Source organism: Heterocephalus glaber, unplaced genomic scaffold (assembly GCF_053883595.1).
Source record: "Heterocephalus glaber isolate CG9 unplaced genomic scaffold, H.glaber_assembly_v1.0 deba00001461, whole genome shotgun sequence".
In the NCBI taxonomy this organism is placed as follows: domain Eukaryota; kingdom Metazoa; phylum Chordata; class Mammalia; order Rodentia; family Bathyergidae; genus Heterocephalus; species Heterocephalus glaber.
Window position 1 is genome coordinate 2794624 of NW_028258308.1, and position 266546 is coordinate 3061169.

The 266546-nt window shown below is 35.8% G+C and overlaps 3 protein-coding genes and 3 pseudogenes across 3 annotated transcripts; 5 read left to right on the forward strand and 1 right to left on the reverse strand.

The window, feature by feature from the left end:
- Positions 1–15750: 15750 nt before the first annotated feature.
- Anxa10 (annexin A10) lies at positions 15751–89104 on the forward strand. The gene is made up of 12 exons (XM_004874611.3): positions 15751–15941; positions 36488–36569; positions 48465–48559; positions 64269–64382; positions 65370–65460; positions 67527–67606; positions 79038–79091; positions 79185–79278; positions 80501–80596; positions 82571–82629; positions 84648–84770; positions 86532–89104. The coding sequence occupies exons 1-12, from the start codon at positions 15924–15926 to the stop codon at positions 86598–86600; spliced, it is 975 nt and encodes a 324-aa protein (XP_004874668.1). The 5' UTR covers positions 15751–15923; the 3' UTR covers positions 86601–89104.
- Positions 89105–102539: 13435 nt separating this feature from the next.
- On the forward strand, positions 102540–211837 carry LOC101719867 (putative ATP-dependent RNA helicase DDX60). Its single transcript, XM_087216998.1, is given in 38 exon segments — positions 102540–102561; positions 102725–102788; positions 110531–110720; positions 111846–112187; positions 113843–113959; positions 116190–116351; positions 117021–117179; positions 123969–124110; positions 125215–125370; positions 129590–129695; positions 130148–130263; positions 131242–131402; positions 144859–145111; positions 147177–147343; positions 147831–147983; positions 149662–149811; positions 151722–151841; positions 153231–153326; positions 159017–159132; positions 160038–160180; positions 160281–160390; positions 171908–172012; positions 172510–172638; positions 174061–174185; positions 183187–183345; positions 185987–186134; positions 187503–187655; positions 189868–189972; positions 191789–191989; positions 195057–195135; positions 195138–195160; positions 195426–195567; positions 197078–197199; positions 199575–199722; positions 201535–201677; positions 206619–206770; positions 207465–207527; positions 210896–211837. Coding segments are annotated over 38 exon segments (5124 nt in total). The 5' UTR covers positions 102540–102557; the 3' UTR covers positions 210996–211837.
- LOC101719166 (AP-3 complex subunit sigma-1 pseudogene) lies at positions 118400–119025 on the reverse strand (annotated as a pseudogene).
- Positions 159495–159636, forward strand: LOC147826710 (U2 spliceosomal RNA; annotated as a pseudogene).
- A 16184-nt stretch (positions 211838–228021) lies between the features above and the next one.
- LOC101720582 (serine/arginine repetitive matrix protein 1 pseudogene) lies at positions 228022–231499 on the forward strand (annotated as a pseudogene).
- Positions 231500–250528: 19029 nt separating this feature from the next.
- Positions 250529–262310, forward strand: LOC101720215 (transducin-like enhancer protein 1). Its single transcript, XM_087216925.1, has 2 exons — positions 250529–250591; positions 261424–262310. Exons 1-2 carry the CDS (start codon positions 250529–250531, stop codon positions 262180–262182), a joined length of 822 nt encoding a protein of 273 aa, XP_087073051.1. The 3' UTR covers positions 262183–262310.
- The last annotated feature ends 4236 nt before the right edge of the window (positions 262311–266546 follow it).

The window sequence follows — 266546 nt, forward strand, 5'->3', positions numbered from 1 at the left end:
TTATATTCAAGATGATAAAAACAATGTTATCTTCAGTTTGTGAAGTTGATATCTTGGAACTGGACTGCTTGGAAATTCATTGAATTTGGTACTCAGCACATCTTGATGTGAAAATTTTGTCCTGGCATTCATCTTTTGTTTGATTCTCAATGCCCAAGTGGAACTTGCCAATTGTCTAATAACTTGCTATCTGAACAATTTGGTACTTACTCCTTTTGGAACCCATTGTGCTTCCTGGAACCAATTAACAACCATTATCGAGATGTTGCTTAAATTCTTAACATATTGGTATGATTAAAAATGACAGTGAATGTGTAAAATGGTTTTTAAAAATTGTTCCAAAATTGTAACAATTGTTACAATTACAATAATAAGGCATTAGTCCCCCTCAAAATATATCCTCTCACTTGGGATATACTGATAACATCTTTCCACTTTCCAAAGCAGATCTGGAAGTTCCCTTTCATGAACGTTGTTAATTGCACTGTTGCGGCTGACTGGATCGCCTCAGTCCTTTCAAAGTGTTTACCTTTTGTCGTAGTTACTTTTCTCATTGCTGGGACAAAATACCCACAAGTTAAGGGAGGAAAGGTTTATTTAGTTCACAGTTTATAGAGGTTTCAGTCCATACTGGCTGGCTCCAAGGCAGGGTGGCTTGACAGAAGGCCACCGCAGAGGAGAACTAGTTCATGCCGAGCAGAAGACAGCAAAAACAAACAAGGGAGAAGACAAGACTCTTTCTGTCCCTTATATTGTATCCAGGGTACCAGGATTAGGATGGTGCCAAACCAATCAGTGGACTGATTTAGAAATTACACACCCTTAATCCCACCATCACATACTCTAGATTCAGCCACCTCTGCAAAAGCCCCACCTCTGACCACATGAAGCATTAGTGAGACATCTAGATACAGGCCATAACACCTTTCAAGACCATTTTACCATCAGAAAGAGCCAGAAGTTCACGGGGAGCCAGATCTGGTGAATAAAGTGGATGAGGAAGCACTGTAATGTTTTCACCAATCTGCCTTCCCATTAGATGCCACTCAGCAGGAACATTCACTGTAATTTGATCAGACATGAAGAAGAACTTACAGAACTGCTTCAGAAAGTGTCAAGAACAGTGAGAATTAATGGCAATATGTCTTTTACTAGAATTTAAAAATCACTGTTTATTTTGAATAATACATATATATGGAAATTATTATGTTACATTTTAAGTTGTCATTGTGTTACTTAACCACTTAAAACATAGAGAATCTCATACAATAACAAAATTCTACAATTGTACAATTGTACTCTTTCAAAATTAATGTTTTTTCAAAATTAATGTCTTTTAAAATTAATGTTTTTAAAACATTTTCGGTATATTTCCTATTAAACTCTGAAATTGATTTAAATTTATGAACCAAAAAACATATCTGTATTACACTTTTGTGTATGCAAAATCCTGGAAAATGGTTATACAGGTGCAAACAGAAACTATCTTTTTGTCACAGAGATTGCATGTATAATAAAAGGGAGCCATTAAGATTCTACACTCACTTCATTTCTCAAAAGAAATCAGCCAGTTGAAATATTTCATGACTTAAATGAATGTGAGGACTTGATTGGCCCAGGAGCCTCAGTTATTTGTCTGTCTCCTCTCTCTTTATTCATGTTTAGTTAAACCATGTACAGCTCTTCTGAGTATATGTGATACATAAACATAAGGGGAAATATAAAGCAATGAATTTAGGTTTTGTTTTCAATCATTTATATTAAACATTAATTACCTATACTAGGATAGACACCATACTAGTTTTCCATGTGAAGAAGACTAAGTTGTAGTTCTTCTTCGCTATAATCTGACCACATCTTTTTTTTTAATTTTAAGTGAGTCTAATGGCAATTACAAACACAACAGAAATGTTTGCAAGGACCTGAGGCTTTTGATATAGGTCTTCGGGAAAGAATTTTTGGATTCAAACTCCTGCTGTGCCTCCTGTGAAGTTAAATAAACTTACCCAAGCCTTCTGTGCCTTAGATGCCCATAGAAACTACAGTTTACAGCTGAAATAAACCACTTTTATTACTTATCTTCAGGGTCAGCTGGAAGTCTGGAATTGACTTTTGGCTAAGGAAGAGAAAGGGATGATACAACCAGTAATTTATAATATGCCCTTTAAAATTCAAAGCTTTGGAGCAAAGAGCAGACCAGTGACAAGCTGAGCCATGGAGCTGAGCTGTGGATCTGAGCTGTGCCCCACCATTGGCGCTGCCGCACACCCGCCCCGGGCCTCCAAGCGAAAAGCAAGGATGCAGCACCTGCAGCACCAGTCCACCCCCAACCCGTACTCCCCAACCCCAGCCTCCTGGCTTCCCGGTACCTGAATCCACACTGCAGAGGCACAGGGGATCATAAAGGGCATTGTCCTGAGCTCCAGAAGATAAAGCAGAAGTGAACAACAGAAAAAAGGCCTCTCTCAGGCTCCTTGATGAAAAGTGAAGCCCACCGGAAAAGTGAAGAGAATCTCTGCAGTAAAGGCACACCAGACCACCATAGTGGGTAAATTGGAGGGATCATCACCTCCCATCGGAACCTGGACTATCTTCAGGGGAAGGGCAGCTGGAACCTGTGGTAGAACCTAGTAGAACCTTGCAGAGTTCAACTCTGCAGGAGGACAGGGAGCACAACTTGGGACTTGGAGCCAGAAATCTGCCTGAATCTCACAAGTCTGTGACTGGCTTGCTGAGACTCATTGACTTAGATCTGCAGACCACTGCTCATGTTGTCTATTGTGACAGTAGAGACATACCCTGAAGGAGGCCCCTCATTTTTATTTTTTTATTTCAATTTTTTTTTCTCTTATTTTTAATTTTTTTTCTACTCTTTTCAAATTTTCCTTTTTTTCTTCTTTTTCTTTTCTTTCTCTCACTCTCTCACTCTCTCACCCTCCCACATTGTTCTTCATCTCCTTTTGTTCCTGTTCCTGCCCTAATTCAGATTACTTCTTTCTTTTTCTTTTCTTCTCTTTTTCCTTCTCTCGACTGTCATTAGTTTCAAATGAAAGTGAATACAGTTTCTAGCTTCCCTATTACCATTATGTTGTTCTGTTCTTGTCTTTGTTCCTTCATTCTGTCTTTTCCTCTTGTCATCAACAGTTTCCTAGAGTTTGTGTGATCTTCCTGAGTCCTCTGGCCTCACTTCTAACCTTTCCCTATCCTTCTACCTATCTATCCCTCCCTCCCCAACTCCATCTATGTCCCCATCCCAAAGGGATGCTATATTGAATTTGCTATATTGAAGTTGCTATATTGAAGAGTTTATTCACCATAAATATATGTTGGCTGGTCCTTGATTTTGATTTAATTCACAGAGTTAAAGGTGATAGATTTATAAATACCATAAATTGTCATTTTCTGAGCTGTGCTTGATGCTATAGTTGTTGCTGATACTATCACTTGGGCTAAAGTGTTGTGATTGATCTAATCAGTTGTCCTTCCTGTTATAATGAAAATGAGATAGTCTCAGAGTCATTAGAGACTCAAAACTTAAAGACCAGCTATATCTGGAAGACACCTCTGAGAAGTAATCATTCCCTAAGGGTTCTAAATACAAGCAACAAAGATACAATAAGCAATATCAAAGTATCAACCCAGTAATTAAACCAAGAACAGTACCAACAACAAAAATAGAAATGAGAAGACATTTAAGCAAAGCACAAACCCAGACCTCCAGCTCACCACAGGCAAATTCTGGGGGAGATGAAGTGGAAAAGTCTGATAATTAACCACCTGGACACCCTGAACTGATAGCACAGAAAGTAACAAAACAGATGAATGAGGCTCTAGAAAAATTCAAAACAGAAATAATTTCCCAGATAATTACAGAGATGATGAGCAGAATGAAAGACATGATTAGAGACTCTAGAACAGAAACAGATAAAAAAAAATAGGTAAGTTCAGGACTATGATGGAAGTCATGAATGCCCAACATAGAAAAGAGATGGAAGCCATGAAACAGATTCGAAGAGATATCCAGAAGATTAAAAACTCTAATGAAAATATACACAGCAGACTGAGCCAATATGAAGACAGAATACCAGATATAGAAGATAGGATGGCAGTCAGTGACCATAAAAAGAGTAATCTCTTAAAACTGGTAAGGGACCATGAGAAATCAATCCAACAGCTCCTAGATGATGCAAAGAATAATAGAAGACTGATAGGAGTCCACGAAAAAGTAGGAGAAAGTACAAATGACATAAAAAAAACTATTCACAGAATTAATGACAGAAAACTTTCCAAACAAAGCAAAAGAATTTGACATACAGATAAGTGAGGCATATAAGACTCCAACTAGACATGATAAAAAAAAAAATCTTACCTGTAAAATTCAAAGCTTCACCAGTGATATCAAACAGGTAAAGGTATTAATGGCTTACACCTGGCACTTCCAATCAGGCATTTATGATTGGAGAAATAAAAATTCTCACTAGAAATTTCTAAGGAGGTCTTCCAAAACCAAGATTTCACACAAATACTGTTAGTGCATTTTAAGAGGTGAAAATTGTCTTGTGCAAGTGAGAAAGACTTTGAATTGCTAACCCTAGAAACATCTCCAGCATCTCCATGCATTCCTACACTATTCTACCACTTTGTTTTTGCTTTTATTAAAAGCTTCCTTCCTCATGTATGTCCTGGGAAATCATGTGAATCTTTTCAATTATGAAACCTGTTAAAAGCTGTGAGTTGGCATCACTATCATTTAAATGATAGCAAAGTCTGCATAGTGAGTATTAAAAATGAGGAAGAGAAGGGAGCTGGGAAGCATAATTACCAGGATGACTTTCTGCTCATCTCTGGTGTGAAGTAGTACAAATCAGTTAGTCAACACTATTTGGGGGAGAAAATGCAGTAGGTGATGGAGAGGTGAATTCCTAGTTTGGGGAGGAAACTAAATAGATTACAATAAAATAAAAAAGAAGGGAAGTCAACCAAGAATACAGTGCCTTGATTTACTCTTTTCTAGAAAAAAAAATGATAGTAATAGAGAAACAGTTGATGACTTCCTCAGCCATGAACTTGGAGCAGAGCATGTGATTCAGAATGTAGTGCCAAGTGGGAGTTCTGAAGATATCTATTTTAAGAAAAATGTGGTCCTTGCTTGTATGTACCAAATATTTGCATATGCCAATGTCACCTGTGGGAGAAAATCAAGAGACTACATAAATGCAAGGATATTCAATTAAGCCACTTTGTAGATTATCACAAATTCACTTAAACTTCTACTGAAATCAATATCGTGCATGGGAAATCAAACAACTATTTCCCTCTGGTCAGATTTGGCCAAATGAACAAGCATTTAGTGGTTACTCAGTACCTTCATTGACTGCAATTTTCCAGGAATGTGGACAGAGGGAGAAGTTTCAAATCTGTTAAGCCATATAAAGGCAAAGATAAATACCATAAACCTTGGAAAGGAAAATTGTCAAAATTCATCTTTCTATTTTAGATGGAATACTGTAGAGACTGATGAAATATATAATGAACTTTTATCAGTTACTATAATCGTGAAGATTCTCCTAAGACTATCTTCTAGGCCACAATATAATTGATGCTGTGATAAGTGCTCCAATTACTCAGATTCTTTTTATGACTATATTTTTATAGGGACAAGATGAGATAAAGGAAACTATGGGTGGGAAGACTCTGCCCTGCGACTACAAATAGGGGGTCATGATGGTAAATTGACTAGGGTTAGTCATAGGAGAATAAAAAGAATAAAAGGAGTGGAAAATCTAAAATAATTTTAAATGAGCAAAAGTGTTCAGAAGGGTGATTAAAAATAGCATTGAAAAAGAGGAAATAGAAGGTATATATTAAACTTATGATGAATCAATAAAGATTAAATGGTCTGGCTGCCCATCATTTCTCGAAACAATAAATAACTGTAACAGATCCTTTCAAGTTACCCTAGACTTACATAACTTTTAGAAATCTGATTATTATAAACAAAGCAACTTACAATCCTTCAGTATCAATGTCAGTTATTGTCATATAATGCAAAAAAGTAGAGTATGGCTCTGGATGAAAGAGGAAACACAATCACTTGGCTCAACCTCCATGAAGAGCTCCAAGTCTGTTTATCTTGTTGTAAGGAAAATGGACCGCGGAACAAGAAGAAACTTTAGGACAGAGGGACTTTGCCCAGCTACTATAAATAGGGGAGTCATGATGGACCAATGACTAGGGTTATTCAAAAGAGAATAAAAAAAGAATGAATAGAGTGAAGTAGTACAAGCCAGTTGGCCCAATATAATTTAATATCAACCTGATACTGAATAGTTAATAGTCAATATAACTAGGTTATGTAAATGTGATGAACAACTGCACAGGACATCATGCAAAAGTACGGCTAGAATATAGGTGCTTATTTAGAATTTTTACATATTGTCGTTTCACTCTGCAGACAGGTTTTATTGAAATTAGTGAAAGGATCAAATGAAGGAATTTTTTTACCTTTATCTAACTTATTCTGGAGAAGTTGTCCTACCTATCTGTTCTCCAGCCTCTTTTAATGGAGTATAGCAAATCGGAAACTTTAGAATTATGTAAGCTCACTCAAGTGGCTAATTTAAAACAATTAAAGTATAAACAAAAATGGGCTAAGGTTAGCTACCTGAGAGGCATAAAGAAATTCTGGTTTCAATTAAAGTTCTTTTAGATGCAAGTATATCAATACACACCAATACCTTGTTTAATGGCCCATGAGAAAAAGCTGATGGATTTTGGAGACACAGGGTATGTTATAGAAATATTAATAAATAATAACCCCATGCCACAAATAGGACACAGTATTGTATTAACTATTCAAGCTGTGAAGCAAGCTTAAGGAGACTATTATTCTGTGAACAATATACTTAATGCTTTCTTTCCATTTTGGCTTATGAAGAAATCCAAACCAATTTATATTCACGAGACGGATGAAAACACACACATTTACTTTGTTTTCCTGCTTATTGTAACACCTGATGAGACGAAACAGATTTGATTCAGTTGGAAAGTACTGTTATTCGTTATATTAATGACATAATGTTTTAGATCAATCTGAACACTAAGCTAAAATTAAATTATAAATGCTTATTAATTACATTATCCCAGAGGATGCCTGATTAACCCAACTAGAGCACAAGGGCCAGAAAAAATGATGAGATTTGTACATATTCCTTGGACAGAGACTCCTCAGACAGCCAAAAATAAGTTATTTATCTGTTGACACCAAAATAAAAGTAAAAAGCACAAGAATTGATTAGGTTGTCTCGTCTCAGGAGAAACCACATACAATTTAAAAAATTACCTCTGGGAAGGGGGTACCTCTGAATTTGCATGGAGCTTAGAGCAAGGCCATATTTTCTCCCTTTTAGCACTTCATAGAAGATACTATGACTCCACTTTTGAGGAAGCCCTTTGTAACTCTTCTACCCTGCTCTTCACCTTAAGATTCTCATGCTAGATTGATTCTGAAAGTATCCCATAAAACCAGCCAAGCTGACTTGGCAAAAGCTCATGACTGACACCCAGCTGTAACTATTGGTATTTTGCCTACAAAAAAACCCTATTGCAATTTCAAGGTAAGTATAATTTGAAAACAATACTTGGCTAATTATTTTTATTAGAGTTTTAGTTAAAACTGTTTCCGTTATATAAGAGGATAAGTTTATTTTGAGATATGAGATATTCATTACTCTGAAATTCCATACATGTGTGAGGTAATAATACTACTTGTCTTTCACTTATTTCATTTGATTTAATAATGATCTCCATTTTCATCCATGTTATAAGAAGTAGCAGAACTTCATGATTTTTTAAGGCACAGTAATATACCATTGTATTCATGTGTCACATTTTTAATTTATTCAACCCTCACTGAACACTTTGCTTGATTTCGTATCTTGCTTCTTATGTCTAGTTCTGGAATAAATGTGGATATTTGATGTATTGAATTCATTTTCTTTGGGTAAGAAATGCCAAATATCCAGTAGTGATAGCATAAAGGGACAAATTGGTAGTTATATTTTTAATTTTTTGAGGAATTTCAATTATGATTTCCAAACTGGCTATACTGATTACATTTCCATGAACACTATGTAAGAGCTCCCTTTTCATCATGTCCTCATCAGTATTTATCACTTATCTTTTTAATGCTCACAGTTCTGGAGTGACTGGATATCTCATTGTAATTTGATGTGCTTTTTTTAGTGTTTAGTGATGTCGAACATTTTTTGTATACTGATCGTTGTATGTCTCCTTTTGAAAAATGTCTATTTAGATCTATTGCCCATTTTTAATCAAATTGTTTGTTTTATTGCTGAATTGCTTGGGTTCCTTGATCATGGTAAATGATCTTATGCATGTGATGTCAAATTCAATTTCTTAGTATTTTGTTAAGGAATTTGCATTTATGTTTATCAGATGCATTGGCTTGTAGCTTTCTTTTTCTGTTTTGTTCTTATCTGATTCTGGTATCCGGGTAATGCTAGCCTAGTAGACTCAGATTGGAAAAACAAAAAATTCTTCTAATTCCCCTTCAAATGTTGGAATAACTGAAGAAGAATTGGTATTTGTTCTTCTCTAAATGTTTGATATCTGATCTTGTTTAAATGTTTTAAAAGTGAAGCCATAAAGTCCTATGATTTTCTTTGATGGGAGGCTTTTTATTACAGATTCAATCTCATTATGCACTATTGGGCTCTTCGCATTTCCAATTTCTTCATGGTACAGTCTTGTTAAAGTATACATCCACAGGAGTTTTCCATTTCTTTTAGGTCACCCAAATTTGTTAGTGGGTTGTTGTTTATAATTTTTAATGATCCTTCCTATTAATATAGTGTCAGTTGTCATCTCTCTTTTTTTAGTTTCTAATTTTATTTATTTGATCTCTCTCTCCCTCCTCCTGCTCTGTTTCAGTTATATTAGTTAAGGGTTTGTGAATTTTGTTTCTCCTTTCACATTACCAGCTATTCCTTAATTTTGATGATTTTTGAAAGTTATTATTTGATTTATTTTTGCTCCTATATTTACTATTTTTCCTTCTGTTAATTTCAGGTTGGATTTGTTCTTGTATTTATGGTTTAATAAGGTTCAACAATAGATTACTTGAGCTATTTTTGCTTTTTTATATAAGAAATTGATTGCTATAAACTTCCTCTTAGTAATCTTGGTTGTATCCAATAGATTTTATTATGTCCTATTTTCATTTTAATTTGTTTCATGAACTTTAAAATTTTCCTTTAATTTCTTCTTTGATCTATTAATTACTCAGGAGTAATTTGATTAGTTTGCATGTATTTGTATCATTTTCAAACGCTTTAGTATTAGTGACTTCTAGTTTTACTGTATTTTAGTTGGAAATGATTCTATTATTTCAAATCTTTTAAAATTTGTTTAGAGTTGTTTTGTAACACATAATCGAATATGGGGAATATTTCATGTGCTACAAGAAAAATACATATTGTGCAGCTATTCAGTGGAACATTTTATAGATGTCTACTAGGTCCATTTAGCCTAGGATGAAATTTAATTCAGTTAGGGGTTTTTTTGTTAATTTTTAATTCAGTTTATTTTTCTATCACTAAATGTGAGAATTAAAGTTCCATACAATCATTGTATTTGAGACTCCGTCTTCCTTTAGACGTAATATTATCTGCTTTATATAATATGTGCTTTGATATTGGGAGCATATATTGAATCGATACCTTTATGATTATATGCCATTCCTTTTGTCTTTTTGTTACTTTTTATTTAAAGTCTATTTTTATCTCATATAAGTTTGGCTTCTTCTGTTTTCTTCTTAATTCCATTTGCATAGAATTACAGTATCTTTAGAAGTGAAATGAGGTTTTTGTAACCAGCACATAATAGAGTTTTATTTTTAATCTATTCATTCACTTTATGTCTTTTAAGTGGAGAATTTAAGGCATTTGCGTTTAAGATGATTATCAATTCATAAGGTCTTGGTACAATTATTTTGCAGTTTGTTGCCCAGTTATATGTGCATTCTTTATTTTTTCTCCCTTTCAAAATTTTCCGTTGTAGTTAGGTGAGTTAACCTAATTTCATATTTTCAGATTTGCTTATTTTTGTTTTGCTTATTACACATTTTGTTTATGGTTACCATGCAACTTACAAAAATTTTTGATTACAGCAACCTATTTTTAAATGCTAGCACTTTAATACTGATCATAGGAATAGAAAATAAACAAAAAGAGGAAAAAATAACCATAAAATTGCACTTACATTCCATTTTCCCCTGAATTCTCTCTCTCTCTCTCTCTCTCTCTCTCTCTCTCTCCCTCCCTCCCTCCTGGGGATCAAACCCCAGGTCTAATGTTAGGCATGTGCTCTATCATTGAGCACTAGTTAAACCCATAATTATAATTTCTGGTGTTACTTCTTTATCTTTCTATAGTGCCTGTCTGAAAATGTATAAATGTAGTTATTATTTTTACTTGTTTTACCTTTCAGTCTTCAAACTAAAGATATGAATGATCTATACACCATATTTACAATATTACAGTATTTTGAATGTGTGTACTTACTCTTGTCAGTGAATTTTATATCCTCTGGTATTTTCTTCTTTCTTCTTGTTACCATTTCTTTTTTTTTTTTTTCAGTTTGAAGCACTCCTTTTAGCATTTCTTATAGAACAGATCATGTGGAGGTGTAGCCTATTCATTTCTGTTTCTCTGGGAATATTTTTGACTCCATTTCTACAAGGTAACTGTACTTGGTACTGTAGTCATGGTTGACAGACTGTTTTCTCCTTTAGCACTGTGAAAACTTCACCTCACACCTGATCAATAAGGTATCTGGTGTCAGGTGAATTGGAACACTCATTTTTACAAATTATTTTATGGTTTGAGAACCTTCTTTTAGTCTTTAAACTATGACAGCTTAATTATACTTGTCTTGGTGTAGAGTTGTTTGACTTTAAAATGACCAGGGATCTTTGTCTTTCCTGCACCAGGACATTTGTGTCCTTATCTAGACATGGAAGAACTTTTCTGTGATTGTCTCTTTGAATAACTTTCTACCCCTTAGGCATTCTCAAATTCCTGTAGAACCAGTAATCCTAATATTTACTCTTTTAATAATGTCTCAAACTTCCTACAAAAATTCTTCTTTCCTCTTTATTTTTGCTTTTTCTCCTCCAACTATATTTACTCACATCTTCTGTCTTTTGCTTGTTAATACTTTCCTCTATTTGATCTAGTCTGCTATTTTTGACTTCTATTGTATTTTTAATTTTACTTTGCACACTTTTCAGGTGAAGAATTTCTGTTTTATTTTTTAAATTGCTTTGTTAAGTGTCTTTGTTAAGTATTTTTGATGAGGCACTGAATTGTTTCTCTGTGTTTTCTTGAAATTCACTAAGTTTCCTTAAAAGAGCTATTTTAAATACTCTGAGAGTTCACACTATAGAAGAAATGTATTTTGTCTCAATTAAATGGACTTTGAGAAAAAGGTCATTTAGGTTTACCTGAATTTGCTTTCTCCTACTGCACTGCATGCTTCATTTGTTGAAAATTTTATGCAGAAATGTTCTGTGAATTCATGAGTCTTTTCAATTATCTGAAATTAATTTTTACTTTGTGCAAAAATCAATTGAATTATGGAATGTTGATGACAGATGCTTTATAGAGTTGTTTAGAGGAATATTATGGGTTAGATGTAAAATAGTCCCCAAAGATCTCATTTGGAGATGGGCCTGTTTGAGAGAGGCAGGTTACTGAGGGCCTGATTTGGAAGGCTGTATTCTTATCCCCAACTCCTACCTTCTTTATTTGCTTCCTGGCCACCATGTAATGAACAACTATCTTCCACTTGACTTTTCTACCACATGGTCTACGTTGGGGATCACCTACCATGGACTAAACCCACTGAAACTACGAGAAAAAAGAAAACTTTCTTTATTAAATTACAAGTGTAGGGTATTTACTTAAACTATCAGATCAGAGCTGGCACCAAGATACTTTAAAGCACTACAGTTCTTAAAAGTATTTTTTATCCTTGTAACAATGGCATCATCACAATAGTTTATGTATAATTTTTTAAGAAAATGAACACAAACAATTGGCTATACAAATTCTGTTTTTTATTACCTTACAGTCACACCTCTTAATGGAATATTTTATTTAAATAAAATGTATTTATTTTAATTAATAAGATTAGGATATGTTCATATTGAAAACAATATTTTTGAATTATTATGTGAATTTTCTTTACTGATTTAAGGAAATGTTCAATAAAATTTAAAGCTCTGCTTATGGCCACATTTGCTCCATAAGACCACTTTTTCCTATTACCAAATTAATAATATTAAAGATGAATAAATATATAATATTGTACTTTATTTAAAAACAAGAAAAATGTATTTATAAACCCAAAATTAAATAAGACCTAGAAACATTTGATATTGTTCTTTAATAGACTTTGCTTTTACTATTACATCATCTAAGTATTAATATTCAGAAGAAACTAATTTAGCAGCACATATACTTTCTTTTCTTTAATAATAATGATTCTCTGATTTCCAATCTCCTTGAATTACATAAAAATTATTCTTCTAGGAGTATGAATTCTTTAAAATTAATATATGACTAGTATTCTAAAATTTAATTTTCAAAATGATGAAAATAATTATATACTGAGTTTTTTCTTGGACTTTTAATTAAATTTCTTCTATAAAAGGATTTGGAAATATGATTTTAACAATAATTGAAATGGGTTATTTATATTCATGACTTTTGTTTCCTCAATATGAAAAGGGTCAGTGCAAATTTTCAATTATGATGAATCTTAAATGGACTTTAGAATACAACTGTATGTCCAATGTGCAGAAAAAAAGATAATTTTAAAAATCATATTTAGCTCATTTACATAAAACATGGATGGATATCCATTGTGTATTATATGCAGGTTCATCTTACAAATTGCTTTTTATTTTAACAAATCCATAAAGAATAATAGGGATATCTGAGTAGGACAGTAGATATAATAAAGTATGATAGATACAGTAAAAATCTAGTGTTGTAGTACAAGATCCCAATGATGAATGTAACTGTATTATATAGCTAAAATGTACAAATAAACTTAATTAAAAAATCTAGTATTGTAAATGATAACATAACTTGGGAAATAAAATCTTTGCTATTTTGGTTCAGACAGAGCCTTGAACTACACCAAGAGTGAGGTTAGAGAAATTATTAGCTAGTTTAACCAATAATAACATTTTCTGAACTTCTTGGAAAGAAACTCAAAATAACACAAATTCTGGTACACTGGTCCTATAACTAACAGATGATCTGTTATGCATTTCAGAAGTTGAATTACAACAGAGGATGGCTTCAAATTTTTAAAAGATCAAATTGAATCATACAAAGACATTTGCTGAATATTTTTTCACATTTTAGAATATTGAATGTACTGTGATTATTATGCCAAATAAGACTAAGGAATTTTTTGTCCTTATCGAGCTTATCCTACTGATAGAGACATATTTTAAAAAGACAAAAAATGCAATTTGCATTAGTGGAAACATAAAGAAAAGAAACCAGGATAAAGCAGAGATAGTACTGTAAGTGGAATTTATAGTGCAGGTGACCAATAAAATCAAAGTAAAACTAAGAGACAATAGTGCTTCAGAAAAAGTGTGTCAGCAAGAAAGGAGACAACTACATCAAATTATAACAAAGAACTAGCCATTCTATTTGCAAAGGTGGTCATATTTGTGACAGCAGAGCTTTAGTGTTATGGAAGAAAACCTTGGTTGAAATAGGATGAAGCAAGAATCGTCAGGTAGAGAGGGGCATCAGGATACCTATTTGCAGGAGCTTCCCCTAAGTAAAGAAAAAGATAAATTGAGTTGTAGCTGGTGGTGAATGTGGAGTCAAGGAAATTTGTCAGTCTGTTAGCTTGATTACTTGCTTTTAAAAAAAAAAATTCTTTTATTGGTGCATTTTAGGTATACAGTACATTTACATTTATCATTGGGTGCTTGTACCTGTACATGATGTATCTTGGTTATTTTTTTCCCCATTCCCTGTGCTCCCTTTACTGCCTCCACCCTTCCCTATTTACATAGACTTCATTTCCATTTTTTTTCTTTTCTCATGATTTTTCCTTTTCCTTCTTTCCTTTCCCCTTCCTCTCCCACCACCCCTACACCTTTGGACCTTTTCCTATTTCAAATTATCAATGATTACTTGCTTTTTGAAAATGGGAACTGCTATAACATGATTTGGGGCAAATGGAAATAATCTGACAATAAAATCATCATAATAAATGGCAATGGGATAATTTCAGGAATGAAGTCCTTGGATGGGAGAGAACACCTGACTCAAATGTCTTGATATAGATAGGAAGGAAACCTAAATTAGAAGCAGTGGTACTGGAATGAGAGAATGGAAGGGTAGGAAGAAAATAAAGGTGCAAATCCACAGAATGAAAGGATGGAGAAAATGCCTGTTTGGATTAATTCGTATATTCTCAATGAAACAACATGAGAGGTATCGGCTGAAAATCAAAAGAAGAGTGGAAGCATGTGGAAGTTAGCAGTTTGATGAAAATGGGGGTAAAAAATAGACCTTCAAGAGAGTAGAAACTCACAAAGATTGTCAAAACCAATTGTCATGCATTTAATATTTGCTGTCACAAATTAAAATTATACCCAATCAAAATAATATTTCTTTTGTATGTGCTTTCCATATTCATTATCTGTTGATCATACATATTATTTTCTAACTTGTGTTTCAACCTTATAGTTACTAGATTTAGATGGACATAACAAAACATGAATTTCATAGTAACCAAATCACATAATAAAATTATTAACACAATCATTAAGTCTTACACTTTTAATGGCTCAGGAGATGCTTACTTCACTGTTGTCAATATCCACAAAATACTTAGATTCTCATTCTAAGAAGAACATTGACTTATATGTGGTTGTAGGCCAGAATGGCCTTCATTGCATTTGGGGACATAATTTTTAGGATTTTGGAAAACCAGCTCCATTCATTAAAATTAACTACTCTCCCTTTTAAATATTGATGTGCTGCTCCAATTCTGTTTAAAACTTATTTTCAAACATGTTCTGAAAGTGTCTGTATTTCTGTCTACATATCACTCCTTTCTAAAAAGTCCAAGATTTCCAAAGTCCAAGAGACTTCAAAATAATCAAGAAAATTAAGTGGTAATATTATTATTAAATTTTTTAGAGTTTTTAATAAAATCAAATATAATAGACTTAAAAAAATAAAATGTGAAAAAATAATGGCAAATACAGTATATTCCCCCAAAGACTTTTATTACTGGATAATCACTTCTGTCCTAAATATGTTTAGCTTTCACAGAAAACCAGATCTACAATACCATAGTTGAAATATTTAGAGAACAGTATCAGTGCACACAAAATCTAGCAACCTAATATATGAAACTAGGGCTGAAACACCACAAAAGTCTGTATGTTAACAATAATTAAACAGAAAATAAATCATTAACTTTGTGGTTACCAACTTACCTTTCCATGAGTCATCAGCTTTTTCAAAAGGTTACATTTCTTTCACTGTTTGGCTAATGTACATTTCTCAAATCAACGTACAACCAGGGACTAGGCTAATGGTTCTATTTGTTTTGTGCAATAATTCTGCCTATTTACCTATGATTGATAACTAAGTATGAATACTGTACCTTGAGTCATGCTGTATCCAGAATTGGCCCTACCTTTTCTAGCCTGAGAGACTGAAGTGAATAGGCAGACATATTTCATTTTGATTGAACAGTGAACCTCAATTCTCTCTTGCTTCCCAGAGAAAAACTGTATTGTTCACTCACAGAAAATCTTGTGATCTGCACTGAAGTTACTCATTTTTATCAAAATGTTTTGTGGGGACTATGTAAGTACAATGGTTATTTCTATAAATTGTTCCAGTCTTTGCAGATTTAAGTATTATTTATAAAATTTTGTGTGTGTTACTTGACATTTTCAACAGGAATTACTGATGATTTGATTTATTTTCATTAAATTTTCAATTAGTAGATATTGAATGTAACTATTAAAAGGGGTTAATATTATTAATTTTTAAATCTATGTGAATATATTTTCCCATAAAGACAATTTTGTTCCCTCTATTTTCAAGTAATTAGACTCAGAATTTTGACTAAATGTATAATAAGATTTATCTCCATATTTATTTCTCTCTATAAGAAATAAAGATAATTTTACTAGTAATTTTTATTTTAAATCCATGATCTCTTCAGATTATCTAGACTATTTTAAATAATTATCTTAAGCAATGTATAATTCAATTAATCATTTCATTTTTTACTTGTCTGAATCATTAAAATCCAATTGCTCTCATAGTTCACTAAATTTTGAAGTGCCAACATAATTATCTAAGTATATATTGTCCATAAGATATCCACTTCATATGGTCTTGGAAGTGATATGTACATGGATGCCAACAATGATCTTTTTGACCCAGTATTATAAAAATAGGTTTTCCAGAAAGTTTTTATGCGAAAAACCCATTATTACTTGATCAAACTTTGAGCCACCAAAGTTATATTTACCTATTTACAAAGTATTAATTCCTACAAAGTTTTATTTATATGTTTCTTTCAAAATAAATATTGAATCAGGACTTCAAAGATGGCTATTATTGGTTTAACAATTTTAATTTCATCTGCAATTTCAAGAATTTTGCCCGTGAAAGTTATCATTATTGTTTTATTAATTGTGGACTGTTACATTTTACTACAGAGAAATAAAAGGTATCAAGAAATTTAGTCCAATAATTAAACTACTTAATTTGTAAAAACCTATAGTTTTCTCCTTTTCTATTTCTTTGAGTAAATTTATTTGGAAATAATATTACATTCTGCATACTATATATTTTTAAAATAATGTTTATGTCAATTTACCAAAAAAATTATACAATATTAAATTTATATTTCAGAGATTAAGTTACAATGACAACAAAATTTTTTGAGGAATATAGTTACTATGCTTCTAGAGCAGATAAAGAAAAATAGAGGTTAATGAGTTGGATTTAATTACACCTAAAAATTCATTTTAAGCATTTTTCAATAGCTGCATTAAATAAAAATTTTATGTTTTAGGTATATTCTCAGAAAGAATAAAGAGTAAAGTGGTTTTAAACAACCAGTATTATTATATTTTAAAACAATTTTCTATACTAAGATACATGGCCCATGTGTTAGAACTCAGTGTTATTCAGAGACCAATGTTTAAGGCCAAGTTTATCTCTTTACCCTCTACTTTGTCTCTGGTGTCCACAAGTAAGACAAGTTCTTCACAGGTAAAAAAATGTCTCATTACATACTATAGATGATTATTGACTGGGTTCTTGGTTAAAAATAGACACTTATGTCCTCATATACAAAGATTGAATGTACCTATTTGATAGAAAGGCATTATCATTTTGAGAGCCATTGAAGTAGTTTATTCCTGCTAATTACACAATATTAATAATTAAGTATATATCAAGCAATAAGCAAGAACCAAATAAGAGTATTTACATTTCTTTTGGAAATAATAATATATAATATTATTAAATTACCTTCTAGGGCTAGGGATTTAGCTCAGTGGTTCCACCGCCTGCCTCGCAAGCACAAGGACCTGAGTTTGATCCCCAGTACCAAAAAAAAAAAAAAACCTTCTAGATTGCTCTGATTGTTGTAGAGAAATTTTTTGCATATTTAGTCCTGGTTTTTAATCAATGGGTCTTCTTGTTTGTATATAGTAGCATTTTATTTAATACAGATTCATTTATATAATTAATGCTTTCTTTTGGCTTTGAAGTGGATTTTGATCCTAGTCCTTTTTCTATCCTTTTGACAATTTTCTATACCTCTGCCATATTTATTTATTTTCAGAAAAATATTAGTCATAGCAGTATTAAAAACACTATATACATTGATATCACAATCCATATATTCCACATCTAAAATACATTATGCATTGTACATAAAGAAATATAATTTCTAAATATCTACTCAAGAAAGCTCCTGTATTGCAATCTGAATTTTGCAGATACTATCTAATCTAATGCTCACCACAAAATATTTTATAAGGATATCATTTAACATACAAAGGTTTTGAAATTCTCCTTTACTCTCTTATACTTCTACTCACTGCTTTTATCCACATAAATTTTAGTTCTTACAACATTCATCAAAGTATTATCATATTCGTTTTCTAGATAAAATACCGAAGCTCAGAAATTAAGTACTTTCTCAGATAAAAAGCCAGAAAGTGGTGGAAATATGATCTTGTTTAACTCCAAAATTTGAGAGAGAGAGAGAGATTAAGAGAGAGAACTAAATATAGTTACCCTATGTGGTGATTTCCAACTTCTGGTTATCAAGGAAAGGGTAGATTGTGAACCTAATTAAGATATGTATAATTGGAAGCAGTAGGGTTACAAAGATGCACGTAACCTCTTATTCAGGGAGTCTTCCCCTAGAACGACTGAAGAGCTCCAGGGTCAGACAACAGCAAGTTAGACAGCATACTACGGAGGAGACATTCAGCAAGTTAATGGAATGAGAATGCAAGAAATTCATTGTTTTTTCAGCAATGAACTACACATAGAAAGAAAAAATACTCTCTAGGTCAGTAACAACACCTGATTTTGGGTGGTTACAGCCTGAGAAGATTTAACATCTGATTTAAGGATAGTTACAGCCTGAGACAATAGGACATGGGAGCAGAGATTGTCCATAGGCAAGATTATTTCCAAAGTAATTTTTTCCAATAGAAAGATATTCCTGAGAGAAAAATTTTCATGCATCCAAGAAACCTAACTTCGATTGTTTATCTGTGATATGACTTACTGAACAAATATTATTCAAAGGTTATTCATACTTTATAGATTGCTTTCTCACTCTCACAAGACTACATTGCCTGAACTTTACACACTTTGATTCAACAAAATTTAGGAGTCATGCTGGTTATGGCTTCAACCTTTATTGAAGCTTCTGTGGAACTAATAAGTATTAAACTAAAAAAATTAAATGGAGTAGCTTTTTCCTTGAAGTGGTGTATAAGCATGCTGCTAATTTTGGTGAGGGGGTGGAGATCAGTTACAGCAACCACTGATTGTAATGCAGGGGTTGGGCAAACCTGAGTCCAACACAATGGCTAAACTTACAAAATCAGTCTTACTAGGTAGGATCCTTGATTTAGAGGGCAATTTTCATACCTTTCTGCATCTCAATATTCCCATTAAGAGACTTGATAATAGCACCTATCTTACAATGGTTGCTTGAAAATTAATTGACAGATAAAAAGAATACTTGGAGCCTATAAAGTATCTACATGAGGTGAATTATTGTTCAGCTTCTTTATAAAGTACCAAGGTCAAATCTTGAATGCAACTCTAACTCAAAACCCACGGCCTTTAATAGCCCGAGACACTGCTTTTAGAGGGAGGGCTTGAAGTTTTGTCTATTACTAATGAGTTTGTCTCCCTCCCTCCCTCTCTCTCTGTCTCTCTCTCTCTCTCTCTCTCTCTCTCTATATATATATATATATATATATATATGAATGTCGAATTAGAATTATGCTGATTTTTATGAATACATTTGAGTAGAATCAAAAATTTCATGAATGGAAATATATTTTTCCTAAACTCCACATAATGTTTATTTATAAATGAATTCGACCATGCTAAAAATTTCATAAACTCACTTTCCTCACCAATTACTGCCAGCCTCTCTTCTCTTTTTTATTATAAAAGTCTCCAAAAGTATTTGGAGTCATTATATCTGATTCTTATCATCCACTGCTCTCTGAATCCATTCTAATTGAGTTTCTCTCATAAAATACCTAACCTCTCCTCTTAAAGTAATTTATGACCTCCATATGTCTGAATACTATGCCCAATTCTCCTTCATCTTACTAGAAATTTGAGGGTTATTTTGCTGGGAGTATTCTGGGGCTAAATTCTTAAAATTCCCCTTTTCCCTACCTTAAACACTGCTTTTGTCATTGCATCCAATATTCTAGTTTTTATACAATCCATGCACAGGGTATTTTCGAATTTGCATCTCACCCTGGCACCTATCCCCAAATCCCAGATTCAAACAGCCAAGAATCTACTCAGTGAATAGAAATTCTATCTTCTTTTTATCGAAAAAAATAAATTAATCGCTGGATATAAGAAATAAAAAAACTGAAAGTCAAGGATCATTCTTTCTCTTGTACTTTGCACAATCGCCCTTTATCAATTTTATAAAGTAGCCCCCGACCTGGTCCTTCTACTTCCACTCTTACAACTACTTTCAGGTACTGGGAATACAGTAGAAAAAATGCCTGTCAGAGGCTCTGCCCTCTTGAAACATGCATTCCATTGTCTTATAGGAACCATCAGCATTCTGAAATTAGACAAAGTAATGTTATAGAAAATATAATCATTAGAGGGAAGTTTTGGAAAAGCCTTTAGCTGTGCAAGTCCTTAGAGTATTTGCCACAATAACAAGTAATATAAGAATTAAATTTATAGAGTTACTTGTATTTCCACAAGTGCCTTCCATATGTAGATTAGACATCTTATAGAAGATAGGACACATCTCTGGGTACATTGTTTTTTAGACACTGCTAGAGTTTTCTAGGTGATTATTAAGCTCTCTGAAAAAAATATTTCTGAATCGTACCTCTGCTATTAATACATTGTGCAGATTTAAATATTAGTATAAGTCTAGTATTGCTTTTAAATTTCAAGTACTGAAAGTCTTAAAATCTCCAATGAATACAGAGATAGTTAACTGTATTTTTTTTTGCCCTAATTAGTCAACCCATTTAACAGCAGTGCAGGAAGGAAGTCATTAGATTATCATAAATCAAAAGCTTAAAAAAGTTACTTCTTTCACTAAATCACAACCTTCAAAATTATGCTTAAGCAGTATGAGTCATGGTTATTTTAATGGTCATGCACTTCTGTAATTAGGTGGATTGGGGAAAAGGGGAAAGAAAGGAGTCATTTACAGAGTATTACTCACTGAGTTTTCATTTTGTAATACATTTTATCGATAAAAACCAACACCCAGCCTCTATCTACTATGGAATTCTATCAGAAGAAATTCTTGCTGATAAAAATTGGCAAAGCCTGATGGACCAAACAAGGAAGGAATTACAGGACTTTTTTAGTACGATGGGGAGGTTGAAAGTATTTTTGAAGTTCATGCTGTCAATCTCAGCCTCATCCTCTTCTGAATCATCTCAAATGATTCACGGATTTGGATTATAGCTTGTGAACCTGGATTTCTTATTCAAGGGAGGAGTGAAAATTGCCGATAAAGACCTCTTTTTTTGCCAGCCCATGTATCACAACCCATAATTATGAATGTGTTCTTTCTCAGTTTATATCTTTCAGACATTCTTGTAATTCTGTTAGAAAAAAAAAATTAACAGACTATGACAAGATCATGTACAAAATTTAAAAGTACTTTATACACAAAATAATGCATTGTAGTACTCCTATTAGGGATAAAGTGGGAATCAATTTCACTCATAAGCTACTTAAGACTGGCTTCTCATCTCTATTTTATGACAGTTTGTAATAAAGTAACAGGGTACTTTAATGTATTGTGTTATCCTATCTCTTAATTGAAACATTTGTGCTATTGTATTTTAAATAAATCAGAACTGAAAGCATTGTAGTTGTATTTTGCAAGTTAAGAAAAAGGAAATCCTTTTAAGCCAATAAACACATCCTCCTAAATACTATGAATTCATAATAGTTTAAAATATGTAAATCACATTGTATTTTATAGCTAGGTCATTCTTTTGTTATTGCCATCACTATAATGATCATCATCTTGAATTATGGTTCAAGCCTTTGGAGGTACTGAATGTATGTTGGAAATTTGTAGGCATTCATTTAGCAGCCAATCTTAAAATGACATTTTTAAAGGATAACTAAGAAAACAGAAAAAGGTACTAAAAGTTAGAGATGTCAGTACCTGGGGACACACGTACCTTCTGTGTACCTTTCATTGCTAAGGTGGGCATTGCTGGATGTTTAATCAAGCACACAGTTTGTATATAGAAAAGTAAATATGCACAGTGAATACAGTAGTTCCTTCACAGTGAAAAGGGGTCAGATTCATGAACCCTCAGTGATAGGGAAATTAGTGATTCTGAAATGGGGACGTTTGTGCAGTGGAGGTCACAATGAATTTATCACAACTTAATAGTCAGTAGAAACTCTTTGGGATCCAATGTCCCTACAGTTCTAAGATTCTTTTGCCCCCAGTATGAATACCAGCATGACTGCCTGTGAGCATGCCAGATTTTCCCTCAAGATGTTCAAAGTCTTCTGACTTCATGAATTAGTGTACTTGGTCTTTTTCTTATGCATGATACTGATATGAAGTAATTAGAATGGTTCAGAGATGGGAGTGGTTTCTAAAACAATATTGTGTAAGCTATTAAATAATACTCCTCAAAATCACAGGGTACTAACAATTTGTCCATCGACAATGTAAGAAAACAAACATGTTTTTCCTTCTCAACTATAAGGCTCTATTTCCTCCTCCAAAGATCCTAGAGTGCTGCTTTAAAATCTAGGTTTCTTTCTTTTCTCATTGTACACTGACAAATTATTCAAAGGAAAAGGCATTTACAGTAACTGAAAATTTGGTCAAGAAACTAATTGTTAGAATAGGAATAGCAAACTCCGTAGTGTGTTCAAATAACATGTTGTAATTAAAGGCATATGGTTAACTTACTTCATTTAGTCATATATTTAACTGAGTTATTTTTCTCTCTGATGTAGACAGACATGTAGATAGGATAATTTTTTAATCTTTATCTTGTTTGTGATATAGTTTATTCTTTCCTCATCTCATTTTTATACAAGAAACTTTTTCCCTCAGAGTAAGATGTAAATTATTTACTACAGAATTACACTTCTCCATGAGACTTTCAGTCACTTCAGTACGGCAAGGAATGAGGCAAGCAGGATGTTTCCACGTTATAATTATTCAATTATTATTATCCTTCTGCTCACATCCTTGTTCCCTCTGGAAGTCCCCCACACAGATTTCCTCAACTTAATCTCTGGAGCACTTTGCTTCTCTCTTTGGTGTGGTTTACACTTCCAAGAGGAGTTAAAAGCAATTGTGAATGGTCTATTTCCTGCTACACCCCATTATTATTCCCAAGTACAGTTCTATATCTGAATCCTGCAGTGGAAATCCTTGAGACAACCTTTCATCACATTACTGTTTGAAGCTAAATTCAAACCATTGTAGTAATTTCTGATTTAATAATGGGCCATGTTTGGCTTTGTGATACTAGATTTGTATGCAACACTATTTTTAACATTTTATTTGGTGAATCTTTTGGAATAAATATAAAAACATCTTAGAATTCCCAACTACCTTTTCCTCAGCTTTCCCCATGTTTACATTTTTCCCATCATGTCAAAGAAGTCATCAAAACTAGGCCATTACCATAGGCATAGTGCTGTGAACTAAATAATAATTTGATTTAGATTATGCCCAGTTTTCTGCAAATATTCTTTGTTTCCCTGTAGCAGGAACAAATCTAGAATTCAACGTTCTATTTAGTATCTATGTCTCTTAACCATCTCTGATCTGTGACACTTCCTTAAGCTTTGGATTATGTTTTATGACCTTGAGACTTTTGACGAGTATTCATCAATTCTGTGTCGAATGTCTTTCAATTTGAAACTGGCTGATAGTTTTCTTGATGATGCTAAGGACACAGTGTTGGGAGGAACATGAATGCAATGTGTCCTCTCAAGTCTGTCATATTGGAGATAACAGGATACTGACCTGTCATTCCTGGTGACAATCACTTAGTGACAGTGCACTTAGTTATGACAGTGGCAGGCTGATCTCTCTACTGTGAAGATACTAAGTGTTTTTGTAGAGAACAAATGTTTATTTAGGACTAAATACTTTCAGAATATCCAGTCATCAATATCTGAAATACATTTACTTGTTTGTCCAAACCTAACACATACAGCTTAAAATTTGCAAAGCCATTGCCATATAGAAAACGATTTTAACATGGTTCAGTTCAACTTTAGCTTCACAGTCATCATGTAAAACACAGTATTTCAAAATTCCTTGGAATTTTCCAAAGGGAAATTCAAAACCAAGGTTGCCAGCAGGTTCCTTTTCTGGTTTCTGCTTTAAGATTGTACCTTGAACAGTTCATTCCCACTTGCTGTGTCCTCACACAACAGAAGATGAAAGGGCAAGAGGGACAAACTTCCTTCTGCAAGCCCTTTTACAAGGACACCTAGTCCCACTCAGGAGGACTCCACCTAAGCACCTCCAAACTGCACCACCTTCTAATGCTAACATCAAGTTGATTTCCACACGAATTTCAGAAGTGCAACTGGTATTTTTCATTTTACCTTTCTACAAAGCAGTTTTACTCAGCAATTTAAAAGCTTTGAGTCCTAGATTTTTCCCTCTGGATTCTGAAAAGGACCAAATGCCTGCTTACATATAATTTTATGGAAGAGAATTCTGATGCCTATTCATTTCCTTCTTAAATGACTACATCTGAATGGTATATATGAGTGCTGATCTTTTCTTTAATATTCTCCAATATGCAGTGGTCTATTTTCATTTAAAGATGTAATATTTTTTCATTACCTGAACTTCTAAAATATATTTCTTTATTATTGCTTTTCTTTCATTGCTCATCTATTCCAGATCATATACATCTTTTCATGAGGCTATAGGGGACTTATTTGTCACATAAGAAGTTAGAAATGGTGAACACAGAAAAATTTCATAGTGAATATATTAGTTTCCTATTGCTACTGTAACAAATTATGACAAATTTAAGGTTTAAAACAACACAATTTTATGCTTTTATAATTTTGGAGGTCAGAAATTTAAAGTTAATTTTACCAGGCTAAAGATAAATTGTCAACAGGGTAGTTTTCTTCTCGAGATTCTAAGGAAGGAATGGTTTCCTCCCCTTTTCTGGAGACCTTCTACAGCCACCTGCATCCCCTGGTTGCACTACCTTCTTTCATTTTCCATGCCAGCAACATAGAATCTTGCTTTCATCACAATTTTGCCTTCTTCTTCAGTAGTCAAATTTCCCTCTGACCTTCTCTTATAAAGACATCAGGAGTCACATTTACAGCCAACTCAGAAATAATCTCTCTATCTCAAGATACTTAATTTAATTGTATCCATAAAGCCCATTTTTCCATGAAAGCTAACAGTTGCAGGTTCTAGGATTAGAAATTAGACATATTGAGCCATGAAAATAGGTAGCATTTGATGTTCTCTATTTTACTCTAATTATGTTAAGGTTAGTAGCTTAATAATACAAAGTTATTTCAATTATATCTTCCTGGAAATTGTTTCCTAGAACAGTGAAATTATGTTAGTAAAGACATTCATAGATCTTAATTGTAAAAGGCTCTGTGGATAAAATTAGATCTCTCACTTTCTTAAATTCCTTGACATCTAACTAGTAAATTGTATAGGCTCCACAGTAACTAATTTAGCAATTGGCTCATATTATAAACATATCTGCATCAATTTGAAAAAGTAATATGACTAAACCTACCTTATGATCACCAACTCTGCCTATACTGGTAAACTAGGCATGTGTTCAAAATTTTTATTTTCATTAGATAATATATACATACTTCCTTTGCAATTAACCCAGATAGAAGCTGAAATCATATTGTCCTTTAAAATTGAAATTAAGTTCACAAAAAGCCCTTCCCAGTGACTCTGCCTCCCTAAAGTTACTTTGCTGAGGCTGAAGGAATGCAAATAATGAAGATCAATAGCTCTCTTATTCCTCTGGAACTCAGTTGCCATTAATTAATTCATGGAACAGCCAGCCAGCCCATCACCTTTTCCATATTAGATAACTATCTTGGCACAAGCCTGATTTCTGCACTGTCTCAAAATACTGCCAGCAAGAAAAGATCCCAATAAATCTGTATTTAGGGTTATTTGGGCTTCTGTAATTAACTTGAAATTAAATATTAGACACTGTGTTCTTAAATGCATTTTGATAATCAAGCCATGATCTCTCTCTCTCCCTCTTTCTCTCTCTCTTCCTCTCTCTTCCCTTCTCCCTCTATTATTCATATTCTCTCTCTTTTCCTTCTTTTTTCCCTTTACCACACGTGCACGCACACACTGCTTTCTTTTCTTCTTTCTCTTTGAACTAACATAAACATAACAGCATGTGCTTTTCAAATTTTGTCTTTAACTGTAGGGTCTTTTGCAAAAGAAAATATCTTTTCTCTTGTAAAGATAAAACATGCCTCAGTAGTACTTTTTTTTTTTACATCAATTACAGCTATAATGGAAAGGGCATTAACCATGAAGTGAAATTTAGATTTGAGTGTTAGCTTCATGACATATTGCCCGTGTGGTTATAAACAACTTACTCAGCCTCATAAGCTCCTCATGTGTGAAATAAGTTTAATTGTATCAGTCTCACAAGATTGCTGAGATGATTACCAAGAAAATGCAGGTAAACATACTTAGAGCATAACCTGCTCATATGAATAATGAATTATGAAATCTACTGGTTAAGCTAAAGATGTCACTAAGACATAGATTGTTATACTTTATAAGACTTCTTAGATTCTTTGAGCCCATGTTATACCTAAGGCACTACATTGGATGGTTTAAAAGCAAAGGAAAAAAGGTACTTGCCCTATGGAATTGTACAACTTAGAGATAAAAATAAATACAAAACAAAAGAAGGCCACGTGTTATACAGAAGCAAAATTAAAAATAATATTTGATACAATCTGAAAGAATTTCACATAATAGAGTTTTGTATTAGTCAGCTTTTCATCACTGTGAAAAAATACCTGAGATAAATAACTTAAAGAAGCAAAGGTTTAGTGTGGTGTGTGAGAGGTTTGAGTCCATGGTTGGCTGGCTCCAAGGCAGAAAGATGGTGAAAGAGCCTGGCAGAGAACAGCTGTTAGCTTCTGGGCAGGCAGGAAGCGGGGAGGGAGAGGGAGAGGGAGAGAGAAAGAGAGAGAGCACTTCAGACACACAACTGGAAGTATGCTTTCCTAATCTTTCAAGTGTCTCTCCATCCAATCAAGTTGACAATCAAGATTAACCATCCCAAGTTTGAACTGCTGAATTTGAAAATTTTGGTAGAATATAATTCATGTAGGCAGAACAAGTGGAAAAAGAAATAATTTTGTTTTTCAAACCTATGTCTAAGAATTCACTATTGCATAGTCTCTTAACAAACATGAATAAAACCCAAAAACTGATATAGAAGTAAAATCAATGTATTCCAGTTGATTTTCCTAGAAACTATCCCTCTTTGTACTAATTATATTTGCAATATCCTTCTGAGCCAAGTATACTATACATAAACCAGTAATACATCAGCAACACTTATTTTGGCAAAAACTAGAGATATAATGTTTATTGAAGTCTTCTTTATCACCAGAATAACAAAAAATGTAAAATTAGTGTGTCCACATTCCCCAGATAACTAGAATTTTCAGTGACTACTGAATCAGACATATCTGAAAGTTTTATTAACTTAAAATTAACAAAAGACACTATTGAAAAGCATATTTCAATTTAAGTTATTATACAGGAAATTTCACTGGCATGTAACTATCAAATGTTCTAATAATTAAGAATAGCATTTCCATTGTGGTGTAAAGTTGATATTAGAAACCTGTGCCATTCTTCATATAGAATGACTACTGGCCAGGGCTCAGTAAGGCAAATATTTTTCCAAAGACAGGGACATGTTTAGGTCAAAACCATCCATGTTTTTCAATCCATGATTTTTGTGAAGTTTGGTTTTTTGAATCCATATGATAGTGAAATACTGTGATTTACCAGCAATTTTCTTCAATTTGAGAAATTGCCTCCAGATTACTTAATTTCATACTTTAATACAGTTATAAAATGGTGTTAAGCAGCTCTATTATTCTGCATGTCATTAATCCAAGATTTGGGTAATTGTAAATATAAAATCCACATTTAACTTATGAGTATTCATAAAACACTAAAATCAATTCTGAAATAGTGGTCCAAAAATGATGTTTGAACAATTCAAATAATAGTGTCCTCCAAAAAAAAGCTTCTTTTAAAAATGCATCTAATCATTAAATACATAAATATATGTTGTATTCTTCTAATTTTTAGTGGAAATAACATTGTTTCATGATTCTCATTACACTCAATATTACCAGCTACATGCCAAGCTTCCTGTGAGGAAGGACAGCATCTCCCATGTGCATCTCTGTCATTATACAGGACTAGGGACTATTATACAGCAAAGAAGGAAAGGGGGAAGGAATTTTTAACCTCATTAGCATAAGATAATTAACAACATAACTTTCGAAAAGATTAAGTGAACATATAAGATTTTCCCTCTTTATGCTGAAATGATCATGTAGAATATCATCCGATAATCAGTCTCACAGGGAGCTATCCCAGCCATGTGTTTTCTTTATGGAGAGGAAACTGTTGTAACTCTGCGGGTTCTTGTTCACTTTGATTTATGTTGAGCTCTCTGCTTCTGAAAAATCCTTCTAGACTGATCTGAGGGAAATGTGATTATGATGTGATTGCTCTCCCAGAACAGTGGGAATCCCATGATCTTAGCAATATTCTGTCTTTTCTAATAAGTCACACTAATGAATGGAAAGTTGTTGCTTAAATCATTGAGAACTTGGCTCATAATTTACTCAGAGAAGGGTGTTTACAGCATTCTAGAATATATTCCATGTTAGAGAAGTTTTCACTTTCCAAGACATTTCATGATGAGAAAGAAGAGTTTTAGAAATTTACTTAAAAGTAAATACATATATTTTTAACTGAGAAAGAAAAGATTCTGAATACATTGTCAAAATGTATAAAGACACCTTTATCTATGATGTATGAGATATAAAGAATATCAAGGAGTAAAAGATATTATTCATGGTTTCTATATTTCTTATATTTTATATCAAGAATTATAAATTTCTGGCTAAGAGTCATATTTATGCAGAGAATCAAATATAATAGAAATTCTACTAGTTAGAAACATTTCATGTTTAAATATTAGTAGTCTTATTTTTGTCTATTGTTTTCTTTGATTTTTTTCTGTGATAAGTCTCTCTTACATATCTTTTGTTCTCTTATTAGTTCCAAGCACTTAGTACTTAGATTGATGGAAAGAAAATAAGGCAGTAACTCATATGATGTAGTAAAAAAAAGAGCTAAGATTCTCAGCCCTTAAAATTATCTCTGGATAGTAAGAACCTCAGAGAGAACCTCTTAGCGCAACTCTAGCAGAAGGAGTCAAAAAAGAAACCAAAATCTACATCACACATCCACGTAATTGGAAATTAACTGTAACAGGAAACTAAGAAAAATCTATTTGCAGGTGCACTCACCTCACAAACTGCTTTTAATTTGGCACATTCTTCTGGTATATAGCTGTAGTGAAGCAAATGCCATAGAATCATAACATTACGGATTCTCAAAATGTTTATAGTTCTCCCAAAGCAGCCACCCCTTTTCATGCAGTGTGGTTTACTCCACCACCAAGCATCTGGACTGACTGGAGTACACTGAGCTTTGCAATTCGAGTGAATCTACACCAACAAGCTTAGCCCAGGTTAAATGATATTAATACACCTCTCTCTGTAATACATGAGCTAAATTTGAAATGTTTTTTACAATTCAAACAATCATTCAGTTATGAACCCAGGCAAAATGCTAGGCATTAAACATAGATAAATTACCATGCAAAGCAAGATTCTTAATTTAAGGGCATGATTTGATCATGTCCCCAGATAAATCATTTATCTGATAAGTTTATTCACACCAAAGTTTATTTACACCAAAATAGATGGTACAAAACATCGAGGGAAGTATTTAAGTGTTTGGCTTTGTACTCAAACCAATATGAATTCAAGTCTTTTCTTTGCCAAAAAGCAGCTGTGCACCTAGTAAGTTCCTTACTGCACTGCACTATGTTTTTTCCGTTCACGAAGTAGGGACAATAGAACTTTAATTTCATAGGGTGGTTCTGAAGATGAAATATGACACTGAAAAATAGAATTCTGCCCTGTAATTTCCATTTTGCAAACACCAGCTATTTTAGCAATTATAGCAATTCATGAAAGAAAATTTTTAACAATGATGACCAGAAAGTGTTTAATGAAGATAGGATTTGAGTGGCATATCAAAATCAGAGAAGAGAAATCACGGGAGATTTCAGGATATGAAGCTTGAGTTTTAGAAATATTCCTAGATGAGAAAATTTGGAAAATCATTTTTATGTAAACCTGACTTCCAAGAAACATGAAATTTCTAAGTAGTGTATTTTTACTTATTTAAATTTAAACATGAGATCTTCATCTCATATGCACTTCTTGGAAAAAAAATTATCTGTAAGAGCTAATTAAGAAAATATTAACACTTCAGGAATAGGAAAGTCTAGGTAAAATAATTGGTTATAAGCATTAATTCTATTAATGTATTTCTACTCGTTTATCAGAATGTTGTTAGACAATTTTGTACACTATGTTATAAAATGTAAATTTTATGGATTATAATGGTAAAATAATATTAATGATATTAATAACTAACAATGTTGAAAGTGAGAAGAGGGAAATTAGGAAGAAATGTGAGATTTTAATGTCCTCAACTTTTGTATTATATTTCTATTTGAATCCATCTAAAACTAGAACACTATTAATAAAATATAATAATTCCAATTTAAATGCTTTTAAATCTTAACCAAGGGTAATATTTTTTAAATTATTATTTCCAATGTTTAAGGTAAAATTTTCAATATCACCTCATTAATATTTTTATTATTGTATTTAAGTAGAATTTATTCCATAGTACTTTCTGTAAAAATTATTTATTGTTTTATATTGTGATCTAGAGGATACATGGTAATATACCCATGTAAAAATTCATTTTGTTGTGTATTGAAAATTTTGCATTTTGTTGCATGTATTTGTTTTTTCAACATAAAAGTTTAAATAATAAAATAATTTTATCTCTTAAATGTATCTTTCTAATTGTCCATCTGATGTTTATAATTGTTATTTCAGGACAATGGGCTTTAGAATTTTTCCTTTATTATTTGTAATTTTCTTTACTACTTATCTTCTTTCTCTATAATAAATATTGCTTTTAAACACATGGAAAGGGGAAAAAACAAAACTCATGGGCCAAGGGTTCAGCTCAGTGGTTCTGCTGCCTGCCTTGAAAGCACAAGTTCGATCCCCGCTACCAAAACAATAAAACAAAACAAAATAAAAAACAACAAAACCCACACAAAGCTCTTCCCTTGATTTCATTCCTATTTTTCACTTAAAAATTATCTTTTTTCTCCAAATTCCATGTTAATTTGTGCTGCTTTTTAGAAATATCTTAGTATCAATAGGACACACATGTGTAAATACCAAATATTTTCTCTAGTGTGAGAAACTGAAAGTGTAAATAAGGACTAAAAGGTATAATAGATAATGTGAAATAGGAAGAAAAGGGGCAAAAGGGAAGGGGAAGTGGGAGGGGTAGGGGGAAGGAAAGAAGGGAATGGAATTAATATGAGAAAATGGAAAAATGGAAACAAAGTCTCTGTAAATAGGGAGGGATGGAGGGGTTGAAGGAAGGGCAGGGGAAGGGTGAAAAAATAAGAACCAAGAGAGATTATGTAAAGGTCCAAATTTCCAACGATGAATGTCATTATATTGTATACCTAAAATGTACCAATAAAAGGATATATAAATTATAAAAAAAACTTTAGAGATAAAAAAGAAATATCTTAGTGTCTTTTTTCTAGAATCATCTGTGTATATATATTTCATTTACCTGAGTAAAACTAGTATTTACGGTATGTAGCACATCTGATTACAAAGTTTAGCTGTTTACTTTCTTCAAAGCATAACTGAATAAATTGACAGGAGGTATGCTAAGGTATCAGGTATAAAACTTAAATACACAAATCACTTTAAATTACTTAGCAAATACCTTATAAGCATAAAGTTTTAACCATAAACTCAAAATAATTTATCTAATTATTCAAATATTGAAAGTTTAAATTCCACAAAATATTAATAAGCGTGGGGTGCAGTTTAATCAAACTACACAGGCTTTGTCTAGCTAATGGTTTCGTTCTCTTTTAACAATATCAAAGATAATCTCACATTTTGATTAAAATGCATTATCAATTTACTAAAAACTTAGAATTAAAATTGAGAATATTTGCTGTGCTATTCAACTACCTACCAAGTTTGAGTGTTTTAGAATATTAAAGGTCATCTTCCCATATTCTAAAGTACATAGTAAAATATTTCTCCTTTTTTGCCACAAGGTCTAATTCCCCCTTAGACATGCTCCTTTCACTCACATGCATTCTCTTTTCATTGATCAGCTTTTCTCCTCTGTTTTCATCTTCCACAAGTAAGACCCATTCTCTAAACTCCACATCTATTTCAGTCTCTTCAGATGAGTTACATCTTGATATTGTTTCTAAACTCTCTCATTTTTCTGCAAATAGAATAAGAGGATGGAGGTATTCCTGTCAGACATTAAGTGATTAGGAAATAATTACCCTTTACTGGGCTGTCAAGTAAGTTACTCAGCTGGATTTTAAACAAAATCATAGCATTATGTAGGATAACCAGTGTATCATATTTAGCCAAATTTCAGGTCAATTTTATGAAGGACTCTGTAACCAAAGTTCTGGAAGTCTACTGAAAACTTAGAAAAGGTAAAGTCAGCAATTATTTTAAATCAAATATGGCACCACTAAAAATAATATCACATAAAACCTATGACATTGAGAACATATACTCTAGAAGGATGAGGATGATACTTGTCTTTTTGGAATCTACATGTAATATTGCTTCAAATACTGTGAATATGTCATATGAAATGCAAGGTAGTGCAGTAAGAAAATAAATCAATCAGCCCACTCCCCCAGGAATGTGCCCACCAAGGCCCTGGATTCCTCTTGACCCTCCTCTGCTCCTTGCCTGTTTCCTGTGAGGCTGTACATAGTCCTGTTATTTCTTGTGGCCTATGAAACTGATTTATAATAAGCTCTTAAGAGAATAATATAAATGCAAAAAAAAAAAGAAATCAATCATGAAATCACTAGTAAATGAGAATATACTAATAAATAAATGAGATAGTATACAGACAATTATGGTGTAGATTGGTATACCCTTACAGGTAAAGGGCATAAAATATAACTAAAAAGATAAAAAAATGAAACCATTGAACAATTATTTGGCAGAGCAACATAGTATAAAACAATACTAGATGTAAGAGTCCAAGTTCTACTTTTCAGAACAAGAAACACATAGGAAAACATGAGACATAAATTACAAATAAAAACACAGTGAGTGGAAGGAAGTTGGTGGAAAAGGGCTCAGGACTGACTGACTTGACTGGAGGAACTATTGCTGGGCACTGAGGGATGCAGAGAAGAAAGCTGAGTACAAATTTTACAAAAAAATCTTGAAAGTTAATGTTACCGTAAGGTAAATGGCACATCTAGATAACATAGGAGCTATTTAAAATTTTTTAAACTTTTTTATATTCCAAACCAATTAATAAACCAACTGATCCTTTCAAATAATTAGGTCAGGGAACAAAGTTAAGACCAGTCATTAGCTGTTTCAATAGATTTAGATGGTCAGTTCAGTCAAAACGATCATTAAAAACAAAGTCAGTATTCCAATGAGAAAATAAGTGAAAGGAATTTCATGTTCCTTACATGGAATAATATTGTTGACTTCAAACTAACTGTAGCATATTTTGCATAAAATGAATATAATGATTTCATATGCTATTTAAATGGATATGAATAACAAATGCTTTCTAGAAAAATATGTTTTGTAAATTACTAAGCATTCAAAACTTAAAAAATTTTTAATATTGCATGTATTTCTAAAATATTTTAGTGTATTAAGACCAATTGACAAAAAGACCCATAATTTTAAATGTCAATGCAGATAACTATAAAGAAAAAAATTGTTATAATTACAATAAAAATACTTTAAAGTAGTAACCTCTACAAGGATTTTCTTTTAAACTAGGAAGAAAAACGTGTGGACTACAGATTGTCTGATAATTTTCAGAGGTTTCTCCTTACCCTATAAAAACATAAAGTTCAATTTATAGCTCATACTTCATTAGAAATTCTGGAAGATCCTAGTAAGGCCACTAATGAAATGTTTTCTGGTGTGCATATCTGTTCAGTCTGCACTTGAATTTTTCAAATAATTTACACATACTTATCAATGTATCCTATTGTTTTCAAAAACATTTTTATATCTAAAAGCAGTCCTATAATCTGCTATCGGCTGAGAACACTCAGCAAGATTAAGGCCATCAAAGCAGGACGTAGTAATGTTCAAAGAAGTCTTCCAACTCCCACTAGCAGAAATAAAGGATGTACAGCTCAGTCCTCAAAAAGCCCTTAATGTGTTGGAGGTAGGAGTAGGAGAGGTGAAGCACAGAGGATCTTAGGGCAGTGAAACAACTCTGTGATATTATAATAGTAGATACAAACCATTATAGAAAATGTTTGTCAAATGTACAAGATGAGCTCTAATGTAAACTCTGGGCTCTAGGAGACTACAATGTGACGATGTAAGTTCCTGTACCAATCAGTTGAAGATGCTGATAATGAGAGAGGTTATACATGTGTGAGACCATGAGGCATTTGGAAAATCCTTGTGTATTCTCCTCAATAGAAATATCAACCAAAAATTGTTCTTTGAAAAAGTCTATTAAAATAAGCTTTTAACTTTCCCAATGGAAACTTGATAACTACCTAGATAAAAAAGGATTTAGCAAAAGGCAGAATCAAATAGAATTTCACACTGAAAAGCAAGCAGCTATTACTTCAAAAATTTAAATTTTAAACTCCTCCAAGCTTATAAGATTATAAAGAAAATGTGTGAAGTTGGAAGAACTCAACTTAGGAATGTACATTAGAATCTGCTATCTGAACTTAATAAGTGAAAGAAGAATCAGTCTATTCTCCTACTAGGGCCTCACCTAACATGACAGATTAATAAAGAAGGGAGATAAAACTCATTTTATCTCCTAAGTAAATGCCTTCTAGAATTGGGAAGTGGCTGAAAACATGTAGGCCATCACCAATAAACTTATTCCAGGAACAAATTGAAAGTTCATTTGTAAATGCATGCATTGTAAATGCAGGCTAGGTTTTTATTTTAATAACATATATTTGTCCATGTAGGCACATCCATATAGACATTCCACTATCATAGTCATACTTCTAAATAAGAAAATAAGGTCATATCGCATTCATTATATGTTTCTTGACCTACTTTAAGTGTACAACTTCACGTTTAATAATATCAGTAAATTATAACCCAAATGGAATTTTATTCTTAGTAGTAACTAAAGTGAAAGATGGTCTAATCCTTTAAAATCCTTACATAAACATTTAGGTATTGGTCTATAAATATTCATTAATAGAAGTGTGGTCCAGGGTTGTTCTTATTAATTAGTTAATTCCCTATCATTAGACAATAAGCACTAAAAGCTTTATCTTAGCAAAGCTTGAATTGTCACAGAAGAGCTCGGTGAGGGTCTGAATTCTTCTCAAAGCCAGCAGGCTCACTTGATATGAGAAGGCATTTTTTTTTCTTCAGTGTTTTGGGTGCACTGACAACAAATGGAGATACCCGCCCTTCTTCCTAATAAATTCTGATTGGCAGCTCTCTTGTGCTGAGTGTGATCATATAGTGCCTAGTTCTGGCTGGCTCTGTCTGAAATAATGGACCATGCAGATCCAAAGGCTGCCTTGCCTTAAATGTTCTGCCATTTTATTATTGGCAAGAGAGAGAATTTAAATGGAATGTCAGTCAGATTTTATGTTTTTCTCTGCAGCTGTGAGCTTCAGCTAAATAATCTCTATCACCCAGATTTTTATGAATCCCATAATCCAAATTTAAATATTTCAATTTTCTCTCATATGAGTTTAGGGCCCCTTCTGTACAAAAAGCTGTGGTGGCAAGCACCACTTCTAACTCGTACGAGTGAACTGAATGCTTTTTTGGATGTTGTTCTCTTTTTAATTTTTATAAAATAGTCTCTAACTCATAAGAAAATGCTGTTTGTTAAAAAGACATGTATTTTCATTTAATTCTTATATTTTTATATTGGTTCTAATATCTCAGCTTCTTTAGAATAATAATAGAGACCAATTTAGCATAGGAAAATGGATAAAATAAACTCAAAGTTGCTCTCCACATTTAGCATACAATAGGGACATTTGTTTAATAGATTTGTGTATTTCTCATATTGTAATTTAAACATTTAGAATATATTTTTGTATGCATTTATCTGAAATAAGTTTGTTAAAATCCTTGATGTGAATTTTGACAATCTCTTTTTCATTGACTTTTTCCATCAGGTGCAAGGAACTATCTTCCCAGCTCCCAATTTCAACCCTGTAATGGATGCCCAAATGCTAGCGGGGGCACTCCAAGGATTTGGTAAGGCTGGGAATTTCTATCTTTTGTTGTCGTATTGCTTTTTTTTTTCCTAGGTGATTGTAAAATATCTGATATCTTACAAAAGGCAGATACAAGTTAAACAACAACAAAAAAAAACTGGGCAAAGAAATAGAGTAGGAATTTAAAAATAGAAAAAGTAATGGTGATCAGATTTGCCTTGTGAAATTGCAAATCTGATCTTGACATTTTTGCCTTAAAGTTTTAAAGGTCTCATGACTTAGTAAATGAAATCTGAAACAAAAAGCAACTTACTGTACTTACTCTAGGATGAATCATCCTTGCTGACCATTGTGTTTATCTGTTTTCCATTTTGTTTCTGTGGCTGTGTCCACTTCCAGCAAAATCAGACTTATGATTCTTCCAAGTGGCTCTGCTATTTTACATCTCTGTAAATTGGCCTAATAACCTTCCTGCTTAGAATGCTCCTTTCTTCCTTTGCCTACTTGTAACCCAAATCTCTCCAAGAGCCTGTTGAAATGAGGCTTCCTCTTCAAATCCTTCTCTGAGCACTCCAAGCAGCACTAGCTATTCATACCCTGGTCCAGCTTCCAGCCTCCTGTACTTCTCATCCCAGCTGCTGTGCCTGTATCTGTCTAACCTGCTGCCTGGACTGAGAGCCCTTGGAGCTTGGAGTTTGGCAGATAGGTGCTTAACAAATGCATGCTTATTAAATGAGATTAGAGTTTAGAAAAGGGATATCGAAAGAAGACAGGAGGAAAATTATTAGGTTTTTTTAAAAAGATTAATCTTTAAGATGTGATTTGGAACCCTTAAATATCCACCTATTTTCCTTAGGTGCCAACCATTTTAAGGAGACTTCTAGTGAGCATGAAGATAAACACAGAAAACATAAAAGAGATGCTCTTAAAACATGCAAAGCCTTTCATAAGAAAGCAAGCTCTTGACTTTAAAGACAAGGACGCCTTTAAGGAAACTGTACGTGTGGGTGTATATACACATCTGCATGAATGTCTGTATTTTATTCACTGGCAGTGTCCCTTAGGAAAACAATAAAGAACTTTAAACCTGCTCTCTGAAGTTGACATGAAGAGTTTGCAGTGCTTTCGTGGCTTTTAAAATATCAGTCATCACAATAAAAATATAGAGGCAAGATATCAAAAAGTTGTGGATTAACTTTTTCTTCAGGAGTGTAATTTCTGCTTTAAAACTACCAGTCAGAGCAATCTGTTCACTATTTTTGGTCTTTTCTCCTATTTCAATTTTCCTGTCATTGCAGTTTTAGGGTCAAAATATGGACTCATTTTGACCATTGTAATTTCTTGCTTGTCAGTGTTCTAGGCTGAAGGACTTCAGAAGGTTTTGATGGCAGAGTGTCCACTGTAGCATGTCCAAGCAAGAACAGGTTTGGTGTCCTTTAATACTCTATCCATCTTGATAACTTCAGCAAAGTGCAACTGAGAAAGACAATTACTGATGTTTTCCTTAGCTCTTGTATTGATTTGGAAAAATCTGAGAGCAAAAAAAAAAAAAAAAAAAACTAACACAAATAAAAATGAGCAGTTTAAATGAACATAGTCTTAAACTATATGAAAATTTATGGTACCAATATCAATCTAAAAGAGAACAGTTCTCAGGTAACATTCCTTAACAGTGCTGCCACTTCTCAATTCCCTGCCACTAGATGCTACTTGTGCATTCTTAGAACAACTATTCAGTACTTATTTTGTATCTACCAGTACATACAATTGCCAGGTAATCTCTGTGAGATCTGTGACAACTGGAATCATTGTTAACCTCCGTTTATAATATTTATGAAAAGATTGCACAGGTACAAATTAAGCTTTTCTTAAATGGTGCTGTGTACAGTGAATATCCATACCTTATTCTGCACCTTTCTCACTATTAAGTAAAATTCTACCTGTAGGATTTTGGAGATGCCCTGTATCAACTTGAGGAAATTCCCTTCTATTCCTAGTTTGCTGAGAAATCTTAATGGATATGGTAGTTTATCAAATGCTTCTTCTGTATCTGGACACACTCCTATAGTTTTGCTTCTTTTGACTATGAATGTGATAGACTACATTAATTGATTTAGAATGTTGGACCAGACTTGAGTACCTCTGTATTTCTTATGTACATTGTTATATTCATTTCCTAATTATTTGAAAATTTTTATGTATTTATTTATCAGAGATGTAGGTCAGTGGTTTTTGTTTGTTTTGTTTGGCTTTTTGTAATTTCTGTCTCTGCTTTTGGTATTAGGGTAGTACTGGTCTTATAGAATGAGAGACTTCTCATTCATTGCTTCTCATAGAAGCAGACTTCCTCTGCTTCTGTTTTCTGGAAGAGGTGATAGAACATTAGCATTTCTTCTTTAAAAGTTTGTTATAATTCACTAGTGAATAATTTATTTGTTCTTAGTGTTTTGATGGGCTATTAATTATTGTTTCAATTTCTCTATAGATATAGGATTGTTCAGATTGTCTACTTTTTCTTGAGTTTGAATACTTTGTATGCTTGAAGGAATTGATCCATTTCATCCAGCCTATAAAATTTGTGAGCATAGAATTGTCCATCTTTTTTTATTATGCTATTAGTATCCATAAGATCAATAGTGATGAGATAAATAGTGATCAGTGGTACCCACAAGATCAATAGTGATAGACTGGTTTTCATCTCTACTATTGATGTTTTGTATCTCTCTTTTCCTTAGCCTGGCTAAAGGACTGTAGAATTTACTGAGTTTTTGAAAGATCCAATTTTGGTGTCATTGATCTTTTCTATTGATTTTCTATTTTCAATAGAAAATATTTTTCTATTTTATACTCTAATTTTTATTGCTTTTCTTTTACTTTTTTTTTTTTTTTTTTTTTTTTTTGGTACCGGGGATTGAACTTAGGACCCTGTGCTTTCAAGACAGACGGTGGATCTTTTACTAATTTTTAGTACCATTTGTACATCTTTTCAATTTCCTAGACCTCATATCTTTCTTCTCTCATTTATGCATTCAGTATCATAAATTTACCTATAAATATGTTTGCTGCATCACACAAATTTCAATAAGTTGTATTTTCATTTGGTTTGATTTTTTAAAATTTGATATGAGTTATTCAAAAGCATGTTAGTTAACTTACACGTATTTTAGGGTTTCTAGTTAACTTACTGATTCTTAGTTGCTCATTTCTAGATTATTTCTTGTCTGGCTTGAAAGCATATTTTATATGGTTTGTTTATATTCTTTGAGTTTCTTACCATAGGTTTTATGGCCTAGAATCTGATCTATCTTAGTGAATGTTTTATGTGAACTTAAAAAGAATATATTTTGCTGTTGCTGCATTAGGTATTGTATTAATATAGGGGTCAACTCAATCCAGTTTATTTTTCTGGACACAAAGTAAACACAAAATGTAATATTTCTTCAGTTAGCCATTGTCAACAAATAAAAATTATATAACTTGAAATATTGATAGAAATGTAATTATGAATATGTTTAGAAAATAGAGTTTCTTTTCATATTAAAAAACTATGTTTTTGCTAAGGACTCTAGAAAAGAAAAACTCTCAAGTAAATCGGCAGATATAGCATGTTAGTGACAGAAAGATCACATTTTCAAAATTTATTCTTAACTTTATAGTCATATTAAAACATGATAAAATGTTTAGGAACCATAGAAAATCATTCTAAAATACCTCTGGAAAGATAAATAGACAAGAGCTGCAAAGAAAATAAAAAAATTAAGAGTAGTTGAGAAGAGTAGGTTGTGGATAATATGAACAGAATAAAAGCAAAAATATCCCAAAGATTATAATAATTTAATAAATATGATAACTATAATAAAAACACTGGAAGTAATTAAAAGATTTAATTTTTAATATATTCATTTTGGAATGTAGTTAACAGACTTCTCTACAATGGCTCAATCTTTTTCTTTTTTTTTTTTGGTAAGGCTCAATTTCTTTTGAGTCTGCAACTAGGCTAGCCCAACATGCCACATCCTTCCATTCCTTTTCAGAACCAGCTACTTTTCTCTCAGAAGCCAGTAATTCCAGTCTTTGGAGCTGATTCTATGCCTTCGTTCCTCCCTATACAGCTTTCAGACCATTTCTCTTGCTTCAGTAATACACTTTGAACTTCTCAAAGACATAGCCACCCAAGTAAGTCCCAGTTACCTGCCCTTTTCACTCATATTTCAGGACCATATTCATAGCTTCCCTGTGATCCTAAGACCACCCAGGACAGATTTAATTTCCAAAATGATGATTTGCTTAGCATTCTAAATTTCCAGTTTATTTTTCTGTCTGCCTTAAACATCTCGTCTTGTCAAAGGAAAATGACCAGATGAGATTAGACTTTATTCAAACTATCGCAAAAGGGATCAAGAGAGGAGAGAGACTGAACTCAACTCCTCTGGAGCAGAATGTGGAGAAGTTATTAAACACAAGCTATTAAGCTGGTGGAAGAGCAGTAGAGGATGTCAGGATGGTAGTGGATCTTGGTGAAGGTGATTAGACAACCTGTAGTTGCTCATCAGTACTTAACAAAGCTTGGCTCCTTCTCTCACTCAGTCCCTAGAAGACAGAGACTCTAGCTTTCTTGATGATAACATTTCAAAGGAATGGCCTCCAGATCTTTGAGAAACATTTCTGGTTTGTAAATCTGGCACAAGGGTGAGAGAAATTGTGCATGTCTAAGATGTAAAGAATGTACAAAAGCAAGTTTTGAAAAAATTATTGCCTTTAGAAAGAACAAGTCAGAGGATGTAATTAGGCAAAAAACCTGTCTGTATTTTAGTCAAGCTGAGTGAAAAGTTAAGGTCTTTTTAGTCACTCTACTGTGACCATAATTACAGTGAAATGCATCTAAACTTGCTGTGCATTAAGATACCCGGTTAGATCAGTGTGATGATATGATACGAGATATGACAATGACATGACATGATGAAGTGGAGGATGGACAACCAAAAAGCAGAACTTATATGTGTCAGGTAAAAGGGCCGAAGACCAAGACCAGACCAGGCCACAACAAGCCTTTATTAGGGGAATAGATCTGCCGGGCTGTCTCTGAACAAAGGAGAGACAAAAGCAATATGGCTGGGGCAGGGAGAGTCTTTTATAGAGACTGGGGTGGGGCTTGTAGGGGCTGAGGCGGGGTTGAGTGAGGTAGTGACTAAGGAATGGAGGAGCCGGTGATGTCACTAGGTGGTAGGAGGTGAGCAAGTATTAGGTTACTGTCTAGGTTGGAACAGGGGCATGCTGGGAAGAAGGGTTTGTTCTTTGGTGGGAGCAACCATCTTGGCATGATGTCACACAGGGGAGGGGGCAAGGCACCATAGGAAGAGGGCAGCTACTGTACTTAATAGCTGCTGAGGTGGTGGGAGACCTATCATTCCAGGCTTTTGTTTTATGACAGTTGGGCGAAGGTCTCTTTTTCTGGAGCTGCTTCCTGCTGACAAGGGGCGAAGATCGGGGCTAGACCTGGATCTGATGAGGCCCGTGGCAAGTGGGGACCTCTTCCTTTTGCCATACTGGCTGGTTCCCTGCCATGATGAACTCTGTGGCTGTCTGGCTGGTGAATGCCCTCAATCGTTTCTGCAAGAAATTTTGAAAACAGCGAACCAGGCACTGTCCAAAACAGAGAATTAAACAGATAATACTGAGGGGTCCCAAGAGTAGTAATAGCCAGGTGAGCCATGAGCTCCAGGAACCAAACGTACCCCACTATTGATTAGTACCTTGGGGGGCATATCTATCTGGCCCATTGAGTTTTAATTTTTTTCATTTGACATGTAATTTTTTATTTATTATTTACATAGGTTTTACAGAGACAGCTGGATGTTTAGGGGCTCATTTGTTATAGAAGTAAGAGACTGTTATGGAAGAGATCATAGCTCCTGATCTAAGGGCCCATGTGTCATGTCCTTGCTCTTAGAGAATGAGTGGAAAAGTGATAAACACAATTTATATAATCTTTATAATCCTTTTTTGGGGGGGGAATATAAAAGGTGTATGTAACTGAGCAAATGTCTTTTGGAGGCCAACATACCGATGAGTGTAGTGTTACTATGAACCTGACTTCTTTAAATTCAAGGCCAGGAAAGTTTTATTCCTGTATCTCTCAGTTTTTGGAGGCCTCCTAGATATATTTAAAAATAAAGAGAACTGATAACCTCAACAAGGACACTGGACGACTTAAGGTGATCAAGTGTAGCATAAAAGGCTTGATCTTTTTAGACACGGGTAGGTATCCAGAAAGTATGAGCACAATGAGAAGAGGCATCATAAACAGAGAACAAGGATGTACATTATTTTAAAAGGAATAAATCTTGTAGCTGCTTGGTATAGAACTTATCCTGACTGTGGCTGACAAGCACGTGATTTTTTCTCAATACTCTTACTTTATGGTTTTTTTTTTGATCATTACACGAAAGTTAATTAGTTATCACAGAATCAGAAAAACACTTATCTAAAAGGAGAGATCTGGAGACCAGTGGTTTCTAGGATTGGTTACCTGTAAATAACTTCTTTTAATTTTTTTTGAAAAGAATCTGTACACACTTGTAGCTAATTAATGATTTTTGCTTCTATTTAGTACCCAAAGTTTTGTCTTTTTGAAATGGCTGTGTCATGAGTGAACCAAAAGATTTTAATGGGTGGGCTATGTCTTAATTTTTCTGAAGTCTAGCTTTATTATTATGTCATTGTTTTGTGCCTCTTTTGGTTATTTTTTCTGCTGGGTGTTTAAGACCAAGTTAAAGTGAGACCTGTGTCAATCAATATGAACCTCTTGTTATCTATTAAGGTCAGTTAAGTCTCCCCAGGCCATTACTTTGGAACCATGCATAGTGCCTCTCTGCTTCTCTGTCAGTGTCAGCCATCTGGATGGGTTATGGCCTTGTTTGACCAAGTTGCTTTCAGTGAAAGCAGTGGAGAGTTTTTTCTTGGTGACCCTCCTTTGGCACACAGTACATTGTCCTCTGGTGTCCAGCAATCTCCCAGGTTAGGAGGTTGAGTGACTTACCAAAGATGTAGGACCCTGTAGAGAAGGTTCCCTCATGTCCTGGAACTTTGTTGACCTTGAGGGGCCAGGGCCAAAATATTGGCTGTCCTCATAGCCCAGTTACCTTTTAGTTTTGGTCTCCAAACTTTAGTTGTTGAACACCCAGAAGAGAAGGTCAATAGCGTTAGCATTGTAACAAGAATAATGAACTTAACTATTATAGTTTTACCTGAATAACAAACATTTTGGAATTTAAAATATAGAGAACTGTTACTGTCATCAGTCATGGTTGTTTTTTAGTAGTTGAGTTCCTGTAGAATATTAACAGAAAAAGAACCACAAATAATATTTTAACATGACAATTATGATGACTTTACCTTTGTAACACATTTAAATGTCCATCTTGATATAAAATAGCCATCATTAAATGTACTCATTTTTTTTAAAACACCAAAAGTTTTTACCTAAATTATCTTTTAAAAAAATAAATAAATAATCTTTTGATAGGATACCATCTAAAGAAAATACCCCATATATGTATCTGTTATCATAAATAGCTAGAGTGTATGAAAAGGCAAATACCTGAATCAAAAAGAGGTTATTATCATAAACAAATATTAGAAAACCTGTACAGTAAGAAAGTATAAATACATTTAGTACACTAGAAAAAATAAAACCTTGTTATTGTTGTTTTTTACAGGATATTTAGTCCTTTGAAAATGGCCAGTGTAAGCACACCATAATAACATATTTAGAATTTATCCCTTTGATGACAATTGATATAAACAGTATAATAATATATTTAAATAATATTTATTCCTGTAAGTCTTTTATAAGGCTATGAAAACTATTGGGTCAGTCTCTTGTAAGATGAAAACTGTTGAGGTCCCCCTAGTGAACAAAGACTGGAAAATATTTCCATGCGGCCGCTCCTTTGTTCACCAAGGGGAGCATGCCTTGAACTTAATAACCTTTATCTATAAATAAAACAGCTGTAGGATTGGACAAAAACAAAGATATAAGACAATTTCTAAAACTAGAGTGCACTCAAATATATTTAGCCCAATGGAATTATAATCTCTTTATAATTTTAGGTTTATAATTATAAATAAGACTATTTAAAACTTTTTGTAAGTCAATTAACAGAGATCTCTTGTAGAATTAAAATCAGAAGGAATGAAACCTCTATTCCTGTAAACCTTTTATAATAAACTTGAAACCAACAAGTAAACATATATTTTCTTTATAAATCACTTTCGCACACCTTCTTGATGTACTTAGGCCTTTTGGTCTTGTCCTGCTAATAAGACAAACATATAAAATCCTTTTATATCAAAAATATATCTTTTACTTATAGCTTTTTAAATATTTTGTCTCCGACTCACTATAAACATTTTATACTTTTGTCCATCATTATCTCATCCCTAGTGGTCTTTGTTAAGTAAATAAAGTTCTAATTCCTGTTTAATGGTTAGACACAGGTGGTTTCTGTCACTGATTACAGCCCTAAACACATGACAATTAAGGCACATATATCACAAGTTTGTTCAAGGATTTTCACTTCATTTTTTTGGTTAGGATGTTATCTATAGTGGAGCTACAAATCAAAGAAGCTATATAACCTTCACTTTGAACAGCAGAAGCAATGGGCTAATGCAAGTTTTTAAAGGGATACACTACTTAGTTTGCTTCCACAACTACTTTAATAGCTAATCTATTAAGCTTTAAAACTTTTTCTTATCAACAGAGTTATAAAGTGGGGGAGGTATGAGCGGTGAGTGATCGGCTCAGGCTAGGAGTACTTGAGAAGAACAGGTTTGACAGAGGGAGGGTTAAGAGCATAGGTAGAAAAGGCTTGTATGTAGGGGATTTCTGACCATTTGCCATTGCACTGACAGAAGTTGTGTAAATCACACAGTATGTTAAAATTGAAAGTGCCATTTTTGAGGCGTGGAAACCCATTATCTAATTTATACTGAGGCCAAACCTGATTACAATAGAAAACAAATCTTTTTGGCCTAAAGTCTGGTCCCAACAATCCGAGGGGTTTGAGTTGTGCCAGAAGGCAGCCCAGAGGCGTTGAGGGGCGGGGTTTGGATTGTTGGGCCCCCTGATTAGAGCGGGTGAGGAGGAGGCAGCCCCTGGGGAGAAAGACAAAGGGGAGAAGCATCCTTGTCTCCTTTGACAATCTCCGAGTGAGTCTCCCAGAGGGAGAGAACGAGAGGAGGCGGGCCGATGGGACGTCTCCCAGGGGCACGGTCCTGGGCCCAGAGGCCGTGGGGGTTTCTCTGACCAAGCGCTTGGATTTCTGAGAAGTCCCCGGAGGGAGAGAGAATGAGACAGAGAACCCGACGAGAGGGAGGCTGAACTCCCTACTCACCCAGACATTGGTGACCGGTGTGGATGTGTAGCGTCAGCAATGGCAAAGGTAGAAAGCCCCGGAGGGTCCTGGCAACGGCAGATAGGTCCGTTGGAGATGGCCAAAAGGTCAATCAACCCCGTCCTGCGGGGGATCGTCCCTTAATGGACCATCTACCATCCGAGTCACGGCACCAGAAATGTCAGGTAAAAGGGCCGAAGACCAAGACCAGACCAGGCCACAACAAGCCTTTATTAGGGGAATAGATCTGCCGGGCTGTCTCTGAACAAAGGAGAGACAAAAGCAATATGGCTGGGGCAGGGAGAGTCTTTTATAGAGACTGGGGTGGGGCTTGTAGGGGCTGAGGCGGGGTTGAGTGAGGTAGTGACTAAGGAATGGAGGAGCCGGTGATGTCACTAGGTGGTAGGAGGTGAGCAAGTATTAGGTTACTGTCTAGGTTGGAACAGGGGCATGCTGGGAAGAAGGGTTTGTTCTTTGGTGGGAGCAACCATCTTGGCATGATGTCACACAGGGGAGGGGGCAAGGCACCATAGGAAGAGGGCAGCTACTGTACTTAATAGCTGCTGAGGTGGTGGGAGACCTATCAATATGATAGGTGAAAGAAACTATACTCCATACAAAGCATGATAGGTTCACACCAGCCCTTGAAAGTTTGCAGATACCTTGCACTTTCATGATCTCTTTCTCTATTATGCCTCCTTTCTCTGGAAATTCTAACAACAGCCTTGCTTTCAAATTACATATTCATTTAAGCCACAGCTCTGTAACTGTGCAGCATGAAAGACATGGTGTCCATTTATCATTCATCAACTTGAAAATCAGAGAAGCCTTTTTTGGTATAGTATGATAAGTAGCTGAATAAAGGATCTAATTCCTTACTTCTAATTCCCTAATTCCAGGGAAGTAAGGAATTAGAATTATTACTAAAGATTTATTATTAAATCTTTAGGAATGTCACCAGTTAGTATGGGTTCTTGCTTAAGTGATAATAGAAGTTAAAACCAAGACAGCACTGTTCATTTATAGGAAAAGGGTTTAACTGGAGAGTATGAGAAAATGGAGAGGTGACTTTAACTTGAGAAAAAAACTCAATGGGACACAACTTTAACACAGAAGATCAGGCCAGGTGTCCTAACAACAAAAGACAGAGGTCAGCTTATGTGGGATTGCTTACGTTGGCTAGGATCTGGTTGATTATCTCCTCAGTTCTGTTTTTGCAGCTCTGGAGAAGTCCTTATGGCTTGAGGAGTCAATGCAGTCTTTATGAGATGATCGTTTATGTTTGAGGGACAGTTTTGGTTTGGCAGAGGCTCTGCTGACACCCAAAGTGATTGCAGATTCAGTGAAATGACGGGAAACTTTTAGGTGCCCATTGCAAGGAATGAAAGTTGGAGATGAATGTCCCTGAAAATCTTTTATCTTGATGTCCTCAGTCTCAATGGGGCATGAAATGGGTTATATACATTTAGGTCAAGTAAAACTTGTAGTATCGGTTTTTAGACAGATATTCCTTAAATGTCAAATATCCCTATATGGAGAGCTAAGTAGGCATCTGACTCAAAGGTTGAAAGTGACAATAGAGACAGACCCACAATGAAGGCAGATATCCCCAATGTATTCAGTCACCTTTCCTATTCTGGGACCAAATGCTCGACACTCACAACTTAAAGGAGGAAATGGTCATATGATTTCAGAGATTTCAGTTCATGACCAGCTGGCTTCAAGGCAGAAATATCATACAGAAATATGATATTTGGCAGAGCAAAGCTGCTCAGTACATGGTGGTCCAAAAGCAGAGCAGGGAAAGTGCCAGAGAGGAAGGGACCAGGAATAGTTTCTAAGGTCCAACTTCCACCATCCATTCAGACACACCCAAAGTGTGAACCAGCAATTCCCTAGATAGTTCCCAAGCCAATCAAGTTGACAATTAAGCTTAAACATCACAACAAGCTTTATCCTGTTTTAGTTAGCAACTGGGTATCTGAATGCTCAAATGAAGAGTTCCTGCTTTTTATTCCCTGTCTACTTTCCAAGAAAGCATAAATCATGATTTTAATGAGTAACGGGTTAAGAGCCCCTCAGTTAGTTTGCTCTTTCTGTGATGATCTCCAACAGTTTTATTTTCTCATCTAGTTTATTCTTGGACATGCTGTGGCAAAAGCTTCCTGGTTGTAATGATGGCCCTGGTTTGTGAGGTCATGAGCTTGTCCAGGTGAGGAGGTAGGGAAGAATGCATACTATACTTTTAATCAGCACCAGGTCCTGAGTTAAAGCCCAGGAATGTAGCTGCCCTTTGTCCTCATGGTCCTCTCTGACTGTCTCAGGAAGGGAGCCAATTTACAGTAATAGTACTGAAATGAGAGACAGGAAGAATCCAGGCTTCATCAAGCATTGCTATGTGATTTCCAATTTTAGTTAAAATTGCTCTCCGCTCCTATCAAGGATAGTGCTTGCACATTGGTTTTGATCCTTAAATAACAGATTCTCCCTAACTCTGAGTAGTAACTTTACTGATCTTCCAACATTATTCTTTCCAGACTGTGACAAAGACATGCTGATTGACATTCTAACACAGCGCAGCAATGCACAGAGAATGATGATTGCAGAGGCCTACCAGAGCATGTATGGCCGGGTAAGGACTATGTATCTTGTCCTCTTTCAAGGACAAGCTCCTGAGCACTAACAATACTCTCAGGGAACTGGAACCATTATATTTGTCAATCTTTCAGATCGCAAAGATTTCAGGACTCATATACTAGAAATAGTCCATAGCTTCTTACATATTTTAAGCAATATAAATATATCATAAATGTGTGTGTGCGTGTGTGTGTGCGTGTGTGTGTGTGTGTTAAGGTACCTTCATAATTACAGTGACCATCAGTCCTTCCCAAAATCATACAGCATCTCAAAAAGAAAATATTTGATAACCAAACACTGCTAGTTGGTCCAATTAGGCTAAAAGTGAAATGTTATGCTCGAAACACCTGTGTGCCAAACTTTAGGGAAGGCATAGAAGGGACTAATGATCACCAGGTCAAAAAATAACATTTTTTCCTGGAATTCTCTGCAGGTCCTCATCTAACTCTCCACCAAAGTGAATTCTCCACTAGCTTTTCTTCTCAACAGCAGGCAGGTAAAGAGACCATTAAAAAAGAATGACAGTTTAAAAATAGCTTAAGGCAATAAAACTATCCATAGTGTTTTAAAGTAATCACATTCTAATTCCAAAGCAAGTACCATTAAATATTCCTTGCTTTTGTTATGCATTTAAACCACAAATTCAGAACAAAAACTCTTCAGGCCAAAAGGACCAGAAATAGCAATTATTTTGTCAAATGAGCATTATCAATGAAACACTATCATAAAACTTTCTTTATAGAGTTTGTCCATATAAATTTACTCCATCTCAAAGCCTGTCTTTGAACTATAACATATGAAATAAGATAGTCTTCTGTATTAGAATGAATTTATAATACAGAAAGCCACTACTAATGGTGACTTTAATTGAATTATGCTCAAAAAGGAGACCAGTTAAACCATTTTTTCCACATAAAACTGTTACCTTAGCTTATGTTCCTGTGACTTCAACATTAACTTCCTTTAAAAAAAGAATGAAAAGTTGTAGAAGATGTATCATTGGTACTCTCATATGCTTTTAATATCCACAGGATTAAAGGGGATTTTTTTCTGTAAAGTTGTTAACTCAAAGGTTTACATACATCTTTGCTATTATATAGCTCATTAATTTAGGCTAAAGCATTACTTTATCAAGCTCTATAAAACTAGGCTAAAGCAGATTTAAAATAATTAAGAAATGAAGTGCTTGCACTCAAGGGATTTAAAATCCATTAAAGAACTTGTACTGGAATGAAGCACTTTTTACTCTACACATAAGGTCTCAGAGTTTGTTAAGCCCTCACTTTTACTGAATAATCCACATGTGTTGGAGAAATTTAGCTGATCAGTACATTGCACACACTGGAAGGCAGGAAGCCATGCTTTCCTCAGTCCTCTGAAATCTCTTGCTATTCAATCAATCATCAAATGTTAATAATTATTTCCTCTCACATTTCTCTCTTTTTCCTCACTTATCCAGGCTTGATTAGGATCTCCATCCTTTCATGCCCACACCAATGCTGCAATTCCTCACTGGCCCCTGCAACCCCTAGTCCCACCCACTCCAGTTCACCATCCAAACTGAAATCAGAACAAGCCAAATACAATTTGAACATGTTACTTTGCCACGTTAGTACCTGCAAGTTTACCCCATTCCTCTCTCATGGATATACATATGTCCATGGAACAAACCCAAACACCTTCCCAGGGCAGATAAGCCTTGCTGCCCTCATCCCTGCTCTGCATCTTTATCTGTGTCTTCCTTCCTACTCACCTTCAGTGTCACCTTCCTACTCACCCCCCAGTGGAAGTATTTGTAGTTCTCCAAAGTAACCTGCCCCCTTCTTTTGGTCATGGCATCCCATCCATGCTTAATGCTTGATTTGCCATTCCTCAGGCTGTACATCTTCCCAGACAATGGACACCACACCAGCTCCAATGTCCTCATCTCCAGTGGGCTGGATGTGTGCCCTCAACTCACACTTTCTGCAATTTCCTTAAAGTACCCAATGACACATCCTTGAGCTTGTTTGAATGTTTTTCCCATTACCAGATTCCCAAAATGAGAATGTTAGGCATGAGAGTCTTAAGGATTCTGCAGATCAAGCATTCAATTTCTACAAGATTTAAGAGCAAGCCAATAGCCATTTTTCAAAACTGATGTACTGGTAAGTTGTATCAGGAAAACAAGTTTTAATCACCAAGAGGCTCTTCCCCTTCCCAGAGTTTCCAATGAGCAAACTATCTGCCAGAGAGACTTGTGGTTAAAACTAATAACTAGGATTATGGGGCCCAGAGCAGGACCACTTCCTTACTTGTGTCTCTTTCCCAATGAAGACCATTCCTTCTAGTAGTTACAAGCACCTGTAGAAGCAACAAATAAACCCAAGTAAATTCAACTTTGAAAGTTACAATAATAGTATAGTATAATGAGTCCAAAGGCCTCCAAACACAAAATCAATCCTCTGACTTTGCTTCTCTACTTCAAATCTTGCTCAAATCCATCATGTGAACTTGGGTGTACTTCTACCAATCAGTCCAGTAGAACAGTGACATAGACATCTATATACAACAAATGCATAAAAACTTGAATCCATCTGTTCTCCTCGGTAACCCACCATAGTCAGACAAGTACACATGTCCTTTCGGGCACAATATGGAATAGGAATAGAAAGACCTTGGATCTTGACTGTGCATAGCTGTTGCTAGTTGCTATTTTCCTAAAAGCAGAATTTGGGATGAAAGGAAGGGAAAGATGGAGGCATGAGGGACAGAGCAGGTCTGCATCAGTACCAAGACATATTTATTTCCTGTGAAAGTTTGCATATCTTAATCCAATGAACTTCCATTATTTTTGGTCTATGCAAAGTTGTTTCTCAGGTGGCAAATTCATCATACTACACCAGATGTTTCAACTTTGTGGAATCTTGAATCTGCAATTTTAGCTGGTCACAGACAAGGGCGGTTTTTCCCTTTATCTGACTTGGCTTTGACTCATACACGGCAATTTTTTAAAGAGTTACAATTAGAATGGACTTTATGGTATTAATAGACTTGGAAGTCTGAATGAAAAGGCCAAAGTTTTGTCTCATGAGACTTAGAGCAGGAAAAAATGTAAACAATGGCAGAGAAACATGCAGTTCACAATACTCTGGGCATTTTTTGGTAATTTTTTTTTTGTAATAAATTCTTTTATTGGTACATTGTAGGTATACAACACAATTACATTTCTCATTGGGAATTGTACCTTTATATAATGTATCTTGGTTCTTATTTTTTCCCCATTCCTAGCCCTCCCTTCACACCCTCCACCTTTCCCCATTTACAAAGACTTTATTTCCATTTTTTCCATTTCTCATCATTTTTTCCTTTCCCTTCTTTCCTTTCCCCTGCCCGTCCCACTACCCCTACTACTTTGGACCTTTTCTTCCTAGTTTACATTACCAATTATTCATTCTAATCATTGGTACATTTTAGGTATACAATATAATGACATTCATCATTGGAAATTTGCACCTTTCCATAGTCTCTCTTGGTTCTTATTTTTCACCCTTGCCCAGCCCTCCCTTCAACCCCTCCAGTCCTCCCTATTTACAAAGATTTTGGTCCTATTTTTCCATTTTCTCATATTAATCCCATTTCCTTCTATCCTTTCCCCTAGCCCTCCCACTTCTTCCCCTTTACCCCTTTTCTTCCAATTTCACATTACCTATTATACATTTAGTCCTTATATACACTTTCAGTTTCTCACACCAGAGAAACTATTGAGTATTTATACATGTATGTCCTATTTATTTCGCTTAAGAGTATCACCTCAATGTGTATCCACTTAGCTATAAATGTCTCTAATTTCTCATTTTTGGTGGCAGAGTAGTACTCCATTTTATTAAAAAACCACATTTTCTTTATCCAGTCTCCAGTTGATGGGCATTTGGGCTGTTTCCAAGTTTTAGCTATTACAAACTGTGCTGCTATGAACATGGGTGCACATATATCACTGTGGTATGATTCTTTTAATTCTTTGGGGAAGATCCCCAGCAATGGAATAGCAGGGTCAAATGGGACTTCCAGTCCTAGTTCTTTGAGGTATCTCCATACTGATTTCCACAGTGCTTGAACCAATCTACACTCCCACCAGCAGTGGAGCAGGGTTCCTCTTTCCCCACAGCCCCACCAGCATTTCTTATTGGTTGATTTCATGATAGCAGCCATTCTTTCTGGAGTGAAGTGGAATCTCAGCATTGTTTTCATTTGCATCTCTCGAATGACCAGTGATGTTGAACATTTTTTCATGTATTTATTTGCTATTTCTACTTCTTTGTCTGAGAAATGTCTGTTCATTTCAGAAGCCCATTTTTGGATTGGGTCTTTAAATTTGGGAGAACTGATCTTTTTAAGTTCTTTATAGATTCGAGATAGTAGACCTTTGTCTGAGGAAGAGCAGGTGAAGATTTTTTCCCACATCGTGGATTGTCTCTTCACACTGCTGGTGGTTTCTCTTGCTGTGCAGAAGCCTTTTAATAAGAAGAGATCCCACTTGTTGATTGTTTGTGCTAGTTCACAGGCAACTGAGGTTTTGTTCATAAAAACTTTTCCTACACTGATGTCTTCAAGGGTTCTACCTAACTCTGTTCTAACTGGTTCAGAGTTTCTATTTTAATATTTAGATCTTTAATCCATTTTGATTTTAGTTTAGTGCATGGTGAGAGATATAGGTCTAGTTTTAATCTTTGGCAAGTTGAAGCCCAATTTTTCCATCACCATTTATTAAAGAGGCTATCTTTCCTCCAGTGATGGTGTTTGGCTCCTTTGTCAAGGATGAGATGGCTGAGTGTGTCTGGTGTTGTTTCTGTATCTTCTAATCTGTTCCACTGGTCCTCAAGTCTGTTTCTTTGCCAGTACCATGCTGTTTTTATCACAGTAGCTTTGTAGTAGAGTTGCAGGTTGGGGATTGTGATACCCCTGCCATGTCTGTGTTACCTAGAATTGCTTTTGCTATTCTGGGTCTCTTCTTGTTCCAAATGAATTTTTGGATTGTTTTCTCAAGATCCAGGAAGTATGCTGCTGGGATCTCAATTGGAATTGCATTAAATCTATATAGCAGTTTTGGAAGTATGGCCATTTTCACTCTATTAATCCTTCCTACCCAGGAGCAGGGGATGTCTGTCCATTTTCTGATATCATCTTCAATCTCTCTTTTCAGAGTGCCATAGTTTTCAGAGAAGAGGTCTTTGATTTCTTTCTTTAGGATGATTCCTAGGTATTTCAGTTTTTTGGATGCTATTGTGAAAGGAATTATTTGTCCTATTTGTCTCTCAGTGAGTCTGTCATTCGTGTAGAGGAAAGCTATTGATTTTTGTGTGTTGACCTTGTAACCAGCTACTTGACTGAATTTGGTTATTAAGCCTAGAAGACTTTTGGTGGAGTTCTTGGGGTCTTCTATATAGAGTATCATGTCATCTGCAAATAATGGCAATTTGACTTCTTCATTTCCTATCTTTATTCCTTTTATTTCTTTCTCTTGTCTAATTGCCTTGGCTAATGTTTCTAGAACTATATTGAACAAGAGTGGTGATAGTGGACATCCTTGTCTTGTTCCTGATTTTAGTGTGAAGGATTTCAGGTTTTGACCATTTAGTATAATATTGGCTATTGGTTTTTCATAGATGGCTTCTATCAGTTTGAGGTAGAGACCATCTATTCCAATTTTTTGTAGGGTTTTTATCATAAATGCATGTTGGATTTTGGTCAAATGCTTTTTCTGTGTCTATGGAGATAATCATATGGTTTCTGTCCTTGGCTCTATTGATATAGTGTATTACATTGATTTATTTTCGTATATTGAACCATCCCTGCATCCCTGGGATGAATCCCACTTGATCAGGGTGTATGATCTTCTTGATGATCTTCTGCATTCTGTTTGCCAGTATCTTATTAAGGATTTTGCGTCTATGTTCATTAGTGAGATTGGCCTGTAGTTCTCTTTTTCAGTTGGGTCTTTCTCTGCTTTGGGGATCAAGGTGATGCTTGCTTCCAGGAATGAATCTAGGAGTATTGCTTCCCTTGCAATTTCATTGAAGAGTTTAAACAGTAATGGCAGCAGTTCCTCTCTAAATGTCTTGTAGAATTCAGCAGTGAAGCCATCAGGGCCTGGGCTTTTCTTAGTTGATAAGTTTTTCATTACATTTTCAATTTCATTGGTTGATATTGGGTTGTTCAGAATTTTTAGGTCTTCTTCGTTCAACTTTGCTAATTCATATGTATCTAGGAATCTGTCCATTTCTTCTGTGTTGTCCATTTTATTGGCGTATAGGTTCTGGAAGTAGGTATTGATGATCCTCTGGATTTCTGCTGGGTCTGTTGTCATTTCACCCTTTTCATTCCTAATTGCATGGATTTGGGCCTTTTCTTTCCTTGTTCTGACAAGGTTGGCTAAGGGTTTGTCAATTTTGTTGATTCTTTCAAAGAACCAACTCTTGGCTTCATTGATTTTTTTGTATCGTTCTCTTAGTCTCCATTGCATTGATTTCTCCTCTGATCTTTATAATTTCCTCCCTTGTATGAGCTTTGGGGTTGTCCTGCTCTTCTTTTTCTAGAAGCTTGAGGTTCAGCATCAGGTTGTTTAATTGGGCTCATTCTGTTTTCCTAATATGAGTATTCACTGCTACGAATTTCCCACATAAGACTGCTTTCATTATGTCCCATAGATTCCAATATGTTGTATTGTCATTGTCATTTAATTGAAGGAACTGTCTGATTTCTTCTTTAATTTCCTCTGTGACCCATTAGTTATTCAGAAGTGTGTTGTTCACTTTCCACATGTTTATGAAATTTTTTGAGTTTCTTTTGCTATGGATCTCCAATTTCATCACACTATGGTCTGATAATGTACAGGGGATAACTTCACTTCCTTTGCACTTTCTTAAACATGTTCTATGTGTGAGTATGTGGTCTATTTTGGAGAATGACCCATGTGCAGCTGAGAAGAATATGTATTCTGATTTCGTGGGGTGGAAGACTCTGTAAAAATCTGTTAAGTTCGTTTGTTCAAGAGTTCGATTGAGTTCTAGCATTTCATTACTTATTTTTAGTCTAGTTGATCTATCTATTTGTGACAGTGGGGTGTTGAGGTCCCCCACTACAATTGTATTAGTGTATATATGACTTTTCATGTCCGTTAGTATTTGTTTTATATAGTTGGGTGCACTAGTGTTTGGTGCATAGATATTTATGATTGTCATCTGTTCCTCTTGGATTCTTCCCTTTACAGGGATGTAGTGTCCTTCTTCGTCTCTCTTAATCAGTGTTGGTTTGAAATCTACTTGATCTGCAAAGAGGATAGCTACTCCTGCTTTTTATCGGGTTCCTGTCGCAAGCAATATTGTTTTCCACCCTTTCACTTTCAGTCTATGAGTTTCCTTTTGAATTAAGTGTGTTTCTTGTATGCAGCATATTGTTGGATTTTGCTTCTTGACCCATTCTGCCCATCTATTTCTTTTGATTGGTGAATTGGGACCATTAACATTGATGGTTATAACTGAAATGTATTGACTTGTCATTGCCATGACTTTTTCTTTTTGTTGGATTCTCCCCCTTTACATTTAATTTCTTGTCATGCCAGATGGGTTCATTCTGCTTTGCTTCCTGGGGTTATGATCCTCAATGTCTGATCCTAGGCTATTGTGTAAAATTCTTTGGAGTGCTGGTTTGGTATTCATGAAGTTCCTAAGGTGCTCTTTGTCATGAAAGTATCTTATTTCTCCATCCATTTTGAAAGATAGTTTTGCAGGGTACATCAATCTGGGTTGGAGGCTGTTTTCTTTTAGGGCTTGGAATATGTCACTCCAAGCTCTTCTTGCCTTGATGGTTTGTGTTGAGAAGTCTGCTGTATTTCTGATGGGCTTTCCTTTGTATGTGATTTGTTTCTTTTCTCTGACTGCTTGGAGAACTTTGTTCTTCTGTTGTGTTTCTGGAATCTTAACAGTTATATGCCTATGTGTAGATTGTTTTTGATCAAGGCTATTTGGAGTCCTATATGCCTCACTTATCTGTATGTCGAGCTCTTTTCCCCTGCTTGGGAAGTTTTCTGCCATTATTTCTGTGAAGAGATTTTTTTTTATGTCATCTGTACTCTCTCCTGTTTCTTCATTGAGCCCAATCAGTCTTATGTTATTCTTCTTTGCATCGTCTAGCAGCTGCTGGATTGATTTCTCATGTTCCCTTATAATTTTGAAGCAATTTTTCTTTTCCTGCTCACTAATTGCAATCTTATCTTCTATATCTGAAATTCTGTCCTCACATTGGCTCATTCTGCTGTGTAGACTTTCCATGGAGTTTTTCATGTCCTGGAAATCTCTTTGCATCTGTTTTATGGATTCCATTTGTTTCCTATGTTGGGATTCCATCATGTTCCTGAGCTCCTCTCTAGATTTATTAATCATGTCTTGCACTAGGAGCACAATTTCTCCTGTTATGTGAGAAATTATTTCTGATTTCATTTTTTCCAGATCCCCTTTTGTTGCCAGTTCAGTGGGTCAGGTGGTTGAGTATCAGAGTGTTCCATCTCATTTCCCTTTGGGGTTGCTGTAGGTGATCTGGAAGTCTGGTTTTGAGACTTATTTATGTGTTTTCTCATTTCGACTGGGGTGGGGGGCTGTTAGCGCCTGCACGGTTTACCTCCTCTGAGCTGGGTGAGGTGGGACAGGGGCCGGGGGCAGTGGTAGGGATGGTGACCCAAAAGCCCTTTCCTGTGGGCTGGGAGCAGCTGGAGGATGCTGGCTGGGAAACCTCTTCCTCTGGATGAGGAGCAGCAGTACAGAAGGTGGACCAAAAGCCCTTTCCTCTGGGCTGGGAGCAGTGGGAGGGATGGTGGCCTGGAAGCCCCTTCCTCTGGACCAGGAGCAGTGGGACGACGGCTCAGAAGCCCCTACCTCTGGGCCGGGAACAGTGGGACTCATTACCTTGATCTGGTTGTCTGGTGTCCTCTGCATCTTTGTAGTGTGGAATCAGGTGACTGCCTGTCTGCAGCGGGGTGATACGGTGTCTTCTGCGAGACTCAGGACCTCAGTAGGGCGTGCACAGACCTGCCTGTCTGCAGTGGGCTGATTCGCTGGTAATTTTTTAAGATATTTTTTCAACTTACTAATTCCATTTTCAACTTTTTATCAAGGTAAATATTGCATTTTAATTAAAAAGAATTTAATTTATAGTTTTAGTTTTTTCTTTGAAATTCTATGATTTTTTATACTGTAATTTCTGATTGCCATTATCTCCTATTTATGTATATTAATTCTGCTCTTTGCAGAGCCCATATTACCGTTCTGGAAATTTTTTTCTAAGAGTGTATCATAATATTTTTATTGTGAAACCTTTAAAATGTGGCCTTTTTAACAATAATCTTTTTTTTTTTTAAGTCAGAGAATTTTGAAAGATTGGTTTTGCATTTACTTCTTCCTGTTTTCCCAGGAGAATTACCAGCTCAGGATGAGCTTTTAGGATGATTTCTCTTCTTGAAGGTATCAATTAACATGAGCAGAATAAATCTGAACTTCAAGCCTAAGGTTACACAGATATATTGTTTCAGGTTATCAGGGAAAATAGTCTACTCATACTCCAGGCAATGAGAAGTGAGCTTTCTGCCCTTCTAACAGTGCTGAATGATATTTTGTCCTATTTCTTATTTTTACTGATAATAATAATATAAGAGTAAAATCTTTTGAGTGTCCTAACCTCTTATGTGAAATTTCAGGCTTAACTCACTGTGTTACGCTTTTCCAAATATTTTTTAGTCCTCATGTAATGCCCTAAATTGGGCATTAAACCCCCAGGCAAATAGTTCTCAACTCCATGCCCCCTCCATTCCCAGTCACCTACAAGATCATCCCCAAAGTCAGTTCATTTGCTTATCTTCCGGTTTCCATTTTCCCCTAGCTCTTTATACCCAAAGGTTCCTTTCCTTCTGACATGATGTACTTCTAAAACAATGTTTCTTATCTTTTATCCTTATCTTGAGAGAGGAAAGGTTTTTTTTGTCTGTTTGGGGGTTTTTTTGGTACTGGGGATCAAACTGGTGTCCTTGCGCTTGCACGGAACCACTGAGCTAAATCCCCATGCCAGGAGAGGAAAGATTTTAGCCTTTGAGTTACCTTTCCATAACTATAATAAAATACCTGAGATATTCAACTTACAAAGAGAGAAGGTTTATTTTGGCTCACATTGTTGGAAGTTCCAGTCCATGACTGATTTGCCCTGTTGATTTTTGACCTAGGGTAAGGAAATACATCCTGACCTGGTAAAGTAAAACTGCTCATTTTATGCCTCACAAACAAAAAGAAAAGGCCAGGTCTCACTCTCTCCTGTGAACAAACACCCCCAGTGACTTAAGGGTCTCCCACTAGCCCTAACCCCTCACAGGTTCCACCACAGCCCAGTAGCACCAACCCAGAGATCAAACATTTAACACATGGGCATCAGGAGATGTTGAAGATCCAAGCCACAGCAGCTCTGCCGTCCTGTTTCTCTAGAAGACCACAGCATTATCATTTTTTTCAAATAGATAGACAACTCAAATTTCCACTGAAATTTGCATCATTAATTAAAATGTGAAAACACCTGTGGAAGGAAGCTGTTTGAAGAAATATTCACTTACCACCCCAAAGTAACAAAGCAACTTACACAAATGTTTTTATAATATAACATAAAATTGTGCAAATATGTACAGGGTAACTGCTGGGGGAGATAGAATTAGGGAAATTTCTAAGTCCCACTAAGAACTTACCTGGCTTTGCACCATTGAGTATTTAAACAGCAAGTATCATTATTTACGATAATAGAAAAAAGTATGTAAGTTAAAAGCATAGGCAACAGCTCCCCTGAGGAGATTCAGGCAAGAAAAATGTTAGTCATACTTCTACTTCTTGCCCCTGTTCTTCCATCATAACATAAAGGCAAGAGAAATGAGAAAAAAAGAAACTGCCATTTTATTTTCAAATTAAAAGAAGAGGTCAAAATAGCTGCAATTTGGCTAATCTGCAGTTTCATCAGCAACTGAACAGAACAATTTGAAAAGCAAAGACTCATTAGCTTAATGTAAGGCCAAGCTGTGATTCCAGCAGAGCCCGCTGTAGGGCAAGTCTGCAGAAAGCAGGAAAGCAAAAGCAGGCAGCCTGAGAAAAGCACACTCTGAAGGCTGCATCTGAAAAATTATTTATATAACTCCAAGTGAGAATTTAAAACTCCTAATTAGAGACTCTATTTAGGTGCTCCCCTTTGAACTTGCTAAAGTTAGTTATTTAAACATATTATTCAGTATTTATCTTTCCAACTGAAAGAATAGTCTCCTTCTCAGGGTCCTGATAATATACTATTCCCATCATGATAGCTACCACCACATTTTGCATTGTGACATAATTTTGATTCCTGTATTTCTGTACCTGCTGCTCAAGGGTACTGGCTAAGGATACATTTTCTTGTTTATCTTTGAATTACCAGGAAGGACCACAAACAAATAATTGTTGAATTATAAGTGATCCTGCTCATTCATTACTTGTGTACCTATTTTGTAGGTCTATTTTGCAGGCACAATTCTGTGGGCATGGATAAAATAGCCACGGGTACAGCAGGCCAAAAGCCCTACCATGATGGAGCTTGCAGTTTTCCTGGTAAAATATGTCATGTTGTAAAGCAATGAGTACTAGGGAATGCAGAGAGAGCCAGGTGAGAAATACAATAAGTGTCGAGGGGCTGGGTATAATTTTAAACAAGGGAACTAGGGCAAGTTCCACCGAGAAAGCAGGCAGGGTAGTCCATGTGGATACCTCTGCGACAAAGATTTTAGGCACAGTGAATGGCAAAAACAAAGCCCTCGGATAGGAGAAGAAATGGTATTCCAAGTTTAAGAAGAAGCTCACTGTAGCAGAAGTGAAGAAATCAGGAGCAAGGAGAATAGTAGGAGAAGAAAGCAGAGAAATAACCAGGGAAATAACACGTGTGTTGTGCACCATTATAATGATTTACATTTACATGGAACAAAAATCCTTGTGTTTGCTTTCTTCTGAGATGAACAACACACACAAATTATAGTTCATTTTGGAATGTGGGGAAGGAAGAAAGGACATTTTGAGCAGAGGAGTCACTAACCTGATTTGTGTTTTCACAGCATTACACTGTCAGATGTGTTGAGAAAATACAAGGTACAAACACAGAAGGGAGATGCATTTGGAAGCTATGATGTTAATAGAGGAGAGTGATGATTGTGCCTAGACAAGGATTGTAACAGTGAAAGTGGTAACACCAAATCAATTTCTGCATATGCAGTCCTGTACTGCCTAAAGACAGGGATATATTCCAAGAAATGGATCATTGGCTGATTTTGCTGATGTATAAAAATCATAATGCATATTCTCACAGACTAAGGCAGCTGTGATGTCAGTAGGCAATGGGAGTTCTTAACTCAATTATATCTTATGAAACCATTGCAACATACACTGTCTATCACTGAATTTACTGAGAACTTGATATACTGAAAATTGGAAGAAATGCAATATAAAAGACAAAACTCTGAGGTGAAGAGATAGAGACAGACAAGGAGAAGGAGAGAGATAGGGAAACAATCTAATATCAGCTTTGGTAACAATTAACCATGTTTACTTTGCAAAAACTTACTTAATATTTTTGGGAAGGAAAAAAAAAATTTTGAGCACCTGTCCTGAATCAGAAAACAATATGATAATTTCACCTCAGTGAAATTATTTAATATTTTTACCAGCTTTATGAAGTAAGTAATGTTATTTGCTTTATAGAGTGACACAAACTCAGAGGTTAAGCAACACAATTGTAACCTCATAGTTATGTTTTACAGTCAGGATTAAAAGCTACTTTCAACCACATTAGATGATATCTGATAATGTTTCTTCCAATAAATTGTTATTTGTTTGATTTTTTTTGCAAGATTGCCATAGCAACACACACACACACACACACACACACGCACAGACCTATAAAATAAAGATAGACATCACCATCTAGTGGCATTGCTAATCTCAGTTTATAGTGGAATGTACACATAGACATTCATTCATGGCATAACACAAAAAGAAATTAAAGATATTGTTATAAATGTGTGGAATGAATGTAGTGATCAAAGAAACGTGCCTAAAGATTAATTAATGGATTTTTGCAACACTCAACTAATCTGCTTGAATATCATGTTTATTTTTTGTATCTAATCAGTACATTAAGGGTTTTTTCTTACCACACTCATTTAAAATGTATTCATTAATTTGTTTATTCTTTTATTTCTTCTTGTATTCATATGCATAGTATAATATACTCTATACACATTTTTGTATGCCCAGAACTGTGCTAGAACTAGATACTTGATTTAAAAAAATGTGTGAAAAAAGTTACATGTCCTGAAAGGCATTGAGGGAAAATATATACATATAAAATTTTATCATGTAATCAGATTTTTAAAATATAATACAGCATAAAAAATTTAAAGATACAGCACTGGTTCCAAATACATAATTAACTTAGGGTTAGAGGAAGGCCCATGAAATAGGTAATAATTCTAATGTTTTAAATTTCCATCACCTACCAAGTACCATTATCTTTTCATAATAAAAAATATGGAATTGGTTCATTTGCATTCATAATTTCAATGTAGTGTTATCAAATTCAAGTGTCCAAAAATGCCTCATTCACTGCCTATATGCTACATTCATCACTTTGCTGATGTATCATCAGTGGCTTTCTATGGCCTACATACTATTCAAAATAGTATTCTGACTAGAGGGTCAGAATACTCGATTTCAAATTTGTTCTCCATTACTGCCTTGTGAAATTATATAGACCTAGCTAATCTATGTAGATTTCTCATCTACACAGTGGATGATCATAGTTCCTTGTTCTTAGGGTTGTCATAATGAATTATTACAATTTTTCATATACTCAGAATATCTTCTGTCAGATAGGAAGCACTCAGTAAATTTTAATATTTTCATCATAATACAATCTTTGACTTGATTGTCTCAAATGTCCATTATTAGGAACTTTGCTCTATGCAGTTGAAGAGAGGCTAAAATAACTGACATTTGAAGTCTCTCTCAGAAGCATTTAGATCTCAAATCCATTCAGTAATTCTGTATGTAAAGCTAACTTGTGTATCTCATGTCCACATTCTAATCTACACACACCAGTGCTTCCTCTGTCCTTAAACATTATCTACAAACAGTGATCTAAATACACAGTGAATGTTCAGAGTTTTTAGAATATGTTACAGTGAAGAACAGGTTGCCATTAATCCCCCTCCAACTGTTCTCTCTCTCTCTCTCCCTCTCTCTCTCTCTTTTACACACACACTTCAAACACACTTATCCTTATTCTTTCCACATTCTGAAGCAGTTCTGAAAGTCCTCTTTCATGATTGTCTTTATGAGGTCCAATCAAAAACCCCTGAATTCTGCTGCCCTGTGCCAGCCAAAAAAAAGGTAGCTTTTAAAAACATTAAGGCCAGTCCTCACCCAACTGTTCACTGGATCTGGCACCTCACAAATTCTGGCTTTTCCCCAAAGTCAAAATGACCATGAATGATAAATGTTTTGAATTAATTCAGGACATCGAGGCAGCCACAACAGCATAAATAAAGATACTTGAGAAAGAGGACTTCCAGAACCGCTTCAGAAAGTGTCAGGAAAGATGGGATAAATGCATTTGAAGAGATGGGGAATATTTTAAGAGCGGTTAATAGCAGTGTGTTTTTTAAAGGTAATAAACTTTTTATTTTACCTTTCATTGTATGTCTTGTTCACACCTCATATTTTTATATCTTCCAAGCATGCTAAATAAAATTAAAATTATGACTATTTTATTGTTATTGCAATAAAAGTTTATTTTCTTTTTTGGTAACTTTTATTTGAATTCTTTTATTGCACAACCTCTAAAGTAAAATTTTACTACATATTTTTAAATAGAACTGGATACATTTTACACATAGCAAAAGATGGTAAAATTTAAACCTCTTCTAAATGTCTTGGTAACTCTACAGTAAATCAACTTAGAATATGTTTTTCTTAAATTCCTTTGTACACTACAAAAATAAAAAGCAAAAAATTAAAAATATCAATTTTATATTTTGTAACTGTATTTCAAACACAAAAACCTAGTATGTATATTTTTCTTTAAGTGTTCCACTTCCAGTATTTTGAATAGTGTGGCTAATACTTAATGAAAGATATGAGATTACTTTATCAAATTACATAAGGTGTTTGGTCATAACATAACCAAGGACACCTTGCTAAAAGAGATTGCTACAGCAACAGAATTTTAAAAATGCATTTTTTTTAAGGATTGATGTTTCATTAAGTCTGTACATGAAAATCAAGACCTTCTAACTAAAATGTTTTCAGGTTTCATCTTTTCAGTATTTTCATAAGGAGATTAAAAGAGGACTTGAGGTTGGAGGCCAGGCAAAGAAAACCCTTCTATGTTGATATAACTACGATGTCCATATGCTTTATCATATGGGGTGATTAACTCAGTCATTTCCAAACCCTCACACCCACTGCCTCATGCAATCCACGGTATGTGTGTGAATTAAAACCAGACTAGTTACTATGTAAAAAGACATGGAAAAGAACTTTTAATAAGCTACTTCCTGAAATTACCCCATTGCTCTTGTAAATTTGGTAACTGATATCATGAAAATGTTTACATTTCCTCCATAGGACCTGATTGGGGATCTGAAGGAGAAACTTTCATCTCACTTCAAAGAAGTTATGGTTGGTCTCATGTACCCACCACCGTCTTACGATGCACACGAACTCTGGCATGCCATGAAGGTAGTGATTTGACACAAGCTAGCCCCGTAACAGGCACAGGCTAATATTTCAGTGGAGGGGAACTGCCCTATGATGCTTCCACATACTTATATAATTTGGGAGAAAGGAGAGAAAATCTACACATGACTGTAACTGACAGTTAAAATGCCATCTGGAGAGCAGTTTTGTTAACAATTGGGAGTCCCCAGATTTCTGTGGTGGGGTCAGCTTGTTCTTGTGCTTATATCTAAAAAATTCAGATATACTGAGCCCATTCCAGACTGAGCTACCTGAAGGAAACAGTAAATTAGCTCACAGAGCCATTTGGATTTGTCTATCCTCTATATGAATTCATACATGGAGTCTATATATTAAAAATTATGTGAATCTCTTGAAATTGTATATAAAGATTTGGCTCAGAGTCAAAATAGAATACTAACATAGAGACAAAATACAAATGTCATTGTATCTGTTTTTCTGATTTTTTTTTTTGGTAGGGGGGATTGAACTTGGGTCCTTACGCTTGCGAGACACGGGACAGAACCACTGAGCTAAATCCTCAGTCCTATTTTTCTGATTTTAAATTAGTTGTTTACAAAAACAATTGCTTATATGCATCAGACTTTAAAAACTTTGGAACAATTAGAACAATTCATTCTTTATAGAAAAGTCATTTCCATGCAATAAATTGTTACAGATTTGTTACAGATTTAGTTGTCTAAGCACATAGGAAGAAGGCCTTTCATGCTAAATGAGGAGCAGACTTTCCTCCAGACAGTGGTATCTGGGATAGTTAGTAAATGGTAGAGCCAGAACTAAAATTGGATTTATCATTAACCCAAATTAACTTCCTTTCTCCTTTGTCATTTCAAAGAACATCATTATCCTAAATTAACTTCCTTTCTCTTTTGTCATCTCAAAGAACACCAAAAATACTATATTCCTTTATTGTACATAAGGTTAACTATTATTCCAAGTAAAAATGTCCTTACATTTCTGTCTTTCTAGGGAGCAGCCATTGATGAGAATTGCCTCATTGATATATTGGCTTCGAGAACAAATGCAGAAATCTTCCAGATGCGAGAAGCTTACTGTTTGCGTAAGGATATGTATTGCATATTGTACACATGTGAACTTCAGATTTTTCAAACAATACATAAAAACATTCCATTGTATGTATTCTAAATAATTTTCTAAGACACTCTTAAATTGGAAATATGACTCATTGGAGTAGAAACTGTGGTTGCCAGAGGCTAAAAAGAGTAGATGGGAAGGAAGATGAGGAAAGGTTGGACAACTGGTCTGCTGTCATATCAGGAGGAATAAATTGTAATATAGTATTTCATATAAAGCTCATCATTGTTAACAATAATGCATTGTCTATTCAAAATAGTTATGTGAAAGGATTTTGAAAATACTATAAAGAAATGATGTCAGTTTGGGGTGGTAAGTATGCTAATTACTCAGATTTGGTCATTACACAATACTCATAGATTGAAAAAATCACAATATTAGTCAGCTTTCCCACCTCTGAGACACAATAACAGACACCCACACTTTAAGGAGATGTTCAATTTGGTTCGATTTCAGGGAATTCAGGCCATGGTCACCCAGCTTCAAGGCAGAAACAACACATAGAAGGGCATGGAAAAAAGCTGCTTAGTTCATGGCAGTCATATAGCACAGCAGGGGAATAGTGCCAGAGAGGGAGGCGTGAGGGACAGATACGATACCCAAACCTATGCCTCCATGACCCACAGAGACACACGCACAGTGTGGTTTAATAATACACTAGCTGGCTCCCAAGCCAACTGTCTTCATCATTTTTCTCATCACAGGGATAAAATACCTGACACCTACAATTTAAAGGAGAGGTTTATTTTGGCTCACATTTGAGAAATTTCAGTCCTCGCGTGGTTGCCCAGTGATGGCATGGCCAAGGGACATGGCAGAGGAGAGCTGCAAGCAGCATGGCAGACAGGAAACAGGCAAGGGAAGAGTTCAGGAGGGAGATAAATCTGTCCAAGGCACACTCCCACTGACTGACCTCTTCTGAATAGAGCCCACCTTCTAAAAGCAAGTGAACTAAGCTCGTATAATCCAGTCACCTCCCCAAAGCTCATGTAATCCACTCACCTACCTACCCATGAGAGCCTGAGGCTCTTGGGGGACATCTAGATATAAACCATAACATCAATCAAGAGGACACAATGAGCTTGCCTACCACAATCCTACTGTAACCTATAAATATGTACAATTATTATGTATCAATCAAAATAATAAAAATAATAAAGACAAAGGATTTTTAAAAACAAATAGGACTTTCAAGACCAACTAACTCATTTAGCTAAAATTGAAGATTAGCATACAAAAAATGAAATAATTCCCTAGATAATCAAGCAAAATTTTCATGACTATAAATCTAAGCATCTATAAGGTGAATGTTTTCATTGTGACTGGAAATTATCCATCACCTTGTTTCAAGGGACATTTTATGTCTACCCAGGAGAGAACTGAACCACAGACAAAATGAAGCAAAGTGCAATCATTTCCCAGTGAATTCTACAAATAGAAGTGCTTCACTTTGCATGAAGTACATAGTCCCTATAATCTACTTCCAAATCAGATTTTTACACCTTTCAAAAGTAAAAAGGGTAACTATTTTCATTTTCAAATAGCTTTTATGCCTTAAGATCCATTCCATTATATATTATGCAACACTGAATGTCAAAAAATGATTCCAGACAGTCATCTGCATTGCATCTGAACAAGAACAATATTTTCTCAAGGGGAATGAAGTAAGAAACTTCACTTAAAATATTAAAATGAGATGAAGCACTTGAGAAAAGTACTAGGCTAGGCAGCAGGATGTGGCAATGAAATGAATAATTCTGAATCACGAGAGTCAGAGAATATGAAGTAACTCTCACTGTTCTTTTTCAGTTTAGGAATAAAAATCATTCTTTGGGGCAGTAGACCTGTGTCGATGTTACCATTAGTGAAGAGATTTCTTTGGCAGACAGTCATGAGCAAAGACATGTTAACAGATTGATTGTATTTCTTGTTACATTCGTGGCTGGGGTGGCAACACTAACTTATTCAAAGCCCATCAATACATGGTTCTATAATAAATCATGCTTTTAACATGGATCTTTTGTTGCTCAGAATATAGCACTAACCTTCAGGAGGACATTTATTCAGACACTTCAGGACACTTCAGAGATACTCTCATGAACTTGGTCCAGGTATGGCATTCCAAAATTTATATCATTTTATACTGTTAAAGTGCATATTTGTCATTCTGATAGGGCAGAAATCATGAATTTATTACAGTTCAACAATAAATGCTATAATATTCATAAATTCAGTAATAACATTTACTAAATATTAACAATGCTTAAGGCACACACTAGAAACTTGACTTGAAGATAGAAAGAAATATGAATATATAACTGTCTGAATAAGATTAATTACATTTTTAAAAAACTAAATGGGTTGAGTGCTTACAAAATTTCCTGAGCTGCTACTACATGCCTCATACTGTGTGATAAAAGTATTTTTCTCATTAAAAAACAATAAAATGCTATCATATAAATACCTTATAAGCCCTTTAGAAATGAAAAGGAGATACAAAAAATAGGAAGATCTAGCTCTCTGATTGTCTAAGGAGATAATAAATAGAAATCCAGAATTTAATTGAACCCTACAGACTTCTAGAGCCAACATAGGATATCCATGATGCCTATAAAAGTTCTTTGATGCTATATGTTACCAAAGAAGAATATCACTTCAAATGAAAATTAGATTTTGTCCTTTACTTTGTTTTTCTGTATTGACTAAATGGTATGTAATCATATGCATTCAATTAACATTGTATCATAATAGTTAATTTATACTAATTGTAAAAATGAATGGCTTTCAATGACCTTTTCATATGCGTATATATCATGCTTTGATCATATCCACCCTCCCTACCACCCTGTCTTGTCCTTCCCCCCTCTCCTCCCTTCAATTAGCATTTCTTGAAAACATCTCACATATTAGCATTGTAATGAGAATAATACGTTAAAGGTATAATTATCTTTTGTTTTATGCATATTCTCAAATATGCCTGTCATCCTATTTAGCAAAGGGATTCAGGAAAGCAAAAAGCCCTTAACAATGAAAGGAGAATCTAGAGGCCCTCAGGCAAGGAAAATGTCTTAAAAGCCAGTACTTTGGTTTTGTTCTGTTGTGTGTGTGTGTGTGTGTGTATTTGAAATGAAACGAGTGTTTCTAAAACTCCACAAACCTTTCCTCTCCACATCAAAAAGCATGTCAGACTAATCAGCAAAGAACTCCACTAAAAGCAGTAGGTAGATAGATAGCTTTTACACATGAGAATATGGAATCAAGAAGAGATTCCGCTGCCCTTAAAGACAGAAGAATAAATGAAAGCTCTTTCAATGGCAACGAAGGTGGAAGCCTGCTGCCACGGACAGAAAAAGATACCAAGGAAGGAGACCTGGGTAGAATTATGCCTAAGGTCCTCAGGAACATAGGGACCCACACTGAGGTGAGCACTTAGAATCATCAGATAAAAATACAAGCCAGACAATTGTATATTATTTCTTTCTTTCCTCTGAAATATTCCAACTCCCACTGTTTTCATGATTTTTGGATTGTTTTTAATTCAAACATTTCTGTGTGAACTGGTGACAACCTCTGAGAGTTCCACCTTTGTTCCTTATATTTTTGTCTTTATCTGCAGCGATGCTGTGAGGTTTAACCTTCCCGATGCTCCTACCTCTTCCACAGTTCAGTTTTGGCAAATGTCCATGCCTATCGGGGGGTTTTTAGCTTAAAAAGTCCACTTTTCCTTCACTGGGGTTAGGAGTTTGTTGAAAATAAGCATCCCTTAAACCCTGGAAGATTTATTACCTACTTTCTTTCAGTTATATTTTTCTCAAAATGATTTATTCCTTTGCATCCATGCACTATTCTGTGCTTTTTTTCTTTTCAAACTTAAAGACAATTGTTGCAGGCCTGTTCAGGACAATAAAACTAGCTGGGTATTGCTGCAAGGACAAGTTATAGAAAACCCTTGTCTTGTCTTCCAAAGCCTCTGCAAGTTGCACCTCACATTGCTTGTATTCTGCAAGTGGTTTCCCCTTCAAACTCTTAAAAGCACCAAATTCCTAAATTTTCTCCTTCCTCTCTTTTATTTCTGCTTAAAACTTAGCCTATTATTTATTGACCACCTCTCTTTCTTGTAATACATGGCTAGAAAATAAAGTAAATGCCATTTTTAAAAAGCTCAAATGAAGACCAGAAATGTGCTATTGATTAGAGAGCAGCTTTCCCACAAAAAGTGAAGTGGACCAAAAAGAAGAATTGCTCACCTCCAAGTCTTTCATAGCAATTTCTATTATATCTGACCAAACAAGATTGAATATGTTTGCTCATCCATTTCTCCCAGCAGACTGACTTCTCTAAACAAGAGAACTATTTCCCACTTAACAGTGCAACCTTGTAACTAAACTCTGCATATAACTCATGGCAAGCAGTTCCTATTTTTGCAAATAAATTAGACAAAAATTTTGGAAATTTTTTTTCAAGTTGGAGTGAACAAAATTCAAGGCTGGATAGAGTAAATGAGAAGGTCCTCCTACATGAGTCTGTAGCAGGATTCTGGAAAATGAGCATCAATTGCATGCATGAAAAGGAGGGGAAGGGGCTTGAGGAGGGTGGAAATGGGTGCATACATGTGCTGACTAGCTGAAGAAACTTCTGTTTAGTAGAGAGTGTCTGACTGGACAGCTGGATAAAAGGCTAAAGAGGTTTTTATAAGCACTAGAGAGCCATTCGAAAATTTGGGGGCAGGATGTGACGTGAGTGGAAAGACTTTAAAGTTGTACAGGTCATGATTATTTACCATGACAAATAGAAGAAAACAACAGGGAGAACTACACTTGTGACTTAAGTTAAAAGAATCTGATTTACTAAAACTAAAAACTTATTTTCCTTTTTAGTTATCTCTTTAATTTCTATAATTCCATTCTTCTCTCTGGGATTATACTGATCAAGTCAGTCAGATGTGCCCTGAATACAAGCTGAAGCGATACTAGAAACTATAAGAAAATTCAGCAGGCAGCAACAGACGTATTTAGACAAGAAAAGGTATTTAGGAGAATCCTCTGTTGTCTTTCTCAGATTCTCTTACTAGCCATCTTCTAGCAATGAGAGTTGTTAGATTGAATTCAGATTAGAAAATGAAGGGAAACATTCAGGTTGGAAAAGAATATTTCCCAGGAATATTCAGGGTAATAAATTCATAAGCACATGCTGACCTACATCAATCTTGAAATTACAAGTTTTTAAAATTTTAACCAGAGAAATTTTATTTCTGTTGTTATTTTTCTATAAGGACAGCTAAAAGTGAACTCAGCCTTTTTTTCTGAAGTTTATGATTTCACACACAAAAAATGTTAAGAATTATTTCTAAGCAGATGTGGCGGTGTATCCCTGTAATCCCAGCTCTCTGAGAAGATAACTCTGGAGGATGGCAAGTTTGAGTCCAGCTTGGCCAATTTAGCAACTTAGCAAGACCCTGTTTCAAAATAAAATATTAAAAAGGGGCTGGGGATGTAGTTCAGTGTGAAGACCCTGAGTTCAATCTTGACTAATGAAAAAAAAAAGTATTTCTTTCTTGTCTAGAACTATATGTATACAGAAATAGTCAAAATAAGAAAAATTCCTACTGTTGTTTTATGTTTGGGGCGAGCTTTGTGTCTTTGTTTTTGTTTTTTGAAACAAGGTCTCACTCTGTAGTTCAGGCTGGCCCTGAACTCACTATTTAGCCAGGCTGGCCTTGAATTCCTGGAGATCCTCCTGCCTCAGCCTCCCAAGTGTTGAGATTACAGGCTTGGGTCTCTAGAGAAAACAGCAACTAATGATTAATTGTTCCCTTAAAACAATAGCCATTTGCAAATGTGAGATACTGTTTCATTTCCATTCTGTTCTTATGTTACTCTGCTATCTGTCTCATTTAGGGTAGATTAAGAAGTCCAAAAAAAGGAGACAGTTCCTTTAATGTGATATTTATTGTAATTAATACTTCATATTATATTTAACATTTATTTTGTGTGATCAGATTAACGAATGAATAAATATACATGCTAAACTAGAACATAAACTAATAATTCAGTTTATTCCCAGGCAACATGGATTTTAATTATTTTAAATCCTTTGCATATGTGTTTCAATGCACACTTAAGTTATTGTCAATTTTGAATTAAGAATACAGAAATTTTCAAAAAGTTGCTGAGGATGCAAAGTATTAACTATCTCATGCTGCTACTGGAAACTTGGATTGCTTAGATTCCTTCAAATGTCAGTTTAAAAAAATGGCATAATCACAAAGCAAATTCATTGATCTTTTAGCTAAATTAAAATTTTATGTTAAAAATCAATGATTTAGTTTATTGGGTTTGGCTTTGGTTTAGTTTCCTTTGGATTTACTAAGCTTGTCGCACAGTTCTTAAAACTGCCTATAACACCAACCTCAATTAGGCCTTATTCTGGGAATTTTAACAGCGAAGATTTAATCTGTGGAAAAAGAAAGTGTGGCTTGTCATGTCTAAATTGAAACTTTGGGGTAAATTACAATAGGAATAAGATGATCTTAACTTGTAATAGAAGTTCAAGTCATTTGTAGGAAAAACATTTTTAATAATTGATATTTTAAGATAACCTCACTTTGCAACATATCAATTGTACATTTCCTGTAACATTGCATAAATTTAGTTTTAATTAAAACATTAAGTGTAAAAGAACTTCTCTTTTAATTTTAGAGTATGATGGGGTATGATATAAATTGAAACAACAGTTTCCACTCATACATTCTTCTTAACATATTCTGCCCCTAGTAGAGTAAAGCCCATTGCCAGATTATAAATCCATGAGCTGCTTCCTAATATCAAACAAGCTTTCTGAAAATATCCAACTAGAAATTTATTTAGTTGAATAAAGATATAAATTCTCTAGTAGGAAAACAATTCTCTTCCAGGACTAATTTCATTGCATCAGGATTGCATCTCTGCCAGTTTTCCTCTCTGTCAAATCCTATTTCCAGTCCCACTTACCCCTGTGATTGATCTCAAACCCATTCCATAATAAATAGGCTATAGCAAAAATAAATAACAAGGCTGAAAAATCCATGAACAGTACCTCAAACCTTATTCATAATTGCAGCTTATTTCTGAAATTAAATGTGATGCTTTATTATTGAAAGTATGTGTATTCATGTATATAATAGTTTTATCTGTGTAAACACACATGATTTAAAATGACATGGAACAATTTATTTTATTCCTGGGTTTCATCTAATTTGGATTATGAATTTACAACATAAAACACTACTTCTTAAGTTTAGTTAATAAAGTCGAAACATAAGGAGTGTGTGTGTGTGTGTATTAAAACTTTCTATTCAACGTAGACTACCAAAAAGTAAGGGTGAATTAAGACTTAGTTTTTTTCAGAAATCAAGAAAAATTATGTAAATTTATCTTTCTTTTAAAATTTTAATTCTTAATTGAAAATTATTTAAATTTACTCAATATTACTTGCTTTTTAATTTTTAATTTTACATGCTTCTTTTCATTAATATTTCATACTTATAAAGTTTACTTTGACATTGTGTTCTTATAAAGTTTCACAGTACATATTCCTTAAAATGTAAAACTGACAAGAATGCAATAATGCATATTTCATAGATTAACTCAGAATATACAGGTAACAAGCTTAACAATATCTCGTTTAAAAATATTTTTGAAAATCCATGATAATTCAGAATGCCTACTGAAATACATGATATGTCTTGATCCCTTTTAGGTTTTTAAATATTTTGAAAGTTTTTATTTTAATTGACTTCTGACTTCTACATTAATGAGTGTTTGGTTTGGATCTCTTGATTTAGGATTTTGATCAGTAAATTTAAAAGGTGAGAAAAAGCATAAAGTAAATTAGGGAATTAGAAAAGTCTATCACTTCTCTTGACCATAGACTGTAGTGTATGCCATTCCAAGTGTATTAAAAGTGGAATTTCTTATTAAAGAATTGTGAAATTTTGAGCTAATGAGTGCCAATCAGATAATTGTGGGGCACTCTACTTTTTCTCTCCCACCCTCTGCTGGGATCCATGTGTTCTCTCTCTCTCTCTCCAGATAGATAAAATATAGATTTAAATATAGATATGTAGATATATAGAGATATGAGATAGATTAGATAGATAGATAGATAGATCCTTTTTTTTTCTTTTGGCTCTGTGTAATTCAGTTGTATGTCCTTAGATTCATCATTTAATCTTCTTGAGATTCAGGGGTTTGCTTTGTGAATTAAAGGATGTGAACTCATTCATCTCTCAATTCCTTCACAATACATATGGTCTCTGCTTCCCTGTCCATCTTTATGTTCAGAATCAAAGGCAATTTGTAGTTTACATCTTTTTTAATATCATTAAAATTCAGACACATCCCTCTTTGTAAGTTAATGAAGTTTGGAGGAATTGAAGCATAGAAGCTTTAAGGTGTTCATGAACTAGAAAGTGTTGGAAATTATTATCATATTTCCTAGGAGGGGCAATCCTTTACTTAATCTACATAGGGTTTTCTGGAAGGACTGTTTCTAATAAGGAAACAACTGAGCTGGAACACATTATTCTTGAAAAGTAATGCCAGTCATTAAGCTGGTTCATAACACTTCCTGCATGCTTTTATTATACTAGATTTACGGAAGATGTAATTATCTGTTAAATAATGAAAAACAAGTCACTCGGAGATTAATTAATCAATATGTGCGAATCACACTAGGGTGATAAATGTTTTCCAGAGAGAAAGAATGGAAACCACCCAACTGGAAGCTCTCTCGTCACCTTAGCTTTAAGGATTCTCCCCAGGACATCATCCCTAACCTTGTAGTAGAACCTAGGGAGAAGTCACTGCCATCAGCTTTCAGTTATTGTCTGTGATCAATTTATTGACTCGAATATTTTCAACTACATTTTAGTTCTCATAATTTCTTCCCTTCAAATTTTAATCTTGCTCAAATTCTGTACTTACATATGTCCTTTGTCTGGCGTTGACATCAACTTTGGATACCTTGTGGCTTTCTCATCCTCTTTTATATAACAAAGTAACTTGCTTATTGATACTGTTTTATCCCACAATTCTGCGTAACGTGCTCTTGGCAATTAACTGCAAAAAAATAGACAGATGGTCACCATTTTCAAATTAAATATCCAAGAATATTATCTCTCCACACAAGATTGCAGATAGGTTGAACTGCATAAAATTCTTAAGTGTTTCTCACAAACTTTGCAAGGATAGCAAATTACTTAACTGTACAATTAGATCTCTTAGAGGTCATTAAGAAAATATAAATGATCCAAAAAATCTTCCCCATCTGCTAACTAATCTTTGAAGTCTGCTATCTAAAAGTTATTTATTCTCTTTTCCAAAAAAGATTTCTAAAATGCCTATAAAGTCCTAAGCATGATTTTAGACAATTGGGAATTATCAGTGAACAAAAGAAACAAAGGCCTTATAAAATTTATATCTAGCAAAGTGATGGACAATTAAATATAACCCTAATAAACAGTTACATTAGATAGAATTTTAGAAGGTAGTGAAAATATTACAGAGCAGGGTATGGAAAATAGGAATGATATGCCTGGGCAGAGTGCATAGTTTGCAGCATTATGTTGTTTGAACTCACTGAGATGAGATTTGAGCAAAGATATGAATAAAAGAGTAAATCAACAAATGAATAGATGGACTTACATATTCCAAGCAAAGTGTAAAACTAGAGAAAAAAGTCTAAGGCAAGAATATAGCCAATGGGTATCAGGAGTTGCAAGGGGGCCAGTTGCTGTTATGGAAACGCACTGTAGTAGCAGATGGTTAGGTGCTTAGAGGAGGTCAAAGAAGGAACAAGTGGCAAGATTACATGTGAGTCTCCAGCATTTGTAAAGACTTTGGCTTTTATTTGAGTGAAATAGGGGAGCGCTATGATTTTACTGAGTTTTGAGCAAAAGGAGGATGTAATGCTATGGTTTAGAAATATTCACAGTAGATGCTATATTGAGAAAAGACTGCAGGATGCTGAGTGGAGACAGAAGCCTGCTAAGCCACAAAGCCAAAATCTGATGTTCACTTGGGTGCCCGGATAAGAACATTGGCAATGGCAAAGAATGCCCAGATTCTGGGTGTGTTTTGAACATAGACTATTTCCTGAGGAATTAGCCACAAAATAAACGAATCAAAAATGGTAAAAAAAAAAAAAAAATTAAGATGTGGAACACAGAGTATATAGGGTGTTACTGAGGAAGAGGGAGAGCAAGAGGTGGATTTTCAACATGTGGAATTCAAGCACAGTACGTGAGAAAAATCAAGGGATGCTATTGAGCTACCGATGGGAATATAGATATTTGAAATTCAGATAATGGAGTTCAGCTACAGGTGTAAGTGTGGGTATCATGGCAATATGAACAGAATTTAGAGCCACATAAACAGAGAATATTATCAGAGGAAGGGGGTGGAAATATAGACAAGCTGACAAACTTCACAGACCTTCCAAAATTAAGAGATTGAAAAGGAAGAGAAATAATTTCACAAGATTGAGAAGTTTGCAATGAAACAAAAGGAAACAAAAAAAGAGAATGCATGGCCCTAGAAGTAAAGTGATGAAAGTAGACCAAGGAGAAGAGAGAGTCAGTTCTATCTAAGCTCACTGATAGATCAAGTAAGAAAGGTGAAGACCAGAAATAACCATGGGAAACTCAGGAAATGTATGGCATACATTCACTGAAGGTGGATCACACGAATTGTTTCAGTTGTTTGTTGCTCGTTGTACATTAAAACTATTAGAGAAAATTTGAAAAGAGGCCAGAGGAGATTGTGTGAAAAGAATGAGTTCAAGTATGGCAATCTGATTTCACAGCTGACAGTGCCACTACAGTCTCATAATTATTCTTCTCTAGCAATCAAACTCAGCAACTCACTTCTTATCCCTGGATCCACTGACTTTTTATCCTCAAATGGAGAAGGGAGGGGTTATATGACCCCCAGGCTCCCTGCATCTCAACCTTTTCATGATTTAAAGATAAAATAACAACCACAATCCTACCTCCTAATAAAATCACTTCCATTTTTTAAATATTTTCTTCTAATCCTTGTTTACACACATATAAAATACGCATATCATATATGATATAGTAAACCCTTGAGTAAGACCAGCCTGACATACAAACAACTTGGGTTACAACCAGAATTTTAGTTTTAACTGACGACCAAAGTCTTGAGTTATGACCTGAATGCTGACCCACTTGTGCTTCCAGGTGGTCTCAGATACAGAGTTACAGCATCCTTTCCTGTGTGGGGTTAATTGAGAAATCTTGGGCCAATGTCTCTCTAAGGACACAGATCTGCCTGTGTGCAAGAGAGAGGTTTTGAAGGCTGAGCCTTCAATTGACCAACTTGGGCTACAACCAGCCCTTGAGAACGAATTGAGTTTGTAAGTCAAGGGTCCACTGTACATACACAGATTTTTAAAATAAGAATTAGCAAAGGAAATGAGGCAGAAAAAATGTGTCTGACAGGATCATTTCTATTTCTTACCAGTTGTTCTTCTTTAGATGATATGCAAATTCTGAGTCAGAATTAATACAACATTTTCCAGGGCTACAAGTTTACTCACCAGAAAATGTGGCTTATGTGTTTCTCTGAATGGGTTGGACTTTCTCAGATGTCTCCAGCATTTGGTTAGAAGAAAAAAAGAAAGAAAAACACCTAATATTTCATGTAAAGCGGCAAATCTAATCCATATGATACTTTGAATTGTGAATGTGGGGACATGTTCAATTGTATACTTTTACTAAGTTTTAAACTTTTATTCAGTGATCAATTGTCAGTGTTCTGGTCTACCCAAAAGGGCAGTTGTTGCAGAGGTGTACAGTGGTTTATATGATGTCTTGGCTTTGGGGAAGCCATAGTTTACTCAGATCATCAGCATGGTTCTTTGATCTTTGCTGGTCTTAACTCTGGAATGGCAGTTCTGGGCAATTCTAGATAGGCAACACATAAGAAGTCCAGGGTAAAGATATTTCAGTGTTAGCTCCCATAATGTGCACTTGGTTAATTTATCATGTGTTACCTGTCTCCATTTGGTTGCCACCAAGGAACCCTTCATGATGATTGAGTCTCACCTCTACTCACTGGAGCTGAACAATCCCCTAAGGCCTAGCTGTGTCTCCCACACAGTTCTAGCCAATGTCTTCTAGCCTCCCCTTGACTACTGGGACACTCTTTCTCTGCCCTGATCATTATCAGGTCCATCTGGCAAGCTCCCCCACCAGGCTTTCAACCAAAGAGCAAGTTCTTTGATCAAACGCTGGTAAAAAATATTGCAGCCTCATTTGCCTCCCTAGGGATTGAGATTACAGCAACTCAAGGGAATTCTATGGAGACATTGCTCTGCTGCACCACCATGCAGTCTCACTGAGTTCACTGCAGTGCAGTCAGTTCCAGAGTCCTAGACAACAACATGAGCAGAAGCCACTGTAGCCTCAGGGTTCTCTGAGTATAATTGAAAAAAAAAAAAAGGACTCCCTTCCGTATTTTGACCCAAAAGGAGAAACTAAATAAATTCTGAACACATGCTTCCCCTATATCTTTCTCTTACTCAAGTAACTCTCAGTGATCAGTGGTCTTGCATTGCTTTGTGCTCCTTCCCTTTGTTTGAAATGGTTAAGTAGACTAAGTCTGTTCTTTATATGGCAAAGTGGCAAGAGTTAAAACAGATTTACAAAATATTCTAATCCACAAAATCTGGATTTCATTTTCTTTTGTCATTGTATAAATCCTACTTTCTGAGGCAGACACTTTTTATCTTTGCATTTTCTCTCTAACAATGCTGAATCCTACTGTCAGGAGTGGACGTTTAGTCTGATAAGGGAGAAGACACTGCTTCGAGAACTGGAAAAGTAGAAAATAACTTCTTTGAGTTACATTTCTCTATGCTGAGACAAAATACCTGGCACTCAAAGTTAAAGGAGGAAAAGGTGAATGTAGCTCACACTTATAGAGATTTCAGTCCATAATTGGCTGGCTCTAAGGCAGAGGGACAGCACAGAGGAGAAACAGTTCATGGTAGGCAGAAAGCAGCAAAGAGCAAGCAACATATTCTTTCTGTCCCTTTCTATTCTATTCAGTAGCACTCACACCCAAGGTGGACCTTCCCCTTATCCATACCCAGAACTATGCCAAGCCAATCAGTGGACTAATTTAATAATCACATACCCTTAAATCCAGCACCACAAACTCTAGATCCAGCCACTTCTGAAAAGCCCCACTTATGATTGAATGAGGCTTTGGGGGGACATCTAGACCTAAGCCATAACACACCTAAATTCATTTTGAAGATCAACATTATTGGAAAGAAAAAGAAAAGTAAAATGAACCCCGTAACAAACAATTCCATATAATATTTCCTAATGTATTCAAGAAATAGAAACTCTTATTCCAAATAATGATAGAACTTTCTCAAGAATGACCAGTGGTTAGAGGTTCTGGGATTTTTGTCCCAATAATTTTATGTAGGTTGTCAAGAATATTTATAAGGAAACCTATACTTGTTTTGCAGGGAAGCAGGCAGGAAGGATACAGTGACCCTGCTATGGCTGCGCAGGATGCAATGGTAACTAGAATCAGCTTCCATCTGACTATAAAGAATGTTTCTTAAAGTGGCCAGAGGATTCTGATGCTTCTTCCGGGCTCTCCACTCTTCCAGGTCCTGTGGGAAGCCTGCCAACAGAAGTCAGGGGAACACAAGGCCATGCTGCAGATGATCCTGTGCAACAAGAGCTACCAGCAGCTCTGGCTGGGTAACTGGGAGCTAGCTTTCTCTCTAGCTACTTAACTGATCATATGACAAAAAGCAATTTGTTGGTGAGAGAAAAAAGGAAAATATTACACAGAAATGGAAGAAAGTCGATTATCTCCAAAACACTCAGATTGAATTAAGTTTTAAAAGATAGGCCCCATTTAATGACATTAATAAAGAATAAAGTTTTTCCTGTAGTTTCATTTTTCTAATAATTGAGTTGTATAGTTTTAAATACTGAAACCTTTAAAAAATAATCACCCTTTTGGAGATATATGACCTACTTGCTATTAGGTAGATTTTATGTTGTCTTGAAAAGTATCTAGTGAGCTTTGTTGAGTCAGGACATGATGAGTCAAGGTCATCCTTATTAATGTGATTTATGTGATATCAGTAGTGCCATATTGACTTTTGAAATAAGTTCATATAGTTTGTACTTTGGTTGACTGTCTCCAAATCACTGTAATTTTCTTTTTCCCTTATTAAAATATTTTTAAATGTAAAACACAAAATTTTATAGAAGTTTTAAGAGCTAGCGTACCCTAATCCAACTACCACTTCTATACTCAATATACCAATTAGAGATGATGATATGAATTACAATAATGATAGGACACCTCCTTGCTTCTCATTTGCTGTAAAAAGTATATGTGAACTCAAAGTTGCCTAGAATAACCAGTTAGGTAAGATCTTGAAATAAAGAAGCTTAGTTTAGCATAATTTTAAGTTAGTAAACTCTAGGCTATGCCCTAAAGGTGGTTTCATATTTCTCAGCATATGTACTGTACATTTTATGACCACTAGTTTAATCATCATGGGATTTTTACACTTAATTTTCATATTTAAGTTCTATCAGAACTCTGTTGCTGGCGTGAGTCAAATTACATGTCCTAAACAAATGGCACAGAAGTAATGGCTGCTCATGGGTTTGCCCTTAATTTAAAGTAGCAATGCCAGTGAGTCCCACTAGAGGGCATAACTGTTCTTCAGGAAAGGAAGCAACAGCGGGTCTTCGAAGTCCAAAATTTACAGCTCTGCTAACTTACACTATTTGTCTTTTGCATTTGTTTCAAGGAACAGATATATCACTACAAATAACAACAGTATATTCAATTATTTTAGAGAAACTTTATCTGTGCTATGTCTGGCAATCTCATCAATATTTGTATGTTAAGTTTATACTATTTACAAAATCTCCTTTGACTTACATCAATTCGTTGAAGTTTTCCAGCAATTTCAAAATATTTCTGGACAAGACCTGGTAGATGCCATTAATGACTGCTATGATGGATACTTTCAGCAGCTGCTGGTCGCGATTGGTAAGCACTAACCTCTGTGTTTGCATTAGACCTATCATCCCACAGCAAATGAGTCGTTTTCCTCTGAATTCACTTATTTAAGAAGGTTTTAAACTGTGGAAGACAAGTGTGTCAGCTACCCAGGCTTGCACCAAACTGGCCACCTGGTGGCTTTAATGAGCTGGCAGCCCTTTCTAATACCTGGCTCAACTTTCAGACTAGGAACAGAATTCTCAGTTTTTTGTTTGGGGGGATGGTTTTGTTTTGTTGTCACTACCCTTAATAAATTTGTCTCTAAGAGTAAATTTATCAACAAAGAGACTCACTGCGTTGTTGCTTACTGCTTTCTACATGGTATTGTGAGAGAGGCATGCCTCCACTCCTTCCTAAGTAAGGAAAGACCTCCCCATAAAGGAAAAAACAATCGTAATTGTTTATAAAAGCTACTAAGGATCCATTCATGCTTTATGTTGTCAGGTACTTTGACAGGATTGTGCATTTCAGGGACTGTCAATGTGGAGCCATTGTGAAATATCCCCATAGCAGTTATTCATAAATAATCACTTAGATACATGTTGGAGAAATGAATGTTGTGATTTTTTCCATTCCTAGAATGGCATAGACACATACAGGCATGCGAGCTGAAAGATTATTAGGTGTTTTGTAGTTTATCCAGTCAAGAAGTTTTGAGGTTTATCCATTAAAATGGTTGGATGGTTTACATGAAACACCTAAAATAGTAGATAAGATGGATAGTTTATGCTTTATGTCTGTGCATTTTTCTGAATATAAGGTGGATACATTCTATCAAATTCTCAATAAAATCTTATATTTGTATAGCATATAAAAAGCTCTCATCTTACAAACAAGACCTAAACAGGTCACATGACTTCTGTAATGTTTATTTGGTGATTAGCAACAAAGTTATGAATGGAACTTTTCATCTGAATCTCAGGATAGTGCACTTTCCCTTGTAGACAATTGCCACAAAACAGTGGCATGAGATAAGAAATAGTAAACATCCAAAGTACTTGGAAACATCTTAGCTGGTTCCTTCAGTCAGTCAATAAACATTTATTGAGCAACTACTATTCTGGTCACTAATTCAAGTACTGCAGATGCAACAGCAAAACAATAAAAGGAAAACAACAAGAGTCCTCAAGAATCTTATCTTCAGTGGTGACTCAGGAGTGATTATCAGGTTCACTTCTCCTTGTATTAAGATTAAGAAAAAGACCAGCATATGATCTTTCAGTTTGAAAATAATTACTTAAAATACAAAGAAATCACTGTTACGATTATTTTATTTGGGCTACATATTATAGAATCACATACATTACTCATTCATGGGGTAATCTATTTACTTATTCAAATAAACACCATTGAATGTCTGCAGTCATCAACTGATTTTCCTCAAGGAAAACTGTTGGTCCAGCTGTAGGGCCTAGGCTAGAGTCCTGGCTATTCAAAGCTATACTGATTTTCACTGGATGACATCTAAAACTAGTCTAGAGCAGTTGTGGGCCACACAGTTTCTCCTTAGATGACGTGGGATCGACCCACATTTATAAGAAATCTGAAGCCTTTTAAGAAGAAACTGGCCTAGACCAGTTTTACAAATCATATAAATGCATGGCATTTAGCAAGAGGAACAAATCCTATGTGATCTATGGTATATTAAGTTCTACAATAATGAAAAGAAACAATAGTGATGCTAATGTAGGTTTAGGTCAAAGCACTATTGAATCTTCAGATAAGCAAAATAAATGTATTCACATTATCTAACAAATCTCCAAGATATAGAGAATAAGATAAAACGAAAAATGAATGGTAATTTTTGGCTTTAATTTTTTGATAGGCTATAGAATAACCAATATCCTAAGTACTGAAACTATAATGTGAATATTATAACAGAAAAGTGTTCCCCTTGTTTATTAAATTCAGAAAAAATTATATTTTCTCATTCAAATTTCTTTTCTTTCTGATTTCTTCTAGTTCTTTGTGTTCAAGACAAGCCTGCCTATTTTGCTTATAGACTGTATAGCGCAATCCATGTAAGTGAGACCACATAGTTGTAAGATTTCTTCAGAAAACAGATCTGTTTTCTCAAGGAATTGATTTTACTTCTGTTATTTAAAGATTTACTCCTAGTTTTGAACTTGTATATAAATATACAAATTTCAAAGAAAATATGCTCAAGTGAAAAAAAATTGATATGCTCTAAAAGTAAGGTCTATCAAATAAAAATAATCTCTGCTTTCTTCTTCAAATTTAGGCACTAAGAAGTGTTCTTTGGATTCTATCTCCCTTGTGTCCTTTAGAGCCTCTTAGCAATTACAGAAACTGGCAAATACAAATGTTTTTGTATATTTCCAAAGGCTCCCACATCGCAAGTACCAGCCATATGGCAACAAGCAGAAAATATTGAAACATTACACTCAGCAAAAAAGAAAATAAATAAAACAAATAAATAAATTAAACATGCTACATTTTTAAAGTTTAAAAACACAACTAATGTCAGTGATTATTTTAGACATAAAGTGTTATTTTTCAAAAAATACTGAGATAGACAACAATAAACTCTAAGCTATTTTTGTAATTCACTGAGAACATTTTTCATGCGTAGTGTGATATTTAATCACACATCCTTTCGAGCAATCATTTTAAAAGAAACAAACACATATTCAGCAGATACTTTACATTTTATTCATGATGTGCATGAAACATGTTTATAAAAAGAAAATATCTTCACTAGGTAATTGTACATGCCAGAGCCTTGAAAATTCAAATAAAATTATTAAAAACAATATTTCAGTAATTTTGATAATCAGAGTATTTTATCTCCAAAAAAGTAATTTTGCAAGTGGCCTTCTTGAAAGTACCAGGAAGCAGGGAAATATTCTAATAATCCAGAATATATTATTTGAGAGCCTGTGCAAAGAGTGATTTTTACTTATGCACAAGAAGAACTAGTGTAACCTCAGAAAGAGGAGGGAGATTAAGGCTCACAATCCTCTGTTTTTCTTTTATTCTATTTCCAAGCAGAAAAGGTTGATTTCCATAAAAGTTCATTCATTTGAAGTAACACATGGTTTCAGCAGTTTCCTTCTCCAAAGGATCAGCCACTACAATCACTTTTGAATGAGCACAGGAAAATAATCACAACTCCCTCGATTCTAACTACACCCAAATTCAGGATTCCTTATCCTAATAAATACTTAAAACTGGATTCTTGTTGTGTGTTTTGCAAGGGAGAAAGGAAGGAACGTGAGTTCACAAATGGTTTGAAGGTTTCCGTATTAAAGCAAGCAAATTTTTTAGATATGAGGACCTTGAATGTCAAATATTAGCCGAAGAACTTTTTCACTACCCCTAACAAAAGAAACTTGCTGCGTTTTCCTCCAAGTGATCTACAGCTTAAAATAGGAAACGTGGTTAGAGCATTAATTTTAAGCACTTAAAATAAGGGGAAAGAAATGCGTTAGTAGAGCTACCGCTCATTCACAAATCCCAAATTAATTATGCGCACTGGCCAGCAGATGGCACCATTACTCCATTTGACAAGACATTTGCAACCGCTCTTCATGGAGTTTCTGCGGCTAGAACATAAACATTGATTTTGTAATTTTGATATTTAAATTTTGCTCATAAATATTTTAAGCACTTTCTATAATTTTTAATAATGAACAGACACTATAATGAAAAGATAATTGTTGTCGTACTCAGACATATTCTTTATCTGAATTCAGGTTTACTTAGAAAGAGCCCATGATCAGGTCTGTGAACTTTCTAATGCAGTGTGAAGGAGAAAGCATGAAAGCTGGCGAAACTGGAAAAGGGAGTCAGGATTAAATAATAAAGGTCAAGGTCAAGACCTTGACCCTGGAATTGAAGGGAGAAGAGAAGGTTTCAGTGCGAGTCACAGTGAGGCAGAGGGAGAAGCCAGGGCAGAGTGAGGGCGGGAGTTCCAGGCGTGTTGAAGAAAGCTGACCGGAAAAAGAGATGAATGCAACTGAACAGGCTGATTTAAGACATGGCTTTCTCATTTTCCTCCCTTTTCTGAGTCTTTTAGGACTTTGGTTTCCACAATAAAACTGTAATCAGGATTCTAATTGCCAGAAGTGAAATAGATCTGCGGACCATAAGGAAAAGATACAAAGAGAGATACGGAAAATCCCTATTTCATGATATCAAAGTAAGGTTCCCGTGTGTGATTTACTTTGACCTACACCTTATCCTTTCTGAACTGTGATAAAAGCTTTCCTCAAAGTAACTTTGTTTTAGAATCCAAAATTTAGGTATTGTGACAAGAATGATCTATTACTTCCGACAGCCTTCAATGCATCAGCAGGCGGTAACTTACAATACCCCCTCACCTCAAGGACAGAAAGTTTTCTCTGTTTTAAGCAAGATAATTCGAGTATTCATGTAAAATATTTAATGCTGGTAATTGTGCATTAAGATCAAAATATGGATGTATAATCAGGATTGAGAAAAATGAATTTTCCAGCATGGTCACATTAGATGTGGAGAGGATTCTTGCATCAGTTCAGCTCTGCTCTCAAATTTGTTACGGAAGGCAAGATACATCAAATATCACCAACTGGTAACATGGAGGAATTTAATGTTTCTAGTAATGTAAAATGCTACACATTCTTATCGCTTTAACTTTTGGAGAGTAAAGAAACAATGATTCAGAAATAAATAAGTCAACGTCATTCTGATACTTGTAAATTCTATCCTGGATTTTTTTAAAACCTAGCAGAAAACATCTGAATATATAGTACCATGGATGTCATTTGGGGTGCTCTGTGGAAAACAATTCTTGGTTCTTGCTCAAAAAGTTACAAAGATTTTTAAGATGGTGATATCAGACCAACTGTTGGTTGGGAAAATTTAGAAACTATGAAATAGCATAAAAAAAAAGTTGCCCTAATTTTTCACCACAGGTAATTAGTAATAAAATTCTGTGATAGGTTCTGCTATGGGCAGAATGTTTGTGTCCCTGACGAACTTTATATGTTTAAATTCTAATCCCAGCATAGTGGTATCAGAAGGTTGGGGTTTGGGAGAGGGTTAGATCATGAAGATATAGGCCTTGAAAGAGATTAGTGTCCTTATGAAGTAGCCACAAGGGATCCTTCAGTGCCCATTCGCAGGAAAGGTTACAGAGAGAGAAAGGCAGCCCATGAGATGCAGACTTCAAATCTGCTGACACCTTCATTTTAGACTTCACAGCCTCCAGAAATGTGAAAGTTAAATACCTGATCTATTTACAAGCTACTCAGCTTATAGAAGTTTGTTGTAGCAAACTGAATAAACTAGACCAGGGACTTTCGATTCTTTGTGAATAATGCAATGATATTTTGCTAACTTAAAGGAATACTTTTATTGATTCATGGTATCCTACAGTATAAATTGTAAAATACAAAAATTACCATGCATTATTATACATTGATTTCAGTTCTTCACTATTATTTATAATATTATTTTATATCTATAGCATAAATATCTACACTCACCAATAAATGTTAGTACTTTCTTTAAAATATATTGCAGTAGAGTTACTGCATTAACGAGTATAGATATGATTAAAACTTTTGAGATACATTGTCAAATGGCTCTCCATACTCTGCATTGCTGTATAGTTATATTCACAAGACATCTCTTTCTAAATTTGAGGTTTCATTTTATTCCAAGATATTGTGGTTATAAATACACATTAGAATTCCATCAACTTTACATTAGTCCCCTACTATTGACTATAACTATGCTATTATTCTTAAGTAACTTTAAATAAGAATAGTTCTGTGAAAATCATAGATTAAAAAGTAAATGATTCAGGAAGGCTAATGGTCCATGAGTCTTTCAAACTGCAACTCAGAAGAATTGAACTATTTCTTTAGAAATACTATGAGACTTCATTTCAAATGCATTCTGGTTTTTTTCCTTTCAGAATTTTGCTTCAGGGCATTACAAGAAAGCTCTGCTTGCCATCTGTGCCGGGGACATGGAAGACTGCTGAAATCACGACAAGAAATGTGGGGAGGATTACTTTTATAGACACATCGGAATATAGACTTTTTGACAAATTTGTGCTATTAGTACTGTAACAGAACTATAGAATCATATTTTCTCTTATACCTTTAAAATCATTTCAAGCCAAAAAAGTCTGTTACTGAAAATATATGATCCTGGATTATCAACTGTTATTTAATCAACAATTAATTAACTCTGTGTTATGGAATAATAAGAAAAATGTCTCAGAGTAGATATTACTTAAATGTAAACTATGAGTATCCCACAAGAAAGACTTCCTTTGATTGGGAGACCAGTGAAAATGCAGTGTGTGAACACTGCCCTTAGGAGAATTTTCTAGAGGCTTGCACAAATACAGTAAAGCTAATGTGAGCACCTGAAGCAGCCTGTAAAAGGAAGGAAAGATACAAAAGAACAAAATGCACCAGGATATATGTCTATAGGGAGAGTTGTACAAGGCACTTCAATGTAAAAATAGTCCATGAGGAGGGGTGCCAGGTGGAAGGGGCAAGGGCAGAGTGACTTAGTCTTTACAGTCACACTGATACAGGCAGTTTATCTCTAATGTTTTAATCTGCACTTGCCCACTTACCCAGGTGATATCAGAAAAAACATTGTTCATGGATTTTTGTCTTTGCTCACATTAAGGGTTAGGCTTTCACAAAGGAATTTGAGCCAAAGACATCCAGCCTGTAACATCATCTTTGGATGCTATTTCTAGACTCTCTATTTTTTTTTTTTGAATGACAGAAATAGTGTACTTAGCTGCTTGCCTACCATCCTTCTTTCTTTTTACTTCCCAAATCGGTTAGTTACTTTACTTTTACATTGCAGTTGTTTAAATTATTTATATTGTTTTCTCTGAAAAAATAAGCTCACATTTGTCTATATATTAAATCTAAAACTTGAAAGACAACAAAAATCACATTGAGTAGTCATCGGAATACTCAGTACAGATTCAAGTTTGTGATCAGATGCAGATAGTAGGAAGTGTATCCTATATCACTAAAACTTCCCTATAGTAGACTTGCAAGAGCATTAAAGACATTGGTCATGTGCCGGAGCATTCCATTCAGTGTTGATCACGATGTTAAAGGAACCAACTTTAATCAGTTCTAGCAATGCTCAGGTACTATTTAAAAAGCAGGTTATGAGACAGGCATGGTGACAGAATTCTAGGAGGCTGATGCAATTTTGAGTCCAGTTCCGGCAAATTAGGGAGAGCCTATCTCACATAAATATTAAAAACAAAAAGCTGGGGATGGAGCTTGGTATGAAGTTTGAAGATTCAATCTTTAGCACCATGAAGAAAGGGAGGGAGGAAGGGAGGGGAGGAGGGAGGGAGGGGAGGAAAGAAAAAAGAAAGAAAGAAAGAAAGAAAGAGGAAGAGAGAGAGAGGAAGAGAGAGTGAAAGGAAAAGAAAAGAAAAAGAGAAAGGAAAAGGAGAGAGGGAGAGAGTAAGGAGGAAGGGAAGGGAAGGAAAGACTACGTATTAACATGTTCTCTTTCGACAACACCCCTAGCATAATCATATTATTCTAGCTTTTCCAATGAGATCACTTTTCAGTCTTTTGGGTAAAATAAAAGGTAAATTTACGAATGAGAGAACTCAAGGAAAGAGAGAGCAAGAAACTTATCCCAGGCCACACAACTAGTAAATTGGGGAACTAGGAACTCAACCCAGTCAGGCTGGCTTCAGGAAGCTGTACTTCCTCATTCATTTTCAAAGGAATAGCTTCTTTGTAGCTAAAATGTCTTTTTTGTAGATTTTAGATTTTTTTCTTTATCTTTGGAGCACTGAAATTCTGTCACAATGTGTTTAGCTATGGATCTCTCTCTCTCTCTCTCTCTCTCTCTCTCTCTCTCTCTCTCTCTCTCTCTTAAACTCACTATTGTTTGGAGAGCTCTTTTAATCTTGGGATTCTTATTAGCCCTGGACTAGTCTTAAATTGCATTTTCTCATAATATATTTTTTATTTTTACCACTCATTGTCTTCCAGCTATTTCCTCTTCAATTTCCTATGAAATGGATTCAAACTTTGATTAATCTTTCATTTATCTTCATGTTTCTCTTGTTGCTATATATTACCATATTTTGCTATATTCTGGAAGATTCTGGGCTTTTTGCTTACCAAATTGGAATTCTGTTTATTGTTCAGGAAACCAATTGATTTTGCATCCACAGTCATTGTTTATTTTTAAGAATAATTTTAATATTTTTTCAGTAGCACATAACTTTGTTACACAGATTTCAGTGTTTTCTGGGTCCTTTATGAGAATACTAGCTGGAATTTTTTCAAGTTCTCTCCTGGCCTCTAAATCATTGTTTCTATTCTCAGAAGACCGGAGTTTTTTAGTCTACTTTCTCTCTTTGTTTGTCTTCATTTTCTGTTTGATTATGATTTTATGTCTGATGATCTTTTATTTTTCCTTCGTATTATAAATCTTAAAAATTACAGCAATTGTTAATAAAGCTGATTTGGAAATTCCAAACTTGTCTCCTCTATGTGAGAGTGAAAGCAAATTATACTCTTCCAGGTATGTGTTTGGAGTTGAAGATTTTAGAGAAACTCTCCAACAAGCTATAAGTTTGGAACAGGATACCCTGATTTATAATTTACAAAGCAGTAGAAAAGATTATTTTTTAAAAGTTTATAATATAAAAATCTATATTAAAATCTTGAGCGTGACTTATCAAGAGGAAATAATGTTGTACTCATATGTTATACTCCACTTGTATCAGAGTCACTGAATTACTCAGCTGCAAATGAACCACATTGAAGCCAGTCGCAGTGCTCCACCTCTGTGACCCCTGCCCTCTGTGAGCCTGAAGCCGTAGGCTCAACCATTCAAGCTCATCCTGGGAGTTTAGTGACTTAAACTCTGCCTCAAAATTAAAGTCAACAGCGCAGCACCTGCGTGGCAAGTGCAAGGTCCTGAGTTCAATCCCGGTACTGGAAAAAAATTAAAGTTGAAAAGGATTAGGAATGTAGCTCAGTGCAAAAGCTCTATGTTGAGTCCAAGTACTGCCAAAAAAAGTTATGACATTTATGTAAAGTTTGAAATGTCAATGTAGTGTTTCTTTGTTTCCTGATTGCTTGCTTTTTGCAGTCCTGGGAATTGAACTCAGAGTCCTTGCACTGAGCTACATTCTCAGGCCTTTGTAAAGCCATTTTTTAAAAGTTTTTATTTTGAGACAGGATCTCGCTGAATTATTAGTTTGTGCAGGCTGGCCTCAAACTTATGATGCTCTTGCCTCAGACTCCAAGAGTGCTGGATCACAGACCTGCACCACTCAGCCCAGCTGCTGCCATAATATCTTGAAAGAGTGAATGACTCAGGTTAAAAGTTCCAAATAAAAAAAAGATTAATCTCATGTACACAAAATTAGGTAAATTTCATTTTATAAAAATTGTGTAAATAAACTTTGTATTTACAAGTAAAGTAAGATTTAATTCTAGGCTTAAAATATTATAAATCAATTTTTATCTACATAAATTTCTGATACAACCTTCAAAATTTATTCAAGATGCAAGATAATTCTTCACGATTGGAACTGCTTGTAAGATTTAAGACATCTGGTATTTGTGAACTTTACCACTATATGCCAGTGACATCTGCCAAAATTTCAAAAGTGTAGCTTGGAATTGGCACTCTTGCCTCTGAGAAATTTAAGGCTATCATTTTATCCTTCTGATTTTTCTACAAATCTTTACCCATTTTATACCTGTAGCTCAGAAACTCCTTTTTACTTTCCTGCATAGTTACACATTATACACATTCTTAATCACAAACATGCAGCCTCTTTTCTAAAATTTCAATGAAATCTTGAGAGAGAAGGAAGGCGGAAGTACCCTTCACCCCACTGTCTTAGATTAAGTCTCTTCTGTTCTCCTTTCTTCTCTGGATTGTCTGTCTTCCCACAGACTGCTCAAGACTGCTCAATGACGCACTGTCACTATTCTCCATCTGAAAAGACCACCGTGGAATTTCTACTTCTTTTGAGCTACCTTTCTGCCTCTGTGCTTACCTCCAGGAGCAAATTTCTTGGAAAAGTAGATTGGTTCTACCATCTCTTCCTTCTCTCATTTACTGCCTGCTTAGTCTTCATGCAGCCATTCTCAGACATTCAGCCAGTGTCATCTTCTGAAAACAAAAATTGGATCACATCACAACTTCTCCATGACGCAATAAATTCCAACTGTACTCAGAATGAAGTTTCTCCTCTGGATCCTGTCCTGGTGAGACAATCCTGGCCTACCTCTCCAGTCTCAGCTCACATCACAGCTCCAGGCACAGTGAACTTCTGTCACTGCACACCAAGCTTTTTTCCTGTTTGCATGCTGTGAATGTGTAGTTTCTTCTGAAAATACTCTTTCCATGTTCTTTGCATGGCCAGCTTCTTCTCGCCTTCAGGGCTTAGCTGAAATATCATTTCCTTAGAAATATCTTCTTTAACTCTCCAGTCTAAGTCTTTATAACTTGTTTATTTGTTTGTCTGTTGAGACAGAGTCTTGCTATATATTCCAAGCTGGCCTTGAATTAACTCATTGTGTAGCTCAGATTGGCCTCTAATTTGTGGCAAGCTTTCTGCCTCAGGCTTCTGTGTGTTGGCATCACAGGTGTGTGCCAGCATGTCCAGCTCCTCTTATTCTTATATGCCACTTTCACAACTTTTAAGTATTTACATTTTTGCTTATCATTCCACTGGACTATAAGTTCCCTGAGTGCAGCAGAGGCTCTTTTGCCATTCACCCTTGATATTCCTGTCAGAAAGTGCAAGGCCTGGTACATTGCAGGTGCTGACTGCATGGCTGCTGCCTAAATGCATTCTAATTTCTGTCCCTTCAATTTCACAGAGAGTTCCTTTTCTTTGGAAATAATACTTTCCCACTTTCCAGTCCTAGGGCAACTTTGAGTTCTAACTGTATTTCATTTCTCAGTGGCATTTGTCAGTATCTTTTTTGAAAACTCTTCCCATTATAAGATCACTTCTCTGCTTTCTTTTCCAGTCTCAATGATTCTCTTTCCTCCATTGGTGAATATTAGTTTCCTGAGATGGGAAAGAGCTTGTTGTTGATTGAAATACTTAAGAAAAAACAGCATGTTAGTGTGAAGCAAGAAAGCGAGCTCCCCAAGAAGAGGTCCCAAGGTGAGGATTTGAGTGCAAATAGTTCATTTGGGACAACTGACAATGGCCAGGAGTCACTAGCAGGCAGACAGGGAAGAAAGCAGGAAAGAGGATAAGAGTTAATGACAGCTTCGTCATGAAGCAAAGCTCACATTGAGTAACCAGGTCCCTTCAGAAGCCCTTGTAGAATATTCACTCCATGATTCTTTCACTGACGAGAAGGAGCTAGGTAATTTATACATGGAATCCCATCAGGGACTCTGCAAATGTGCAACTTTGAGTAATTAACCTCCCATGGTCTTTATCAGGGAAGCAAGCCTATATTCAGAACATGTAGTTTTCAAAGACAATGAATTGCTGCCCTCCTTAGGAAGAAATCTAATGGAATCAATTTTCTACCAAGTGGCTGGCAGGTCCTTCAGAAGGCTTTGCTGTATTAAAGCACTGCATAAGCTTCTGCCACTGATAGGTCTGATATACAGCAATGGCTGTAGTAAGTTGGTTTGGTGGAATGGTGTCTATGCTGTTGGGTTCCTGCATGGCCTCCATCACTACCACCATGATTTACTGTGTTCTGAATTTTGCTCTATAGTGTGAGCTACAGTAGGTAGAAGACCAAGATTAGCCAGTATCTACTGGGTACATCATCCTGTCCATCTGGCTGTCTAGGCTCTCTAGTAGTGCATCATCTCTTGTGGACATGGACTTGAGACATAAAGATTTGCACACTTGGTGTCCACTCTTATAGTTCATGCACATCATTCTTCCTCAGATATTTTTGTATCCAATTTTTCAACCTAACTTCCTCAAGTTCTCTGCTGAACTAGCCAAATTAATTACTGCTGGTCAGGAGTCTGTGTGGATCGTTATGTCCTCCGGTTTCTCCCTACATATCTGGTTGATGACCAGCAGTACAGCCAGAGCCCTGACTCCGGGAAGATTTCCTGTCATCACTAATAGTTACCCCTGCTTGGGCTTGCCCTGCAACAGTAGTTCATTTGGTTTGTGGTAACATATCCTGCTGACAAACCAAGAAGCAGGCTAGGCTTTTCATTGCGTCCTAGTTGGCCTAGGGTCACAAGAAGCCACAGACGTGAATGGAGAGGATCATCAGAAGAACAGAGGGAGGTGGCCATGTGGAACCTGTGTAACCCCAGTCTTCTCCCTAGGTTTTCTTTTTTTTGCCATCATCTTTAATGTACTATTTATATCTGGATACTGCTGAGTCTGCCTGACTCTGTAAGAGGAAATTGCAGAGCAGGAGGAATTTCTTCCTTTATGGTATTTCCTAGCTCCTCCCCACACCCAAGATTTCTCGGCAGCTCTTCAGCAACATACCCAGCTCTTCCTTTGAAAATCAAAGTCCAGAACCTGCTTCCGTGTGTCTCCAGAATACTTACAGCATTTCTGCTCCATGTTCCCATTGCTTTTTGTTCTAACTCCATCAGAGTGTTCAGTGCATTATACTATACTGATTGATTTGTTTCCCTGCAATGCCCATACATTCTTTGCTTATTTTGTAACAAGTATGACATGAGATTAACATGTAGGTGTTTCATATGTATGTTAGGAGGATAAAAAACTAGGGTGTGTAAGGAACCAAGCCCAAACCTAGCTTCTACAAGTTCTTCCTCAGCTACACCAGCTTTGAATCTACATCAGTTTCCTCAATTATCTTTAGTAACTGGATGGCCCACCCATTTGCATTTCTACCCTTGAACCATGGCCTCTTTTCAAGGTGTTCTAACGCCAGCACCACCATCCATCCTGTTGTGCTAGCTTGGCTCCAAGGAGTCAGCCTTGAAGTCCCAACTCTCTTCTCTCTCCCCTCCCTCCACTTCCAAGCCATGCCAAACTTATCTTGAAAACATTCTCCCAATAAATCCACATCTTTCCGATTCTGAATATCACCATATTTGTTCCAGCCATCCCATTTCTCTCCAGGACGACTTCCATAGCCTCCTCTGGACCCCTCATCTTCCTATCAATCTATGGAGTACAAACTAAAGCTAGAGTAATGTTTCCAAACATGAGTGTCAACAGCTTAAAACCCATCAGGGGCTTGCACATTCAATGCAAGTCTCTGTGTGACTGTAAGTTCTCATTTGCCTTTCCTTTCTTGTGTATATCTCTGACTGAAATTGCTGTATCACAGAGAAGATACATGTTCAGATTGATTTTAAAAATTCCAAAACTTTTCCCAAGGTGTTTGTGCCACTTTATCCCTTCCCTCCAACCATGAATGAGAGTATTGGTGATTAAGGGACACCACCACACAATTTAGCCAAAAAAGAAAATAAAAGAAATAATTTGTCTATTAGCTGAAAGAGTTTGAGTTATAGAAATTGAAGTCTTTATCAGAGATTATGTAATAGAGAATATTACAAATAAAGCTTTGAGTTAGACCAAGTTTTGAATTTTGTTGCCATTTCCTAGTTGTATTAACTCTTTAATCATTTTTCTCATCTATAAAGTGGCAACAGTGATAGCACACAGCTCATGAAATTGTGAGAATTAATTTGATAATAAATGCAGCACACAGTAGCTTTCTTGATTAATGCCGCCTGTTGTTGTAACACAATGCATTATTTTTGCTGTTGGAAAATGTATCATCTGTTTCCTACTCTGTTAGCTTTCAGTAGTATAACAGGTTTTTATGGCTTCTATAACTGTTACAAACACAGTGGCTTAAGACAAACTGATTCTCTTACAGTTCTGAAGGTCAGTTTTGCTGGGCTCCAGTCAAGGTGTCATCTGGGCTGGTTTTAGATGCTTTAGAAAAGAGTGTGTCTCCAGGCCCTTGCCAGCTTCCAGAAACCTGATTCCGATTCTCTGGCCTGTGGATCCACCTCCATCTCCAGCCTGCCACTTACTCTCTTGTTGTCTCTTTGACTCTGTGACTCCTGCCTCCCGCCTATAAGAGCTCTCGTGATTATTGTGGGCCCACATGGGTAATACAGACCATTCCCCCATCTCAGTGTCCTTAAATAACTCAACTGTAAAGCACCTGTTGGTGTGAAAGTTAACACAAGAAAATGGGGCTTTGACCACTGTTGGAGTTAGGAGGGAAGGGCCTTATCCAGTCTGCCACATTGGAGATATTAAGGAAGGCGGACATAAGAATAAGACAATTTACAATAGATCATATGTTAAATTTCAGCTTTTATTTTGCCTCAGTATCATCAGTAACACACACAGCACAAATTTCCAAATAAACAAGTAAACAAATGCCAGACGAATGTGAAGAACGTCCTCCATCTACAACCCCACCTCTTGGTGAGCAACATGACTCTCCAGTGTATCAACGACGGCTGCAGTTCACAGTTTACCTGGTGGAAGGTGGAACAGGACCTGCGGCTCAGCTCTTCCCCAAAGACGAAGCAGACTGGAATGCCAGGTCCCCATGATCCCGGGATCCCACGCCCACCACTTCTAGAATTCCAGTATCTTTCCAATAAGGACACTAGGACACTAAAAAATGAAATGAAATGAAATGACAAGGTGTTGAAACCTAATTTTCCAACGTCAACAGGTGAAAGCGTCAAGAATGAAGTAAAAGGAAACAAGCGGCTTTTTCAGTTGAAGTTTTTTACTGATACAGTACTTTTTCCTCCTTCCTTTTGGAAGTTCTAAAGAGCTCACAAGAAAGCTTCTCCTACTGGAAACTTACGTCCTCGTGTATTAAGTATTGTCTCTTTTTTCCCCCCATTTTGCGTACAAATGAAAGCAGCAAGACCCCAAATCTCATGGTGGAGTTTCAGATTCAACGGGGTTAAAACTCATCTGTTTCCACTGCCTTTTTCATTTTATCTTATGCAGATGCTCCCAGATTTCTCGGCCTCAGTTCCTTCCGTGGTTATTTTTAAATACTGGGCTTACTATAATTAATTCCAAAGCCTTTTATTATTGCCTCTGTTGGAGAGAAAAATGCTAAAAGCCACTTTTTCCAAAGTTCTCTTACCCAGTTCCTGATGAAGGGGAACTGAAAACGTTTCCTGGAGGAGAAAGGAAACCGAAACGCTGCCTGGGTATAAAAGACTGGCTGGAATGCCCAGATGCGCCCGGCCCGCCTGCCCCGGGGCTCCATTGACGCGGGAGCTCGCGCCGCTCCGGGCTCCTCCACCTTTCCTGGGTCGGACGCGCGGCTCAGCGGCGCTCTGGACCCAGCAGGTTCGGATCTGGGTCCGGGGGAGGAGAGGGCGGTGCTTCAGGGCCAGCCAAGGGCTTAGGGTTGCCCAGGCGAGGGAGGGGCCGGAGCACAGCTGTACCGTGAGGGTCCGAGGTTTCCTCGCACGTCCAGATGGAAAGGACCAGGCGGGGCGCGGGACTTGCGGAGGCCGAGGCGGCTGGGTGCGAGGGCGGTGGGCAGAGGCGGGGCAGCGACGGCGGTGGTGAGCGCGGAAGCTTGGGGACAGACCAGGTTGTTCAGGCGCTGGAGGGTCCTCTGCAAAAGGACCCCGGGCTGTTGAGGAACAAGGGCCCTGAGATCCGAGCACTGCCCTTACACTCGGACGCTGACCGCAGTGAGTGCTGCTGTCGCGAAATTCAGCACAGTAGGACGCCTCCCACTTGCAGAATCCAGAGACCAGATTTTAATAAGGTCTCCAGCGGGATCCTAGGCACTCACACATTTCAGTGGCTTCAGACAAGTCTTACTCTCCTAAGAGTTACAAGAATATACTCACGCACTGGGGGCAGGTGTTAATTTTCTGTTGTGCATAACCAAAAATTATCACACATTTAGTGGCCTAAGCAATGCACATTTATTCTTTTAAAATTCTGTGGAGCAGAAGACCCTGCCCAGGCGCCCTGAGTCTTCTTGCTCAGCACCTCTCCTGGCTGCACTCAAGGTGTCTCAGGGGTGGCCCTCTCCTCCCAGCCCTGGTGCTCATTCGGGTTTTTAGAACAAGTCAGGTCCTTGCAGCCAGAGGACACAGGCTCCCTGTTCTCTTGCTACCTGTTGGCTGAGGGTGACTCTTGGCCTCTAGATCCCACTCGGGTCCCTGCCCTTGGCTGCCTCACGAGATGGCTGTGCCTCCAGAGGCCCCTGTCGCCATGACGTGTCTGACACACTGTAACCGAGTCCCAGAGAGGCTGTCCCATTCAAGTCACGAATCTGCAGTTCTCAACCAGAAGCGATGAGAAGGCCTGCACACCAAGGGCGTGGAGTGGTGGAGACCACGTTAGAATCCCCTCACTCCATGGGTCAGCTCTTCCCCTCAGAGGCATGGACACCTCCCATTGTCTTCCCTGATTTCTCTTCTTCTCACTTCCTCCTTCCGTTCGCCTCTCCTTCCTTCTTCATTTCTGATGTTTTAAAGATTGCTTGAATCAGATTCCAAGTACCTTTCTAACCGCAATACCATGATTAGATGATAGGCTTTCAAGTTTCTTTTAATTTCTTTAAAATGAGTCTGTGTGTCCTATAGAGATTTGCCTAGTTCTTGTGGGGTCATTTAATATTCTTTGATCTCTACAATGTCTTATAAATTAGCCATTACTGCTATAGTTTTGATCAAATTCAGTTTTAATTTCTTTTGATCGGTGGGCTGCAGTACAACATTGGCAATGCAGACAGACATTTGCCTCTGTTTTCTCTGGTTCTGTTCTGTCACCTGAACAAAGCAGTATCTGGTAACACACTAGGTGTTGCAAAATGGCGGCACTGTATCATTCCTTCACTGTTTAGTAGTTGCATCACTTCCTGAAACTCCCGAATATAGGATTTTGGTAGCACAGTGATGCAGTAAGTATCAGGAAAGCAGGATAACTTCTGATTCCACGTATTATTTTTTGACATTATCTTTAGTTGATACTCTGAACTTCCTGCTGGGAAAGATGAGGAGCTTGACATGCATTCTTCTGTTTATTCTATTATTTCTTTTCTGAGCTTCTCAATTTGGTTATTACATTATTATTATGTTACCTGAGGTCCCGAGTTCAATCCCTAGGACAAAAAAAAAAAAAAAAAAAAAAAAGCTCTGCATCAGTGACGCTTATTTGAAATAGACTTTCTGACCTCAAAGCATCATAGACTCTGGATTCTGTTATTTTTCCTTATATCTCTCTTTAATTTTCTGAATCAAAAGTAGCCTCAGTGATATTTTATTATCTCCTCACAAACGTTTTCTGTACTTTCTTTAAACAAAACAATAATTTAAGATATATGACTGAAGACATTTCTAGCTTCATGTCTAGTTAGGTGTTGTTGTCTTCTCCAGGAATTGCATAATTGTTTGGATGCAGAAATCTAGTTTCAAGATAATTTCCCCTTAGAAAGTTGAAAATATTATTTTATTTTCTTAAAATATCCTTCAGTATTGCTTATTTTAGTTCTTTGGACCATATGCTAGACAATATTTTAAGCAGTTCATATACATCAGTTCATTCATTTTACTAACTTGGAAACATAACCACAAGAGAGTATATTATTGTCTCATTTGATAGATAGTAAATTGAGGCACAGAGAAGGTAAACAACATGTCTACAAAAATTGTGTTTTATGTCTGAGAAATAGGTTTAAAACCTACACAATCTATGAGTAGTATTCATGCTGTTGTCCTCTTCACATATGTTCTAGAATTCATATGTGCGTTCTAGTACTTCCATTTCTTCACAATGATCTATATTTCTGTCTTTATTCTTAGAGCTCTAAGTTTTACCAGGTGTGCCTAAGTGTGGTTTCCTTTTATGTCATTTCTGCTCTGTGTTTGGAGAAATTTTTGAATCTAAGAATGTGTTTCTTTATTTCTGGTCTTATCATTATATTACTGAAATATGAGATGTGACCAAAATACACAGTGAACATTAAATTTTTTAAAGTCACAGTAAAATGCACATTTCCACGAATACCCCTCAAAAAAATACTCTCTCTCATTTCAATACACTTAGCCCATCATTCTTGCTACTTTCTGAAGCAGGTCTAGAAATTCTCCTTCATAAGTGTCTTTGTGAGATGTGATAAAAAAAAATACAGTAAATGCTGTTGGCAGTTGCCCTCCAACAGAAAGGTAGGCTGATAGAAAGATTACGGCGGGTCTTCTTCTACCTTGCTTACCTGATATGGCACTGTGTGACTTCTGGCTCTTCCCCAGAATGAAAATAACCATGAAAGCTAAGTGTGTTGATTTGATCCAGGTCATTGAGGCAACCACAACAGTGCAACTAAAGACGTTTAGGAAGAACTTCCAGAATATGCCATGTACAGGAACCTAATAACCTCAACAAATATAAACAATTATATGTCATAAATTTGAGCTAAGAATAAGAATGAAAATGGAGAAAGGAGATTTAGAGGTGGAGGGAGGGAGGTGAGTGGAAATGGGATTAACAAAGAAGAAACAAGCTACATTATGTATAAGTACCTACTCCCCAAGATAAATATAAGTTTCATGTGCTGCAAACAGATACTAAAAACATAAAACAGAACAAAACAAAATAAAATTTTTAAAAAGTGGTAAGAATGCTGGGATGTGTTTGAAGCCAGAGGAATCATTTTGAAGGGGATCCATGACACTATGACTTTTATTGTAACAAGTTATAAAAAGTTAAAAATTCACTGTATTCTTAACACACCTTGTATGTCTTTAATTAATTTTATGCCTACCGATTTTGAAATCCTAGTTCTCTTAACTCATGTCATTGCTAGTAGGTGGACTTAGAAATTTTTTCATGGATTTATCATCTTTTAATTCTGCCCTCTAAGAAGTCTCTTGGACTCTCATCCCCAGATTGATTGCAAACTTGATATTAGAGCGGGTTCAATTTACTATTCTACTTATTAATATTTTTCTGAAATTATGTTTACAATTTTAAGAGTGCTCTCATTTTTTATCTCTTTGCTGTAGGTAGCTATTATTATTTTGTTTGATAATATTTTTGACAATACTAATTAGAATTCTTTGAAGATCTGTTCTGTTCCTGAATTATGGTTATTCATATGTTTTCTTCTTATTTTTGTTTTTGATTTTTGGTCTCAGGTGGCTGGAGATTCTAATTTGTGTGTGTTTCAGTGTGTGTGTGTGTGTGTGTGTGTGTGTGTTTCATTCAGCAATTATGACAGGTGTACGGGAGGTTGATTATATTTTTCTCCCTGCCTCTCCTTTAAATGACAGATGAGAAGTAGGGATAATGACTGAGTTCTACTTAAGGGGTAAAGTGTGTGTGTTTGGGATAGAGTTTAGCAGAGAAGCTTTCTGTAGGGAATGTGAGAGGAGAGCAGGCAGGCTGGGGAATCCCTTAGTTGTCCAAGTAAGGCAGGTTTTATTCTTCCACCGCAGCTATTATTGAAAAATAGTGCGATGTCTGATGGGCACCCAAATCTCATTGCTAGTTATAGTTACTTAATTTCAAAACATGTTTTTTCAGTTTATGCATATTATTTGTTCAAACAATTTCTGAGTTGTTAGGATATTAATACTTGGTAATTTGTTTGCAGTGAGCTACTTAATAAATGAAGTAATTAGGCATTTGGTTAATTTTAGTAGTTTCATGATAATGTTAAGGGTGCTATGAATGTCTGGCAAACTATGAATGAACTTATTTCCTCTTGTAGCTTCAGACACTATCCTTTCTGAAGCTCTTTTTTTCTCCCTAACTTAGATGAGATTAATTTTCCCTTGCTTGCTCAGTTCTCACTAATTTCTCTTTCCTGCTAAAACTAGGTCAGTTTGCAGAACTGAAAGAAGATAGTCCAGCTACTGTGCGATTAATGAAGTCGAGAATTGCTTGAAATGTGTGGGTTTTCAGGACAACTCCTTACCTGGGCACAGGACCCTTTAAAATCTGATCCATCCTTGCCTTGCAACCCTCCTCTCTTGTCAGTCACTCTTTTCCTATGTAGAATGACTGCAGAATGTCACATTGCTTCTGTACTTCTACATCTCTGCAAATTAAATGCTGCTGTTTTTGCTACCCAGAATGCCATCCTCTAAATCTCTTGTATTCTCCAACGTTATTCCATAATTCTTCATCATCTTTCCAACTTCTCCTCAAAACTTCAGAATACAGGACTGTGATCCCTCCAATTCAATTGAAGAATTCCCCATTCCATGCTGGCTTCCTATGCCATTGCTACTGAAACAAATCAGCATATTATATTGCAATGTTGGATTTCATCCTCTTTAAACCTGCACTGGGTGTGAGGATGATGCTTCATACTTCTTTGCCCATATTGCAGCAAATACACTTGGTTAAGAGCGGACGCTGTATAAATCTTTGCAAAAGATTCTTACACTCCTATCTCCATTGTTTCCTAATCTTCCAGACCACATTTCTTTCTTCAAATGTACTTATTTTTACAGTCATACACTTTCTTTCCTTATCATTTGAATATTGAAGTGTGCATCACCATTATATGTTAATGTTATTTAATGTTATAAAATAAAATTATCTATCTATCTATCTATCTATCTATCTATCTATCATCTATCCATCCTATTTCATGTTTAACAGCCCTAACAGATTGTATGCCAAATGTCTCAACATCGGTTTGCATTACAAAATACTCAAGAGCACTGCCTTCTGCCTCTTTAGTTCTTTTTGTGTTTTTTGCAGACTCTTTCTTCTCTCTGGTGCCATTTATTAAACATTACTAATACTAAAAATTGAATTTTGTGCCTTTCTCTTTTTCCATGATGCTCTCTCTTTCTGTCCAAGGAAGCTCATCTGTACCAGTGCACTCTTTATTACTATCACTCAGATGACTCCTATATTCAAATCTAACTCATACTTATGTTTGACATTTAGAACTATGTATTTAACTACTTCTACAACATGACCAGCAGGAAGTCTTGAAAAGCAAGCCACGTTTCGGTTGTCCACAAACGATCTCATCATCTTGGTCTCACTTGAGTCACATTCTATGGTCCCCAGCCCTGGAGTGGTTTAGTCATCCATCGTGTTGCAGGAGAGATAATCCTATGAGTCATTTTTGACAGTCCCCTTCTCCTCTCTTCTTTAACCATATCTGATCCATTACCAAATTATCTCAAATTCTCCTTTCTAATGTACTTCAAAGAAACCCACATCTCTCCAGTTTTGTTGGCTCAAACACCCATGAAATTACAGTTGCATCAAAGTTGTACCATCATTACCCATCCGAACAGTAGTTTTTTCTCTACTCTATTGACCAAAACTTTGCTCCCATTCTATTTGCAGTACTCTAAGTCTTCTAAATTCATAGCCATCAGAGCATCACCTGCTTAAAATCAGCACTTTTTAATTGTAGGATGGAGAGAACCTTCTGTAAGCTGCCCTCAAAGGCTCTTCATGCTCTAGTATTTCTCTCTAGAGCCCCTCACCCTTTCTCTCACTTTCTCTATTCCAGCTCTGTTGGCTTCTTTTAAGACCCTAGTTCCATCCGCATTCCTCATGCCACAGGGCTTGTACATGGGGCATTCTGATGTTCCCTTTGCTGGGAATACTGCTGTCCTCACTTTTGTCTAATTCTTGTTCGGGCCTTTGGAATTCATCCCCATGTGTGTCTTTACAAAAGCTTCCTCTGACCCCTTTGAATTTTTTGTTTGCAATTTCCCATTGTTTATATGATTACATGATTAGCAAATTTCTTTTGTGATAGACTTGCAGCCCCTTGAGAATCAAGTGCATGTTGACTATGTTTGTTCTTGTATTCCCAGTGCCTAAGATTTTCTTCACACCTGTAGTCATTCAGTACATAATTTCTTATTTTTGCTCTATCTTTGCAGATTTGCCATTTTCATTACCAACTGCCATTTAGAGTGACCAGAGTAAAGGATATCTGCTGTATGTGATAATTTCCAGTTCCAACTGGAGGCAGAAATAGCCTCAAGAATGGGTAATTTTCAATTTAAGTACTTAAGGAATTATAAAATGTAATATGTGTAGGCTTAATGGAATGAAAATAATTATATTATTTTGTCGTATTTTGCAAATAATAAATAAACTTGAGTTCATTTAAAAACAGTAGATGAAAAATAATCTATTTTTTCCTTTTTTAGAAGAACACACAAAGTTTTTAGAGGAAATGTCATTGTTTATTTTGAACAAATTGCCAAATGCTGAGTGAGTATATTTGTAATAATAAAAATCTTGGAGACAATATATTTCCTTGTATATATATATATGTATATATATATATATATATATGACCTTATACTCATCTATCCATATCAATATCAGTGTGAACATATATACATACATGATACATGTATAATATACACACTCTATCTATCTATATACATAATTATGTACACTCAGCAAATTCAGTTATTCATGATAATGCTGAAATGATAAGAACAATGCTACTGCTTTTTTGGACATTATTTTGTTGAAATGATACATTTTAACTCTCTATTTTTCTTTATTAAATTCTTTTATTGGTACGTTGTAGGTATACAACACAATTACATTTCTCATTGGGAATTGTACCTTTACACAATGCATCTTGGTTCTTATTTTTTCCCCATTCCTAGGCCTCCCTTCACCCCCTCCACCCTTCCCTATTTACAAAGACTTTATTTCCATTTTTTCCATTTCTCATCATTTTTTCTTTCCCCTGCCCCTCCCACTACCCCTACCCCTTTGGAGCTTTTCTTGCTATTTTGCATTATCGACTATTCATTCTAAACATTGGTACATTTTAAGTATACAGTATAATGACATTCATCACTGGAAATTTGTACCTTTACATAGTCTCTCTTGGTTCTTATTTTTCACCCTTGCCCAGCCCTCCCTTCAACCCCTCCCGTCCTCCCTATTTACAAAGATTTTGTTCCTATTTTTCCATTTTCTCATATTAATCCCATTCCCTTCTATCCTTTCCCCTAGCCCTCCCACTTCCTTCCCCTTTACCCCTTTTCTTCATATTTCACATTACCTATTATACATTTTAGTCCTTATTTACACTTGCAGTTTCTCACACCAGAGAAACTATTCGGTATTTATACATGTGTGTCCTATTTATTTCACTTAAAGGTATCGCCTCAATGTGCATCCACTTAGCTATAAATGTCTCTAATTTCTCATTTTTTATGGCTGAGTAGTACTCCATTTTATTAAAAAAACCCACATTTTCTTTGTGCAGTCTCCAGTTGATGGGCATTTGGGCTGTTTCCAAGTTTTAGCTATTACAAACTGTGCTGCTATGAACATGGGTGCACATATATCACTGTGGTATGATTATTTTAATTCTTTGGGGAAGACCCCCAGCAGTGGAATAGTGGGGTCAAATGGGACTTCCAGTCCTAGTTCTTTGAGGTATCTCCATACTGATTTCCACAGTGCTTGCACCAGTCTACACTCCTACCAGCAGTGGAGCAGGGTTCCTCTTTCCCCACAGCCCCGTCAGCATTTGTTATTGGTTGATTTCATGATAGCAGCCATTCTTTCTGGAGTGGAATGGAATCTCAGTGTTGTTTTCATTTGCATCTCTCGAATGACCAGTGATGTTGAACATTTTTTCATGTATTTATTCAAATATTTATTTGCTATTGTATTTATTTGCTATTTCTACTTCTTTGTGTGAGAAATGTCTGTTCATTTTAGATGCTCATTTTTGGATTGGGTCTTTAAATTTGGGAGGTCTGATCTTTTTAAGTTCTTTATAGTTTTGAGATAGTAGACCTTTGTCTGAGGAAGAGCAGGTGAAGATTTTTCCCACATTGTGGGTTGTCTCTTCACACTGCTGGTGGTTTCTCTTGCTGGGCAGAAGCCTTTTAATAAGAAGAGATCCTACTTATTGATTGCTTGTGCTAGTTCAAGGGCAACTGGGGTTTTGTTCTTAAAATCTTTTCATACACCGATGTCTTCAAGGAGTCTACCTAACCTCTGTTCCAACTGGTTCAGAGTTTCTATATTAATATTTAGATCTTTAATCCATTTTGATTTTATTTTAATGCATGGCGAGAGATATAGGTCTTGTTTTAATCTTTGGCAAGTTGAGAAGAATGTGTATTCTGATTTTGTGGGGTGGAAGACTCTGTAAACATCTGTTAAGTTCATTTGTTGAAGAGTTCGATTGAGTTCTAGTATTTCATTACTTATTTTTTGTCTAGTTGATCTATCTATTTGTGACAGTGGGGTGTTGATGTCCCCCACTACAATTGTATTAGTGCATACATGACTTTTCATGTCCATTAGTATTTGTTTTATATAGTTGGGTGCACTAGTGTTTGGTGCATAGATATTTATGATTGTCATCTGTTCCTCTTGGATTCTTCCCTTTACAAGGATGTAGTGTCCTTCTTTGTCTCTCTTAATCAGTGTTGGTTTGAAATCTACTTGATCTGCAAAGAGGATAGCTACTCTTGCTTTTTTTCAGGGTCCTGTCACATGGAGTATTGTTTTCCACCCTTTAACTTTCAGTCTATGAGTTTCCTTTTGAATTAAGTGTATTTCTTGTATGCAGCATATTATTGGATTTTGCTTCTTGACCCATTCTGCCAGTCTATTTCTTTTGATTGGTGAATTGAGACCATTAACATTGATGGTTATAATTGAAACGTATTGACTTGTCATTGCCATGACTTTTTCTTTTTGTTGGGTTCTCCCCCTTTACATTTAATTTCTTGTCATGCCAGATGGGTTCATTCTGATTTGCTTCCTGGGGTTGTGATCCTCAATGTCTGTTCCTAGGATATTGTGTAAAATTCTTTGGAGTGCTGGTTTGATATTCACGAAGTTCCTAAGGTGCTCTTTGTCATGAAAGTATCTTATTTCTCCATTAATTTTGAAAGATAATTTTGCAGGGTATATCAATCTGGGTTGGAGGCTGTTTTCTTTTAGGGCTTGGAATATGTCACTCCAAGCTCTTTTTGCCTTGATGGTTTGTGTTGAGAAGTCTGCTGTGATTCTGATGGGCTTTCCTTTGTATGTGATTTGTTTCTTTTCTCTGACTGCTTGGAGAACTTTGTTCTTCTGTTGAGTTTCTGGAATCTTAATAATTATATGCCTATGTGTAGATTTTTTTTTTTATCAACAGTATTTGAAGTCCTATATGCCTCACTTATGTGTATGTCAAGTTCTTTTCCCCTGCTTGGGAAGTTTTCTGTCATTATTTTTGTGAAGAGATTTTTTATGTCATCTGCACTCTCTCCTGTTTCTTCATTGAGTCCAATCAGTCTTATGTTATTCTTCTTTGCATCATCTAGCAGCTGCTGGATTGATTTCTCATGTTCCCTTATAATTTTGAAGCAATTTTTCTTTTCCTGCTCACTAATTGCAATCTTGTCTTCTCTATCTGAAATTCTGTCCTCACATTGGCTCATTCTGCTGTGCAGACTTTCAGTGGAGTTTTTCATGTCCTGGAAATCTATTTGCATCTGTCTTATGGATTCCATTTGTTTCCTATGTTGGGATTCCATCATGTTCCTGAGCTCCTCTCTAGATTTATTAATCATGTCTTGCACTAGGAGCACAATTTCCCCTGTTATGTGAGAAATTATTTCTGATTTCATTTTTTCCAGATCCCCTTTTGTTGCCAGTTCAGTGGGTCCAGGTGGTTGAGTATCAGAGTGTTCCATCTCATTTCCCTTTGGGGTTGCTTTAGGTGATCTGGAAGTCTGGTTTTGAGACTTATTTATGTGTTTTCTCATTTCTACTCGGGGGGCTGTTGGCACCTGCACGGATTACCTCCTCTGACCTGGGAGAGGTGGGACAGGGGCCGGGAGCAGTGGTAGGGATGGTGGCCCAAAAGCCCTTTCCTGTGGGCTGGGAGCAGTGGGAGGGATGGTGGCCTGGAAGCCCCTTCCTCTGGCCCAGGAGTGGCGGAACAGAAGGTGACCCAAAAGCCCTTTCCTCTGGGCTGGGAGCAGCGGGAAGGATGGTGGCCATTAAGCCCCTTCCTCTGGACCAGGAGCAGTGGGATGGCAGCTCAGAAGCCTCTATCTCTGGGCCGGGAGCAGTGGGACTCAGTACCATGGTCTGATGGCCCGGTGTCCTCTGTGTCTTTGTAGTGTGGCGCCAGGTGGCTGTACAGAGGAGCGGGGGGGGAGGGGGTGTCCAGTGGATTGTTGCTGGGGTGTGGGCTGATTCGGTGTGTTCCATGTGACTTGCCACCTTGGTAGGATGTGTGCAGGCCTGCCTGTCTGCAGCAGGCTGATTCGGTCTGTTCTGTTCCGCACGACTCCTCTATTTTTCTTTTTTTTTTTGAACTTAAATGAATGCTATTTATTTAAAATCTACAAACCAAAAATAAATACACATTAATTTTTCCAGATTCAGTATGATATATAAAGCTCATATTTATACCAGCTCCTTTGAAACATGGGGCAGGACTTCCAGGAGAATGAATTGTAAAAGACAAAGTAGATTGACAATGCATAAATTGCAGTTTTAATTGATATTCATAATATCTACATTTTTTCAGGTTTTTTAGAATTTAAAAGGATATAGAAAGCATATTACAAAAATCATTTTTGAAATAAATTTGACAACTTCTAAGAAGTACCTTGGAAAACAAATTAATGAAACCAACTCTGGAGGAAATACCAAATTTGGACAACACCTAGTAAAGAAAGTATATTCCTATCTTGAAAACCTACCTATATGAGAACAACAGGCATATATACATTTTAACTGTTAAATTATATCAAACATTTAAAGCAGTAAAAAGAAGAAACACTTCTCTTATTTTAGGAAATCAACATTGTGCTAATCTTAAAACGATAAAGATAATAGAAGAAAAACGTATAAACATAGATAGAAATTTGTTTAAGAAAACAAACTATTAGAAGACAGATCTGGCAGTGTGTAGAAAGTGGTTTTATTATAGGGATGGCAGTGTTTGTTCAGCATTGGAAGTTCCATCCCCAAATGTCATCATTTTAACAGAGGAAAGGAAAAAACCATATGATCCCTGTCACTAGGTGGAGAAAAAATATTGGACTGAATTCTACAGCTATTCATGGTAAAAGCCATCAGGAGACTAGAAGTAGAACAGAACCTTCTCAACAGATCAAAGACATGTACTCCATACTTACAGCAAAAACGCCTTATATGAATGGAGGAGATACAATGCTTTCTCCTTAAGGTGGGGAACAAGGGCAGATATGCCTACTATTCATCTGTCCATTAAACTATGAAACATAACCCCAAACCAATGTAGTCTGGAAATAAAAATAAACAAATAGCATAGGATTGTCAAGGCAGAAGCAAAATCTTTATATGCAGATAAAATGATCATCTACAGAGAAAATACTAAGAAATCTCTAAGAGCTCCTAGAACTTGTATTGAATTTAGCATGATTAGAAAACACAAAGTATACATAAAAATTCAGGTCTATGTATACTTGCTATAGATAAAGAATTGGATATTGAAATTTAAAAGTTATGTAGGAGTAAAAAGGACCTAGAAAAGTAAAAAAAAAAAAAAAAAAGCAGTTTTGGAAGATATTTAGTACCTAATTTTAAGACTTCCTCCAAAACTACAGTAATCAAGGCAGTGTTGGTGTAAGGAAAGACATATAGATCACTGGAATAAAACAGAGAATCTAGAAATAGAACCACACATATATGGTCCACTGAGTTTTGAAAGATTATTTAACGTTAACATTTTATCGACCATAAACTCAATTCAAGAGCAGAGGAATAAATAGTGATTTCAGCAAATGGTACTAGAACACCTGGTATCCATATATAAGAAATTAACCTCAACTCTTTATTTCCATACATAAAAATAACTTGAAAGCATCTATGAACCTAAATATGAAAGACTAAAACTATAAAACTTTAAGAAGAAATTATAATGGAAAATGTTTATAAATTTAGGGTAGGAAAGTATTTCCTAGGATATAAAAAACATGATGTATAAAACAAAAAAATTGATAAATGAGATTCTATCAAAATTTAGAACTTTAAATGACATCATTAAAATGAAAAGTAGTTCTTAAGCAGATCATATTTATAATGTATATAACCTATGACCAGAATATATAAAGAACTCTTACAGCTCATTAATAGACAACCCAATAAAAAAGTAGACACAAGAAGTTGATAAACAGCCAGTACAGCACAAGGAAAAGTGTGCAACACTAGAATCAAAAAAATACTAATCAATAAAATAACAAGATTGAATTATACACTCATTAGGGAGATGAAGTTGAAAGTTTTAAAAGAACAAATGTCAGTTTAGTTGTGAACCAGTTAGAACTTTCTAATACTGCTAATATGAATGTAAAATGATAACACCATTTTGGAAAACAATTTAGAAATTTCTTGTATTACTGTTAAGAACCAATAGTACTGTTCTTAAATTTTTACTTGAGAGGAATGAAAATACATGTTCACAACAGATTTGCACATACAAGTTGAGTATCCCTTACCTGAAATTATTGGAATCAAAGTGTTTCAGATTTTCATTTGAAATCCACTTGATTTGGAAAGAGGATAGCTACTACTGCTTTTTTGGGGGGTTTCTGTTGCAAGGATTATTATTTTCCATGCTTTAAGTTTCAGTCTATGAGTTTATTTTTGAATTAAATGTGTTTCTTGTATGCAGCATATTGTTGGATCTTGATTCTTGACCCATTCTGCCAGTTTATTTCCTTTGATTGGTGAATTGAGACCATCAACATTGATGGTGATAACTCATATATATTGACTTGTCATTGTCATGTCTTTTTCTGTTTGTTGGATTCTCACCCTTTCTTGTTGTGCTTGATGGATTCATTCTGCTGGGCTTCCTGGGGTTGTGATCCTCATTGTCTTTTCCTAGGATATTGTCTAAAATTTTTTGGAGTGCTGGTTTGGTATTCATGAAGTTCCTAAGGTGCTCTTTGTCATGAAAGTATCTTATTTCTCCATCAATTTTGAAAGACAGTTTTGCAAGGTACATCAATCTGGGTTGGAGGCTGTTTTCATTTAGGGCTTAAAATACATCACTCCAAGCTCTTCTTGCCTTGATGGTTTGTGTTGAGAAGTCTACTGTAATTCTGATGGGCTTTCTTTTGTATGTGATTTGTTTCTTTTCTCTAACTGCTTGTAGAACTTTGTTCTTCTGTTGTGTTTCTGGAATCTTAACAATTCTATGCCTATGTGTAGATTTTTTTTTTTCATCAAGGCTAGTTGGAGTCCTATATGCCTCACTTATGTGTATGTCAAGTTCTTTTCCCCTGCTTGGGAAGTTTTCTGCCATTGAACAGTTTTTTTATGTCATTTGCACTGTCTCCTGTTTCTTCATTGAGTCCAATCAGTCTTATGTTATTGTTCTTTGCATCATCTAGCAGCTGCTGTATTGATTTCTCATGGTCCCTTACAATTTTAAAGCAAATTTTCTTTTCCTGGTCACTAATTGCAATCTTTTCTTCTATATCTGAAATTCTGTCCTCACATTGGCTCATTCTGCTTGTAGACTTGCAATGGGGTTTTTAATCTCCTGGAAATCTGTTTGCATCTGTTTTATGGATTCCATTTGTTTCCTATGTTGGGATTCCATCATATTCCTCAGCTCCTCTCTAGATTTGTTAATCTTGTCTTTCACTATGAGCACAATCTCTGCTGTTATCTGAGAAATTATTTCTGATTTCATTTTTTCCAGATCCTCTTTTGTTGCCAGTTCAGGGAGTCCAGGTGGTTGAGTATCAGAGTGTTCCATCTCATTTCCCTTTGGGATTGCTGTAGGTGATCTGGAAGTCTGGTTTTGAGACTTGTTTACATGTCTCCTCATTTGATGGGGGGGGGGGCTGGTGGTGCTGCCGGAGCCCTCATGGTTCACCTCCTGTGTGCTGGCGGGGGTGGTATGGCGGCCCAGAAGCCTCCCCTTGTGCGCTGGAATTGGCTCACCTCCTGTGTCTCTATTTTTCTTTTAGATATTGCAGTTTATTCAATGATTTTGTTGAATCTGAATTTTTTCTGATTGATGGAGATTCATTACTTATCACATGTATATGTGAGAAATTTTTACAGCCAGGGCAGAATCTCCATTTCTTCTACCTGGTTGAACATTATCTCATGGATCTTATTAATAAAGGAGGACAATTTACCACAGTTTTCTTCCAGGTAACATGACAATTGAGTTTATTTTTACGATTTCAGGACTAAAAGAAATTCTTGAAATTATTTTATAAGTATGTTTCCATTATTATAAAGTAAAATATATCTTGAAAAATGGAGAAATTTTAAAGGGAAAAAGAGAAAAAAATTACCTGAATTCACATTATTCAGCAAAGACCAAACCAGTTTATTTGGTTTTTATTTTCAATGAAAGATCTTTATTGCAAGGATACATTGAATTGTCCAGGTGGGTGGAAAATTTCAGTAGTGGCCAATTTTTTCTCTGGGTTCTAGTTTTTCATCTCTGAGAACTAATTCTGTTTTTAAAACTCAACAATAAATTTACTTGAGCATAAAATAAAGTATATTTGAGTCCAGGCAATTTCAACAACCCTGTTTTGCATTTATTTGCTCAGCAGTAAATATCTGCAAGAGAATACCACATTTGCTTTTCTAATTATGAATATAAGTAATAAACTTCCAACAATTTCAAATACAGATATATATAACCCCTGCTACTCTTTCCTAATCCTACTCTGAAAGGTAACTAATATGCTATTCAAAGGCTTTGGTATGGATCTATTTAATCATTTTGCATTCCACATTATTGTTATATTCTGAATACTGCTGACAGCTTGCCAGCAATGTTTTGAAAAAACAGCCAGCTTTCTGGTCTGATGTTTACGATCCAGCTGGCCCCACACATTGCTTCGCTCTGCTGAGATAAACCTGCAGAGCTGAAGGAAGGTGTTGCTGACCTGGAGCAGTCCTCTAGGACAAAGAGAGTCACCTCTGCTGCCCAGCAGCGATGATTTCTATCCACCCTTGCTTTTACACACTTTCTGTCCATTTTCTCTTTGAAATGAGATTATAGAGGAAAAGAATTAGTGAATGGGAAGGGAAAGTATGGTAAACCCTGAGTGTTATGTGTTTGCAGACAGGGGATACAAGTTTTTAAATCCAAATCGTGATTTACAGAAAACAGTTGAAAAATGGTGGTCAAAGTTTAAAGGTCTATTCCTTGCTATATGACACAGCAAAACTGTGTTGGGTTTTAGTCCTTAAATTCCTTAATGATGTCTTAACCAAGAAACTTTTTAAATAACATAGTTTTCCATATCCACCTCACAGGATGCTGAGTACACGTATTTCAGCTCTCCTGAACTTCTTCCTTTGAGAACTGCTTTAATTCTTCATCTTCAGAAAAATACCAGCATTAATGTTTGTACTCAATTTACTGGATGCTTATCAAAGGAGTGGAAAATGTTCTTGGATGAGAATTACCCGTATTTCCTGATAGTTGCAGACGAAGGTCTAAACCCTCTGCAAACCCAACTTTTCAACTTTTTAATCATTCAGTGTTGGTCAGAGAGGGTCAATGTTGTGCTTTTCTCTGGGCAAACATCTGATATTCTTCGACTTTATGCATACTTTCTGGCAAGTGTATGCAAGAACCAGAATTTCTTCATGGAGGTAATTTATGAAAGACAGTGTTCTAGAATTTTTTTTTTTTTAAATTACTCTGTTTTGTTTTGACCTTTTATATAGGAATTATCAAAGGTTTAACTGAGGGACAGAGAAATTTGATAATAACAATAAATGTAATAAATAACAGCAATAGCTGAAATGTACTATTTATTTAATATTTATTGTTACACAGTAGTGCTTGATATTTCTCTTGAATGATTTTTGTTTTACTTTCACAATAATACCATAGGGCCAATATTAGTATCACCTAAATTTTAGAGGTGAGAAAATAGATATTTGAATAAATAGTCTGCTGATCACCAATACCAAGTGGGTACTAGAACATGGATCTGAAGACACACAGCCCCTACATTCTTGACCACTGTGTAGTATACTGCCTCCAACTTAGAGATGGCCAAAGATGCATTAACGCAACTGTGAAATGAGCTCACCACGGTGTCCTTTAATAAATGGCACAGTGGAGCCAGGTCAGTGAGGTAGGCAGAACACTGAGAAGTTTCTTTCTTAATAGTAACTCATTAGTAGGAGAATTTTTCAAGTTCTTAGTAATTTAATTCCATGCTCTTATTATTTTTCTGTGTTGGTATATTTGTGAACTAAGCTGTTGAAATTTTTGAAGTAAAAATTGCATATCAACTTCATAAATAAATCTAGTTTCCATGTATTTTCACTACTTGCAGTGAATTCTAAATATTAAGATTATTCTACATTTCATCAAAATATATCTGGGTCAATTAATGTTTGTCACTCTTTGAGAATTGCACAATACCTTTAGTGTATTTGGAGACAACCAGATGATTATTATGAAATAATAAAATAGTTTGCTTTGTTTTAATTAGCATTCCTATCATTAAATTGTTTCTCATTCTGCTTGGCTGCTATAAGAAGGATTAGTCCTGGAATTCACTTTTACATTGAGAAGTATTATCATCACTGAGTTCATTTTATCTTGTTAGGGTAACTTCTTGATCTCAGTTTTAAGAGCATCTCACAAACATCCTGCCCATTTTCTCCTAAAGAATAATTTTTCTTAAGTGGAGGATTTCAGTTTTAGTAAAATAATGTACTTCTGATTTAGTTGAACATTCACCTTAAAGAGGTTTCATTAATCAATTTCAGGTCTATCGGAAATCGAATTAAAATGCAATGATATGCATTTTATTAATCTGTTTGTGTACTACTTGAAAACAACTAAAAATGTTGATAATGACTGTTGGTGTGATAGGTACCTATAGGAACTTTATGCTATTAATGTGTATGTTTGAAATTCATCACAATACAGTACATTGCTTTTTGGGGGAATGTTGCAATGTTGTAGAATTAGATAGTTGATGACTTGATGGATTTACTAAGAGCCATTGAATTGTATAATTAAAATAAGTGATTTATATATTATTTTATTTATACCTTTGTGAAACTTAAAATATAAGACTCACTATATACCTAGCAGAGATAAAATAGGCTGTCTGGCAGTCTTTAAAAAGATTGCTGAATATCTGCAATTACATTAGTATAATTTTTTAAATATAGGAATATATTGTAATGATTACATCTTAAGTGTCTGATTTTCTATGTTTGGAAGGAACTTAACTGTCAATTTATCTGACTTTTAGCTTTTTGGTTTTTTTTTTTTTTTACAGAATGAAAATGAGATTAGAAATGCTTATAAAATGCTGCTTAAAAAATTGAGAGAATATAGAGCATTAGAATCATCATCTCTTTTGAAAAATTTAGCATCAAAACATATGATGGAAGAGGTAATGATATCTTAAAAAGAATGCTTTTGTTTGATATTTTTTAATTATAGAAAAGTTTCAAAAATAGTTTATAGTTGCTATTATTTCTTTCCCAGTTTCCTCTGATGTTATTTTCTTATGTAACCATGATGCATTTGTCAAAACCAGAAAATTACCATAGGTGTGGTACTCTTAACTCCAGGTCACATCTTATTTGAATTTCACTTATTTTGCCACTAATGTCCCTTTTTATTTTTTGGTTTTTAGTTTCCTCCAGCCTGAAATGGTTCTGTCTTCTTTTGTCATTCATGACCTTGATTTTTTGAAGCATATTGATATTTATATAAAAATATACTTCAGTTTGGGCTGGTCTGATGTTCTGTACTGATTGGAATTAGGTTATGGACTTTTAGCACAAATACCATTGAATTAACCCTGCATGCTCTGTGCATGGTAGCAAAGAACCATCATTAGATGGTTCTATCTTCACTCTGGTCAGTCTGAAACTTCAAATGCTTTCTTCCTTATAAACTTATTATCTTCACTATGCAATAAATATCTTGGGGGAGATGCTTAGTGATTATCCAAATTCTGTTTATTCTTAAGTCTTTGCTAATTAATTTTAGTATTCATCAGTGGATCTTGTCTGCAATAGTTATTATTAACGTTTTTGCCTAATGATTATTTTCTATTTAACTCTTTACTTTCTCATATATTAAATGGAATCCTGTCATAAAGAGGAGCTATCTTAGTTGTGCCATTTATTTACTTATTTAGTTTTTTATTTATCCCTTTACGGACTAATGAGTATTTGATTTATAAACTAACATCCAGTATTGTAATAATTTTGTTGCTCACAGTGTTCCAGGTTTGAGCCTTAGAGAATCCTTTATGTTGGCACTTGTGTTCCCCTACTAGCCTCCTTTTTTGAGCACTCTTACTTTTTGAAATCCCAAGATGTTTTGGTCTCATCTTGTGTTTTTTGGATTTTGAGTAATTGTTAGTTTTCTGTATTCTTTTGGGTCATAATATCCAACACCCACAATTTCAAAGAGGAACTATCTAGTCTGTTCATGGGTTCAGTCCATGAACAGTTGACTCCAAGATAGAGACCATGAAAGATGGGGGTGGGAGAACAAAGGTTCTGCTGAGAAGGCAACCAGGGGATGAGTGGCAGAGTAGGAGGGGTAAGGGACCAGACCGAGACCCTAAGGCCAGACCTCCATGACCCACTCAGACACCTCCAGAGGTATGCTTCACCCATCCTTGCGGGGCAACTTAAAGTTTTTGGAAATTGATTTACAGATAACTCTGTGATGAACATTTTGGTGCATAAATATTGGTGCATAGTTTGGACTATGCACTTATACTAGATCCTTAGAACTTCCTAGAACTTGATACTCAAAATGAATCAACATATTTAATGATAATTATGTGTTGTCATGGTTTGTGTTTAAATGTCCCCCCAAAGCCATATGCAGATGAGGTAGGACTTTCTTTTTCAGAGGTAGTTGAGTCTGGAATGTGGGATACTGGGGTTAAGGGTGTGTGATTACTAAATCAGTACACACAAGTAATTAGTTTGGCACCACCCTAATCCTGGTAGTTTGAATAAGATTAAAAGGGCAAAAAGATGCTGTTAAACTCTCTTGTTACCTTTGCTACTGTGTGCAAGCAATATTGTTTTTGCTCTGTGTTGCGTCCCAGCCTCGGAGCCAGCCGATTATAGACTGAAGCCTCTAGGAACTATAAGCCAAATAAACCCTTTCTGCTTTAACTTTGGGTGCCAGGTATTTTGTCTCAGCAGAGAGTAAAGTAATTAACACATATATATTGTCAAATAGCTTTGCATTTAAGTCTGTATATATTTATGCTCTGATTAGCAAAGTATAAAAGAAATGATACACCATATGTTTTTAATTCTGTGAATTATCACTAAAAATACTTTAATTTGAAAGTCAAAATATGCTAATTTTTAAAATAATTTTAAATAGGTTGAATATTTTTCTGTTTTAATAATATTTGCATTTCTTTAGCGCATTATAGTGTTATTTAAGTGTTGGGCATTTTCTTACTGATTTATACAAGCTCTTTACCTACTTATATTTTAATGGTTTCATTGAATAATTATAATTTTATCTACTCATACATATCCATCTTTTCCATATGATTTCTTCTAGAAAGATCATTTATGAATAAAAATACTTTTCTAAATAGCAATAAATTGTGTTACAATTTTCTTACATAACAGGCATGTGAGACTATATGTCTGCTCCAACAACTCTGGCCAAATGGATCTGACATTCGACGTGTCCTTTGTGTCACTTCATGCTCAATGGCTTTGGGAATGTACCATCACTTCTTAGAAAGCAGAGAGAAGGCCATCTCTGAAAAGACAACAAACAACAAAAAGGTGTAACTATCACAACTTTACTGGGAAACATTCTGTTCATTTTCCACATTTTATTAACTTTTATCTAACATTTTCTCTATTTGATACTAACTTTAATCCTCACTTATAATTTCAACAATAAGAAAAACACAATTTTATTTTATTTTATTTTATTTTGTGCAGTACTAGAGATTGAGTTTAGGACATTGTGCATGCTAAAGAAGCTAGAATTTATATCGTCCCATTTTGCGAAATATATCCACTTCTTTACACCTTTTGTCACTGGGCCTGTTTTTCAGATACATTGCCATCCAGGTGTTCTCCTCCATTACTGTCCAGTATCAGTTTTCAAATATGATGCCTTGGACATAACAGAACTTTAACGTGTGGATCCGTTCTTGCGGAGTCCTCTGAGATTGTAACTTTAGAGCTGCTTGATCAGCTCAAGTGAAGTTTGGCTTAAGTAAAAATCCTGAGAAATATCTTAAGGGGTATTAAACTGAATGTTTCCTTTCTACTTTATCCTAAATATGTAGAAATGCTGAAAATCATTGTTGCAAAAATGTAGAATGAAGAAAATGTCAGAATCCCAACAGGGCAAAGCGTGGCTGTTGGCTGTTGTGGTTCTGCATGCTTATTATGCAGTTTCATAGCCTGCTACTCCCTGGCTCATCTATCTATTTTGTTTAGGTGAACAGTGATTACTTAACCCTGCAGGATGTGGAAGATCTGTGCAAACTGCATTGTCTCAGTGTGGTTTTTCTACTACACATACCTCTGTCTCAGCGAGCTTGCTCTAGAGTCTTCACTTCCCATTGGGTTGAAGACACTCAGATGTTCTTTAAAATGGTGAGTATAATCTTTACTGCTTTAGTGTTTTGTGTCAACTGTGTGATATGCAAGATCCACTAGCCTTCAAAACAGATTGATATGGGAACAGTGCTAGCCCTTTGGGAATTTAAGAGGTTAATGACGTAAATCAATCAGTTGACTAATTCCAACAACTAGGTTTGCTACTAATAACAAACAGCATTTTATATATATATATATATATATATATATATACACATACATACATACATATATATGTATATATAACCTAAGGAAAAAATTTATTTTTCTTTCCTTAAATCTCTGTCAGGTTTTTATGTCATCAACTATAGGACAACATTGGTGACATTGAAGAAATCAGTGTCACATGTCATTATTGTTGTCCATTATAAATGATAGTGAGTACAAATTTGGAGTCTTAGGAAAATAGAAAGCAAAGTCCAAATAAATACTTCCAGAGGCCCAGCACTCAAATCATCATTGGCAGCTGTTAATTGTTTGGTTTATTTCTTCAGTCTAAATACCTAGATTTTCCTGTTGTTCCTCATGTTATAAATACACATGTGTTTTCTTCAAATAAACATGTGTTTTGTTTTATTCTGCACCTTTTTTACCATCATTATTAGTGGCTACTATCTTTTAGTGGAAGTATCATTTTTCTTTCATGGAATGTAAAAAAAGAAAACTTTGATTGTATTATAAATGTTCTTATTCTTTTAACAGTGATAAAATATACCTTTATCCACTTTTTTGAGTCAGAGGGTAGTAAAATAAAGTTATTGCTAAAGTAGGTATCAGGCAAACAGAAAGGTGCTTCAGAAATCCAGTTACCTTTGAATTTATTTAAACTAAGAGGAAAAGGCCATAATGTTTTCATGAAACACATACTTGGTTCTTTAACAATTGTGACAAACAGCAGAAAGAATTAAAGACTGCTACACTTGTGATCCATACAAAACATCAACATTTTGGGTTGTACATAATTAAAGAAATACCTCACTTTCAAAATACTGTAATAGCCAATACATAGAGGCATGCCTTAGGTGGGCATAGGAATGCAGTTTAGAAAAGAAAAACAAATCACACTGGAACTACACAATTTCTTTAAAATCACCAAGCAAGAAAAGCAACATCGAACTTTCATACTGATTTTACACAACTTCTACACAGTAACTTGACTTAAATCCAAGAGCAAAAGTTAAGACTCTCCTTCTCTATTTTTGGTAAACAATTGTATGGTAAACTTAGATGACTTTTCCCCCTGGATTTTACCTGGGAGTGGCCTGTTTTATATTTTATTTAAAAGAGGGCAGGTTTGGCACTTTTATACTGATGTCACCAATGTTAATAATCCTTGGGAATCTCAAGAAGATTCATATTCTTTACATCTGATACAGCACAGCGTAAGCCAGCCTCAGATTTCTCGAGTTTATTTTGTGCGTTAATTTGTGTAACAATTTCAATCATGTTGGTGTCCAATACCACCCCCCATCACCATTTCTGCAAGAATAATGTGAATCTTGTCTACATGGAAAATTAAATCCAGTTCACAGACATTTTCAAAGCATTTGTCTAATGTTTCCATGAACACTTGAATTAAATCTAAAATGCCAAGTTCACTTTCTGAAGAATCCACACAGAATTCAAAATGTCGTGTTGCATAATGTCTATAAATCAGTTTGTTGTCAGATCCTTCAATTAACAATCCTCCTTCTAGGAAATTACAAACATTTTCATCTCTCTTAGATAGCAAATAGAAAGTCTCCCTCATGATTTGTTGTTGTGTATCTTCACTGTAGGGCCAGTAGAACTTGGAGAGCCTGGGCTGACAATGGTTGTTGAAAATGAGGATCGCCTTGATCATGGCTGGGCCAGGCCGACCTGGTGGGCGCTGGGGCCTGGGCGGGGGCAGGCAGGAGAGACTCGCCTTGGGATCTAGAGGTCCTTCCCACCTGCCCCCTCCTGCAAGCACGCAGCCCCCCAATTGCAGGGTGGGGCCTGAGGGGCGAGCCTGCATGTTCTTATTCTTTTTAAATGCAAGCCTTTCCTTTTAATTTGAGGTCTTTGATTTTAGTTTGATATCCAGAAATGGTATTAAGTAAACTAATTGACATGGACTTTAAAAAAAGAAAAAAAAGAATCTTGGCACACATAATCAAAATGTCCAAGGAAGGCGTTTTTTAAAAAATCAGTCAGGGAGCCAGTCCATGCTTACCTAGTGCATGTATGTTGTGCTAATCTGGAAGACAGAGTGAGAAAGAGACACATTTATCCACCCCATCCTAACACTAGCATAGAGCTATATTTTGCAGAGAAGGGAAATAATAAATTTTAACAATTACTATGATGGAGAAATTAACAGTATTATTAGACTCTAATAATAAAAAATTCAATCCAGTATTCAGTGTTTTTTTCTCAATAATTGAAGTGACCAAAATCCTGAAGGCTAAATAAGAGTTAGCTGCATGAAAAAAGAATACAAAGTAGATTTAGAGAAAAAAAATAGCACATGTGATTATCCTGAGGAAGTCATAACCAAGGAAGAGTGATCTTCCTACTGTAAGAGGAATGAAAAGAATATGGGGGATTGATTAAGCCAGAAAAGGGACAAATCATGTAGGATCCTGTTGTCCTGTTAAGAGACAGATGTATAACATGATCATAAGCGTACTGAGAAAACACTGAATGGTTTCAAGCAGAAGAACGGCACTTTAACTTTTAAAAATCTCCCTGGCTTGCCAAGCAGTGTATTGTAGAGAAAACACAGTGGGATTTGCAGAAATGAAGTGATTATTGCCTCAGTCAGGTAAATGTTGATGGTGAGAGAGACTAAGGAAATGACCCCTGACATTCATTCTCCATTCAAGGACCTGGGTGTGTGGTTGTGCAGAATAGTGGGCAGTGACTTGTGACAGCCACACTGAGCAGTGGGCACCCTTTTCTCACTGCAGTGAGGATGCCACTGCATAAATGCCCCTGTCAAAGTCTGGCATGGGAGGTGTGGAGATTGATGGAGTGAGGTGATCTGAGTTTGACTAAGGTGGAATTGAGTTGGACAGTTTTGCTTGGTAGTGCTTAGAAGATATTTACTTTATTAGCTTACTGGGCCTGTAGGGTTGGGAGCTGAAAGTAAGGTATAGAAAATCACATTTATTGAATATCTGACTGCATTTGTGTACACTTGTAACTGTGCTAATGAATGGTGTAAGTAGTTCTGTGATGCACTAAATATTAAATGTGGTGAACACCATACCATAGATGTTCTACTGATGGTTTGGTGAGAAAATCTATCCTCTACTTGAAATCCCACTGGGGAAATTTCCTAGAGGCATTTTGATAGGGCATCAATAGGCAACAGACTATGGTTCATTAAAAGAGGATAGGATGATTTAATGTCTAGCTATTTAATTCATTTCAGATATTTTAATATAAGTAATTTCAGGTTAATATATTAAGCCTAGTTTTACATGTTGTAAATTAAAATAAAGCATTATAGCATCAATATTATTATGCTATGATTTTTGTTGTGAATTTTATTTCTCAAAAATATGTAATTTTCCTTTTCAAGTTTACCTAGGTTAAATTATATGTACACAATCATGGAATAATAATAGTTGTGTTGAATTATAGATTTAAATGAGTTCTCTCTGTGTATAATTGTAATTTATGAAGAGTTTTCTACATAGTGTTTTTAACGCACAAGGAAGAATTACATAAAAGGACATTATAAAAGTCTTTATAAATTTTGAAATTTTTTCAGTTGGCCCTGTGGGACATTCCTTGTTATTTATGCTGGTTGGAAGCATTAGTCTTTAAGAAGGCTGGCATTCAAAACAATAAGCACAGCTAGTATTTATTAATTCTGTATTTGCTTCTGGGAATACTGCCCCTACTTCATTTAGACATATCAGCAGTCCTGTTATGCCCTCATTTTACAAATGAAAAGCTTGGCCTTGGGAAGCTGAAGTGGCCCACTGGCACAGCTAACACATGACCCAGCTGTGTTGTGACTTCTGCTCTGTCCGGCTGGTTTTCCATGGACAGCACCCTTCCTGCCTTTCTCTTACTCCACGCTTGAGTTTTGGAAGCATCCTGTAGCTTGAAACGTAACGTCTGGTAGCCTCTGAATATTTCACTATAAAGGATGTGGTTAGTAACTGCACAACTCATAGAAAGGACAGATCCGGGAAAGTTATTTTGAATCCTGACACACAGAGACCACAGGAGAGACACTTCTTATACAAAGTGAATAAACTGAGACACAGTTGCTGTCCTGCTTTCCCATGCTACTCTTTACTCAGTGAAGTGATGGGAAAGAGCTCAGGAAAAACATCCTATGTAACAGTGATTCTCAGAGTGTGATTTCTGAACAGTACCAGCAAAATGTGGAGACTTCTTAGAATTTTAAATTCTTGGGCCTCACCCCAGACTTCCTGAATCAGAAGCCTGGGAATCTGTGTTTCATTTAACAACCTTTCCAGGTGAAGCTTATGCTGAAGTTTAAGTGCAACCATTCTATGACTCTGTGACACTCTCTTTAGTGACTCATTTGTAGAGATAAAACTGCAGCAGAGTTAGAAGGTTCCTGCTTGTTTGATTTTCACAACTTTGTGATGAACTTTGGGCAGCCTCTCTGACTCACCTGTTTGCAGCCAGCCTGTGAAATGCAGTAGGCAATAGATACAAATGGACAGTGAGCTCTTGGAATGTGAGTACTCTGGATTGAGGTGTGCCATACATTTAAAGAAAATAATTTAGTATGAAAAACATGTAAACTATCTAAAGTTAAAGACCTTCTAAATTTACAGACCCACTCTGTTAGTATATTTGTATTTATTACATATTGAAATAATAATATTACTAAAATTAACTATTAAAATTAATTTCAGTTTTAAAAATGTGCCATCTAACAAATTAAAAATAACAGCTAGCTCATTCACACTACTGAATTTGGACAATGGTAGGTTAAAGCTCCATATCAATAATGATAAATATATTGTTCACAATTTAAGAACAGCTGTGTTTTGTTTTGAAGGGCGTGTGGGGCAGAAAAGTCTCAGTCTCCTCTCTCAATTTAACTTCCTTCGCAGACAACATCACAGAATGAAGCCCTGGCTAGGCTCCTGCTCCTGTCTGTTCTACTCTGACAGGAGTGAAGGTCACGAGGACATTCTGCCTGGGTGCAGTGGGAACAAGGCTTCCCACTCATGAACGTGTGTGGGAAAACTTGTGTAGCTGAATAAGAATCTCTAAGTTTGAAGAATTCAGCAGCTTTTATATCTCTGGATGGTTGTTTTCCATATGCTCCCTGTTTTTAAAAAATTGTTCTTTAATTTTGAATTTTTATTAGTACATGTCTGCAGTTCATAATAATTGCATTCAGTTTTGGGAACTGGTACATGTACATCACACATTTGAATTATTTTTTCTCTTCCCAACACTCCCCTCTTATTTTGGCAGCATCAGATTCATTTTTTTTATCTTATAGGTCATTATGGAGTTAATTGTCATATATACAGATTAATAACCAGAGTTATAGGCAAAAAAACCCCACATAAATACATAAGACAAACTAAATTAAGGTACACTGCAAATTGGATCACATCAAAGTAACAATCTACACAGCAAAGGAAACCATCAATTGAGTGAAGAAACAATCTACAGAATAGGAAATTGTTTTTTGCCAGATACTCCACAGAAAAAGAAATAATATCTAGAACATATAAAGAACTAAAAAAAATTTTTGACCTCTCCAATTTAAAGACATAATAAAAAAATGGGCATCTGAAATGAATAGGCACTATCAAGATGAAGAAATACAGATGGCCAATAAATACATGAAACACATTCAACATCACAGCCATTCGAGAAATGCAAACTAAAATAACACTGAGAGAGTCCACCTCACTCCAGAAGTAATGGCTATCATAAAGAAATCAACCAACAGCAAATGCTGTCAAGGCTGTGGAAAGAAAGGAAACTTCTTCATCATTAGTGGGAGTGTAACTGAAAAAACCACTGTGGAAATCAGTATGGAAATTACTCAAAAAACTAAAACTAGAAACTCCATTTGACCCAAATATTTCTCCTCCCAAAAGAGTTGAAGACCTAATGTCACAGGGATGTATGTATACTCAGGTTTATAGCAACACAATTCATTATACCTAAATTTTGAAAACAGCCTATATCTCCATCAACAGATGAATGGATAAATAAAATGTATTTACACACCATGGAATACTACTGTGCTGTAAAGAAGGATAAACTTGACTCAATTGTAGGAAAATGGATGCACCTTGAGACTATGATGCCAAATGAAGTAACTTAGACATATAAACTTAAATATAACATGATTTCCCTTATATGTAAAACTCAATATGTAAATAAACTGTGAAATAAAAGGCATACAGTTGGCAAAAAGAGATAAAAAATATGCAATTTTTTGGGAAGTACAATTGGAGACATTGACTCTTAAAGAAAAGAGGCAAATCTGAAAGCAGAAGTGCTTCTGTAGCTTCAAAACTGCCTCTGTGGATCGCAGTGTGAGGAGAAAAAATAATTTAGAGTCATTTACAGATTTCCCTGATTCAGGATAAAGCACTATACAGAATTCATGTTTTTCTTCAGTTTTGATTGCATTTCTTGTTTTAATATTCTAAGGAATAAAGTTTCATCATTATCCAGCCTAAATTATATTAATAAGAATTAGAACAGACCTGCTCATTTGCTCTTTGGTTTGAATATAGAAATACATAAAGTCATTCTGTATTTTATTGCTAGTATGAAAATGTTATTTTTTTTTTCCAGAAAAAGTGGTGTGAATATTTCATCCTGTGTAATACAAATGTTTTGGAATTTTGGAATCTGAATTTAATTCATCTTTCTGACTTAAGTGATGAGCCTTTGTTGAAGAATATCACTTTGTATTATGAAAATGAAAATGTGAAAGGTATGACCTTACTATATAATAATTATTATACTTTAAACCAGAGATAAGCAATCTAAAAGATCTGTAAGTTTAAAATAATTTTCATATACTTAGATATAGCAATTCTTTTTTTTAATATTTGTTCATTTATATATGTAATTTTTACTTAGTTGCAATCAGAATGAATATTGTATTTCAAAATATTATTTTCTTAATATTATTCCTAAAGAATTTTTGGAAAAACTGATATTTCCAGATAATTTTAACATCAATTTTTTGATTTGTGTGCATACATAATATTTCTCCATAAAATTTCTCTAATGAAAGTAACCATTTCACTCCTATTATTTAGGAAATTTTAATTTTTTTCAAAAGTAAAGCATGTAGGGCTGGGGATTTACCTCAGTGGCACCGCACCTGTCTTGCAACCCCAAGGTGCTAAGTTCAATTCCCAGTACCACACACACACAAAAAAAACCATATATATATGACATATATATGTAATTTGTTTTGCTTTTTTAAATTTTTTCTTAGAATATTTCCTCTGCCACTTTCCTGGTTTTTTTGCTTTTTTTTAATAATTGAAGAAAAACAAAACATTTTCAGAGAGATACAACTGTTATTAATGGTTCTCTGACATTTAGAACATTTCCTAATTGTCTAGCATTGGAATGAATTGGCTATATGTAAATTTATTATTCTTTACTAATTTTCCATCTCAAAAATCACAGTTTTTATTTAGTTTTATTGTTCATAACATTACATATGGCATAATATATTTATTATCTTAAAGAACAAATTATTCTCCATCTGTTATTATTATAGTTACAATTTTAATCCCTAGTTATCAAACAAAAATCAAGTTTATCTTTAAAGTCTACCATTTTCATTTAGGTCCGGTGTGGAAAACATTGAAAATTTCACTATGTAACATGTATTTCAGAGCTCTATGAATTGAATCAAAATGTGTGCTTTTATGTTTGTGTAAATATCTCTTAATACTAGGTAATTTTTTTTCTTTTGGTACCGGGGATTGAACTCCGGTCCTTGCACTTGAGAGGCAGGCAGCGGAACCACTGAGCTAAATCTCCCGCCCAATACTAGGTAATTTTAATTGTTTTATAGGTCTACATTTGAACTTGGGAAATGCCATTATGAAAGATTATGAACATCTCTGGGAGACTGTGTCAAAGTTGGTAAGAAAGTTCAATGTGGGAAAGGCATTTCCTGTGAGAACAACCGAACTTCAGTTTCTTGAAAAGAATCCATCAACAATCAAAGGTAATAGATTCCTAATCTAATTTGAAATAAAAGCATTATTCCTCTAAATGTTTTTAAGAGACAACTAATTCAATATTCAAATATAAATAATTTTCTTATGCTGTGTGTTTTGATAATTGTCATACCCTTGGAGTGGTGTGCTATGACTGTAATTTGAAGATTTATGTTTTGCTCATAATCAATATTGCCATTGTTTTTCCCTTAAACCAATATGTATATGTGGCACATATACATATATACATATATATTCACATATATTCATATTTTCACACACATTAATATATTCATATGTATACACTCGTAAGTATACAGTGGTATCTCAGTTCATGAACTTAATTCATGCCACAATTCTGATCACAAACCGAATCAGAGGAGAATGAATCAAATTTTCCCATAAGATCAAGATCGAATCTAACCACTGAATTTGATTGGGTGGTGTGAGTCTTTATTCCTGGCACTCAAGAGGCTGGGGATCGCTTGAACCCCCCCCCCCAGAGAGCAAACTGTGCAACATAATGAGATGGTTTGCAAATAAAAATAAACTAAAAAACAGAATATTTTAGGGGGAGCAAGGAATGAAGAAGGAGCAGCCCTTTGTGACAGTCAGGGCCCAGGCCATTGCTGCCCTGGGAGCATTTGCTCTGTCAGTGCTTCAGAGTCCTGGGTCCCAGCTTCCCTGGGAGGGGACAAGAGAGAAGGCCAGGAGGGAGGGGCTGCTGTAACTGACATCTCCACACAAAGCCAGGATTCTTGGAGCAAACCTTGAAGGCTAGATCTCTCAGGACCTGCTTTTCAGCAGAGGAAGGTGACAAACAAATCTCACCGGGCCTGGAACAAAATGAAATACTCTGATAATTTGGGGTTTCAGTTTAAACTGTTAGTAAGGTCAAAGCAACTCTGAGCTAGAAATTTAATCTAAAGGGATACAAGGGATTTGCAAGTTCTTGTGAGGAACAAGTTATAAAACTTTGTTTTACAGAGTTTTCTGTTAAATATGAATACAAATACAGATTTATAAAAAAATGAGAAACTAAGTCATAAGAGAATTGTAAGCTACCATATTGGAACTCCTAAGTACAATATTTTGGATTTTGTAATTATCATAACTATTACATATATATTACGTTTGTGTTAAAATATTTAGAAAATTAAACATGAATTCTAAGAATGAGACAATAAGTAGAGACTTTTAAAGTGCCATTCACATTTTAAAATAATCAAACTTGGAAAAGTCAAATAGAAAGAAGAAGCAGCAAGATATATCATGTACAGGTACAAATTCCCTATGATGCACATTATCATTATGTATCTAAAGTGTACCAATAAAGTAAAAAAGCAAAACAAACTTTAAACAAAATTATGAACTTTTAAAAAGCAAATTGTAAAATAAAAAATAAAAATATTGTTAATGAATAGGATAGAAAGCTAATTGGATATTGGTAAAAGGAGAATTTATAAACTTGAAACAGATGGAAAGAATTGCTCAGAAATGATAAAAATCATTATGCTATGATAGATAAATGAGAGACAGAAAGAAAAATATTGTGCAATACCACTTAAAGATGCAATCTGAAAAAATAATCGATACATGCAAACAAAGAACATAGAGTACAACGTTATCTGTGATGTGGGCAGGTATGTTGCAGGATGAGAATATGTAGGCAAAGGGTAACAAATTTTCAGGTGTGTAGAGTGATAAACATAGACTGCTACTGTGTACATGAGGCCTGCAGTTAAAATGTTAAATATTGCACTGTATACTATTAAGTTGGAAAAAGTATAGATTTTAGTCATTCAGCACAAAATCAAAGAAATAAAGAAAAATAAGATTGGTAATAATATGAGATTATGATGTAGTGCCTGAAATGCTAGCTGAGACACTCAAAATCTTTTTATATAATTATAGTTAATCTCAAAGGAGAACCAGGCCTTAAATATATACAATAAAAATTTAATAACACAGAAACAAAAATGTGAAGAAATATGAAGGATAGGAAGTAGTCTAACCTTTGATTGTTTTTGGAGATTCAGAAGGATAGAATGAGCTAATATGGGTTGGGTAAATTTCAAAGAAATAAAGACTGGACATTCACCTGCATTGATAAAAGATCAGAATTTAAACACTCAAGATGTGTTATGAATCCCAATGTGATAAATTAAACACATATACACTCACAAATACATCTAGCAGACAAAATATGGTGAAATTGCAGAATTCCAAAAATAAAGAAATAAGTTAAAAGAACCAAACTTCCAAAGGAACAAAAATTAGACTAATAATGGACTTCCCTGACAGAGACCCCTGTAGTCAGGTTCCAGTACCCACCTGCCCAGTATATGATGTAAGCCTGAGGAAAAAAATACACTAGAAGACAGAACTAAGAGAGAGAAAGCAGGGTGCCAGGATGACCAATGCCAATGTAACTGACAAAGGTGCTGGCCAGGGCCAGGCACTGACTTTTATTGACAATTGGGGTAAAGGCAATGTGTGGTTTCTATGGAAATTAATGTAAACAAGGCTCATAAAGGACAAGACAAAGCATTCTCTAATTAGGAACGGAATGGACAAAATATGTGGTTGTAATTAGAACATTGTCCTTCTAGTCTGAAGATTTTAGTCGTGGGAATGGAATTTGGGTGTGTTACTCTGACCTTGGCATGTAGGCTTCACCCAGACTCACTTCTATAAACAAGCCAGTTGTGGGGTTAACTCTTCACAGACTGCTTTGGGCATAATGAATATTATGGTCCTCTGCACTTCCCAATAGTAATAATAAATGTCAGTGTATGATAGAAGTAAATATAATTCATAGTCATATAAATAAAAATGGAGTAATATGTAATCTGCATCTTCAGAAAAATATAACTTGATTTATTCATCAACACTTACCCACTGAAAATATGCCTGTATGATGAATTTCGAGAAGAACAATATGATCCAGAAGAAACATGAGAAGAAAGCTGTGGGGAACTTAGGTTGTATTGGTAGAAGGATATTTTTCAGAAATGTGGGGAAGAACATATATATTCTTTCCTTTCATCTAAATGTGTTCTATCAGACAAAAACCATTGAATTTATGTAGTTTATTGATCCCAAGAAGATCCAATAAGGGAATGTTAGCGCAGAACTGGAAGTATGTAAGACATAGTGACGAATAAGTTTGCGCTGTGGGCAACTACAGGTAAATTTCCCTGAGAAACTTGAGTGTACAAGTTGCCTTGGAGGTGTCTTATTGAAAAGCAAGATGGCTGAGATATTTATCATCCAACTCCTGTCATGATGTTGGAAGAGGATTGCCCTTAACATTTCTACCCTGGTTCACATGGGCATGTGCAGAAGAGTACTAGGCAAGGTTTCAGGGGCTTACAAGAGGAAGATGTTAGGACAAACACAGTCCCGCTGAACACTGCCAGGACAGCAGACAGAGCAGTTGCAGTTTACCTGAAGTTGTGAACCAGACATTGAATCAAAACTCATTCACTAACCCATTTCAGTATTATCAGACACATCCTATCTATCTATCTATCTATCTATCTATCTATCTATCTATCTATCTATCTATCTATGTATCTATCCATCCACTGTGCATGTGACTGTGTGTGGGGGTTTGTAAAATCAGAGAACCCAAGGAGTACTGTAATGGTAACAAATAATTTCTTTGCCACTTTTATTTTTCCCTACTTTTTCATGTTCATGAAGGTCTGTGTGTGTGTGTATTATCTTTTTGAGTGACACTCGATTTTAAAAGTTCTTTTTTCACAACAGAGAATAACAAAAGAAATAAACGTTTGATTTTCTTTTTATGCAGTGCTGGGAGATTGAACCAAGGGCCTTCCAACTGAGTTATTCCCCACTCCTATTTTAATTTTTATTTTGAGACAGTCTTGCTGAGTTGATAAGTTGTACAAACTGGACCTAAAATTCTGATTCTCCTGCCTTAGCCTCCTAGAGTGCTGGGATTATGGGTATACACAATCAAACTCTGCTAAGAAATAAACATTTGAAAATAAGGAGCAGAAGTATATATGTATCTATTCATCAATTCCTCCACCCATTTGTGTTCCAAAATGTTTAAATATGGGAAATAGTTTTATGGGAAGGGCTAGAATTTATAAATGTAAAGAAAAACATTTTTAACATGAAGTTTCCAGAAAAGGTTATATAAAATTCCTGTACGAAAAATTTACATTTGACCTTATCTTAATGTTTTGTTTACAGAAAGCTCCAAGGAAAAAATGCCTACTTTAGGTTTTATTCCAATGTCATCTCAAATGGTTGATAAATTTGTTGGAGACATTTTGAAAGATTTACCTTTTCTAAGGAGGTAATGAGCTAAAAATATACTTGAATAAATGTTTATATGGGATCAATGAGTTATTTATTAAGGATTGTTTGAAATGCAGCAGATTAGAGTACATTAATGTAATATATATTTGTAATACATAATGAATTTAACGTCCAAAATGTCAATGCCCTTTGAGTAAACTGGGTATACATCTGTAGGATTTTAACCTTATTGTAAACTACCCCAGTTACATGTTTCTAATTAGTTAATTAATAGTGAATGTTTATTGATGTTGTTAGGACAGTTAGAGATGTCAGACGGTTTAGGCTTCTTGAGCCGTAATAAACTCTTCTTTGGGTTCTACCACCCACGTTGTATCCCAGAAGGAGGAAGGGAGATATGGACTTCAAAATTATTATTATTAAATGAAATCTGTGCTGTGTTGTATGAGGAAACATATGCAATGTACAACGTGCATTTCTCACTCACAGTGATGATCCTATTGTAACGTCGCTGGTTAAACAGAAGGAGTTCGATGAGCTCGTGCACTGGCATTCTCACAGACCCCTTAGTGACGATTATGATCGGACTAAAAGCAACTTTGCTGGTGAGTTCTGAGACTTAGTCTATTTTATTGTCTGCCTTCTATTTTTAGACAAAAATGATCGCATTTTCAGCCAGAAATTAAATATTTTAAATAAGAATGGTGTGCAAGATACCTTGATGTACATTAGGAAAGACAATAAAGAAAATACCCACTTTGTTCATACGTAGGTTCAGAGTTGGAAGCACACAAATATGGCCCCTGTCTCCATAAGAGCTAGGCCCTGGAAATTCTTATCAGCCTGCTTATGTCAATGTGTCAGAATCCTACAAGATGTGAGGTGCTATGGTAGATTATCTATTCACGACTTTCTAAGTGGTTCAGCTTGGTATGTTTAGATTCAGACAGAGAAATAAACCAGCATAGTTACTCATGCAGATGAGTATTGTACATTTTTGGAGGGTGTGGGAGTAAGTCAGACCTTGATTGTTGGTCCTTCCTGTGCCATTGGGTTTTTCCCAAGGTGCCAAACTCATGTTTTACATTCAGAGTAACAACTTTTTCTACTCATTGATGTGAAAAGTCAGTATAGCTTAGATTATTTTCTTCTTGATTCTGCCTGTACCTTTTCCTAAATCTAATTTTTAGTTCATATGACAGAAGTAATGCCCAGAATCTGTTAATTTTTGTAGTACCCCAAATTTTGGTTTTGGATATAGGCCATGAGAAATATTTTGTTACCTTTACCCTTTAAGTAAGATATGAAATTATTCTACACTCAAGAAATGGTCTGAATTAAGATTCCCTCGGGCCAGGGATTTAGCTCAGTGGTTCTGGCGCCTGCCTCAAAAGCGCAAGGTCCCAAGTTTGATCCCTGGTACCAAAAAAAAAAAAGATTCCCTGATAACAAAAGTAATCAAGTTAAAATAGTGTTCCATACTACAAAGCAAAGTACACGTTAGTGTGGGATAATGTGAAGGATTAGTAGTGATGCTGTTGAAAAATACAGTCATGTTGCATTTTAAATCTTTTCTTTTTCAGGAAAGTCTGAGAACCCTCGTGTTCATAGAAGCTTGCAAAAATATCATTGTTTTCAGCGCTTTTATGGAAATTCATTAGACCCAGTCCCTTCAAAGCTCATTGTGACCCAAGGTATAAAGCAGCAGAAGAATTTTAATGAGGCCAAGAGGGAAAAGGCACATGTAAGGTTCTAGAATTTCTACCTAATGTTTAGTTAACTTTTCATAAGTTACTATTTGTTCAACCCTTTGGTAATTTCTTTCTACTTGAGTTCTTTCTTCTTATAATGACTACTTGTTATCTTACTTACTTGGCAAGAATGTCTAACCTGTATGTAAAAAGTAGGATGTGGCCCTCTACCACAATAACATATGCATTAATTGGCAATGAATGCAATGCATTAAGTGACAAAAGTCTCAGATTTAGAAATGTTGAAGTAATACTAAAAATACAGTTATTTACTAGTGAATGATATTAAAAATCTTTTTCATATATGTAGTAAATGTTGATATCAAGGCTAATCTGCTTTTGGGGGGCTTGAATCATATATTTAACTTCACTTTTCCAAAAAGTTTTTATATAATTAGTGAATCCAACTCCTTGTTTCCTCATTTTCCTTTTCCTTCTTGGAATGCCATTTTTCAAACCAAAGGATTCAAAGATAGAATGCTAGAAGTAAATAATGGAAATTTATTTATTTATTATTTATTTAAAAACAAAATTTTTATTAGTATATGTAAATAGTGCATAATGTTTATATTCCTCACACACAGTTGATGCGTGCACATGACACACCTTAATTTTTTTTTTCATCCCTTCTCTCTCCTTTTTCTCCCCCTCCCTCCACCTCTTGGTCTTCTTATTATAGAAAGGTCTACTTCCCTACTTAGATTTCTTATATAAGAGAAACCATGCAATAGTTAAGCTTGAGTGTCTGATTTATTTTACTTAATATTATTGTCTTTGGGTACATCCATTTTAATTTGCATTTCTCTAATGGCCTGTGATGTTTTCATGTATTAATTGGCCATTTATATTTCCTTGTTGAAGCATCTACTCATTTCATTTGCCCTTTTTTGATTGAGTCTTTTATTGTGAGGGTATAATTATTTATAGGATTTCTTTGTTTTTGTTTTGTTTTCTTTTCTTTTTTGAGGCAAGAGTCTTGCTACGTATTTCAGGCTGGCCTTGAATCCTTGACAGTATGTACCGCAGTCTGGCCTCAAACTCATGGTGGTCATCCTGCCTCAGCCTCCCAAGTGCTAAAATTATAGGCATGTAACACCAAGCCTGACTTGATTTCTATATATACTCTAGATATTAATCCTCTACCTAAGGAAGATCTGGAAAGAATTTTTTCCCATTCTGAGGAGTTTGTTTCCCTACTCTGCTTGTTTTGATGTGCAGAAACTTTTAAATTTAATATGATCCTTTGTTGATTTTTCCTGTTATTTCTTATGCAATTGGAGTTCTATTCAGAAAATCCTCACCTAGCTCTGGTTTTATCCATTTTATCTTAGAGCAGGTTAAATGTTTCTGTTTGAATATTTAGTTTTTCAATTCATTTTGATTTTAATTTATTACATCATGAGAGGAATGTGTCTATATTCAATATTCTGCATGTGGATAGTCAATTTATCCAGCACCATTTATTAAAGAGGCTATCTTTTTTCCAATGTATGTTTTTGGCCCTCTTGTGAAAAATCAAACAGTTGAATGTGTTTGGAGTTGTTTCTGTATCCTCTATTCTGTTCCACTGATATCATATCTGTTTTTGTGCCAGTACCATGCTGTTTTTATCACTGAAATTTATAGTATAGCTTCAAATCTGAAAATGTGATGCCATGGCCAGAGATTCAGCTCAGTGGCACCATGCCTGCCTTGCAAGTGCAAGGTCTTGAGTTTGATCCCTGGTACCTGAAAAGAAAGAAAGAAAGAAAGAAAGAAAGAAAGAAAGAAAGAAAGAAAGAACTGGTGCTCTTCCTTTTGCTCTTGGTACCTTGGAGTGTTTTCGCTATTCTATGTTTGTCTTGATTCCCATGAATTTTGAAATTGTTTCCTCCAGTGCAGTGATGAATGCTGTGGTATTTTTATTGAGAGTCCATTAAATCTGCTTGTCAATATTGGAAGTAAGGCCATTTTGACTATATTGGTTTGGGCTATCCAGGAAAAGGGATATCTTTTCATTTGCTGATGTTCTCTTCAATTTCCTTCTTCAGAATACTTTGGTTTTCATTGTAGAGGTCTTTCACTTCTTTGGTTAGGTTAATTTCTAAGTATTTAATTTTTCTTGGTGCTACTGTGGGGGCTATTTTTTCCTAATTTCTCAGTGGATTCATGGTATGCAGGAATGCTATGGAATTTGGGGAAGTTGACTCTGCATCCAGCTACATTGCTGAATTTGCTTATTAGTTCTATGCATCTTTTGGTTGATTTCTTTTGGATATCTATGTATGACAATGAGGTCATCTGCAAATAATGATAGGTTGATTTCTTTCTTTCCTATATATATCCCTTTTATTTCTTTTCCTTGCCTAATTGCTCTTGCCAATGTTTCAGTACTATGTTGGAAACTCATTTCTTTTAGGGTTTGAAACACTTTACTCCAAGTTCCTGGCCTTTAAGGTTTGTGTTGAGAAGACTGCTCTAATTGTAATGAGTTTACCTCTAAAAGTTACTCATTGGTTTTCTGTAACTGCTTTTAAGGTTGTATTCTCTCATTGGACTTCCAGGATTTTGACTATGGTGTTTTGTGGGGAGGTTTGTTTGGTTTTTTGTTTTTTGGCTACTTGGGGTTCCATATGCCTCACTTATCTATATCTATATCTATATTTCTTTCTCTTATTTGTAATGTTTTCTGCTATTATTTCAGTAAACATGTTTTTTAAAAACTATCATTTGTGCTGTATTCTGTTTTTTCACTAATTTCAATTAATCTTAAATTAGTCTTCTTTGAGTGATCTAGAAGTTGTTGTATCCATTTTTCATGGCCCTTATTTTTAAGGTATCTCTGATTAATTTATCACCAAAAATAGCCCTGTCTTCTACTTCTGACACTCTATGTTCATGGCGGTCACTTCTGATGTCCATACTTTGGACAGAATTTTTAATCATCTGTATTTCTATTTGGAACCTTTTTATGGACTCTAATTTTTTTTCTATCCTGGTCATTCATATTTTGCATCATTTTTTAGTTTTGCTAGCTTGTTTTTAGCATTTTTTGAACATTTGATGAACATTTTATTTATTTGTCCCATTATCTGTTTGTTAATACCTTCTCTGTGTTTGTCAAGAGCCTTATTGATCTATTTTGTTATCTTCTTTTCTATCCTGACAAATTATTTGTCTATGTGGCTTTTGGCTTCCTCCTCTTCAGTGCTTCATGCATAAGCTTTTGGTTAGGCATTTTGTTGCCTTGTCCTTACATATTTTTATTTCTTGAGGATTTTTTTGTTTGTTTAATTTTGTATTGAGGCTTGTGAGCTGATTATACTGGCGAGCTTTGTTGCTAAGATGGAGAACTCTTTAGTTGATATCTACTTTTAGTGGTGACCTCTGTGTATGCCGAACTATTGGCCTTGTCTCTATCCCAGGGTCCAACTATCTCTGAGTACTTGCAGAGGTACTTGCAGTGTTTTTGGACTAGTGCTCAGCTTTCCTGGCATGGGCCACAGTATTGTTAATAATCCCAAGGCAACCCAGATATTGGAGTCCCAAGAAAACCAATTAATAGCAACAACTGTGTCACCTTGCTATACTAATAAAATCAGCAGCAATAATAGTGTCAAACACAAACTGGATATTGACAAACCCTAAGGATCAATAATGTACCACCCTTAATCATAAAAAAGAGATCTATAACTATAGTATGATCACTAACATAACCCAGATATTGACTTACAATTGATATATAGTACATATTACTAAATCGATCAACTTTACCTTCACTAACAATAGAATGGTATTCAACAGTAATAGCATAAATGAGCTAGAGATTTATAAAGCTTAATATTCTACTTACAAAAGTGGATGGGGTTCAGAACTGGAGAATGAAGAGAGTAAAATGTGAAAAATTAACAAATGGGATATAAGAAGGAAGACAGAAAAGTAAGATGTGGTTCCTCTCGAGGAATAAATGAAATTGATAGTGTTAGAAAGCAGTTATGGGAAAGAATGAACAAGAAAAAAAGAAAACTAAAGCAAACTAAAATACAGAAAATGAAAGACAAGAAGGCAGAAAAAAGAAGTTGAAAGGGGAAAAGAGAAAAAGAAGGGAAACAAACTAAAGAGAAAGATATTAAAAAGGGATAAAAAGCCTAACTCCTCAGAAAAATGAATGGACAGAGAAAAAGAATTTAAAATAGAAAACTAAAATAAGTTTGAGTGACATGGGCCGTCATACCATGGCTCCAGAGTGCCAAGGAGCAGAGCCCCATACCTAGTGCTGAGGGAGTAAGTTGTGTGGGCCCCAGCAACCCCCCAACCCCATGGCTGTACTGAACCATTACCTGGATCCACACCACAGAGTTACAGGGGTCATAAAGGACATTGTTCTGAGCTCAAGAATATAGACAAGAAGTGAACAACAGAAAGAGGGCCTCTCTGAGGCTCCTTGATGAAAATTGAAGCCCACCAGAAAAGCAAAGAAAATCTATGCAATAAAAGCACATCAGACCACCTAATTGGGAGAGCAGTGGTGTGGACTAGAGCAGCTTGGCTACAAGCATATCCCAGCCAGGGCTCTACCCTGACCCTAGAGGCTGGGACTTACAAGCACAAGCCAAGGGTCCACCTGGAAAAGACCTGCGCAGGCACACAAGCAACAGCCAGAAGTTCATCCTGATACCATCAGTAAGTGTGCGAGACCATATCCAGAAACTTGCTCACACAATAAGAACTGGGGTGCACAATGTCTAGCCAAAGGCCCTCCCAGGCAACAGCTACATAGGACCCCTAGCCAGAGGCACACCTAGATACCAGCCCAACTGTGCACAGGCCCAAGCCAGAAGCCCACCCAGACAACAGGTCAGCTTGGATCCAGAAGGCCACCTTTCTGAACCCAGGAATTGGTGTACTGGTGAGCAGCAGAGAAAAGGCTGCTCGGTGGTATGCTGAGAATTGAAGGCCACTAGGTGAGCAAAAAGTTGCCTCAACAAAGGCACAGCAGGCTGCATCTGTTGAAATGAGAAGACACATAAATAAGTCTCAAAATCAGACTTCCAGATCACCTAAGGCAACATGAATGGGAAACAAGATGAAACAATCTGATATTCAACCACCTGGACTCTCTGAATTGGGGACAAAAGAGAATCTCGAAAAATGAAATCAGAAATACTTTCTCAGATAACAGCAGAGATTGTACCCATAGTGCAAGATATGATTAATAAATCTAGAGCAGACACAGATTAAAAAAACATAGAGGAGCAGAGGAACATGATGGAATCCCAACATAGGAAACAAATGGAATCCATAAAAGAGATGCAAACAGATTTCCAGGGGATTAAAACTCCATTGAAAGTTTATGCAGAAGAATGACCCAATGTGAGGACAGAATTTCAGATATAGAAGATAAGATTGCAATTAGTGACCAGGAAAAGACAAATTTCTTTAAAATAGTAAGGGACCTTGAAAAATTGATCCAGCAGGTGCTGGATGAAGCAAAGAAGAATAACAGATGATGCAAAGAAGAATAACATAAGATGGATCAGAGTCGATAAATAAACAGGAGAGAGTGCAGATGACATAAAAAATACTATTCACAGAAGTGATGGCCAAAAACTTCCCAAGCAGGAGAAAAGAACTTGACATACAGATAGATGAGATGCATAGGACTCCAACTAGCCTTGATTTAAAAAATCTACACATAGTCATATAATAGTTAAGATTCCAGAAACCCAACAGAACAAAATTCTACAAGCAGTAAGAGAAAAGAAACAAATCACATACAAAGGAAATCCCATCAGGATCACAGCAGACTTCTCAGCACAAACCCTCAAGGCAAGAAGAGCTTGGAGTGACATACTTCAAGCCCTAAACGAAAACAACCTCCAACCCAGATTGATATACCCTGCAAAACTATCTTTCAAAATTGATGGAGAAATAAGATACTTTCATGACAAAGAACACCTTAGGAACTTCATGAATGCCAAACCAGCACTCCAAAAATTTTAGACAATATCCTAGGAAAAGACAATGAGGATCACAACCCCAGGAAGCTCAGCAGAATGAATCCATCAAGCACAACAAGAAATTAAAGCAAAGGGTGAGAATCCAACAAAAAGAAAATATCATGACAATGATAAGTTAATATGTATCAGCTATAACCATCAATGTTAATGGTCTCCATTCACCAATCAAAAAAAATAGTCTGGCAGAGTGGGTCAAGAGGCAAGATCCAACAATATCCTGCATACAAGAAACACATTTAATTCAAAAAGAAACTCACATAATTAAAGTTAAAGGGGGAAAAACAATACTCTATGCAACAGGAACCCCCCAAAAAAGCAGGAGTAGCTATCCCTTTTGCAGATCAAGTGGACTTCAAACCAAAATCTGAAACACTTCTGGTCCCAAGAATTTCAGTAAGGGATAGTCAACTTGTATGTGCAATGTATTTTGAACATGTGTTTTCATTTCTCTTAAGTAAAAAATTAAAACAGAACTGTTGGTTCTTAACAGTAATACAAGAAATTTCTGTATTGTTTTCCCAAATGGTTTTATCATTTTACATTTTCATTAACAGTATTAGAAAGTTCTAACTGGTTCACACCTAAGCTGTCATTTTTTCTTTTAAAACTTTTAACTTCATCTCCCTAATGAGTGTATAATTCAATCTTGTTATTGTACTGATTAGTATTTTTCTGATTCTAGTGTTGCACACCGTTCCTTGTACTGTAATGGCTATTTATCATCTTCTTGTGTCTACTTTTAATTGGGTTATCTATTAATTAGCTGTAAGAGTTCTTCATATATTCTGGTCATAGTTTATATGTACTATAAATATGTTCTGTTTAAGAACTACTTTGCATTTTCTTAAAGATGTCTTTTAATGTTCTAAATTTTGATGGAATCTCATTTATCAATTTTTTTCTTTTATATATCATGTTTTTTGTATCCTAGGAAATGCTTACCTGCCCTAAATTCATGAACATTTTCCCTTATAATTTCTGCTTAAAGTTTTATAGTTTTAGTCTTTCATATTTAGGTTCATAGATCCATTCAAGTTATTTTTATGTATAGAAACAAAGGGATGAGGTTAATTTTTTACATATGGATACCGGGAGTTCTAGTACCATTTGTTAGAAACACTATCTTTTCCTCTGCTCTTGAGTTGAGTTTATGTTCTATAAAATGTTAATGTTAAATAATCTTTCGAAACTCAGTGGACCATACATGTGTGGTTCTATTTCTAGATTCTCTGTTTTATTCCATTGATCTACATGTCTTTCCTTACACCAACATTGCCTTGATTACTGTAGCTTTGGAGGAAGTCTAAAAATTAGGTAATAAATGTCTTCCAGCACTGTTTTTTTTTGCTTAAATTCTTTTATTGGTACATTTTAGGGATACAATATGTTTACATTTATCATTGGGTGCTGGTACCCGTACATGATGTATGTTGGTTCTTATTTTTTTCCCCATTCCCTGTCCTCCCTCAAACCCTCCACCCTTCCCTATTTACATAGACTTTGTTTCCATTTTTTCCTTTTCTCATAATTTTTTCTTTCCCTTCTTTGCTTTCCCCTTTCCCTCCCACTGCCCCTACCCCTTTGGACCTTTCTCCCTATTTCAAATTATAAATTATTCATTTTAATCATTTTAAACCTTATTTGCACTTTCAGTTTCTCACACTAGAGAAACTATTCAGTATTAAAATGAGTGTCCTATTTATTTCACTTAAGAGTATGATCTCAATATGCATTCATCTAGCTATAAATGTCTCTAGTTTCTCATTCTTTATGGCTGAGTAGTACTACATTTTATAAAGAAAAACACATCTTCTTTATCCAGTTTCCAGTTGATGGATACTTGGCCTGTTTCCACACTTTAGCTATTAAAAACTATGCTGCTATAAACATGGGTGCACATATATTGCATATATGATACTTTCAATTCTTTTGGGAAGATGTCCAGCAGGGGAATAGCTGGGTCAAATGAGACCACTAGTCCTAGTTCTTTGAGGTATCTCCATACTGATTTCCACAATGGTTGCACTTGTCTGCACTCCCACCAACAATGGAGAAGTGTTCCTTTCTTCCCACATTCCACCAGCATTTGTTATTGGTTGATTTCTTAATAGGAGCCATTCTTTCTGGGGTGAGATGGAAAATCAGTGTTGTTTTCATCTGCATCTCTCAAATGACTGGTGATGTTGAACATTTTTTCATGTGTTTATTTGCTATTTCTACTTCTTTGTCTGAGAAATGTCTGTTCATTTCAGATGCCCATTTTTGAATTGGGTCTTTAAATTTGGGGGGGTCTGATTTTTTCCAGTTCTTTATATACTCTATATAGTAGTCCTTTGTCTGAAGTACAGCTGCTAAAATTTTTTTCCAATATTGTAGGTTGTCTGTTAGCTCTGTTGGTGGTTTCTCTTGCAGTGCAGAAGCTTTGTAATAAGATGAGATCCCAGTTGTTGATTCTTTGTGCTAGTTCTCATGCTATTGAGGGTTATTTTTTATAAAACCTGTGCCAATGTTTTCAAGAGTTCTACCTAACTTATCTTCCAGTAAGTTTAGTGTTTCTGCTTTAATATTCAGATCTTTAATCCACTTCGATCTTAGTTTAGTGCATGGTGATAGATACGGTTCTAGTTTAATCTTTGGCAGGTTGAAATATAGTTTTTCCAACATCATTTATTAAAAGGCTATCTTTCCTCCAATGAGGATGGTTGGCTCCTTTGTCAAAGATGAGGTGGCTGAGTATGTTGGGAGTTGTTTCTACATCTTTTAATCTATTCCACTGATCTTCAGGTCTGTTTTTTTGCCAGTACCATGCTGCTTTTCTCACAGTAGCCTTGTAGTATAGTTTCAAATTGGGGATTGTGATACCTTGTATCATGTCTCTGTTGCCTAGAATTGCTCTTGCTATTCTAAGCCTCTTCTGGTTCCATGTGAATTTTTGGATTGTTTTCTCTAGTTCTGCGAAATATACTGTTGGGATTTCAATCGGGATTGCACTGGTTCTATACCAGTTTTGGAAGTATGGCCATTTTGACCATATTCATTTTTCCTACCCAGAAGCAAGGGATGTCTTTCCATTTTCTTATATCCTCTTTGATCTCTTTTTTCAGAGTGCTGTAGTTTTCAGTATAGAGGTCTTTTGCTTCCTTTCTTAGACTGATTCCAGCATGTTTCATTTTTTTGGATGCTATTGTAAAAGGAATTGTTTCCCTAATTTCTCTCTCAGTGAGTCTCTTTTTTGTGTATAAGAAGGCTATTGTTTTTTGAGGGTTTACCTTGTATCCAGCTACTCTACTGAATCTGTCAATTAAGTCTAGAAGTGTTTTGGCAAAGTTTTTTGAGTCTTCTATGTAAAGTATCATATAGTCAGGAAATAATGACAGTTTAACTTCTTCCTTTCTTATCCTCATTCTTTTTATTCCTTTCTCTTTTCTAATTGGTGTGGCTAATGTTTCCAGAACTATATTGAACAGGTGTGGTGTTGTTCCTTGTCTTGTTCCTGATTTTAGTGTGAAACTTGTCAGTTTTTGACCATTTAGTATGATGTTGGCTGTTGGTCTTTCATAGATAGCCTTAATCAGGTTGAGATAAAGACCTTGTATTCCAATTTTCTGTAGCGTTTTTAACATGAATGGGTGTTGGATTTTTCAAATGCTTTTTCTGCATCTATTGAGATGATCATATGGTTTTTGTCATTGGCTCTTTTAATATAGTGTATTATGTTTATTGATTTATGTATTTTGACCCATCTTTGAGTCCCTGGGATAAATCCGACTTGGTCAGGGTGTATGATCTTCTTGATGACTCTCTGTATTCTGTTTGCCAGTATCTTGTTGAGGATTTTTGCATCTATGTTCATTAGGGCTATTGGCCTGTAGTTCTCTTTTCTGGTTGGGTCTTTCCCTGGTTTTGGAATCAAAGTAACATTTGCTTCCAGGAATGAATTTGGAAGTATTGCTTCCCTTTCAACTTCCTTGTTGAGTTTAAAGAGTAATGGTGATAGTTCTTCTTTAAATGTCTTTTGGAATTCAGCAGTGAAGCCATCAGGCCCTGGGCTTTTCTTTGCTGGTAAATTTTTTATTACATTTTCAATTTCACTTACTGTAATTGGAGTGTTTAAAATTTCTATTTCTTCTTCATTTAACTTTGGAAATTTGTGTGCATCTAGGAATCTGACTATTTCTTCTGTGTTTTCCATTTTATTAGAATATAGGTTCTCTAAGTAGGTATTGATGATCTATCCCATGGATTTCTGCTGGATCTGTTATGATTTCAACTTTTTCATTCTTAATTGCACAGATTTGAGCCTTTTTCTTTCCTCTTTTTGATAAGGTTGGCTAAAGGTTTATTGATTTTATTTATTCTTTCAAAAAACAAACTCTTTGATTCATTGATATTTGTATCATTCTCTTAGTCTCCATTGCATTGATTTCTGCTCTGATCTTTATAATTTCCTCTCTTGTAAGAGCTTTGGGTTTGTTATGCTCTTCTTCTTCTAGGATCTTGAGGTTCTGCATTAGGTTGTTTCTCCAGCACTGTTAACACAATGTTTGAGTGACAGAAAAAATTCTTCTTTGTTTTTGAATAAGTACTTTCTTTCTAGGATGTGCAGTCTTGGAATGAAGACAGTGGTGAATTTCTATGCCTAGCTTTAGGACTTACGGATTTTTGAGGTGCCTCACTGAACCAGCTGCCCCTCTGTCCATGCACCCCAGACTGTGTTTACAGTTCAAGGCACTGTGTGTCCTTGCTCACACTGTTAGATACAAAAGGTGATTGACCCTCTGGTCTGGTATCTGCTGAATGGTAGGTGTCTCTCCCCAGGCAATGCCTTCATCCAGGATCAGATTGATTATTTTCCACCTCTACTGCCACATGCCATGGGGGACCAAAATGTAGAGCCAGCTTGGAACTGGCAGATGCTGGTGTCTTTTTTTTTAGTTTTATTGTATTATTTCACATAGTATAAGTTGCCTTAGTCACTTTCTTGTCCTGAGCCAAAATATCTGATACCTACAACTCTAAGGAGGAGAGGTTTATTTTTGCTTGTAGTTTCAGTCCATGGTATTCTGGCTCCAAGGCAGAAGCAGGATGGCACAGAAGAATAACAGAGGAAAAAATTCTTAACCTATGGTAACCAGGAACCAGAGAGAGAAGGGAGAAGCTGGGGAGGGGGAAAACTCTTCTTGCTTGTATCAGGGGCTCCATGAGAGCAGAACGTTTATACTGATTTCTGGAATAATGATATTAAAAGCTTATGTGAAAATTATTAGTTAACATTTGTGATAATATTAATAACTAAGTGCAGGAAATTGTGTTCAAACTGTATTTACTGATTTGTATGACTTTACAGAAAGGTAACATTTTGCTTCCATTTATAAAAGTATGCAATCATTAAGATTCAGTCTAGTTCTGTGAGACTCAAAGTTGGAGATTTGGGAATGGCATTTATTTTCATTAAAAGTGTCTCTTAAGATTCAAATTTTTAATATATAAGAGAGTACTATCTTGATAAAACCAATTAATAACAGGCATTGGCTATGTCTGCCTTATCAAGTGAAGTAAACATAATGAAGTTATAAAAAATGAAACATATAATTCCCCCAGCTCCAAGCAACAACAAAAGCAAATAAGAAAACCTTTAGCCTCCCTTCTGGATACTTACATCTGGAAATATTCTATCTAGATCAAAAAGTGAGTCATTTTTTATCAGTTCTCCAACTAATTAATAAACAAAGAGTGCAAGTTTCAAACTTTTGAGGGACAGGCATCATTTGGAGGTCTTACCCAAAGCACTCTCTCATATTCTACTCAAGATAAAATTTTAAAATCACAAATGACTCTAAAATGTTCTTAGTTCTTTTGTGAAGTTTGTTTTCTTTAAACGCTTAAAAAATCCAATCAGAATTATAGACTACTTCAACCCTTACATTTATAACAGCAGCCTCACTAAACCATTTATGTAATTACATTGTTTCCTTCTCATGGCGACAAGCTTCATTTCAATTTTATAGCCAATTTTGTTGTTGATCAAACCACCCAAAGGAACTCTTACTTTTTCATTTAGCAATATCAGGAATGTTGTCTTCTTCCTCCTCTTTCTTCTTCTTCCCTATTTTATGAGAGATGTTACAAAACAAATTATCAAAAAATGTTCTCACAAAGATCAAGATATGAAGAATGAGAAATATTTCATACTTTTATCCTTTTAACCTTACTAGAAATCAGTTATCCAAAAGAAATTAAACACCCTTAGCATTTTGTAAATATATTCTTCTACCAATAGTTCAGTAAGTCTACAGGTTCAAGATAAATTGAGTGCTTAGACAAGGCTGAGGTTCACCCTTGTCTTAATGGAACAGAACTATGATGAATGGATCTAATGGAGAGCACAAAATATTGAGAAATCTAAATATAATTGATTAGAATCAAATGCTTAGAAAGGAATGACAGCTATAATCACATGTTTACCATGTTAATTCCATAAGTCACAAGGAGAGTTGAAAGTTTGTCAAAATTTTCTTGCTACTTCTCTAAGCATGTCTTCATGGAATAATATGTCAGGTTGGTAAACTGTAGTAAAATTGTTATACATTGTGTAAGTCAACTGAAAACTTTATCTAGGTAGAACAAATTATTTGTTTTTGTTTGTCCTTCAATAGTCTCTTTTCCTTTATACTTTTCTCTTTTGTCATTTCTTCATCAGAGATTTGTTTCAATATAAAGAACATGACATAATCCTGTTTCAAGGATCTTAATATAGAGGACACAAGGAAAATTACAACTATAGTTTATGTTGATTAGTGCTTTGGTAGATGACAAGGTAGAGGAGGAACAAATGACTGAGGAATGAGACAGGGGGGTTCATGATGGAAATATCTTAACAAAATAAGAAATAGGAAAGTGACTTTGGAGAAATGGAGAACGGAAAATGATTCCAGAGAGTAACAGGCACTACTGTGACAAAAGCAGTGGCCTAGTGGTGTTTATATTCTCTTTGGTTTGTTTTTATAACTGATACCACTTAGAAATTTAAAACTTGTCTACAGATAGCCTTTATACTCAATTGTATACTACTTGGGATTGAACTCAGGTTCTTAACACTCTGCTACATCTACAGCCTTTTACAAATTAAAAATTTTTCCTTTAAATTTTGAGATGGGGTCTTGGTGACTTATTAAGTTGTTCAGGCTGGGCTTGAAAGTACAGTACTCCTGCCCAATCATCCCAGAGCACTATGAGCATAGGCATAGGCCACTACACTGGGCTGAACTGTCACAACTTTTTAATTTACAGAAGCTTAATTTTAAGAAAAAGCCATTTGATGTCTAATGCCTATTACAGAATAAGATGATGGTCAAAATTATTAATGTGCATTTAAAAATATTGTTTCATATAATGTCATCTTGGAATACTTTGAACTTGTTGGAAGATACGTTTCTTTCCTTTTGGGCAGGAGACCAAAGCTGAAATAATTGCTAGAGAGAATAAGAAGAGGTTACTTGCCAAGGAAGAACAAAAAGAAGAGCAAAAATGGAAAGCTCTATCATTGTCTATTGAAGAAGAAATGACAAAAAATTTAAACTCTGGAGTAAAGGACTTGGAAGACTTTTTGAAATCATGTAAAAGTAACTCAGTGAAAGTTCAAGTTGAAATAGTCGGTCTTACTGCCTGCTTGAAAGCATGGAAAGTACACTGTCGAGGTGAAGGTACATGATTGTGTTTTCTTATTTTGGTGAACTGGACAACTATAGAAATGTTATGATAATAGTAGTCATTTGTTAACTGGAAATTTGTGTTTGATGATTTATGTGCATTATTTGATTTATTAAGTGTTATTATCTCCATTTTATCAATGAGCAATTACATTTCAGGATTTCAGTAGCAAATACAGAGCACAGTCATAAATACAATCAAAGATAAGTTTTAAAATAGCTACATATCAAATAGTGGCATGATTAAAGGAGCCAACAAAGATGGTGAGGCACCCTGGGAGAATCTATCATTCTCTTTTGTATTCCAAAGCATAAATATTTTCTTTCTGGGGAAATTGATGTTTGTCTACCATGCTGAGTTCTCCCAAACATGCCGTGGAGTCCATGTGTTCTGGAATACAATTTCTACAGCAGGGAGTAGAAATGAAAAAGAGAAAGAGTGAAATAAGAAGGGACAGAGAAACAAAATGATTGTGTTTCATAATACCTCCAACATGATAGTCTGTTTGAGTAAACCTGGTTGATGTCAGTTTTGAGATTTCCACACTTGAATCTTTAACACATTACTTTCATGTTCTCTCCATCATCCAATTTCCCCCTAAATTTTATTTCTTTACCTTCAATGTGTGTTCTAGCAAATTCCATGTTTCATCGTGTATTTTATCCTAATAAGAGGCATAAGACTTAACAGAATATGTTGTTCTCACCAATCAAGATGAGTAATCACATTTGCAGTTGGCTGCTCCTAAGAGAAATTAAGAGTGGCTTAAAGAATATAGTAGTTTACTCATTTAAATGAAGCTCACCTGTGATCTGTATAGCTTGATAGCTGGACAGTGGCACCAGTGACCCAAGCTTCTCTGTTTTGGTCATTATCCTTGGCATGTGTTCCGTTCTTCAGGCTGTCTTACATTCCTAAATGACTGTATTCTAGCAAATGTTGGGAGAAAGGGAAGAAGGCAAATTCTTCTCTGTCTATTAGACTATCTCTGTCTTTTATGGAGTTTTCCTGTTATCAGCAACTTCCTCTTAAATATTATGAGCCAGAATTTGGTGACAAGAATACATTTAATCACAAGGGGTGTTGATAAATGTAAGCTTTTACCTGGATACATTGAAGTTTCTTACAATATGGAAGGAATTATAAGGATTAATAATGAGTAGAGAACTACATAGTAGTATTTGCCACAGCGGTCTATGGCCTTGTTTTTTATCTGTCTAAACTCTATTCTCCAAATCCATTTCATGAAGCATCTTTCCATAAGGCCTTTCCTTGATAGGGCTCACATTACACCTGTATTTTCTGTTACATACTGTGCAACAATCAAATTATTGTATATTGACTTTGTAACTGGATGGGGAGCTCTTGGAGGGTAAGAACTTTCTATTAAATTTCTTGGATAGCCTTTTATTGGATTCATTAAGTGTTCAGTAACAGGTGTTGAACAGATAAAAAATAGGCTGGTTTAAGAAAAGTGGATACACAGGAACGCTGACATGGTAAGTATGAAAACATTAGCAGAAAGGAAGAGTATAAAGGATATATATGACCCTAAAGGAGTGGAGAGGGATTGTGCAATTCTGCATCTGGCAGTTGAAAGAGATGGATTGAATTGAAAGACTCCAATGATTACACCAAATGCATATCTGTGATCAAAATCAGGGATCAGTAAGTATTGCTAAATTTGTAATCAGACATTTAAAGTTATACACATATTTCCTTTGAACACAATAGAAGATAAAATAATAGATGGAGACATGACTTCTTATTCTCCATAAACTTCTAAAACGCAATCTCATTTCTATCATGAATTACAAGATTTTTCTTTAGTCTACCATTAGCATAGCTATGCTCAAATATTCATGGAGATGATGAAGCATGAATAATAAACCTTTACTTTTATTTTTTCCTCTCTACTTCAAAACCTCTGTTAATGCCAAGTAAGACAGTAAGTTTAATTAAGATTAACAGCCCAGGTGATTGATCTTATATATTAAAAATCTACTATTTGATGGTTTTCTATAACCATTTTATTGTTTTTTGTTTTTTTTTACAAAGGCAAGACCACAAAAGATTTCAGTATAGCTGTCCAAATGATGAAAAGGATCCACCCTTTGATGAATAAATACTCAGATCTTCTACAAGATGCAGATCGGCAGTTCATAGGCAGATGCCTTAATTATTTAGGATTTGATGAGTTGGCAAAGTCTTTATATACTGACCAGGTAATATTTGAAGAGTGTAACTATTAGGTATACATGAGTTTTTTGAAAAATATAATAATATCTTTATATTTTGTTTACTGAAAATATTATCATTATTAGTTATCCAAACGCCCAATCTTGAAGTAGTAGAGAATTAGAGATTTATAAATGCTTTCCTGGACAAACAGTCTAAATGTCAGATAATTTGTATAGACCGTAGAATTAATCCTATAATTGATTTTAGCAAAACATCTCAAAACTATGATGTAATAATTCCATTTTTAAAATATATCAGGTCATAGCTATAAGTCCCATGATGGATATTTAAAAATTTTGATGTCTATTAATTTATTTACCATTAAGAGAATAATTTAAATGGTAATGTCTTTACAAAATTGAAAAAGTAGTAAAATGGTTTTTACATAGAAGAAACTTAAAAATATATATTTTAATTGTTTAAATGATATTCATTTAAACCACTTTCAAAATGGTCTTTGAAATAATATAGGATGTAGTAGATGACATAAAGAAGAAGAATAAGTATTTAATTGGCATTGGGCCAGCTCGATTTCAACTGCAACACATGGGCTATCATTTGATACGAGAGGAAAGAAAAGATCCAGATCCGAGGGTCCAGGATTTTATTCCTGATACTTGGCAGGTAATGATGCTGATGCAAATGAAAAAAACCTCAGGTTTATATGTGAATGCAGGAATTTCTTAATATATTATTCAACTTTATATATTATATCTGGAATAGACTTAATATTGAATAGTTATGTGAAATACCAAATATTGACTTTTTCCTCACATAATAAAAGTATCCTTTTCATGTCATCCAGCTGAATCATTTTGGAGCACCTTCCTGATTTTATCCGTGTCAGTAGGATTTCATATATAAGTGTATAAATGTATGCAGAGAAATTTGGTTCCTTTACACAATGTAGACAATTGTTTAGATATTTATTCTTTGCAAGTACTATTCTTCTATAAATGTATATAAAATAGCTACACATGGTTATAAAATTGGAAGAAATTGATCCAATTTTGCATATATTGGCCATATAAAATTGAGAAGACATTGAGCATACTTCCATATGTTTAGTCTAATAGACTGTTTCACTTAGAATCAGACTATATGTAAGCTTTTCATTACTGTAATGAAATACATGAGGTATGCTAACTTTATAAAGAGGTTTAGTTAGGTTACAGTTCTGGAAGTTAAAAGTCCAAGATCAGGTGGAACCATTAGTTTGGCCCCCATGAGGGCTTAACAGCAGAATAATATGACCTCAAGGTGGGAATGAAGTGGGAGAAAATGTCCTATCTTCAAATAAGTAGAGAGAAAGCTGAGCGAGGTTGGGCTCAGGCTTTTTATAACTACATTGTCTGGAGAACGACCCGGACTCCCACAGCAACTACCTTCCCTAGTTCACTCCCAGTGCCTAGGGGCCTCCCACTCCACTCTGCCCCTCAGTAAAGATTCTCTTAATGCTGTACACCCTGGGGAGCAAGTTTCTAACACAAGGATTCTTGGAGAACACTAAAACCATACTCGAACCACAGCCTAGACTTTGTCTTCCTTCTATTAATAATAGTTGACTACTGTAAAAGCTTCATGCTCCCTTTCCATCAGTAGGAGGACTAATTTCTTATTTCAGTGCAGGCCATAAGGGAAACAAATGCTCTCCATTAACTGTATGCACGTTGTAACTCTCCTGATGCTTACTTCACTATGAGGTGTGATTGAGAGTGGACCTAGACTTAACAGGGGTGCAAGTTTGAATTCGAAAGTATTTTTCCACCCTCTGTACATCATAGGCTTACAGTTCTTTTGACTAGATGTCCTGTTGCTGAATAAAAACATAGGCTGTGGAAATGAAGCTCCAACCTGACCTCCAGATTAGGCACCTTGTATTCTATACAGAAAGTAGCTGATGGGTAGCACAATTAAGATCTTTGATGTTTTTCCTAACCAGCCATTTTTTCCTCATTACAAATTATGAAATTGCTACTTCTTAGAGTATTGTTTCTCAAAGCCATTCTATACTTACTAAATGACAAATAACTACAAGGAAATCTTCCCAATAACAGGATGTTTGATTGAGACTTCCTTTCCATTTTTCAAAAGTAAAACTCAACTTACAGATACTCAAAAGAAGATAATTTCTCTGAGAGAATGACGTGTTTTTCAGATATTTTAAATTTTTTTCTGTGCAATTACAAATTTCAAGCATTCCACTTGAGACTCATAAAATCATATAGGAAATATTTAATATATTTGATTTGCTAACGTGTCGCTTATATTATTGAAACATATTGTACTCTCAACCCTGCAGCGAGAACTCCTTGATGTGGTGGATAACTACGAGTCAGCAGTGATTGTTGCCCCAACATCCTCAGGCAAAACCTATGCTTCCTACTACTGCATGGAGAAAGTGCTGAAGGAGAGCGATGAAGGGGTGGTTGTGTATGTTGCACCAACCAAGGTAGCGTTCAAGATCATGTAATTTGCTCTTTCATTCCTAAACCTCCTTTAAAAATGCTGCATGTGGTCACAGGATAAATCTAGTTCACTTTATTTCTTAACATGCAAATTTTTATTCCAGTTTCAGAGGCTAAAATATCACCTTCTTTGGAACTATTTTTTAAAAATCTAGTCTTGCAATCTTGGGCAGTGAACTAAGGGCATGGTATCTCCTCTGCAGGGCTCATGGAAGATGTCCTATCTGCTGTTAGGCACTGAGGACTGGTCTGTTTCTCAATCCTGCTTACTTTACCAAATTTCCTTTGTGTTAGTTCTGCTGAGTTTGAACTTAAAAAATACAAAACAAAAAAATGATTGGGCCAGGAATTTAGCTCAGTGGTTTCGCCGCCTGCTGCGCAAGCTCAAGGACCCGAGTTCTATCCCTGGTACCAAAAACAAACACAAAACAAAAAACCAATGATTTTTGTGTTCTAGGAGGAAGTTTGATTTATCAGAATTAAAGTCTTCATTTCCTCGTTCACAATGTTTTATTTATTAGAGTACCTCTACAGAAGTTTAATTGGGATGATTGTAGATCTAGCTCGGGTGACTTCCAACTAGAATGGAGTAGGTTGACTTTAGTTTTTGGAAAATGTGTAATGTTGAATGATTCCTGATCAGCCTGCACAACAAATTAACATACATTATTAGCTTAAATTAGTGTTTTATTTTTGTTGTAGCTTTGTTGTTTTTCATATTATAAAAACAATAAGTTACCATTGCAGGAAGTTTATAAACTATGTCTATAAAAATTAAGATTATTAAAAATGGAGTTGGTGAATTGAACACAGAACATTTTGGCAAATTACTCTTTTTAAATTTTAAATCCACTGTAATTCCCTCTGCTATATCATAGTATACATTCTCAACTTTGCCAACATTTCTATTGCCATTTAATGAATTTTGCATACTCATAAGTGAAAATTAGTCTTTCATCTTTAGATTAACATCTCTATGCTTAGTGATTTGGAGGCACTTTGATAATGATATTTGAAGACTGGATTTCTTTACTCATAAAGTTTTCATGGATGCATCTACCCACTTTTTCTTTTGGAGGGGGATAAATATTATTAATAAATCAAAAACTTCATATAGAAAATTGCTAAATCTTTTGAATTAAATGATGGTAAAATATTCTTTCATTTTTCATTTTCTTGTTTTATTTTCTTATGGTTATTTTGATGATAATAATAAAATATTTACATATTCAGAATTACCAATATTTTCATTTGAGATTTTTTTATGTGTTGAAATTTATGAAAATGTCACCTCCTAATAACTTTATGGTTGCAATATGAAATTTACAACTTAATCCAGATGGATTTTCAATTTCTTTGGCATCAAGTGTGAGACAGTTGTATTCAGGTTTATAAATTGCACTGAGAAGGCCACTTGCTTGATCCTGAGCAGTGTTCTACCTATTCACGTATTCACTCAACTTCAGGCATCTAGGGTATATCCCTAAATAGAAGAGACACAAGTATATCTTAGGTATCTTTCACTTAAACTTCATTCTGTGGTAAAAATCAGTTTTTTTCTAAGTGTTAGTCATCCAAATATTATGCTATTCATGTATTTTATTTCCTACATGCAGGCAACATTTTAAAATTTGTATTTCAAGGGAAGACTTTTCCTTTTTCTTCTTTTTTTAAAATTTTAAGTTCAAGTTTATTAATGAGATTCATAATTTTAGTTCAGTTTCTCAAAAGGAATGATTTATTTTACAGTATTTAGAAAGATGGGTAGAAGAAAGTGTTACTAAGCTTCTGTATATCTAGCAGGACATACTGTTGTACAATTCCTGCTATCCTTTGACATTTCACCTATCTATACTTTATTATGTGACTAATGGTCTTTTTCCTTGTCCATCAGGCCCTTGTTAATCAAGTGGCAGCAACTGTTCAAAATCGTTATACTAAAAATCTGCCAAATGGTGCAGTAGTATGTGGTGTTTTTACAAGGGACTATGGTCAAGATGCACTCAACTGTCAGGTAGGGTATGTTCTTCAATAAACTTGATATGAAATTATGTAACACTAATTATATATCTCTTTGATTAGAAACTCAAAATCTTCACAAATCTTTGTGAAAATAATTTTCCAGAATTTATGAAAGCCAAAAAGGCTTTAGAGGGCCAGGGATTTAGCTCAGTGGTTCTGCCTCCTGCTGGGCAAGGTCCCAGTTTGATCCTCATTACCTAAAAAAAAAAAGACTTTAGAAAAAGTGTAATTTTGTTACATTGTGAAGAGTAAGAAATAGAATTTATCTTTTTCTAAGGATCTTTATATTTTGATTTCAGATTTCAGCCACAGTTCATTACATTATCATGGTTTATAAATGGATTCAAAACAATTGTAAGAATACTACAAGTTACAAAAATTAACAACAGAAATTTCTAATCATTATCATGTTTTCTGCAAAGCACTCTTGAAGGATAATATAAAAACATATATTAAGGATGGTATACCTTTTTAAATTAAATCATAGATTTCCTCCTTATTAAAATAGCAGATCAATAATACAGAATAACAAAAAGTGAATGCATGATCATAGAACACTATGTAGTAGACATGGAGATGTGCTACTCATATCGCCTTTTGAGGAAGGACTTGTTGCCCAGGTGTGAGGAATGTGGTGAGGACAGATGCCAGTTGTCACTGGGTTTCCTGTATCATCCATATCCTGTGACTGAGCTAAGCATGTGTACAAAGAAGGGCCATTTTGACTTGATAGACAAAACCTGATGGACAAAATTCATCCAGATCTTTGAGGTATATTGGCTGAGGCCCTGTCCAGTCTGCAGTTTGGCCTAGTTCTCTGCCTTGTCCTGATTCCTTTGTTGATTCTTGGTAAACAAAATACAACCCAAATTCTACGGTAGGGTTAGATTTTAAAAACTCAAACCTGTGACAATGAACAGTTTCTATTTTCTAATGCTGAATGCTCACTAAAGAGGGTAATGGATAGGCCAGGGATTTAGCTCAGTGATTCTGCTGCCTGCCTCACAAGCGCAAGGTCCTGAGATCAATCCCTGGTACCAAAAAAAAAGAAGGTAATGGAGAAGATGGATGTGATTAAAGTATGTCTCATGTGTGCAAATATCACAAAAAATATTTTGTACACTTAATATAATATTTATAATAAGATAATTAAAATTTCAGATTTGATATTTCAGCACTTTTGAGCTAAAAAATTTAAGTTTCATCTCTTTCAGACTAATATATCAGAATTTTCATGTAATTAATTCTCAGAAATAACATTATATTCTAATTATCAGCAGATACATCTAGGACCCATAACTCTATCATATATAGTTTTATAACTACTCTCATACTTACTGAGTGCTCAATATATTAGTTGATGCAATATGATTATTTTTAGGTACTTGTTACAGTGCCTTCCTGCTTTGAAATTCTGCTGTTAGCTCCACATTGTCAACAATGGGTGAAAAGGATTCGATATGTTATATTTGATGAGGTATGTTTGGTTTTATTTCTCTGGGTTAATTTTCTAGTGTGCATAAGCACTATAAGGAAGAACTTTGGTCCTTTGGGAATCTGTCTGCTGAAATTTAGATCAGGTAGGAGTGTGGCTCTTTCTTCTGGAAAGTTCCCTGAGTGCCTCCCTTCCCTTGTGTGACTCTACACGGTAGGTTAGTGGAACTTTCAAAGCTCTGTGTGAAGAGGGAATTTTGATTGGAGACAACTGTTTCAGGGTGAACAGAATTCAAATCCCATGACATAAGCTTCCCTGCATAAAGATTTCAAAATTGAATATTTATATTTTAAGCAGAAAATTTTGAGTTCTACCAAGGTTTTCAACTATTTATTATAGTATTGTCAGAACAGGAAACAAATGACACACAGAAAATACAACTGAAGAAAGCTAATTTTCAAAAGTGTGTGTGAGGAAACCCATACAGATTGTGCAGTAGGCCAGAGCTATTAACTTGCTCCTCTGCTTAAAGGGACAAGGTGAGAAAGTATTTATTTAAAGACATAGCATACAAAAATCCATCCCATACTTTTCTACTGTAAATTTACCCTTTAGCATAATAATAGTTGGCTATGTGTCTAGGTAGCTTCACTTGAGGGTTACAGGAAGCAATCTTTGCATTCACCAACTTGGTACAACAAACATCAAGGCGTGAGCATGTGTGCAAAAGTGTCAAAGTGGGAAATTTACCCACATAATGCTCCATGTAACCATTTTGCATATTCTTCCCTGAGCATCATAGGGGATAAAATACAGCCACAGCATTGATCTATTATGTAAACATGTATTGTACCATAATGGAATATGAGTGTGGCTCACAGTAGCTGGGCATGGGGAAAGCAGGAACACATCTGTGCATTTACTCACTTAGCAGACAAACAGCAAGGTATGTGGAGGAACTCCAAAGCAGCAACAGGTGTGCATTTAGGACTTGACGTTGGCCATGTGAGCCAAAATTCCTGTGACAGTGAAATGGAGCAAGAACTGACTGATACAGACACAAGGAATGAAGTCCTCCCTGATTCAGATGACAAAGAAAACAGCAATGTTAGTACATATTTGACTAGTCAAAATAGTACAAAATGCTCATGCAATCAAATGGAAAGATCCACTGTTAGAACTATATCCAAAAATGTAGTGAGGAACTGGGCAGGGGTGCAACCTATTGGATAGAATGCCAGCACTGCCATTCAATGTTGGAAATTGTAACCGATTAAATGCCACGAGATATTGTGAAATACACAAATGATGAAATACAAGGAAAATGTTCTATATGCACTGATAGCTATACTCAAAAATGTGTTTCTTATGATACCTCACTGTGATACTTCACTATGACAGCATTCATAGGTCTGCTGTATTTAACAGGGCTTTCTTGTGGTAATTGCAGGAATATAAAAGACTTATGGATGCAAAAGACTTATGAGTGTGGGCATCAGGGGTGTAAAATAACAATGACACTGAAGAGATTTGCTTTTCTTCAAAATTGCCTAAGGTTTATTGAGAAAATCACCTGCCAAGAAAGAAAGAAAACTGATAATCTGGCTGCTATCCATTCATTGTTTTAGAATTTTTTTCAAAAGGTCAAGCAATTTACACACCATTTGAATACATGATTATTGATGAACATCTTATAGCATTTCATGGTCCTTTACCGTTAGGCAATATATGACCGAAAATCCTTTCAAAATATGGCATATATATATATATATATATATATATATATATATATATGTATATATAATTTTCCAAATGAAATGCTGCAATTTAAAAACAGAGAATTGTATGGTACAATCTTTGGAATTCAGAAAGATATAACATTGGTTACATATATGGCAAAGAGAAACAAACTGGTTCCTCTGATGTCAACATTACACCATGATGGAAATATTGGTAGGGAAACCTTGACAAAACAGAAGTCTGATATAGTAACTTTCTACAACAAACCTAAAGGCAGAGTAGATGTTGCTGATGAGTCATGCAGAAACTATGATGTCACTGGAAACACAAAACCTTGGCCAATAGTTGTGTTTTACTCTATCCTAAATGTGTGCCATAAATCGTTTGATAGTTTACAAAAAAGATAACAAGTTCACAATACCACAGACCAATTTTCTTAGAGGATTAGGACTGGAACTCATAAGAGATCATTTACAGCAGAGGAAAAACAAAATATTCCTCCCCTGGGAACTAAACAAAAAAAATGTAGAGCACACTGGTGAGCTGACAGGTGAACAGGCAAGTGTAGCATCACGAAGACCTACTATAACAACGGGAAAACCAAAAAGATGTCAACAGTGCCCTACAAAAAAGGACATATGTACTATCAGCGTAAGTGATATTTGTGCATGGAACATGCAGTTTTCATGTGTGAAGATTGCATTGGATGTGACTTTTGAAGCAAAGACTATTTCTTTGGTAGACTTTTTTGTACTTTTTGTATTTACATTTTAGTTCACATAAGTTTTTATTTCTCAAATTATCTTTTAGATTTTTTAAGCAGATACACAGGTGATGTGACAATGTTGATATTTATTCTAAGCTCTCATTCCATATTTTATATTTTATTTTATTGATATCTTATTTTTCTGAAAAGTGCACATTGTACAATATAGTATTAAGCTGCTGACAAGAAAGGAAGACAAGAGAGGTGACAAGAATGGCTTGCCATATAGCAAAGGAAAGTAAGCACATGTTCTCAGTGTAAGTGAGACATGCTTGAAACATGCAATTGTCTGTCATGTGTGAAGATTATCTTGGGTGTGACAATTGAAGCAAATGTTATTTCTGTGGTAGACTTTTGTTTGTACTTACATTATAGTTCACATAGGTTTTTATTTCTGATGCTATCTTTTAGTTTTTATAAGCAAGTACACAGCTGATGTGAAAATGTTGATGCTTATGCTAAATGTTCAATAATATTAAGATTTTAATACTTCATTTTATTCATATTTTATGTTCTTGTCAACTATACATAGTATAACACAATAAGAACCTCCTGAAAAAGGAGCAAGCCCAGTGAGATGTCAAATGTGTCCTACAAAAAGGCCAGGAAAGCAAAACATGTGCTGTCAGTGTAAGCAATATGTGTGAATGGAGCATGCTGTTGTCATGTGTAAAGCCTACCCTTAGCTGTGATAATTGAAGTAAAGATTATTTTTGTTGTAGAGTTCTATTGGTATTTTCATTATAGTTCATATAGGAATTTATTTCTTTTGTCATTTTTTAGACTTTGTACACCAAAAATCTCACTATTCAAAATTTTGATACTTTTTTAGAAACAATCAAAAAATATTAAAAATTCAATACTTTATTTTTTGATATTTTTCCTTTTAAGTACTTATTGTTTAATATAATAAAATACATAAAATTAAAATCAATAATTTATCTATAAAAATATTATAAAGAATAAATGTGGGTATTATACAGCTACCACAATGAAGCTTTAACACAAAATTGGCATTATGCCCAGCGAAGTTTACTTAAACTCAAAATACTATTCACATTGAGTTGGCTACATTATAAGGAGTACTTTAGTTGAGGAGCACTGCTAGTTCAAGGTAATCTTGGAGGAATAGAGCCAATGGAACAATGACTTCAACCTCGTTCTCTTCTCTTCTTCTGATCCCTTGCCAAGGCTTTCTGTTGACCAGATCCAGTGGAACTAGTAAACATGACAGCCCTTTGAGGTAGTACCTATAGGTCAGTTTCCCTGAGAGAGTGGGATGAAAACAGTATAGACTGATAGGATCATATGAAGATATTTAGCAAAGTTGTATAGAAACATCATTAAGAATATTTACTCAAGGAGACGGAAAACATTTTGAAAGATATTGTTAAGATGGTTTGTGTTTAGATATCCCCCCGAAGGCTCATGTGGTCATGGGGGGGTGTTTTTAGAGGTGGTTTGATCTAGAGGGTGTGATGCTGGAATTGATTCATGATGCAATACTATCCTCAAAGGCACTAGGATTAAGGATATGAGTGCTACCCGCTCTAAGTAGTGCCAGTAAGATTAAAAAAAACAAAAATGGAAGACACTGTTAAGTTCCCTTGTTGCTTTGCTACCTTCTGGCCATAATAAACTGTTTCTCTTCTGGCAAGCCACCCTACCTTGGAGCCAGCTGATTATAGACTGAAACCTTTATGAGCTGTCAGTCAAGTAAACCTTTCCTTCTTTAACTTTGGGTGTCAGGTATTTTGTCTCAGCATTGAGAGAAAAGTAACTAACACAGATATATTCTTTTGTTCTAAGGAATTTTCAATTTGCAAAAGATAACTAGGCCATATTTAACTTACCTTTTCCTTGTTATAAACTTGGAATTGCCAAACATACTGTGCCTTGATTTGTTTGGCATAAATTTATTATATTTATTTTTGGTTAATCAGTAGATGTTGCATCATGAGTCGTTTGCATACTCCTGTTAAACAAAATTCAACAAATTTGTATGTACTATTTAGAACCTTGACTTGTCTAGCGTCAAATCTCTGAGGTGCTGTAACACTGGAATCTTACTTTAACCAAGTTTATGTAAAGGGATAGCTGAATAGCACTGACGGCTGTTCTGACAGCAGAGAAAAAGTGATACATATGTATGCATAAATACTTACATAAATATATATTTATGCAGTTCTTACTCTAAATCCTTTTCAGTTGATTGTCAAGAATCATAATTTAATCTGTTTAATCCCCTAGTCTATTTAATTTATTTGATCAAAAGACATTCATTCACTAATTCAGCAAGTATTCAAGGAATGCTTCCAGAGTGTCAGGCATTGTGTCAGTGCTAGGAATATCTAGGTCTAGGGTAACAGTTTAACTGAGAAAGAGAAACTGAACATGTAAACACATACATGACTGTAAGCCTGTACTAGCAAGTACTGTGAAGGGAAAGAGCAGGCTGTCATGACCATAATAATGACAAGGTCACAGGATAACAACTCTGGAATTGGTGGCCAAAAAACTCTTTTATGAGGAGTGACATTCAAATGAATTCTATAGGTTCAATAAGAGGCAATACTAGTATTTATTGTTGTTTTAAAATTTTATTCATAAGAGTATTTTAATCGAAAGGAACAATAATGAGAACGCTCTCGGGTAGGAATGGTGTGGTCAAGGAATAAAGAAAATATTGGTATGTCCAGACCATAGTAAACATGGGGGGAGACTGGCTCAAAATAAATCTAGATTGGCATTGATGGCCAAATTATGTCAGGCATCACAAATTCTACTCTGAAGTTTACATTTTATTCCATGTGAAATGGAAAGATATGAAGGAAATTTATTTAGGGATGTGGCTTGATAGAGTTTATCATTAAAACATCATGCAGCAGTGATGTAAGGGATATAGGTTGGCAAGAAAGGAAGTAAGGACAGTCTTCAAGAGGCTATTGTGGTAGGGGCTTCATTGGCAGTGGATATGAAGAGAAATCCATAGGTTTGAAGGAAAGTTTTGGAAGTAAAGCCAAGAGGAGTTATTTTGGGTGATGTATGAGGATTTTGGAAAATTGAGGTTTCCAGCTTTTCTATTGCCTGGATTTTCTAATACATATTTAAACGTGGCATACTTAATTAATGCTAATGAGATTCTATGCATACGGATTTCATGTCTTATTTTCATTTTCTGTTTTTAAGTCAACTTTTTCAGTTGAGAACATTTTTTCTTTAACAGGTCCATTGTCTTGGTGGGGAAATTGGAGCAGAAGTCTGGGAGCATCTCCTTGTCATTATCCAATGTCCCTTTTTGGCTCTTTCGGCTACCATAAGTAACCCTGAGCATCTGACAGAGTAGGACTGCCTTCCAGTTTGAAATGAATTGTTGCCTGTCTTAGCAGTTTGAATTTTATATTTTCTGTACAGGTTTTGAAGAGTTTCATAACTTTCTGGTTAACTAATAGTTTATGTCTAGATCTTCGAGACAGTGCTTTCTAGCACTTACTGGCAGGTGCTGGCACCCTCTAGAAATAATGACTCCCCAGAGCAGCCAGATCTGCAATTTAGTGGGAAATTTCTTGCTAATATAAAAAAAAACTTAATAAGAAATGATAACTATATGACCTTTTTTTACCAGGAAACAAAAAATAAATAGATACAATAACACATTCAGCCAAGACACTAAGGAGTATGTCCCACTTAGTAGAGATGTCTAGATCGCTTCTCGGCCTTTTGGCTAAGATCAAGTGTAGATATGTCTAGAAAGATACCAAAGCTAATCAATTGAAAGTTGCATATTATGTTTCTCATTAAGGTTGATTTTTGCACAATAACAATAATTATAACATTGAACCCTATAATACTTCCTATGTACCAGTTACTGTTCCAAATACTTTCCATGTACTGTATTAGTTTATTTTAAATGCCAGCAAGTCTTAACGATTTACTATTTTTCCATTACTATTATTAGAAAACAGTGCTTCTGTTACTACTACTATTACTACTATTACTATCCCTACTATTATTACTACTATTGCTACCATCACTATTACTATTATTTCTACTTTAAAATGTGGGAAACAAGGTACAGAGATTAATTGTTATAACCAAGAGCCACATCTTGCAGAATTTAGGCTGTGATTCAGTCTCTCAAATACATTTTTAAGGCACATGAAATTGTGAGTTGTCTTTCCTGAAACTATTTAATTAATGGGAAATATTTCCATTTTCTGCCTGTATAGTATATGTTTATTTTTAAGGTGGCTGCAATCAGTCAAACATTACTGGAAACATGAAGACAGAATAATAGAACAGAGGATGACCTCCAAGAGAAGTGCTGGCTGTCGTGCCAGGTTTTCCAAAGACTACTTGCAAATAAAGCAATCTTATAAAGTTAGGCTTGGTAGGTTAGATATATTCATATAAATGTTTTCTTTGACTTTAAAATTCTTCCCAGTCTTTCCACTTCCATTAATTAGGAATGTTATGTCATTCACTTTTAGTGCCCTATGGAGAGAGGTACAATGATTTAGAGAAGTACATATGCTCTGTCAAACATGATGACATTTGTTTTGATCACTTTCACCCATGTGCTGGACTGACCATAGATCATGTAAGTAACAACACTGCCATATTTGTTCTGAGTAATAGAAATTAATATATTCTAATTGAAAAACTGCTCACTTGATACCTACCAGAATTGAAGAATACATGCCTTACAACAGATGTTTCCACCTTGATTTTACAGATAACAGGAATGTCCTTTCCAGTTTCATGGGTTCTTCAGTGGTATTTGGATTTACAAAGCTTAAAAACTACTAGAGTTTTAACCTGAATTAAAAAAGTTCTATTTATTCTTGGACATTGTGTTTGGACATATTCTTTCTCGTCAGCACCCTTCTCTCAATACACCTAAAAATTCATTTGAACAACTTCTTGTTCCTATGAGAGTCTCATCATCATGAATCAGGTTTAACAAGGAAAAACAATTCTCCCTTGTTTAAAAATTTATATATTTATTGGTACATTTTAGGTATACAATACATTTACATTTATCATTGATGTTTGTACCTGAACATGATGTATCTTAGTTCTTATTTTTTCTCCCATTACATGTGCTCCCTTCACCCCCTCCACCCTTCCATATTTACACAGACTTTGATTCCAATTTTTTTCTTTCTCATAATTTTCCCTATCCCTTCTTCCCTTTCCCCTTCTCCTCCCACCACCCTGCACCCTTTTACCTTTTCCTATTTCAAATTATCAATTATTCATTTTAATCATTTTCATCCTTATTTACAATTTCAGTTTCTCAAACTAGAGAAACTATTTGGTATTTACACGTGTGTCCTATTTATTTCACTTAAGAGTGTGGCCTCAATATGCCTCCATTTAGCTATAAATATCTCTAGTTTCTCATTCTTTATGGCTGAGTAGTACTCCATTTTATAAAAAAAAAAACCTCATCTTCTTTATCCAGTTTCCCGTTGATGGGCACTTGGACTGTTTCCAAGCTTTAGTGATTACAAATGGTGCCGCTATAAACATAGGTGCACATATATCACTGTGGTATGATTCTTTTAATTCTTTGGGGAAGATTCCCAGTAGGAGAATAGCTGGGTCAAATGAGACGTGTAGACCTAGTTCTTTGAGCTATCTCCACACTGATTTCCACAGTGGTTGCACCATTCTAAACTCCCACCAACAATGGAGAAGGGTTCCTTTCTCTCCACACCCCCATGAGCATTTGTTATTTGTTGATTTCTTGATAGCAGCCATTCTTTGTGGGGTGAGGTGGAATCTCAGAGTTGTTTTCATCTGCATCTCTTGAATGACCAGTGATGTTGAACATTTTTTCATATATTTATTTGCTGCTTTTACATCTTTGTCTGAGAAATGTCTGTTCATTTCAGATGCCCATTTTGGAATTGGGTCTTTTAATTTGGGGGGGTCTGATTTTTTTCAATTCTTTATATATTCTCGATAGTAGACATTTGTCTGAGGTACAGCTGCTAAAAATTTCTTCCCACATTGTAGTTTGTCTCTTAGCTCTGTTGGTAGTTTCTCTTGCAGTGCAGAAGCTTTTTAATACAATGAGATCACAGTTGTTGATTCTTTGTGCTAGCTCCCGTGCTATTGAAGATTTGTTCATACAGTCTTTTCCTATGCCAGTGTCTTCAAGAGTTCTACCTAACTTATCTTCTAGCAAGTTTAGTGTTTCTGTCTTAATATTTAGATCTTTAATCCACTTTGATCTTAGTTTAGTGCACGGTGATAGGTATGGGTCTAGTTTTAATCTTTGGCAGGTTGAAATCCAGTTTTTCCAACACAATTTATTAAATAGGCTGTCTTTCCTCCAATGAGCGTGGTTAGCTCCTTCATCAAAGATGAGGTGGCTGAGTATGTCTGGAGTTGTTTCTACATCTTCCAATCTATTCCACTGATCTTCGGGTCTGTTTCTTTGCCAATACCATGCTGTTTTTACCACAGTAGCTTTGTAGATAGTTTCAAGTTGGGGATTGTGATGCTCCCTGCCATGTCTCTGTTGCCTGGAATTGCTTTTGCTATTCTAGGTTACTTCTGCTTCCAAATGAATTTTTGGATTTTTTTCTCTAGCTCTGTGAAGTATATTTTTGGAATTTCAATCAGCATTGCAGTAAATCTATATAGTAGTTTTGGAAGTATGGCCATTTTCACTATATTGGTTCTTCCCACACAGGATCAAGGGATATATTTCCATATTCTTATATCCTCTTTGATCTCCTTCAGAGTGCTATAGTTTTCAGTGTAGAGGTCTTTTGCTTCCTTTGCTAGGTTGATTCCTAGATATTTCACTTTTTTAGATGCTATTGTAAAAGGAATTATTTTCTGAATTTCTCTCTCAATGGGTCTGCTATTTGTGTATAAGAAGGCTATTCTTTTTTGAGTGTTGACCTTGTATCCAGCTACTCTACTGAATCTGTCAATTAGGTCTAGCAGACTTTGAACTGAGTTTTTTGGATCTTCTATGTAAAGTATCATTTCATCAGCAAATAATGACAGTTTCACTTCTTCCTTTCCTATCTTTATTCCTTTTATTACTTTCTAATTGCTATGGCTAATGTTTCCAGAACAATATTGAATAGGAGTGGTGATAGTGGGCATCCTTGTCTTCTTCCTGATTTTAGCATGAAAGTTTTCAGTTTTTGACCACTTAGTATGATGTTGGCTATTGGTTTTTTCAAAGATAGCCTTAATCAGGTTGAGATAAAGACCTTCTATTCCAATTTTCTGTAGCATTTTTAACATGAATGGGTGTTGGATTTTGTCGAATATTTTTTCCACATCTATTGAGATGATCATGTGGTTTTTGTCCTTGACTCTGTTAATATAGTGTATTACATTTACTGATTTATGAATGTTGAACCATCCTTGCATCCCTGGGATAAATCCAACTTGGTCAGGGTGTATGATCTTCTTGATGACTCTCTGTATTCTGTTTGCCAGTAACTTGTTGAGAATTTTTGCATCTATGTTCATTAGGGAGATTGGTCTGTAGTTCTCTTTTTGGGTTGTGTCTTTCCCTGGTTTGGGGATCAAAGTAGCACTTGCTTCCAGGAATGAATTTGGAATCCTTGCTTCCCTTTCATTTTCCTTGATGAGTTTAAAGAGTAATGGTGATAGTTCTTTAAATGTCTTGTAGAATTAAGCAGTAAAGCGATCAGGGCCTGGGCTTTTTTTGTTAGTAAATTTTTTATTACGTTTTCAATTTCACTCATTGTTATTGGGGTGTTTAGAATTTCTTTATCTTCTTCATTTAATTTTGGCAATTCATATGTATCTAAGACTCTTTCCATTTCTTCCGTGTTTCCCATTTTATTAGAGTACAGGTTCTCAAAGTAGGTATTGATGATCATCTGGATTTCTGCTAGATCTGTTGTGGCTTCACCTTTTTCATTCTTAATTGCAAGAATTTGACCCTTTTCTTTCCTTTTTTTGATAAGGTTGGGTAAAGGTTTATCAATTTATTTATTCTTTCAAAAACCCAACTCTTGGATTCATTGATTTTTTGTATCATTCTCTTAGTCTCCATTGCATTGATTTCTGCTCTGATCTTTATAATTTCCTTTCTTGTATGAGCTTTGGGTTTGTTATGTTCTTCTTTTTCTAGGAGCTTGAGGTACTGCATTAAGTTATTTAACTGAGTTCTCTCTGTTGTCCTAACATGGGCATTCACTGCTATGAATTTGCCATGCAGAACTGCTTTCATTGTGTCCCACAGATTCCTGTATGTTGTACTGGTGTTATCATTTACTTGTAGAAACTGTTTAATTTCTTCTTTAATTTCCTCTGTGACACATTGGTTGTTCAGGAGGGTGTTATTCAATGTCCATATTTTTGTGGGAGTTTTGCGGTTTCTTATGTTATTGATCTCTAATTTTATTGCACTATCATCTGATAGTATACAGGGGATAACTTCAATTCTTTTACATTTACTTAGATATGTCCTATGAGCTAGCATGTGATCTGTTTTGGAGAATGACCCGTGTGCAGCCGAAAAAAATGTATATTCTGATTTTGTGGGATGGAACACTCTGTAAACATCTATTAAGTCCATTTGTTCAATAGCTTGGTTCAGTTCGAGAATTTCATTGTTAATTCTTTTTCTAGTTGATCTGTCTATTTGTGATAGAGGGGTGTTGAGGTCCCCCACTACAATTGTATTAGTGCTTATTTGGTTTTTCATGTACATCAATAATTGTTTTGTATAGTTGGGGGCATTCGTATTTGGTGCATATATATTTAGGATCGTCATCTCTTCCTCCTGGATTGTTCTCTTCACAAATATGTAGTGACCATCTTTTTCTCTCTTAATTAGTTTTGGTTTGAAATCTACTTTGTCTGCAAATAAGATTTCTACCGCTGCTTTTTTCTGGGATCCTGTCACATGGAGAACTGTTTTCCATCCTTTTACTTTCAGTCTATGAATTTCCTTTTCAGTTAGGTGTGTTTCTTGTATACAGCATATTGCTGGATTTTGCTTCTTAATCCATTCTCTCAGTCTATTTCTTTTGATTGGTGAATTGAGCCTATTAACATTGATAGTTAAAATTCATAGATATTGAGTCATCCTTGTCATGATGTTTTACTGTTGTTGGCTATTTTCTTTCTTATTTCCCGCCCTTTCCCTTTAGTGTCTTACCTTGCCTGGTGCCTTCTCTCTGTTGGGCCTCATGGAGTTGTGACCTTCATTGCCTTTTCCTAGGATATTGCTTAAAATTGTTTGGAGTGCTGGTTTGGTGTTCACGAAATTTTTCAGGTGTTGTTTATCGTGAAAGTATCTAATTTGCCCATCGATTTTGAAAGATAATTTTGCTGGATACAACAGTCTAGGTTGGAAGTTATTTTCTTTTAGGGCTTGAAATACTTCACTCCAGGCTCTCCTTGATTTGAGGGTTTGTGTTGAGAAATCTGCCATGATTCTGATGGACTTTCCTTTGTAGGTGATTTGTTTCTTTTCTCTAACTGCTTGCAGAATTTTGTTCTTCTGTTGGGTTTCTGGGATCTTGACTATTATATGTCTAGGTGTAGATTTTTTTTGGTCATAGCTAGTTGGAGTTCTATATGCCTCACTTATCTGTATGTCCAATTTTCTACCTCTGTCTGGGAAGTTTTCTACTATTACATCTGTGAACAGTTATTTTATGTCAATTGTACTTTCTCCTGTTTTTTTGTGGACTCTTATCAGCCTTATGTTATTCTTCTTTGTATCATCTAGCAGCTGTTGGATTGACTTCTCATGGTCCTTTACTATCTTTAAAAAATCTCTGTTTTCATGGTCCTTAACCACAATCCTGTCTTCTATACCTGATATTCTGCCTTCAGATTCTCTTAGTCTGCTCTGCATGCTTTCAATTTAGTTTTTAATCTCCTGAATATCTGTTTGAATCTGTTTCACAGATTTCATTTCTTTCTTATGTTGGGTGATCATGTTTTCCATTTCTTTCTTATGCTGGGCATTCATGGCTTCCAGCATGGTTCTGATCTTATCTATTTTCTTATCTGTTTCTGCTCTAGAGCCTGTAATCGTGTCTTTCACTCTGCTCACCATCTCTGTATTTATCTGGGAGATTATTTCTGTTTTGAATTTTTCTAGAGCCTCATTTATCTACTTTGTTACTTCCTGTGCTATCAGTTCAAGGTGTCCAAGTGGTTGCTTATCAGACTTTTCCACCTCATTCCCCCCAGAATTTCCTTTTTGTGGCATGGACGCCTGCATTTGTGCCTTGCTTAAGTGTCTTCTCATTTTTGTTTTTGGTACTGTCCTTGGTTTAATTCCTGGGTTGATATTTCAAAATTGCTTAATGTAGGTATTTTTGTTGCTTGTGTTTAAAACCCTTGTGGAATGATTGCTTTTCAGAGGTGTCTTCCAGATATAGCTTGTGTTTGGGTTTTGAGACTCTAATGACTCTGAGGCTATTTTATTTTCCTTATACCAGGAAGGAAAAATAATTAAATCAATCACAACATGTTAGCCCAAATGACACAATCAGCAATACTATAGCATCAAGTGCAGCTTAGAAAATGACAATTTGTGGTAGTTATTAATCTATCACATTTAACCATGTGAGTTAAATTAAAACCGAGGACCAACCCAACATAAGTCTACAATGAATAAACTCTTCAGTATAGCAGCTTTCCCCTTTGGGGTGGGGAGTTAGAAGGAGTTGGGGTGGCAGGGACTGGTAGAAAGATCAGAAAATATTAGCAGTGAGGCCAGAAGACACAGGAAGATCATATAAACTCTAAGAAGTTGTTAAAGGCAAGAGGAAAAGGCAGAACAAAAGAACAAAGATGTGAATAGAATCACCTAACAGCAACAGGGAGGCTAGATACCATATTTACTTTCCTTTAAACCTAATGATAATCAAGAGAAGGAAAAAGAAGAAAAGAAAAATAAAGGAGAAATCCAAATTCAGTGCAGAAAGGAACAAATTGGGAGATGAAGAGCAATGTGGGCCACTGAGGGAATGAGTGAGAGAGAGAGAGAGAACGAAAAGATAAAAGAGAACAGAAAGAAAAGTAAAAATTTGAAGAGTAGAAAAAAGTAAAAATTAAGAATTAAAAATAAGAGAAAATTTTTTTTCTTTTTTGCAAATAGCAAAAAATAAAAATGATGGATCTCCTTCAGGGTATGTCTCTGCTGTCACAGTAGGCAACATAGGCATCCGTGTGCATATATGAGTCAATGAGTCTCAGAAAGCCAGCAGCAGACTTGTGAGATTCAGGCAGATTTCTGGATGCTAGTCCCAAACTGAGCTCCCTATCCTCCTGCAGGGTTGAACTCTGCAAAGTTCTACTGCAGGTTCCAGCTGCCCTTCCCCTGAAGATAGTGCAGATTTTGATGGGAGGTAATGGTCCCAGGTGATGATCCCTCCAACTTACCAAATACAGTGTTCTGATGTGCCTTTATTGTAGAGATTCTCTTGACTTTTCCACTGAGCTTCAGTTTTCATCGAGGAGCCTGAGAAGGCCTCTTTCTGTTACTAACTTCTGCTTTATCTTGTGGCACTCAGGACAAGGGTCTTTATAATCCCCTGTGCCTCTGTAGTGTGGGACCAGGTAGCAGACAAGCCAGAAGGCCAGAGGCGTGGGACGGGGGGAAAGAAAGAGTGGGACTAGGCCTTGGAGGAGCCCACTCAGCTAAGCAGACCTCAGCGTGGCATGGGCGGGGCCCGGGACAGCAGGGGAGTTTCATGCTGCTTGTCTCACCGGACTATGCAGGCTGGTCGAGGCTGGAAGAGTGTCGGATGGGGACAGGGCTCCAAGCGGAGCCTGGGACCTCACAGTGGCGTGAGCGGGGCCCGAGACGGCCGGGGAGCTTCACGCTGCTTTGCTTGTCTCACCCACAATTCTCCTTATACAGCAATCACAACATGATTTTTTGGTAGTGAACCAGAAGGCAAAAACCTAAAAAAATTTCAGTTGGAATATTAGGAAGGAATGGGGAAGGATATCTTAACTTTTTCTTGAGTATTTCTCTTCACTTACTCTATTTGCATGAATGATCAGTTTAAATTCCTATTGCCTATGAAAGTGACAGTAGCTTGTCTTCCTTCTTAAACTTATGAATTTAAATGTATTCTACATTTTGGTATCATATTAAACCTCATTAACATAATTCTGAGCTCCTTCGTCTTTAAAGGCTCTCCTTTGACAAGGTCAAATGCATAACTCTGTAGCTTGACAACCAAGGTTTTCTATGACTACATCCCAGTGTCTCTTCCATTCACCTACAGCACAAACCTTCCCTGGAAGCCTTATCCCGCTCCTCAGATATTTAACCCCACATGCCAAATGCCAGCTTTCCAGATGCTGTTCATCTTGCACGATGTGCATGTGAATCCATTTCACAATCCCACGACTTCCTTAGCTGGATGTACTGTGATCTTTTCTCAGTAGTTTTGTCTATGTTTTTTATGTGACACCAATCCAGGTCAGCTTGCTGCTGAGGATGTTCACATGCATGTGTTCTTTATTCTTCAAGAATAACTCTTTGAAAAAAAATGTTATGTATAGTTCCTAACAAACTGCAGTGTATATAAGATTTCCTCATTAAATATATTTTAAATAATGATAGCCGACTGAATTTGAGCACTTGCTATGTATTCTAGAAGTTTTACATATTTCACTTTTTTAAACCATCACAGTTATATGATAGATGTCCTATTTTTATTCTCATTTTGCAACTGAGAAGCATAGAAACCTTAACTAAATCAGTGTTTCTGTACTAAGTAAATGGTGGACCAGAAAGCAATCTCCAATAGTTTACTCCACACTTTTCTGTAGGATCAGTCCAACAAATATATGGATGAATGTGAGTCACCTTATAGCCCTTGATACAGGTTGCACTGGCTTCTAAAGCAAATGAACAAACCTGAATGACTGTAACTTTCCAATAGCATTTTATGAAGAGTTTTATTTTTTGTGGCAATGGTCCAACCCACCTCTAAATAAAACTTAATATATTGAGAAATTCCTATGACTTAATTCACACTGCTAACCTAGAATATAGATGATAACCCAAACATAAATAATAAAAGATCTTCTCCATTTCTCTCCCTCTCTTCCTTCTTTCCTTCCTTCCTTTCCTCTTTCTTTCTTCCCTCTGTTGTTTCATCCAGAGATTATCTAACATTTTCATCGTTACTTGGAATTTAAAAAATAGCATAGTACTTTAAAATATCTGTTTTGTATAAGATGGTTCAAGACAGGTTATCTTTAAACAGTAATTCATGTAGTGGTTCAGAGTACTTGCTGAAATTGTCTTTTTGGTCTAAGTTCCTTTCCCCTACTCTCAGAAGCTATTAATGGAGTTAAGTGGAAGGCAATAAAACTGCTATAGTGTGATCTGACCCCATATGACTTTTGCAAAGTGCATGCTTAAGACTTCTACACTTTTTTGGCAGGAATGGAGGGTAAATAAATAGAAAATCTTGGGCATTATTCAATATATTTTGAATGTTCTGTTATAACTTTTAGAACATTTCCTAAAATAGCAATTATAAAAAATATATGTAGATATTCCAACTTCGTAAATAATTTCTAAGCTTGTATTGTATACTTCAGACTAAATGAAAGAACTGAGTGGCAAGAAAAAATGTAATGAATTTTAGCAACATAAAGAGAAGAATGGCACAACTAATATTTTTCCTCCACAGATATATTAGAAAAATAATTTTTGAAGGGAATGGATGGAGCAGAACAAGTGAGCTGGCCTCAATCTAACTGTAGTGAGAGACTGTCCTCAATCCATACATAGCTTGTTTCTGGCTAGGAGGTGGCTTTTTTGGCCTTTGTCACCAATTATCATGGCACACGGGAAAAGTTCCTGAGTCCTGGAAAGCTGTCACCTCCAAGAAGTCCTAGACAGAGCTGCTGCCTCTTGCTGCTCAGCCCGGATCAGTGTAACCATTACCTGTGAAATTAGGATGATGTGGTTTGCAAATAGACTCATGATGTACAATTGTGTTTGTAAACAACAGGTGGTATCTATGTATGACCTTTTATTTTTCTTCATTTGCTGCTAGACTGCTCAAGTTTTGCCAGTTTATTTGTTGTATAGTAAAGAACAAAAATTGAATTTCCAACTTTTAGCCATAGAGTTGTTAATCAATTTTAAAAATTTATGATCAGTGACTTGGTAATAAATCAGTGACATTGACAGATGGCACAACAAATATGCAAAATGCATTTTACTAGTCTGTTATATGCATCACTTAATTTAATTCTCACAACAAATTGATGGCACATGCAGAATTTTCTTCTAGTTTAGAAATTAGGGAACTCAGACTTCTGTAATTGGGAAGGTGACTTCAAAACTCATTGGATATTCTAGTCATCAAACCAAAGGTTTGTATTTTAAAGCTCATGATAATTCTCAGATTTCTTTTCTTTTCTTTTAATTAGGCAGTATTAGTGACCACTCTCAAATAATAATTAATAAGTAAATAAAATGCTAGCAATCTGAAACATTATGTTCATTTAAAATTTTTGTTCAGTGCAGTCTTTACCATGTAGCCACTGTTTATTACTTGAATGGTGAGATGCTAAATAAGTCCATGCAAAAAGCTTGAAGAACATATAAATCATCTCTTAATTTTGTTTGATCTTACCACAGTGGATCAGGTGGAAGTACAAGTATTTCTATTTCTATATTGAGGATATGGAACTAGAGCTGAGATGTGGAATTTAAGCACTATTTTTCTGACCTAAACTCTCTATTTTCTGTTCTATAGAATATTTTCATTTTTTTGTTTTGTTTTATTTTGCTTTACTTTTCTTGGTGAGTTATATTTGGAGTGGCAATTCTTTTTGCTAAGGATTTAAAAATTCTTAAAACTGAGTTTTATAAACTTCTAACAGTTATTTATAAATGAAGTGACCTATTGTCTAATGATTTTGGAGAAATCTTCATACTATAGCTGCTTTTTGTGATTTAAATTTTCTAATGAGAAATTTTCAAATATATCTTATTTATTTAGTAGAACTTTCTCCTTCCTCTTTTTTTTTTGGATGGAAATAAAATCTTAGTCCACTTAGCAGGCTCCTATAACAAAAGTAACATAGACTGGGTGCGTCTAAAAACCATCAGTTTTTCACAGTTCTGGAGGATGCCAAATTTAAGATTAAGCTTATACCAGATTGGGGGTCTGGTGAGGAACCACTTTTTGGTTTATAGATAGGTCACTTTTACAGTATTTTCACATGACAGGAAGGGCAAGGGAGCTCTCTGAGGTTTCTTTTATAAAAAAAAAAGTTATTACCACTTATAATAGTTTCTCTTTCATGACCTGATTGCCTCCAAAAGCTGTCAGCTCCCAAAACCATCACATTAGGGAGTACATTTCAATATGTGAATTTGGAGGGATCACAATCATTCAGCCTATAGCAAATATTTATTAACAGGCCAATGAACCAGGTTTTCACTGGCAATTTGTAGCAGTAGTGGTTGATATCAGCAGAAATATTCAATAAAACTTTTTGAGAACAGGAACTTTTTATTTCCACTAAAAATTTTTCAAAAACAAACAAAAATGGTAGGAGAAGACTTATAGCAGACCTAAATCAGTGACATGTAGAAGGTTTTTGTTGCAGGGTCTTTAAGGTTGTCTGAGAGACTTTGTCTTGAGGTTGACTCAGTTCCTATATAAGCAAAGAAAATTTGTCCTTTTTAGCCTTCTTGCAACACATAACAATAAAGAGTCACATTTGTAATTAAAACAATTTCAGACTCAGTTTCAGAGCAGCGCTGTTGTCTTCTTGTTTACAGCATTTGCAAATCTTTAATCTTTCAATTTCCCCACACTCTAACTTGAACTATAAATATAGTCCATAGAAGGTTAACCTAATTAAAAGTTCTCAGGTAATAAACCAAAGTTTTTAAATGAACTTTTGACTATTTTATAATTTATTAATTCAAATACACTCATGGATAGTATTTTATTAGCATATAATACCTACTAACATTTGAAGATTTCACTTTAATGCTGTTCATTGACTTTGGGTTTCCGTTTGTGGCTATGAGGAAATAAAACAAGATGTAAGACAAAAAGGAATATTAAAATGTTTAATTTTATTTTAAATATAGATTGAAAGATATGGATTCCCTGCTGATCTGGCGCTTTCGCCTCGAGAAAGTATCCAGCTTTATGACACCATGTTTCAAGCCTGGAAAACCTGGCCACAGGCCCAGGTAAATAATATTCATAGAATTAATGCTAGCAGATGGTAACAATGCTATTCTGAGCTCTCATCCTTTCTGATCCCTTGTACTTGACCTTTTGAAGCTATTCATTGTCTCTTCAAAATAAGATAGCCCTCATACATTGATCTTCAGAGGTTTTGAATGCTGTTTATTTAATTCGTGAGAATGTTTCTTCTTTCAACTTCTGGGATACTGTGGTATTTTAGACTCCTCTTACACTTTGGATTTCTATCCTGCTCTTCCTGCGATCACAGTTGCCCTTTCTCTCTGTCCCTGTTGTTTCATCTTTTATTTATGACTTAGTTGGCCTCCATTCTTTCCTTTGAAGCATTCATGTATCCTCGTAGTTTTATGTATTAGAAGCAGTAGAGAATAATAAGAAGTTCATCAGTCTCTGTCCTCAAGAGCTTGAACTATTGTTTATGAGAAAGGCCTTTCGATTTTTAGGCATAATTTGATGTAGTTTTATGAGGGTTTTTTTCCAGAAACTGTATCTAGAAAATTTCATTCATTTTAAGAATAAATTAATCATTAAAAAGTCGGATGCCAGAAAATATGAAGAGAGCTTAAAGGCAGAATTAAGAAACTGGATTAAAAATGGACATATAGAGCAGGTAATTTTCACGTGGTTTGGCAAAGCACATATTGTCTTTATTGTTTTCTCGAGCTGTATCAGTTAATACCATTATGGTTTTTTCAATTGTCAATTTTAATTTTTGCATTTTAATTTGAACATGAAATTTAGTGATTCTGAGATAGAATAAGAAGAGGGAAAAATTGTTTTTTCTTTGATCCTCAGTGTTTCCTAAAACGTGAATGAGAGGCTATTGGTTCCTCATGGGTGTTATAACAGAAAGAAGCTGAGGGTCTGTATCTGTAGGGTGAAATGGTAATGGATTGACAGCACAAAGAGGGAACTCACAGTAGCTAAGAATAATTTTTATTATTTTTTCTTTTCTAGTCTTGGCATTTTGTAAGATGATTTTCATTTCAGCTAAAAATCTTTTTTTTTTTTTTTTTTTTTTTTTGGTACCAGGGATCGAACTCGGGTCCTTGTGTTTGCACAGTAGGCGGGGAAACCACTGAGCTAAATCCCCGGCCCGACTTCATTAAAATCTTATGCTAGACTCATCAGTACACTAATTTTAAGTCAGTTCTAATCTTTATATTTGTAGATTTTTACTTCCATAATTTAAGATTTCTGATTTTTTAAGCATGGCATATATTAGTTTTCGCATGTGATTTTTCCATTGTATTTTAATTTGTTCTCCTATTCAGAAATATAAGGTAATTAATGTCTTAATAGCTTTCTTACTTGCTGAGACAAAATACCAGACACCTACAATTTAAAGGAGCAGAGAATTATTTTGGCTCCCAGTTACAGAGGTCTCAGTCCATACATGGTCCACTGGCTCTAAGAAAAAGTGGCATGGTGGAGGGAAGTGCACACCTCATGGCTGTGAGAAAGCAGAGAAGAGTTAGGGACAATGATTTGGTACTGTACTCCCTGCCAAGTCCCGCCCCCTGTGACCCGCCTCTTCCGCCTCCTGACAGCAGTCAGCACAGGGAGCCCATGATCCAGTTACTTACCAGAAGCCCCACTTCTGAACACATGAGATATTTGGGGAAACTTGTAGATCTACATCATAACAATTTTTTTTGTAATTTTATTTTTCACTTGACAGCTTTACAAATGCACTTGGGAGTGACATTCCTACATGGCTTGAAACATTCATTTTCCCCTCCCCTCTCACTGTAGTGGAATCAGTATCAATTACTGAACAATCCTTCTCTTAGGTTGATTCAACTTGTCTTAAACATTATTTGTTAAATTGCATACACTTTTTTCTAGCTGAATTATTTGTAAATTCCTTTGGCTACTTTTAGCATGTTTTAAAATATATATATTTATAGTACTATTTTAAAGAACCATAGACATATACATTGGAAAGCTATGAAAATATTTCAGAAAGTAGTTGGAATTTATTTCCTTGCTAGGCAATCATATTATAATTGTTTTTTATCTGCTGCTGCAGGCTAAAATGGTACTAAGGACTCTTAGCCCCAATTCAGTTGTTCGTTCCGGAAATATGTTGGAGAAATTTCCACTTCTTGTAGAAAAACTAAAGAAAATAGAGAAGTTACCCACGTTATTTTTTATGTAAGTTATATAATTTGTTTTTATCATAATTTATATGAGACTTTTTTAAGGTGAAAAGAGGCATGCAAACTTTACTGTTGTAATATAATATTCATTACCATTTTAGGAACTAACTTGTTAGTCAAATATATATCTGGTCTAAAAAATACACCTTTCTCATTCAGTTGTTTTAAAATTTATTTAGTTTTGTTATTAGAAATTATCTTCTTTACTTTGTTAGTCCATTTTTCACTTTGTTTTCACTGCAAACTCATTACTTTAATACTATGATTTTGGTCTTCTTGATTTTAATACATACGTAGCTTCTTTGTGAAAAAAAATATACATATATATATATCCCACATAAAATTAAATTGTCTTGTGATATGCTAGAAGATTTACTGGCAGGAAATTTTAGTATTTTTAATATATAGTGATGAGAATTATGATCTGCAGGCACTGAAATCTTACTAAATTTTATATGTTAGAGTACAGAATAACTTAAAATTAAATTTAGTTAATTATCCCAGTAGTTCAATTACCCCAGTTATGATAAAGTGACAATAAAATATAATTTATTTAATGGATAATATGCTATATGCTGGATTAACCTTGACAATGTATAGAGTTTGAGTTCAGAAGGGAATACTCTTATATACTTTACATAATTCTAAATTATCCTTAAGCCATGAATCTTCACATAAAGCCACAGAATCTTGCTCATGTGGTGAAGTTTAATGGTACATGTTCACATGTAAATAGACATCCATGAATTCTCATGGATGATATATATTTAAAATAATGATGATAATCGAATGAAAAATTATATTTTGAAATTTGGGGATGGTTATAATATTGTTCCTTTTATGTTTATTATTGAGAAAAGGAAAATACACTTCTGGACCATGAAATATTCATGTAACTCATCCACTTCACGTTCAGGAATGGCTAGGATGTTAGAAAAAGAGTCATTCTGTACCTCTGGGATATTTCCAAAAGTCTAATTAAAGAAAGAAATTAGAAATTAATCGTTCATTATTTGTATGCTTATACATATATACGAGAAGTGAAATTTTACCTATAGTCCTTCAGCATTTTTCTATTGGGTCTGAGAATTGAACTTATGCTAGGAAGGGCAACAAAAGAAAAGCATGCAAATTAAAATAAATTGAATGTTGCACAGGGGTTTTCATAAGGAAATGAAAACCCAAGCAAACATAGTTGAACACTTAATTTTCAGTTGGACAGTCATAATTTGGGAAAATGTGACATAGCAAATGAACCAGGGCTAGGGTGGTTAATTTTTTTGAGATTATAATTCAGATGATAAATTTCAGTTTAACAAGGTGTGTGTAGTTTTCCTTGGCCACACTTGTCAACCTTGATACAAAGAATGTTTTTCTTCTTCTAGTAAAAGGAGAACATCTTTCACAAGGGCTTCTAATCTCCCACTTCTAGGGAAAAAAACATCTTGTACCTGCTGTTTTTTGAAAAGCACTTTTAACTGAAAATATTTAATATACCAGGAAGGTAAAGTGTGGGTGGCATGCTCTGAACTCTAGTATATACTTAAAATATTCAAGAAGAAAAATATTCATGAAGTTATCAAAAATTTAATTCTACCTTGGTATATTTTTATAGACTCTTGGGTTCTCTATAAAATAAACTATCAAAATTTTGGGACTTACATAGTTTGAGTTAGTCTCAAGTCCGATCTCTAGATCACATTCATTCTATATGGGTTATTAGAGAAATTGAGTTAAAATTATTTCCAAGTGTGCTAGATTTATTAAAATGATCCACTATCATGAGAACAACCCAGTTTAACTACATAAAATGTACTTAGACCCCAGTTACTTGCATTAATGTAAAAAGAGAAGCAATTGCTTGTTACACTTAAAAACATGGATTAGGATGCCAGACTCTATCACACAGCACCTGTGCAGTTTTTGAGAAGTCACTTAAGCTCTTTATGTCTCTTTGTTATTTTCATTTGCTATATAGGGATAATAATAGCATGTTCCTCAGGGGGTTTTTATCTGTGTCAAATGAGTGAACATATTTAAGCCACCTAGCATAGCACATGACAAGAGTATAATATAAATGCTTATTGCTATGCTTTGTTGTCTATCATATGAAATATTTTGCTACATAGCAACACTATCACTTTCTTGATTCTTACTTCAACAGTATGACAATTTATTTACGTTTCACTAGCCAACCACATTTTCTTTTAATAGAAAGCTCTTAAAAAGCCTTTGAAGATTTTGCCAACAAATTATATTGTAAAACAGAAAAAAGAAAACCCTGCCATGAATTTTTTCAGGGCCTCTGTAAAAAAGCCCTAGATTCCTGACAAAGTGATATGGATATGAGATAAATATAAGGAATGCTTGCTTTACTTCTTCCCAAAATACTTTACACAACATAGATTGGGAGAATCTGATTTGTAGCCCTTTGTTTAAATAAATGTTCAGATCTGAGAGGTCCTAATAGTTACAACCTGGACTAGGCACATATGTTAAGTATCAAGGTGTCAAGAAACATTGACCACTATATTCCTATGTATTTACATTTAATTTATTTTTAAATTAATTTTATTGGTACATTTTAGGTATACAATATAATGACATTCATCTTTGGAAATTTGCACCTTTACATAATCCATCTTGGTTCTTATTTTTCCCCATTCCCCTGCCCTCTCTTTAATCCCTCCATCCCTCCCTATTTACAAAGACTTTGTTTCCATTTTTTCATTTCCTCATATTAATTCCATTCCCTTCTTTCCTTTCCCCTACCCATCCACTTCCCCTGCCACTTTGCCCCTTTTCTTCCTATTTTGCGTTATCTATTATACCTTCTAGACCTTATTTACACTTTCAGTTTCTCACAGTACAGAAACTATTCAGTATTTACACATGTGTGTCCTATTTATTTCACTTAAGAGTCTGGTCTCAATGGGCATACATTTAGCTATAAATGTCTCTAATTTCTCATTTTTTTAATGGCTGAGTAGTACTCTGTTTTATTTAAAAAAAAAACACACACACACATTTTCTTTATCTACTCTCCAGTTGGGCAACTGGGCTGCTTCCAAGTTTTAGTTATTACAAATTGTGCTGCTGTGAACACAGTTACACATATATCATTATGGTATGATCCTTATAATTCTTTGGGGAAGATCCCCAGCAGGAGATCGCTGGGTCAAATGAAAATTCCAATCCTAGTTCTTTGAGGTATCTCCATACTGATTTCCACAGTGGTTGCACCAGTCTACACTCCCACCAGCAGTGAAGGAGTGTTCCTCTTTCCTCACAGCCCCGCCGGCATTTGTTATTGGTTGATTTCATGATAGCAGCCATTCTTTCTGGGGTGAGGTAGAATCTCAATGTTGCTTTCACTTGCATCTCTTGAATGACCAGTGATGTTGAGCACTTTTTCATATGTTTATTTACTATTTCCACTTCTTTGTGTGATAAATGTCTGTTAATTTCAGATGCCCAGTTTTTGTTTTGGTCTTTAAGTTTGGGAGGTCTGATTTTTTTAAGTTCTTTATAGATTCTAGGTAGTAGACCTTTGTCAGAGGAACAGCAGGTGAATATATGTTCCCACATTGTGGGTTGTCTCTTCACATTGTTGGTGGTTTCTCTTGCTGTGCAGAAACTTTCTAATAAGAAGAGATCCCACTTGTTGATTTTTTGTGCTACTTCTCCGGAAACTGAGATTTTGTTCATAAAACCTTTTCCTACACCAAGGCCTTCAAGAGTTCTACCTAACCTCTCTTCCACCCAGTTCAGTGTTTCTGTTTTAATGTTTAGATCTTTCATCCATTTTGATTTTAGTTTAGTGCATGGTGAGAGACACAGGTCTAGTTTTAATCTTTGGCAATTTGAAACCAAATTTTTCCAGTACCATTTATTAAAGAGACTATCTTTCCTCCAGTGAGGGTGTTTGGCTCCTTTGTCAAATATGAGGTGGCAGAGTGAGTCTGAAGTTGTTTCTGCATCTTCTAATCAATTCCACTGATCCTCCAGTCTGTTTCTTTGCCATTACCATGCAGTTTTTAACACAGTAGCTTTGTAGTAGTTTAAAGTTGGGAATTATGATACCCCATACCTTGTCTTTGTTGCCTAGAATTGCTTTTGCTATTCTAGGTCTCTTCTTGTTCCAAATGAATTTTTAGATTGTTTTTTCAAGCTCTGTGAAGTATGCTGTTAGAATTTCAATGGGAACTCCATTGAATCTATATAGCAGTTTTGGAACTATGGCCATTTTCACTCTGTTGATTCTTCCTACCCAGGAGCAAAGGATGTCTTTGCATTTTCTGATATCATCTTCCACGTCTTTTTTCAGAGTGCTATAGTTTTCATAGAAGAGGTCTTTGATTTCTTCTGTTGGGTTGATTCCTAGGTATTTCAGTTTTTTGGATGCTATTATGAAAGGAATTTTTACCCTATTTCTCTTTCATTGAGTCTGTTTGTTCTTGTACAGGAAAGCTATTGATTTTTGTGTGCTGACCTTGTATCCAGCTACTCTACTGAATTTGGTTATTTAGTCTAGAAGACTTTTGGTGGAGTTCTTGGGGTCTTCTATATAGAGTATCATGTCATCTGCAAATAATGATAATTTGATTTAATTTCCTAAATTTATTCCTTTTATTTCTTTCTCTTGTCTAATTGCTATGGCTAATGTTTCCAAAACTATATTGAACAGGAGTGGAGATAGTGGACATCCTTGTCTTCTTCCTGATTTTAGTGTGAAGAATTTCAGTTTTTGACCATTTAGTATGATATTAGCTGTTGGTTTTTCATAGATGGCTTTTATCAGATTGAGGTAGAGACCATCTATTCCAATTTTTTGTGGGATTTTTATCATAAATGGGTGTTGGATTTTGTTGAATGCTTTTTCTGCATCTATTGAGATGATCATATGGTTTAGGTTCTAGGCTCTATTAATATAGTGTATTACATTTATTGATTTGCTTATGTTGAACCATCTCTGCATCCCTGGGACGAATCCCACTTGATCAAGGTGTATGATCTTCTTGGTGATCTTCTATTTTTCTACTTGCCAGTATCTTATTAAGGATTTTTCCATCTATGTTTATGAGTGAGATTGGCCTGCAGTTCTCATTTTTGGTTGGGTCTTTCCCTGATTGGGGATCAAGGTGATGCTTGCTTTCAGGAATGAATTCGGGAGTATTGCTTCTCTTTCAATTTCATTGAAGAGTTTAAACAGTAGTGGTGGTAGTTCCTCTCTAAATGTCTTGTAGAATTCAGCAGTGAAGCCATCAGGGCCCAGGCTTTTCTTAGTTTGTAAGTTTTTAATTACATTTTCAATTTCATTGCTTGATATTCGGTTGTTTAGAATTTTAGGTCTTCTTCGTTCTACTTGGTAATCCACATGTATCTAGGAATCTGTCCATTTCTTCTGCATTTTCCATCTTATTGGTTCATAAGTTCTCAAAGTAGGTATTGATGATCCTCTGGATTTCTGCTGAGTCCATTGTAATTTTATGCTTTTCCTTCCTAATTGCATGGATTTGGGCCTTTTCTTTCCTTTTTTGATAAAGTTGGCTAAGGGTTTGTCACTTTTGTTTATTCTTTCAAAGAACCAATGCTTTGCTTCATTGATTCTTTTGTGTTGTTCTCTTAGTCTCCATTGCATTGATTTCTGCTCTGATCTTTATAATTTCCTCCCTTGTATGAGCTTTGGGTTTGTCCTGCTCATCTTTTTCTGGAAGCCTGAGGTTCAGCATCAGGTTGCTTAATTGAGCTCACCCAGTTTTTCCTAATATGAGCATTCACTGCTATGAATTTCCCTCATAAGACTGCTTTCATACTGTCCCATAGATTCTGATATGTTGTACTATCATTATCATTTAATTGAAGGAACTGTGTGATTTGTTCTTTAATTTCCTCTGTGACCCATTGGTTATTCAGAAGTGTGTTGTTCAATTTCCATGAGTTTATGATATTCTTGTGTTTTCTTTTGCTAACAATATCCAATTTCATTGTACTATGGTCTGATAATACACAAGGGACAACTTTAGTTCATTTGCACCACTGAGCTAAATCCCCAACCTCTATGAGGTGTATTTTGGAGAATAACTCATGTGTAGCCAAACAGAATGTGTATTCTCATTTTTGTGGGGAGGAACACTCTGAAAACACCTGTTATATATCCTTTTGTTCAAGAGTTTGATGGAGTTTTAGTATTTCATTTTTTATTTTTGTCTAGTTGATCTATTGATTTGTGACAGTGGGATATTGAGGTCCCCCACTACTATTGTATTGGTGTGTATTTGATTTTTCATGTCCATTAATATTGTTTTATATAGTTGGGCACACTAGTGTTTGATGCATATATATTTGTGATTGTCATCTCTTGCTCTGGGAGTGTTCCCTTTACAAGGATGTAGTGTCCTTCTTCATCTCACTTAATCAGTGTTAGTTTGAAACCTACTTGATCTGCAAAGAGGATAGCTACTCCTGCTTTTTTTCTGGTTCCTGTCGCATGGAGTATTGTTTTACCCCCTTTAACTTTCAGACGATGAGTTTCCTTTTGAATTAAGTGTGTTTCTTGTATGCAGCATATTGTTGGATCTTGCTTCTTGACCTACTCTCCCAGACTATTTATTTTGATTGGTGAATGGAGACCATTAACATTGATGGTTATAGCTGATACATATTAACTTATCATTGTCATGACATTTTCTTTTTGTTTGATTCTCCCCCTTTACTTTAATTTCTTGTTGTGCCTGGTGGATTCAGTCTGCTGGGCTTCCTGGAGTTGTGATCCTTATTGTCTTTTCCTAGGATATTGTCCAAAATTTTTTGGAATGCTGGTTTGGTATTCATGAAGTTCCTAAGGTGTTCTTTGTCATCAAAGTATCTTATTTCTCCATCAATTTGAAAGACAGTTTTTCAGGATACATCAATCTGGGTTGGAGGTTGTTTTCATTTAAGTCTTGAAATATGTCACTACAAGCTCTTCTTGCCTGAAGGGTTTGTGCTGAGAAGTCTCCTGTGATCCTGATGGGATTTCCTTTGTATGTGTTTTGTTTCTTTTTTCTTACTGCTTGTAGAATTTTGTTCTTCTGTTAGGTTTCTGGAATCTTAACTATTATATGCCTATGTGTAGATTTTTTAATCATGGCTAGTTGGAGTCCTATATGCCTCACTTATCTGTATGTCAAGTTCTTTTCCCCTCCTTGGGAAGTTTTCTGTCATCTCTTCTGTGAACAGTTTTTTTATGTCATCTGCACTCTCTCCTGTTTCTTCATGGACTTTGATCAATCTTATGTTACTCTTCTTTGCATTATCTAGCACCTACTAGACTGATTTCTCATGGTCTCTTACTATTTTAAAGCAATTTTTCTTTTCCTGGTCACTAATTGCAATCTTATCTTCTGTATCTGAAATTCTGTCCTCACATTGGCTCATTCTTCTGCATAAACTTTCAATGGAGTTTTTAATCTCTTGGAAATCTGTTTGTATCTGTTTTTTGGATTCCATTTGTTTCCTATGTTGGGATTCCATCATGTTCCTCAGCTCCTCTCTTTTTTTATCTGTGTCCTCTCTAGATATATTAATCATGCCTTGCACTATGGGCACAATCTCTACTCTTATCTGAAAAATTATTTCTGATTTCATTTTTTCCACTTCCCTTTTGTTGCCAGTTCAGGGGTCCAGGTGGTTGAGTATCAGATTGTTCCATCTCATTTCCCTTTGGGGTTGCCTTAGGTGATCCTGAAGTCTGGTTTTGAGACTTGTTTATGTGTCTTCTCATTTCAACAGATGCAGCCTGCTGTGCCTTTGTTGAGGCAACTTTTTGCTCACCCAGTGGTCTTCAATTCTCAGTAAGCCACTGAGTGGCCTTTTCTCTGCTGTTCACCAGTACACCAATTCCTGGGTTCAGAATGGTGGCCTTCTGAATCCCTGAGCTGACCTGTTGTCTGGATGGGCTTCTGGCTGGGCCCCATGTACACTTGGTATGTTATCTCAGTGTGCCTCTGGCTAGGGCCCTATGTACCTATTGTTTGGGAGGACCTTTGGCTGGGGGCTGTGCACCCCAGTTCCTGTTGTGTGAGCAAGCTTCTGGCTAGTGTCTCACACATTCACCAGTGGTATCGCGGTGAACCTCTGGCTGTTGCTTGTGTACCTGTGCAGTTCTTTTCCAGGTGGGCCCTTGGCTTGGGCCTGTGTACCTAATTTTCTCAGATTAGGGTGAAGCCCTGGCTGGGACCTCCCTGCAGCTGTGCTGCTCGGGTCCATACTGCTGCTCCCTGCTATCTGTGTGCACATATGGATGCTATGGGGCAGGCCTCTGGCTGAAGCTTGTGGCCTGTTCAGCTCTTTTCTGGATGGATCTTTGGCTTGTGCTATGTGCCTGAGCCTCTGGAGTCTGGGCAGAGCCCTGGCTGGGACCCGCCTGCAGCCGCACCACTCTGATCCACACTGCTTGGTACTTACATTTTAAAAGGAATAACGTGTAGATCTTGGATGCATTTCTGGTTCATGAAGACCATAGCAGTTTGGATTTATCTAGCTTCTAGAAAGACATATTCTTTTATAAAGATTAGGATTGAGAATCTGTAATCCTTTCCATACTGCCAAAAGAAAAAGATTTTTCATTTATTAAAAATTGTTTCTCTCCTTTTTCAGGAAAGGTTAGCATAAGAGTGAGATAGCTATTTCTTCTGTATATAAATGGAGAAAATCCACTGTTCTCTTGTCTGTAGAATGAATGTCTGACTACTCTTATGAAAAGAATTCACATGAGCTGTTACTGCAATGTCTGAGGGGTAATGACAGGAATGACCAAACCTTATTTCTCAGGTACATAGAGAATAAGGTGTCTGTACATCCATAACATTGAATGTGTATTTCAGAATAAACATAAAGATGGACTTTAAGAAACACAACAGGTTTACCAGAATAGTAGCCATATATAGAAATAGGAGTTGAAATTTATTTATGACATTCTTTTCCAGGCAAACATTCTTTTCATTTATTTCCAGATTCAATGTAAATTATGTAGAAAAATGTGCTAGGCATGTACACATTTTCTTAAAGGAGAAGCAAAAGAAGAAAAGGCCTCCCAAAGCTGATGAAGAAGCTCAGAAGTTGGCTGGCAAACTTCAAAAAGTTAACAAATTCATTAAGAAACAAAAGATATTGTAAGTATTTCACCAAACAAATGCACCAGCAAAGACTTAATAAACCTCACTGCCCTAGTAGTAAATATACACCAGATGTGTTCTACAGGAAGTTCTAGATATTGTTTGCAGTTAATTGCAAATTTGGAAGGGAGATTATATTAATCAGCTTTTCTCTTGCTGAAAGACAATACTGATACCTACAGCTAAAAGGAGGCGAGGTTTCATGCAGCTTATAGTTTCACGGGATTCAGTTCATTTTCAAAGCAAGAACATCATGGTTTAAAAATGTGGCCAAGTAAAACTGCTTAGTTCAAGGCAGCAGGGAAGGAGGATAGGGGAACAATACCAGAGTGGAAGGGACAAAATATCAGAAATGGCACCCAAGTCATACATCAGTGCCACACCTATACACTTAGAAGTGTGCTTTACTAATCCTGAGGCCAAACCCCAAGCCAAAAAGTTAACAATCCACCTGAACCATCTCAAGAATGGATAAACATAACTGATCATAATCTGTAATGGCATAAATAGGTCTCATTTAAAATGAGAGGCAGGTTCAGAGTCTGTTAGTCTAGGTAGATTGTATAACTTCACATAATCATCCCGAATACAGTATGTGTGACCCATGTGTGAACTCTTGCTCTCAGTCAGCCCTCAAAAGGCTTATATGTTGTCTTGGGTCACTTCACAGCATCACAGCATGCTCCATGGAATGACCTTGGGACTGGATTGAAATACCAATTTTATTTCTTGTGGGACTTGGCTATTTTGATATCTCTTCCTTACTTTCTATGTGTAATTCTCTCCCTGGAGCCTCCTCATCTTTCCTTGCTGCCTGGTTAAAGGTTCATCTTCCTTCACTGAATGATTTCAAAGGTCTTCTTTTTGCACTTCAGGGCCTCGAATATCATCATTCTTCAGTGCAGTTTACAGATATTCTTGCAAAGATTTAAAGTTTGTAAATTGTTTGTATTCAATATTCTTTTTATACTTTCCTATCTCCTTAAACACATATTCTATCTGCTTGATTTGTTGTTTCCTCCTTAGGAGAGGTGACAAGCCAAGATAGAAACAGTATAAGAGGTGTAAAATTTCTTAGTAACTAATTCTCTTTACACAACTTCAGGACTTTTGGAGCCATATTTCAAGTTGGTTAGGCGATCAGCAATTTAAACTGTAAAATTACAGTTTTAGATGCCCTATGTTTATTCATTCTGCGGAGAAGAGGGGCTCTGCCTTTGAACTTGTGCATTAGAAAGTCACACTATGACCCCTACATAAACATGCATTTCAAAAAAAGCCCCTCAGAATCTCACTTTCCCTTTTAAAATCCAGATATTAATGGTGCTATAGTTGTCAAACTAGGAAGATAGAATGTACAGTATTTTATTTCACCATCTGTTACCTTGATTAAAAACCTATTAACAGTATATGGGTCTCCATAAGCACTTTACCCCATTATTTGCAACATATTCATGGATTCTTCTTGAGTGAAGGGCCATGCTAATTGGAAGTGAGAACATTTATAACAAATACAAGTGAGCTCCTCTTCTCAGAATTAGACTTGACTTCTGTGCACAGTTAGGAGATAAACTAAAATATCAAAAAGAGTAAGTGTTGAGCATTGATAAAAGGCTGTTACATCGAAGGCTACTGAGTAATTCAGACTGATGACCCTGGAGACTAATCAGGATTGTGGAGGGGTGTATTAGATCAAATCCCCTAGTAGCACAGGCTGACATGCGATATTTCTGTAAATTCTGAAAGGAGTGTGTTTTTGAGGAGCTAAGAAAGTGAGGGGAGCATGAATTGGACAGTGAGTAAGATAAGCAAGGATGCGGTTCTGCCGGAATATTGTCAGAGTCGGCCTCCTGGGGGATCTGCTGTGGCCCTGAACTGTCATACCTGAGAGAAGCGGGCTGATTTGTCTGGCCTATATCAATCAGTCGTTGGCTGTGAGCCACTTTCCTCACCTCCAGGAGAGGTAGTAATTTCCTGGACAGGTCCATGGGGCTCTTGTTAGTTTTGGCAATTCTCTTTGATTTTAGGATAATGTTAGTTGGAGGTGAGAACACCAAATTATGAATATAAGCATGTTCATCTATTCACATTTAGATTGTCTTTTGTGCACACTTAAGAGATAAGCTAAAAAGTCAAAGAATTAGTGATTACTGATGTTACATTGAGGGGTATTGGATAGCGCTGTGGGAAGATTTAAGAGTAAGCTGAGACTGCTGCATCTGAGAGCCCTTAACAATCAAACTCAGAGCATCTGTTGCACCCACTTCAAGAAGTAAGAAGAGCTTGAACAGCTGCCTTTCTGTCTAAGCCAAGTGTTACGGAGGCTGATTATGAGCATCATGTTAACAAGGGGAAAATAGTTCCTCTGGGGAAAACTTTGATTGTTGAGAGTATAGTGAAAGGGGTAAAAGAAATGTCACAGAAAAAAAAAACCCAGTACGTGGTAGCATTTTATCGGGAAACATCTAAGCTCCAGAGGCCAAAGGTCTGTGTGTTCAAACAGGAGATGCAGAGTCATGAGAGCTCAGATGTGTACAGTTGTGAACATCTGACTAATAAGAGTGATTTAGGAGTCCTGGGATTCCTATGGTGGTGGAATATGTAGATTCATTTCTTAAAATGTTACTTACCCAAACAGAGATGAAAAAAGTCAGATAAGCATGAAAATATTGAACCAAAGCCTAATATATATAGCTGAGCATAATTGTCTACTGAAAAGTCTGGAGAAGAACCTGGAAATTCCTCAGGACTGCACATACACTGATCAAAAAGTGATGGATGATGAGGTCAGTGCTCAGAGGGGCACAGTTCTCCGGGAGGATACATCATTAATCAGCCATAGCTGCTTCATTGTAGACAGTGATTAATGCAAAGACAGGATGCAATCCCTAGAAGCAGAGAAATCCTATGTAGGACTCCATATGGGACCTCCTGGTTACACATAACCCTTGAGGGCTCCTCGATATATATTTTAAAGAATATTCACCCTTGTGAGTGTCTGTCCTTTCCATTATACATTTTTCTTACCCTGAATTCTAGATTCAGTGTCACATGTCTCATTTGAAAATTTAGGTCCATGTGGTCTAAAATACTTTAAGAAATATTTGCAGAATTTCTCAAAATCAGAGACTTTTTATATTACAGTCTTTTACAGAGACTTTTTATATTACAGAGACTTATTATAATACAGTCCACCAATGAGATACTGGAATTTCTAATCATGTTTGCCATTCATCTTTGAAACTATTTTGTTCTGCAAATTATTCATGCTTAAAATAGAGAAATTTGAAAAACAACATAAAAAGCAATGTTATCACTCGAAAATAATCACTGTTTTAAAGATGAACCTTGTATTTCTTTTACCTGTTCTACAATCACATGCACATGTTATTTCATTTCTTTGTAAACTCTTCCTTTTTCATACTCATGCATTTTTTTCACCATTTGAATGGAACTTTATATCCCACTGGGCAAATGACTTCATGGTTTTAAAAAAAACCAAACAGGAATTTAGCCTGTTGCCTTTGGACTTTTATCCATTTTTTTCTTAACTCTCACAAGCAGAGTTTGTACTTTTTGTACTTTCCTACAAATTAGTCTAGACACAACTGGACTTCCTCCACAGGACAGGGCATTTTAAGGCCATTTGTGACCAATCTCCTGTGGGAAGTAAGCTTTCCTTGACCTTGTAGTGAGGGGAACAAGTCTGTCTCACAGAAGTCTGAATCTCTGGGGAAACCTGCGAAGGCTCCTGTACTGACCCACTCGCCTTCAGGCAAGCATGAGTCCTGAACGCATTCTTTCCGGGGTGTTTCTACTGCTCTGTCAGAACTTTTTACCCCCAAAGTGGGTGTGAGTCCCTTTGAGACAGTCTGTTCAAAGAATTGAGAAATTTGTATTGAACTTCCTGTTGTTGCCCCCAAAATGTGGTTTTTTAGTCATGTAAAGTAGATTTCTAATCATTGCCTCACTTAGTCAAATTATTGTTTTAATTTTTATTTATTTTTAAATTAATTTTATTGGTATAATTTAGATATAATGATCACACTCATCACAAGAAATTGGTACCTTCTGCATAATAATTTACATCTAAGCAGTTTTGATTCATTTAAAAAAGTTAGATAAGAAATTACCAAATTTCTTGCTTTGTTCAGTTATTGAAGAGAGTGTTTGATCATGTAAAATTTGAAAGAAAAGGTGCAGAACTGAAAACTTTGGCAAAGACTGGTATTGGATATCATCACAGCTCCATGAGTGCCAAAGAAAAACAGCTAGTTGAAATTCTCTTTTGAAAAGGATTCATTAGGGTAGATAGACTTTTTCATTTTCTAAAAATATGAAATGTGACTGCGTGAAGTTGAATTTTCCTGAAAAATAAAAATATAATCATCTTTTTCCCCTTGAAAGTATGTTTTGTTTCTTTTTTTGTTACAACCCATGTGCCCAGATCTCCCCACCTTATTTATTTGGGGGTAGAGGTTTAAAATTTATCATTCAGTTTATCTATTTTCATGAAAATAAAAACAATTTTGTTAACAGATGTTTTTCCGAATATTTCTATTGTGAAATACACCCAGGCTGGTCTTGGCACAACCCCTTTTGTTTCATTTATAATATTTAGAAAATTTTGTGTGCTATTTATATGATTTTGGCTACATGTGTTTGGAGGACAGCTGTACTAGAGTTGTGATCAGATACTTTTCTAATATAATACCTGAAATGAAGGCAAGAATATGGTTTCTGAGACTCTGCTGCTTACTTTAGCAGAATTTTTAGATGTGTTACTTTTTGTGTATGTGTGGCACAAGAAATTAAACCTAAGGCCTTTGTACTGAGTTATATCCCCATCCTTTTAAAATGCTGAGACAAGTTCTCACTAAACTACTAAGTTGCCCTGGCTGAGCTCCAACTTGGAATCCTCCGGCCTCAGCCTCCCATAGTGCTGGAATTACAGGTGTGTACCACAAAGCCCAACATAGGGTGTCACTTCTAAATGTTCTCTTTCCTGTAGCTCACAGTGAAAGACAGGCAGATTAACTTACATAACTTTCAAACCAAACCCTTACTATATTTTTTTGTGTGTACCATGAGGGAACAAGAGGCTGATCCAGAGTAATTCATAAAGAGGTTTAGATAATTTGCTAGTGAATTTGAATACTGAGTGATATTTAAGAATAGACATTGACTTTTACAAGTTATCTATATTAAATTTTGTCTGACATATGCTGCATTCAGGAGATGGTCAAAGAAAGAGAATGAGACAGACAGAGATACATGAATTCTTCTATGCTACGTAGCATAATCTTTTTCATAATAAACTACATGTTGCAGAAAATCTGACAGCATAATTAAAGTGGAATTTGTTATCTGGAAAAGCAAAATATATTTTCAATGAATTTGCTGAGTTTTTATTTAACTAAAGAAATATTATTTTTTAAAATTCATTGCCAAAATTTCTACGTGACTATGAATTGAAGGAAAGTAGGTATGCCTATTTTGATCAGCATATCCTACTTTTAAAATAGTGTCTACTTATTTGTAATTGTTCAATCACTGATAGTTTAGTGAATAATTTAGTAGATCCCTCAAGAGAAGGTCTATGGAACTAGTTCTTTGTTTTAAAGAGCACATTTAAAAAATTATTTTCTAAATTAAATTTCTTATTTTTTCTATTCTTGTTTTTATTAAAGAACTTAGAAAATATTTTTTAAAATTTTCAGATGCATGACCTATTACAGAATTATTAAAATTACTCCATATACTTAAACATTAACACTAAGCAGAGCATAGATGCCAGTCAATATAAAAAGAGAGAAAGAACAAATAAGAAATACCTAAGAATAGATAAAAAATGAGCAAAAAGTTGGGCCATGTAGGTAGGCTTTAGAGTTTTCCCTATACTCTTTATGGTCAGTTATTGTAGCTATTCAAGATAGGGGATCCTATTTTGTTCTTATTACCAAGATATGTTATTTTTATGGATATCTCAATTAATTTTAGTAGAGAAAGTAAATAATTGACCATAATAGGTTTATAACAGGATTATTAGATAAATTTTCTTTCTAGTAATTTATTTAAAAATATTGGCACATGTAGGGTGCCAGGTACCCTTTTTGGAGTCCAGTTTAAGACAAGTAAACAAACAAATAGGATTACTGAGGTTATTTGTCCTGCAAAAATGAATAAAGTAGAACCTAGTAGTAAATAATGATGGGAGGGGATGATTACTATACGGTTACTCAGAAGTTTCTCTGTGACATTTGACCAAACAACTGACAGAGCCAAACAAATTAGTATTTGGCAAAATGTATTCTGCACACACAGTAACATTGTTACAGCCTCGACCTGAAAATGTGCATGGTGTGTTTGTGAAATAGAAAAAATAATAGTGTTTCTAATAGGGATAATTTTCACACTGTATTTAATTAAAGTTCAAAGAGGTTTCAGTAATTTTGTGGAAGGAAATAATTGCATTCTATTAAAAGGCTTGCATGCAGTATTTTTTTATTCTCTTTGTAGGTGGTGACAGCTACCGGAACACTTGCTTTAGGAATCAACATGCCTTGTAGATCTGTTGTTTTTGCCCAAAACTCAGTCTATCTGGATGCTTTAAATTACAGACAGGTATTGCAATATGTATATGCTTGCTTAATAAATCACTAAAATGTGGTCATAAAATAGTAAAAAAAAATGTAAACCATCATTTTTCAAACACGCTGCAATTCACAAAATGGCACAGTTGGCATTCATCCCTGCCTGCGTGCCATCTTTAGGGTAGTATAGTGGAAAGTATAGGAGTTTGGAATTCGGTGACTACTGCTGATCAGGTGTGTGACCTTTCATGACATATCTAAACTTCCTGATCCTCCTGATCTATCTCCAGAATATGGGTGACAATTGTAATCTCATGACATTTACAAGAATTAAAGGAAGCAATTTATAAGAAAGATGCATATCCTAGATGATAAATAATTACCTGTTCCTTTACGATGCACAGGATTTTACACACTGGTTTAATGGTTTTTTCTTCTTTGCTTGCGATACACAATCTGTTATCAAGCCTGGTTAATTGCTCTCCTTAGTGATATTGAGTTTTTGCCTTAAATCTCTGCATCTACTGTCTTTCATGATACAGTGTTGGCCAAATGGAACAATTTCCTTGATTTTAAATTCTGCTTATTCTATGTCTCAAAGACAACACAGTGCATTCATTGATGGCAAACCTCTTAGAGATTGAGTGCCAAACTTCAACCCAAAACTCATTTATCACAAAATGCCCACACTGCAATTAAACCTGAATACTGAAGTTTTAGTGTAGAAAAAACAATTCTACATTAACATCTTTGGTCTGAAAAGAAAAAGACAATAATATGTGTGCCATAGGTTTGCCCCACTGGCATAGTGTCTTCTAATACTTCCTCTGCTCATGGACATTTGGTTAACATTTCTGTTGGCAGGATCAAATTTAGCTGTGTCACCAAACATTTATATTTTTTGTCAAAGACCTCCCTGTTTTCTTCTTGAAACACTTCATATTCTCTTACAGACAGTGTTCTCGCTCAACTGAACATTCTTATATTTTTCTACAAACTTACCAGCCCCTGTCTTTTCATTTCTATTCCTGCTGTTATATTCTATATGAACTTTCTGGGCATCTCATCTTTAGGGGTCTCACACTTAGGGTTCATTATCCGAGGTGTTAGGATATTTGGGGTGACAGACTTGGGAATTGAATTTGCAGAGTATGACTCCCAGATCTTTCACTTTTGAGTTGGTTAACTATGGGGAAGTTCCTTATGCAGTCTTCTCCATGCCCTAGTTTCCACATTATGGACACAGCAATTTTATATATCTCATATGTTATTGGGAGGTCTGTATGATAGCAAAGGAAAGACAACCTAGCTCTTTCCATGTACTTAATGAGAATTCATAGAACCTCTGTCAAGAATTTATTCTTAACTTGTTTATAAGCACCATTTCTTAATTTCATCTTTCTCATGTATTTCTATGATTTTTGCACAGTATTTATTTGTGATTCATAGCTCAACACATTTATGTGAGAAAGGGCAGAAGAGAAAGGAATTAGAGAGAGAGGACCTGGGGAGGGAGAAAAAATTGGTACAACAGAGTTCATCTGTAAGTGAAGTTAAAATCAGATTCTAATCTTTTGATGTTATGTTTTTTGTTCCACATATCATTATACAAATAACTGGTAGAATTAGTGATATGAAATAAGTACATATGAATGATAAATGTCTCATCTTTCAACTCTTGACTCAGTCATGGTAAAACTCCTAAGGTTTAGATGGGTGTCAGTTAAGTAACCTTTGGACCTATGCACAATTTACTTGCTTGAAAACGGCAGACAAGGCTCAGTTCTTACACAATCATAGGAAAAGTACTTAGAGGAATTTCACATTGTGAGTCTATTCTGTCTCAGATGTCTGGTCGTGCTGGAAGACGGGGGCAAGACCTGCTGGGAGATGTATATTTCTTTGATATTCCTCTGCCCAAAGTAGGAAAACTGATAAAATCCAAAGTTCCTGAGCTCAAAGGACAGTTCCCTCTCAAGATAACCCTGATTCTGCGACTCATGCTGCTGGCTTCCAAGGCAGATGACCTAGAGGATGGCCAGGCAAAGGTATCATCCTGGGTGCCACCTGAAGCAGACCTTGGCCACTGGTCTGGCTGCAGGTGGGTCTGCTGGGTTTTTGATTGTTTGTTTGTTGGTTTGTTTTCCCCTCAGAAATCTGTACCAATAACTTTTCAATTTTATAGGTCTTTTGATACTTTTTAGTGTCTTCTAGAAAGGACAATGGGAAGTAGAGGAGAATAATGGTTACTTTTGTTTCTTTGCTGTATCTAACAAAGTTTTAGCTGGATGAGCTTTGGAAATCACCAGGATGTTGTTTTCTTGTGTGATAGACATGGTCTTGCTGTAGATAAGGGTGGTGAGTGTGGCTATAAAAATATCTGAGTTAGATTCCTGTTTCTTCCATTTAGAAGGAAAGTGGTACATTTTTATGATTCTGTAGTAAAAGTTTGTTTTTTCGTAATAATTTATCTAATTCATTAAATACTACTCAATAAATACAGAAAGTTGAAAGAAGAAAAGAAACGAACACAACACATCTACCTCTAGTACCCAAAGACAATCATATTATCATCTTATTTTAGTCATTTTTCCCTAAGGCATGTCTGTGCTTTTATTTTTCAACCTAGATGAAGTTATGTATAACTGGACTTCAGAAAATGGTTCTAATGTTTGTGTTCAGATAAATATTTTGAGTCCAACTCCACAACAAGAGATTTAAAATTTATAATTAAATAATTTCATTTTCATTTTTATGAAGATATGTTGTTGAAAGGATATGTATGAAGGTCCAAAGGGGAAAGTTAAGTGGGAGGGGTCGGGGAAAGGAAAGAAGGGAAAGGAATAAACATTTTTTTAAAAAAGAAAGGATATGTATGAGTCCATTTCCTGTACCTTTTTACACCATACCACAGACTTTCAACTGTAATGTCCAAGGGCTGCATCTAGTGACAGCCTTCTTAGTGTATGAGCATGAGGAGGCCCAGAATAGTACATGGGAGGAGACTGAAAGTATTCACATGTCTGTCTGGTCTCTCTTCCTCTTATTATAAAACCACCAGGATTCAATCTTGGATTCTCTACCCTGTGAAATTTACCTAATTCTAATCACATCTCAAAGGCCCTGCCTCTATACACTAGAGTCAGGCTAATTTTGCCCCTTAATACCTCACAATGGGGCATACATTCAAGCATAAGTTTAGGAAGCCAAACTATATTTATACCATAGCAAGACTTATTCTTTGCTGTTTTGTGTATTAATTAGTGTACTCAGTTAAATCAGTTATTATATGATAAGGTGACACTGTTTTTAGAATCTTCAGATGAGTTGGCTAGTTCTATAGACCAGGCATACATAATTTTAGACCAAAACTTCCCAGTGTTTTAGATTTTAATTTTTACCTCTCTGTAGGGAAGAACATAGCTTCTAATAAATTTAATTATTTTTTTTCAAAAAAGTTATTGAGTTGGTTCAATTTTTTGTCTGAGCATCATTGAGAGAATCTATCTGTGATATTCTCTTATGCTTACTTTTATGTGTGGGCATATAACTCTTAGAATACACTTTTTATTTATCTTATCAAACAATTTTTCATTGCCTTTAGGCATTTGGTGTTGAGAGGCATAGACTCTTGGAATCTCATTTAGGGGAACCGTGTTAATTTTTTTTCTTTGTGCTTTGAACTAAAAAGAATTCTTAAATTATGTATTTGTTACTTATTTCTGTTTAATTTTTCAGCTTCTTTTTCAAGAAAACTATGAAAATCTGGTGGTTTGCCAAACAAGTGGTTATATAAGATGTCTTCTGGTGAATTCTGTCTAACTAAATGCTGTTAATCAAAATATCTTTTCAAATCTGAGGCTGGAAAGCTTTTGGCCAAAATATCAGTATTAGCCTATCTTCATTTTTAGTAGCTTTCCTTAAGTGAGAGGTCATTCTCTACTTCTACCAGTTTACTGGCACATTGACCATGATGGATGTCATTAATCATCATAAACTACAGGAAGCAGTTTCAGGATTCCAACCATGTCACTTATAATTTAATTATGGAGTCCCATACTTCTAAGGTCACAGTGAAGCACAATGAGTTCCTCACCCCTCTTACTACTTTGATTTTCTCTGACTGTTGCCTTCTCTGACTAAATGGCACATGAAGAATGTGGCACAAGAGGTTGTAGAAAAGGTCATTTCTGGTGACCTTGAAAAAATCACCTCACAGCAATGGAGCGATATCCCTTTAGCTCTCTTCTTCTCTCACTTTTCATTAGCCCAGTGGCCTTAAAGAAAGTATACTATCTGTAAACTCTCAAGCCTAAATGCAAAGGCTTAAATTTTATTGATACTGGAAATTTTTTCTTGGTTGAGCTTCCATAGACATTTTAGTGGGAAGTTTAAAGCTACATGAAATGCAGTACTGTTTGACACTGGAAACCAAACTATTTTTTTGGTTTTAATAAACCTAGTTCCATTATTTGTGTGATAATACTATTGGATATGAAATAATATATATCTTTGAAATGATTTAATAGATTGGATAACATAGCATGATTTATGGGGCTTAATCTTTTTGTTTCCATTAAGTTTATTGGTACATTTTAGGTACATAATATGATGACATTCATCATTGGGAATTTGTACCTTTATATGATACATCTTGTTTCTTATTTTTCCCTATTCCACTGTCCTTCCTTCAACCGCCCCACCCCTCCCTATTTACAAAGACTTTGTTTCCATTTTTGTCTTTGCTTATATTTTTCCTTTCCCTTCTTTCCTTTCCCCTACTCCTCCCACTTTCCCCTTCCCCTTTAAACCTTTTCTTCCTATTTCACATTATCTATTATGCTATAAGCTCTTCAACTGGATAATAACAGATTTCTTTTATTATCAGATTCTTGGGAATATGTTTCATTTCTGACAATTCTGTTTTATGTGTTCTGTTTTGTTAAAGGAAGGATGTAGGAGCACAGTAAAGAAAATACTATGACATCTAGACGAGGCTTGTAGATTGCTAATATCTGTGTATGTAACAGATATGGATACTATCTATCTTATGTTATCTCTTACAAATGCATTTCATATACTTGACATTGTGTGAATAAAGTGCTCTTCTCTTAGGCGCTGTCCATGCTAAAGCATTCGCTGCTGTCCTTCAAACAACCCAGAACCATGGAGATGTTAAAACTTTACTTTTTATTTTTTTGCAGTTCTTGGTGAAGCAGGTATGACTGTGTTTTGCTTTTTTGTGAAATACCTTTGTTACTATCTAAATTGTCTTTCCATGCTAAACTAACTATAATATCTAGACAGTTATAGCCAATGATTAATGTTATCTATAATTGATTCAATAATCAAAGTTAGACCAGGCAATAGATACCAATTTGTTTTATATTGATACTAAACTCTCTTTTAAACTGCCAGTTAATAAGCTACTTATTAATTATGTGGTGAGTTGAGCCAAACTAATGAATTATTTTGGTTCTTTAGGGCTACCTAGATCGAGAAGGAAATCCCACAGGATTCGCTGGACTGGTATCACATTTGCATTATCATGAACCCTCTAATCTTGTTTTTGTCAGTTTTCTTGTAAGAGGCCTTTTCCATAATCTTTGCCAACCAACTAATAAAGGTGAGCTTGAGCAGACTGTAGAAAATTAGTACTTCACAAGTTATTTTTCTGTAATATTAGTATGTAGATAATTTACAGATCCTCACATTAGACAAACAGAGTTAAATTCCCACTTATATAGATTATATGGAAAGTAGCGATATTTTTGACACCTCGAATGAATTAACCTGTATGATCCCTTGGTTCCAGGATTCAGAATATATTGAATGATATATCATTTGTAGAAATATTTTCTTCTAATTAAATATAATATAGACTCATTAGAGAATAAAGATATAGGACAGCATTACCTTACTATCCACAGATAATCACTCTTAATATTTTCTTCCAACTATATTTTATTGAATATAATTATAAAGTATTTTTAAATAGCCAATGGCATTTAATTGCATGAAGTAGAATTTTGTTCCCCCTCAGTATGTTGTAATTACCTCACATTATGTAAATTGTTAAGTAAATTCCATTTAGCACAATTTTTATAAAAAGCTTTTGATTTTTATATTGAAACAATAAAGCCCTTACACATTGTCCATAAAATAAATTTTGCCCTTGTGTAGTGCTTGTGCTTAAAATCACTATGTTTCTTAATGCCTGATGAATTCATTATCTTTCACAACATTACCTTATCTTCCATTAGTTTATAAGACAATTTTACCGTGCAATAATAGCTGTAGTCACTATGCTCTAAAAATGCACTGTTCTGCCACCCACCGTTACATAGGTAGTCTTATTCCTGTGAAAGGTCTATAAACAGGACAAGTAATTTCAGGAAATAGGCAGTAATGTTTTGTTTATTAATATGCATTGGGTAGTTATAAATGGTTTCAAGGAGGAGGAAAAATTGATGATGTTATGAGACAGATGATATATTTAACATTTTTCATAAATGAGGAAACTGAGCAGAGAAATTAAATAAGTTGTCATGCTCTCACACTTTTAAAAATTCACAACCAAGATTCAAATATTAGTCTGACTCTACAGCCTGGGATATATTCACAGCTTGACATTTATGTCACAAGTTTTTAAACCCTGCAGTTCCCTGCTTCTGTGCTGTGCAGGGTAGAAAACTCAAACCGACAAAACTGAAATACGTGCCAGGAAGGTAAGGCAGGTCGATCAGATTTGGAGATTATTGATGGGCTGAATTTCAGAAAGCCTTAAATCCAAAGCTATAGAAAAGTTTGTTTATCATACATTTAGGTGTCATTAGAGATTTTTGAGTGTGTGAGAGAGACATGATCATAAATTCTATAGGAACTCTGATTATCCATGATGATAGAACAAAATGAGGAAAATGTTGGTAAGGTGATACAGGGAATTTGTGGTTGGGGTAACTAGGACCTGACACAGATTGGAAGCAACAATACAAACGCTTAGAAAATATACTTACTATCTTTGTCTCAATGCTTAGTTTCTATGAAATGAAATGGAATGACACTTTCAATTTAAACATGAAAATATGGACAGACATTGTTAACACATTTATAATAAGACGTTTTGGTTTGTATAGGCTCAAAATGGTTTTCTCAAGATGTTATGGAAAAGCTAGTGCTAGTACTGGCAAATCTCTTTGGAAGAATATATATTCCAGCAAAGTACTATGATGGTAATATGAAGTTTTATCAGTCAAAGGTAAAGTATATGATTTTGCTGAACTTTTCTTAGTTACAGGATAATTTTTTGTTGAATAATTTGCTGTTTTTATAATTAGTGTGCAGTTTAATCTATAATTCCAAGTACCCCTCTGTAAACCTATGAAAAGCTTAGATGCCTTGAGAAAAATTAGAATTGAAGCCTTATTCATGTTTTCCTTTGATTATATCTAATTAAAGCAGTAAGATAATACTGAAAGATGCAGCTAATTATATATTTAAGCAAAGCAATTATACCCATTATCAAATCTACATTTTCCTAATGATCTTTTTCACCTTGAGGTAAAACTGTATATTGTACTTGATAATGCCTTCACCAGATAATATAAAAATAGTCATCCAGGAAATCATCTGTATTAGGTTGGTATCACTGTGACAAAATGCTTCAGGAATGCAGTTTAGAGGGGAAAAGATTTATTTTTGCATTTAACTTCAGAGATTTCAGTTGATGGTCAGCTGGATCCATTGCTCACCTGTGGGGAGACAGAAACTTCATGGTGGAACTGCATGACAGAAGAAAGCTGCTCACTTAGTGACAGCCCAGAAGCTGAGGGTGGGTGCTGAGAAGGTAGTGCTGGGGATCAAAATAGTCCCCAAAGTGACAAGCCCCATGTTCCACTCCCTTCAACTGGGCCCTACCTCCTGTTTGCATCACCTAAATAATGCCATGAAGTTAGGATCTTAACAATAGATCGATGAACTTAATGAAATTAGCATTGTGAGGATCCAGTCACTTCCCCCAAGTCTCATCCATAAGGAAGTCTTCATCACCATGAGCCTTTTTAGGGAACCAATTGGAGCACATCCATAACATTATATCTGAATCACAGAGGCCCAGATCATGAAAACTCTTGTCTAATTTTATTTGCAGCATTTCTTTGGTAATGATCCCCCATCACTTAACATCAAAGAACGTTAATAATTCAGCTCACTAGGTACTAAGAAAGTGGGATGGGCTGATTTATATTAGTTAACCTTATGAAAAGCTACTATGGAACAAAACAAGAAGAGTTAGTCTACACCATTTAACCCAGAGTGATGAATTACAAATGTCCTCTAGACCAGGAATCACAACTTTAGAACATCATCTAAGACTTATCTTCATCCTTTTTCCCTACGTGTACATTCTTGAAATATTATTTAATTGTTCTATTCAAATTAAAACCTAACTTAGAAAAGCTAGCATTTCTAGTTTTAAAAAGGTCATCGCAAAAATAAATATGATAAAGATATTTTGAGTAGAAACCTTTTGTTAAAGATTAATAGAAACTCGTTTACATCCAGGTTACACATATTAGATGGTTGTTAATCCTACAATAACAGAGAGCTTTGAAGGCAATGAGAACTGCATGTGCTAAAATTTTATAGTGGCAAGAGGTTTTCCAAGGTATGATAGAATTCTCAAACTTAGGATTTGTCTCAGAGAATTTGCCAGTTTGGGACATAATTTGAATATTGGATTTAACAAATGCAGATCTAATGAGAATAAAAATGCTTAATCCATTTCTTAGTGAGTATACTGACCTGAAATTACAGATAAGATTCTTAAAATACTGCAAGCACCCAAGTTTTCATCACCAAAAATTTACTGAGTAACAGGTCTGAGTGAAATTTTGGGGTGCTTTATGAAAAGGCTTTAAAAGAGAGAAAAGTATTTCCAAAGGATTATGACATTTATTAAACAAAACTCTTGCTAGAAGGATCTGGGTGCACCTTTATGCATAGACTTGTATTTTACTTAAGAAGTATTTGGAATTGTTTAGGAATTAAAGATGAAAATGTGGGTTAGGAAATTCTTCAGGAAAGAGGAGACTCCTCACGAGTAATTTGGACCTGAGAAAACTGAAACACACCATCTTGATAGTCAGAAATCTCAAGGAAGCCATGACCTAGGGCAGAGATGTTGTAGGTATAGACTGAGGCTTATGACAACACGAAAACAGTAACAGCTCACTTCATTCTACTTCGATGGAGATGATCTCACCCTCACTCTCTTGGTTAAATACAAACATTGGGAGCTCACTCTGCTGAAAGAGCATCTGGTTAGGTTTACTTAAAACCCTTACAACCAAGTGAGCTTCACACCCGGCATACACGTGCACCTTCTCTTGTTGCTTGCTCTCCACATATCTCACTAGATTTTGTCAAATGTTCTTGAGTCTAATGTCATTTGAGGGTATGGCTCTATTTTTAAAAAGAGTTTGATTAAGTAGTTTCTAGACCAATGAAGAAACAGTGGGCTTATTGGATAAATAGAGAACCTTAGAATTATGCTGGAAGGTTCTTTGCTTTTCTTCTTCCAAAGGTTTAATTTTAACAAACTATAGTTTTCTCTGAAAAATATTTTTCCTCTAGGTGTTCCTTGATGATCTCCCTGAGGATTTCAGTGCTGCTTTAGTTGAGTACAACATGCAAGTTACAAAGGACTTTGCCTCTTTTTTACCACTTGTGTCCAAATTGGCTGATATGAAACAGGAGTATCAACTCCCATTGTCTGAAATCAGTGAGTATATTTCAGCTCCATTGCAGAACAATTTAACAATAAATAATCTTTCCTAAGACTATTTTATCTCAGGGCTGGGGATGGAGTTCAGTGGACGAGGGCTTTTCTGTCATGCATGAAGCCTTGAGTTCACTTCCCAATATATAGATATAGATATAGATAAATATATAGATATAGATATATATTTTATCTCAGAAGTAAACTGGAGTCCAACATAGGTCAGTTTGGTTTGAATAAAGGGTTTCCTTCAGCTTTTCAAAGAAAAATATCTGATTATAGGGAGTTAATGGGTAATGTAAAATGAAACTTAATATACCATTTATAAACCATCTTGATCAAAGCCTTGATCAAAGCCTGTCCTTGAGTCAACCCTGAAAAATGGAGTAAGACATCTGTGAGATTGAGCAAAACTAGGATCTAATTCTGGCATTGTTTTCTTGAGAGAAATTCTATTTAATGTTCATCAGCATAGTGTCTGGGTTGATTCCCTGGACCCAAATACTGGCTGTGCTACTTTATTAGCAGTCACATCCCAGGCAAGTGACACACTAATCATGTGTTAGTTTTCTCAACAGATATAGGAGAAAAGGAATAACATTATCTACTTAACTTTGGTAAGCATTAAATAATTGAGCTTTAAATGACTAACATGTGAATATTTAAAAACAGTGCTTTTCACATTGTAAGCATCATTAGTGTTTGATTTTTTTAAAAACAACTAATGGATTCTTTCAGAGAGGAAATAAATAGGTAAAGCTGACTGAGATAAAGAGAAATATTTGAGCATTGGGTAGTAATATCCAGGATTCACTATACCTTATCATCCTCAATTGGAAAAATTCAAAGAGGTAGAACTTCTAGTTTCCTGGATCCCATGAATAAAAGCAGACAGGAATGGTGGACTGTGGATCTCACAGGAGAGGTCAGATGGGGAGCAGAGGAATAATCTACCTGAATTAAAATTAGAGCCCAATTTTCATGTATGATGTGGAGTTTTAAAAGCATATGAATGGAAAATACATGCCTTCTCATGTGCCTCTTCCAAACCTAGTAATAGTGCCCACTTACAACACCCTATCCAGGAAGATTTTAAGACAGACTCAGAGATCAGGGGACAAAGTGACAAGCAGCTATTCTCTGTAAAAAATATGCAATATAAATATTACTTCCTACCTATAAAACAATCAAATACAACACATGTGTTTATAGTAGCAGAGTAGTGACACTAAGGTTAGTAGCTAACATTCATTGAATGTACCAGTCCCAAACTGGGCCACTCGCATTCGGTGATACAGTCCACATTGTGCTGTGGTTCCCTTGAATGACTGCACTCATAGCATCATCTAGACCCGTGGTGGCAAACCTATGGCATGTGTGCCCCAGGAGGCTGTTTGTTATCACTGAAAGCTCTAAAAGTTTTACCATCAGACTAAGTAAATGAGGTTTCACTAGTTGACTGATTTTATTTTTAATTTATTGATATAGTTTAGATTTACATAACGATCACATTCATCACAGGGAATTTGTACCTTTGTGTGATGTATCTTGATTCCTTTTTTTCCCCATTCCCCACCCCATCTTTCAACCCCTCTTTCCCTTCCTTATTTACAAAAGCACCATTTCCATTTTTTCTTCTTTTCTGTTTTTTTCCTTTTTCCTTCCTTTTGCCCTTCCTCCCTCTATTTTCTCCTTCCTATTGAACATTTTGTTTTCTTATTTCATACCTTCTATTGTACATTTTGGTCCCTATTTACATTTTTCGTTCAGTTGGCTGATTTTTAAAACTAATCTATCCCAATTTATTATGGTCAGAATTCACAGGTAAAGAATGTGAAGACTCCCAACTTGTGTCTCACTTGATGAGCTGCAAAGAAGGAAGAGCAGCAATTTCACCATTTGTTTGTCTCTCTGGGAACTTTGACAGTGATTTGCTTCAACCAGATATTTCCAATCATGTGAGTGAAGAATGGGGTTTATATACAAATCTCTATGTCTTTCCCTCTGTCTGAAGGGCACCTTGTAACAGAATACTTTTGACTAATTTTGAATTCTCACATACAAACAATAAAGGATTGCATGTTAGCTTGAAGAGTAATAATCTTAGAAAACTTTGTTTCCTGTAGTTTACCGGATGAGTACAAATAAATATTACATAAAAGGTTCATAGCTAACTAATTTGAAGAAAAGACATATTAATTATTAAGCAATGCTATTTCCCTTTCTTCCCCTTCTTTGCCTGATTCCCTTTCCTGTTTCCAGAAGGATACCTTATTGTTTCCTACCATGTCCTTTATTTTTCTCTTTAACTTATTTATATTTTTAGGTTACTCGAATAAGAGAAATCATGTGTTACTTAACCTTTTCTGTCTGGCCTATTTCATTTAACCTTATGGTCTCAAAATCTATCCATTTCCCTAAAAATAACTCAAAATCATTCTTACTTTATAGCTGAATAATACTGCATTTCCTTTTTCCATTCCTTGGTTGATGGGTATCTAAGCTTTTTTTCCCCTAGTTTAGCTATTGTGAGTTACACTGCTATAAGCTTTTTTTCCTAATTTAGCTGTTGTGAGTTGTACTGCTATATATTGATGTATCACTATAGTATGATAACTTTAACTGTCAGGAGAACACTCAGGAGAAGTATTGTTGGGTAGAATGGTATTTCTACTTTTAGTTTTGTGGTAAATCCCCAAACTGATTTCCGTAGTGGTTGTACTAGTTTACAATCCTATCAACAGTGTAGAAATGTTTGTTTTCCCCTACAACTTCACCAATATTTTTTGTTTTTTGAGTCCTTCATAGCCATTCTTACTAACATAAGATAGGCTCTCAGAGTTGTTTTGATTTGCATTTCCCTAAAGGCTAAACCTACTGAACATTTTTTCATTTACTTATTGTCCATTTATTCTTGTTCTTTTGTGAAGTGTCTATTTATTTCATTTGACAATTTTTCTTAGATCATTTTTCTTTTGGAATCTAATTGTTTTTGAGTTCTTTACTTTTATTATTTTTTTGAGTTCTTTGTATATTTTAGATATTGGTCTTCTATCAGAGCAGTTCCCAGAAAATTTCTTTTCCCATTCTGTAGTTTCTCCCTTCACTTTGTTAGTTGTTTCTTTTGCTGTGCAGAAGCTTTTTAATTTGTTACAATCTTATTGGTTAATTTTTTTGGTACTTTTTTTTGGTACTGGGGATCGACTCAGGACCTTGCACTTGCAAGGCAGGTGCAGTGCCACTGAGCTAAATCCCCGGCCCTTATTTGTTTATTCTTGGTATTATTCTTTGTGCTGTTGGATTTGTGTTCAGGAAGTCCTTCCTCATGTTTATATCTAGTGATTTCCCTATTTAATCTTCCAGGAGCTTCAGTGTTTCTGCTTTTATATCCAGGCTTTTGATCCATTTTATTTGATTTTAGTACAGGATAAGAAATAATGAGCGTAGTTTCAGTATTCTCCATGTGTACAACCAGCTCTCCCAACACCATTTGTTAAAAGGCCATCTTTTCACCAACATAGGCTCCTCCCCACTTTTTCTGAGATCAGATAGCTGAAGGTGCACAGAGTTTCTGTGTCTTTCTGTTCCATTGGTCTGTATTTCTATTTTTTTACTGGTACTATGCTGTTTATATTACTAGAGCTTTATGTTGTAAGTTTAAATTTGGAATTGTAATATCTCTTGCTTTGTTCACGTTACTCAGTTTGCTTTGGCTATTTTGGGTCTTTTCTGATTCCCTATAAATTTTTAAATAGTTTTTTTCTAGTTCTGTGGAGAATGGTATTTTTGTAGGAATTGGATTAAATCTATATATAAATTTTGGTACTGTGACCATTTTAAAGATATTAATTCAGTCTATTAAGGAATAGGGGCTATCTTTCCATTTTCTAATGTCTTCTTCAATCTCTTTCTTAGGGGAATGTAGTTTTCACTTTAGAGGTATTTTATCTCCTTGGTTACATTGATTCCTAGGTATTTAATATTTTGAAGTTACCATAAATGGAATTATTTTCCCAATTTCTTTCTTGGTAGGTTAATTATTGGTGTATCAGAGCACTATTGATTTATATGTGTTGATTTTGTATCCTGCCACCTTGCTGAATTTATTAGTTGTCTGCTGTGATTTTTTTGGTCTTGTGTGTAAAAGATCATCATCTGCATTGAAGTTAGTTTGACTTCTTCCATTCCTATTTGTATTCCTTTTCGCTTCTCTTGCCTGATTGTTCTGGCTAACATTTCAAGTATGATATTGAAGAGGAGTGGTTAGAGTGTGGACAAGCATGTCCCATTTGACTTTACAGGGAATGCTTTCAATTTCTCTCCACTTAATATTATGTTGGATTTGTTAAATATAGCTTTTATAAGTTTCAGGTAAGGTCTTTCTAAACTATTTTCATCATGACTTTGCCTCAAGTGCTCAGCTATAGTTGCCTACCTCCCCATGCTACCTTTTTCCCTGGAAAGTTTTTAACATTTCACAGGGTACATGAGTGTCTGGACCTAGGGAGCACTCCATGCACATGGACTGGGAATCTGCCTCACTGTTATAATCACAGATCCTGGGTTGTATCCTGGCAAGGAAACTTCAGAGGCTGGGGAGCAATGGCTTCTGGAGTTCAACTGTGGCCACCGCATTGCCTTCTGTCCCTGAGAGTTTTGTGCATTGCCCAGATGGCTAAGTCCCCAAACATGAGCAGGGATGTGTACCAGTGGAGTCTGTTTGTTATCATACCAGAAGGTTCATGTCCTGAAGGCTAGGAAACCATAGGGATACACTGTACTATGAACAGTAGTGTCTATGGACCTGTGCTGGGTGGGCATCTAAGCTTATGGTTTTTGTTCTTACTCTAGGCTTCTCCTTTTCTGTATTTCACCAATTACCATCTTGTTCAGTATATGTTCCTGTGGTTGGCAGCTCTGTTGCCTCTTTTAGCCACACTCTGACTGACTTGGAGTGTACCGTGGAGCTTTCTACGAATGCTGCTTCCTCTATGCTCCAATAATGGGTCTTTCTCATCCTTTCTATTTTTATACAATTTAATCAATATTTGGAAAGTATTTGCCATGAAATTTTTTATTTCTTTCCACATGAATCTTTTCCATGAGGTATTGGGAGGCACTGGTGCAATTTTAACAGGATAGATTATCTGTCACATTCCCACACAATCACCATCAAATAGGAGAGATATCTAAAATGCAGAGCATGAATGCATCCAGACTCAAAGCTGCTTAAACAAATTGAGCAGTATGAATTATACTCTTCTAAAAATTCATTTCTGTTGTGGCTTGTGTCTCCAAAGCCCCAAGCAGTCTTTTCTAGAAGTGGCTGAATCTGGAATTTGTGATGCTGGGATTAAGGGCATGTGATTACTACATTTCTACATATGAGTGATTGCTTTGGCACTGGCCTGGTCCCTATAGTCTGGATGGGATAAAAGGGACAGAAAGACACTGTTAACTCCCCTTGTTGCTTTGCTACTGCCCACCATCATGAATTGTTTCCCCTACCCACTTTGCTTTGGAGCCAGATGATCATGGACCAAAACTTCTATAAACTGTAAGCCAAATAAAACTTTCCCCCTTTAACTTTGGGTGTTGGGTGTTTTGTCTCAGCAATGAGAGGAAAGTAACTAACACAATTTCCTTTCATTTTTAATATGGTTTAATATAATACTAAAGAAGTATACTTATATTTTTAGATGCTGGGTAGATAAACTACAAGGAAAATAACTACAATAAATGCTCCATGAAGCTAAGATTAGTGTGTTTATCCTTATTTCCTTTCCTGTCCTTCTTCTTCCTTTCCCAAATTTTCTATACTTCATTTTTCATTTGATTTAAAAACTTCATATTACAAAATTTATGTATGCATATTTTTTAATGTTACAAAAAGTGAAAAGTATACTTGCTGTAATTTCTGAAAGTAGGTTTCTATTTTAACTGTTAGTCCCCAAGATTATCAATGTTGTGACACAAACCTTTTTTAAAAAAATTTTTACTATTTCATAATATTCCATAGTGGAAAACAACTTGTTGCTGTATCTTTTGTTAATAAATGTTTGGCCTGTTTCCAGTTTTTGGTATACAAATAAGATTACTGTGAAAGTGTTATACCCATGTGCCACAGGTTGATTTGGGAGGGGAGATATTCATTTTCTGTGTTAAAACTAGTTTTTCTGGGTCATCAGAGAATAGAAATACTCAACTTTTCCAGCTACTACCACTTACTTTAGAAAGTAACTGTACCTGTTTACAATCTCACTAGCAGTATTTTAAAGGTCCTATCTACCCAATATGACATTATGTGCATAAATGAGCAGACATAGAAAACTATGTATTTGCTTGTATTTTAATTGTCTTCTCTTCCTTCTTTCCTCTTTTTTATTCTGCTACATGGATTCTAAAGAGCATTATATTTGTTTAACTGAATATTCTCATGAGGCATGTATATTTCCAGCTCCCTCCTACCCTATTTGCGAAGGCATTCAATGCACCAATAAGCATAGTGTTAAAAGGCCAGGGATTTAGCTCAGTGGTTCTGCCACCTCCCTCACAACCACAAGTTCCTGAATGTGATCCCCAGTACAAAAAAAAAAGAAAAAGAATAGTGTTAAATTTTTATATGAGCTTTCTTCCCAGTCTTGCTGTATTCTACTGGCCAGATGGTTGAACTTGCTGTCAGAGTGATGTGGAGGCAGTAATTCTCACAGGTGGGGCTAAGCCATTCTCCAGTCTTGTGAGGATGACACCACCTTGTGTGTGAGAAACCCATCCCCCTTTCACCATGAATAGTGTTCTTGACAAGCACTGATTAAAGGAAGTTAATAAAAAGTACAATGTAAGAAACATAAACTTTCTCTATGCATAAATAACATTAACTAACAATTCTGTTTCTTCAGTTCATTCTGCGCACACTTGGCATCAACCATACTCAAGCTCCTATACTGTGGCCAAAAAGATTTGATAGTCAAGGAAGAAGAATGCCGCTTAATGCTTATGCACTGGACTTCTACAAACATGGTTGCTTGGAAGTATTAGATCAGGATAATGGGTATGTCCTCTCTCTCTCTCTCTCTCTAATGAATTAAATGAATTTTACAAGAAAGACTTTTTTACAGTTTTGCATAATTTAATCATGCTAAACGTATTTTTTCTTTTTTCTTGCAATTGGCCGGAGACAAGGACAAATTCTGTAGGATCTTTGTTTGTGGGTTACCAACAAAATCTTGGTATTTATGCCACTTACTTTATATAAAGATATAACCTAAAAATGTAAATATTTTTGGATACTTACAAATGCAGTTCATTTTTTGCTAATTGGTTTATTATTAATGAATGAAAATAATGACGATCCTATGTTTTGTGTTCTCTGATAAGAGTTATGTAAAGAATGTATGTGTACATCTGAGGACTGACTATATGACCATTGCTTTAGTTCTTTGACAGAGAAACTATTTTTAAAATTTAAGCTGGAATAAACACTCTTAGGTCTACCTGGAAATGCAGAAATTGGCCCAGTTATTGAGCACATAGATGTGTAATGGCCACATTAACACAGGAATTCAATGTGTGTTTGCATAGCATTTTGAATAATCATTATTAAAATGTGTTTGAAACTCTGATATGCTTAAGAAATGTGAAACATTTTAGTTTTTAAAATTGGACTCATTATGAATAGTAAAATTATTGCATTAGTAAATAACATTTTGTGCCATTAATTTTCAAAATTTTTATTTGTTGTTTAGAATACATACGGGGACAGCTTATCATTTGTTGAAAGATTTTTCACTCATTATTAAATCTATCAGGTATGTTAATATTTAAATATTGATTTCATATTTTTAAATAGTTTAGCTATGAATCAAAAATATTGAGCTCTTTATTATAAGTAAAGTACATGAAGGTGCCTTTGAGCCTCTTAGTGCTACGCAGTTCCACTTGCAGAGGGTTTGAAAGACTTCCCTGTAACACATTGCTGCATGCTTCCTGTAGTAGAATTAGTTCCAATGCCCATTTGAGATTAAGTTCCACGAAGTCTATGGTCTCATCCCAAGGCACCATGCACCAACAGGCAGCAATACTCTAAAGCATTATTGACCCCACCTCCTAATAGTCTCATCTGTAACAAAGAGTGTTTGTCAGATCCATGATATGAGAGGGATCCTTGGGGATCTATCAGGTCTCTAGTACATTCTCTTTCATATTCTTCTGTCTTTTGCTTTAATGAGTAATATATTTTTCAGGCTTCATCTCAACCTGGTCTTTCATAGGCTACCTATTCTTATCGTTATCAGAGCCTATTATAGACCCAAATAATATCAAATTTCATTCAGACATTCCCATCCTTTGGTTTCTTTGGACATTTAAAGTTCCCTCATTAAATTATCATCTTTCTAAGGCTTCCAATCTTCATCTTCTTTACTAATCCACAGAGGTTCCATTGTTTGGTTATTTACCTGTACATATATTTAATTTTTCACAAATGCTTCTGTTATTGTGTTTTTGGTAATCAGGCCAGGGTTTTTAGTTCTTTGATCTGGGATGAATAAGGTCTGCTTCAACTTTTTGTACAGACAGTAGATGTTTTGTAGTGCTAGAGCAGAAGTTACAGCTTTGTCCATTGGGGACAACTCTAGATAAAGTATTCCCTGAGTGGCTCAGAGTTACCCAGGGTATGAACTCCAGAGAAGCCCAAGAAACTGCAAGAATGTTCAAAGTTTATCCAAAGCATGGCTTAGGAAGATAATTCATTCACACATTGGTGTAACAAGTACTGAAGTATTACTTGTTTGTCACACTTTCAAGCATCTGAATATAAAGCATGCTAATTTGATCCCTCTTAAAAAACTTACAGTCTAGTGAAGGAAACAGCCCTTTGGACATTATAAGCATAGCAAAGGATATGATGGTAGAAAAGGAGTGACTAGATCTACTTGGACTCAGAGAAAGGCTCTCACATAAAGTAAAGCTTTTGACTAAATCTTTGAGCATGGGCCAGACAAAAATAGCACTATCAAAAGTACAGAAATAATAAATGGTGTCTTATGCAAGGGATAGGCTTTCAGCTCACTATGGTGACATAGAATGTGGGAGTTGTGATAAAGATGGAAGAAGATTCTGAACTACTATAAACAACAAGGGAATTTGAGTCTGTATTATACAAGGCCTTCATTGTCACATCATGGATTTGGGGATTGATGTTTTGAGAATTCTATAGATAGTGCATAAGCATGAGTGTGGCACGGGTCTAGGGTTAATAGATGTGGCAGAGATGTATAAGACTATAAAAGGCTATAACGGTGATGCAGGTGAGAGAGAGAGAGAGAAAGATCTGAATTAAGGAAATAGAATCAATGATGCAGAGGAGTAGTTACAGAAATATTTATGAGGTAAATTAAAAGAAATTGATAATAAATTTCGTGTAGTTACCGAAGATTATTGTTTTCTATTTTAGTTAATGATACATAAGAGCTATAGAGTGATGATGATATTTGGTGATAAGAACCAAAAATGGTGATTAGGAATTCATGCATGTCACAGGATATCTGTGAAGCATCGTTCAGGAGGAAATGTCAAATAGTCACAATTACAGATTTGTAACTGAGGAAAAATTCATTATTGGAGATACAAATCTAATCATTCTTGGTGGTAAGTCAGTGTAATACTAGATATATTAATCAGCTTTTCTGTCACTGAGACCACAAATAACACCAAGACCACAAATTAAAGGAGGAGAGGTTTAGTTTGTCTCACGGTTTTGGAGTTTTAGTCCATGGTTGCCAGGCTCAAGGGAGAAAGAGCATGGTGAAAGGGCATATGGCAGGATGAGGGACAGCTGCTCACCTTGTGACAGCCAGAAAGTAGAGAGAAAGGAGGAGTGGGGGGCATGGATACACCCTTCCAGGCCACACCCCTCTGTGATCCACCCCTCCAAAAACAGTCTACCTCACAGCACCTGCATGATCTGGTCACCTACCATAAAACCCCACCTCTCAATACATGAGACCCTTGGGGGACATTTTAGATCTAAATCATATTACTCTGGGAAAAAAAAGCACTGTAATTCCAGTGGCAAGCAGGCAGGTACAAACAATGACAGGCTTATGAAATGTCAGACTCAGATTTTTTTGAGTCCTTAATCCGCCCAGGTACAATGGTAATTTTTCATATTTTTTCTCTCATTTCCTTTCATCTACATATTAGTTTCCTAATGCTTCTGAAATAAATTCCCACAAACTTAATGGTGTAATGCATACAAATTTATTTGGTTATAGGTTAGAAGATCGAAAATCTGAAAAATGTCTCACTGAGTAAAATTAGGCTGTAACAAGTGCTTCATTCCTTTCTGGAAGCTCTAGAAGCCAGTCAGTTTTGTCGCATTTTGCAACTTTTAGAAACCTCTGGTATTCTTTGGTTTGAATCTCCTCTCCCTCCAAATCTAGCAGTTGTCAGCAGCATCTCACATTGCACTTCTGTGACATTAACTCTCTGCTGCCTCGCTCTTCCACTTACGCACACCTTTGAGGCTGCATTAGGCCTATCTAATCAAGGATCATCTCATCTTCAGTCTAGCCATTTAGCAACCTTTATTTTTATCTGTAATCTTTGTTTCATTCCTCTTTGTCATGTATAAGAAATTCATAAATTATAACCTTTGTAAACAAATTCATAAATTTATGGGGATTAAGATGGAGGAATCCTGGGAAGGCTATTATTTTGCTGATATTATCCCATTTTTTTTAATTTCTCACACATCTAAGATAGGTAAAGCAATGAATAATTCATTGCTTTATAGTTGCAAATGGGTTTCAGCATATCCTGGACACCTCAGCAGAAGAAACACAAATGACTTCGTAAGAGATATACAGAGAAAAGGAAAGAAATTCATGCTACACTATTGAAATGGAGGTGGGGTCAAGTAATATGGAATTTGATGACCTTTCAAATACTGTTGGTAACAAATAAACTGCATGGGAATTGTCTTATCTTTTTTCATTGCTTTTTTGTATAAGCTTTTGTGAGAATAAATATGCTTCTTGTCATCACTTCTCATATTTTGCTAATAGTATTTCATCATCTAATAAGACTTACTTATTCCTCCATGCCTAGGGAAAACTCTTCTTATAATAATATCACCAAAGAGGTACTAGATTTATATCATTTTTTCTATTTACAGTGTTTCCTTGCATGAATTATGTGAGAATGAAGATGACAACGTTGTCTTAGCATTTGAGCAACTGAGTGAAACTTACTCTGAAAAATTCAATAAAGTCTAAAAACAAAGTGCACATAAACCTCTTAAAATATTGCCATGGAAGTTTTATAAGTTACAGTTTTGATTCTCCTACTTTTCACAAAAAATGCGTGATGAATTGTAAAAGCAAGCCGGGACATCAAAGAGTGGAATTCACACTGCCATGTTCTATCATGAGTTCTCTCGGACAAATTACTTAGTGTATCTGAATCTTGGTTTCTTTTAATGTTTGATTAATCATGCTTACATCAGATTATATTGAGGTTTGACAGAAAATGCAAGGATTTTGAATGTAACTAAAGAGCCATTTTTCCTCTGTGAGACCAGAACAAATATTGCACTTTCAACATTTTTCTTTTTTTATGAGGATTTCTAAAATGTTTATTAAGGCTACAAAGAAACAATTGTAGTATCATAAAGATGAAATGCATTTTTTTCAAATAACATAAGTGGGATTACAAAATGTAGATATGACTATTGAAATAATACATTCTAATAAACCAAGTGCTTTCTAAAAATACAAGAGTTTGAGTTTCAAATTACCTAATACTTAAATAACATGTAGCTGGTATTTGTTTTATTTTAATTACACATGAGTGACTGGAAAATAAGGAAGAAATAAAATGACTTAAATCTCATACTGTTGGTTTCATTGTGTGAATACTTTGTAGGTATCAATCCATTTGCACAAACCTATGCATCTTCTATATATAGTAATTTATATAAACATTTGTGCTCCCTACATTCATCCTTGGGTCACAGTTTTAGGATCTAGTTTAGGTAATAAATTTTAATGTCAACTGTTTTATCTTCAGCGTAAAAAATCTATTTTCTGCTTCCAATCTGATGCCATAAATGAATGACGCTATTTATGTGATATTATTCTTAAGTAAATTATATTAGTTTAGGAAGACACTTGTGGTCATATTTTCTTCAGATGCAATCATGCTCTTATCCCTAGGACTGATCCATCTTTTATTTTTATTTTTTTTAGGTACTGGGGATCAAACTCAGGACCTTGCACTTGCAAGGCAGGCAGGGTGCCACTGAGCTAAATCCCCAGCCCTGACCCATCTTTTTTTTGTGCTATTTTAGAGGTCTTTATTTTCTTTAGGCTGTATATATTTTCATTATTTAAAATAAGCACTACAACAGTTTCTGAACACCAGTGTAATTAGTAAATAAGGTGACTTCTCCTGCCTTTGTTTCACTGCTCAAAATAATAATACTCAAATTAATAAATTATCATATCAGTTTCCAATGCCTAGTTGTCTGTGTAAGTCCTGTTGGTAAATGAAAAAATTCTCCCATATAATTAAACCAATATGGCTTCCTAATTTTTAGAAAGATAAGATTATTTTTGCCAACTGAAATTCTCTTTGAAAAGTGAATTAACTGTAATTCTAGAACTCTGGGAAACTCAGACAGGAAGATTAGAATTTTGAGCCCAGACTGGCGTTTTGTAACTCAGTGGGGCTGTATCAAAAGAAAAATTTTAAAAGGGCTGTGAACGTTTCTCAGTAAGAAAGGCCTGGGTTCAATCTCTAGTGACCTTTCCCAAAGAGGAGGGGGGACACCTAATCTCTATGTTATGGGTCCAACGGGCAGTTTCCTTTTTGATTTTTTAGTAAAAGCTTTAGAGTAACCTGGAACAATGAGTTTAGTAATAGGATGTTAATGAAACCATGGAGTGAAGGGTAATTGGCTTCATGGACTGTAGGTAAAACCAACTGAAAACTCTTCAGTGGAAGATTTTCACCTAGAATATACCAGTCCTCAAAATGGAGGCTGGGATGATCCCTGGGCCTCAGAGAAGAGAACAACTAGGAACAGACTCTAAGAGAAATGGATCTTTTTAACCATGAGCTCTCTCCTCCAAGTCAGCAGGCACAATATTAAGGAAAGCCTCTCCATGCGACAGGAACCTGGAAAAAAGCAGGGGTATCAATCTTATTTCCAGACAAAGTACACTTCAAACTAAAATCAATTAATAGAGACAAAGATAGTCACTACATCCTTGTTAAGGGAAAATTTCAAGAGGAAGAGATGACAATCATAAATATATATGCACCAAATACAAATGCCCCCAACTATATAAAACAAATATTAACGACATGAAAAATTAGCTAAGCACTAATACAATTGTAGTGGGGGAACCTCAATACCCCTCTGTCACAAATAGACAGATCATCTACACAAAAAGTCAACAACAAAATTCCAGAATTGAACCAAGCTTTTGAACAAATGGACTTAATAGAGATATACACTGTTCCACCACACAAAATCAGAATATACATTCTTTTCAGCTGCACATAGGTCATTCTCCAAAATAGACCACATGTTAGCTCATAGGGCATGTTTAAGTCAATGCAAAAGAATTGAAATTACTCCCTGTATATTATCAGACCATAGTGCAATAAAATTGGAGATCAATAGCAAAAGAAACAGCAAAGCACCCACAAACACATGGAAGTTGAATAACACTCTCCTGAACAACCAATGGGTTATAGAGGAAATTAAAGAATAAATTAGACAGTTTCTACAAGTAAATGATAATGACAGTGCAACATACAGGAATCTATGGAACACAATGAAAGCAATTCTATGAGGGAAATTTGTAGCAGTGAATCCCCATATTAAGAAACCAAGAGCCCTCAAATAAACAACTTAATGCTGAACATCAAGCTCCTAGCAAAAGAAGAGCATGACAAACCCAAAGCTCATATAAAAGAGGAAATTATAAAGATCAGAGTAGAAATCAATGCAATGGAGAATAAGAGAACAATACAAAAAATCAATGAAGCCAAGGGTTTGTTCTTTAAAAGAATAAATGAAATCAATAAACCCTTAGCCAACCTTATCAAAAAGGAAAGAAGGTTCAAATCCATGCAATTAAAAACCAAAAAGGTGAACTCACAACAGATCCAGCAGAAATCCAGAGGACCATCAATACCTACTTCAAGAAACTGTACTCTAATAAAATGGAAAATACAGGAGAAATACACAGATTCCTAGATAAGGATGAATTGCCAAAATTAAATGAAGAAGTAAAATTTCTAAAGACTCCAATTACAATCAGTGAAATTGAAAACACAATTAAAAATTTACCAAGAAAGAAAAGCCCAGGTCCTGATGGCTTCACTGCTGAATTCTACAAGACATTTAGAGAAGAACTATTGCCATTACTCTTCAAACTCTTCAGTGAAATTGAAAGGAAAGCAATACATCAAAATTCATTTCTGTGAGCAAGTGTTATTTTGATTCCCAAACCAGGTAAAGACCCAACCTAAAAAGAGAACTACAGACCAATCTCCCTAATGAGCAGAGATGCAAAAATCCTCAACAAGATACTGACAAACAGAATTCAGAGGATAATCAAGAAGATCATACACACCAACCTAGTAGTATTTTCCCAGGGATTCAAGGATGGTTCAACATATGTAAATCAATAAAAGTAACACACTATATTAACAGAGCCAAGGACAAAAAAACCATATGATCATCTCAATAGATGGAGAAAAAGTATTTGACAAAATCCAAAACCCATTCATGATAAAAACCCTACAGAAAATTGGAATACAAGGTCTTTATCTCAACCTGATTAAGGCTGTCTATGAAAAACCAACAGCCAACATCATACGAAATGGTCAAAACCTGAAAACCTTCATGCTAAAATCAGGAACAAGGAAAGGATATCCACTATAATCACTCCCATTCAATATAGTTCTGGAAACATTAGCCACAGCTATTAGACAAGAGAAAGGAATAAAAGAAGTAAAGATAGGAAAGGAAGAAGTTAAACTGTCATTATTTGCTGATGATATGATACTCTACATAGAAGACCCAAAAATCTCTGCCAAAAGACTTCAAGACTTAGTTGACAGATTCAGTAGTGTAGCTGGATACAAGGTCAACACTCAAAAAACAATAGTCTTCTTGCACACAAGTAACAGACTCACTGAGAGAGAAATAAGGCAAACAATTTCTTTCACAATAGCATCCAAAAAACTGAAATATCTCAGAATCAATCTAGAAAGGAAGCAAAAGACCTCTACACTGAAAACTACAGCATTCTGAAAAAAAGACATCAAAGAGGACATCACAAAATGGAAAGAAATCCCTTGCTCTTGGGTAGGAAGAACCAATATAGTGAAAATGTCCACACTTCCAAAACTGCTACATTGATTTAATGCAATGCCAATTTAAATTCCAAAAATATATTTCACAGAACTAGAGAAAATAATCCAAAAATTCATTTGGAATCAGAAGAGATCTAGAAGAGCAAAAGAAATTCTGGGCAACATAGACATTGCAGGGAGTATCATAATCCCCAACTTGAAAGTATTCTACAAAGCTACTGTGAGAAAAGAGCATGGTACTGGCAAAGAAACATACCTGAGGATCAGTGGAATAGATTAGAAAATGCAGAAACAACTTCAGATATACTCAGCCACCTCATCATTGACAAAGGAGCCAACCATCCTCACTGGAGGAAAGATAGCCACTTAAATAAATGGTGTTGGAAAAACTGGATTTCAATCTGCCAAAGATTAAAACTAGACTCATATTTATCAGCGTGCACTAAACTAAGATTGAAGTGGATTAAAGATGTGGCACCACTGAGCTAAATCCCTGACCCCCATGGGGTGTATTTTAGAGAAAAACTCATGTGTAGCCAAAAAGAACAAAAAGAATGTGTATTCTGAATTTGTCGAGTGAAACACTCTTTAAATACCTGTTAAGTCCATTTGTTCAAGAGTTTGATTGAATTCTAGTATTTCTTTGCTTATTTTTTGTTTAGTTGATCTATTTATTTGTGACAGTGGGGTATTGAGTTCCCTCATTACTATTGTATTAGTGTTTATTTGATTTTTCATGTTGGTTCATATTTGTTTTATATAGTTGTGTGTACTGGTATTTGGTGCATATATATTTATGATTGTCATCTCTTCCTCTTGGATTGTTCCCTTTACAAGCATGTAGTGGCCTTCTTTGTCTCTCTTTCTCTCTCTCTCTCTCTCTCTCTCTCTCTCTCTCTCTCTCTCTCTCTCTCAATTAGTGTCAGTTTGAAATCTATTTGATCTGCATATAGAATACTTCTGCTTTTTTTCGGGTTCCTCACATGGAGTATTGTTTTCCACCCTTTAACTTTCAGTCTATGAGTTTTTATTGAATTATGTATGGCTTTTTTATGCAGCATACTGTTGCATCTTGCTTCTTGTCCCATTCTGCCAGTCTATTTCTTTTGATTGGTGAATTGAGATTATTAATATTGATGAGTATAACTGATATGTATTGACTTATCCTTGTCATGACCTTTTCTTTTTGTTGGATTCTTCCCCTTTGCATTTAATTCCTTGTCTTGCCTGATGAATTCATTCTACTGGGCTTTCTGGGGTTGTGATCCTCATTGTCTTTTTCTAGAATAGTGTCTAAAATTTTTTGAGTGCTGGTTTGGTATTCGTGAAGTTCCTCAGGTTGTCTTTGTCATGAAAGTATTGTATTTCTCCATCAATTTTGAAAGATGGTTTTGCAGGGTACATCAATCTGGGTTAGAGGTTGTTTTCTTTTAGGGCTTGAAATACTTCACTCGAGGCTCTTCCTGCCTTCAGTGTTTGTATTGAGAAGTCTCTTGTGATTCTGATGGGTTTTCCTTTGTATGTGATTTGTTTCTTTTCTCTAACTGCTTGTTGGATTTTTCTCTTCTGTTGGGTTTCTGGAATCTTAACAATTATATGCCTAGATGTAGATTTTTTCTGATCAAAGGTAGTTGTAGTCCTATATGCCTCACTTATCTGTATGTCAAATTCTTTTTCCCAGCTTGGGAAGTTTTCTGCCATTACTTCTGTGAAGAGTTTTTTCATGTCATTTGTACTTTTTCTGGCTTTTTCATGGACTCCTATCAGTCTTATGCTATTCTTCTTTGCATCATCTAGTAGCTGCTGGATTGATTTCTCATGGCCCCTCACTATTTTTAAGAATTTTTTCTTTACTTGGTCACTAATCCCAGTCCTATCTTGTATATCTGATATTCTGTCCTCACAATGGCTCATTCTGCTATGTAAACTTTCAATGGAGTTTTTACTCTCCTGGATATCTGTTTATATCTGTTTTATGAATTCCATTTGTTTCCTATTCTGGTGTTCTATCATGTTCCTCAGCTCCTCTATATTTTTATCTGTGTCTGCTCTGGAGTTATTAATCGTGTCTTTCACTATGGACTCTGTCTCTGTTGTTAACTGAGAAATTATTTCTGATTTCCTTTTTTCCAGATCCTCTTTTTTGGCCAGTTCAGGGAGTCCAAGGAGTTGACTATCAGATTGTTCCATCTCATTGGCCCCTGGGGTTGCCTTAGGTGATCTGGAAGTCTGGTTTTGAGACTTGTTTATGTGTCTTCTCATTTGAATAGTTGCAGCCTCCTGTGACTTTGTTGAGGTGACTTTGCTCACCCAGTGTTCTTCAATTCTCAGCAAGCCTCAGAGAGACCTTCCCTCTGCTGCTCACCACTGTGCCAATTCCTGGGTTCAGAATGGTGACCTTCTGCAACTCTGCACTGTGCTCTTGTCCACACAGTGTTTCAGCTGGGGTCTGAGCACACTTGGGATGGTATTTGGGTGTGTCTCTGGCTGGAGCCTGCCCACCTGCATAGCTGTTGTCTGGGAGGGTCTTTGGCTGTGGGCTTTGCTCCCAAGTCACTGATATCTGAGCTGACTCCTGACTGCAGTCTGCATGCACTTACTGATGGTGTCTGGGCAGGCCCCTAGCTATTGCTTGTGTGCCTGTGCAGCTCTTTTCCAGGCAGTATTTTGCCTGGGGCCTGTGGGCTGAAGCTGGTGGTGTCTTGCCAGGGCCCTGGCTAGGATCTGCCCACACCCATGCCTTTCTGATCCATGCAGGCTTCTCACTGGGATCTACATGTGCTTCTACCTCTTGAATCTTGCCACCTCTCTTTTATTTTGGCCTTTCAATTATTAATAATTTGGGTCTCTAACATTACAGAAACCATGGGATATGTAACCTGTGTCCAATTTATTTCACTTACTGCTATGGTTTCAAGATCCACCCATTTTCCTACAAAAGATGGACTTATATTTCACATACATCATTTAGTTATTGTGATTTCTACTGGTACAAACATGAGTGTGTGTATTACAATAATATGCTGGCTTTAATTCTTTCAAGAAGGTAACTACAAAAGGTTTAACCAGGTCAAGTACAGTTCCTAGCTTTAGTTTTTTGAGGAATACACATACTGATTTCCATAGTGTTTGTATTATTAGTTTACATTCCCACCAACAAGGTGGAAGTGTTCCTTTTACCCCCAAACCTCACCAGCACTTAATGTTTTTTGAGTCCTTGGTAATGACCATTCTTCTGGGTCAACGTGGAATCTCAGGGTTTTAATTTACATTTCCCTTATGTCCAAAGATGCAGAATATTTTTTCATGTACTTATTGGCCATTTGTACTTCTGAAAAGTTTCTATTCATTTCAATTACCTATTTTTTTATTTGATCTTTTATTTTTTGTAGTCTTTATGTTGTTGTTGTTGTTGTTGTTGTTGTTTCTTTATATAGTCTAGACATTAGTCCTCTAAGAAGTAGAGAGAAAACATTTTTTACCATTATGTAAGTTGTCTCTTTATTCTGTTGGTTATGTTCTTTGCAGTGCAGAAAGTTTTAAATTTTTTATAATTTCATTTGATGACACATAGTACTACATCTTGTATGAATAGAGTTCTATTGAGGAAGTCCTTATCTGACTATATCTCCAAGAGTTTTACTATATTTTTCTTTAAGAATCCTTCATATCTAATTCTGATTTATTTTGACTTCCTTTTAATACAGGGTGAGAGATATGGATCTAGATTCATTCTTTTGCATGTCAACAAGTTCTCTCAGCACCATTTGTTGAACAGCCATCTTTACTTCAGTGTATGTTACTGTCAAAAATCAGAGGGCTGAAGGTGACTGGGATTGTTTCTGCCTTCTCTATTCTATTCATTTGATCAACATGTGAGTTTTTGTGCCAGTACCATGCTGTTTTTACAACTATAGCTTTGTCATATAACTTGAAGTCCAAGATTGTGATGCTTCCTGCTTTGATCTAGTTGCTCAGGATTGCTTTGGCTATTTTGTGTTTTCTGGTTCCATATACATTTTAGAATTTTTTCTATATATGGAAAATGCTGATGGCATTTTGGTTGGAATTGCATTAAATCTTTATATAATTTTTTATATTATGGCCATTTTGGCAACATTTTTCTGCCTATTCAAGAACAGGGGGTGTCTTTCCATTGTCTAATGTGCTCTTCAATCTCTTTTCAGAGAAATATAATTTTCATTGTAGAGGACTTTCACTTCTTTCATTAGGTTAATTCCTAGGTCTTTAATTTTTTTGTAACTATTGTAAATAGAATTGTTTTCCTGATTTCCTACTAAGTGAATTAATTTTTGATGCACGGAACACTATTGATTTTTGTTTATTTTGTATTCTGCCCCTTTGCTGAAGTTGTTCTAAGAATCTTTTGGTCAGGTCTTTGAATCTTCCATATAAAAAATCATACCATCTGTGAATGAGGATAGTTTGACCTCACTGAATTCCCCTTCTTTTTGTGTTTCACTGTTTCTCTGACTAGAGTTTTGAGTACTATATTGAAAAGGAATGGTGAGAATACACACATTTGTTTTGTTTCTGATTTTAAAGGGACTGCTTTCAGTTTTTCCTCATTTAGTATGATGTTGCCAATGGGTTTGTTAAAACAGGCTTTTATTAGTTTAAAGTAAAGTCCTCATTTACCCATTTTAATCAGGGTTTATATCATGAATGGATTATGAATTTGGTCACAGAGTTTTTATGCATCTATTGAGATAATCATGTGACTCTTATCCTTACTTCTCTTCATGTAGTAAATTATATTTATTGATTAAATATATTACACATTTCTTATATCAAGAAAGTTGACTTGGTAATGGTTTATAATCTTAATAATATATTGCATACTGGTTATAAGTGTCTTGTTGAGGATTTTCCTTCTTTGAAGAAATTGGCTTGTCATTTCCTATTCTTCTTCCTCTTCTTCTTCTTCTTTTTCTTTTTCTTCTTCTTGCTCAGTCCTTGTGCAGTTTTGTTATCAGAGTAATAACACCTTTAAAGAATAAATTTGGCAATGTTTCTTCCTTTTCAGTTTCATGAAAGAGCTTGAGGACTATTAGCATTAGTTTTTCTCTGAAGTTCTGGTAAAATTCAGTGATTAGTCAATTGGATCCTGGGACTTTCACATTTAGTAGGATTTTTATTTTTCTTTCATTTTATTGCCTATTATTGGTCAATTCACAGTTTTTATATCTTCTTGTTTCAGTTCTGTTGAATAAAATATGCCAAGGAATTAATATTTTTTTCTAGAAATAGTCATAGAGTGGTTGTCCCTCATGTACAAAATATAGGTTTCAATGCCTAGTATTGACATATATATCTATAGATCTGTGTGTGTGCATGCACAGGTGTGTGTGTGGTATGACCAAAATATATGATAAATGTTAAAATTGTTTTAAAAGAAAGTTTAACAAGAAACACACTGCGATTAGTCATTCAAATTTCATTCAAAATTCATTTGGAACAACAAGAGACCCAGAATAGCAAAAGCAATTCTAGGTAACAGACACATGGCAGGGGTATCACAATCTCCAACCTGCAACTCTACTACAAAGCTACTGTGATAAAAACAGCATGGAACTGGCAAAGAAACAGACTTGAAGACCAGTGGAACAGATTAGAAGATGCAGAAACAATGCAAGACACACTCAGTCATCTCATCTTCGATAAAGGAGCCGAACATCTTCACTGGAGGAAAGATAGCCTCTTTAATAAATGGTGCTGGAAAAATTGGGCTTCAACTTGACAAAGATTAAAACTAGACCTGTATCTCTCACCATGCACTAAACTAAAATCAAAATGGATTAAAGATCTAAATATTAAAATAGAAACCCTGAACCAGTTGGAACAGAGGTTAGGTAGAACCCTTGAAGACATTGGTGTAGGAAAAGATTTTATGAACAAAACCTCAGTTGCCTGTGAACTAGCACAAACAATCAAAGAGTGGGATCTCTTCTTATTAAAAGGCTTCTGCACAGCAAGAGAAACCACCAGCAGTGTGAAGAGAAAACCCACAATGTGGGAAAAAATCTTCACCTGCTCTTCCTCAGACAAAGGTCTACTATCTTGAATCTATAAAGAACTTAAAAAGATCAGACCTCCCAAATTTAAAGACCCTATCCAAAAATGGGCATCTGAAATGAACAGACATTTCTCAGACAAAGAAGTAGAAATAGCAAAGAAATACATGAAAAAATGTTCAACATCACTGGTCATTCGAGAGATGCAAATGAAAACAATGCTGAGTTTCCACTTCACTCCAGAAAGAATGGCTGCTATGATGAAATCAACCAATAACAAATGCTGGCGGGGCTGTGGGGAGAGAGGAACCCAGCTCCACTGCTGGTGGGAGTGTAGACTGGTTCAAGCACTGTGGAAATCAGTATGGAGATACCTCAAAGAACTAGGACTGGAAGTCCCAGTTGAACCCTGCTATTCCACTGCTGGGGATCTACCCCAAAGAATTAAAAGAATCATACCATAGTGATATTTGTGTGCCCATGTTCATAGCAGCACAGTTTGTAATAGCTAAAACTTGGAAACAGCCCAAATGCCCATCAACTGGAGACTGGATCAAGAAAATGTGGTTTTTTAATAAAATGGAGTACTACTCAGCCATAAAAAATGAGAAATTAGAGACATTTATAACTAAGTGGATGCACATTGAGGCAATACTCTTAAGTGAAATAAATAGGACACACATGAATAAATTCTGAATAGTTTTTCTGGTGTGAGAAACTGAAAGTGTAAATAAGGACTAAAATGTGTAATAGGTAATGTGAAATAGGAAGAAAAGGGGCAAAGGGGAAGGAAGTGGGAGGGCTAGAGGAAAGGACAGAAGGGAATGGGATGAATATGAGAAAATAGAAAAATAGGAACAAAATCTTTGTAAATACGGAGGAATGGAGGGGTTGAAGGGAGGGCTCGGCAAGGGTGAAAAATAAGAACCAAGAGAGACTATGTAGAGGTGCAAATTTCCAATGATGAATGTCATTATATTGTATACCTAAAATGTACCAATGATTAGAATGAATAATCGAAAATGTAAATTAGGAAGAGAAGGTCCAAAGGGGTAGGGGTAGTGGGAGGGGTAGGGGAAAGGAAAGAAGTGAAAGGAAAAATGCTGAGAAATGGAAAAAATGGAAATAAAGTCTTTGTAAATAGGGAAGGGTGGAGGGGGTGAAGGGAGGGCTAGGAATAGGGAAAAAAATAAGAACCAAGATGCATTATGTAAAGGTACAATTCCTAGTGAGAAATGTAATTGTGTTGTATACCTACAATGTACCAATAAAAGAATTTAATAAAAATAAATAAATAAATAAATATCACAACCAATTTAAAAAAAAGAAAGAAAGTTTAACAAAAGACACATTGTCATTAGTCTTCCTCAAAATACACTCACTTGCAACAATCTATCTTATTATTCTTGCCACTTTCTAGAGCAGTTCCAGAAGTCTTTTTTTTTTTATTAAATTCTTTTATTGGTACATTGTAGGTATACAACACAATTACATTTCTCATTGGAAATTGTACCTTTACACAATGCATCTTGGTTCTTATTTTTTCCCCATTCCTAGCCCTCGCTTCACTCCCTTCACCCTTCCCTATTTACAAAGACTTTATTCCCATTTTTTCCATTTCTCAGCATTTTTCCTTTCCCTTCTTTCCTTTCCCCTACCCCTCCCACTACCCCTACCCCTTTGGACCTTCTCTTCCTAATTTACATTTTCGATTATTCATTCTAATCATTGGTACATTTTAGGTATACAATATAATGACATTCATCATTGGAAATTTGCACCTCTACATAGTCTCTCTTGGTTCTTATTTTTCACCCTTGCCGAGCCCTCCCTTCAACCCCTCCATTCCTCCGTATTTACAAAGATTTTGTTCCTATTTTTCTATTTTCTCATATTCATCCCATTCCCTCTTTCCTTTCCCCTAGCCCTCCCACTTTCTTCCCCTTTGTTCCTTTTCTTCCTATTTCACATTACCTATTACACATTTTAGTCCTTATTTACACTTTCAGTTTCTCACACCAGAGAAACTATTCAGAATTTATTCATGTGTGTCCTATTTATTTCACTTAAGAGTATTGCCTCAATGTGCATCCACTTAGTTATAAATGTCTCTAATTTCTCATTTTTTATGGCTGAGTAGTACTCCATTTTATTAAAAAACCACATTTTCTTGATCCAGTCTCCAGTTGATGGGCATTTGGGCTGTTTCCAAGTTTTAGCTATTACAAACTGTGCTGCTATGAACATGGGCACACAAATATCACTATGGTATGATTCTTTTAATTCTTTGGGGTAGATCCCCAGCAGTGGAATAGCAGGGTTCAACTGGGACTTCCAGTCCTAGTTCTTTGAGGTATCTCCATACTGATTTCCACAGTGCTTGAACCAGTCTACACTCCCACCAGCAGTGGAGCTGGGTTCCTCTCTCCCCACAGCCCCGCCAGCATTTGTTATTGGTTGATTTCATCATAGCAGCCATTCTTTCTGGAGTGAAGTGGAAACTCAGCATTGTTTTCATTTGCATCTCTCGAATGACCAGTGATGTTGAACATTTTTTCATGTATTTCTTTGCTATTTCTACTTCTTTGTCTGAGAAATGTCTGTTCATTTCAGATGCCCATTTTTGGATAGGGTCTTTAAATTTGGGAGGTCTGATCCTTTTAAGTTCTTTATAGATTCAAGATAGTAGACCTTTGTCTGAGGAAGAGCAGGTGAAGATTTTTTCCCACATTGTGGGTTTTCTCTTCACACTGCTGGTGGTTTCTCTTGCTGTGCAGAAGCCTTTTAATAAGAAGAGATCCCACTTGTTGATTGTTTGTGCTAGTTCACGGGCAACTGAGGTTTTGTTCATAAAATCTTTTCCTACACTGATGTCTTCAAGGGTTCTACCTAACCTCTGTTCCAACTGGTTCAGGGTTTCTATTTTAATATTTAGATCTTTAATCCATTTTGATTTTAGTTTAGTACATGGTGAGAGATACAGGTCTAGTTTTAATCTTTGTCAAGGTGAAGCCCAATTTTTCCAGCACCATTTATTAAAGAGGTTATCTTTCCTCCAGTGAGGGTGTTTGGCTCCTTTTTCAAAGATGAGATGACTGAGTGTGTCTGGCGTTGCTTCTACATCTTCTAATCTGTTCCACTGGTCTTCAAGTCTGTTTCTTTGCCAGTACCATGCTGTTTTTATCACAGTAGCTTTGTAGTAGAGTTGCAGGTTGGAGACTGTGATACCCCCTGCCATGTCTCTGTTACCTAGAATTGCTTTTGCTATTCTGGGTCTCTTGTTGTTCCAAATGAATTCTTGGATTGTTTTCTCAAGGTCCATGAAGTATGCTGTTGGGATCTCAATTGGAATTGCATTAAATCTATATAGCAGTTTTGGAAGTATGGCCATTTTCACTCTATTAATCCTTCCTAGCCAGGAGCAGGGGATGTCTGTCCATTTTCTGATATCATCTTCAATCTCCCTTTTCAGAGTGACATAGTTTTCAGAGAAGAGGTCTTTGATTTCTTTTGTTAGGTTGATTCCTATGTATTTCAGTTTTTTGGATGCTATTGTGAAAGGAATTATTTGCCCTATTTCTCTCTCAGTGAGTCTGTCATTCGTGTAGAGGAAAGCTATTGATTTTTGTGTGTTGACCTTGTAAGCAGCTACATTACCGAATTTGGTTATGAAGTCTAGAAGACTTTTGGTGGAGTTCTTGGGGTCTTCTATATAGACTATCATGTCATCTGCAAATAATGGCAATTTGACTTCTTCATTACCTATCTGTATTCCTTTTATTTCTTTCTCTTGTCTAATTGCCGTGGCTAATGTTTCCAGAACTATATTGAACAAGAGTGGTGATAGTGGACATCCTTGTCTTGTTCCTGATTTGAGTGTGAAGGATTTCAGTTTTTGACCATTTAATATGATATTGGCTGTTGGTTTTTCATAGATGGCTTCTATCAGTTTGAGGTAGAGACCATCTATTCCAATTTTTTGGAGGGTTTTATCATAAATGCATGTTGGATTGTGTCAAATGCTTTTTCTGCATCTATGGAGATAATCATATGGTTTCTGTCCTTGGCTCTATTGATATAGTGTATTACATTGATTGATTTGCGTATATTGAACTATCCCTGCATCCCTGGGATGAATCCCACTTGATCCGGGTGTATGATCTTCTTGATGATCTTCTGCATTCTGTCTGCCAGTATCTTATTAAGGATTTTTGCATCTATGTTCATTAGTGAGATTGGCCTATAGTTCTCTTTTTCAGTTGGGTCTTTCTCTGCTTTGGGGATCAAGGTGATGCTTGCTTCCAGGAATGAATTTGGGAGTATTGCTTCCCTTTCAATTTCATTGAAGAGTTTAAACAGTTGTGGCAGCAGTTCCTCTCTAAATGTCTTGTAGAATTCAGCAGTGAAGCCATCAGGGCCCAGGCTTTTCTTAGTTGATAAGTTTTTAATTATGTTTTCAATTTCATTGGTTGATATTGGGTTGTTCAGAATTTTTAGGTCTTCATTCAACTTTGGTAATTCATATATATCTAGATCTGTCCATTTCTTCTGTTTTGTCCATCTTATTGGTGTATAGGTTCTGGAAGTAGGTATGGATGATCCTCTGGATTTCTGCTGGGTCTGTTGTAATTTCACCCTTTTCCTTCCTAATTGCATGGATATGGGCCTTTTCTTTCCTTGTTCTGACAAGGTTGGCTAAGGGTTTATCAATTTTGTTGATTCTTTCGAAGAACCAACTCTTGGCTTCATTGATTTTTTGTATCATTCTCTTAGTCTCCATTTCATTGATTTCTGCTCTGATCTTTATAATTTCCTCCCTTGCATGAGTTTTGGGGTTGTCCTGCTCTTCTTTTTCTAGAAGCTTGAGGTTCAGCATCAGGTTCTTTAATTGGGCACATTCTGTTTTCCTAATATGAGTATTCACTGCTATGAAGTTCCCTCATAAGACTGCTTTCATTGTGTCCTGTAGATTCTGATATGTTGTATTGTCATTGTCATTTAATTGAAGGAACTGTCTGATTTCTTCTTTAATATCCTCTGTGACCCATTGGTTATTCAGAAGTGTGTTGTTCAATTTCCACATGTTTATGAAATTTTTTGAGTTTCTTTTGCTATGGATCTCCAATTTCATCACACTATGGTCTGATAATGTACAGGGGATAACTTCAATTCCTTTGCACTTACTTAAACATGTTCTATGTGTGAGTATGTGGCCTATTTTGGAGAATAACCTATGTGCAGCTGAGAAGAATGTGTATTCTGATTTTGTGGAGTGGACAACTCTGTAAACATCTGTTAAGTTCATTTGTTGAAGAGTTCGATTGAGTTCTAGTATTTCATTACTTATTTTTAGTCTAGTTGATCTATCTATTTGTGACAGTGGGGTGTTGAGTTCCCCCACTACAATTGTATTAGTGCATATATGACTTTTCATGTCCGTTAGTATTTGTTTTATATAGTTAGGTGCCCTAGTGATTTTTGCATTGATATTTATGATTGTCATGTTTTCCTCTGCATTGTTCCCTTTACAAGGATGTAGTGTCCTTCTTCATCTCTCTTAATCAGTGTTGATTTGAAATCTACTTGATCTGCCAAGAGGATAGCTACTCCTGCTTTTTTTCAGGTTCCTGTCACATGCAGTATTGCTTTCCACCCTTTAACTTTCAGTCTATGAGTTTCCTTTTGAATTAAGTGTATTTCTTGTATGCAGCATATTGTTGGATTTTGCTCCTTGACCCATTCTGCCAGTCTATTTCTTTTGATTGGTGAATTGAGACCATTAACATTGATGGTTATAACTGAAACGTATTGACTTGTCATTGCCATGACTTTTTCGTTTTGTTGGGTTCTCCCCCTTTACATTTAATTTCTTGTCATGCCAGATGGGTTCATTCTGATTTGTTTCCTGGGTTTGTGATTCTCTATGTCTGTTCCTAGGATATTGTGTAAAATTCTTTGGAGTGCTGGTTTGGTATTCACGAAGTTCCTAAGGTGCTCTTTGTCATGAAAGTATCTTATTTCTCCATCCATTTTGAAAGACAGTTTTGCAGGGTACATCAATCTCGGTTGGAGGCTGTTTTCTTTTAGGGCTTGGAATATGTCATTCCAAGCTCTTCTTGCCTTGATGGTTTGTGTTGAGAAGTGTGCTGTGATTCTGATGGGCTTTCCTTTGTATGTGATTTGTTTCTTTTCTCTAACTGCCTGGAGAACTTTGTTCTTCTGTTGTGTTTCTGGAATCTTCACAATTATATGCCGATGTGTAGATTTTTTTTGATCAAGGCTATTTGGAGTCCTATATGCCTCACTTATATGTATGTCAAGCTCTTCATCCCTGCTTGGGAAGTTTTCTGCATTATTTCTGTGAAGAGATTTTTTTTGTCATCTCCACTCTCTCCTGTTTCTTCACTGAGCCCAATCAGTCTTATGTTATTCTTCTTTGCATCATCTAGCAGCTGCTGGATTGATTTCCAATGTTCCCTTATAATTTTGAAGAAATTTTTCTTTTCCTGGTCACTAGTTGCAATCTTATCTTCTCTATCTGAAATTCTGTCCTCACATGGGCTCATTCTGCTGTGTAGACTTTCAATGGAGTTTTTCATGTCCTGGAAATCTATTTGCATCTGTTTTATGGATTCCATTTGTTTCTTATGTTGGGATTCCATCATGTTCCTGAGCTCCTCTCTAGATTTATTAATCATGTCTTGCACTAGGAGCACAATTTCTCCTGTTATGTGAGAAATTATTTCTGATTTCATCTTTTCCAGATCCCCTTTTGTTGCCAGTTCAGTGGGTCCAGGTGGTTGAGTATCAGAGTGTTCCATCTCATTTCCCTTTGGTGTTGCTGTAGGTGATCTGGAAGTCTGGTTTTGAGATTATGTGTTTACTCATTTTGACTGGGGTGAGGGGCTGTTAGCACCTGCACAGATTACCTCCTCTGAGTTGGGTGAGGTAGGACAGGGGCCGGGAGCAGTGATAGGGATGGTGACCCAAAAGCCCTTTCCTGTGGGCTGGGAGCAGCCGGAGGGATGGTGGACAGGAAACCCCTTCCTCTGGACCAGGAGCAGCGGGACAGAAGGTGGCCCAAAAGCCCTTTCCTCTGGGCTGGGAGCAGCGGGAGAGATGGTGACTGGGAAGCCCCTTCCTCTGGACCAGGAGCAGTGGGATGGTGGCTCAGAACCCCCTACCTCTGGACTGGGAGTTGTGGGAGGGATGGTGGCCTGGAATCCCCTTCCTCTGGGCCCTGTAGCAGCAGGACAGAAGGTGGCCCAAAAGCTCTTTCCTTAGGGCTGGGAGCAGAGGGAGGGATGGTGACCAGGAAGCCCCTTCCTCTGGACCAGGTCCAGTGGGACAGCTGCTCAGAAGCCCCTACCTCTGTGCTGGGAGCAGCGGGCCTCAGTACCTTGGTCTGGTGGCCTGGTGTCCTCTGCATCTTCGTAGTGTGGAACTAGGTGGCTGCCTGTCTGCAGCGGGGTAATTCAGCATCTTACGCATGACTCGGGACCTTGGTAGTGCGTGCACAGACCTGCCTGTCTGCAGCGGGCTGATTTGGTGTGTTCCACATGCTGGAAGCCTTCTTTTGAGAGTGTCTTTATGAGATATAACAAAAAATATGATAAATGGTACTGTCATATGTAATCCAATTAAAAGTCAAGCTCATAAAACTTAGTTGTTGTGGGGGATAGGGAGCAATCTCCAAGCAAGGCAGCAAGATAGACAAGGGATTCTTCCATGGGATAAGTGCAGAACAGGATAATTTGTTCAGGAACAAGCAGAAGAAACTACTGAAGCAGCTGAAATTTACAGAATGCCTAGAAAAAAAGGTGAACATGAGCAAAGTAAACTTGGAGGTTGTAAAGCCTTGGATAACAAAATGAGTAACAGAAATCCTTGGATTTGAAGATGATGTTGTGATTGAGTTTATATTCAACCAGCTGAAATTGAAGAATCTAGATTCCAAAATGATGCAAATCAACCTGCCTAGGTTTTTGAATGGGAAAAATTCTAGAGAATTTGTGGAAGAACTGTGGCCCCTGCTGTTAAGTGCACAAGAAAATATCTCTGGAATCCCTTCTGCTTTCCTAGAACTAAAGAAAGAAGAAATAGAACAGAGACAGATTGAACAAGAAAAATTGGCATTGATGAAAAAGCAAGATGAAGACAAAGATAAATGGGACAAAGAAGAAAAAGAAAGCAGTGGAGAAAAAAGGGAGAGTTCTCAAAGCCTAAGAAGAAGCAAATCCAGATCTCCTTCCCCTAGAAGATGATCTTCCCCTGTCAGGAGAGCAAGAAAGCACAGTTATTCTGGATCTCCCCATCACAGAATCAAGAGTCAGAGTAATTTCCCTGCTCCACAAAATAAGGAAAAAACTCCAGAGCACCCTGAACCTTCAGTGAAAGTAAAAGAACCTTCAGTACGAGAGGCCACATCATTCTCATCCTTCTCATTGATCAAGACAGTGCCATAGGTCCTGATCAAGATCATATTCACCTAGAAGGTGGCCAAGCCCAAGAAGGGATCATCTCCTCGAAGAAGAATTCCACCAAGATGAATGTCTCCTCCTCCGAGGCATAGAAGGAGTAGATCTCCAGTAAGACAAAGAAGGCGTTCATCAGCATCCTTGTCTGGGAGTACCTCATCATCCTCTTTATGTCGTTCCCAGTCACCACCAAAGAAACCTCCTCAGAGGACATCCAGACCCCTCGAAAAACTCGTAGGTTATCTCGATCAGCAAGTCCTCCAAGGCAAAGGCACAGGCCATCACCTCCAGCTACTCCACCACCAAAACTCCTCCTTCCCCAACACCCCAGCAACCAAACTGTACAAGAAAAAGTCATGTTTCTGTGTCGCCAGGGAGAACCTCAAGTAAAGTGACAAAATGTAAATGTACTGAGAAAAGAGAATCACCACCAGCAGCACCAAAGCCTAGAAAAGTAGAATTATCTGAATCTGAAGATGACAAAGGTGGCAAAATGGCTGCAGCCAATTCTGTGCAGCAAAGTCGTCAGTGCAGATGGCAGAACCAGAAGTCTTCATCTGACTCTGGCTCCTCCTCTTCCTCTGAAGATGAGGGACCCAAGCGATCCCATGTGAAAAATGGCGAGGTCAGCAGGCAGCGGAGACATTTCCTTTCCCGGAGTGCATCTCCGTCACCACAAAAGCGCCAAAAAGACCCTTCCCCTCATAGATGGAGGAGAAGTCTCTCCCCTCCACCCACCAGAAGGCTCTGATCTTCTCCGGCTCCTCCTCCTCGGCAGCGCAGATCTCCCACACCATCACGTCAACAAAGGACTCCCTCTCCTCTGCTTCGTTGGCTCACACCTTCCCCCCTAAGATACTCTCCTCCCATACAGAGGAGGTACTCTCCACCTCGAAAGAGAACGGCTTTGCTCCGCCCCCTCCTAAGAGAAAGGCATCACCATCCCTATCACCAAAGCGCCGGGTCTCCTCCTCTCCACCTCCCAAAGAAGCTCCCCAGTCACCAAGAAATGCTCACCTTCTCTCTCATCAAAGCGTAGGAAAGGGTCTTCCTTGGGGAGCCTCACTACCAGGGAGACCGGGTCACCATAACCAAACCGCATTCTCCCTCACCGCGCCCTCGAGCTCCTCAGACTGCATGTCCTCCACCTGTTCGAAGAGGAATATTGGCATCACCCCAAAGAAGGCAGTCCCCATCTCCAAGTACCAGGCCCATTAGAAGAGTCTCCAGAACTCCAGAACCTAAAAAGACAAAAAAGGCTGCCTCACCAAGTCCACAGTCTGTAAGAAGGGTTTCCTTCTCTCGATCTGTCTCTGGATCTCCTGAGCCAGCAGTGAAAAAGCCCCAGCACCTCCATGCCCTGTCCAGTCTCAGTCACCCTCTACAAATTGGTCACCAGTGGTGCCAGTCAAAAAGGCTAAAAACCCAAAGCCAAACCCATCACCAGCCAGGAATTCAAATCAAGAAGGAGGTGGGAAGAAAAAGAAGGACGAGAAACACAAAAAGGATAAGAAACACAAGAAGCACAAAAAACACAAGAAGAAAAAGGCTGTGGCTGCAGCCCTGGCTGCTCCTATAACCCCTGCAGCCATTGCTGCTGCCAAACTACATCAGCACAGGAAGAAGCGGAACAGCCACAGAGCCCAAGAAGGAGACCGAAAGTGAAGCTGAAGATAACCTTGTTGACTTAGAGAAGCACCTGCGGGAAAAGGCTCTGAGATTCATGCGGAAGGCTCAAGTGTCCCCACAGTCCTAGGTGGAAGTGTTTGTTAGGATGTAAATTTTACTTGGTTTGTACTCAATTCAATTTCAAAATTCCTAAAATGTATTTGAGCTTTAGGTTATAACATTTGTTGTAATAGTTGCTAGGTTGAAGTTCACCATGTAAAAAGGGGGCGCGGCATGTATTTACATTGCAAAAGGTGTTCATAGTGTATTCGTGACATTCTTTCATTGATAGCTGGCATAAATTCATTTAGAGTAAAGTATTTTAAGCCAAAGAAAATCTCTTTTATAAAAAAGGGGGTTTCAGTATTGTTGTCATTCTTATGGTTTCTTTAAATATCACTGGCTATTCCTAGGGGGGCTTCCCCCCTCTCTCATTTTTCCCTCTTTTCTTTTTTCTTTACTTTTTTTTATCATTTGAGTCTTCACACCCATTTAAATTATGCTTCCAACCTTATATGGTTTGTAAGCTTGTCCAAAAATAAGACCATTGTTGAAGTACCACAAAAGTATAAAAGAATATTCTAATGCCACAATCTTTCCTGTTGCCTGTGTAATTGCTGCTGAAATGAATCAGAATTCGAGCTCTAGAATGAGACAGAAAAATGAAAGCATGTTTTCTAGGACACAAGGTTTATATGGATGTGTAACAAGTTGATTTGGAACACTGGAATTGGATTCCATCCTGTTCTAGTCCTATCCCTGTCCCCCTCAGCAGCCCCCTGCCTCCTGTCCCTCACCTCTTATAAAGGCAGTTAACTCATTCCAGGAAGGATCCTTCAGCTACATGAAATTTTTGTTTTCTGAAATGTCATGGCTGCATTCATATTTTTGTCTTATTCTTTCAATTCAGATATATAAGTTTCAGAGCTCTTGTATTTGGAAGCTGGAAGGGCCGGGACTTTGAAATAGTGTCTTGGTTTCACTGTTTTTGTTTTTGTTTTAAACTAAAGCTATATGAAGCTTGTGGATTAAACAATAAATTTCAAAAATAAAAAAAAGAAGTTGTTGTGTCTTCATCTGCCTCACTGTATCTCACGCTGTTGACTGCTGGCTCTTCCTCAAAGTCATAGTGATCATGAAAGTTAAATTCAAAGTATCAGTATCAAGGCAGCCATGACAGCACAACTAAAGATACTCTCAAAAGAAAGCATGCATAATTTCTTCTTAAAGTGGCAAGAATGATTAAATATTATATTTGAAATGAGGGCTATTTTGATAGAGATTAATGGGAATGTGTCTTTTACTATAATAATATTTATTTACATAGCTACTCTAATTTTTTTATCATATCATGTATATGAATGTATACATGTAAAAGTCATACTATATATGTATTTTTTAAAAATTAGTTGAATTGCTTTATGGTATGAATTCTTTAATGGTAAACTATCCAAAAAAGAAATAAAAAACACAACCCACTTATAATAGCTACCAAAAAACGGGAATAAACCAAGGAGGTGAAATAACTCTATTGCTAAAAGCAAAAAATACTTATGAAAGAAACTGAAATAGCCACAAACAAATGCAAATGTACTGTATGCTTATAGATTAGAATTAATATTATCAATATCCCTTCACTATGCAAATCAATCTGCAGATTTAATGCAATCTGCATCCTATCAAAATACCAATGATTTCTTTCACAGAAAGAAAAAAACAAAACCTAAATTTCATATGGAACAAAATACCAAACAGCCAGAACAATCTTGAACAAAAGGATCAAAACGTAAGGCATCATGCTATCTTTTTAAAAAATATACTGCAAAGCTCTAGTAACCAAACAGTAAGGTATAGGCATAGTAACAGACTCATTAACCAGTGGGAAAGAGTAGAAAGCTGTATTAGTCAAATTTTAATCACTTGGACATAGACTTGACACCCTCCCAAAAAAGAAGAAGTTAAATTTGGCATATGGCTTCAGAAGACTCAGTTCTGCAAGACAGAAACCTCATAGTGGAAGGGCATGATAGAAAAGCTTCTTAGTTCATGGCAACCAGAACAGGAAAGTACCAACAGAGAGAAAGGGACAAGAGATGAGACATGGATGCAAGGTCACACTTCCATGACTCATGCAACCGTACCCAGAAGTATTTTTTCTCATCTGCCAGGCATTGAGAATCCAATCAAGTTGACATATCATGAGCAATTGCCACAAAAATCTCATATATAAACCCACAGATTTAAGCCAAATGATTTTCAATAAAGCTTATAGAAATGCATGTTGATAAATGAAGTGGAGGAAAATTGGATATTTACATGTGGAAGATTGAAATTAGACCCTTGTAGTTCATCATATAAAAATCAATTCAAAATGGATTTCTGACCTAAATATTGTATCTGAAAATATGAAACTATTAGATGAAACTAAGGAAAAACTGATATGATCTTATGCTAGAAAGAGATTTTTTTGTATATGACTTCAAACTCATATACAAAAGCAAAAATAGACATGGGATTTTATCAAACTAAAAATCTTCTTACTAGAAGGGAAACAGTAAACAGAGCAAAAAGACAACTACAGAATGGGAGAATATACTTGAAAATCAAACAACTGATGAGGGGCTAATATCCAAAATATATAAGGAGCTCTACTTTCACAAAAGAAAAAAGGATCAAGAAATGGAGGAAGGGAAAAGAGAGGGGAGTGGAATGGGATAAAAATAGAATTAAGACTTGTTATGTACATGTACCAACTTCCAACAATTAATGTAATCATTATGCACAGCAAACAACTCCTAATAAAAATAAAATATAAACAAAGTATATAAGGAGCACAAAAATTCAATAACAAGAAAAAGAGAGCTAATTTAAAAGTGAGCAAACAACCTAAACAAACATTTCTCTAAGGAAAAAATGGTCAAACATATATGAGAAAATGCTGAACACTTATTTTCAAGGAAAGGTAAATCAAAACCACAAAGAGATTCCATTCCAGTTAGACTGAACAACTAATTTCAAATCTTACCATAATTTTAGTTTTGGAAGATAACCAGAAATATGCCTTATTCTACTTCAAAGCACATTTAGAGACTACAAAAATCTGCCAACAAGAGTTGCTGTGCATGCTCTCTATAGTAGTCAATATGCTCAGTCAATGTGACTAACATTTCTTGCTCAAGATACAAGAAAATACCATTTATCATACCAATAATCAAGATTTGAATGAAGAAAATCAAGAAACTAATACCAACACCAAGATGAATATGAATGCAAGAGTAATCTGAAAAAGACTTTAAAACATTTTTCATTAAATACTTTAACAAAGAATTTGATATTCTCTTGAAACAAACTACAAGTAGGAAATCTAAGAAAAATAGAATTTGTAAAGAAGAACTGAACAGAATTTCTAAAATGAACAAATGTAGTAATAAAACAAACATTGCATGGATTTAACAGTGGAAATTACACAAGATAGCATTAGTGAACAAGAAGATGATCAATAGAATTCATCCAATTTAAATAACAAAGGAAATAGCTGGAAAAAAACACAGAATATTAAAGACTTGTGAGACAAAATAAAAGGACTAATATTCATATCATTGGAATCAAAGAAGGATGGGGAAAATGTGTGGGGCTGGAAGGTTTTCAATGAAATGATGGCTATAAAGCCCTAAATTTACCAAAGACATACATTTACAGATTGAAGATGCCTGGTGAAAAAAAAAAAAAAGGCTTTCTTTCTTTTTAAAAAATACATGCCAAGAAACACCTTAATCAAGCTTCAGAAAACTAAAGCAAGAAAAATATCAAAAGCAAAGAGAAAAACAGCACATAACTAATAACAGAGCATCAATTCAATTGACAAATCATTTCTCTTTTGAGGCCACAGTGGCCCAAGGAAATAGAGCAACAGTTTCCAAGACTAAAAATTTTTAAAAGATTACTGTAAGTCACAAGTTCTATATATTTGTTAGAAATGGAGAAGAAATAAAAACATAGTCTAATGAAGGAAAATTTTCCTAAGTGATTCAAGCAATGAAAATTGGGGGAAAAGTGTCTCTGAAGATAAGGAAATGATTGCAAATGAAATACTTAAATACAGAAAATACATAAGACAGTTACACTTAAAAGACAGAGAGGGTAGCTGTCCAAAAATCTCAATGCCAGGCGTGGTGGTGCATCCCTGTAGTCCTGGCACTTAGGAGGCTGAGGCAGGAGGATTGCCATGAGTTCAAGGCCAGCTAGTGCTACCTGGTGAGTTCAAGACCAGACTAGGAGGCCTCCAGGGCATGATACCACCACCCCCAGTGCAAAGGACCACAGCCACCCCCAGCTCTGGGGAGGAGCATTCCAGACCACCATACCACCAACCCCAGCACTGAAGAGATGAGCCATGTGGGAGCCTTCAGCACCCCCTGCCACCCTGTGGAAATGAGAAGACATGTAAACAAATCTCAATACCAGACTTCCAGATGACCTAAAGCAATTCCAAAGGAAAGCAAGATGGAATAATGTGATACTCAATGACCTGGACTCTCTGAACTGTCAAGAAAAGAGGTCTTGGAAAAAAATGAAATAAGAAATAATTTCTCAGATAACAGCAGAGATTGTGCCTACAGTGCAAGACATAAAACTTCTAGAGCGCACACAGAAAAAATAATAGAGGAGCTGAGGAACATGATGGAATCCCAACATAGGAGACAAATGGAATCCATAAAAGAGATGCAAATAGATTTCTAGGAGAATAAAAACTCCACTGAAAGTTTATGCAGAAGAATGAGCCAATGTGAGGACAGAATTTCAGATATACAAGATAAGATTTCAATTAGTGACTAGGAAAAGAAAAATTTCTTTAAAATAGTAAGGGACCATGAAATATTGATACAGCAGCTGCTAGACAATGCAAAGAAGAGTAACATAAGACTGAGTGGAGTCTGTGAAGAAACAGGAGAGAGTGCAGATGGCATTAAAAAAAACTATTCACAGAAGTGATAGCAGAAAACTTCCCAAGGAGGGGAAAAGAACTTTACATACAGATAAGTGAGGCATATAGGACTCCAACTAGCCTCGATCAAAAAAAATCCTATGATTCCAAAAACCCAACAGAAGATAAAAATTCTACAAGCAGTTAGAGAAAAGAAACAAATCACATACAAAGAAAAGTTCATCAGAATCACAGCAGACTTCTCAACACAAACCATCAAGGCAAGAAGAGCTTGGAGTGATGTATTTCAAGCCCTAAAGGAAAACAGCCTCCAACCCAGATTGATGTACCCTGCAAAACTATCTTTCAAAATGGATGGAGAAATAAGATATTTTCATGACAAAGAGCACCATAGGAACTTCATGAATACCAAACCAGCACTCCAAAAATTTTTAGACAATATCTTAGGAAAAGACAATGAGGATTACAACTAGAGGAAGCCTGGCACAATGAATCCATCAGGCACAACAAGAAATTAAAGCAAAGAGAGAATACAACAAAAAGAAAAAATCAGGACAATGATAAGTCAATAAGTATCAGTTATAACCATCAATATTAATGGACACAATCTACCAATCAAAAGAAATAGACTGGCAGAATGGGTCAAGAAGTAAGATCCAACAATATGCTGCGTAAAAGAAACACACTTAATTCAAAAAGAAACTCATAGACTGAAAGTTAAAGCATGGAAAACAATACCACATGAGATGAGAACCCCCAAAAAAGCAGGAGTAGCTATCCTCTTTGGAGACCAAGTGGATTTCAAATGCACACTGATTAAGAGAGACAAAGAAGGACACTATATCCTTGTAAGGGGAATAATCCAAGAGGAAGAGATGATAATCATAAATGTCTATGCACCAAACACTAATGCACCTAACTATATAAAATAAATACTAATGGACATGAAAAATCATACAAGCACTAATACAATAGTAGTGGAGGATCTCAATACCCCATTGTCACGAACAGATAGATCAACTAGGCAAAAAATAAGCAATGAAATACTAGAACTCAATCAAACTCTTGAACAAATGAACTTTGCAAATTTTTACAGAGTGTTCCACCCCACAAAATCAGAATACACATTCTTTTCAGCTGCACATGGGTCATTCTCCAAAATAGACCACATACTCACTCATAGAACATGTTTAAGTAAGTGCAAAGGAATTGAAGTTATCCCCTTTATATTATCAGACCATAGTGCAATGAAATTGCAAATCAATAGCAAAAGAAACCACAAGAATTTCATAAGCACATGGAAATTGAAGAACACACTTTTGAATAACCAATGTTTCACAGAGGAAATTAGAGAAGAAATCATACAGTTCCTATAATTAAATGATAATGACAATACATCATATCAGAATCTATGTGACCCAATGAAAGCAGTCTTACAAGGAAAATTTATAGAAGTGAATAGTCATATTAGGAAAACAGAGCAAGCCCAATTAAACAACCTGATGCTGCATGTCAAGTTTCTAGAAAAAGAAGAGCAGGACAAACCCAAAGCTCATACAAGGGAGGAAATTATAAAGATCAGAGCAGAAATCAATACAATGGAGACTAAGAGAATGATACAAAAATATCAATGAAGCAAAGAGTTTGTTCTTTGAAAGAATGAACAAAATTGACAAACCCTTAGTCAACCTTATCAAAAAAGAAAAAAAAAAGGAAAGAAAAGGCCCAAATACAGCCAATTAGGAATGAAAGGGTGAAATTACAATGGACCCAGCAGAAATCCAGAGGATTATCAATACCTACTTCCAGAAACTATACACCAATAAGATGGAAAACACAGAGGAAATGGACAGATTCCTAGATAAGTATGAATTACCAACGTTGAACGAAGAAAATCTAAAAATTCGAAACAACCCAATATCAATCAATGAAATTGAAAATGTAATTAAAAACTTAACAACTAAGAAAAGCCCAGGTCCTGATGGCTTCACTGCTGAATTCTACAAGACATTTAGAGAGGAACTACTGCCACTACTGTTTAAACACTTTAAAGAAATTGAAAGGGAAACAATACTCCCAAATTAATTCCTGGAAGCAAGCATCACCTTGATCTTCAAAGCAGAGAAAGACCCAACTGAAAAAGAGAACTATAGGCCAATCTCACTAATGAACATAGATGCAAAAATCCTTAATATGTTACTGGCAAATAGAATGCAGAAGATCATATACCCTGACCAAGTGGGATTCATCTCAAGGATGCAGGGATGGTTCAACATAAGCAAATCAATCAATGTAATACACTATATCAATAGAGCCAAGGAGAAAAACTATATGATCATCTTACTAGAGGCAGAAAAAGCATTTGACAAAATCCAACATGCATTTATGATAAAAACCCTACAAAAACTTGGAATAGACAGTCTCTAGTTCAATCTGATAAAAGCCCTCTATGAAAAACCAATGGCCAATATCACACTAAATGGTCAAAAACTGAAATCCTTCACACTAAAATCAGGAATGAGACAAGAATGTCTGCTATCTCCACTCCTGTTCAATATGCTTTTGGAAGCATTAGCCACAGCAATTAGACAAGAGAAAGAAATAAAAGAAATAAAGACAGGAAATGAAGAAGTCAAATTGTCATTATTTGCAGATGGCATGATACTCTATATAGAAGACCCCAAGAACTCCACCAAAAGTCTTCTAGACTTAATAACCAAGTTCAGTAAAGTACCTGGATACAAGGTCAACACAAAAATCAATATGTTTCCTATACATGAACAACAGACTCACTGAGAGAGAAATAAGGCAAACAATTCCTTTCACAATAGCATCCAAAAAACTGAAATACCTAGGAATCAACTTAGCAAAAGAAATCAACGACCTCTTTTCCGAAAACTATAGCACTCTGAAAAGAGAGATTGAAGTTGATATCAGAAAATGGAAAGACATCCCTTGCTCCTGGATAGGAAGGATCAACAGAGTGAAAATGGCCATACTTCCAAAACTGCTATATAGCTTCAATGCAATCCCAATTGAAATTCCAGAAGCATATTTCATGGACCTTGAGAAAACAATCCAAAAAATTCATTTGGAACAAGAAGTCCCCTAGAATAGCAAAAGTAATTCTGGGCAAAGGAGACATGGCAAGGGGTATCACAATCCTCAACCTGCAACTACACTACAAAGCTACTGTGATAAAAACAGCATGGCACTGGCAAAAAAACAGACCTGAAGACCATTGGAACAGATTAGAAGATGCAGAAACAACGCCAGAAACATTCAGGTACCTCATCTTCAACAAAGAAGCCAAACACCCTCACTGGAGGAAAAATACCCTCTTTAAAAAATGATGCTAGAAAAATTGGGTTTCAACTTGCCAAAGATTAAAACTAGACCTATATCTCTCACCATGCATTGTATTAAAATCAAAATGGATTAAAGATCTAAATATTAAAACAGAGATGCTGAACCAGCTGTAATAGAGGTTAGATAGAACTCTTGAAGATATTTGTGTAGGAAAGGATTTTATAAACAAAACCTCAGTTGCCCTTGAACCAGCACAAACAATCAACAAGTGGGATATCTTCCTATTAAAAAGTTTCTGCACACCAAGAGAAATCACCAACAGTGTGAAGAGACAACCCACAATGTAGGAAAAATTTTTCTCCTGCTGTTCCTCAGACAAAGGTCTACTACCTAGAATCTATAAAGAACTTAAAAAGATCAGACCTCCCAAATTTAAAGACCCAATCCAAAAATGGGCATCTGAAATGAACAGACATTTCTCAGACAAAGAAGTAGAAACAGCAAATAAACATATGAAAAAATGTTCAACATCACTGGTCATTCGAGAGATGCAAATGAAAACAATGCTGAGTTTCCACTTCACTCCAGAAAGAATGGCTGCTATCATGAAGTCAACCAATAACAAATGCTGACAAGACTGTGGGGAGAGAGGAACACTGCTCCACTGCTGGTGAGAGTGCAGCCTGTTGCCACCACTGTGGAAATCAGTATGGAGATACCTCAAAGAACTATACTGGAAGTCCCATTTGACCCCGCTATTCCCCTGCTGGGGATCTTCCCTAAAGAATTAAAAGCATGAATAGAACTGAGAAGTCTTTTTAGTTTTGTGTTGTTATCTGTGTGTGGTTGTGGGTTTTTCTTTTCATTTCCTTTCTCTACTGTCTTTCTTTGTTTCTTCTTTCATCCAGTATATATGTGGAAGATGTTTGTGTATGTGATAAAGAGAATATGAAGTAATTAATATATTGTTTAGTGTTTTTCTTGGAAACCAGGTGTGGTGAATCATGCCTATAATCTCAACACTCAAGAAGTTGAGACCGTAGGATCAAGGCAAGATTGAGACTAGCCTGGGGAACAGAATGAGTTCAAGGCCAACCTGAACTAAATAGTAGACCCTGTCTCAAATAAAATACTTTTGGGGGAGCATGTCAGGTTAACTCTCACCAGAAACTGTATACAGATAATTTTAATATAACCTTCTTATATTTTAACATTACCTTACTATAAATTCTATAAGATATTTTTCTCAGTCTGTAATTATAATTCCCTTCTTCATTTTTCCCACTCAGGAAAATGATTTCTCAAATCTCTTGCCTAAGAGTCCTCCAATTTATATGTGAAAATGATACCAAAAAAGACCTGTATTTTTCTTATATCTTTTGCTGATATCTGCAGGAGACCAGTTTGAAACTGCACTGGGCTAGCTACAAAACATTATTGATTTGGTTTATGAATTAGATATTGATTAATTTAGGAGTCTATACTAGGCCTATGTGACCTACTAGATGAGTCTTTGGCTGGCAGACAGAAACAGAATTCCCTAGACCTATGGTCATAAATGAGATCTTAATGGTCAGAGATACCGTGTATCTCTGAAAGCAAGATGACACTGCAGTTGAGGATTTATGACTTGTGTAGCAGTACTTCCAGATCAAACCTTAGCTAAAGGTAACACAGGCTATTCATTAATTATGATCTATCCTTCCCAGAAATCCATTGTTCCTCCCTTTTTACAAGTCTGGCTCTCATCAGTACCTAGTCCTGCTGTTCCCTATTTCTGGCTTTACACCCACCCACTGCTATGTTGTGTAATCAGTAAATACTGATAAATCTGGAGTTTATGGTCTTAGCCTTGGAAGAGATACTATCAGGTCCTGGTCCCTCATTTATAAAGATCTTTGTCTCTTGTATTATTATTTATCCTCCACTGTACACTACTCAGGTGGTCAGGCAGCCCCCAATAGCTATCTCTTTTTTTCCTTTTCCTCTTTCTAAACAAGTATCTTCCCTTTCTTCATTTCTCTTTTAGTTGATCTGAAAGTTGTGGGTTATTGTTAAACTGATTAACATTTCTCTTTTGCTCATCCTCCATATCCCAGCCTAGTTCTCATCACTACTATATTATAGTATTTTGATTGTTTTTAGAAAAGGGTGAAATTGTCTATAATGAGTTTTAAATTACATGATTCATATATGGTTGCCTCTATAGATATGAATAAAACTGGTAGTCATTCTTGGAATTCATTGACCATGACTCACCCTACTATGTTAAGTAGGTTGAAGAAGTGTATAAATACAAAAATAACCAAAATCAAAATCATGCCACAGGAAAACATATACTGACCAAAGACATCTCAACAGCAGTGACAGAATTTTTCTACCCTAAGTAATCCTCAACCTGCAATACAAAAAACAATAGAAATATGAGAAAACAAGGCAACAAGATGACGCTAAAAACCTAGTTCCACAAAAACTGATCTCATGAACACTGAAGTTGAAGAAATAAAAAACCAAATGTTTAAAATGTTTGAAGATATCAGAGAAAAAACAAATAAGTCCAGAAGATATTCAGCAAGCTCAAAGACAATGTAAATATATAGAGATTTAATTAATAATATGTTCAATAAGATTAAAGAAGCCACAAATAAATAAGGAGATTAGATTAAAAGATAATGTCAGAGGGCTAGGAATTTAGCTCAGCAGTTCCAGCACCTACCTCTTAAGGGAAAGGTCCTGAGTTCGATCCTCAGTACCAAAAAAAAAAGATAATACAAGATATCAATGACTTTTATTAACAGCTGCTAGATGACTCAAAATATTGCTAAAAATTATAGAAAATAAGGAAAGACTAGAAGATGACACAAAAGATGTAAAAATATTATTCCTTGAATTCAGGGCAGAAAATGTTTCATATCTAGTAAAAAATATTCAACTTCCAGTGAAATGGAGTAGATAGAGACCTAAGTGGATATGACCAGAAAGGAACTTCATACTTGAAATTCCACAAATTAAGCACAGAGAATACTAAAGGCTACTAGAAAAATGCATCAAATAACTTAAAAGGCAATTCTATCAGAATAACAGCAGATATTGCAACAGAAATATTAAACCCCAGGAGAGCTTCAATAAAGTTTTTCATGTCCCAGGATAAAATAAATTTCAACTCATACTAAAATATCCTGCAAATATTTCTTTCAAAATTGATGAAGAAAGGATTTCTGTGACAAAGAACATCTAAAGAAATTCATGACTATCAAACAGCATTGCAGAAGTTACTAAAAGAAATTCTAAACAAAGATAGTGAGGTCAACCTCCCCAAAAAGCCTAAAGAAAAGAGTACATCTAACTGAGTAGTTAAACAAAAAGGGAAAAAACAAAGCAACAAGCAATTGAAAAATAATACAATGACAGTTTTCAGTAAATATCTTTTGGTAATAATTCTAAATGTAAATGATCTTGCTTTCTCAATACAAAGACATAGATTGGCAGATTGGATAAAAAAATAGAATGCAATTATACAGTAATACATTGATTCACAAAAACTTCTGTTTGCAAACAAGTCTGTACATAAAAAAAAGCATTCAGCTAACTTTTGCTTCCTTTACCAAACTCCACATAGGGTGACAATCACAGCCACAACCATCTTTCCCACACAAACACAAACACAGCCATCATACCCAAAATTGTAAAACAAATTAAGCTCATAAACCAATGTACCACTGTATATAGTCCACAAGAGGCACACATCATCCATCAAAAAAAACAAAACAAAACATAGCTGAAAGTGATAGGATGGAAAAGCAAAGCTCTGTGCAACAAAACCCCACCACCACTACCACAAAATCAGGAATAACTGTTCTATTTTCAGAAAAAGTGGATTTCAAGCCAAAACTAACCAGAAGATTATTTTAAAATGTTGCTACAAACTGATAAAAAGAACAATTCATCAGGAAATAATAACATATGTAAATATGTATGTATTAAATGTTAGTGCACCCAATTTCATAAAACAAAGACTATGGGACAAAAATTTCAGATAAACTTCAACACAACAATAGTAGGGATTTTAACACACCACTCTCACAAATAGGTCAACCAGAAAAAATTCAAAAAATTATTAGATTTTGGGATCACTAATTGTGATATGTCACTTGACTTGCATAAGGAATCATGTAGCAGACTAGTAAAATTCTAAGTGTGTCTGTAGGTTATTTACATGTAGGGCAGCAAACTGAGGCAGGGGGATATGCACCCTAAATATAGGTGACACTAAAGGATAGGCTTGTAGCTGAGATGAAATAAAAAGAAAAAGAAGAAAGCATTTCTGTTTTGGAAGATCTGCATTGTTTGGACATCAGACACTAGTTTCTTTAGCCTTCCAAAGCAATCTTCAACCTGTGACTTTACAGTGTAACTTCAGGCCTTGAACCTTTGGCTGTTAGTGGATTCCTTAGATCTACAGTACCAGGTGGTCATCATGCTTTCTTCTACCCATCCACAGATAGCCCCTGAGAACTCTTTCTCTGGTCTTGTAAGTAATAAATTCCCTTGTAAAATTATACATATATTTTATATTGAATCTATTCCTCTAGAAAATCCTAACAAATAATTTTTGGTACCAGGAGTTGTTCTGGAGAAAACAATTATAATGATGACTTTCTCTAATTGGTATAGTTGTTCCTGGATTTGGCTCTCAATTTTGATGAGCCCTAAATTTACCATGATCTCTCCTTGTGGTAAAGTAGAGAGTACTAATATTCCATGGTGTAAACTCTTTAAAGTATTATGCAACATAAATACATTTGATTATCCTAATTTACCATTTGTGAGATGCAAGAAATTTAGTGACTCTATACAATATTTTTGAACATTTTTGGAAGAGTAAGGAATATGATGCTGGCTGATTATTCATAGCATCTGTGAACAAACTACTAGAAGAAAATCGTGAATTCCAGACATGTATTGTTGTGGGATATTAAAAGACCAAAGAGACAAACAGGTGAAACAGGAGGCTTTATTCAGAATTTTAGGTGCACACCAACTTGGGAGACTAATGTCCATAGGTCAAGTGGGTGGACTTTCTAGTGGTATGAAACTGGAGGGGAGGGAGGCAAGCAAGGTACAGAAGTGAGACAAAAGCAAAGAAAAACAATCAATCATGAGGTGATAGCTTGTAACTTAGCACTGAAAGTAGAGCCATGTGAATCTTTTGAGTACAAAATGACATAAACTTTGTTTACAGGACATAGTTGCCAATTTTGAGAACATGACATAAACTTTGTTTACAGGACAGGATAGTTGCCAATTTTATCTGTACCAGAACAAGAAGTTACAGCTACAGGGGAAGGGCTGTTCATTGCTAGAATAATCTTGTTTTCCATTAAGTCCTGCTTTATTCTCCCCCTTTGATACCTTTTACAAATGAGTTTAATAGAGAGCATCATCTTCAAAATGATGATCTACTTTGTTATGGAGGAAGGCTCCCTGTTAGGCACAGGCTGTTACTTGGTTAAAACCTTCAGTCCAGTAGTGTATCTGTTCACCAAAATCTCTATGGCTGACTGAATGATTTTGACAAATAGGGGTAAGAGGCAAAGGAGAATTATAACAAAGAGGATAAAAGCCTTATGTTGTCATTGTGACTCTATGTTGATCCTCAAGCTTCAGCCATGTGTGACCTAGTTAGCTTCTGGAGTGACCAGAGCAGGGCTGCCATTTTCTCAGGCTTCAGCCATGCATAGTCAGCTTCTAGTGTGACTAGAGAAGGGATGCCTGCTCTGTTGGCAGCCTGATCTCATTGCAGGATCTGTCAGTCTGGATTTTCTGGATCCTGCTGGCTGGTCTACTTGTCTTGGGTCACTCACTGGCTTTAGCCAAATGTGGTGGACTGAAGGACAGTTCCTGCAACTTTAACAGCAGTGGGAGTAGACAAGATTATAATATGTGGCCCATCTTATATGGGCTCTAGGGCTGTTGGTTTCCATTTCTTGAACCAAATAAAGTCCCCATGCCCAAAAAGATGTATTGGATTTGTTAGGCTTATAGACATTTTTTCATGTACCCAGCTATAGGTGTTTTGTATGGCTATTCCCAAAGCCTGTATCTGTTTCCTTAGGGTTAATTCCCCTAGTTCACAAAGATTACCCTTAATTTGGTTTATAATTGGGGGTGGCCAGCTGAACAAAATGTCATAAGGGGAATATCCAGTTTTTTTGTGTGTGAGTGTACCCGACCGGAGGAGAACCAAAGGCAGGACTTGATCCTATCTCAAGTGGGTTTCTTGGCAGTATTTTTTCAATTGTTTGAGTTTCTGATTCATGCACTCTACTTTACCTGTGCTTTGTGGCCAGTAGGCTGTGAGTAGTTTTCATTTTATTTTTAACATCTGTGTGAGTCCCTGTACTATATCAGCTATGGATGCTAGTCCATTCCAAGGTCAAAGGCAACCCAAACCTTGGAATGATGTCTCTCAACAGTACTTTTGTCATATTTTGTGCCTTTTCTGTTTGAGTGAGGAAAGCCTGAACCCATCCTGAGAAGGTGCAGATGAGCACCAACATATGTTGATAGCCTCCTGCCTGAGGCAGTTCAGTAAAGTCCACAACCAAGTTTCCACAAGGGGTAGTGATATAAAGCACCAAATAATCCTAAACTTATGTAGGGCAAGTAATACAAATAAGTAAAAATAATCCAATCAAGGGAAATAAAACTCTCAACCAGCTAAATATCTAAAATGTAAGTTTGTGTTCTCTAAAATTGAAAAATCAATTTTAGGAACAATGGAGGCTGAGAGTAGGAAAAACGTATTGAGAGAAAGATCGCTTCTGTCTAAGAGAGGCAGAAGGGGACTGGAAAATGAGATGTCCTGGTCCCTGTTTCAAGGTAGGGGGTTATCAAGAAAAGCCACGAGGTAAAGGGAGTACAAAGGTGAACCAATTAATAAGATCCAATGGAAATTCACAGGGTTATCATGAGCTAGGACAAAACCATAATCAACCAAGAAGATTACAAGTACAGACCCCCAGGTAATATTGATTAAATGCTGATCAAATGGGAAAATATGTCATGTAGCAAGTGTACATATAATGAACAAGCAATTTCTGGAAAGAAAATGGGCTAAGGAGATCGATACCTATTTAGAATACCAATCACTGCTATTTATACCCAGTGGGAGAAGTTGGGTGCAGTACCTTTTCTGTTTTGTTTTTCTGTCCAGCTTTTGGTTCCTTTTGGCTTTCAATATCCCAGTCCATTGGTGTCATCTGCAGTGTATAAGAGCTACCTTCCTTGGAGCCCATATAGCATCTAGGAGTTGTATTTTATCTCTTTCCCTCTAGCTGTCAAGAGTCCTTTCTCCCTATAGATAGCCCCATGAATATGTAATGTAGCAAAGGCATACTTGGTATCAGTATAGATATTAACATTTTTGTCCTTTTCTAGTAAAAGAGCCCTTGTCAAGGCTATTAGCTCTGCCTTTTGGCAGAAGCTCCAGTAGGCTGAGGCTGAGCTTCTATCACAGAGTCCAGTGTCACTGTTGTATATCCTGCCTGATGAACCCCTTCTAATACAAAACTACTCCCATCTGCGAAATATTTAACATCTGGCTCTCTGAGGGGGCAATCTGTGAGATCTCCCCTACTTAAGAATACTTCATCCACAGTTTCCACACAACTATGATGGAGGAGTCCTAGTTCAACTGAGAGCAAAGTGGCCAGGTTAAAAGTGTTTACTGTCTCTAGAGTTATGCAAAGATTTTTGCATAGAAGCCCCTGATCCTGAGTCATCTTCCAAATTGATAACCAATGGTACTTTCTCTGGTCCAATAAGGTTATAACTAAGAGTGGTATTCACATAGTCAGTTGTTGCCCCAAAGTCAGCTTGTCAGCATCCTGCATCAGCAGGGTGGTGACAGCAAGTGGCCTTAGGCATGGAGGCTATCCTAGGGCCACAGAGTCCAACTTCTTTGACAAGTATGCTACTGGGTGATGCCATGATCCCATGACCTGAGTTACGACTCCTTTGGCCATCCCCTTCCATTTGTGGACACACAGGAATAAAGACTTGGTTATATCTGGCAATCCTAAGGCTGGGACCTGAGTCAGGGCCTCTTTGATCTGTTTAAATCTTCTTTCTTAGTCAGCTTTCCAGAGGAGGAGCTCCCCCTGCTTTGGTGGCTTCATATAGGGGTTTAGCCATAAGTGAGAAGTTAGGGATCCAGATAGAACAGAATCCTACTGTCCCCCAAAACTCCTTATTTGGCATCAGGTGGTTGGGGTTGGGAGGGCATAGAAAGCCTGTTTCTGTTCAATGCTCAATTGGCGTCTTCCTTTTGCCACTACAAAGCCTAACTATCTGACTGTTTGTTGGAAGATTTGTACCTTTTCTTGGACAATTTATATTCAGCCTCCCAAAGTAGATGAAGTGGGTCCTTAGTTTATTGACAGAAGTCCTCAGAAGTTGGGACAGTCAAAAGGAGGTCATTTACATACTGTAGCAGGTTGTGATTGTCCTCTAGTGTGATGAGGGCTTTGAGGTCAGTAGCCAGTGCTTCTCCAAAGGTTGTAGGAGAGTTCTTGAATCCTTGGGGGAAGCCTAGTCAAGGTGAACTGTTTCTTTATGTTCATGACAGGATTCTCCCATTGAAATGCAAAAATAGGCTGACTGACTACTGCAAGGCAGAGGCAAAAGAAAGCATCTTTTAAGTCCAAGAAAGTAACCCAGGTAGCACTTGCTAGAATGAGTCCCATTAATGTGTACATATTTAGTACCATTGGCTGAATGGTTTCAGTGGCCTGATTCACAGCACACAAGTCCTGTACTAATCTATATTTTTTAGTCCCCAATTTTCATACTCAAAAGAGTGGGGTGTTCCAGGATGGCTGACGTCTAGTCAAGATTCTATGTTCTAAGAGCCATGTTAAATGTCCTTGAATGCCTTGTGCAGCTTCCCAGGGGAGGGAATATTGGGAAACTTGAACCAGACTTGCCCTTGGTTTTAGCTTTATTAGCACTAGTGTTTGATTTACAGCCAGCCCAGGTGAATTATCTTCAGCCCATGAAGAAATTCGCAGGAATTTTATGTGCCAGGCCACACAGTTCATTTGTTCCCAGTTGTGGTGGCTTATCTGAATATAGTCTCCATTTCTCAGCCTATGGGACCTTAAAGGTCAACATCATGGCCTCTAGGTGAGTCAAATTTAAAGTCATCTTTCCTTGCAGCCCAAAGGCAATTTGGGCCTGTCAGGGCCAAGCCTCCTGGGGAGTGGGGTGCAGTAGGATGGGGTCTGTGTTCATGGCAGGGGACCCTAGTGTAAGAAGGCATGCAGAGCCAATCAGCAAAAGCTGTAAGTGAGAAAGAGAGCTCCAGAGTGCCCTTGTCTTTATTTCTCAGCCTTTATATTAGCTGTTATCAGATATTTTCAGGCATTACTGCATTGTGTCCTGACATGACCGTGTTGAACATGTGTGGTTGCCTATGCTGTCATGCTTACATAACTGTGTTCCACTGTGCACATGCCCCTGACAGCAGGATCATGTCCTTAAGTGTCCTCAGGTGCCCAAGGCTTTTAAGTGCCCCCAGGCTTTGAATTAATCAAAAGTGGTACCTCACAGGGCCTATAAATCATGCAGTAAGTCTTTTCATATCAGGGGAATTAGGCCGTTTGGAAAATACAGGAACTTATGCCATATCTCTTTTTCCCCTATGACACTCCTCTTAGACTGGAAAAATGGCCTCTTCTCTGGGACCCCAGTGACTTCAGCAATAGTCATGATTTTTGGATAATGGCTCAATGGGCTGTGTCACTACTGAGAGTGCAGCTCCACTTCCTACCATAAATTCCATCAGTTGGTCACCTACTTTTATTGTGACTGTGGGCTCTTTGGCCAATGGTTTTGTCTTCTCCCTCTGGGATGATGCCTGGTGCTTGCTGTCATCTGACCCTGTTTGTTCCCTCATGAGTTGGACTCAGTAAAGGGAGGTAGATTGGGGCAAAGGTGAAAGGATTTTTGTTTCCTCTGGTAGGTCTTGCAGGATTGCCTTCCCTGGTTCTCTTTATTGTCCCCTCTTTGACTATGAGGCTACCATCAGGGTTGATTTTTCTCCCCTTTTTGATTTTGCTCAGCTCAGGCCACAAGTATCTTACAGTAAGCCTCCTAACAGGGCTGTAGCTAAGTGGGTCGGGTCTGAACTATATTTAGCCATGAATCAGTGTAAAGAAATTGGTCTGGGTGCCCTAGCAGTTCTCCACCTCCATTTATCACCCAATGTACATGCCCAGTTGTTTTTCTATCTATCATCCCTTTGGCCTGCCACCCAAAATCAATGGAAGGCCAATCAATCTCATAAAGAGTTCTTAACCTCCCAGGGGGGCAGCTTTTTATTCCCTAGTGTATCCTTTTGAGCAACAAGGAGCTTTTAGAAGGAACAGATCCTTCTGTTCCACCAAACTAGCAAGCAAACATACATATTTCTTTTGATAAACCATTTCCTCAAGCTTTACCTTGACATACATGGGATTTCTAGTTTTGTCATTGTCTCTTTTTTTATCTTTCTAGCAGGACAAAATTTTTATCATGCAAGATCCCCTCATATCAAAGTATATCTCTTATACTTATACCCTTCTTAATATTTTTCTTCATTTCACTTATTAAAAACCTTTTATAACAACTTGGCTACTGCTGCTTGGATTTTAAAGTGCCCCCCTTTTTTCTTTGCTTTCAAATTGTTGAATGTGAAATTTGACTGGCTGCCAACAGACCTCTAAGAATCCTTGACTCAGTGTTCTTATCTTAAACCAGCAGAGAACAAAGAACAAGTTAATCCTGTAATTACAGTTCAAGAATTTGCAGTGCACAAGAAATGCTTTAAGCACACCAATTAAACAAACCACCAACTCAAATTGGAAGTCAAAAGTATATTTATCAATTAGCTCAAATTTGTAGTCTGATTCTGCTTGTGAAACATCCTTAGGCCTGGCAGGATGCAATTGACTTTGGCCATCCAGCCCCAGATGGGGGCAGCTCTGACTTTTAGGCAATTGCAGGTAGTGCCAGGCTGGTGACAATGAATAAGCACTGGCCTTGAGGCTCCCAAAGCCAGGAGAAGGAGACCTTGGGGCTTGCCCACATTTCTTTATTTTGTCCCACAGAACACACATTCCCTAGCCACCAATATCAGGGCTCTAGCCCAGTATGTGTTCCCTATGCTCTGGTCCAGAGCACACCCAGCATGACCCTTTGATTGCCTGCCATGGCCCAAACTCCTCCTACTTTGTCACTCTATTGTCCTGGCTTGAACCCTTCCTTTTCTCCTGTTTTTACTTTAGCTCCTGGGCCATCCACCCAGCAAGCCTTGCCTGTGCATCACCTCCTACAATATCTTAGGCCTGGGGCAGCCAAAGTTCACAGCCTAGATCCCCAACCCCACAGACAATATGCAACTGGCCACAGGCCAACCTGGGGTAGGTGGTGCCCCTTGCACTACCTTGTTCCATGCTCTACAGTGCTTTTCCAGCTTTTCTTCATTTCACTCATTCACATGCACTCATGCTCCTCCCCATTTCCAGGGTTTGTTTTTTTTTATTCCTTTTATATGGGTAGTGATGGATCATTCAAGGAGCCCCTTTGTAAGCCACTCTCTCTGTTGGTTCCTCCCACAGCATCCCTGATTTCTCCACTTGAGTGTAGGTGGACCACTTAGGAAACCTGCTTTGAGCCTCTCTCACTGTGGGCTACTTTGGTTTGTGCCCAGACTCTTCTTGGATCCAGGTGGACCACCCAAGACACTCTTTGTAAGCCACTCTTTCTGTGGGACACTCTTGTGTTCCATGCTTGAGTTCCACTTGAGGCTGTAGGTTTCCTAGGACTTAATCTGGGCCAAATTACTCAATATGCACCAAGAGGTGATCAGTCTCTCCTTCTGTCCTAATTGGATTGGTATTTCCCTGGAACCCCAAACCTTACTAAGGTTCTGTAGCATGCTGTTCCAGAATTGTCCCGTTGCCCCTCAGAGGTTCTGTTTGCACTGACAGGGGAGCAATGTAGGCTGTGAGAGAGCCAGTTCTTTCTTAAAGCTTAAGTTTCACTCAGTGGCACCAGGAATCATGGGTTTCTCACAGCTCAGGACTCCTATGCCCACAGGCAAAGGAGTCAGCAAGCCTGTTGTCTTCAGACCCTTTGTGGTCAGCAGGAAATTTTTGCAGGATATCAAGAGACCAGAGAGACCAATTGGTGAAACAGGATTTATTTCAGGATTTTAGATGAACACTGACTCAGCAGACTATGTCCAAAGATTGAATTCAGAATAAAGGTAATGTTCCAGTTTTATATCTGTGGCTGAGGGGGGTGGTCTTTCTAATGGCACAAAATTGAGGGTAGGGGGCAAGCAAAGTTACAGAAGTGAGACAAAAGCAAACACAAACAATTAATCTTGCAATGATAGCCTTGTAACTGAGGCTTGAAAGAAGATAGAGCCTGTGAATCTTGTGAGAACAAGATGATATAAACTTTATTTACAGAACATAGTTGTCAGTTTTGTCCATACCAGAATAAAGAGTTACAGCTACATGGGAGGAGGGACAATTAAAGGATAACTGCCCAAGCCTAGGAAAAACTTATTTTCCTTTAAGTCATGCTTGTCATGCTTTAGTATAACCAATCTAAAGGCTCCTGCATGTGAAGAAAAAATAATAAAGGAAGATAAGGAACTTGAATTGTTCAAATTTACAGCTCTAAGAATACATAAACAATCTAACAGCTCCTCCATATGTCCTGAAGAATTGTCTCTCCTTTGATTGTAGAGCTAAACGTGTTGAAAAACAAACACAAGCCCTCATAGTATGATTAGCTGTATTACAGCACAAGTTTAAGACTCAGCCTCAAAGGGCATCTGAAGTTAAAGTAAGGGTTCTGATCAGAAAAATTGTGATCCAGTAAATTGGGGTGGTGATATCTAGAAGGAACCTAACAAGGCTGAAGATATTGAATTCCTAAATTCTGATATTATTTGTCAAAACTCAAAAATCAATAGCCTTCCTGTACATGAATAACAAACTCACAGAGAGAGAAATTAAAGAAACAATCCCTTTCACAGTAGCATCCAAAAAAAAAACCCTAGGAATCAATCTAACAAAAGAAGTAAAAGATCTCTACATTGAAAACTACAGTATTCTGAAAAAAGAGATTAAAGAGGATATCAGAAAATGGAAAGAAATCCCTTGTTTTTGAATAGGAAGAATGAGTATATTGAAAATGGCTATACTTTCAAAATTGTTATACAGATTTAGGGCTGGGGATGTAGCTTAATGGTAGAGCACTTGTCTAGTATGTACAAAGCTCTAGGTTCAATCCCAAGTACTGGAAAAAAATTGTTATACAGATTTAATGTAATCCCAATCCAAATTCCAACAGCATATCTCACAGAATTAGAACACACAATCTGAAAATTCATTTGGAACCAGAACAGACCTAGAATAGCAAACACAATTCTGGGCAACAAAGGCAAGGCAGGGGGTATCATAATTCAAGACTTTAAATAAATTGTACTGCAAAGCTGCTGTGATAAAAACAGCATGGTACTGGCAAAAAAATTAAAAAATTAAAAATTAAAAAACAACCAGACCTAAGGATCAATGGAACAGACAAGAATATGCAGAAACAACTCCAGACATACTCAGCCACTTAACCTTTGTCAAAAGAGCCAAACACCTTCATTGGAAGAAAGATAGCCTCTTTAATAAATGGTGCTGGAAAAGCTGCCTTTATACATGTTTAAGATTGAAACAACCCATATCTTTCACCATGCACTAACCTAAAATAGAAATGGATCAAAGATCTAAATAGTAAAATTAAAACACTAAATCTACTGGAAGAGAGAATAGGTAGAATGCTTGAGGACATAGGAGAAGGCAAAAAACTTCATGAACAAAACCCAGATCATATGGGAAATACTACAAAGAATCAAAAACTGGGATCTTATCTTATTAAAAAGCTTTTTCACATCAAGAGAAACTACCTATAGAGCTGAGAGACAACCCATAGAGTGGAAAAAAATTTTTTACCAGCTATTCATCAGATAAAGACTATTATCCAGAATATATAAAGAACTTTTAAAAATCAGACTCCCCAAATTTAAAGACCTAATCCAAAAGTGGGCATCTGAAATGAAAAGACTTCTCAGATGAAGAATTAGAAATAGCAAATAAACATATATTTTTAAATGTTCAACATTACATGTCATTCATGAAATGCAAATTAAAACAATTCTGATATTCCATCTCCAGAGAGAATGGCTGCTATCAAGAAATCAACCAAGCTGGGGATTTAGCTGAGTGGTTCTGCTGCCTGTCTCACAACCACAAGGTCCCAAGTTTGATACCTGGTACAGAAAAAAGAAAGAAGTCAACCAATAACAAATGCTAGAGGGGCTGTGAGTAAAAAAGGAACCCTTTTCCACTGTTGGTGGGAGTGCAGACTGGGGCAACCACTGTGGAAATCAGTGCAGAGATTTCTTAAAAAACTAAAACTAGGGGTTCCATTTGACCCAGCTATTCCTGTTCTTGGTATCTTCCTGAAAGAATTAAAAGCATCATACCACAGTGATATATGTACACCCACTAAAATAGCAGCAGAATTTGTAATAGCTAAATCTTGGAAACAGCCCAGATAACCACCAATTGATGAGTGGATAAAGAATATGAGGGTTTTTTATACAATAGAGTACCACTCTGCTATAAAGAAGGATGAGCTTCAGACATTTATGTCTAAATGAATGGATCTTAAGGCCATACTCGTAAGTGAAACAAATAAGACACACATGTTTAAATACCACATTGTTTCTCTGGTGTGAGAAACCAAAAGTGAAAATAAGGACTAAAATATATAACAGATTTTGAGAAATGGGAAGAAAATGTTCAAATGGGAAGAGGAATAAGGGAGGAGGGAGGGAGGAAGGGAGAAGAAAAAAGTTAAAATAGAAGGAAAAAATCGAAATAAAGCTTTTTTACATAGGGAGGGGAGGGGCATAAAAGGAGGGGGGGATGGGATAAAATAAAATTTATTTTTAAAAATAAATAAATAATGAGAACTTTCCCCCAAACAGAAATTACTTTGAAAACATATTTCAATAAAATGGAGAATCTAGAAGAAATAGATGAATTTGAGTATATGTCTTAATTACTTTTCTTATCACTCAGACAAAATACTCAACACCCAAAGTTAAAAGAAGAAAGGTTTATTTAGCTCATAGTTTGTATAGGTTTCAGTCTATAATAGCTTGCTCCAAGGCAGGGTAGCATACGGCAGAGGATCAACATTTCATGATGGCAGAAAGTAGCAAGACCAACAAGGAAAGCCTTTCTGCTCCTTTTATCTTACTTAGACTACTTAGGATGGATAGCACTCACACCCTTATTCCTAGTGCCCTTGACCTACCATAGCACAATGAATCAATCACACCCTCTAGATTCAGTCACGTCTGAAAAAGCTCCACCTAAGACCACATGAGGTTATAATTTTAGAGAAGAACTAGTGCCAATACTCCTCAGACTCTTTCATGAAACCAATGAGGAAGGAACATTGCCAAATTCATTCCTTGAAGCTTTCATTACTCTGATACCCAAACTGCACAAGGAGTTAACAACAAAAAAGGAAGAAACTACAAGCCAGCTTCCTCAAAAAACAAAATCCTCAACAAGACACTGAGTACAATATATTATTATGAAGATCTACACCATTATAAAGTTAGTTTCCTTGATATAAGGAATGTCCAGTATATTTAAATAAATAAATATAATTCACTACATAAAGAGAAGTATAAGAGTCACATAATCATCTCAATATATGCAAAAAATCCTTTGATGAAACTTAAATCCATTCCTGATTAAAATAGGTACAAGAGGACTTTACTGTAAACTAATAAAAGCCTATTTTAACAAACCCATTGGAAATATTATACTAAATGAGGAAAAACTGAAAACATTCCCTTTACAATCAGAAAAAAATAAATGTGTGTATTCTCAACACTCTTGTTCAGTATAGTACTCAGTAACCAGAGAAACAACGAAAGAGGAAAAAAAAGAGAGAATTAAAGAAGGAAGTCAAACTGTCCTCACTCATAGATGATATCATTCTGTACGTAGATGATCCAAAGACCTGATTAGAAGACTCTTAGAACTAACAACTTCAGCAAAGTTTCACAATACAAGATAAAAACATAAAAATCAATAATGTTCCTGTACACCAAAAATTAACCCACTGAGAAGGAAATTAGGAAAACAAATTTATTCACAACAGTTTCAAAGAAAAATTAAAGACCTAGGAATTAACCTAATGAAAGAAGTGAAGACCTCTATAATGAAAATTATATTTCTTTGAAAAGAGATTCAAGGGCACATTAGGCAATGCAAAGATACCCCCTGTTCTTGCATAGGCAGAAAAATGTTGTTAAAATGTCCATATTATAAAAAATGCTGCAAAGATTTAATGCAATTTCAACCAAAATGCCATCAGCATTTTTCACATATAGAAAAAAAATTCTAAAATTTATATGGAAACGGAAGACACCCAGAATGGCCAAAGCAATCCTGAGCAACTAGATCAAAGCAGGAGGTATCAAAATCCTGAATTTCAAGTTATACTGCAAAGCTATAGTACAAAAAATATCATGGTACTGGCACAAAAACTGACATATTGACCAAAGAAATAGAATAGAGAAGATAGTCATCTAGTCATCCAGTCATCTTCAGCCATCTGATTTTTGGAGAAAAGGGCCAATAGCATATGCTGAAGTAAAGATTGCTCTTTAACAAATGATGCTGACAGTTTGTAATAGCTAAAACTTGGAAACAGCCCAAATGCCCATCAACTGGAGACTGGATAAAGAAAATGTGATTTTTTTATAAAATGGAGCACTACTCAGCCATCAAAAATGAGAAATTAGAGACATTTATAGCTAAGTGGATGCACATTGAGGCGATACTCTTAAATGAAATAAATAGGACACACATGAATAAATTCCAAACAGTTTCTCTGGTGTGAGAAACTGAAAGTGTAAATAAGGCCTAAAATGTATAATAGGTCATGTGAAATAGGAAGAAAAGGGGCAAAGGGGAAGGAAGTGGGAGGGCTAGAGGAAAGGATAGAAGGGAATGGGATTAATATGAGAAAATGGAAAAATAGGAACAAAATCTTTGTAAATAGGGAGGACTGGAGGGGTTGAAGGGAGGGCTGGGCAAGGGTGAAAAATAAGAACCAAGAGAGACTATGGAAAGGTGCAAATTTCCAATGATGAATGTTATTATATTGTATACCTAAAATGTACCAATGATTAGAATGAATAATCGAAAATGTAAATTAGGAAGGAAAGGTCCAAAGGAGTAGGGGTAGTGGGAGGGGCAGGGGAAAGGAAAGAAGGGAAAGGAAAAAATGATGAGAAATGGAAAAAATGGAAATAAAGTCTTTGTAAATAGGGAAGGGTGGAGGGGATGAAAGGAGGGCTAGGAATGGGGAAAAAATAAGAACCAAGATGCATCATGTAAAGGTACAATTCCCAATGAGAAATGTAATTGTGTTGTATATCTACAATGTACCAATAAAAGAATTTAATTTAAAAAAATGATGCTGAAAAAACTTGTTAACATGCAGAAGAATGAATCTAGATTCACATCTCTCATCCTGTATTAAAATAAAGTCAAAATAGATCACACTTAGATATGAAGTATGCTCCAAGGAAAACGAAGTAAAATTCTTGGGGAGATAGGCATAGACAAGGACTTCCTCAATAGAACTCTGTTTGTACTAGATATAGCACTGTAAGTCAGGAAATGGAATTATATAAAATTTAAAACTTTCTGCACCACAAAGAACATAACCAACAGAGTGAAGACACAACCTATAGAATAAGAAAAATGTTTGCTTTCTACTCAGAGGACTAACATCTAGACTACATAAAGAAGTAAAAAAATTAAAATATAAAAAATAAAAGATGAAGTTAAAAAATGGGCAATTGAAATGAATAGAAACTTTTCAGAAATACAAATGGCCATCAAGTCGTGAAAAAATATTCTGCATCTTTGGCATTAGGAAAATGTAAATTAAATACTGAGATTCCACCTTAGCCCAGAAAAATGGTTATTATCAAGGACTCAAAAACCATAAAGTGCTGGTGAGGCTTGAGGGTAAAAGGAACCCTTCTATATTGTTGGTGGGAATGTAAACTATTAATACAGCTACTGTGGAAATTGATATGTATATTCCTAAAAAACTAAAGTTAGAAACTCCATTTAACCTGGCTAAACCTTTTCTAGTTACCTTTGTGAAAGAAACCAGTATATTACTGTAATACACATACCTATGTTTAAATCATCAGAAATCATTATGACTAAATCATGTATGTGGACTATATGGCCATCAGCAGAAGAATGAATGAAGAAAATGTGGCATGTATATATAAGAATAAATTTGAGTCTTTTGTAGGAAAATGAATGGATCTTGAAACCATAATAGTAAGTGAAATAAATCAGACACAAGTAAATATCACTTGGTTTCTCTAATGTTAGAGATCCAAAATATTAATAATTTAAAGAACAAAATAAAAGAGAGGTGGTAAGATTCAGGGAGGTAAAGTAGTGAGGGAAATGTAGGGAAGGTAAATATGATTAAATATGATGTGTTATGTACTAATTCTGAAGATGAATGTAATTATTATGTATAGCAAACATACACTAAAAAAATAAACATTACAGGATTGTTAACAATAGTCACTGTGTTGTGAATAGAACACGGAACTTATACCTGTATCAAACTGTAATGTAGGACCTAATAACCAGCCTCTTTCCATCTTTCCATCACCCTACTCTCAGTCTCTGGTATCCACTATAGTAGCCTCAATGTCTGTGATATCATTTTAGACTTTACACATGAGTGAGATCACACAGGACAACGTATTCCAGGTAAATCCATGTTATTGCATTATCATTTGGGGAATGAACAGCATTCCATTGTTTATGCAAATATTTATTATATTCAGTATGGACACAGATTAATTTCATATTGTAGTAATTCTTTTTTCCCTTAAATTCTTTTATTGGTACATTTTAGGTATACAATACATTTACATTTATGATTGGGTACCTGTACTTTGCCTGATATATCTTGGTTCTTATTTTTTCTCCATTTCCTGTCTTCCCTTTTCCTACTTCACCCTTCCCTATTTACAAAGACTTTGTTCCAATTTTTTCCTTTTCTCATAATTTTTCCTTTCCCCTCCCCCTCCTCCTTCCCCTACCACTTTAGACCTTTTCTTCCTATATCACATTATCACTTATTCATTTTAATCATTGTTTACACTTTCAGTTTCTCACACCAGAGAAACTATTTGGTATTTACATGTGTGTCCCATTTATTTCACTTAAGAGTATGGCCTCAATATGCATCCATTTAGCTTTAAATGTCTCTATATGAGACACTCTTTATGGCTGAGTAGTACTCCATTTTATTAAAAAAAAAAAAACACATGTTCTCTATCTAGTTACCAGGTGATGGGCACGTGAGCTGTTTCGAAGCTTTAGCTATTACAAACTGTGCCACTATAAACATGGGTGCACATATATCACTGTGGTATGGTTCTTTTAATTCTTTGGGGAAGATACCCAGTAGGGGAATAGATGGGTCAAAAGGGACCTCTAAACTAGTTCTTTGAGATATCTCCATACTGATTTCCACAGTGGTTGCACCAGTCTGCACACCCACCAACAATGGAGAGGGGTTCCTTTCTCCCCACACCACCGTCAGCATTTGTTATTGGTTGATTTTTTGATAGAAGCCATTCTTTCTGGGATGAGGTGGAATCTCAGAATTGTTTCCATTTGCCTACATCGAAAGAGCAGTGATGTTGAACATTTTTTCATATGTTTCTTTGCTGCTTTTACTTCTTTGTCTGAGAAATGTCTGTTCATTTCAGATGCCCATTTTTGGATTCCATCTTTAAATTTGGGGGTCTGATTTTTTTCAGTTCTTTATATATTCTAGATAGTAGTCCTCTGTCTGAGGTACAGCTGCTAAAAATTTCTTCGCACATTGTAAGTTGTCTGTTAGCTCTGTTGGTGGTTTCTCTTGCAGTGCAGAAGCTTTTTAATAAGATGAGATCCCAGTTGTTGATTCTTTGTGCTAGTTTCCATGCTACTGTGGTTTTGTTCATAAAATCTTTTGTTATGCCAATGTCATCAACAGTCCTACCTGACTTATCTTCCAACAAGTTTAGTGTTTCTGTTTTAATATTTAGATCTTTAATCCACTTCAATCTTAGTTTAGTGCACGGTAATAGGTATGAGTCTAGTTTTAATCTTAGGCAGACTGAAATCCAGTTTTTCCAACACCATTTATTAAAGAGGCTGTATTTCCTCCAATGAGGGTGCTTGGCTCCTTTGTCAAAGATGAGGTGGCTAAGTATGTCTTGAGTTGTTTCTTAATCTTCTAATCTATTCCACTGATCCTTGGGTCTGTTTCTTTGCCAGTACCATGCTGTTTTTATCACAGTAGCCTTTGTAGTATAGTTTTAAGTTGAGGATTGTGATACCCCCTGCCATGTCTCTGTTGCCTAGAATTTCTTTTGGTATTCTAGGTCTCTTCTGGTTCCAAATGAATTTTTGGATTGTTTTCTCTAGTTCTGTAAAAAACATTGTTGGAATTTCAATCAACATTGCATTAAATCTATACAGCAGTTTTGGGAGTATGGCCATTTTCACTATATTGGTTCTTCCTACCCAGGAGTAAGGGAGGTCTTTCCATTTTTTATATCCTCTTTGATCTCTTTTTTCAGAGTGCTGGAGTTTTCAATGTAGAAGTCTTTTGTTTCCTTTGTTAGATTGATTCCTAGATATTTCATTTTTTTGGATGCTATTGTGAAAGGAATTGTTTGCCTTATTTCTCTCTCAGTGAGTCTGTTATTTGTGTACAAGAAGGCTATTGCTTTTTGAGTGTTGACCTTATATCCAGCTTCTCTACTGAATCTGTCAATTAAGTCTAGAAGTCTTTTGGCAGAGTTTTTTGGGTCTTCTATGTAGAGTATCATATTGTCAGCAAATAATGACAGTTTAACTTCTTCCTTTCCTATCTTTACTCCTTTTATTTCTTTCTCTTTTCTAATTTCTGTGGCTAATGTTTCCAGAACTATATTGAATTGGAGTAGTGATAGTAGACATCCTTGTCTTGTTCCTGATTTTAGCATGAAGGTTTTCAGTTTTTGACCATTTAGTGTGATGTTGGCTGTTGGTTTTTCATAGTCTTAATCAAGTTGAGATAAAAACCTTCTATTCCAATTTTCAGTAAGGTTTTTATCATGAATGGGTGTTAGATTTTGTCAAATGTGTTTTCTGCATCTATTGAGATGATCATATGGTTTTCGTCCTTGGCTCTGTTAATATAGTGTTCATTTATTGATTTACATGTGTTGAACCATCCTTGCATCCCTGGGATAAATCTGACTTGTTCAGGGTGCATGATCTTCTTTATGACACTCTGAATTCTGTTTGCCAGTATCTTGTTGAGGATTTTTGCATCTATGTTCATTAGGGAGATTGGCCTGTAGTTCTCTTTCTTTCACTGGGTGTTTCCCTGGTTTTGGAATCAAAGTAACACTTGCTTCCAGGAATGAATTTGGAAGAATTGCTTTCCTTTCAATTTTATGGGAGAGGTTCAAGAGTTATGGCAATAGTTCTTCTCAAAATGTCTTGTAGAATTCAGTGGTGGAGCCATCAGGACCTGGTGTTTTCTTTGTTGGTAAATTTTTAATTATGTTTTCAATTTCATTGATTGTAATTGGAGTGTTTAGAATTTTTATATTTTTTTCATTCAACTTTGGCAATTTGTATGTATCTAGGAATCTGTCTCTCAGCTGGACTGTCTGAATAGAGATAATTACATCCACTCTTATAAATTGCTATCTGATGGCTGCACTCTCATAGTGGGAGGGGAAACCAGTACTTTGTCCATTTGGGATCTGGCGGCTCCAACCCCAGGCACCAAAGCAGAGAGGACATCCTCAGCCCCCGCCTGCTACACCCTGGCCATCAGCCCTGACTCCAAGGTCTGCTTCTCATGCTGCAGTGAGGGCAACATCGCCATGTGGGACCTGCACAACCAGACGATGGTGAGGCAATTCCAGGGCCACACAGACATAGCCAGCTGTATTGACATTTCTAACGACGGCACCAAGCTCTGGACAGGCAGCTTGGACAACACCGTCAGGTCCTGGGACCTGCGTGAGGGGCAATGGCTACAGCAGCACGACTTCACCTCACAGATCTTCTTGCTGGGCTACTGCCCAACTGGGGAGTGGCTGGCTGTGGGCATGGAGAGCAGCAACATGGAGGTTCTGCATGTGAACAAGCCTGACAAGTACCAGCTGCATCTCCATGAGAGCTATGTGCTGTCCCTAAAATTTGCTTATTGTGGTAAGTGGTTTGTGAGTACTGGAAAAGACAACCTCCTCAATGCTTGGCGGACCCCCTATGGAGCCAGCATCTTCCAGTCCAAAGAGTCCTCATCTGTGCTGAGCTGTGACATCTCTGGGGATGACAAGTACATTGTCACCAGCTCGGGTGACAAGAAAGCCACAGTCTATGAAGTCATCTACTGAAAACATAACAGGGCTTAACATTTATAGTTGAATTGGGCCAAAATGTTTTGAATTTGTAGAAATAGAGAAGTTGTAACTTTAAATGAAAAAAAAAAAAAACATACAAAACAAAATACCTGTTTCCAAACCTGAACACAATACTACCTCATGTCTACAAAGAGGAGGCAACGAGTCTGTCAACAGAAAGTCACCTGTCTGCCTACTAGACCAGAAGTAGCCAAGACCGCATGAACCAGGGGCCAAGGGCATGGGACTGAGGAGTGGACCTGCTGACTCGAGCCATGCCTGCCCTTCCCTCCGGCCTGTTGCTCGCACCTTGCTGCTGTGAGGCTTTCTGTTCTGTGCAATTCATCTCGAGTTCCATCCTTGTAGAGCAGTGGTGTCTCTGATGAACCTGTTTCCTGGTTCTGCATCTTGTGAAATGTTTTTTGTATTTTTGTTGAAGGTTAAACATTTCTATAAATTGTAAATATATTTGGTTTATTACAGTAAAGGGTTTAGTACCAATAAAAAAAAAACCACATTTCTTCTGTGTTTTCCATTTTATTAGAGTACAGCCTGTTGAAGTAGGTACTGATGATCTTCTGGATTTCTGCTGGATCTGTTGTGACTTCCCCCTTTCCTTGTTAATTGCATGTTCTTTGATTTTTCATGTCCATTAATATTTGCTTTGTATAGTTGGGGTCATTTGTATTTGGTGCATATATATTTAGGACTGTCATCTCTTCCTCTTGGATTGTTCCCTTCACAAGGATGTAGTGACCATCTTTGTCTCTCTTAATTAGTTTTGGTTTGAAGTCTACTTTGCAAATAAGATTTATACCCCTGCTTTTTTCCAAGTTCCAGTTGCATGGAGAAAAATTTTCCCTCCTTTTACTTTGTCTATGAATTTCTTTTTGAATTAGGTATGTTTCTTGTGTAAAGCATACTGCTGAATTTTGCTTCTTAATCCATTCTGCCAGTCCATTTCTTTTAATTGGTGAATTGAGGCCATTAACATTGATGGCTATAAGTGATAAATATTGACTCATCCTTGTCATGATGTTTTAATGTTGTTGGCTCTTTTATTTCTTAGTTTTCCCCTTTCCCTTTAGTTTCTTGCCTTGCCTGGTGGCCTCCCTCTGTTGGGCCTCCTGAAGTCGTGACCTTCATTGTCTTTTTCTAGGATATTGTTTAGAATTGTTTGGATTGCTGGTTTGTTGTCCATGAAATTTCTCAGGTGTTCTTTATCATGGAAGTATCTAATTGCTCCATCAATTTTGAAAGTTAATTTTGCAGGATACAGCAATCTAGGTTGGAAGTTATTCTCTTTTAGGGCTTGAAATACTTCACTCCAGCCTCTCCTTAATTTGAGGGTTTGTGTTGAGAAGTCTGCTGTGATTCTGATGGGCTTTCCTTTGTATGTGATTTGTTTCTTTTCTCTAAATGCTTGGGGATTTTGTTCTTCTGTTGCACTTCTGGGATCTTGACTGTTATATGTCTAGATGTAGCTTTTTTTATTGCGGCTCATTGGAGTTCTATATAGCTCACTTATCTGTATGTCCAATTCTCTACCTCTGTCTGAGAAGTTTTCTACTATTACTTCTGTGAACAGATTTTTTATGTCATTTGTACTTTCTCCTGCTTTTTCATGGCCTCTTATCAGTCTTATGTTATTCTTCTTTGCATCATCTAGAAGCTGCTGGATTGATTTCTCATGCTCCCTTACTTTTTAAAAGAAATCTCTGTTTTCATGGTCACTAACCACAATCCTATCTTCTATACCTAATATTCTATCTTCACATTTGCTCAATCTGCCATGAATACTTTTGATGGAGTTTTTAATCTCCTGGATATCTGTTTGAATATGTTTCATGGATTCCATTTCTTTCCTGTGTTGGGCTATCAAGGTTTCCATTTCTTTCGCATGCTGAGCATTCATGGCTTCCAGCATGGTTCTGAGCTCATCTATTTTTTTTTATCTGTTTCTGTTCTAGAGCCTCTAATCATGTCTTTCACTCTTCTCACCATCTCTGCAGTTATCTGGGAAATTATTTCTGTTTCGAATTTTTCTAGAGCCTCATTCATCTGTTTTGTTACTTCCTGTGCTATCAGTTCAGGGTGTCCAGGTGGTTGATTATCATATTTTTCCACCTCATTTCCCCCAGAGTTTGCCTTTGGTGAGCTGGAAGTCTGTGTTTGTGTCCTGCCCAGGTGTCTTCTCATTTTTAATTTTGTTATTGGTGCTGTTTTTTGCTTTAATTCCTGGGCTGATATTCCAATATTTCTTATTTTGAGTATCTTTATGACTGGTGTTTAGAGCCCCTATGGAGTGATTGCTTCTCAGAGGTATCTTCCAAGTATAGCTGGACGTTTTAGGCTTTGAGTCTCTAATGACTCTTAGGCAATCTCATTTTCAGTATACCAGGGAGGACAACTGATTAGATCAATCACAACACCTTAGCTCATTGATACAATCATCATCAAACACAGCTTAGAAAGTTACAATTTGTGGTAGCAGTTAATCTGTCACATTTAACCTTGAGTACTATATTAAAATCTAGCACCAGCCCAAAATATGTTTGTAGTAAGTAAACCCTTCAATGTGGTAAATTTACCCTTCAGGATAAGGATTTAGCAGGGGTTGAGGAGGGAAGGGTAGAGAGATAGAGGGAGAGGGAAAGGTTAGAGGTGAGGCTAGAAGACACAAGAAGATCACACAAATTGTGGGGATCTGTTGAAGACAGGAGGAAAAGACAGAGCGAAAGAACAGAGACAAGTACAGAACAACCTGACAACAATAGGGTAGCTAAAAATTGTATTTACCTTTCTATAAAAGTGACAGTTGAGTGGACAGAGAAAAAAATTCAGAATGGTACAGGAACAAAGAGGGAGAGAAATGTAGAGCCAGAAGGGATAGGGAGAAAAAGAAAATAAAAAGGAAAAATAAATAAATAAATATATATATACACACACACACACAAACACACACACACACAACAAAACAAAAAAGGTCTCCCTCAGGATATGTCTCTGCTGTTCTGGTAGGCAATGTGGGCAGCAGCAGTGTGTGGGTCTTAGTTGATTAGTCTCAGCAAGCCACCTGTAGTCTACTGAGATTCAGGCTGATTTCTGTCTTCAAGGTCCAAGTTGAGGTCCCTGACTTCCTGCAGGATTAAACTCTACAAGGTTCTACTGCGGGTTCCAGCCATCGTCCCCCCATGGGAGTCCAGGTTTCTATGAGAGGTGCTGATCCCACCAACTCACCAACCACGATGGTCCAGTGCACTTTTGTTTTTTGGGGACTGGGGATCAAACTCGGGTTGTTGCACTTGCGAGGCAGGCGGTGGAACCACTGAGTTAAATCCCTAGCCCCAGTGCACTTTTATTGAAGAATTTTTCTTCACTTTCCCGGTGGCCTTCAATTTTCATTGAGGAGCATCAGAGAGGTCCTCTCTGTTGTTCACTTCTGCACTATCTTCTGGGTCTCATAACCATGGCCTTTATGTTCCCCCTGGTGCCTCCACTGTGCAGATCCAGATGCTGTGTAGTGTCTGTGTGGTGTGGTCCGGCGGGGTGGGGGCTGCTGCCATCCACTGGACCGGTTCCTGCAGGGTGCTTGTAGTAATTCTTGAAAGTGCTACGCTAATTTTGAGAGTGCAGATGTTGCTTCAACCACTTGTTTCATTTTTTTTTAAATATACCCAATAGTAGGATTAGAAAATCTCATGGTATTGCTATTTTTAAGCTTTTGAGAAACCTGTATACTAATTACACTAATTTATATATGGCCAAGAGTGTATGAACTCTCTTTTCTCTACATCACAAAATTTATTGTCTTTAATTTTTTTTTACATATTGGCCCTTCTAACTAGAGTAAGATGGTATTTCACTGTAGTTTGTATGTGTTTTTCCCTGAAAATTAGCAGTGTTGAGCATTTTTTAAATTGCAGATTGACAAAAATGATTTCTTTAGAGAAATATATATTCAATTCTATTCTCATTTTGAATAAGGTTATTCATTATTATTTGGGGGGCCATATTCAACAAAACCTTTGGCCAAATCACTGCAGACACTCAAAATGCTTCCTGTGGGCTCAGTCAGGAGCAAATGTCCTGCAAAGGGGCCCAGGATGATGAGGAATCCTGATGTCCTCCTTAAACTCACTTTTTCTAGTGTAGAAACCCTTTGTAACCAGAGAGCTTTCCAGACTCTGGTACTTGCTGACTTGGAGGAGGAAGCTCATGGTTAAACAGATCCATTTCTCTTAGAGTTTGCTCCTAGTTTTTCTCTTCTCTGAGGTCCAAAGGATCATCCCAGCCTCCATTTTGAGAACTGGCATATTCTGGTGAAAATCTCCTACTGAAGAGTTTTCAGTTGGTTT

What these genes read in the sequence shown, in the direction of transcription:
- LOC101720215 (XM_087216925.1), top strand. Translation starts at nt 250,529, where the DNA reads ATGCAATTGACTTTGGCCATCCAGCCCCAGATGGGGGCAGCTCTGACT. An exon ending in TGACTTTTAGGCAATTGCAG is followed by an intron (nt 250,592 to 261,423) that starts GTAGTGCCAGGC and finishes GTATGTATCTAG; the next exon opens with GAATCTGTCTCTCAGCTGGA.
- Anxa10 (XM_004874611.3), top strand. An exon ending in CTCTCATGAACTTGGTCCAG is followed by an intron (nt 67,607 to 79,037) that starts GTATGGCATTCC and finishes CTTGTTTTGCAG; the next exon opens with GGAAGCAGGCAGGAAGGATA. An exon ending in GACTGTATAGCGCAATCCAT is followed by an intron (nt 82,630 to 84,647) that starts GTAAGTGAGACC and finishes TGAGTCTTTTAG; the next exon opens with GACTTTGGTTTCCACAATAA.